Source organism: Castor canadensis, chromosome 8, assembly GCF_047511655.1.
Source record: "Castor canadensis chromosome 8, mCasCan1.hap1v2, whole genome shotgun sequence".
Taxonomy (NCBI): Eukaryota; Metazoa; Chordata; class Mammalia; order Rodentia; family Castoridae; genus Castor; species Castor canadensis.
The window spans coordinates 105,692,220-105,980,577 of record NC_133393.1 but is presented as its reverse complement, the minus strand read 5'-3'; the positions used below and the strand labels follow the sequence as shown (position 1 = coordinate 105,980,577).

At 37.1% G+C, this 288,358-nt stretch overlaps 1 protein-coding gene and 1 long non-coding RNA gene across 3 annotated transcripts; both read right to left on the bottom strand.

Annotated features, from left to right (window-relative positions):
* Positions 1-23,083: 23,083 nt before the first annotated feature.
* On the bottom strand, positions 23,084-73,708 carry LOC141425790 (uncharacterized). Of its 2 annotated transcripts, XR_012450893.1 has the most exons (6): positions 66,703-73,654; positions 62,577-64,815; positions 51,774-52,050; positions 50,918-51,006; positions 27,058-27,125; positions 23,084-26,572 (listed from the first exon to the last, which is right to left on the bottom strand). It is a non-coding gene; the product is annotated as an uncharacterized lncRNA (long non-coding RNA). The 2 variants fall into 2 exon arrangements; XR_012450892.1 differs by having other exon boundaries at positions 27,058-51,006; positions 66,703-73,708.
* A 26,841-nt stretch (positions 73,709-100,549) lies between these two features.
* On the bottom strand, positions 100,550-266,716 carry Msrb3 (methionine sulfoxide reductase B3). The gene is made up of 7 exons (XM_020154069.2): positions 266,576-266,716; positions 238,578-238,704; positions 220,700-220,808; positions 218,939-219,016; positions 191,967-191,995; positions 112,379-112,476; positions 100,550-103,776 (listed from the first exon to the last, which is right to left on the bottom strand). The coding sequence occupies exons 2-7, from the start codon at positions 238,651-238,653 to the stop codon at positions 103,612-103,614; spliced, it is 555 nt and encodes a 184-aa protein (XP_020009658.1). The 5' UTR covers positions 238,654-238,704; positions 266,576-266,716; the 3' UTR covers positions 100,550-103,611.
* Between the last annotated feature and the right edge of the window lie 21,642 nt (positions 266,717-288,358).

The following is a 288,358-nucleotide window of genomic DNA, read 5'->3' as shown; positions in this document are numbered from 1 at the left end:
TGCACCAGATACACAATTAGGAAGCAGAGCTTGTGTTCTGGAAGAATCTGACCCCTTTGCAGTAGTTATCAGTTTTGTGAAGTTCTGAGATTCTACTGTATCCTCAGGGTGATCAACTCTGTTTCCTTAATGTGTGCAACTGCAGACATCCGTCCGTTGGGACAGTCAGACCAACCTGTCACTGGGTGATGGATGTTTTCCTATTGCTCTGCTGAAGAGCATTAAATTAAGCCCTCACTTTAGCTCACAGATAGTTGAGACAACAGATGGTCTTTTTTTTCAGTTCTGGGGGAATGACTGCAATAGGCAGTTCAGAAGAGTGGCATCCTTGTTGGTTAAGACGGACGAGGCAAATAAAGAACTATCACTGTGATGTACTCAGGGTGTCCAGAGGCTGGGAGGGGAGGTGGTGAAAAGGAGGGAAAACTCCTTTTCCTGACTTTGAAGAGTGTGTTAAGTTGAGGTTCCAGGACAGGTAAAAGGAGCCAGAGTTGTTTAGAAGCCCTCAGATTCTGTCTACAATCCTTGCACATTGACTATCTTCCAGGTGGTGAAAATGTCATTTTAACCAAACAAACATAACCAGAAGACAAGGCAATGTAGATCAGATCCATTTTCAAGAACTAGTGATGTGCTTCAATGAATACTTCAGTAGTGTACTCAAACCCTAGAACTTGTACAATTTTAAATACTGACAGTTTGGAGGTATTTGGACAAAGTTGATACTACCTATTCTGATTTCTGGGATTCCTTTGGTCATTTGAGGCTTTCAAACTGTTTTGAGCAAACAAAATTAGGGTCCCCTCAATTAATGTGTACTTTGCTTCTGACCATCTACAGGATTCAAACATTCACCAAAATAAGAAGTATCCATCCTGGTTCACATAAGACGAGCATATTTGTTGAACTCATGGAATTATTGGCAGTACACAGACTAACTAAAAACAGTTACTTTTTTGAGGCAGAAAGCTCATGAAAAGAATCAAAAGCCTGGTTGGAAGTTTGCTATTTATATTGCACACTGGAAATCCTGCTGCCCTCTCGAAAGGCACTCATTGTTTGAATGACATTTGAATTTTGCAGAAGTTTCAGAGAAGACTGCAAAACCACATTATTATACACACTAGAAATTTAAGAGTCAGCTTCCAACATAAATTCTCTATCATGTACAAGTAGAGAGCACGTGCTAATTCCAAGAATGAGAAATAGAGACTATAATACATGTGGACTGTTCAGGTTCCCCACCCCTGCTCAGGTGGCAGAGGATTATTCTACAATCTTCTCATAGATTAAGGATGCAAAGTATAAATATCTTGGCACATGCTTTGAATCTTAAAGACATATGCCCTTCATACTTCTTTGAAAGAAATCCCCAGAACTACTATGGCAGTTCAAATTATCTGGCATTTGGGGATCTGGGTTCCTCTTTTCATATGAAAGTAGAATGAAAAGTTAGGTCATAAAAAGACAGTTCAGACTTCCATTCTCTGCCCTTCCCACACTGGTGATGCACAAATTCCATGGAGTCAGAGTCCATAATATCATTCTCATTCAAATAGTTTAGATGTAGAGAATTTCAGTATTCCTCCATACACATATACCTCTAATCTCCAAAGAATGTGGTCATTTCAGTTAGATTCAGTCATCTTACTCATTCACCTAAAGTCTAGGAATGTACATTTTGCTCAAATAAGGTAAATAATTAAGCTAATCAGTTAATTTTTTTTGTTGTTATTGTTGCAGTCAACAGAAAGAGTTTCTGGTTAACAGAGAAAGGAATTGAATGTAAAGATACTATGAAGATCAACAAACCAAAGAAAAATTTATATAGGACTCAGAAAGGACATGAACCAGGGTAGCTTCAGGGACCTAAATAGCCAGAAAGGATGGGAATACACAGTAAGACACTTCAATAGGAGATAGACACAATACTTTAACATTTTTTTATAAAATGGAAAAGGAAGATGTTCTCTGACTATCATAGACGAAATTACAGAACGTTCTGCTGTTGGTGATTGCTTTTGCTTTCTGTAAGTGATGGAGTGCAATCTCCTTGACTTAATCCTTTAGCATCAACTGAACTTCAGTAATGATGACCATTAGTTTCTCTCTCTCTCTCTATCTCTCTCTCTCTCTCTCTCTCTCCATCTGTCTTTTGGCAGCACTGGGGCTTGAACTCAGGGTCTCACACTTGCTGTGCAGGCACTCTATCACTTGAGCCACTCCAACTTGCCCCATTAGCTCCACTCTTGTGAACTGGGCTTAGAGAGAAAATTGTTTTCAATTAACATTCTACTAGAAAAAATATTAAAAGCAAGGTTTTGGCCTCAATCTCTGCTGAAATATGAAATCAAAACAAGAGCCTTTTCTTTTTTAATCTACAATCATTAGTTATTTGCATTATGGAGCTCCTTTCTGGCATGCCTTCCTGTCTAGATCCAATTGCTTCCTATGGTAGAGGTCACTAAGAACACCCATGAGCTCTGCCTGACCCCTGGAGGTCCAAGCTTATTGGGCTCTGGGAGACAGCCAATATATAATGATCCTCTTTTCCACTAAACTTTGAACCAAACAAAAAATAAAATAAGTAATCAGAAAATGAAGGCAAAAAATTCGTTCATTTAATGATAAAATCCATGTAGAAGATTGTGGCTTGAATAGTAAACCTCAGAATCACAGACTTACCTCCTAACCTAATCATGACAGTCTAATCAGTTCAGGTAGCATGTTTTAATCACATCAGTCTTCTCCAATATTTGGAGGAGGCAGACTGTTCCTGTATAAGATTGCACCAAGAAAGAACAGAAGAGAATACAACTGTTCCTAAAAGGAAGGTAGGAGAAAAGAAAGCTGTTTTTATTTCCAAGCTCATCCATTGGATAAACTGCTGTACCTCTGGGGAGAAGTTATAGAGTTTTGAGTAGATCCATATTTTCTCTTTTCTTTTCTTCCCCCCCATTTTTGTGGTGCTGGGGATTGAACCCAGTTCAAGCTACATCCCTAGTCCCAAGATACATATTTTTATCTGGTAACGTTTTCCTCCTGTTTGCAGGATTTCTTTTAGCATTTCTTGTAGTGAGGTGTTGTTGGTGATGAATTCTTTCAGGGTGTTTTGTTTGTTTGTTTGTTTTTACTGACTGAAATAGTTTTTATTTCACTGGGTATAAACTTCTAGTTTGACAAATACTTTCCTTTGACTGATGTTAGTACACTGCTCCTGCTTACATAATTTCAGATGTGACATTGGCTGTCTTCCTTACCTCTGTTTCAGTGTGTTTGAGACATATACTCCTTTCACTGTCCACTTTAATATTTTCTTTTTATCACTGCCTTTGGGAAATTTAACTACTATATGTCTTGGTGTAGTTTTCTTTATGCTTCTTGTGTTTGCAGTTCATGGATCTGTGGATTTAGCGATCTCATCAAATTTTGAGACTTCCAGCCATTGTTTCTTCAAATGTTTTTTCTCTCCTCCAACTCATTCTCTTGGAGACTCTGATTACACACTTATTAGCCTGCTAAAAGTTGCCTCACTGCTACTGAAACTTTTATAATTAAAAAAAATACTTTTTTCTCTTTGAGTGTCATTTTAGGTGGCTGTATTGCTATTTACAAGTTCATTATTATTTCTTCTGTAATGCTTTATTTACTGTTAATCCCATATAATGTATTTTTCATCTCAGACAGGATAGTTTTTAGTTCTAACTATTGAACTTTGTGTTTACTTTTCATATATTCTGTATCACAATTTTCAGCTTTTAGAACAGTAACTCTTGCTATCTATGTCTAATAATTCTAACATCTGTTCTAGTTCTGGGTAGATTTCAATTGATCATTTTTCCTTACTATGAGTCATATTTTTTTACTTCTTAAAATGTCTGGTACTTTTTTTATTAGATGCCAGACATTGTGAATTTTACCTTGGTGGGTCCTGGATATTTTTGTATACCTATAAATATTCTTAAGCTTTGTTCTTGGATGCAGTTAAGTTCTTTGGAAGCATTTTGATCCCTTTGGGTCTTGCTTTTTAAAATTTGTTAGGTTGAACCAGAGCAGGATTTAGTCTTGGTAATTTATTCCTTAATACTAAGACAAGATGTTTCTAACTACTTTACCCAGTGCCCCATGAATTATGAGATTTTTCCAGTTTGGCTATTGGGAACAGACTCTGTAACTTGCCCTTTGTGAATGCTCAGTACTTTTTCACTAATGCTTTCTCCAACCCTGGACAGATTTCTCACACACATTCACTGATTAGTACTCTGCTGAGTAATCACAGGGAAACCTCTGCAGACCTCCTAATTCTTCTCTTCTGAGGAATCCTGTCCTACAAATGCAGTCATTTGAGGCATAAGAGTAAATCTGATTCCTATTTTTTATCTTGGCCACAAGTGGAAATAGATAATTTATCTTAAAATAAAATATACAGAAAATTTGTAAAACATACAAAAAATTATAGCTCCTTAATGGTTTTCCTGATTATTAAAATTTTATATTTGCTATCTATCTATCTATCTATCTATCTATCTATCATCCACCTCTGTCTCTTCCTCCCCATTATCATTTTCTTAATATTTTAAAAACCATTTAAGTAGTAATCACAGTACTCCTTCAACACATACTTCTCTAAAACAAAGACATTCTCCTGAATAACCACAGCACAACCATCCAAATTAAGTATACTCAACATTGATATGAAACTACTAATGTAGTTAACAGAACACTCTCAAGTTTTCCCAACTGTCCAACAACATCTCATTAATTTCTGGTCCAGTAGTCTACCCAGGGTCATACATTGCATTTAATTGTCTTGGATTTTTTTTTTATCTTCTTTGCTTTGGAGCAGTTCTTTAGTCTCTATCTTTTCATTCTCTAGGTATTGCTCTTATTCAGTTTGCCTGATGATTTCTTATCTACAGAATAAGGTCATGTTTTCTTTTCAGGAATGCTCTGACGTGCTTTCCTTGGGACACCACATAAAGATTCAAATGAGGACAATCTCAGTAAGGTTATTGTTCACTGGGCCAAATTGGTGTCTACCAAAAGTTTCTTTACCATATGTCGTTATTTTTCCTCTTGTAACCGGTCAGTATTTTGTAGGGATATATTCTTATACTGTGACAATACTTAGCTCCTATATTTAGTTCCTAATCAATCCTCCACCCACTAGCCTTAAATATTCATTAGTATCTCACTAAATCCCAAGTAACCTGGTCTTAACCCAGCTATCATGGTAGAAGATCAGATGTTCTGGTGCAATAGTCCCACTCTCTGCTGAGGAGTAATATAAAAAATCCATATCATAAAGAAGCTGTTATATCCATCAATGATCCATTCACCAAAACATCTTTCCATATATCATCCAGGCATTATTCATTCAATAAATGCTATTGGCATATCTACCACATCATGCATTGGGAATACAAAAAAAGCATAAGACCTATCTAATAAGCTCCTGGTTTTAGTAGGGAAAATGGCATGGAACAATATGATTATAACCATGTATCTTATTGTATTGTAAAATATATGGAATACAGAAGAAACAAAAACTTTATTAGCATATAAGAGATAGTTTCACTGAGAAGTAATATTATATCCAGTTTCTTTAAGGTGAGTCCTTTGTGAGGTGAGCTGGGGATAGGGAAGGTGAAATGAGAGGAGAGGGGCAATAAAGAGGAAAATGGAACTGGTGGTGGGGTGGGAGAAAAATTCAGGGGGCCAGGTTGCTATGAGTCAAATTGTTTTAACCTTGCTAAGGACTCTTATTTACTAGGGGTACCTATTAAAAGTACTGATTCATTGGCCTTATCGCAAAGTAATTGAATTAGAATTTCTGGGAAGGATCTGGGAATATGTATTTTAATAAATACCTAAATACAGGAATTACTGTTATAAGCCAAGGCACTACTGAATGTGTCAAAACAAGAGTGAAATAATCAGGTTTGCATCTCAAAAGCATCTTTGGAGGATGACTTCTATAGGGATGCAAGTACACATGAATACCTGAGACCATTGTCAGAGTACTACCTGTTGTTAGCACTGCATAGATTGCCAACCCCTGTTTTATCTGGAACATAACTCATCTTAGTTGAATTTAAGTAATTCGTAGAAAGAATTTGATCCAAGCTATCAACATTTGTCTCATGCTTCTGAGTTGGTCAGGCTGAAAGGATGATCCAGACCACTGTGGTGCTCCAAAGTGGATTTTTAGGAGACACTAGTCAACAGGATTTCCCATGTACCTTATTGCTGAAAATATTCATTACTCTATGTTCAACAATAGGTGTTGTGGTGGATATGGTTGATTGACATTCAACATCTATTCCTCCTTCCTCTCAGTACAGTAGATTTCTCAAACTCTTTCTTTTTTTTTTAACTCAATCCACTGTAAGAAAACATCTCACATTGTAATCCAGTATAGACATCTGTTTGTGCTGCATAAAACAGTCCTTACCTTACTAAATTGATACCCTCTGATATTTTCTATTCTACTTTATTTTTTCAATGCACTTATGACTTACTACTGATGGGTTCTGACCCACAGTTTGAAAACACCAATGTAATGTGCTCTCTGTGTAGCAGAGGTTCAAAAGCTGGAAGCTATATTTTTCCCACCCACTTTTGCTGAAGTTCTGGGTGGCGAATGTCTTTCTTTTGCTTTTACCATTTATTGCTCTGTCTGGTCTCAGACAGAGAGAATGGTTATGGAGTCTACAGCAGTAATGGATTCATAATCACAGTACTTTTTTAATCAGGATAGTTTCTGACTCCAGTGGCTTCATGATCAAGGCAGGGGCAATGAGGTACTGGGGCTGAGGAGTCCTGATGCTGAGTGGCAGGAGCATCTCTGGTACCCAGAACTGTGTGTGGCTGGGGAGGATGGAGGAAGGTTACCAAAAGATCATTCTAGACCCTGTTTTATCTCTCCTTCCAATGATTCTGTAGTAAAAACCTGTAGTGAATCTCTATATGCCAAAATTAGCTGAAGGGGATTCTAGTTTCTGCAACAGAATCCTAGACACAGAGTGACCAGCCCTGCTGAGGTACCAGTGAAGTATTAAGTTGAGGGGCTCAAGACTTTCCTATCTTCATTCATCAAACATTTTCTGGGTCCAGACACAAAAATGAACAAAGGAGGACTATATTTAACAGCATAGGCCAATCTTAGAAACATAAGATTAAACAAATACAGCATAGCAAGTAAAAGTATGATTCTGTTTTGATAAAAGTGGGGTATGCTTTTGTTGTTTATTTAGTAGCACTGGGGTTTGACACAGGAACTCATGCTTGTCAGGCAGGTGTCACACTCCCACCCCTTTTTTGCTGTAGGCATTTTTCAAGTAGGGTTTCACATTTGTACTTAGGCTGGTGTGGACCAGCAGCCTCTTGTTTATGCTTCCCACTTAGCTGGGATGATACGTGTCCACTATAGAACCCAGCTTTTCATCAATAGAGATGGAAGTCTTGCAAACTTTTTGCCTGGACTGGCCTTGAACCCTGATCCTCCCAATCACCACCTCCCAAGTAATTAGGATTACAAGCATGAGCCGCCACGCCCATGCCCAGCTTAGATAAAAGTTTTCTTGCTTTTTATTAAAAAAAAAATAAGTTAAGTCTGCTTAGTTATCCATACTTATGGACTACATCTATAAAGAAAAGAAGTGTTGACCATAACAGTAAGGGTATGTGATCATAAGGGTCTTGGAAAGTCTTCCAAGGGGCTGTGTTTTCTTCTTGACCTACACTGTGATTTCAAGATGCTCAATTTATATACTTTTCTGAATGTACATTCATTCTCATGCACACACACAAAGTGTAAACTGTAACAATAGACAAAAATGTCAACTGGGATTCATAAAATGTCAGAATTAAAAAATAATTAGCATCATTTTGCATCCTTCTATTCACCTTATGCTTAAAATCTCTCTACAGTCTGTTTTGGGAGGATTATCTTTTTCTGCTTGACCCTTTCTGAAGAATTGGAGCTGTGTGAGTGTCACTCATGAGAGCTGGACCACAACCAGGCAAATTACAGGTGAGTTTCCAAGCTTTATTGTCATATAACTGTGATAGTCTACCATCAACCTTCAATCCCCACTGCCAAGTCACTAAAGGACATATTTAAAGAACTCAAAATGATCAGCAAATCTAACATTGAGGATTCATATCCCCAGGGCATAACTTCTTTCCTCCTGACCCTTGGGCAAGAGCCAAGCCAGCAAGGATCAATATTGTAGCAGGAAAATATATACATAACACTTCCACATATGAATCACTTCTTTTTTTTTTTTTTTCTTCAAAGGCGCTTCCAAGATTTGGAAAGGAGTATTGGGAGAGCAAGTAAGAGGTGAGGTGAATGAAGACCCCACTTTCCCATGTAGCCTCATTTCATGATATTTTAGCACTCTATAAATAAACTTAATGAATTGAGTAGGTAAGACACAGGTGATCTGAATCTGATTTTTCATTGGTTAGAGGAAAATTCACAAAATGCAGGCTTCCACTTCTCCAGTCTTCAAAGACAGAGAAAACATTTGTTCTGGGATTAATACTGCTAGGATTAAATGTTAACCTTTGGAGTCTTTTCCAGGAATAGGTGCTGTGTTAAGCTTTTAATACACCTGTTTTGCAAGTTCAACTGTTTATCTTTAAGGAAACCTAGCATTTCAAAGAATTTTTCCAGGTTTATTTCCACTTTTTCCTGGTGCTTCATAATACTTGAAAGGTTTTCAACTGATCAGTTTCTTAAACAAGTGGCATGATACCAAAGGGTAATACATCTTTCATTTGTTCAGTAAATGTTTGCTGAATGATCACATTGAACAGATCAATACATTTATAAAAGAATAAATAACCAAATACAACTAGGTAGTTCTGCAAAAGTTATACATTTTTATGCAACATATTTCTGAGAATTACAGGTAACAATCCTATTATAACAAAAGACAAGGCTAAATAAGTAGAGCTGCCTCTCTACTTGAAAACAAAGGAAAGTTAAAAAGTGAGGCAATTATCTGGCTAATTCAGACAAAAAAACCAACTATTGAGGGAAAGGGGGCCCTTTTTCCTGGCCCAAATTCATTTGAACCATCCAATAACATGACCCACTATAGTGGAATTTGGCATTAAACAGGCTTGTCTTGGCTCCTGTCCAGTGGGACTTAGTTACTGAATTCCTTAAAGGACATTGTTCAAACATGGTCTCCCATGTAACTTGGTTCTAAGGCATGAGCTGCAAGAACCTTAATGTCACCATGAGACTCCAGGGCATTATTTCTTTGGATCAAATTATCCAGAAAGTTACTATCATTCCAGTTCACCTACCTGGGTTAGAGAAAATAAAAAGCTAAGTACATTGTCCAGGTTTTGCGATTTCTGTGAATTCCTGAAAGCTGTACCTGCAAAGCATGTTAACGAATTTGATCCTGATTCCCGGATTCTGCAAATAGAAGCAAACGGGTGAAAGGTGACAACTGTTTGCTAATTCTTCACTCATAACTCCTGTCTTCTACATTTTTGGTTCCTTTGAATGCACATTTAATTACGGAAACGATTGTGTTAATTTGATCAAGGATAGGCATCACAGTTGAATTGTCTACCATCCTAATGTTTCATATGACTATTTGCTCTCTGAACATATATTTACTAATTGGAGAAAACACAAGGATGTCTTTCAGAACGCCACCATGCTTCAGAAATAGCAACAGCGACCTCTGCTAGCTTTCCTAGAGCTTTCGTGACTTTGCTGACCATGCCTGAGCAGAGGTTTTTGTAAAACAACCTGGAAGTAGGCCTTCTCTAGTGCACACACCTGGCAAAACTGAAGTCTCCTATCCTTGGGAACTTGGATGCACACTGGGTTCTCATTTTCTTTGCTTGTAAAACAGACAAGGACCAGCTGGTTAGGGCTGACACAGTTCACACTACTAGCAGGAACACTGCTCAAGTCTTCTGCATTTGCTCATTATTTATCAATGGGGAGATATTTCTTCAGAGAAAAGCAAGCCCTTTGTCTTCAGGCAGAAAGTTCATTCTTTCAATGGGGGATGACCTGAGACAGGAACGTTGATAATGCATTTCCTATTTGCAGCTTCCATCAGTAAGTTTTCTTTTAAAGGTTTGAGTTCAAATATAAGAAATAAATTGTAGCCCTCAAAATACCAGATACTTTTTGCTACAGCAATATGATTTTCAAGAAGTGAGCATGCCACTTCTCCCTAACAGGTTGTTTGTATAAATGATTTGAAGCATGAGTTACTGCTGTAATTACAATTAATTATTTGAAAATACCTTTTTTTTTTTTTTTTTTGGATGCCAGGGATCAAATCCAGGGCCTTGGCATGTCAAGCAAACACTCTACCGTTGAGCCACGCCACACCCCTGGCCCTCTGAAAATAACTTTTGACATCATCAGCCTCAAGACATCAAACAACACAGTGCTGTGCTTGGTGTTTGTGTGCAGATAAACCATTTTCCTGTGTGCACACATGGACTTCACATGAGCAGGGGACTGTGGGAGATAAGAGTGGAGAATCAGACAGTTTGGTAATGAAGGGGAAGGAAAAGATCTGATGTTTGTCATATCCTTTTTTCGCTATTTTATTCCACAGATTTCCAACACAGAAATCTTTTCTATGTGCAACATAGAAAAGAATTTAAAAATAAAAGTTTCTGTACCTCTACCTGCAATTAAAAACTCCTAAACTTTTGTTCTCCCTTTTCTCTCCTCCTCATTCTTCTTTTGTCTTCTTTTTCATCTTCCCTCCTTCTCTGTCTCCTCCTTCTTCTCCCTACTCCATGGTTCTTTTTGCTTATTCTTTTGAGACTTGTTAGATCCAATATCAGGTTCTCATTTCTTTTTGAATTATTCATGTTGCTCCATTTAACATTGTATTTATATTCATCCAAGGAAGCTTATTTTTGCTTAAGTTTTCCTACCATGAAACTAATCAAGCACAATGGATATGTAACTGATGCTGAGCTATTGTCCTGGAAATAGATCTCATTACAATTATATGTAAGAGATATTTAAAAATAGCTGTAAAACAGGAGGCATATTTATGCTCTCCTGAAGATGAATAGACTTATTTATAGGTGGAGAGACATTCCATAAGATAAGCTCAAATTAATCATACTGCTGAAGTTTTCAAAGAGGTTAGAGTCCAAATTAAATATAGAAGGGCAAGCCAGCTTCTTCCTCTTGTGTATTTTAATGAAGACTAGAGAGGCTGGGGAAATATTTATATTCTTTTATTCATATTTGCAGGATTGCCTCATGTCTCGAGTTTTTTTTTTCCCCAAATCTCTCATTTAAGTGAGGGTACTTCAAAGTGAATATGGGTATTCTCAACTTAGAAAAAAAAAAGGAAAAGGAAAAATTAATGGGACTGGAAATTTAAAAACAACAGATGTACTGGAAGTGTGATTACTGCCATGAGTAAGACGTATGGGGGAGGGCCACCACTTTGTGTAGCTTTGGTTAAGGGTTGATGGTATCTTGAAGGAACTGGAGGCTCCACAGACAGTGTTAAGCCTGTCTCTAGGAGACGGGGCAGATCTCCCCTGGAGTGCCGATAGATAAGCATTACTATCTAGCAAGAGACCCTGCTAAGCGTTTGGGGCAATTTAGTTAAGAATGGACATCAGAATGTGCTGTGTGGTGAGGGAGGAAATCCTACTTCCAAATAACTTGCTGGATTACACTGATGGAATTCAAGGATAGAGAAAGGCCACCAGCCCTTATAGAGTTCTCTAAGGGTGGACCTGGAGAAGTACACTGAACTCCAGAATCCAGAGTCAGAAAGAGACTTACATTTGCTTCTCCAGTGATTTCTCTTCTGGCCCCACATTTTTTTTTTCCCCTACAGTGCTACATAGCTCAGTCATGACGCCTTGAATGAGAAAACAACATCTTAAGACAGTGGCTGAGATAAGAGAAAAAACAAGGCAAAGGCAAGTCCCAGGCACAATGGTGTGATGTTGATATCACTGAGTTATGAACTATTTCCTTTTAATCCAGTTTCAAAAGATGACTTTCTCCATATGCAATTAATTCCACATATAACTACAAGGAACTGCATATTTTAGAACAGTTGTGTCATCAGTATGAATGTTTAAACAATCTCTGTGGTCTCTTTCCCACAAACTGATTTAACATGTATATAAAAAAGCTTTTGGAATGAGCACTTTACATTTGCTTCTCAAACTTCAGCGTCTGTTTTCAGTAAATATTGGAGATGAAATTTCCCTCATTCATGCCTGGAGAACTGGCCAATTGCAACTAAGGAATGCAGTTTGGGGGCTTCTATGAACACAGTTCTCTACTTATGAACTTCGGCCTTTCTCAGGCCATGTTAGTAGGACCACAACAGAATGGATGGGGAATAAAGCATCCATGCTCAGTTGGTTGGACTGGCCAGCCAGTGATCTTAACTAGGATCAAAACATGGAAGTCACACAGAGCTGGGGTCAAATCCTGCTGATACCTTTTTTTTTTAGCTGACCCAGGTATCTGGGCCTGCCTGAAACACTCCATGTTCACTTTTTCTGCTCTGCTGTTTTACCAGTGATATCTCCTCTCCTTTTGTATATGGTTCCTTTACTAATTACCACATCCAGCTGAAGGTTCTGTACCCTTGCTTTCTATGGGTGCAATAGTATGTGTTGGAATTCTGGTCACAGAGTCCCACCCATTTCACATGACAAAATCATCAAAACCGATTATAAACACAACAAAGTTAATTAAAACAGAACTATGTATGTGGCATAAAAATTATCAAAATATTAAAGTGTGGTATTTCTCCCCACATATTTTTCTCTCTCTCTTTTTTTTTTTTTTCCTTCACTTCAAGAAGAAGCCAGTCCATTTTATGCTTTCTTGACTCAGGGATTTTTGCAGGATGCAAGGCAGAAGCCCCCAAAGTCTTCTGTGGCTCTTCCTGTCTTTGATAAAAGCCTAAGACCATTCAAGAGATAATATTAAGTGCCACGGACTCCCAAAAAGAGGATAAAGACATTGGAAGACAAAGAGGAGGAGAAAGAAGTTCTTCTGCCTTTTGGGGTAGAGAGAAAGACTGCAGGCCCATTGAAGGGAGGTGGTGATTATAGGCACAATTAAGTTATAAGGCCCAAGGCAAAATGAAACCTCTTATCCAAATTTAAGGCAACCACAGCAGAACATTAAAGCAGCTGAGGGTTCTTATGAGCAAGGGGTCTGATAAGACTACATGAGGATATGTCCCTGCAGCTTTCCCTGCCCCGAGAAAAGAGATGGTGTGCCTAGAAGGCATCTTCTGCAAAGTCCCCAACCTCAGTTGGTGCCACCAAATCCAGGGCATCACTGTGGGCTCCACAATAGGATTGCCACTTACAATATCCTGAATGCCTGAAGATTCGAGCTCTTCCTCAACTGTACTCATTCCAAGAAAACCTCCCAGGTTCTGGGAAGTAGAGGGTGGCCCACGAGAGGAGATAGACATTTTTGGTATCTTAGAGGAAGAATGGAGGCTGAAAATCAGAAAATTAAGTTGATTTAAAGAAATAACGAAATTGATATGTTTTGCACACTTCAGTTTGTAGACTAAAATTTATTCCACATATGCTTTTATAAATATTTAAGTATATAAAACCAAATGTTTAATATAAGATCCACATTGTAAATATTCCTTTGAGAGTATTTTCTGCATGGACTGGGATGGCTGAGCTTCTTAAAATATAAGTCCACGAAATGGAGGGGAAGATGCCTGCTTTTTTGGTAAACCTCCCTGAAATACCCACAGGCTTTCTTCACTGAGCCAGAGACTTTTGATCTGCATTGAAAATTCAGATCGTGTGTCTCAAATATTTTCCTTGTCCATTTCATGTACAAAAAAATGCCAGAAGAGTCACTGAATGATAGGTTCTGTGGGATGACAAGTTTCTGTGGTTTTGGTTAACTGATTGCAAATTTGAACATCTTATTTATGACAGTAAAAATTTTTTTTAAAAATTCATGCTTGTCTGTAACAGCATGATATTGGAGCAAGTTACTTAACTGCTGCCATATCTTTCTTTGTCAAGAGAGGATGACACCCACCTAATGAGGTGACATGCACAGCACCTGGCACACTAAACTGATGCTGGACCCAGGACATGACTGTCATGGTAATCATACCATGGTGACTCAATTTCTTTTTCTAGTCCATGGTTATCTAAAGTTTTTGTTGTTGTTGTTATTGTTAGTAAATGAAAGTAACTCCCAATCACCATGAAACTCTGGAAAATTTTGTTGTTGTTTTAACATAAAGGTAGCAACAAGTTAGCACCAGTCCCCTCAGATGCCCAAGGACCACAGGACAAATTGTTTCACACTGCTGCCAGCCATTCCTGGCCTTGGGCAGATATTGGGGATTAAAATAAAGAAGGACCAGAGAGATCAGTCTTCCATGATCTTCAAAGTGAATGCTCAGGAAGGGCACTACGGAGGTGACTTGACTCCTGAAGTAGCCCAAGGGCTCGCCCCTAATGCATGTGATCCCAAACACTTTCTCCCCACTTTGCCAGAGGAAACACCAATTGTATCCATTTTTGTATATTGGCCCTCTAAGTAAGATTTTGTTTAACAAAAGTGCTCTGCAGCCAAAAAAAACAAAAGTAAAATTAAAAGAACATTTGAGAATCACTGATCTGGTCCAACCCCTCAGTTTTAGAGTTGATGAAATTTAAAACTAGAAGACTAAGTGTCTTGACTGACATCACACAGCCAAGTTAACAGCAGAGCCAGGAGTAAGCTGAGGTCAACTGTCAGCCCCATGCAGTTTTCCCTCTTGCTGAAAGATGGAGCTAAAATCACAGATGTGACAAGGTCAAGATTTACACCTTACACATCAGATGTACAGGGACAGTAGCTTATTTATTTTCTATAACTGATTTAATCTTGCTCTGAAGTCCTTATTTCTACAGACAGTGGAAATAAACTCAAACTTGAGGAATAACTGTCTTTTCCAGGGTGAAAAGAAAGGGAATAGCTTCACTCAATTCAACATCGAAATTCCCTGGCAGAACCTATTCTCTCTGCTTCCTAAGGTTCTCCCCTCCCTTTTCTTCCCAAAATGGTGGCTGGAAGATGGAGAAGTTTATAGGCCCTCATGGAGGCAGAAGGAAGGCCATGTCCCTCCGTGTCCCTCCCTGCAGGCTCCTGCGCCTCTTGCTAAGGATAACTCCTCTCCATCTTTGGGCATCGGCCTCTGCTCTCCTTCCATGTGCTGTGAAAGTGTCTGCAGCTGGTGTAATTTGTGGTCTGCTCTCTCAGCATGGCCAATCTATGGTGATAGCTCCCAGGGAGCGAGATCATCTCTCCCTGTGAAAATTCTACCCAGGGTGCTGGTGCCGTGGGAAGGCCATCTTCAGAACAGAAACAACTGCTCCTCTCTATCAGGAACTTCAACAACTCAGAATTAACTAGAATTGTATACATTCCTCCCTTAACTTTTTCTTGAAGTAGAAAATTAAAAGCAGACACATAATTATTTCGAAAAGTAAGTCTTCTTGTTAAAGACAGCAGAGTAAAACACATACACCATTTCCCTCCCTAAAAATCCAATGAAAACAATAAATGGAACAAAAATAGAAGGAAAAAATCTCCCCATCATGAATGAAACAAGGAAACAGCTATAATCCCAAACCGCAAACTATGAAGAACACCTGCCAAATATTGTAGGCATGGATAGAGATGAGGAAGCCCTAATGCTGACAAATGCATTTGGATCTCATGCAAGCTCTCTGTTTCTCTCACAGTAAGTGAGGTAGCCTAAAAAGTCAAACCAACAGTCCTGTAATTAGTGAAAAGAGCTTGAAGGATGTAAAATATGGGAGAAATGGCGACTGACCTTAGAGATACAGTTTTGCATGCTGATTGTCACTTTCTCCTTTGTACTTTTATAAAACTTTTGAAAAGTTTATGAGTACTTTTTTGCCAAAATGATACCTAGTCTAACAATAAGAAGAAAAAGAAACAAAGCAAAACAAAAAAGCAGAACAAAATGAATCGACTAAATTTATCAACTCTTTGTAGAAAGATTAAAGGATAATTAACAATTACATCAGAATTCTTTTTAGATGTGACAGTATTTATTATAATACCCTACTAGGCTATTGAGTATAAACAGATAAAGCAGATCCAAAGTCTGGAAGAAAAGAGTAGAGGCCAAATTGTTCTGCATTTAAATATGGGCACAACTAGTCCAACATGGCTGAAATTATTCTTCCCCGGAGATAAGCAAAAAGAGAAAAAGAATCAGGAAGCAAAATGAGTCAGAGTGGGAGTGGTGGAAATGTTAGAACTTTAATTGGCAGAAATAGCCAAAAATAGTTCCAATTTGAGATTCTGAGGGTTTTAAATTGTTCAGATTACCTGGATACAAAAAACTTCTTGACTTTCTAAGCTTTCTGCTATACTCACAAAGGTATCTGCTGTAGTTCTTTGTTTAGGTTATTCTTTATTTCATGAGATTGAGTAGAAATGAAGGAAATCAAAGGAATGAAACAGGTCTTGTGGGTATGAAATGAGCAGCAGAAGTACCAACTGAGAATCAGAGCTAATTAGGAAAGCCACAGCTCCTCCACCCCCAGCCCATTCATCTCCAACTCCAGACTCCATGCTCATATCCACAATGGTTTTGAGCCACTTTCATTTGTGCCCGAGCTTATCTCTGGGCTAACAGTGCTCTACACCTTGGGTTGGGAGGGAGGATGGGGCTTTTTTTATTAGGTCTAAGTAGGAAGCCATTACAAGGAGCAGTGAAGCAAACAGAATAGAGAGATGACACAGTTTCTCACCACAAGTGACAACTCCTCATCTCAAATGGCTACCTATATCCTATCTACACATCTCCCCTAATCCTTTTGAACCACTTCCCTTCTCCCTGGTCATCAACCACAAGTTAAAAAAAAATTCCAACTAATGACAAGAGGACAACACAATGATTCTTCCTGGAATCTGAAGTCCTTTCTAGGTCTTAATCTTTGCGGAAATATCTGAGTCATGTTTTGAGTCACAATACATCCCTTCTCATTCAGAGTCCTCATTTTAGAGCATTACCTGTAATGGTAATACTGATATGTTAGTGAGATTTCAGTTACTGTGGCAAAATACCTGAGATAATCAACTTATAAGGAGGAAAGGTTTATTTTATCTGAGGGTTTCGGAGGTTTTAGTCCATAGTAATTTGGCATTGTTGCCTTGGTTTCTGTGGTGAAGGAGTACATCATGGCTGAGAGCACATGATGAAGCAAAACCATTCACCTCATAGTGACCTAGAAGCAAAGAAAGAGGGAAGAAGGAACTAGAGTCCAACTGCCCCTTTAAGCCACACCCCAGTGACCTAACTTCCTCTCTTAAATGGTAGGCCTTAAAGATTCCATCACCTTCCAATAGCACCAAAGACTGGGATCAAGTCTTAAACATATGGACCTTTGGAGGACATTTTAGATCCAAACTATAGCAACTGGTTTTTACTTACTGGTTATTACTTACTGAAAATCCAAAGTCATCTCCTGACACACTTGTTATACCATGGTGGGAGAAGAAACATGCAAACCAAGATAGAAGGGGAACACTCAGCAGTCACTAGTTAGTGCAAAATAGCAAGCCCTGCTGAATATGGATAGTAACTTCTCAGGGCTGATATTACTTGGTTGATGATTCTAGAAACTGCCCCTCTGGGACAAGCTCCTTGTTAATTATTCCCCATAGATGCATCCATAGTGGATAATAAAGAATTGCTGGGAAAGCACAGCTTCTACAGGCCTCTCCAAGCTAGTACAGATCTAGAGGCCTGGAATTTGTTTCAAGGATAAACATCACAGGCAGTTGCCAGGCAGATTTGAGGTGTCTTTGATAATGTGGTTTCCTAAAAATCTTAGTTGGCTTCTGTTCTATTTGCTTCCTACCAATTGCATGTACATGGAGAAACAGCTAAAGATCCTGTATCCATGGTCTTTAAAACTAAGGATTCCCTCCATCTGCTCCTGACAGTAGTGATTTATCCTTTCTAGTGCTTCAGTGCCCACTTCTTGAGACAATTTAAAGTCATATCGTCTCACACTGAATTTTTCCAATGGCCTGATCAAGATGTCTTGCAGGGAAACCTTAATTAAATGGGAGAAAGACTCAGGGTCTTCCTAGCTAATGCTACTATATTTAAAGCTGCTGTTTCTAACAGCTTTTGGGTAGGGGGAGAAGCAGTTGGCTGTGTCAGTCTTTCAAAACTCTAACTCATGGGGCACAGCCAGAGAGAATTTTAGGAAAGCAATATTGATGTCTAATATTTGGTATATAACAACAACAATGACAAAAAAAAACCCCTAAGTCCAATTCTACATTTTAGATTTAGATAGATTTTAGATTCACCTTACTTTCCTACTGCCAAATTTGTTTCTTTTATCTCCATTGTTTTTCTTTTTGTTGCTATTATGGTTGCAAACTTCAGAATCCTTGCAAGCTGGCTTAAGCAGAAAAGAAATTTATTAAGAGTTGTTAGTAGCTCAGTGACTAATCTGGAGCTCTAGAGAAAAAAGGTCAAGGGTAAGGTTATAGGAACGTAGCCAGAACCTCCACGGAAGTGGCCTGGGGAGGAGGATGTGTCTCCACTCTCTTTTTACCTGCAAAATGGTTGCTCAGGACTGTCTTTCCTGTTGTTGCTGTCTTCCAATTAGAGCTTCATGTGGATGTGTTTAACTGATGGAGCTTAGTTTGTTCCCTAAGCTGCAAAGGATGCTGGGAAATTCTGCCCTGGGAAGGTAAAACTCACAGTGAAAGGATGAAAATGTATAGGAGAGGTTTAATAGAATAATAGGTAACTACTAAAGAGGATATTAATTTTTAATGAGAAAATTTCTCTTTAGATCTTAAGAACACTGGAGTCCCTGAGAGCCACCAAAAGCTATAGAAAATAAGAGCAAAACATAAGGGTGAAAAACATGGTTTTGTTGATAGTTTCTAGAAAGTAAAACAGCTAAATCTCTAGGTTCCCTCACCTACCCCCATGCAGCCAGAAAAATAGCCTTCCACCTTTTCTCCCTCTCCCCTCTCCCCTTTGAAGACTGAAAGTTTATTCTCTGGAGAAGTTCCAGGCTGAGGGGTGCCAGGCTTAGGGGAGGGCAGAGCCAAGGTGCTGGGCTGAAAACAAGGAGATTAAGTTAAATGCTGCTTGGTAAGTGCGGAAATAATCTATTTGCAAAACCCCAAGAGATGTCTTCAGCTGTCTCTGACTGTATTCCAGTAGCAGACTTCTAAGAAACTCAGTCATGCTGGTTCCAGGCAACTTGGCTGTGGGCTGAGGGAGAAAGCATCTACTGTCAGATCACGGATCACAGAGGGAATGGTGTACTCATTCTCTTCTCTCAACCTATTTCTTGCCTGTCCTGCTGCTCCATTTCACAGCTTCCTAGGAGGCTCTCAAGAGTCCTGGGCAAGTCAAGGAGAATGTTATGCCTTGCCCATTTCCAGTTTAAGAAACTAGTGAAATGGGGTGTATTATATCACATGTGAGCTAGACAGCATAGACAATAAAGAGCCAGGTTGTCAAGCACAATATCTAACAGTTAAAACCATTACTCTTTTCATTCCTAACTGAAACTGAGAATTCTGTAATAGAGAAAAGTTGGCTTCCCCAATGTGTGCTCATTCTACCAGCCTGACACCACACGCCATCTGCTGGTGTTCAAGCTGTAAAGCTCCAGAGTAACTCCAGAGGTGGTGGTGGGAACTAAGAGAACTTCCACAGGCTCTCTGCTTCAGCATGTAGGCATGAACAAGGCCACCTTAAGAGACATGATGAAAATTAAGACTATTCTATTTTGGCACATATCTCAAAATTGTCACGATTCACTTAAAGGTTCAGAATCACAAAGCATTCCTGCTTACTTTCTCAGGAGTTTTGAAGTTTTGATCTGGGAAGAAAATATTACTTCTAGAAATATAAATTAATCTAATTCAGAGTGCCCTGATTTCTATACCAACTGTCTTCTCAAATAATACGGTATCTTCTTAAGGAACCATGTCTTAGGTTCTATATCAGCCTTAGTGTTGCCACACTGCCTCCCACTCAATCTTCTCTAGGTTCCAGCCTTGGTTCACTACCAGGGTCTTTGTTTCTTGGGCTTTTTCAATGGATTCTAGACAGTAGATAATACAACCTACATTTTTTCCAAAGAAATCATTACTGTATAGCTTTAATGCAATCAATTCTACTTTTTTCCATGTTCTGGGTTTTAAGTTATTTTCTATCAAAGTTAAATTGTTCAAGCAAAGGAGGTTTGGCCCAGTCATCACCATCCTAGGCCCCTAGAAAGACACTATACAGTAGCAACAGGTTTATACTCAAGGTTTGTCCCCAACCGTTTGCAAACCCACCAACAATGAACAAAAGATTCCCTCACAAGGTAAACATTTATATTTGACCTAATGCTCCAATAAAATGAATGGCAGAAAAATAATGCAGATATCTTTGCATATTAAAATGTGCTAGATCAATATGGCCACTGTTTACAAATTATAGCACCAAATATCCAAGATTAAAATTAATGTTTTCATAAATCTATATAGCAAGCTACATGCACAGGCTTAGAATTTCAGAAGCTACATCCATCAACTGGAAGTGGAGAAAATTTCTGAGTCTTGTTCAATCAAATAATTTTGATATCAGCCAGTGTCACAACAGCCAGTGACACTAAAATATCCAGTGAATTCTATCTCTCACATTTTGTACAGTTTAATACTATGAGCTATTAACTTATTGAACAATTGGCTTGAACTTGGCCTGACCATTCCTCATAAAGACTGGGAGGTCAAGAAGGTTTGTGGGGGCAGGGAGGGGTGCCACAGGCTACTGATGAAAACTTTGGCTAGCATCTTTATTTTAGCTCCAATATGGGGCCACTGTAATGGCCAAGGTGCAGTTTCCAAATTCTTGGGTCAGTTTTTACATGTAGGTCTCCAAGAATAAAAAGAAATTGGCAAAACTACTAAGGACTTGGCTAGATATTCTGAAAACACAGGTCTAGACCCAGAGCTGCCAGCAATTAATTAATTGACAATTTGATTAACCTTTGCCAGCTCCAGCTTCATCATCTATTCTCCAATTCCCACCCCTATTCCCTACTCACTCTCCCCAGTCCACTGCCCCTATCCGGACTGGGTAAGGAGATGGAAGCAGCAGAAGGTTCTGTGAGTTCCCTCTTCAAGGTGCTGGTGTAGCAGGTCTCAGATCTTGGGGCTCATAAAGTCTCACAGAGCATTGTTTACATGCACAGGCCTGGCCCCTCCATGTCTGAATCTTGATCTTTCCATAATTTGCCCCGTTCTTCTCACCGTTTTCCTTTCCCCTTCTTGATTCTTTTCTGTCTCCTTTTCTATTAGAATCTCCTTTTCTGGTATCTACCTAATCTCCCAATCCTATCTTGCTTTACTGACCTAAGATACTATGCTCTCATGACCGTTATTTTAAAATGTTTTAAAATACGGAATGCACAGATGGCTGTGCTCACTGAGAAAATTAGGAAGCTACTGTAAAAATGATGATGATGATAAGTGTGGGTTATTGAGCACTTGCTCTTTGCCAGGCAGTGCTGAAGGAACTTCACATGTATTCATTTAATAGCCCCAGCTATACCAAGAGGGGGGATTATTATTGTCTCCATTTCATAGGTGAGAAAACTGAGGTTGAGACATAATAATATAAAAGCTAAAAGGTATTCATAATGTCATGCTGAGAATAACCTCACTCCATACAGAGTCCTTATTTCTGGATGACTGGAAGGCTTTCTCCTCCATGCATGCATTAATTCACTCTAAAACTATCATGCCACAGCTCTATGCTTCCTTAGGGTCAGTTGTGGGGATGAAAAGATCCTTTCCAATAACCACCTTTTGTCACCAAACACAAAGGGAACTTCTGGCCAGTGGAAAGAGAAGTAGGCAAAAATCCACACCGTCCCAAATACAGCCATGCCAAAGACAAAAATCCAAACAAAAACCAAAGGTCTTGCTAAGTCCCACCTTTGGAAGTGAGCATATTAAAAGTAGCAATGAAGGTGGTCCCACCACTGTCCTAACATCACTCAATGATTGACGTATGTCCTTGAAGGACCCTTGTGCTATCAAGTGTCATTTTCTAATGGAGTCTCTGGATGATAGCAACAACTATGACAATGCTTGTGTGCTCGCACACACACACACGCACATGCATCTTTAATGATGTGGGAAAATGCTTGTGATGTATGTATTAAAGGAGAAAAGAAACCACAAAACAGAATGTGCATGACAAACATGAAAAAAAGAGACAGAGGGATGTGGACTGAGAGCTTATGGAAGAGTTTTTTCACTTTTTTTTGTTCCTAAAATTTCAGCCTGAACATGTAATGGATTTACTCAGAAAAAAAGCCAATAATATCTTTTTTAAAGTTCTACAAGTTGAGTAGGAATTAGCAGTCAGCAAATTGTAGTTAGGTGAAAGTCAGATTTTTTGATTTTTTTTTAAAAGGGAAGAAAATGAATATTTAGTGTCTAAACAAGTTCACATGGCTGATGTGGGGCAAAATGTCCAGAAGAATGCCTGCCCAAAGTTCTTTTGGCTCCAACTTCTTTGTGCCTTCGAACACAATGCAAAAGTTTTTGAGCATTAAATTACCTTGAACCACAACACTCCTGAATATAAAAAATTTGTCAACTTCCCTCCCAAGGAGAAAAAAGAGGATGCACAGTGAACATCAAGAGTAAGATGCCACAAAAAGCAGCAAGGGCACAGAAAAGCCACCGGAGGCTCTGTGCCCTTCTTCATTGTCTTGCCAGTGACTGGCCTTGACTATAATATTTAGGTTTCCATGTTTATATCCTGTCAAGAGAAAGCCGAATATCATATTCTATCAAGTCACTTGAAAAGAACCACTGATTTACAACTCCAAGGCTCTAACAGAGTGTTTGATTTAAAGGAGTGTATCTATGTAACTGGAATAAACACAGCACACTCCAGAAAGTCTGCAGATAGCTTCCCTTTGAGTAAATGGTAAAGAAGAACTAAAACTTGTTTATATTCCTACCCTTCCCCAAGGGTTATCAGGGCCTTTTTCATCACCTTGGTGGGAAAACAAATGATCAAAAGATGAATGACCTCTGTCCCTTCTATATCTCCTTCTTGGTATGTCAAAAGGCTTTCCAAGCAAGGCAGGGCCAGCTAATTATTTTCTTCTAATCAATCAGCTATTTTAATGATGTGTGACACGCCTGATCTATCAGTTCCATTAAGATAATGTCTGCTCTGTGAGGAGGCAGCCAGTTTATGGACAACCCACTAGCCACCCTGGACCCTCAAAAATTCCAAACTCACATTCGTCTCAGTATAAGCTGCAAGGCCTCCAGAGGGAAGAGCAGATGGGAGGCAGAATCTGAGTGTCTGGGTGGTCAAGATTTAAGGAATTATTGAAACACTTCTACCCCAGAGGCCGCCCACAGAATCTGAAATTCCTACTTGTTTCTTTGAATTTTTCCTTTGTCTTCAGGAGAAGTTGCTGTTACAATTAAAAAAAAAAAATCATCATCCATGAACCTGGATAGGTATTACCAATCATTTCCACAGTACTTTAGAAATAGTTGTCAGAAGACAGAAAGAAAGATCTGGAATATTGTCAAGGTATCCCAGTGCTGTTGTTGGAAGGAGGATGAAGCTGACAGGAGAGCATGAAGTCCTTGAAAAGGGAGTCAAGAGAGACAATGTTAACAGAAGTTTGGAAATCTGGGCAGGAACATGGACCTAAGTTAATGAGTAATACATTCAGTTTTGCTGTTCATATTGCCTAGAGCCTTCCCTCAGACCCTTGTGTACTTAGCAGGGAATGTGCCTCATTTTCAAAGGCTTGAGATCCCAACCATGGGCCAAGCAGAAGTCTGATGGTGGCCACTGGGGAAAGTAAGAATGGAAAGAATGTGCCTGGCAGACTGCCTACTGCTCCTCCTCCTCCTTCTCCTTCCCTTCCTCCTCCTTCTCTTCCTCCTCCTCCCCCTCACTTTCTCCACCACTTGGACATCTCCAGCAGTCCCAAGCAATCAGATGGGAGAACTCACTGGTCTCAGTCTCCCCAGTTGACAGTGGCCCCGACCAGATGTTTTTGCCAGAAGCTTTCACACCCCTCTCCCATCAGGCAATAAGAGCACCAGGCTGCAGGGGGAGGGGTGCTGGGCTGCTGGGCCACAGCTGGCAAACAGCTTTTTGTTCTGGATGACTTCAGCTTTAAAATCTGCCTGAAGAATGTTCTCCTCTCAAAGGAAGGGAAAACCCTATCTAGGCAAGGACACAAGCTGCTTTTACCTCTGAAAGGGAGGGAGGAGAGGAAGCATCTCTTCTCCCTGTTCACAAACAGCTCTTTGTTCAGCAGGAGGAACGCAGAAAGACACCATCACCCACACTGTCACTTGAGACAACCTCCCAGGAGCGGTTAGCTTTTCCCGGGCTCTGTTTCTTTCTGTGACATGGATAAAAATCTGTATTCTCCCAGCAAATGTGATGCAATGTGAAAATTGTGTTCCAGACACCACACTGCTGCTGAGGATGCAGAGAGGAATGAGATATGCTTCCTGTTCCTGCAGGATTTCACAATGGAAGGGGAGGATGCAGAAATATAAACATAAATTGCAACATGGAATCATAAATGCTAATAGCAGTCTATGTGGTATTCTGGGCGTGGTTGTACATGCTTGTAATACAGGAGCTCATGAGGCTGAAGCAGGAAAATCTCAAATTCAGTCCTGCCTAGGCTATATAGTGGGTTTGAGCCTGGCTACATAGCAAAACCTTGTCTCAAAAAACCTGGCTCACACCTATAATTCTGAGACAGATTTGGAGATGGAGGTGAAGGTAGAGATAGGGAGGATTGAGGTTCAAAGCCAGCCTGGGTGAGAAGTTGGCAAAACCTCATCTCAACCAACAAGTCAGGCATGGTGGTACACCCTCATCATCCCAGCTATGGGATGGGGGGGAGCATCGGTAAGGAGGATCCGAATCTGAAGCTGACTCTCAGCAAAAACACAAGACCCTATCTGAAAAACAACTAAAGTAAAAGGGCCTGAGTTCAAACACCAACACCACTCCAACAAAAAGAAGTCCATGTGGCAGTGTGAACACACAAAAGGGAGAGAAGTATGTGAGGGAAATTTTCACAAAAAAGAAAGGGTAGTGGTGTAGTCCTTGAAGCAGAATAACTGGATGTTTGGAGATCAGCAAGGGGAAAAATAGTCCAGACAGAGCCACTGCACAAGGAAAGGCATGAAGGTGTGGGGAAATAAGGGCCCCTGTGATTGCCTCTGCTTTTTGTAAGAACAATTAAGGAAAAAGAAATTCAAGCTTGTATTTATTCCTTTAATAAATATTTATTGGACGCCATGTTAAGTTTCAAGGTATTGGGAGTGAATGAAAATGGATTTTTCCCTTTCTAGAGCTTATACTTTAGTCATGCAGACAGACAACAAAACAAGTAAGCAAATAAAAAAGCACATAAATTACAGACTAAGGCAGGTGCTTTGAAAAAAGCAACCAGAGTTCCATAATAGAGAAAAAAGAAAGCAGGAAAGACTTTGCCTCAGATAGGATATGAAGGAGGCCTCTTGAAACTGAGGGGAAAGAATCATCCAAGATGATGCAAAGGTCCTGAAGCAGAAAGAAGCATGGAAACTTTGCAAATAAAATAAAAGAGAAGCCAGTAAGAATAAAGTATAAGGAGAGAAAAGGAAAAAATGGAGATACCTTTAATAAAGTCTTAGGGGCCAGATCACGTAAGGTATCGTAAATCAAGGAAAAGGAGTTGGAGTTGCTTTGTAAGTGCAAGAAGGCACTGAATGGTTTTAAACAGAGGAAAAGCATAATTTGAGTTCAGCTGAAAAAGCACTGGTTTTTATATGACTGGTGCATTGGAAGAAGTTGAGGAAGATTAGGAGGTCAATGAGGAAGCCTTGTCTCACAGCCTGGCAGGAACTGGGTGGCTCTGTTAATGTCGATAGCAATGGTATAAAAGAAATGGATGGACTTGTGGTATTAATCTGTCACTCTGATTCTTTTTTTTTTCTCACAATATTCCTCGATCTCTTTTTTCTTTGGCTGACATACCATGGAGAGCAGAACACCACTTCCATTCTTCCACTCTAACAAGTCCTTGGCACGTACCCTTGGTCTGGAGGAGCAGGAACCACAGACTGCCAAGGTGAGGCTCTGGTTCAATGGCCTCTCATTGCAGGAGACTCCAGAGATCTTTCTGAGCCTCTGTATCTGCCCCTCTCTGCACATCCACCTCCGGAGGATTTTTAAAAAACTGGGCAGAGAGAAGAGAGGTTGTGGCTATCTTTCATGAATCACAAGGTACTAGTTAAAGCCATTTTCCCCACAGAGCTTTCTTGTTCTTGCTTCTTGGGCCTGGACAGAGGATGCTCATAGCCTGTTCCAGGTATCACTGCAGGTGGACACTCTTTGAGCACTTCTGGGCTATTATGCTGTCTTCACCATTAACCTTGAATTCTCTTAGGTAGCCTTCAGAGTGCTGCTCCAGAAGTCTAAGGACACACACAGAAGAGGATGAAAATATTCAGGTTGGTTTGTAATGGATAACCTGTCTCCCTCCAAAAGTCCTAAAGGAAGCTTCAGTCTTTCTCAGGGTCCTAATTCACTCTTAAGAAAGTCTCCACTTACCTTCCCCTTTTAAGAAATATGAAGATCTTTGTCATGGTCTCTTTTTATCAAACTTCACCAGTCTTTCCCCTGTTTCACAGTCACTGGAAGACAAATGTGCCCCCCATCTCTGTCTCTGTCTGTCTCTCTGCCTCTCTCTCTCTCTCTTTCTCTCTCTCTGTGTGTGTGTGTGTGTGTGTGTGTGTGTGTATGTGTGTGTAAGCTCCAATAAATACAAAACCTTATACAAAGTTTATAATGCACTTTCCCACACATTTTCTCATTTAGTCCTCACTAGAATTCCATTTTACCAGGTGGAAAAATGAGTCACAAAGTGGCAAAGTTACTGGGTTGTAGGCAAATAACTTACAAGTTCCAAGAGCTTAGAGACTGTGTCTGCAGCATTCTTCATTGGATCTCTGGAGCCTACCACAGTGCCTGACACATAGAAAATATCTGATAAGTAGTTGTCAAACTAATTGATAAGGGAATTAATGATATCTCGATTAAAAGGGATGAAGATTAAAAACCCTGATCTTTCTATCCATCATATATTGATCCCATCTGGTAAAACAGTAGATCTAGTTACAGAAATCAGAACAAATGAAAACACATACTGTACTCCACATGGTCTTTTTTTTTTTTTTTTTTGGCAGGGAAAGGTTTGAACTCAGGGCCTCATGCTTGGTAAGCATGTGCTCTACAGTTTGAGCTACCCACCCCCACAGCCTTCCATTCAGTCTTGTATTGTAGAAATGTTTTTGTGTAATACACATCAAAGCCATGCCTTCCATTAGTGACTCTACCCACTTAGCATTTTGCAGAAGGACAGGACATGCAGAGAGGAATTTCCAGAGTAAGGAATTTTCATTGCTTTGGCTCTATGACAATCTTTGGTGCTACCCACCTTTCCCCTCTGGCCCCCAAAACATGCACATGGAGTTTAGTACACCATTTTATAGAGCACACAAAGTCCTTACCCACATTCAGGATTGTGTTTGGGGGCTTTTCTGCTTATTTTGGTATTTAATGCATAGTAAAGGCCTCTGATAAACTCTATGTTCCCACAAGGCACAGAGTCACCACTGGGCTTCAAGAGGAAGAAAGGAAGGAAGGAAAGACAGAAGTTCAAAAAACATCGATGCCCTTCTTGTACCCATAAGGGATTAAGCAAGTCAGCTAATTAGGACTTGTGATGAACTTGAAAGCTAACGTACAGCATGAGGTTGGTGAAATAATCCTTTCAGCCCCTCTTACTCAAGGCCTTGCAAGAGCAGCTGGCTGATTAGCTGCCTAGCTTTTCATTTATTTCTGGGGAATGAGAGAAGGTCTGTTGTACATTTAAATCCTTGCTGGCCTGTGGCGAGGAACTGGGTAGGCTAACCCATTGCATCAAGCCTTGGTAATTCATATAAATACGATCTACCTAATGATTGATTTATCCTCAGAGAATTTTTGAGACCCAGACCATTTTTTTTTCTACCTCTTTCTCCCACTAATATTCTTGGTAAATACAAATAGAGTGGTTTTATAAACACTCTTTTAATAAACCCCAGAAATGGAGCCAAGACTAGCATCCGCAATCCAGCTTTCGGGAACAGGCCCCCTTTCCCCTCAGATCATTATTCCTTGTGAAAATACCACATTCAGTTAAACAGACTTGCTGGTGTGGTCAAATAAAATGGTAAAACTCAAAATAAAAAACCTTTTGTAGTAGGAATGAATGAAGTAAAATTATTCTCTTGCCAGCTCAAATACATCTAAACATCTCGGGAGTTCCATGACCTTCAAAATAAAGATGAATTTGTGAAGATTAGCAGTGACAGCCAGGGGAAGTAGAGAAGGATAGCAGAACCCAGCAGAGCTTTTAATGAGGAAAAAAGAATTCAACCATTGAGAAGGCAGGGGCCCCAAATGCTGTATATAACAACTGAACAGAATGTAAGCTTCCCATATCCTGCTCCAACCACTGTGCCCCCACTTTTGGAAAGGTCAAATTTCTCTAACCAAATGAAAATCTTATGTGATTCATATTTAATACTTATTTTTAATTATGAAAGAAAACATATAAAAGCTAACATGTACATATATAGCAATAAACTATATTTAACAAAATACTGTATTACTGCTCAAGTGTGAGGCACTAGGCTTAGTACTTCACATAAGTTAAATTAGTCCATCCTCATCAAAAGGATGCAGTTATTATCCCCAGTTTTTGGTTGAAGAAGCTGAGTCACAGAGAGGTTAAGTGACTTCCCAAAGTTCTACACCTGGTATTTTAATACTAAATTGTCAAAATCTAGACTCTATGCTTCCAATCTTTGAGAGAGGTAGAAGTAGAAGTTGAAGTTCAAATTCCTTATGTATCTGTTGGAACTGGGGTACCCCGGGGGCTGAGGGAAGTATCAGCTGTACAAGCCAGGGGTTGAAAACACCGACCCTATATGTGCTATCAAGTTGGACCCGAGATCCTGCCATAGCCAGGTACTAGGAAATTCTGTCTTGATGAAACACTAGGAAAACATTGCCCACCAGGTCAGGGATATGGCACTAAAGAGGAGGAAAGATGTCATCTGCAAGAAATAGAAACTCCAAGACTACTCTGTCCAGGAGTGGGTTCCAACTCACACTACCTATATGACAGGAGAATGAGAAATTAATGTAAAAACTGGTGCACAAGCAAACTTTGTACCTCCTACAGAGATGCCTCATGGGAGACCACACCCCCTAGAATGAGATCAGAAGCCCATAAGGAAAGAAACACCCATGAAAGGAAGTGAGCAAAGCATATTAGACGCAACTGAGCAACCCAAAACAGGTTCTGGCTAAGTGTTTCTTAAAGGACTCAAGAAAGAAATGGGCAAAAATAATTATCTTGGGGAAAAAGGATTTTTAAAAGAGGCAAATATAGATTCCTGTTATAAGAAATATAGTCATTAAACTTTTAAACTTTACTATAGAAATAAAACTACAAAGTAGAACTGAGGAGAGAATTAGTTAGAGGTAAATATGAGAAAGTCACTCAGAACACCATGAAAGAGATGGGGCTTATAAAACAGAAGATAAAAGGACCGGGAGATATAACAAGAAGCCCATACATGGGTGAAAAAGGTATTATTTGAAGAAAGAAATGGAAATGTTTTCAAATTTAAGGAAAATTATGACTCTTTAGATTGAAAAATAGCATGGAATCCAAATATGATAATCAAACTTATTCCTAACTACATATCATTGAAACAGAATTGCATGACAAGAAAGACTCAAGTACCAGAGAGAAAAGACAGGTTGTCTTTCAAGACTTGGTGGTGAGATTATATTTTCTGTCTGACTTCTCATAACAACAATGGGTTCCAGAAGACAATGGAGTAATATCTTCTCTGAACTGGTAGGATACAACTATTATTTGAACCTTCTGTAACCTGCTAAGATTTCATTCTTAAATGAGATAAAAATAAAGACATTTTCAGGCTTCCAAAAACTAATGTTTCCTACTAAGACCTTCATGGAATTACCAAAGGATATACTTTAGCCAGAACAAAATTTAGCCCAAAAGGGAAGAGTGAGGTACAAGAGTCATTGTCATCAAAAAAGTAAATAAAAACCATTGGGAAATCAGATAAGCATGGACAGTGGAAATTTTACATCCTGTCACTAATAATATAAAAGAAGGAGGGTCATTTTGAAATTAAGCGGTTCAAAGACATTTGTATAATTCAGAAGAACAAAAGACATTGACAAACTTCAGACTTTGAAAGTTATGTCACAAACACAACAATATAAACTATGCTAATTGAGAAAGACAGCATTTCTAGTGTGTTAACCAGTCATTCCTGAATCACTTGAGATGTTTTTAAAAACACAGATCTCCATACATCCATGATGGTTCTTATTCAGTATATCTGGACTTTTAAGCTCAGTCCTCCTTCCAGCTAATTCTGCTGAGCATGCATAGTTGTAACTGACTAGCTCAGTGGGACACATTCTCTGGGTTCCTGCCTTTTAGCTGTCCATGATAGAGTGACAAGCTGTGAGCCAGACCCATTGGAAAACCAGTGTTTCATAAGGAGAAGCTCCCTGGGCAACTGTCCTGGGATTGTAATGAGAAAAGTCTCTTTATTCTCCCTGGCATGTAATGTTTATCCAGGTGATTGGTTTGAGGAGGTAATTTAGTAGATCCTGATAATCGGAAACAAATTATTTTGAAGTGACGATTTAAATTGGGTATTGGCAGAAATGGAATATTTAGGCATAATGAGTTTAATTGAGTATCAGGAAGTGTTTTTCACAATGATGTAATAACTGTTGGCATTCTGTATGTAATAGAGGGAGGCTTAAAGTGCTGAAGTGGTTGAACAGTGCTGCTTATGAGAAAATGCTTTTAAAAAAATATGTAAAAGTTATTAGCTCCCCCTTTAGCCTGGTGAAAAGCAAAAGTCATTGCTTAAAAGTCCAATAAAAATACAGCTTGGTTTTGACTAAAATTAAATGTCACCAGATCCTTGAGGATAGGTTCCATGATCTGTTTATGAAGAATATTAATCACTGCAGCCCACCTTCTGCCAAGTTAGCAAGAGATGCTGACGTAGGAAGAGCCAAAGTCTACGTAAATGCAAAACCAGTATTTTTCCAATACCAATATGCTGAACTTGGGGCATTTTTTTTTAAAGTCTAATGGTATGCCCTCTCCCTTTATTTGAAGACCTTGGGATATGGAACAGTTGAAATTTGGAAACCATGACCTTTATACAATTGAGCATACCCAGGGTTGTGTTAGAGAAGAATGATCACTTGGTTCTTCCCACTAGAAGCAGCCCCAAAATAGCAAACCCTGTCAACTCAATCACACCATATTGCTATCACAATGAGTTTCTTCATTATTAGACTGTGGATGCCTCAAGAGCAGAAACCTCCTCTTACCAATCAGGGAATCTCCAGGTTGAGCCTCGTGCCTGGAACCCAAGAGATTTTTTTGTATTTAAGTGAGTGAATGAAGTCCCTGAGATCAATATGCTTGTCAGCATCTCCAAAGACATCATTTTTCCCCTCTTAAATAGCTCTCTACACCATGTAACCTGGGCTACTTTAAGACTTAGTTCATATAGATTCGTACTTCCTAATAAATAGCCATTTTAAACTATTTTACATTTAAATTAATTAAAATCAGATAAAATTTCAGTTCCTTGGTCATGTTAGCCACAGTTTAAGAGCTCTATAGTCACATACAGTTAGTGGCTACTGTATCGAATAGCACAGTCATTTCCATCATTATAGAAAGTGCTACTGGGAGGGTTAGTACAGAACCTCAGCTGGGAGCCCTGGAGCTCTATAGCCATTCTGACTCTATTAGTTATAAACTGCGTGGCTAGGAAAACGACTCAACTTCACATGTGCATGCTGTCCATTCTCTCTGAAGCACTCTTTACTCCTGTAGTAGCCTTGCTAGTTCCTTTTCATCTTTTAGGTATTGGCTCAATCACAGTACCCCCAGCTAGGTCCAGTTGAGTGATTCCTTGTTAAAGGTGATAGCTTATGCATCTTACATAATTACTTGATCAAGATCTGTCTCTCAGACCAAACTGTTAGCTCCAGGGGATAGGAACATGTCCTGTTTTGTCCAGTATTGCACCCTACTGCATAGCAAAGTGAGTGATTCATAGTAGTTGTTGCAATATTTATTAAATAAGCCAATAAATGAACCATCAATTTCAGTGTCTTTACAAAGCCATTGCAAGTGGGTGGTGCTCGGTTGGACTGATGCTCAGCTGTGGCACACAGGTAAGGACACATCTGTTGTTAAAAACCATCATCTTTTTGATTGCTAGCAATGTTTATTACCTTCTCTTTTCTCCTGTGCTAAATATTTTCAACACTACCCCTGGTGATTCATCAAAATCTTTAAGACTTTCAGGGTGACTAGACTGCCAACTGAACATTCATAAACTAGGAGAACGTAGCAGTTCATCTGAGCTTACGGGTACCGTGAACCTTTATATGTAGTGGCCATTACTTGATCCATCAAGTCAAAAACTTGACACTGAACCCTTGGACATTTTCTGGATAGCAACTATCTCCAGGATTTAACATTGGGTCCAACTCTCAGGATAATATATAGAAAGTTAGAAAGCTTGTATATCAACATTCCAATACTCTAGCCACATTTCTCTCTAGTGTCCCAGGGGTTTGCAACTGTCTAGGCAATTTTGTGCAGCATCCCAGGCCTATTGCTACAGTGGAAACTGGAGGAAATGGGGGTAGTTCCGGCTGAGGGTCCCCTGAAGTATTCAGGTCTGCACATACCACAACCACTGAGCACAGGCAAACCAAAACAGCAACAGAAAGGACCGCCCACTTGGGCTCCTGTGAGCCTTCACGTCTGAGTTCATGTGGCTCTCACTCAGAAACGGAAGTGGAAAACCAAATAAAGTCAACTCCACGGAGGTCCTGGGGACTTAACACTGAGCAGCCACACGAATACCAGAGTGATGCATCATGATTCATGTTATTACAATAAATGCCTAAGAAAGTAATAAGGGTTTGGCACTTAGTATAAAGCACTGGCAAGACAGCTCAAAGTTTTCTGCCCGTTGTAAAGTGTAGCCTGGGACATTTTCTCTCATTGAGTAGCATGCATTAGCAATGTTATCTATGGTGGTAAAGGAGTTAGTTACCCATAGAGCTTCATTAAGTGATGTCAAGATTTTTTTTTTTCCCATGTTCTTTTCTTTTCTGGGGGAGTCTTTAGAAAAGACTTTAAGCTGGTTTTCTCAATATGTCTATATCAGCCCAATATTAGAAGATGAAACACATACCTATAGGATTACCAATTCAGAAATCACCTTTCCCAAAGCTATTCACTTTGAGAAAGAAGTGCTGAAAAGTTAAACAAGTATCCTCTTGATTTAATACTGTTCATATTTACAGAATAGAATCTGCAAAGTACAGAAACAAGTTAAGACAAAGAGCATTCCTATGGAGCTAACATTTAGGGGATAATGAATGAGATAAAAACAACCCAACTTGTCCTGTAGGCCTCCCAAAGTATGGGGAAAGGTGTGACACTTTACCAGGAAAAGGGTTTTCTCACTTAGAAAAACAAAATAAGCTTGTATCTCCTTGATGGCTCACCCAGCTGGTGGTGTCTCAGCAAACCCATCCACTCTGGCCAACATTAGGTTGGATACATGACTGCTGGCAAATGAGATGCATGGTGATCTGTGTTACTCATTAAGGCAGCAGAAATAGATAGGGAAGTTGTAGGCCATGTATCTTGTACAAAGAAGGAATTCCTCCCTGGTGCACAGCCAAATGGTGCAAATTCTTGGTTTAGGGTCAAAGAGTTGGAAGGGATCTTGGGAAGAATCAGCTCTCTCTGCTCTGCTGCTCAGTGTAAGTGTTACATAGACAGTATCTCCCGCAGTTTTCTGGGTCTGCAGTCTCCAACAACATGAATCAGAGGAGAAACCAAGGGAATATGAGCATGCAGAACATGTAGGACAATGGCTCTGCTCCCTGAAATGGAAAGCCTTCTACCATCTCTCTCCAGCCTCCCCAAGGTCCTCATTGTCTCATCTATGTCTAGGTCTTTGCACACATGGTTCTTGCATTTGGGACCCTCTCTACCCCTTACTCCTCACCACCTTGGTCTGGTTTACTCCTACTTGACCTTGAAGATCATCCCTTCTGTCAATAAAAAAAGCCTTTCCTGACTTGGCAAAAATTAGATACTCCTCTGGCTCCTCCCACTTGGGCAGTCAACCACCCAGTTTGCCTGGGAAGCTGGAGCCTCCTGAGATGTGGGTATTTTAGTGCTAAACTCAGGATAGTCCCAGGCAAATCAGAGCAATCATCCTACCTGTGACTCTCCCTGTAGTTACCTTCTCCTGACTTGCTATCTTTTGTTGCCACTACCAGCTTACTGGTAAAACTGTAAACTTGAGTTTCTAGGGGGCGTGGACGGGACCATTCATCTCTGTAATCCTGCTGTGCACCTAGCACAGGTCTAGTATATAATCAAAACCATAAGTGCAATAGGTCCTCAGTACTGAATGAACGAATGAATGAATGAGTGTAAATTTGGCATCCATTTCCAAAGGGAACTTTCATTCCTACTTACAGCCTCCACAGTCTCCATTTATTTATTAGTGGTTGTGGTACTGGAGTTTGAACTCAGGGCCTTGCACTTGCTAGGCAAGCACTCCACCTCTAGAAATACACCCCCAATCCTTTTTGCTTTTAATGTTTTGGGCTTTTTTTTTCCAGGTATGGTCTCATGCTTTTGCCTGGGCTGGCCTCAGAATGCAATCCTCTCCATTCCCCAGTAGCTGAAATTACAAGTGTGAACCACTATGCCCAGCTGAGAATCGTGAGAATTGCTGTGGTACCTCCCCAGCCAGCATCCACAGCAGCTAAGGTATGCTTCACAGAGGTTCCTGCATACAGAGTTATGTTCTCTTCTTTTTTGCCTCCAGCCACCATTTCCCCTTAATTACTGGTATAAAGAGACAAGAACTTAAGAACCAGTTTTGTTATTGTTATTTCTTTGGTTACCATTAATTGAGAGCTTATGTGTCAAGGGCTATGCTAGCCTCTGTCACTGACTTTATACTCAAATATCCCTACTGCCCTATTTTCCAGATGAGACCCTGTTTTCTCAAAGCTGTTAAATGACTTGTCTGTCCATGTGCCCACAGTTGCATACAGGTGACTCAGGGCTAGACTCTTAGATGGAAGCTCAATTCCAGAGCCTGTAGTAACCATTACCCTAGACTGCCAGGTGCTCCAAGCAGTGTTGTGGGGCATCAGTGTAAGGAGGACTTCATGTGAAGTCTGCAGCACTGACAAAAGGAACACACAGAGCCTGTTTCTCTGTCCCTTGCCCATCACCCACTATATTGGGCCTTACTCCTTTGGGACAAAAGAAAGCACGGAGCAGAAAAGTATCTCTGAATTTCAGGGAAGCCTGGCCGAGGGGAATGAATAACTGATAAAACAGGAAGGCTCTCCACCCTTTTATGAGATAAATGAGAAATTAAGATTAAGCCAGGGTAGGACTCCTGACCAAGGTAACACAGCCAGACAGTGGCAAAGCCAGGCCTGGTGCCCTAATCCTCTGACTTCCTGTGTATGTTTTCTCCTGGCCTCTCCCCCCATGCTATGACTATAAAAAACACACAAGGCTCTCTTTACCACATTCCTCAGGTTTTAAAGCCGCTGCTCCTGCAGTCCTCCCTCCCCATTTTAATACTTTTTTCTTTCTTTTTAGCATTTGAGGAAGAAAGTGTTATGGTTAACAGCATTTGAATTCCACAATGTCACTGTAACATGTAATAAATACCTTTTATTATTTATTACCAAAATTCTAGAAGGCCCTAGAAGACTAAAGGCTATTCTATTCTTTCTGATACAACTCTAACAAGTTTCCTCCAGCCCTCGGGTGGGGGTGGATGACACAGCTGGGATCAGATTTAATCTTCTCAATACCACAGGCCATGTCTCCATGATTTTGTTAGAATTATTTGTCAGTGAAAGATTTGGTTTAGCTCGATCTTTGCAGTCTTGAGAATGGCAGGTTCTCAGAAACACCTATCCATGCCCCACCTCCCAGCCTCCTCCCTTCTGAACCAGCTGAATAAGCTAAAGGAGAAACTGGACCAAGGGTCTGGGTCACCCCAGAGTCCACAATAATCGGAAAACTTGGTCCCAGGGTAAGGACTGGAGAAAGCTTGGCACACTCAAAGTTAGTTGGGCAAACTAACTTTGAGTATACCTTTAGTACTCTTTTTTTTCACTCTAGCTTAAAAGACCCTAAGAATGCAAGACCTCCACACTCTATCCCCATAGCGCTCTAAACCTGCAACCCAGGAATTTTGCTTGCACTAAAAAGTCATCTTCTAAGAGGACCTATGAACTTAAAACAAATGCTGTTTAATTTGCCATTCATTAGGGTGTATCTGGATTGATTTATTGCACCCTTCTGACCCCAAGTCTTTGGAACAGCATTCCTTCACGATTAAATAGGGAAAGGATTCAAGCAGGACTTCCAGGGATAAGCATAGAAGGCTACAACGATACTGCAAATTGCCATGTATCGGGTAACCCAAAGGAAACACCCGACCCAATTCAGCATTGAATGCATGTGAACCAGACAAGAGAGCTTGTAAGTTTTTTGACCTAGGTTTCCTGAGACTTTCCTAAGGGATGTGGCCAGCACAGGCCACTCTTATCCACGTTGTGGGCTTTTTGAGTACTTCCACATTCAGGATATGCTGAGAATGCTAACCACATACACTTGATCACAGAAATTGCAATCCCTTTTGATCCTGAGGAAGTCAGCTCTTCCTGCTAACTACTCAACAGCAGCAGGAGAAAGAGCGCAAGAGAGTGAGAGCTAGACACAGACACAGAGAGGAAAAGAAAGAGAGAGAGCAGAGGGAGGTAAGGATTTGCACCAAGGAGAAAATAAATTTCTTGTGGCAGCTCAATAGGCCAGTGATAATCAGAAAATGACAAAAATGTAAAGTCCTAAGAAGAGTGAGACTGCAACAATTATCCTTTAGAAATGAGATCAACCTTCTCTCTTGTGAGTGGCACAGGTATAATTACAGCAATTACAAGAAAAGACTCTCTCTCTCTCTCTCTCTCTCTCTCTCTCTCTCTCTCTCTTTCTCTCTCTCGTAATGTGTAAACAAAATTCAGGGACTTGTCCAACCTCAGAGAATCAGTACCTAGTTTAATTTTATCTACCATGGTGAATCTCCTTGTTTGACTTGGCATCCAGGAAAACTTCAAGGGCCTTTGTGGTTGTGGTTTGGGTTAAATACACACATTGACTTGGGATTAGTGGGGGAAGAAGGGGAGTCAGGGAGGAAGAGGTGCTTGACTGACTGCCCAGCTCCCTACCAGCCAGTTAGTCCCAACCTGCCCAGCTATAGCCCTGGGCTGGAGGGAGAGGGATTAGGGCTGAGGGTACCCTGTACTCCTGTGCTTCCTGAAAGGCCTTGAATAGTGGATCCCCTTTGGAATAACTATAATTGGATTTACCTCTCCTTCATGCATTCTTCTCCCAGGTTCCTTTCCTCCACCCCAAAGTGGCATGTGTTGGGTATATAACAAGCTTCATAATTCTATTTGGTTTTCCCATTGAAGCCCAGTGGATACAGAAGTGAAGAAGAATCTGGGGCACCAGCTGAGGTCAGGAAGTTGCTCATATTCTGTGGTTTGGGGGCCACTAGGAAGCCCTTTTTAGAACCAGTTTTCCTATCCAGTGGCTGACATTCCACCATCTGCAAGTGGCCGGTCTCCCTAAGGATTGCTTAGGATTTATTAATGCAGTTAAATAAACGAATCCCTGGCTATTCACCACAGAAGTAGGCTACATGGAATTGCTGCTATGAAAAACAACTTGATTGCAAATCAAGGACTACAAATTCTCTAGAGGATGATTTTCTCCCTTAAGAATTTGCTGCATGCTTCATAGACCAGCTGTAAGTCAGACAGTCTTACACAGAGCCTTTGAACACAGTAGTAACCCATCCAGCTATTTCTTCATGATGTCTTAACAGACAGAGACTTAATTTTATTGATAGAAATTCATTTCTTGAGTTTAAGAACTGCCCTTTGGAAATTTAAATGCTTTGCTTCCCTATTTCGGTATGAATACAAAGTGAGATCTTTTCACAAGATGAAGTTGATAGGGGAAATGACCTGGCTAGGTTGGGAGGTCAGAGCCCTCATACCAGCTCTGGGGCTATGTGTAGGCTTTCTTACTATCTTGTACAACTAGGCCAAAACCTCCTTGCTGCTGCAGGCTGCCTTGCATATTAAATCTCTACAGGAACCCCTCCCAGCTCCACCCTACCTTCCCAAATCCCACCAGAAGTTTTCTTGATAATCTCAAAGAGGCTTGATCTGGTCAAGAGAGCTGGAGTCAGCAGGCAAAAATTTTCTGACCAGCTTTCTGCATTGAGTTGAGAGCCAACTCAACATAGCACACCAGAAGTTTCAGGGAGGGAGTTTGTAAAAGCCTTTGTCTCCACATGGGGGCTATTTATCAATGCTATGAAAAGCCTGGGCTTCCCCAGAAGCTCAGATGAGAAACAAGAGGCTCAGAAGAAATTGGGTATCACTCACTATCAGGGAATTATGTTTATTTGGTGGGATTTTTCCTCCATCCCATTCTTGAATGCTTAAGTGGCACTGTGACCAATCAGCTCATTCTGGCCCTCTTCACAGCTGTTGTCAGTCTTCAGAGATGATTCAGTAGAGCAGTGAGTGGGATAGGAAAGTTGAAGATTATGGATTCCAGATGCTCCCAAGTGCCCCACCTCAAGCTCTCATTCTATTCCTTCTTTCTGAGAGGGCATTAGCCCCAAATTTTTCTACCATTCAAGTCTTTTTTGCTTCATAATTTTTGTTTCATTTTCTCTGTTATCATTAAATTAAGAAAACAAATTTAAAAAAAAAAAGTACCACTGAGCTACATCCCCAGTCTTTGACACAGGGCCTCGATACGTAGTTTGGGTCTCAAACTTGTGATTCTCCTGCTTTCTGCTTCCGATGTGCTGGGATTATAGGTGTAAGTCATCATGCGTGACTCAATTGAGAAGTCAACATCTTTGGTTACTCGGTGGTGTTCCCTACTCAATCTTCCTAGCTCTTGACCTTGGAAATATCCTTAAATCTCTTCGCATTGGTAAATGATGATAATGGTACAAATTCCCTGTTGATTTGTTGTGGAATCAAATTAAGAATATTAAGGGAATAATACATAAAAATTATTAAACAAGTAAGACTTGATGTAGGGTAGCTACTAGATTTAATATTAACATATATTATCCAATGTATTTTGTTGATTTGTTTCTTCTGAAAATGACACGTTAGTGTGGGGGTGTCATAATTAAGCTTGTGCTATGTCATTCGCAAGTAAATGGATGGAACTGGAGAACATCATCTTAAGAGAAGTTAGCCAGGCTCCAAAGGCCAAAAATCGAATGTTCTCCCTCACATGCGGACTTTAGATCTAGGGCAAATGCAGTAATGTTATTGGACTTGGGCCACACGCTAAGGGGAAAACACATACAGGAGGAATAGAGAAAGGTAGGAAACCCAAAACTTGAAGTGTCCACTGTGGAGGAGCTAATATAGTAATCTTAAACTGAGAGAGGCCACTATGGGAAGGTGACCAGGAAGTAGTGAAGAGGTCAGGTGGAGATGAACCAATTCGGGTTGTAACACACTTGTGCATGGAAGCAATGCTGGGAATCTCTCTGTATAGCTAGCCTTATCTCAAACTAGCAAAAAACACTATGTCTTTCTTATTATTGCTTATGTCTTCTCTTCAACAAAATTGGAGAAGAGGGCAGAACAGTTTTGCCTGGAAGCGAGGGGGGTTGGGAGGAGAGGGAGGAGGCAGGGGGCAGGGGGGAGAGATGGTCCAAACAATGTCTGCACACATGAATAAATGAATAAAATAAAATCCATACAATTTTAAAAATTGTCCTTGTGCTAAAAAGACCATCTTTTTCCTTAAAGGTTACTTTGTAGATTTGCCTTGATTTATGTCAGGCACAGCCTTGGGAATTACAGGCTGAGTCATTCATTTACACTACTAGCTGACTGTTGGCATTTGCTCTGTACAAAGCCTCTGTGAATGTATCACAAGAAACTGCTCCTTTAAACAGGGGACAGAGCTGACAGAGGAGAGCATATTTCTTACAGTCTTCCATCAAAAGTTAGGAAGAAAAAGAGGTGGTAATACTAGAAGAAAAGCAACAAAACTGCAGAAGAGACTCAGAAACCCAAGTGGAGTGAAAAGGACCTTGAGTAGTGACTTTAGGAGAACCTGGGGTCTTAGACACCATTTGCACAAGTGTTGTGCCTGGTGGACCCTGAGAATGACTGGTGAGCACTCCTTGCCCAGGAAAGAGCCTGGTTGGAAGGCATCCACCTTCTAATTTGCTCTGAGGTCTGGTGCAGAGCTGAGGTTGATGACCTCTGGAGCGCGCCACAAGCTTTTGGCATTAAGCCAACCTGCACTTCATCAGGCAGAGAAATCCTTAATGCAAAGTGATGGGACAAAGCTAGTTAGTGTCAGGATTTTGCCAGATCTTTCTATTTTGAAGGTCAGATTTGAGCCAGGACCAGAAAGAAAGAGTTGCCACTGGGTGAAGCTAGAAAACGGGAGCAATGGTATGGAGAGGCTTTCTTAGTTCCACCACCTAGTCATCGTGGGATAGGGAGCCTCTTAGAGCCCCTATTCTGGTGACAAAGCTAGAGAAAAAATCCTTAGCATCCAGTAAAAGCATGACCATTCCAAATGGTTCATGATGATTTTTCTAGGAAAGTAATATATAATCAAAATAACACGAGAGAGTCAATGGGAAAATGCATAAGTACACAGGCTTCTCTTCCTCTCTAATAGTCTATAATGTCATATCTCATCACAAAGAAGAAAATAGAAAGAAAAATGTATCTCTAGAGAGTTTAACAACATCTCAAGCCTATGTAACACATTAGTGTAAACACTAATGTTTACATTGTATATCCAAAGTACCATATTGGGAAATTGCTTTTTTGCAAGGTTTTATTCAACTGCTTGGTGGGAAAATGGTTCCAAAATGATTAGGAAAAAAAAAAATTCTGTAGTTCTTCAAAGTTTCCTTATGATTCCCACTCCCTATCTCCTAATAAGTTTGTAGGGTGGGTTGAATGAATGACGCTTACCCTTTATGGGAAAACAGGGTCAGGAACGACCTTGGGGCTCTGGGGACGTCTATGTCAGACTGAGCATTATGAGGTTCTGAACCCTCTGAAGGTGACTGGCCACTTACTTGGGGGGCATTCATGAGGAAAAAGCCTCTTGATGTTGGCCAGAACACATTGCCTGGAGAGAACTGGCCAAAGTTCTGGGCATACAAACCTTCCCAGTGAACATCTCAATGCAGCAGTGTGGGTTAAGAGAAGGAGCACTGGGGGCCTTGGCAGGGTTTAAATTCTGCCTTCCCCACACATTAGTTTCATTTATCCTGGAAGTTAGTGAGCCTCAGTTTCTTCATATGTACAATGGAGATAATGATGCCTACCATTAATAAGTAGAATAAGTAAATATAAATCACTTATCACAGTGGCTCACCCATAGTGCCCCATAAATGTTGTTTCATTACTATTTGTACTTGCTTGGGTTGCCATAACAAAGTACTATAGAATGAGTGGCTTAACCAACAGAGAATTATTTTCTTTCAGAAGTCACAGCTCAAGGTTTTGGCTAATTAAATTTTTAGTGAAGTCTCTCCTTCTGGCTAACAGATAGCCATTTTCCTAGCTATGTCCTCAAAGGGACTTTCCTTTGGGCATGTGTGGGGAAAAAGGAAGAAAAAGCAAGACAGTGTGTGTGTGAGAAAGTTCTTTAGTGACTCTTTTTATAAGGACACTAATCCTATTGGGTCAGGGCCCCACCCTTATGACTTTGTTTAATCTTAATTACTTCCTGAAAGTCCTCATCTCTGAATATAGACACACTGGAGACTAGGGAGGGCATCAACATATGAATTTTGGAAGGACACAAACATTTAGTCCATATTATTATTATTATTTTCACTATTAAGATTAGCATTATTCTTTTTTATGTTTTTTTTCTTGGCAGAACTGGGGTTTGAGGATGATGCTCTCAGGTGACACTAACCCACGAGGGGTGCCTCCACCAGCACTCCAGTCACTTCTGCTGCCTAACAAATCACCCCAAAATTTAGCAGTTTAAGAATTATTTTATTCCTAACTCTCAAAGTTCAAGGCTCGGCTGAATGGTTCTCACACAGGTTCTCTCGTATACTTGCTATTTGATGGCTACTAGGCTAAAGTCTTTTTTTTTTTTTTGTGGTACTGGGGTTTGAACTCAAGGCGTATACCTTGAGCCACTCCACCAGCCCTTTTATAGTGTGAAGGGTATGAAGTGTTTTTTCAAGATAGGGTCTCGCAAACTATTTGCCCAGGCTGGCTTAGAACCATGATCTTCCTGATCTCTGCCTCCTGAGTAGCTAGGATTTCAGGTGTGAGCCACCGGGGCCCAGCTTAGGCTAAAGTCTTTACAAAAGCATTCTCAAACATTAAGTCTAGAATTAATGCTGGCTAATGGCTTGGACCTCAGCCATGGACATCAGCTGAGCACCTACACATGGCCTCTTTTTGTGGCCAAGCCTTCCTGGCAGCATAGGGACTGGGTTTCAAAAGAGAACATCCCTGGAGGACCAGGTAGAAATTGTGTATCCTTGTACAACAATCAAGATATTAATCCGGGTTGTTTAAACAAATGGAAACAGAGTGAAGAGAAATTCATCTTAAGCTATTCCTGGGCTACTTTCACTGGTGGCCTCCTGGTCAGGATGAATCAGTTCTCTTGTGTCTTGACAAGAATTGGTATGATTACAAAGCCCTCATCCTACAAAGAATATCCTGCACCTCGATGCAAATATGACCCTGACTCAAATGGGGATCCTGATTGAATGGGAAATGAAAGATGTTCAGAGAGAAAAAGAGAGAGAGAGAGAAGCAACAAGATGGAAGGAAGAAAACACAAGTGGCCAGGCACTAGTAGCTCATGTCTGTAATCCTAGCTACTCAGGAAGCAGAGATCAGGAGGATCAGAGTTGGAAGCCAACCCAGGCAAATGGTCCACAAGACCGTATCTTGAAAATACTCGATACAAATAAGGGCTGGTAGAGAGTACCTGCCTAGAAGTATACCTGCCTAAGTTCAAACCCATACCATGAAAAAAAAATAAGTGGACTGGAGACTTACCCATCATAGCCATTCCAGAAGAAAGAAGATCCAAAAGCCACACAGTCACTAATAAGGGCCTGTGTCCTGAAAGTCTTAACCCAACAGGTCTTACCCTGAGTTCGCCTCACATTGTCCCAGTAGAGTTGCCAAAAATATCATACTGGCTGGCAAGATCCATGGCATGGAAACAATAGAACCCAAACCAAGCTCTATGTTCAGAACGAGTCAGGCAAGTCTACTTTATTGGGAATGCCTCATAGCATGATGACTGAATTCCAAGTGACAGCATTCCACAAGGACCAAGAAGAAGCTGTATCACCTTTTATGACCTAGCCTCAAAATCCACATACAGTAACTTCCACCACATGCTACTGGTCAGCCAGATTTAAGGGGAAGATACAGAAACCTCCTTGATGGGAACAATCAAATAAATGTGTAGACATTTAAAAACACCACAGCTAAGCAGAGAAAATCCTTAAGATGTCCTATGATGACTATAACCAAATGAGTAACTTTTATATGCTGTAATTGGTAGAACAAAGCCAAAACACACTCCTGGAACAGGGGGATACAGGTTTAAATGGGTTTCATCTGTTGCCAAAAATTCTGGCAGACTGGGATGGGGAGACTCCCTGGACTGGGAATCAGGGTATTTTCATTCTAATTGTTTAAAAGCTTACATTTGGCTCAAGCAAGTTACAGCTACAAGACTCAGTTTCTTCATTTCTATGACAAAAATAATAATTCAGTCTGCTTTGTGTGGTTCATGGATATTTATAAGAAAGCAATGAGATTAAAAAATGCTAAAGGACATTGAAAATGATAATCTTTAATTAATATAAGGAATCCTAAGTGCTGTGGGAATTTTATTCTTAGTCTTGCTAGGCCTTGATTTTCTTATCTGATAGTGATATATTTGAATAGATTAGTTTCTCAAACTTGGCAGCCTAAGAACAAATTTTAAGGGGAAGAAAATTCTCATAACCTCTTCAAGATATATCTGTGTACCCTTAAGGCGGTACAGTCCCTAACTTGACAAATACTGGTCTTTAGGAACTAAGGTCACACTATACGCAATGTTTTCCAATTGTGAATCATTAGTGTAAATGAGGGGATTTTTTTTATAGCCAGTAAAATATATTTTAGATTATGATCAGTATGAAAACCACAAAATTAAAAAGAATGACTATAGAGCTCTGCAACCCTACCAAATATAGCTGTGAACCTGGCCAGGCAGTATTTGAAGTGCTGTCCACTTCTTTGTGTAACTCTATGGTTTTGTGGAGTGCTTCATAGAGCTGGCTCTTCTGTTGAGCCACAGGCTTCTGAAGAGAAAGGATGTGTCTTAGACCTCTTTGAATCTTTCAAGGAATTTTGCATGTAGGTTGTGATTTTATGAATGAAAGGGCATATAAATGGAAGGTGCCATTGTAAACATTCAGTAGGGCAATGTATGCACACTTGAATCCCTCTTTCTCCAGAGCTAGTACCTAACATTTACCCACACTCCCGTGCTCACTCCCATCAGTGAAGAATGCCAGAAGTCTTCATCACACAGACCTGACTCTGAATATACATAATTATCAGGTATAATTACTCAATGACTGATAGATCTTTGCTTCCAATAACCCAAACTTATTGGAAAAAGAATTCAAAACACGAAATCCTGCTCTTGACCTTCAGATCCTGCATCCTCTCATTTTGGCTCTGCTTGTTTTAAGCCCCATCTGAGCTCACTGCTTCGCCTCTGTTGTTCCTTCCATCTGGAAGACAGGTCCCCCTGCTCTCTGCTTGGATAGCACTTACCTATCCACCAGGTCTGTTTCAATGTCTCTTTCTTGGCACTTGAGCCCCTCAATCTAAGTTGAGCCCTTGGTATGTTCCCTCTTAGATCCCCTATATCTTTCACTTGAAAGTACTTATTATATTAGTCTGGGAAGTTTGTTCAATATCTTTCTTTCCCCCTAGACTATAATCTGCACCAGGGCAGGAACTACGTCTATTTTGCCCATGAGAGTCTCGCTAACACCTAGTTAGAACCTGGCATACAACAGGCACCTGAGTGAGCACATGCATGAAACAAGCATAGAGAGATCACTTTTAAAGTGCAGCACTGTGTTAGCCACAGGAATTGGTAAACTTCTCAGTCTTTTGAAGGAAAAAAAATCTTCCCTGAGACCTGGATTTCTCTTTTGAAAGCAACAGGCCAGCCCCTGCTACCTGTCAAATATGGATGCAGAAGCCAGATCGACTAAAACCAGACCTACTCCAGGGCGCTGTTTCACACCATTTCCAGTAGGATATGAATCAGACAAGATACCATCAACCAAGCACTCAGTCAGGAAACGAAACCTTGGTGAACTTCCCAAGATGAGCTGCCTTACATGGGCCATGATCCAACCACATTGACAGCATCTACTATAATGGGGAACACACTTAAACCCCACAAAATATGCTTTGGATCCAGGCAGCAGGCAGCCATAGGGAGTGTGGAAATTCCCTTCAAGCTTCTGAAGCAACTCAAAGCTATAAACTAAAGAGGGACTTCAAAACTCCAAACAGAAATTCCACTTTCCTTTTCCTCCATCCCAATCTTTCCATTCCAAATGTGAGTCGTGCCATTTCTTGAATGTGGGATTGTTAAGGTAGTTCCAAAGACTTGCCACTGTTTTTCTTTGGTTAAAGAAAGAAATGAAAACCCAACTTGGCAAACATGCTCTCTTTTCATTTGGTCTGTAAATAATCAATATCCCAGTCTGTGGTTATCAGCTCTGGTTCACATATACGCTGAGGTATAGCTCCTTTATTTTATAGCTGCTGGCATTCTTCTCTGGAGACCCAACCCCTCTCTCTGACTCAAGTTCAAAGATGGGCCTATTTTGTAGTCAGGCTTTGGAGGTCCTTCCTTATGAGATTACTTTAGGAAGGGCTTACCTTAGGAACCAACCTACCACCTCCCCTCCACTTGTCTGCCCTGAAGCCACTTCTAAATAGTCAAAACCACAAATTCAAGGATATTGAACTTTTAAAATTCATTATGGCTCCATTGATCAGTAGCTATGGACTTAAGGGGAAGTTACTTTCTCTCAAAGCCTCAATTTCTTCATCTGTACAATGGAAATAATCATTCTGTATACTTCATAGGCTGTCGTAAGATTTTACCAAGATACTACAGGTAAGGAGTTTAGCACACTGCCCTCACATGGGTGGTAGCGTAAAGATAACCACAAATTCTTTGCTATCTTTCGGAGGTGGAATCTGATCCTCTCCCTTTGAATATGGGCTAATCTTGTAACTTGTTTGGTATATAGATGTAGTGGAAATCATATTCTGATACTTCCAAGATTAGGTCACAGGAAACATTCCAGCTTTTGTCCAGTCAACTGGAGCACTTTTTCTGAGTAAACCAGCTGCCATGTGAGAGGTCCAACTTCCTTAAGAACATCATGGTGGGGGCACCTGGGGCAGAGGTTGTTTGCCTCATGGTATCTGGGAAGCAGAGAGCATAATAAGGAGCCAGGACCAGGATTCACCCTTTAAAGACACACTCCAGTGACCTACTTCCTCTAAGCAGCCTCCACTTTCCACAGTTCCATCACTTCCTAATATCCAATAGTCTATTCAAATTTTAAATCCATTAATGAATCAACCTGTCAATGAGGGCAGATTCCTCATGATCAAGTACTTCCCAAAAGCCCCACCTCTGAATACTCTTTCATCAGGGACCAAGCCTTCAAGACATGAGGCTCTTTGAAGGACACTTCATATCTAAACCATAACAGGAGAAAGTTGAGACACAAAGTTCTAGATATTGAGCACCTCCTCTGCAACTCAGGTGTGGTAAAACCTAGGAAGGAATCTGTTTCTGAAGCACTCATCTCCGTGGACTCTTAGAGCTAAGGTAGCAGCCCAGTAAACATTTCTGGTCCTTTTGCTGAGCTGGGCAGATTGTATAATGCTTACTTGGGACTTCAGCATTCTTGTGTCTTACCATCTTTGAGATAGAGACTGGAGTGATTGACTTTTTTTTTTTTCCTAACAGCTACTTATTCATGCACTGTTCATGTGCCAGTGAGGAGAGTCCCTTTCAAATCACACTAGAAGACTCCACTATGTCTATTCCCATTACTGTGGCTAAAAAGTAGGCATGTTAGTTTAGATATGTCTACTCTTTTGAGATTGCCTTCAGACGTCAACTATGAGCCTCAAAGAAAGCCAGTCTCATTATAAACAAATGACACCACCTTCTTGACTCCAGAGAATTTGACAGTTTTGTCACTATCTTCCTTCTGAGTCTCCTTTAGGTCTTGTTGGCTTTTTTAGTGATTAAATTTTTTACAAAAGCTTTCTTCTTTGCCTCTGTTCCATATTTTTAATTTTTTAAAATTTTTTAATTAACTTAAATAAGTTGAACAGGGGGGTTTCATTGTGACATTTGCATATGTAATTATAATGTCTCTAAATTAGATTCCCACCCCTTTATCATAATCCTTCAATCCTCCCCTTAGAACAATTTCAGCAGGTTTCATTGTTCAATTTTCATACATGCATACAAAGTACATCAACCATATTTGCCCTCCTTAATCTTCTCCATTTACCCTCCTTCTTCCCACTGGCACCTCCCCTGGACAGGAACAGTTTTATTTTCCTGTCCTTCATTTTTTTGTTTGTTTGTTTCTTTTTGGTGGTACGGGGTTTGAACTCAGGGCCTCATGCTTGCTGAGCAGACACTCTACCATTTGAACCTCTCCACCAGCCCCTTGTCCTTCATTTTATTCAGTGTATATTGATTGTTCAAAGGGGTTTTGCATTGGTATTTCACACATGTATATATCTTGCATTAATCAAATTAACCCTCTCTATTACTTACTCTTTCTCTATCACCCTACACCCCTTGTTATTCAACAGCTTTCACTGCAGAAGCTGCCAGTTAGCTCAAAGACTAGGCAGAGGTTGCTCCAATCTCACATTTGCTACAATCTATTGGTCAAAGCAACCACAGATCAGCCCAGATATTAGCAGATGGACGATATGGACTTCATTTCTTTCTTTCTTTCTTTCTTTCTTTTTCTTTTTGTTTTTTTTTTTTTTGGTATGTATTGATGAGGTACAATGTGGTAATTCAATATGTATACAAATACATAATGACCAAATCTCAAATCGGGGAAATTAGCATTCCCTTGTCCGTAAACATTTGTCACTCCTTTGCTTTGAGAACCTTTCTATGCCTCTTTTCTAGTCTTTTATAAAAATATCATAAATTGTTGGGAACTACAGTATACAGACTCACTTCCTACTGGGGGCGTAAGAAGAGCATGGAGGGAAGGAGGGAATTGGTGCTTGTCTTCTTTGAAGACAAGCTGTAAGTCTCCAGACCATGTTTTCTAGATTCAGTGGGGCTCCCGTGAATGGGTTAGAATGGGCTCCAAACAAAGCATTATGAAGAAGAATACATAAATAAAATAAGCCCAATTTTTAAAAAAATCTCATCCTTACTCTCCCCTTTCTCCAACCCATTGTGGCCCTACACTCACCAGACAGACACCTGGAGGCAGAATTCAAGCAAAGCAGCTGTGGGGTAATGGGCTTATGTCATTGCTTTATCCTTTGACTATTCCCTCAGGCTGGTATGGCTGGGACAATTACCTGATACATATAAGTAAGAATTCAGGCTCAAAGGACAAAGATTTACCATCATCAGGACAATTCAAAAAAATGTGCTGTAGGTTTGAAGACAACTTCCAGAGAGACACGCATTCTCAGAATGTTTTCAGTAATGGCAAAATCACTGGACTAAGCGGCTGACCTCCTCCCAGGGGATCGTGCTCATTTGGATGTATGTGCTGAGGACTGTTAAAATTCCAACTCATTACCTAATAGTTGCACCTTATGCACTTGGATACCTCTAAAAATGCTTCCAGCCCTTCCATTTCAGTCATAACAACCAACTGACAGTCTCCTATACCTTTGAGGGGCTTTAAGAGAATGTTGCTATAGCAAAGTTAAAAATGAAAAGGAAAACTTCAACAAGGAAGTACCGCTATTGATAATCCTCCCTATTCATTTCCTTTGAAGTAATCTGAGACCATGAGGAATGAATTCTTCCCAGCTTTGGGGTCAGTGCTCAAATCTTCATTCATTCTTTTCCCTTTTAATTTGTACATTCCATCAGGGAATAAGATAATCCAACCTTAAGAACAATTCCAGAGCCCAAGCCAACAGTGTCTTGGAGGCAATGTCAACCAATGTTCACTGATTACTAACACTTGTTCTTCAGGCTCTAACTCAAGCATCCCTTTCACTATAAGCTTCCTCTAATCCTTCTTTCCCTGTGGTGGAGTCAAATCATTCCCTCAACCTCATGCTCTCTTTGCTCTCCCATTACAGCATTTGACTCTTTATTTCCCCTATATTTAATTCTTCTTTCGTACTAACTTTTCAGCAGCTTGATATTAGAGATCTTATTGCATCCATGCTTCTACCCCTGTACCTCGCCTGGTATGAAAAGACAAGATTTTGTATACAAATAACTAGAATTCAGGGCAGGGTAGAATATGGTTTAGAATATGGTGGTGGCATACATCTGTAAAATACCAACTACTGGGGAGGTAGAGGTAGGAGGATCACAGTTTGTGGTTTTCCTGGGCAAAAGTGAGAGATCTTATCTAGAACATAAACTAAAGCTAAAAGGGCTGGTGGCCTGGCTTAAGTGGTAGAGCACTTGCCAAGCAAATGGCAGGCCCTGAGTTAAGACCCCAGCACCATCAAAACAAAATAAAACCTTATTTATTGACCACCTTCTGCAAACCACATACACCTAGGTTTTAATTAAGAACTTCAATGTTTCCTGAAAACCCTGCCAACTAAATTTTAAAAATTGTTAAATGCAGAAGTGTTTTTATCAATATTAAAGGAAAAAATGTGTTCCACTCCTAAGATACCAAATAAGAAAATATCATTCATTCTTTTCTCTTTTAATTTGTACATTCCATCAGGGAATAATACAGACTTACTTCCTACTGGGGGTATAAAAAGTACCAGTTGAAAAATGAAAAAAAATATTTATAACTATGCACTCTCACGTTCATTGCAGCATTATTCACAATAACCAAGGAATGGAGACAACTTAAGTGTCCATCAACAGATAAATGGATAAAGAAAACATGGAATAATATTTAAACAAGGTTAAATGATTTACCATTATCATTTAAGCTTTAAAAAAAAGGAAATAGTGTCACCTGCAACAGTGTGGATGAACCATTTTGTCAAATGAAATAAGGCAGGCAGAGAAAAACAAATACTGCCTGATCTCTCTTATATGTGGAATCTAAGGTTGAAATCATAGACATAGAGGATAGAATGGTGGTTACCAGGGGCTGGAGGAAATAGTAGGGGAGATGTTGGTGAAAGAATACAAAATTTCAGTTAGGTGTTAAGAATAATATCAAGGTACCTACCATATAATATGGAAACTGTAGGTAATACCAATGCATTGTATTCTTGAAAACAGATTCCAAATGTTCTGTCCACACAAAATGGTCAGCATCTGAGGTGTTACATATGTTAATTAATTCAATTTAGCCATTCCATAATGTATTTATATGTCTAACATCAATTGTCTATTGTTATATTGTAGATAAATATATGCAATTTATATTAATTAAGATGAATTTTTAAATGTGTAAGTAATAAAATTTCAAAAGAAATAAATGCAAACTTATACAAAGATTATATTATAGTTAGTGGTGTAAGGGAATCATTCTTCAAGTAATGCATTCTTTCAGCATTATTTTCATCACTAATTTTTCAACTTTTGTGGGACTCAATTTTTTTGCACTCAGGCTCTATTCACAAATAAAGTTCTAACACAGAAAATTGTTTTGGGGGAGAAAACATTTTTCAAGTCTAAATTTAAGAGCACTTCAAAGCACATGGAAATAGGCCTTGCTCACAACATGTTAAAGTGTTGTGGATGGCCTTACATCTCACTCTTGGTTAATGTAAGAACTTGGTTAATGTAAGATCTTAAAGCAAAATATCTGGATTCATTGAAATATAACACATAATTCAAATTTGTCCATATGATATTCCCTGACTATGAACTATTGAGCTGAATAAGTTGGTAAGTTTTCCTTTCCTTGGAATTAGAATGTTGATAATCACTTTTAATGGTGCATTTATTGTGTTCTTGGATAGAAAATAAAGCATTATAACAGAAGTTGTACTATGTTATTTATTGCTGCACAAAAACTAATCTCAATATATGACTTAAAATTATATAAAACATTTAAAAATGAATGTTTATCATCTCACCCAGTTTCTGAGGGCCAGAAATTCAGAACCATTTTAGCTGAATGGTTCTGGTTTAGAGTTTCTGAAGAGGTTGCAGTCCAGTTGTCAGCTTGTGCTGCAGTCATCCGAAGGCTCAACTGGGGGTGGAGGATCCACTTCCAAGACATTACGCTCTTATGACTGCCAAGTTCATGTTGCATGTTGGCAGTTCCTCACCACATGGACTTCTGTTTAGGACTAGTTTAACAGCCTCACAACACAGCACCTGGCTATCCTCAAGATGAGTGATCCATGAAAGCTAGACAGAAGTCATGATGTCTTTAATAACTTCATCTCAGAACTCATTATGCTCCATCATTCCTAAGAAATCCTATTAGACACAGAGACCATCCTTATTCAGTTTGGGAGCAAAGCATGCAAAGATAATCATTGTGGGATATTTTGGAAACTGGACACCAAAATGATGTAATTTTCAAGAAATAAATGTGAAAATTTGCCAGCCTAACAGACAAATTTCCTGCTTTTATAGAGCTTATGTTCATGGTGAAAGGAGACAAGAAAAAAGTGGGAGGAAGACAAATTAATTTGGAAATCCATCCATTGTTGGATGCTGTGAAAAAAATAAAGTGAGGTGGAATCAGGAGAACAAGGGAGGTTTTTCAGCCAGCACAGGCCTCTCTGAGAAGGTGACATGAGTTGAGACATGAATGAAGAGTAGGGGCTAGCCATGCAGAGTTCTGGAAAATAATGTCTTCAAGAGGAGGAAGAAAAGCAAAGGTCCTAAAGCAGGAGCATGTACAATATATTCAAGGACTGAACAAAGGAGCAAGTTAAACAACAAGGAAAGTATTAGGAAATGACATTAGAGACTCAGCAAGGTCAAGAATGTAGGACCTATAGGACAGAGTAGAGAGTTTGGATTTTATTCTAAGTGTGATGGAATTGGAGAATATTAAGTAGGTAAGTGACATGATCTAATTTACATTTTTCTATATGCTACTTTATCATGGGTATTCTTTCTCTTTTTTTTTTTTGGTGGTGGTACTGGGGTTCAAACTCAGGACCCCATATTTGCTGGGGAGGCGAGTGTACCTATTGGTTATTCAAGTGGAGAAACCAAGTAAGATGTTGGATATGTCCATATGGAGTACAGGGGACATAACATAAACCAAGGAGGCATCTGAACAAATTGAGTTCAGATAAATCTTAGCTGTATGATTTCAGAAGAGGGAGAACCATATTCCCCCCAGGCATGTCATAATGGGTTCATGGAAGAGCTAGTAGCATATATGCTTCCCTTTCCATCAGTGAGGAGAAAGAAGGAAGTTTAAATGGATAGAAGTAAGGCTAGGTATGGTAGTTCACAGCTGTAATCCCAGCCACTCAGAAGGCAGAGATCAGTTAGATCATGATTCGAGGTTAGTCTAGGCAAAAGTACAAGACCTTTTCTAAAAAAACCACAGATGATAGCCAAAAGGGCTAGAAGTATAGCTAAAATGGTAGAGTGTTTGCCCAGCAAGCATGAGGGCCTGAGTTCAAATCCCAGTACTAAGAAATATAAATAAATAAATAAATAAATAACAAAAGTACAGTTTGCAGAAAAGCAAGATCAGTTAGGACTGCAGCAATAGTGCATTTGAGGGATGATGACAAAAAGGACAGTGATGGTGACAACTGAGATGGGAAGGGAAGCTACCATGTAGTTGAAACTAACATGATAATTGACTGGACTGAGGAGGAGAGAGAGGAGTCAGAGGACGCTGAAGCTTTGAGCACATAGTGAAGAACAGTGCTGTGCTCAGAAGCTGATTGAGTCTCTTGTCTGTTTCTGGAAGCGGGGACAGAGGAATGGGGGTTCTGGGGAAGATGGTGGTTCAAACAAAATGTCAGCAAGACACCTAAACAGAAATGTTCACTTCTCCACTTCTACTCTGAGAGAGGGCTGGGAATAAAATTCAGGGTTTTGCTAGCTAAATATGGAGCTAAAGAGAGAGGGGGTGAGAGAAAGAAAAGAAAAAGAAGGAGGAAGAAGAGGAGAGAGAGGGAGGAGAGGGGAGAAGAGAAGAGATGGTTAGAAGGGAAAAGTAAAAGAACAGAACCTCCCAGGATGGTTCTGGTGAGCAGGAGCGGTCACTGACGTCCACGGACCATACATCTAAAGACTGCTCCAATTCCATTTACAATAGCCTCAAACAAAATCAAATACCTAGGTGTAAACCTAACAAAAGATGTGAAAGACCTCTACAAGGAAAACTATACACTTCTGAAGAAAGAGATTGAGGAAGACTATAGAAAGTGGAGAGATCTCCCATGCTCATGGATTGGTAGAATCAACATAGTAAAAATGTCGATACTCCCAAAAGTAATCTACATGTTTAATGCAATTCCCATCAAAATTCCAATGACATTCATTAAAGAGATTGAAAAATCTACTGTGAAATTTATATGGAAACATAAGAGGCCACGAATAGCCAAGGCAATACTCAGTCAAAAGAACAATGCAGGAGGTATCACAATACCTGACTTCAAACTATATTACAAAGCAATAACAATAAAAACAGCACGGTACTGGCACAAAAACAGACAGGAAGACCAGTGGAACAGAATAGAGGATCCAGATATGAAGCCACACAACTATAAGCAACTTATCTTTGACAAAGGAGCTAAAAATATACGATGGAGAAATAGCAGCCTCTTCAACAAAAACTGCTGGGAAAACTGGTTAGCAGTCTGCAAAAAACTGAAACTAGATCCATGTATATCACCCTATACCAAGATTAACTCAAAATGGATCAAGGATCTTAATATCAGACCCCAAACTCTTAAGTTGATACAAGAAAGAGTAGGAAATACTCTGGAGTTAGTAGGTATAGGTAAGAGCTTTCTCAATGAAACCCCAGCAGCACAGCAACTAAGAGATAGCATAGATAAATGGGACCTCATAAAACTAAAAAGCTTCTGTTCATCAAAAGAAATGGTCTCTAAACTGAAGAGAACACCCACAGAGTGGGAGAAAATATTTGCCAACTATACATCAGACAAAGGACTGATAACCAGAATATACAGGGAACTTAAAAAACTAAATTCTCCCAAAACTAATGAACCAATAAAGAAATGGGCACGTGAACTAAACAGAACTTTCTCAAAAGAAGAAATTCAAATGGCCAGAAAACACATGAAAAAATGCTCACCATCTCTAGCAATAAAGGAAATGCAAATTAAAACCACGCTAAGATTTCACCTCACCCCTGTTAGAATAGCCATCATCAGCAACACCACCAACAACAGGTGTTGGCGAGGATGCGGGGAAAAAGGAACCCTCTTACACTGTTGGTGGGAATGTAGACTAGTACAACCACTCTGGAAAAAAATTTGGAGGCTACTTAAAAAGCTAGACATCGATCTACCATTTGATCCAGCAATACCACTCTTGGGGATATACCCAAAAGACTGTTACTCCAGAGGCACCTGCACACCCATGTTTATTGCGGCACTATTCACAATAGCCAAGTTACGGAAACAGCCAAGATGCCCCACCACTGACGAATGGATTAAGAAAATGTGGTATCTATACACAATGGAATTTTATGCAGCCATGAAGAAGAACGAAATGTTATCATTCGCTGGTAAATGGATGGAATTGGAGAACATCATTCTGAGTGAGGTTAGCCTGGCTCAAAAAACCAAAAATCGTATGTTCTCCCTCATATGTGGACATTAGATCAAGGGCAAACACAACAATGGGATTGGACTATGAGCACATGACAAAAGCGAGAGCACACAAGGGAGGGGTGAGGATAGGTAAGACACCTAAAAAACTAGCTAGCATTTGTTGCCCTTAACGCAGAGAAACTAAAGCAGATACCTTAAAGCAACTGAGACCAATAGGAAAAGGGGAACAGGTACTAGAGAAAAGGTTAGATCAAAAAGAATTAACCTAGAAGGTAACACCCACGCACAGGAAATCAATGTGAGTCAATGCCCTGTATAGCTATCCTTATCTCAACCAGCAAAACCCCTTGTTCCTTCCTATTATTGCTTATACTCTCTCTACAACAAAATTAGAAATAAGGGCAAAATAGTTTTTGCTGGGTATTGAGGGGGGGGGAGAGGGAGGGGGCTGAGTGGGTGGTAAGGGAGGGGGTGGGGGCAGGGGGGAGAAATGAACCAAGCCTTGTATGCACATATGAATAATAAAAGAAAAATGGAAAAAAAAAATAGACTGCTCCTTGGGCTCCCATACCCTGACCAGCTTACTCTTTCTTGGCTGCTCAATAATTACATTTATTTTCCTGAGGGATAACCATCTTTTTTGCAGCTGTCACTCACTGTCAGTCACCCAGAGTCCCTCTCTTCAGCTGTGACTTCTACTGCTGTCCCACCTACGGCCGGACAACAACATGCCCTCCTTTGTGTTCCTTGAGGCTTCTCATCCATCACTCTTGCTTCTCAGGGAAGGTGTGGATTCCTTGGCTGGAGGCAGAGATGTTTTCTGTGGTCTATTTGTTTGTTTCCTATCGGCACTAGTTAGGTAAGGATCTGGAGAGGGATAGGCTCCACAAATTAAGTCAAAAGAGAAAGGCCTAAAGTCATGTTAGGTACAGTGGGCAACTTGGTCCCACCTTGGGACCCACTGGCTGGGTGACAGTGGCTCACGCCTATAATCCTAGCTATTTAGGAGGTAGAGATCAGGAGGATCATGGTTTGAAGCCAGCCTGGGCGAACAGTTCTGAGAGATCCTATCTCAAAAAACCCTTCACAAAAATAGGGCTGGTGGAGTGGCTCAAGGTGAAGGCCCTGAGTTCAAGCCCAGCTCTGCACAACAAAAGAAGCATATGCAGTCAGTGTTTATGTATGGGTGGGAAGAATTTTCCTTAGTAACCTCACAGATGTCTATTCCAGGGAATATGTGTGTGGAGGGGCAGAGGGGAGGAAATGAAGAAAATAAATGCTTTTGCAGGAAACTACCCCTCAGTATGTCAGAAAACACCAGAGTGAATAAAGCAGTTTCATAAAATGTTTTACTTTAGGGAGATGCTTTGGGCATTAAGATATTGCAGCCCTGCCTGAGGCATTGGTTAGCTCTTGACAGACATGATTTGCTATAATGTAGTATCTGTCACAGCGTGACTTGATGTGCCCCCAGGAAAGTGACTGGATCGTCACATCACACCCTGCAAGTTGAAATTGCTCACGTTCCTTGATTCTGACCCAGCACCAATGAAGCCTTCCTTTCAGCAATGTCAAGATGTGAGTTTGAGGTATCACTCAGCCCTTCTCACGAATTCCCATTTTGGGTTCCTCGGGGCAAAAGGAGGACTTTATAGAAGTTGCTGTTTAGGTTCTAGTCCTCAGTTTGTCCCTCTTCTCTCCTCATTTTTCTTCCTTTTGGACAGTGGTGCAACCAATCTACCATGATCCTTATCAGATGCCCTCTCTATTTTTTTCAGTCCTGCAGAATAACTTGTCTTGCTCTCCAATAGCATCTGTGCATTAAAATGAAGGGGCAAAAGTGTATCTTTTGCACTTTTCTCTCAGAGGCTTCTGGGACCTGTGTTCTTTGCTCAATTCATCGGTATGACCAAGTTCTCACTCATAAGCCAGGCTTCCTGCTTTTTCTCAAGCCTGGTATCCCCTCTCCCTCTCCAGTGGTCAAAGGTTAATCTCCACTTGTCTGGGAAAGAAAAATGCCATCTTTCTCTGTTCACCATTTTGTGCTAAGGGTGGGAGCAGAGTGGAGCCAGATTCCATCCCCAAGAAAGAGAAGTAGGAATCCTTTCCTTCTCCCCAGGGCTGCCTTACAAAGTATAACAAACTGGGTGGCTTAAACAACAGAAATTTATTTCACACATGTCTGAGCTCAAGGTGTGGCAGAGCTACCTCCTTCTGAGGGCTGTGGTGAAAATCTGTTCCAGGTCTCTCCCTTTGGTTTACAGATAGCTGCCTTCTCTGTGTCTCTTTATACTGTTTCCTCTATCTGTGTCTCATATCCAAATTTCATTTTATAAGGACACCCTGATGTCCTCAGTTTAACTTATTTACCTCTTTAAAGACTCTCCCTCCACATACGGTCACATTCTGAAGTACTGAGGGTTAGGATTACCAGTATATGAATTTTTTTAATGGGGAGGTGAGTACGATTTAGTCCATAACCGATCCATGTATGCAGGCTGGGTCCTAGGCTTGGCTGAGGCCAGTGAGCAGCACAGTGGCTTCCCTGGTGTGCCATTCTTGTGTTTTGCAGTGTCATATTCACCTGTCTAGGAACTGTCTTCCAACTGTGGGAAAAACTCATCGTGGCATTTATGTGTCTTTCAATGTGGCAGGGTGAATCGTCTCAAATCTGTCTCACAGTCATTGTGAGAAGCGATAAAAGAGGGTTATAAGCCCATCAGTGGTGTTACACTGAACATAGGCTTCTGTTCTCCCTTTTTATTCATTCTGTGGGCCACGCTGAAGACAAAGGGTGACAGGCTGTGTCTTTTGCCTGAGTACAAATATCCTTCCTTACACTTCATCAACCACCCTCAGCCCCACCCTGGCAGGGGAACCTACTTCTGCTTCCAGACTCTTGCATTCTTTATTTGCCCTTATTTGGACTTTAATCATATTACTATGACTATTTGTGTATGTATCTATCAATGCCCACCAACTCTTCAGCTTGCCAGTGACAGCAACCACCCATGTGTCTCCAGTATCAAGCACCCATGACAGTTGTCCAATGTTGAATGACCAAATAAAGGAGGAACAAATGCGCACATACTGGAGAATTTGCCAGGGCTACTGGTGTACAGTACTAATTAATGTGTGTCATAGTTCAGATCCTCCAAGAAGCAAGCACCAAGACAGGGATTTAGATAATATGGGACTTATTGGGGAAGCATCTGGGGAAAAGAAAGGGTTAGAGCAGAGTGAGCACAAAAGGCAGGGCAAGACTTCAGACCCAAGGCAGATATGGTCTGACCAGAGAAGGAGAGAGAGGGGGAAGGAGGAGGGGTTAGGGAACAGAGTCTCCCCTACAGCACAAAAAGAAGTCCCACAAGGTTGTGGGTAAGGGATCCTGGAGCTGATGCTGCTGTTGGAAAAGTACAGGGTCCTTTGGGAATGGAGGCTGCATCAGCATCCTCTCCATCAGTGACTTGGAGCAGTTCACAGGAAACATGGCCTTGGGACAACCTTAGCAAGAACTTGGAAATGGACTTTGAGCACAGCAGCCAGGGTCACCAGTCAATTCTTCTCCCTGCAGCAGCAACAGCAGCAGCAGGGCGGGACAGCCTAGTTCAAGGCAGCCATAGCTCAGACGAATGGTAACAATTAGCCTTTATCGGCATCCTACCACGTTTCCCGTGCATGGCGTCATCACTGCTCATAGCAGTGCTGCGATGTAACCCCATTTAGCAGACTAGAAAAGGAAGGCATCAGAGTTTACATCTTCCCTCCAGAGCTCTCTCCACTAAGCTGGCCAGAACCCAGTTGGTGTCCATCAGTTATTCAACCATCTGAAGCCAGGAACAAACAGGGGATCCTAAATACCTTGCTGCAACCTGTCCCAGTAGCTGTGCCTAGTTCTGGACTCACAGAGCCCTTCGGTGGTCCAGCCTGGGCTGAGCTGGTGTGGGTCCCTTTTTGTGCTGAACACATTTGTGCTTTCCTTGCATCTTTTGTGTTCCACCGATGGGGAGAGTGTGTGCTGCTGCCTGTGTAACAGGGTTTAGCTTTATGTGACAGGAAGACTGATGTGGGCCCTGAGCCATGTGCTGCCGGAGAAGGAGTGTGGACGCTCTTTGTTAAGCTCCCGGGGTCTGGAAGGAAGCAGCTATGCTCTTGTTTAATTCCATATGAGCAGCTTTTTTATTTTTACAAATAGTCCTCGTGCTGTTCAGGAATGAGTGAGAGACATAAATCACCATCATGTCTTTGGCAGCCAGGATTTCGTGAGCATGGTCCTCATTAAAGTCTTTAGTCGCAGGGTTCCTGGAGACCTTCCTTTGATACCTAAAAACATCAAACTGAAAAAGCCATGGTGAGGAGGAGGAGGAGGAAAGGGGGATGGGAGGAATAGGCAGAGAGGAAGGGGCAGAAGCTCATGAGGATCCCAGAACTGCTGTTGGAAAAGAGCAGGCAAAACTTGAATGATTATTATTCACAGCCACAAAAAAAAAAAAAAAAAAGAAGAAGAAGAAAGAAAAAGAAAAAAACTTGCAGGAGCAGAAGCAATAAAATTTCCTTGCTGAACAGAATCCAATAGAAACCTACCCAGGCAGGAAGGGTGGCTGCTCTGCTAGAGGTGATTCAGGAAAAAGGAAAAATACTCTGAGTTTTTTCCCTCCCCAGACTTCAGCCCAGCAGGCTGTTGCTCTCTATGAACTAACCTTTTCCTAAGGCCTGGTTTCCCTGCTGGGCGGGAATCCAATCCCGGGCAAAGGTCACTGGGAATACCATCTTGCTGCTGGCGGTGCTGTTCATTCACAAAATGAGCTCCTTTGTGATAAAGGCGGGAGAGCTAGCCGGCTGGCAGGCATTCCGAGCGGGTGGAGAGAGCTGCCAACAAGCTGCTAGGTCAGTGGGAACCCGGCTGGCTGCACACACATCTCACTTTACAGGATTGATGTGGCCTGCACAGCCATGTACCTCCAGTTCCTATAAATCAAAGCGCATTTTAAATGCGCCAGGGGAGCTGGCCATTTCAAGGAACCCTGCAGTGAATCTTTTTGAAAAGTGAAAAATCACTGCTGAATTGATCTATTTTGCCATGAAGTAACAAATATTTATTGAGTGCTTATCATGGACCAGGCAAAGGCTAGACATCATGAACATTTCTTGAAGTATCCTCCAGCATCAGGAGGGGAAAAGAAAAAAAAAAAATCTTTGCTGGAGTTATTTTTGGTTTGGGTTAAACCAAGAGAAGCTATGTTCAGAGCAGGCTAGACCTCAGCTAGTCATATCCTCACATCAGTTCTAAAGGACAGAGACCAGTCGGCCCTCCTCTGCTCAACCAGGCAATATTTCTCATTCTGAAGACAAGCAATGCTCAATGTCATTTTAAGGCCTGAAGGAGGAAGCTATGGTTAGGCACTTAGAAAAAAGGACAAGGCTTCTGTCAGGGGCTCCCAAATTCAGATCCACCCACAGAGGCAATAATCTCTCAATGTGGTTCTTTCCAGGAAATTCATTCTCAAGCTTACCCATTCTCAGCTCCTATTTACAATTTGCTGTTTCATAGGTTTGCATATAACTTAAATACTAAATTAAACCACATCTCCAAGATGTTTATGTAGGTTGTAGCCTCTAACCTCTCACATCTGAAAACACTTCCAAAACAGATCCTAAAATAAATTGAAGCAATGGAAAAACAAAACAAAAACATTTGCACAGATGCAGATTTAACCTGGAGGTCAAGAGCACAGGCTCAGGTATTAGACTATCTGCATGGAATTCCAGGTGTAACATGTGTTTACATGTGCTTGGGCAAGTTATTTTTCAACTTCATGTTTTGGTTTGTTTATCTGTAAAATGTGGCTTACATAATAGAACCCACCTAATAGAGTATTTATAAAGATTAAATTATAAGTGACTTTTACATATAAAGGTTAGATGAATACACAGTAAGTATATAGCACACATACAGTAAGTGTTAGTTACTTTGATGTTGTATTTTGTAGTTCATTTAAAAAAACTTTATATACATATATATTGTATAGGTTCAACTATATGTTAGTAGCTGGTTGTCAACTGAAGGAAAAATTGTAAAGAAGGGGCAATACATGTGCTAAAGCCTTATCACTGCTGGAAATACATTATGTGTCCTCAAGGTGAAAGGAACACTAAGCAAGCCAAGTACTGCCATTGCAGATACCAATTAGAGGCACATCCTTGGAATTAAAATGGAAAACAGATCTTGTAAAGGAACCACTGGGTCCAAATTTCCGGTTTTATAATGAGCAGGACCAAAAAATTCAGATCAAGTAGGAAACTTAGCCAGGATGTATATTATTCCTCCTTTCCTCCTTCTTCATCATAATCATCATACTAATAGAGTCTCTGATCTTCCAATCCAAGACAAAAAGAATGACTTTTCTCCAAAACTATGAATGAAATATGCTTCACCCAATGGAGGGGCTGGTTACTACTTTTCTTTTTGTAAGTAGCTAGATCATGACTAGAAACTGTCCACAATTCCTCTAGACACAAATGAGGACGGAGGGTAATAACAAACTCTTTCCAGCCAGGCTTTGTGGCTCACACCTGGATTCATAGCTACTTGGGAGGCACAGACCCTATTTGAAAAAAATAACTAAAGTGAAAAAAAGGAGAGAGGGTGAGGGCAATGCTCGTGTCAAGTGTTAGAGCTCCTGCCTAGCAAACATGACAGTTCAAACCCTAGTACCGCCAAAAAAAAAAGGAAGAAAGAAAAGAAAAATAAACAAACAAAACCATTTCAGGTAGAAAGAAAAAGCAGACAGACAGGTAACAAGTTTAATGAGAGCTCTTGTTTTTACTATAAAATGTATTTTCCAAGATTTAAGGAGAATTCTGACAGTGATGACATCCTAATTGAACATCACATATAGGGAGAGCAATGAGTATCTGCATAGCATCAGCATTTCCCAGGTCTGGAGGAAGCTTGTCACTGCACAAACAGACATAACACCTGTGGCACCCCCCTACCTGGTGAGTAATCGGTATGGGGCATGCAAGTCACAGCACACCAGTTCTTCTGGTATAAACCACTATAGAGGTGGGATTGTTATGACAGCCTGGGCAATAAATCCACATTGACCAAGCAATAGGGGATTTACCATGAGCAGAAAGACTTCTTCTTACCTATAGAAACTCTGTAGGCTGCACATGCTCCCCATATGCTGTCTCCTTAAATGTTCTTTATTAAAATGGAATGTACTGAGATAATGTCTTTTGGAAATTTCTCCCGGTAGAGCACAGATCTCAGGGAATTCCCGGAGACCTTTCTTTGCATTTGGGTAGAATCCACGATGCCTTGAGGAATCTCCTTCCTTCTGCATATCTCCTAAAACATGTCTCCCTCAGCTTGGAAGCAGAGACTTGAACTCATTTATAACCAGTGGCAAGGTCATCTCTGGCCTGTACTTTCCCAGCACTCTCTCCTGGAGCATGCCTCCATCCATGGCCTGTGAGATCCACTGAAGAAGTACCAGAGTTACATTAAACCATGTTTGAATGGTAAGGCTTCAGCATTCAAGGCACACACACACTTGGACAATAAGCAGGAGGCTATCTTAGATTGAAAATAGAAAAAAACAAAAACAAAAACAAAAAAACTAGGCTTGGACCACCTGGCCCCAGAGTGAGATGAAATCATGGTCCAGATGTCAACGGACAGACAAAGAGGCAGCACAATTCAAAACTGTGAGTGGTAAAAATTCAGAAGCAATTGGAAATGCCTATGAGGAGGTGACCTGCATAGAAGCTGACACAGGGAAATAGTAGAATTATGCTTGTCTCCCTCCACAAAACTATCCAAACAGGTGGAGGGGCATGGCTACCCATGGGAAGGATGCTCTGTGTCAGGTAGATACTGCTGGATGCTGAAAATTAGTGGTGAAATTCCTTGAAAATTAAGTAGCAGAGTGCAAGTGCAATCTGTCTGACCCCAGCACTGGCAGGAAGCAGGAGAGCAAGACTTTTTGAGGTACCCAGAGGAACCCTAACTTCCTACAGAAGTACAGATATCCATGGATTTAATGCAAGGCTCTAAATCCACAGGAAATCAAAGTCCCTCCTTGGAAGGCTACGTGGCAGTTCTCCAAGTTCATGCCTTTGTCTCTGCCCTGTCTTTAGTAAAGCCAATGAGCCCTGGGCTGGGTGACAAGCCTCTCAGTGCCTCCTGAGACTTGACTGAGACAATGACACGATAGAAGAGCAAGTAAGGAGGCTCTCAAATCCTAAGAAGGGACTTTGATGTCAAATGCAATCAACTACATGCAGGGAACTAACGGAAATTAGGAGGCTTTCTGAAAATGACACTGCACCACAAGTTTTGAAAATTAAGTGTGTTGCTTTTCTGTAGTCACGCTGGGCTTGCAGTTCATGCTTTGGGTTAGGCTGTGGAATCAAATACAGTGGAGGACGCTGCACATGGGTCAGGCTAGGGTTGGAATCCATCCTTGCACTTATTAGCCAGTAGTCTCAGCAAGCTTGTTTATATCTGAGCCTAAAGTAAAAGCAACAATGCCATCTTCCTAAAGTGGTGATGAAGATGATAGATAGACTTTTATCTAGAGTGATGACACATTACCTGGCACAGATAAAACTCACTGTCATTGTTTTTATAATTGTTATACTCCTCCTACTTCTCACCCAAGCTCATCATGGACACATTTTTCAGGTAATGACTGACTTGATATCCATCAAGGCAGACAGGCAATATCTTCTTTGTATCCTTTATATAACAACAGCAATAATGACCAAGTACCTGTCTATCTTCCCTGCTGAGTTAGAAGAAACTTCATCTCCTCCCAGATGCTAATGTCCAAAACTTCCATCCTTTACCCCTGCTCTTGCTTTTTCTTCTTCCTCTATTGCATACTGCACAGTTGCCTAGCCCCTCAAGCCTACACTCACTAGGACTGACAGAGAAGGGAAATGAAAAGGGAGAACGTGCAGAAACAGTGATTCCTAACATTCCTCTTCCACCTTCATGGCACAGTCTTCCATATTTGTGTCTCCAGCCTCAGCTTCACCCGTTATCTCTTTAGCGACACCTGTGAAGAAAACATCTGGAAGGCAAGTGAGTCTGGATTCCCTCTATCCAGCCTTGCAGGTAATTTCTAGCCTTCGCCTCTCCATAGTTCCATTACCATTCTTCAGGTAGTGTTTCTCCTTCCTTCAGGGCCCCACACATGAAGTAGAAGGAAATGGAATGAGGAGGAAATTGTCTTACCTTGCCTGTTTCCTGGTTTTGTTAGGGGTACAAACCCTTGCAAAACTTCAACCATGATGTTGAAGTTCAGAGAACAGAGTAGAAAGTAGGAGGCCAGTTTCCATTTCTTCCTTCTCTCAGAGGATGAGGTGACCTCAAAGAGATCTGTGTGAAGTAACAGGTGATGGCAGGGTGAAAAGAAGCTGGTGATCAGGTTCGTGTCAGCAGAATTCTCCTCTCCCCTCCCTGCCAACCATGTCTGTGCTGCACTGGAGCTCCCACTCAAAGCCTTGAGACTCCCCACTCTTGTGTATCCCCTGCCCTGTCAGAGCCTGGTTAGAGGCATCACGAAAGAAGAAAGAGGGAGCTGCACATCATCTCACGGCCTAGGCCATGACTGGGAGGCAGTGGGGAGAAAGGATGTAACCTGTGCCCAGGTTGAAGTTAGGAACATATTTGCCAAGGAAATATGGGGATCCCCAAAGCACTAGTCTGGAAACCCAAGCATTCTCCAAGCAACAAGTGCTCTTGGAATTAAAGAACAACAAGAAATCTGTGATAATCATTGCTTTCCTTTTGCCAATCATAACAACTTAATCAGGTGGGGAAAAAAAAAAAAAAAACCCAAGCCACAGAGCTTAGATAAACAAAGACTCAAGGGAGACTTTGTCAGGCTCTCCATTTCTTTTACCCCCACACACACACCTGAAGGAAGAAAAATTATTCTTTTTAAAAATCTCTCTCCTCTCTCTTTCCTGATCCTTGTTAGCACTTTTTCCCTACTTTCCCCCATTGTGGTGCTAGTAAGATAGAATCCCCACTTCAATTTGAGTTTCAGATAAGAAATGAGTAATATTTTCGATATAGGCATGCCCCAATGTTGTACTTAAAATTATTCATTGTTTATCTAAAATGCAAGTCTAACTGGGTATTCTATACTTTATTTGGTAAATTTAGCAAGCCCCTCCCCATCTAGGCCATCCCCTAATTTTTAGAAATACCCCTAATTCTTAGAGGAATAAAAGTAAAACCCTTAATGTAACCAACTCATTGCCTTGGACACAAAGAAGAGAAAAAGCGCTAGTCAGGAACACCCGTGATTTTGGAATATAAACTTCAGACTCCAACAACAGGGAGAAACAAGTTCTGATATGGTCCTTTCTAACAGCTAAAATTAGCACTAATTTTTTGTTTTTATTCACTTATTTTTAATTGACACATGATATTTGTTAGGTCGACGCTGATGGGAAGGCCAAATTGGAGACAAATAACAAAGCAAGCAGGCTTTAAGCAGGCTTTATTGAGAGCATGCTCTCGGACGAGGTTCACCGTCCCCAAAGAGCAGGGCCGGAGAAGTCGAGCTGGAGAAGTCGCGCCTGAGAAATGGCAGTCCAGTTTTTATATCCTGGGTGAAGTCAAGAGCTTAAGGTATTATGGGGCATCGGGATAGGTCGAGGTTTGGTGGGGAGGAGCTCGGGGTAATATGGGTCAGGACCCATTGCCTGCCAGCAGGAGTTGCCATGGTAATCATGAAGGGAAGGAGGGGATGGAGTGGAAAGTGAGCAGAGAGTCCCTGATCACCATGGGGTGGCTGCCCACCGGCCAAACAATATTGGTACATATTGGTAAGGTACAGTATGATGATTTGATGCATATATACAATGTGTAATGATCAGCTCAGAGTAATTAGCATTTCCATCTATCTCCTTAAACATTTATCATCTCAATGTGTTGGGAACCTTCAGACTCCTTTAGTCATTTTTGAATATATAATAAATTGTTACAGACTATGGTTACCTGACTGCACTAGAACACTAGAATAAATTCTAGTTCTCTATCTGTCCTTCTGTACCCCTGTTACCTAACCTCTTTCTACCCAACCCCCACCTCCTAACCTCTAGTGACCACTATTATAATTTTAGAAAAAAGAGCCAGAACTGCTGTTTATAATAACCTTAAAGTTGTGTTGAATTAATTTCTCTTTTACTAAAGGTAGAAATCCTTAGAGCTACTTCCTAGGGTTGAGTTTAGAAATAACCAATTCTTTCTCACCTGTGCTCCTGAGTACTAATTACTGGGTGCATGTATTTCTGTCATAAGATTAACAGCATTCCAGACCACTGATGACTTTTCTTAATAAATACAGAGACCTGTTTCAAAGAAACAATACTATTATTTTTAACGATGCCAGTTTCACCCCATCACGTATGCAAGGCTGTTGCCAATCTTCTAGTTGCTCTGCACCAAATACTCTGAGTTTTTTATAAGGCTTTGTTGCCTTACAAACTGAAGTATGTCACCTGGGCCATGCTTCTGTCTCTGAGTAAGATTGTGTTCAAATCATGCCAACAAAAATAGATTTCCTTTAAACCTTGAGAAAACTCAATTGTATTCAGGATGGTTGAAGTCACAATAGGGTATTTCAGGGTAGTAGGCAGTGCATGGGTTCAGGTCCAAGCCTTGTCACATACCAGTGGTGTGACCTTGGACAATTTACTTACCCATTCTGCCCTTTAGTTTCCTCAACTATAAAATAAGGGTAAGGATTAAGCAAGTACATGTATGGAAGTTCTAAGAACTGTCAAGCACAGTGATGAGAGCCACAAGGTCAGTAGTCATTAGTATAATTTTACTCTACTGATTGGACTGGAAATTGTCTCAGCATTTCAAGAAAATAATATGGAAAAATACAGCAAGAACCTTAAAGGTGTTATTACCTTTGATATCATGATTCTATTTCTAGAACTCTAGAAAATAATTGGAGATGTAGGTACACACATAGGTACAAAGAAATTCATCACAGGGTTATTTATAATAGCCAGATTCTAGTAGAGTTCAATACAAGGGAATCTGATAAATAAGCAGAGGTATATCAATTGATTGACTATTTTCATAGTCACTAAATATCATGTATTAAAAGTATACCTATTTAATATCTTAGGAAATTAAGGTTGACTGGAAAAACAAAAAAGCATAGTAAAACATAGCTTTGTTTTCTTTCATAGCTTACAATGACAGACCTTTGCTGTAGCTGTAAGACCACATATTTGTCTTTTTAAACAGCAGCAGAATCCTTGGAAAATCACACACACACATATCTGTCAAGGGACAGACAGATGGCCACAAAGATCATGTTAACATGTTCACAGATCTAAGAGAAACAACAACAGAAAAGATATAGCGAGATTATCGATTAGCTTTCCCCCTCATGAGCTGCTCTAATCAAATGAAAATGGTGACCTGGCATGATGTGCTCAAAGTGACTCTGACATTCTGCCCCCACTCGTGGGAAAATGTGTTATAATTAATTAACAATGTCTGCCATGGACTCAGGAATGTGTACTAGAAGCATGTGCAACATGTATTTACCTTCCTTGACACTAATGGTAAGAGTGGCCAAGGAATCACAAAAAAAGGGTAAATTTATCCAAGGAAAATTCCAGAGAAGTTTTCAGATTCTTCTTGAAATTGGCCTAGGAGCTTTAACTTCTAAATATGTAACATGTTACACTGAACTGGGCAATAGTAGCCAGCCAAGCATTGATTAGATAAGGAAGAAAAACTGGAGAGCCGAGTAGGTCAGACAGGAGACAGAAAATGGATGTATGTAACATTAATTCACTCCATTATGGAAAAGCCAAAATCTGGAAAAATCCTGATCAGGACCAAAGAGGGTACAGAAGTTAAGACAAGAACTATATCAAACATTTTCTCATTTAATTCTCCCAACTTCCTCATATACCAAGAACTGTGGTCTCTATTTTACTAGGGAGAAAACTGAGACTTGAAGATTTTTGATCACACGGCTAGAAAATTTCAGAGCTCTGTTTAATCATGGGTCTGTGTGATGCCAGCAGCTTGCATCTAAGCATCCCCTTACACACATACACACACCTTTCTAACAGTAAGGCAAAGCCCACTACTCCCTGAGTTATGGGAAAATTTTGTCAACATGTAAAAAGCAAGGAAGAAACCAGAGATCTAGATATTCCCAACTTGACTCTTTCTCTAATTTTCCCTCAAACTTTTTTCCTTATCAGTGCTATCTGATTTGGCTGGATCAGTTAGCCAACTAATAACCAACTAATGATTTTCAAATAATCAAAAACTTGAGCTAACTAATGATTGCATGGACACATTCATAACCACTCTAGAAGCAGTGTCTAGGATCATGATGAAGTAAAAAACAAACACCTGTGAGGGTTTTGTCCTCCAGGGTGGGAGGTTAGAAGCAGTACCCCATGCCCACAAGAACAAGGCAAGCCTAGGAGACAGCTACAAGCTGGCCCAGCTCCCACTTTCCTCAGTGTGGTCTCAGCACCAGGGTCACCAAAGGTCAAGTTCAATTCACTAGACACACAGACTTCTGCTAAGCAAGTGTTCCTGCTTTGCTCAGTGTCAGCTGGGAGTTGCATGTGCCTTGTGTACTAAAAAAAGTTTCTGCAGAGAGGCCAAGTGCAGAAATCTGTGCTGGAGATTTTCTACTTTTGCAAGAAGAATGACCATGTGGGGCGCTCAGCCATGGTCAACCTAAAATTAGAAGGCTGTGGCCAGGCTCAGAGGTGCCAGGGCCCAGGTGGAAAGCTGCAGGCGCTGGGCGGGCAGGGACAGAGTGACTAGAGTAAAAGGCCAAGTGTGGGAATGTGTATTGAAAAGAACATTCCAGGGAGAAGAGAGCCCTCACACCTCAGGAATTTAGGGACTAGTCATCTGCATTTGAGAGCCCTGCCAGATGAGTTCCACCATTTCCACTTCACAAAGCTCTTGGTGCAAAAATGAATGGCAAACCCAGCCATGAGTGCAATTTCTGAAAGAACATTATTAAGCAAATGGTTCTGCTTTTTCAATGCAGAAGGTCAGGTGGAGGAAAGTTGTTAGAGAAGTCCCTGGGCACTTGCAAACATCCCTGTCCAACTCCAAAAGCCACAGGTTCTAACAGCAGGACAAGGGAACCATATCTTCTAAGTAGATTTCCTCACCCAAGTCTAAATGGACCCGAGAGTTTGGGTCTGGTTGCGAGGAGAGATTGGAAGATTGGCAGAGATAGTAAAAGGAAAGAGTCATACATTTGTGACCCTGAAATAACATGACCCCAGGCTGCCCCTGGGTGATGGAACTTCAAAGCACACATTGCACAGGCAGCTTGAGGAAGAGACACACTGATTACATAGCTAACTTGCTGTCCATTATCTTCACACTGTCACATATGTCACTGGTTTTCCAGATTACTCTCAGCCCTAGACACCCAAATCTATTTTCCCCAGTGACACTTGGCACTGATTTCACTGCTTTACCTCCTGTCAGCATCACTTCTCAGATCTTTGCTGGGAGTTTTGGTGTCCCCAAACTCCCAAATTTATAGGAGATTTTTCTAGACAATGGGGTCCTCTGGCCTTTCACTCTCCTGATTACTCAAAATGATATCAAATTTTACCCAACTCCCTGGCCCTGCTGCTTCTGGACATATATCTATAGCCAGCCTTTAACTCATTGATGTTTTCCACTACTTAGAAAAGATCAATTTTCTAAGAGTAAATTAAGAGTAAGTGAAGTCATCACAATTCTCTTTCAAGCGTAAGGCATTTGATAAATGAAGTCTTGTGGGGTCCTGGCAGGTGGTACATTTGAGCTAAATACAGTGACCATCTGTGGGCCAGTCTTATCCCTCTTTTATAGACACATATTCAAGTTCAAATTGCTTTGTTAGACTTTTTTAGTGTCTTTCTTTTTATATTTCAGCTTTATACAATTATTCCCAAATCTTCCAAACTGACAGTGAGGAAGAGTAATTGGAAAGGACTCCTCAACTTAAGTCTTTTGAAGATTTGCACCATAGCTGCATTTTTCTAACTTCCCAGCATCTACTCTGTTCTTCTGGACTTTTTAAAAATGATCATTAAATGGATGAATAAATATAATAACCAATTCCATCAATACTCTTGGACCATTCTTTTGGAATTTCTGCTTTTGGATATTTTTCATTTAAAAAATTTATTTATCATCTATCAATGTCCCAAAAGAAGTACACATTCAAGGATCTATCTCATGGATCTAATGAGATACAGGATAGGTACAGATGCATATGTTGGTTCTAAAGATGGGATATTCTGTGGAGGAAAGAAGAAAGTTGGTAAATTAATTAATTATCTTTATGATTTAAAGAGTATTATCCACTTCATCATTACTGGAAATAAATAAGGTCAAACATTTTTAAATCTTTCAAATAAAATGCACTATCAAGAGCAACTTTTCTCTTTTCTTCCTCAAGATCTTTTCCCCATTGCAACAAGTGCAAGAGCAGAGAGTTGCTCTTGACTTTAACTGCCCCAGTGAGATGTTTAATCAACAGAGGAGACTATGGCTCTTGCACTGTTGAAGGGGTCTTACCGCCTAGTGGCATCCCTGGCAAGCCAGCAGTTTACTTCAGTGAGTCCCTAAGCCTCACACTGTCACAGTATCATGCAGTATGTCACAGAAATGACACCTGTCATCTTTGATAGAACTACAACTGGGGTGCACTGTTTTCAAGGGGCTGTTCTGCCACTTTCCCCCAAAGCTTTGGGGGCACAAATACTGCTTTTATGAGCCAAAACTCTCTTCCCTTTACCAGCAGAACTATTTCTTATTTTGAACAGGATTTCATTGAATTAATGGGCTCACTTGGGAAGAATTGGCATCTTTTCCATTTTTGGTTGACATTTTTGAGTGTTTTCATCAAAGAACATTGAGATATAACTCTCAACATATTCAGGATTTCAGCCATATCATTTAGTAAGGAATATTCCTAATCCAGAACCCTGAAATTTAAAATACTTCAAAATCTGAAACATTTTAAGCACTAATATGATGCCACAAGTTGAAAATTCCACACCTGACCTCATGTGACAGGTCACACTCAAAATGGTGTGCACTTAAAATATCATAGAAAATTACCTTCAGGCTATAAGGTATATATGACACATAAATGAATTTTGCATTTTGACTTGGGCCCCATTCCTAAGACATTTCATTATGTATATATAAATACACAACAATAAAAAAAAATCCTAAAATAATGCTTCTAATCCCAAGCATTTCAGATAAGGGGTATTCAACCTGTACTATAATTTTCTTCATCATGATTTTACCCATTTATTGATAGATTTGTTCTTGTGTACATTACAGTTTTTATAAAGAGTGTCTGTCTTTATATTTTCTAATTGAGTATCACTACACTTTCAAATACCATACATCTGATTACCTTGTGGAACTATTTTGCTATTTCTAATGTTTTGTTTTCAATTGAGCTGCTTAGAGTACCTAAATAGACAGTGTTCTTTCTATTTCCAATAATTATATATTTCTTTTTCTTATCTTATTGTGATGGCTTTGACCACATGTCACATGACAGCAGTGATAGCTGACATCATTGTCTCATTTCCACTTTTAGAGTCTGCCTTACTACTTTACCAGTACACATAGTGTTTACTATAGTTTAATGACAGCTACTCTATAGAGTTTTAAAAGAGATAGAAAATTTCTATTCCAAGTTTGCTAAGATTTCCTTCCAAGAAAGATATTTAATTTTACCAAATTCAAAATGCTCCAATGAAGAGAAGAAAATGTCAAATCCTAGCTTTAGGGCTGGGGTTGTAGCTCGGTGGTAGAACACTTGCCTAGCACGCATGAGGTCCTGGTTTTGATCCCCCAGCACTACAAAAAATTTCTACTTTTATAATTCTAACAAATATTTCTCATTTTGATTCTTAAAATACTTTCTCTGTTTTCAATCTACCTTATGTTTCTCAAACTTTTAACTCCCAGACTCAGGAAAAAGGACCAGCTAGAAAGAAAAACTCTTGTTCTCTTCCATAGCCAGGAGTCATAATCACTTAAAACAAACATTTGGAAAAACTCTGGACTCAATAGGGTTGGACCATTCAACAGCTTTACCTGTCATGTGGAGAAGAAGGAAAGAAGCCATTGTAGAAGGGAGACCAATATTAGCTGATGTCTGGAAATGTCAAAACAATTAACATGAAATCCTAAACTCATGTGAAATCACGTAAGTAGAACTCCTGAATGTTCTCCGTACCATACTGCACACCAGGATTAAGAAAACAGCTCTGGAGTGTTTTGCCATAGTACCCTCTTCACAGCTGACCTCATGTGCTTTCCAAAGTCCTTAATTTTACCACTTTCAGCATCCCTGTCCCTATGGATTTATGATGTGTCACCAATATTATTACTTTTGCATACTTCCACTCCTTCCATCCCAAATATTATAAGTAGCACATTTCCACATAGGGCACTAAAAAGTCAAGAAACAGAATTTCTCAGCAAGAGGAGCTGTAAGTAAAGGGACTCTCCCTTGCCATACAAACTGGCACCCAGTAGGCCTTACACACCATCAAGAAACATGGCGTAGAGGGAAAAGATACTTCAAGAAAATGGTCCCCTTTTCTCAACATGGTTGGTGCCAGCCAACTCTGGGTACAAAAAACATCCTCTGATTTTGTAGGAGGACCACTGATAGCCCTAACAAGAAACTTGATTCCTGTATTTCTGGCCTTAATATCTGGTAGCATTGAAAAGTTTCACTCATATACACGATCACCAAGAGAGCCTGTACGTCGGAGAACCAGCCAGTCCTTTCAGTCCACCCTCACCTTTATGAGGAGCAAAACATTGACTAATTATGAAATAACTTCAAGACAAATTTCCTCTGATCCTTTTGAGAAAGAACTGCTATTGCAACACTTATGTCACTGTGGGTGTATAAATGTGGGATTCTTAAATAAGTACTTGTTGACTGACTGGTTGTTCTTCCCTTGCTGATAATGCAAAGAAAAAGAGGTAAAATGACTGCTGGGGTAACACCCTTGTTCAAATTACAGGGGTTAAATTCCATAGACAGAAGTGGGGACACAGATATAAGAATGAAGTCAAAGGGCCCTGGGCCTTTAGGGACCTCATTCCCTCTGCCCCCCAGCTTCTTTCTCCCTCCTTTATGTCCCTCCTCTCCTCCTCCTCCTCCTTCCCCTCCTCCTTCTTTTCTCTCTCTCTCTCTCTCTCTCTCTCTCTCTCTTTCCTGATATTACTGGGGTTTGAGCTCAGGGCCTCACACTTGCTAGGCTTGAGTCACACCTCCAGCCCCTTTTACTTTGGTTATTATTTTTTAGGTAGAGTCTCACATTTTTGCTTTGGCTGGCTTGGGACCATGATCCTCCTACTTACACTTTCTGAGATAGGGTTTCACTAACCTTTTGTCCAAGCTGGCCTCGAACACCATCCTCCCTATCTTGGTCTCCTGAGTAGCTGGGATTACAGGCCTGAGCCACCATTCCTGGCCCTCCTTCTCATAATGACAAGCTTCTTCTCACTGGTTTGCATTCATTTCTGTTCCTATTCCTCCCTCAGGTCCGGCATATGCATGTCCTGTTGGGACCCTGGATGGCTGGACTGGTCTCTCTCATGTTGACCTCAGAGGGCAAGTGATCTCAACATTGCTTTTTCGCTTTGGCTTCCTGAATCTAAGAGACCAAGCTCAGGACACCTATTTCCCAATGGAGGGGAGGGGTGGTGTCAAAGGCCTCTCTGATATCACCCTTCTTTCCCCTGGGTCATTTTGACACACAACCCTTTGGCTCCAGCCACAGGCTGCAACCAACCTCCTAAGCCACACACTGGCCACCCTGACAGCCAAGTCACTGGACCTGACAGATCTCACGCTGCTCCCCTGGGGCCTCTCTCAGGTCTGTTCTACCAGAGAGATTTATTTCCCTGACGTTTTAGGGCAGGAAAAGACTCGTTTCCTGGAGGCCTGCCAAGAAGGAGGCGATCCACCCAGGAAATAAACAAGACCCTTTTCTCTCTAGTCTTTCCTGCTTCCCATGTCAAGCCCTCCCTGCTCCCCCTGAGTGAAAGGAAAGCTGTCAGGATAAAAGGGCCGCACTGGTGATGAACGGCTGCTGGCTGGACCCGCAAAGGAAGCACTGTCAGCACATTAACTCCTTGTTACCCGCGAGGGGCTGGCTGCAGTCAGACTTCTGAAGTCACGTCTCAGTAAATGAAACGTCTTTTTATGACCAGAGAATCATGCCAAGTGGAAGGTTTGAAAGAATGATGAAGGACTCAAAAGGCACCAGAATCTGCCTCAGAGTATTTCTTGATCTCCTCAATGACTTCATAACAGATGATCTAATATATCAGTCCCAGGAGAGAGAAAGAGCTAAGCACTGAGGCTCTGAAAGCAGGCTGGTTGTATTGTTCTCTCTTGCACCACTCCCTCTGCCCTCAAATGAGCACTGGTCTCTCTACACCTCTCTTTCCTCATCTGTAAAATGGAGCTCCAGGTGCTTGTTGGGAAGTATGAACAAGACCGTGCTCAGGAGGTATGCGTGCAGTCTGGCATAGAGAACAAAAGCTTCGTTAACTTTCATGGTAGTCAGCATCACTATTGTTTGTATTGTTCCTGAGGAGAAAGGAGCAACATCAGGCTTGCTGCCTACCTACCAGAAATCTCCCAGGCTCAGGTCTCAGGACTTCAGGTTCTACTATTTTAGCCTGTGAATGAATCTTTCCCATGTCTCCCAGTACAACAAGTTGTGATCATGCTCCAAAGGAAAAAAAAAGTTAACCTTGAGAAAACCGAACAATGATATAGGCAGAACTGGAAGCAAGACTACACCAAGGGATGGCCTCAGATTCTTCATTTCCTAAATATCTTTAAGGACTCTGGTTGCATGTGTAACGGAGGGCTTGCCAACCCCTGAGGAGACAAATGTATACTAACTGTACATCTGTGGTGAATGCTACAAAAATATAAACAAACAGCTCTCTCTCACTGTGACAAAATGTCTGAGCAAAACTAACTTATAAGAGGAAGGGCTTACTTCAGCTGTGCTTTCAGAGGTTCAGTCCGTGGCACAGTCGCTTGGTTCCATCATTTCTGGGCCTGTGGTGAGGCAGAGCATCATGGGGAGAGGGCTTGGTGGGGTAGAATTACTCACTCATTGTGACCAGGAAACAGAGAGGGGTGGCATAGGAACAAGACACACCCGTCAATAACATGCTCTCAATGACCCATCACCTCCAACTAGCCCATCCCCCATCTCCCATCAGCCATAAATCATGAATGAACTGCTGATGCGGTTTGGGCCCTCATTATCCAATCACCTCTCAAAAACACTACTAGCTGGGGACCAAGTCTTGAGACACAAGACTTTGGGGGCATCCAGATCCAAACTATATATGCTCAAATGATTTTGCATGTAGCACTCGCTGAACTCCATACTTGCTTATGGACATTTGAAATTCTTCATTGTGGAACCCACTTTAGATGAATTCTGACTCATGGAAGAGTTCTGTAGTCCAGAAAGTACTCAGTGCTTTGAGATTCTACACTATTCCATCAAATTACAAGTAAGAATGGGCTGGGTCTTTGGTATTTATCCCCAGCGATTTATAAAACATTTCCCTTCTAGTCAAATAAGTTTTATTTATTTATTTAAATACAGTTACAGCTATAAAATCTTTCTGATTCATAACACCACTCCCCAACCAGGTATAGAACCACTGTAAACCATAAGACTCCCCAGCAGGGCTGGCCACAATGTCCGAGGAAACCACAGTGAAAAACGTTTCACTTGTGGTTTGTTTTTCTAGAGTCCAATTAAGGAGAAGCAAGATAATTTCAAGAAATAAGCTATTAAATTTATAGAGTAAAAAAAAATCTTTGTTTTAATTGCTGTCTAGATTGCCTGTCTTGGCACCCATCTCACCCAACATGGAGTAATTTATGGACTGTGGGGTTAGTAAGACAGCAGCCAATGAGGGCCAGCTCATCTTAGCACAGTGTAGGAAATGCACTTCCTTTCCACTTGCTAACACATCAAGTAGAGAGAAAATGAATGAAGGGAAAAATACAAAGATAAGATAAAACAAAAGAAATAGCAATACTAGTATGTTCAGATTCTGTGTTTATTTCTTCACAGTTTAAATGCACGTGAAAACTTCCATATTACTGAACTTAAATTATTATCAACCGGAATGACATTCTTTGCTGATTCTGAGGAAACCACTGTACTTAAGGCTGTCTCATTCTCTTGTGTGTACATAATTTTAAAATGTTGGAGAACAAAGGAGGTTGATGGATTTAAAGAATTCTGGTGGAAAATCAGATTAAAAAATTTTTAACTGTTCCGATTTGAGAAAAATAGGCATTGATGAAAAAAAAAGGAGTGGAGAAGTAACACAGTACCAGAAGAAGTCTTTCCCCACTAAAAAGGAGAAAGGGGAGGGACAAACAGACAGCAGGAAGATTAGAAAAGGATGAGAGTGAGGAAGAAAACATGGAGGGCTTGGATAAAGGAATAGGAAAGTCACAAAGTATTTTTAAATTAATTAGTGTATTTATTTGACAATAACTATACATATTTATGGGGTACAATATAATGTATTTCTATACATTTTGGAAAGACTCAATCACCATGTCTGTCACCTCATATTGTCAGTTTTTGGGATGAGAACTTTTAAAATCTATACTTTTAGCAATTTTGAAATATATTATTATAACCAACTATGATCACCACACTGTTTTCCTCCTCCTGCTTAACTGATATTTCATATCCTTTGATGAACATCGCCCTTTCCTCTATCCCTCCTCCAATACCAGTCCCAGGTAGCCACTATTCTATTATGTTTCTATGAAATTAATATTTTTCAATTCTACATATAAGTAAAATCATGCAGAATTTGCCTTTTTGTGTCTGATTTATGTCACTTAGCACACTGCGCCCCAGGTTCATCCATGTTATCACAAATGACAGAAGTAACTTTTAAAAAAAGACTGAACAGTATTCCATTTGACATTTTCTGCATCCATTCATCCATTGATGAACACTCAGATTCCTTCTGTACCTTGTCTATGGTAAATAATGCTTAAATGAACATGGGAGTACAAATATATTCAGCATACAGATTTCAATTCTTTCACATATGTACTATACCCAGACAAGTCACCTTATTTTAATCTATTTTCCTTATACTGTTCATTTAAAAGGGAAGGATATAATGAAAGGTAGTGTGAAGAAGAGATCTATGATTTAAAGAGAGAAAAATGAATACTGACTTACAGTGCAAAGAGAATCGAAACAATTTTTGATTTAATGCTTGCCCCATACCCAATCAATGCCACAGTGGCAAGACATAGACATCTGCTAGACCCAAAGCTTTTCACAGACTACATGGATCCTGAGTGAAGGACAGTTGTGGTCAGATCTGCCTCTAGATTTGCAGGGCCTGATGCATAAGTACAAATAAAATTCTACTTGATACATACTTAAAAATTTTAAATCCAGCTCATAAGCTCTTCAATAAAATATTTTTCTATTTACTTATTTCTATTTGACAAATATTCCTTCACAATAAACAAAATTTTAAAAATATTTAGGCTTTACATGCCTAAAAGTAAAACAAAAAAAAAAATAGTAAAATAGCAAAAGACCAAATTTTGCTATTTTTCAGGTCTGAATATTCTTTTCAAAGCCAGTGATGGTGCTTACCTTTATTTAAATAAAATCTATGTTCAATTGATGGTAATAATATGAAAACTTAAAATATAAAGCAAAATTATATTAAAATGTACAAAATGAGTAAATATTTTCATTAAAATGTAAGTTATGGCAGGTGCAGTTCACCAAAATTATTAAAATTGTTTTTCACTGATGAGTTGAAAACACTTATCTTCCACCTAAAATATTCCAAAGTATTTCTTAAGAGTATCTCTTTTAAAAGGTATTAACTATAATTAATAAATATGCATGCTTTAAATCATTCTATTGAATTAAGTAAAACTAAATTTTATCTAACTTTGAAAGTACTTTGTTGAGGTATAAGTGACACATAAACTACAGCCTTACGTTTATACGGCTTGATGAGTTTGACCACATGCACATACCTGTGAATCTATCATCCTTAAAGTACTAAACATACTCATCACCTCCAAAAGTTTTTCCATGCCTCTTTGTTGTGGTTTTTTGTTTGTTTCTTTCTCCTGTTTTGTTTTTGTGGCAAGAACACTTTACACAAGTTCTATTCTCCTAACATAACTTCTCAGTGCACAATACAGTATTGTTAGTGATAGGCATACATTCTTTAATAGATTTTTGGAACTCATTCATCTACCATAACTGAAACTTCATACTTTCCCAACAATTGCTCATTTTCCATTCCACTAAATTCTTGATGACTCCCATTATATTTTCTGCTTCTATGGGTTTATTTTTGATATCTCATATAAGTGGAATTATGCACAACTTGTCCTGCTGTGACTGGATTATTTCACGTAGCACAAACATTCTCCAGGATCATCCATGTTGCTGCACTGTTAGAATTTCCTTCTTCTGTAATGCTGAGTAACGTTCTGCTACACAGATATATAAAACCACAATTTTCTTTTCTATTCGCTCATTAATGGACATTTAGGTTGCTTTTATGTTTTGACTACTGTGAATAATGAACATGGAAGTGCAGATATGTCTTTGAGATCTCAATTTCAATTCTTTTGACAATTATGATTAAAACACACACACACACACACACACACACACATAATAGAAATGACTTTGCACAAAGGAAGTATTTAAGAAATTGTTATTGTTTGGTTATAAAATGTCCCCAGAGGCTTATGTGTTGAAGGCTTGGTCCCCAACTAGTGGTGTTATTGATACATGATTGGATCACATCAATAGATGGATCCAATGGATCATATTCAATGGATGGATTGACGAGTTTGCAGCAGAATGGACTTTTAATAGGTGCGGTCTAGTTGTACTGGAAGCATACCTTAAAGGCTATATCTTGTTCTCCAACCCTTCCTCTCTTTCATTTTGCAACCTGGCTTCCATGAGGTAAGCCATGACCTTGTGCCATGATGTTCTGCCTAAAATCAATGGAGCCAGCCAACCATGGGCTGAAACCTCTAAAACCACTAACCAAAATAAATTGCTTTCACTCAGGTATTTTGTCACAGTGCCAAAAAGCTAACTAACAGAAATGTTTTTGAATAAATGAAGATATTTAAATGACAGTTTTAAACCAAGCACAGTTTACTAAAGGAGAATGTGTTTTTGGCCCAAAGTCTCACTGTTCCCCCTCCCTCAGACCCATATTGTCGTTGATATGGGCTTTGCCATTGCTGGATACCCAGTGAGCTCAGGCATACCCTCAAATCAGTTTTTTGATGCTGTCTGTGAAGTGCTGAGACAAACTTGCCACCTGCCTCTCCCCCATCTCCCCCGCCACCCCTACCCACCACCACCTCCAGATTCTAGCTCCTGAGGAAATGGTGATGCTGAAGCAGAAAGCTGACACTGCCTAGTCTCTGAGCAAAAAACTCTGAATAGCCCCTATTTGAATCTCTTACTTTCATGTGGCAATGGGAAAAGCAGGCCATCTGCACATGATGGATAGAGTGCAAGACTTGCCATAAATGTTGTTCAAATTGTATAGGAAAGATCAAATAACTGGAAGGATTGACATATCAGAATAAAGAGACTCAAATTCTTGAGGAAAACCCAGAAATTCCCCATACTCCTCAACACTGTGTCATTTTTCCATAGATTCAATGTGACTTAAAAAAAAAAAAGGTTAGGTAGGGCTATAGCCCTGGTCCCATTATAAGAGACTTTGGGGAGCAAAATGTAAAAAGGCAACTCTTGTGGGAAATCATTAGAACCCAGATCTAAATTCTCTTCCTCTGTTCAGTCTTCTGGACATCTCCAAAACAGGGAAGCTTTACAGACAGAGACTGTGCCCAGAAGTCTGACCTCCTGGCCCATTTCTTTTCTTCTTGCATTTCCTGATGTTATCATCACTGCGCCATTTCATACTGCTGTCATTTACACAACAACAGACAATTGCTGAGAGAATGGAAGAGTCATCTAGACTCATCATTCCTGGAGTCGTCCTTCCCCGCTTACACCATGCTTGTCTGCCATTTCCCAGCAGCCAGTGTCAGGACTAGGATTTATGTTCACTTTCAAAGCTGTGTCAAATTAGAAGTAGTACTGAATTCCTATTGCTTCCTTTTTGAGTGGGGGTTATAATATTTTTCTAGCACCATTTATTTTAAATTTCAAGTTATTATTGTTATTTCTTCTTGGTGGTTAAAAGTCCAGTTGGAAGGATTTTCCATCAGGCAGAGAATTCCTGAGAAACTATGACAATATTCAGCATTCATGATTACTTGGACATATTTTATGAAAATTGCATTGCCGTTGAGTGCCTTCTTATAAATGGGCTCAAATGTTGGGATTCTGTTAGATTGGATTTCAGGAAATATTTAATATATTTCCACCCAGCAACCTTAGGATGTCTCCTCTATAACAGAGATTATAAATGGATTGTTATTTGGTATGAAAACATTTGCTCAGGTTAGACAGGCTTCCTGAAAAACGTTGTACATCTCTATGGTTGACATTTTTGTTGCTTTGAATTAGGTGGGATTTTTTTTTCATCACTTATAAAACTCTTTCTATCTTACCTCAAACAAATCTGTAAAATTTCCCTTAGAAATGTAAGAACTTGAATCAAAGTCACATCCATGAAAATACTTTTATTAAAGAGAAAGCCCATACTTCTTAGACTTGTATAAATACCAAGTGATGCTTAGTTTCTCGTTTTTTAGGCTAGTGATCCAAGGAGCTGAAAGTAGACATATGTTTTTTAATTTAATTTTTAATGATGGAATTCATGTTTTAAACAAATTAAGATTTTTCTTTCAAGTACCCAAAAGATTCTTCACATAATTTGAAAAAGCTAGCCCAACACAGTGACTCATGCTTATAATCCTAGCTACTCAAAAGACAAATCAAGAGGATTATGGTTCAAGGCCAGCCCAGGCTAGAATTAATGAAACTCCCTCACAACCAATAAAAATGGCATGGTGGAGTATGCCTGTTATTGCAGCTACTCAGGAAGCATAAATAAGAGGATCACAGTCCAGGTAAGCCCAGGCATAAAAGTGAGACTGTATTTGAAAAGGGCTGGAAGGGTGGCTCAAGTGGTAGAAAGCCTGCTTAGCTGAAGGAGAAAGAGGAGAGAGAGAGAGGGAGAGAGAGAGAATATGATATATTAGAGTCATCCAAATAAAACAACACTAAGGTTTCAATCTTTTGCACGTTAGGGAAAAACATCATTTCAATGAGGTAAGACTCAAATAACATAAAATTCTGAAGAGAAAGATAGTAAGTTATCAAAATCCACTCATAATAAATGTGAAAGTCTTTAGTCAGATCTCTTGAGGGATAAGAAAACCAATGGAAGTAAAGGTTGAGAAGACAGTAATTCTAGAATTATTTCCATGAAAGACGGATGTTTGTTCTGGCTTCCCTTCTGAAGGCTCTGTCTCCATGGACTAGTTAGAGGTGTCCAGTGTCTAAGATCTCATCTAAACCAAACATCTTCTCTTATTTGAGCCACTACCCACTACTCACTGGAAAGATCTCAAAGTTAAAGAGGCTACTGTTTGGGAATATGAACTAATGGAGGCTGCAATAATTCTTTCAAGCTCTGCAAGCAGTTTTGATGGGCTTTTAAATTAAAGCATGGATTTGAAGATGGCAGAATAATTCGCTTTTCATCTCCTTCTCCTCTCAAAAATTACCCTGATACAAAAAGAGCAAGAAAGAGAAAAGCACAGATTCCACTTTGACTAAAAGACATACTTAACTACAAACTGCAATACAAGAGTATTAAAAGTAGATGGGAAAGGTTAAATGACATAGCAGAGTGAAAACCTAAGGTGAAATCAAAGGGCCCCTAGAGGGAGATGTTTATAAAAGTTCACCTGAAGAAAAGACCCAAGAATTAGAAGATCCAGTATGTCAGGAGGATTTTTCTTACTTAAGGAGGGGAAGGGGATGTGGAAGCAAGTGGGAGATTGCTTAAAAAGCTCAAAAAAAGGATTTCTGCTTTTAAGAATATGGCATATTTGATATACTAAAGTGTTTTCCTGCCAAAGTATAGTTAGGTGTAAACTACAGCAAAGATAATGTCAATGCATTTTGGGACTATTAAAAAGTAAGAGGAATCTCCAGTACCCTTCCCTGCACTCTCAGCTGATATGGAAAAACAGCTAGGTGAAAACACTAGTATAGAACCACCCAGTAAGCAAATTTCAGTAACTAAATTCTGAGGCTGGTTGCCCTGTGGCTATGAAAATAGATATGAAAACACCTGAGTTGGAGTTGGGAGACTAATAATGGATGGTGTGCTAGGCAAGATGGGAGAGATGAACATAAAGCTCCTAGTTAATTCAGGGCTATGAAAGCACACTCACGGCTGTAGCCCAGCACATGTCATTCTTCCTGGGAAGAAAGCATACCCATTTCCCAAAGATTAAGTTCTAAAAAATATGAGCACACATTCCAAAATTAAAAAGCAAAAATAAAAGGGATCATTTATAAGAGTGAGCATTGTTCAGAAGCAACAAACTCAGATTTAGATTCTAAGAACTTCAGATATCAGAAAATATCAAATAACCAAGTATATAAAATTTAAAACACTGGATTTTTTTTAAAAAGGAGCCAAGAACAAAAGACTACAAAAAATTGCTAAGCATATTTGAAGAATGAATAAAAGAATTCTTAGAGTGAAATATATAATTATTGATCTTTAAAATAAGTAAATGAGTTAGCCAACAGATTAAAAAGATTCAACTGAGAAAAGAATTAGTGAATTGGAAGATGGCTCTAAAGAAATAACTGAGATACAGCATAAAAGGAAAAGAATTAGAAAATATAGAAGGGCAATTAAAAACATGAAAGGTAGAATCAGAAGGACTTATATGTGTGTAGTTATAATTCAAGAAAGCAGGAATAGAGAAAATGGAAAACAGGCAATATTTCAAGAGATAAAGAATGAAATTTTTCCACAACTAATTTAAGAGATGAATCCACAAACATGAAAGACATAGAAGGTATACTAAGCAATATTTCTTTTAAAATGTAGAGGAACTGAATAATGAAAAAGAGACACTACAAAAAGCACTGATAAAAAAGAAAAAGGATACCTATAAGAGAATAACAATTAGGGTAGTCAGAAAAGAAAGAATGCTATGTTCAAAGTACTGAAAGAAAATAAACTGGAATTGTGTACCATCAACAACAAAAAACAACTTTTAAGAACGAGAGTATACAAATTTTTCTCCGATAAACAAAAATAAACAGAGACCTTATCTTCAAAAGACCAAAGAGACATCTAAATAAGGAACTTCAGAAGATAGGTGGGAGAAGAGAGAATTGTGAACAAAGAAATTAGTAAACATGTAGGCAAGCCTACATTGTTTCTATGTGTTTCTATGTGTAATCAGTATAAATAACAGTTATTTTGTGAGATGAAAACTCAAAAGAACTAAAATTTTATAAGAGTAATATGTAAGAAGGAGGATAATCGATGCTAAAGTTCACTTAGGTTGTTAGGTTATTCAGATATTGAAAAATTAACTATTGTCAATTATAGATGGTAAATTACAAGAGAGAAGTTCTGATTTCCAAATTTAAAAAAAAAGTGAAACAAAAATCAATTTGAAAAAAAAAGCATAGAAAAAAGCAGAAATAAAGAGAAAGCATAAACCCAAATAGTATAAACAAATCCAAATATAACAATCTTAATATACACACATACATTGATTCACCAGTGAAAAGACATAGTGAAACTGCAATATTTTTTAAAAAGAAAAATCTCACTGTATACTGTTTAAAAGACATTCACTAAAATGTAAGGTAATGGCAAAGACCAAATATAAAAGGTACATTAAGAATACATATCAGCCAAGATGCCCCAGCACTGACGAATGGATTAAGAAAATGTGGTATCTATACACAATGGAATTTTATGCAGCCATGAAGAAGAACGAAATGTTATCATTCGCTGGTAAATGGATGGAATTGGAGAACATCATTCTGAGTGAGGTTAGCCTGGCCCAAAAGACCAAAAATCGTATGTTCTCCCTCATATGTGGACATTAGATCAAGGGCAAACACAACAAGGGGATTGGACTTTGATCACAGGATAAAAGCGAGAGCACACAAGGGAGGGGTGAGGATAGGTAAGACACCTAAAAAACTAGCTAGCATTTGTTGCCCTTAACGCAGAGAAACTAAAGCAGATACCTTAAAGCAACTGAGGCCAATAGGAAAAGGGGACCAGGAACTAGAGAAAAGGTTAGATCAAGAAGAATTAACCTAGAAGGTAACACCCACGCACAGGAAATCCATGTGAGTCAACTCCCTGTATAGCTATCCTTATCTCAACCAGCAAAACCCCTTGTTCCTTCCTATTATTGCTTATACTCTCTCTTCAACAAAATTAGAAATAAGGGCAAAATAGTTTCTGCTGGGTATTGAGGGGGGGGAGCGGGAGGGGGCTGAGTGGGTGGTAAGGGAGGGGGTGGGGGCACGGGGGAGAAATGAACCAAGCCTTGTATGCACATATGAATAATAAAAGAAAAATGAAAAAAAAAAAGTTACAGATAAACCATTAAAAAAAAAAAAAAGAAAAATCTCACTGTATACTGTTTAAAAGACATTCACTAAAATGTAAGGTAATGGCAAAGACCAAATATAAAAGGTACATTAAGAATACATATCAGTCTATACCTGTGTTCACGGATTAGAAAAATTAATATTGTTATAATGTCCATGCTTAAAGAGATCTACAGATTCAATGCAATCACTGTCAAAACTCCAATGGTATTTTTTTCTTTTTTTTCTGGTGGGACTGGGGTTTGAACTCAGGACTTCATGCTTGCAAAGAAGGTATTCTACCACTTGAGCCACTGCTCCAGTCCCCAGTGGTATTTTTCAAAGGAGTAGGAAAATGATCTTAAAATTTATATGGACTCACAAAAGACCCCAAATAGTCAAAGCAATCTTGAGCAAAACGAATAAAGCTATAAGAATCAAACTCCCAATTTCAAAATATACTACAAAAGCTATTATAAATCTACTACAAAATAAATTACACAAAAAAATAAATTACAAATCAAAACAGCTTGGTTCTGTAATAAAAATAGCCTAAGTGGAACAGAATTAAGAGCCCAGAAATAGATATGGTTTTGAGTTGTTGTTTTTAGTTTTTTTTTTTTTTGAGACAAAGTCTTGTCCTGTAGGTCAGGCTAGCCTAACACTCACTCCACGATCCACACTCACCTAGAACTCATGACCCCTCCAACTCCTGAGTGCTGGATTACAGAAATGTACTACCATACCCTGTTGGTCAATTGATTTGAGAAGATGGACAGGACTGGGGATTGAACTTCGAATCCTGCATTTGCTAGGCAAGTGCTCTACCTCTTGAGCTATGCCCTAGTCCCTTTGCTTTCAGTTTGTTTTTCAGATAAGGTCTTATGCTTTTGCCCAGCTAGCCTTGGACAATGATCTTCCTACCTCTCCCTCCTGAGTAACTGGGATTACTAGCATATGCCAAAAAGTACTGAAAAAACATAGTCTCTTCAACAAATGATGTTGGGAAAACTGGATATCCACATGCAGAATAAAATTAATCTTGCAAATGGTTTTTTTGGACATGCCAACAAAAACAGAGGCAACAAAACTAAAAATAGACAAATGAGTTTACGTTGAACTAAAAGATTTCTGCACAGCAAAGAAAAATATCAACATAGGTAGGGGGACACCTAAGAGAATACCAGAAAATTCTTGCAAACCATACTTCTTATAAGGAGTTAATATTCAAAATATATATAAGGAAATCAACTCAATGGAAAGAAAACAACCCAAATTAAAAAAGGGCAACGGTATGGTGGCATATTCCTCTAATCCTAGCATTCAGGAAGCAAAGGTAGGAGGATCACAAGTTTGAGGACAGCCTGGGATAAGGATATCCTGTCTTAAAAAACAAAAAAATTAACAAAAATGGCAAAGGACCCGAACAGACATTTCTCAAGAGAAGAAATACAAGCAGCCAAATAGCATACAAATTTTAAAATGCTCATCAGGGAAATAACAAATTAAAACCACAATGAGGTATCACCTCAAATCTACTAGTATGGCTACGGAAGAAAATGAAAGACAAGTGTTGTTGGCAAGCATGTAGAAAAAAGGGAACCCTTGTATACTACTGAAGGGAATGTATAATAAATAGTACAGCCATTATGGAAAATAGTATGGAGTTTCCTCAAAAAAATAAAAATAGGAATACTACATGGTCCAGCAATTCCACTTCTGGCTATATAGCCAAAGGGAATGAAATCAGTGTGTCAAGGAGGTATCTCCATTCCTATTTTCATCATAGTGTTATTCACAATAGCCAAGATATAGAATCAATTTAAGTATCTATTATCAGATGAATACTTAAATTAAATGTGGCTTATGAATGCAAAAGAATATTATTTAGCCTTTAAAAAGAAAGAAATTATGTCATGTGTAACAACATTTTCCTAAGTAAGTGAAGGAAGTCAGGCACAAAAACGATAAGCACTGCATAGCCTCCCTTACCTGTAGATCTTAGTTGAAGTCATAGAAACAGAGAGTAGAATAGTGACTGGCAGGAGTTGGGGGTTGAGGTGGGGGAAGTGAGGAGATGTTGGTCAAAGGGCACAAAGTTTCAGATACGACAAGTTCTAGAGATCTATTGTAGAGCATAGTGATTATAGCTAATAATATATCCATGAAAATTGCTAGGAGAGCAGATCCGAAGTGTCCCCATTACATACATGATAAGTACGTGAGGTGACAGATATGGTAACTACCTTGACTTATTTCACAATGCCTACATATATGAAAATAGCATGGGGTGCACTGTAACTACATACAATTTTTATTTGTCAATTATAACTTAATAAAGCTAAGGGAAATGTATATACTTATATCTACCAAGAAAATAAAAGTTGGAATTTCCATATTTTTTTACCAAATAAAAGAGACACTAACTAAAATCATTATTATGGATAAAGAGAATAACTACATACACATAAAGATTAATTCATCAGACACAATTATTCTAAATAATTCTAATACTTTTTTACCAAAAATTAGACTCAAATGCACAAAATTTTTTTTAAAAGAGAGAACTATAGAAAGCTACTGATAAATCCACAATCATTTGGGGAGATTTCTAACTATCTTTATCAATTAGTTAGGTTAAACAGAAAAAAGTGAAGATATAGAAAGATAGAATTATATGATGAATAGGTATCATATAACAGAACTGGCTATTAAAAGCATATACATATTTTTCTTCAGCACATAGTGAATATATACATACCCATATAAATAAATTAGTAATATTCTAGGCTATAAATCACATCTCAGCAAATTTTAAAGAATATAATACAGACTTTGTTTTTTAACCACAATGAAACTAAAATAAAAATCAATAATAAAAATATATATCTTAGAAATCACACTAAATAATTTATAAATTAAAGAGGCAATCGCAATGGAATATTTACACTAAACATAAGTGTGAATATTAAGCTTATTACATGCAAATATATAAAAATGTGTAGGGCTCAAATAAAACATTATTTTGAGAATAATTTATAATATTAATTGCTTAAAGCAGAAAAGAAAAAAGAACACTTGTAAAGTTGGCATCCAACTTAAGTAGTTATATAAAGAACATATTCAAATAAAGTAAAACGAAAGAGATAATACAGAACGAGCATGGGAATACATTTTGGTAGAAAACAAAGTTACAAAACTTAGTTGTTTTGTCAAATCCTAAACTTAGTTGTTTCAATGAAAGAAAACAAAATAAACAAATCTCTGTTTATCTTAGTTAAGAAGAAAAGATATGCAATTAAAATATATCAGGAATAAAAAGGGCTACTTAAATACAAACCTGGAAGATATTTTTTAAACTAAGTATTATGAACAGCTTCATGTCAATAAATTTTAAAACAGCCATAATGAACAAATTCTTAGAAACATTAAAACTAATAAAAGTGAAAGCAAGAAGTAGAAAGTCTGAATACTGTTATAACCACTAAAGAAATAAAATCAGTAGTTAAAAATAACCCCACAAAGAAAGCATTAGGTCCAAATGTTATTACAGGTGAAGTCTACCAAACTTGCAAGAAGCAAATTATTATAATCTACTACAAACTGTTCTGGAGAATGAAGAAGGGAAAATTCCTTAACCAATTGTATGAGACCAGTATACTGTAATGCCAAAACCAGGTAAGTGCAGAATGAAAAAAAGAAAATTTTACAGCTATGTCATTCATAAGCCCAGATACCAAAATTTCAGCCAAACTACTTAGAAATCAATTACACCAAGTCAAATTTGTCTTATAAATAGAAGAGGGATTCAACATTACAAAACCTATAAATGTAACTGACCATAATAACATTAAAAACTAGAAATGATATTACTTCAATAGTTAGAAAAAAGCATTGAATAAAATTCAGCAATTCCTGATTTAAAAAAAAAAAAAAACAGCTGAGCACCAGGGGCAGACGCCTGTTATCCTAGCTACTCAGGAGGCAGAGATCAGGAAGATCAGGATTCAAAGCCAGCCCGAGCAAAAAAAAAAAAAAAAACTCTTCACAAAAAAGGGTGGTGGAGTGGCTCAAGGTATAAGCCTTGAGTTCAAACTCCAGTACTACAAAAATAAATAAATAAGATCTTTAATTTGTTAAAGATAAATCTGTCCTAAACCTACAGCAATATCTTTCATAGTAATGAAAAGTAAGATTAATTCTCCTCAAAAGCAGGACCAAAAAAAAAAAGATTTCTATGAATACTATGGTATTCTACTATACACTGGGATCCTTCCACATATAGTAAATAAGAAAAAGAGTGACAACCATCAAAGAAAAGATTGATAAACTTGACTAACATTAAAATTAAGAATTACTGTTCATTGGACCTGCCTGGAACCTGCCCCCTGAGGGTGGAAGAGGGGGCAGGGTGGAGAAATGACCCAAACAATGTATGCACATGTGAATAAATGAAAAAATAAATAAAATAAAAATAAAGAAAGAAAGAATTACTGTTCACCACAGACAAAGAATAAAAGTTACCATAAGGAAAATAAAAGAAGGAACAAACTGAGAAATATTGTGTTACCATATATCTAAGAAAAAGACTAATCTCCAAGATGCATAAAGGATACTCACAAGTAACACCTTTAAAAAAATAACCAATATAAAAAATGGTCAAACAACATGGACAAGCACTTTTTACAGCACAGGAAATGCCAGAAGGTCAACCACACAGGCACTCCCCACCAGCAGTAATGAAGGAACTTCAAATTGAACCTGTGATGATTGTGTCTACTTGACTGGCAAAAATAAAGAAATCCAACCGTACAAATTATTGACAAGGATACAGGAATTCCTGTATATTGCTAGGTGACTTTCTCTATCTCCCAGCTCCAGCAGAAGGTGAGAAAAGGTAATTTATTCCAGAGAAATCTTACCAAACACTAAATTCAGAAACAGAAAGAGATCAGAAGTCTTTCTCCAGGAAAACTATATCAATGTAGAGAAAAGAATACCAAATTGTTTTCCAAAGTGATTGTACCAATTGTACTTCTATCAAAATAAAAACAATCTGGTATTTGGAGTCCCAGAGGAAAAAAGAATCAACCCATCCTTCTACCCTAAAACCCTCTGGGCAGCAAACTTCCAAGTATACTCAACAATTCAATGATTCACTTTTTTTTCTTTCTTTCTTTTCTTTTTTTTTTGTAGGATTGGGGTTTAAACTCAGAGCTTCATGCTCACAAAGCAGAAACTATACCACTTGAGACATACCTTCAGTCTATTTTGCTCTGATTATTTTGGAGATGGGGTCATGCAAACTATTTGTACCGACTAACCTTGAACTGCAGTTCTCCTGCTCTCAGTCTCCAAGTAGCTGACAGATGTCAGCCACCTGTGCCCAGCCAATGTTTCACTTTTACTGGAGCTGGACACCTAAGGATGAGCAGATCTTAAGTAAAACCTCCTCACAGGAAACAGAGGCAGATCTTATGTTAAAACCTCCTCACGGAGGCTAAGACAAACAGAACGAGAACTCAAAGAAACACAAGGTAGAACAATGTCAGCAAGACGATAGAATATGAGGTTTCCAGGCTCCCATTATCCTTCACAGAAAGTTCAACTTGCAACTATCCACGGACAAAAAACAACTTGGGCAGAACCTCTAAAATTGCAAATAAGCCTGAATTAACTGTGTGGTCCACAGAACAGAATAATAGTCACATGCAAAGAGTAGGAGAGAGGGTTTCACTTTAACTATGTAGCTCCTTCCTTGCCACAAAGTCAGTGCTGTATCACACCAGGAGGATTTTCCAGAAACTATGGTTCTACAGAGGGTAAAAATAGCAGGAAGTTGACATCCACCTTCTGAGGTATTCCCATGCTCTTCCCAGGAATGTTATTCGCAGTTCACTCAAAGAGAACATAGGGGAAATAGCATGACTAGGCCATCTAAGGTCAGATAGAAACCAGCAAGGATCTTACATAAACACACACAGATCTTGGTGGCAGCTCTGTGTACCTGCCAGTGGTGCCACCTGGTCAAAAGTGCCAGGTAACGGCATGTCCCAATTGCAAAGCCAAGCGGGCTGCTCCCCAAAGTAGAGGGAAGTTCTATATGTCTTAAACTCCTACACGACCAGACTCAAGACAAGCTTTGGGTCCTACTCAGGGGCCCTACGTAGGAGGGAGAGAGATAACCTCCACAACTAAATCTGGCAAAGAGCAGGAGGAAATTGTGTCATATCTGGGAGTTTAATAGAGCATTGTGCAACTTCAAAGCTTACCACTTGATCCTTCCCAAAAAGGGAGATGATAACCATTGTAGCTCAATCTAGCAAAGAGCAGGACTACTAGTTGTATCATACCTAGAAGATTAACAGCACTCTACATAACATTAAACACACCCCTAGGCCCCATCTAGGCTGGTAGGCCAAAACCTCAAGTGTGCATTTCTGCTGAGAAAAGTAGCTGGCCCATTGACCTCAATCAGTGCATCCAACTAAGCTTGGAGACTCCTCCTGCATCTCTGTCCAACTGTTAAACTCAAATGGTGCCTCCACTTGGCAAGGGAACACATCCTGTGTCCTGGCTTGATTAGATAGGATTTCAGTGGCCATCTAGCAGCTCAGTCTAATCTCAGAGTTCAGTCAGAGATCTTGCCACATAGCAGATTCTGGCCACTTGCTCCACTGAAACTCAGATCCTAAGTAGCCATCTAGAGACCCCAAAAGCAAGCTCTGTCTGCCCAGGGTTGTCACTAGCTGTCCCATCCAGAATCACAGTGAAGGGCCTACCCTTTCCATCAAATGCATTCCAAAAAACACTTAGAAAAGTCAGAAAAGCTTTTTCATCAAATGTGTAAAGAAAGACACAAGATTGCAAAGGGGGAGAAGGAGGAGGAGGGAGATGGAAAAGGAAAGATGGGAGATGGGAGAGAGGACCAAGAAAAAATGTCAGAAAATATATTAAAGAAATACTGGCTGAAAACTTTGCTAATCTGGAAAGAGAAGCCAGCATCCAGGAAAAGGACACACAAAGGTCTCCAATCATGTTCAACTCAAAGAGTTCACCAAGACAATCAGTAATCAAACTATCATAAATTAAAGAAGAAGAAAAAAAAAACCAAACCTGAGAGCAGCAAGAGCTAGGAAACACATTATGTAGCAATAATTTCTTGGCAGAAATTTTGCTGGCCAGGTACAAGTCGGATAATGCAAAGAAAACTGCCTACCAAGACTACTTCACCCCAATAAAGGTGTTTTCTGAAATGAAGGAGAAACAAAAACTTTCCCAAAGAAAAGCTAAAGGACTTCATCATTGTTGTTCTACCTTATAGGAATTACTAAGGGGAGTTATGTAAATTGAAATAAAAAAGGCCACTGATTAGTAACACAAATGTAACAAAAACACAAAATTCATTAAGTCAGTTTCAATAATAGATCATCCAGACAGAAAATTAATGAGCGAACACTGGGCAAGAACAACACTTTTGAGAACATGGACCTAACATACATGCGTTCTCTTCTCAAGGGCAGAAGATTCAAATCAGATCAAGTATTGTTTCCAACCACAATGATATGAAACTAGAAATCAGTAACAGGAGGAATTTCAGAAAATTCACAAATACATAGAAGTAAAACAAGATGCTTCTAAACAACCAATCGGTGAATGATGAAATTAAAGAGATATTTAAAACTATCTTGATACAAAAATCAAACCACAAAATACCCAAACTTATGGGATGTAAGGAAAACAATTCAAGATGTAAGTTTATAGCAATAAACACATCAAAAAATAAGAAGTATCTCAAATAAACAAGTTAATGTTACACCTCACAAAAATAGAAAAAGAGGAACAAACTGAGTTCAACATCAGAAGAAGGAAGTAAATAAGATCAGAACAGAAATAATGAAATAGAAACAAGGAAATAATACAAGAGAAAAACAAAACTAAGAGTTGGGGTTTTATAAAGATAAACAAAATAGAGAAACCTTTAGCTAGACTAAATAAGAAAAAAAGAGAAGACTGAAATAATTAAAATCAGAAATGAAAAAAAGAGATGTTACAACTGATACAATAGAAATACAAAGTATTATTAGAGATAATTATATATTATCCCCAAACTTGGGTAACCTAGAAGAATGGGTAGATTTCTAGATATGTAACTCATCAAAGCTAAATCATAAAGAAACTGAAACTCTGAACAGACCAGTAACAAGCAAGAAGATTAAATAAGTAATAAATTTCTATCAAAGAAAAACTCAGAACCTCCTGGCTTTACTGCTGAATTCTACCAAGCATTTAAAGAACAAATACCAATACTTCAGAAACTCTTCCAAAACACTGAGGAGAGAGTAACTTGCAATGTCTTTTTACAAAGCAGCATTATCTTGATACCAAAACCAGACAAAGACATCATAAAACAAAGTCCTACAGGCCAATTTCCTTGATGATTACAGATCTAAAAGTCTTTAATAATATACCAGCAAACCAAATGCCATCACACAATGAAAAAATCATTCCTTATGATCAAGTGGTAGTTATCGCTAGGATGTGAGAAAGGTTTTTGTTGTTGTTGTCAGTGGAGTTTGAATTCAGGGCCTCAGAATTGGCATTCAGGCACCCTACCACTTGAGCCACTCTGCCAGCCCAGAAAGTTTTAACATATGTAAAAGAATAGATTAACATCACATTAACAGAATGAAGGACCATGGAAATAATCTCATTGGATATTAAATAAAAACAAAAAGCATCTTACAATATTTAACATCCTTTCATAATAAAACACTCAAATTAGGTATAGAAGGGATTTGTCTCCACATCTAACAGTCATATATAAGTCCACAGCTAACATCATATTTAACAGTGATAAACTGAAGGTCTATCCTCTAAATAGGGATACCTGTTCTCACCATTTCTTTTCAACATAGTATTGGAAGTCCTTGACAACAATTAGGCAAGAGAAAGAAAAAAAAAAAAAAGGCATCCAAATAAGGAAAGAGAGAAGTGAGGGTGTCACTGTTGACATGATCTTATACTAAAGAAAACTAAAAATTACACAAGAAACCTGTTAGAACTAATAACTAAATGGCAGGGTACAAAATAAACACACAAAAATTGGTAGTTTCTATATGCTAACAATGAATGTTCTGAAAAATAAATCCAAAGGATAATTCCATTTACAAAAGCTATAAAACATATCTAAACTACTAAGGAATAAATTTTAAAAAGGAGATGAAAGATTTGTAGATGAAAACTCTAAAACATTAAGGAAAGATATTGAAGAAGGTTCAAATGAGTAGAAAGATACTTGGTGTTCACAACTGGAAGAATTAACATCATCACTAAAATTCCACACTACACAAAGTGATCTACAGATTCATGCAATCGCAGTCAAATTCCAGTATCTTTTTCCACAGAAATAGGAAAAACAATCCTAAAATTTATATGGGCTCACAACAACAAAAACAAATGGCAAGGTAATCACAAGCAAAAAGAACAAAGTTGAAGACATCACATTATCTGATTTCAAACTATACTACTGTTGAATTTATAACCCTCTGGTGCTGAAAACAGACACACAAGAGAGAAAATCTTGACAAGGCAATTTTCTCTTGATCAAGAGCGTGCAAGCATGTGCTCACTCCAGCTGAGCAAACACACACGGACAAAATGGCTGACAGTGGCTCCTCCTTACATCCCTGATGCAGTCGTACCTGCCCCTCACCTGGGATTTGTCCAGGTCAAAGGTTCACAGTCTTTCCCGATTGACTAAAAGGCTTGGGGGATGGGTTAGGGCATGAAGTTTGGTGGGCAATGGAGTTGTACAGGAATCTGGAAGAAGAAGCAAGGACCCTTTAAACTTGCATGTCACCTAAGATGATGAACTGAGGAATTTTTAAGTAATCTAAGAGGGTAACAAATATTTTGATAGAAAAGATCATTTTTCTTACACTATAAAGTGATGTAAATAGCATAAAAAATAAACTCTCAACCAATGGAACAGAATTCAAAATTCAGAAATAAACCCATTCATAAATGCATTCATGTATGGTCAGTTGATATATGCATATATATGGAAAAGGAAATTCACTGCAGTAAATGGCACTGGGAAAACTGTATTATATTCATGCACAGAAGAATAAAAATGGATCCCCATCTGGCAACATTTACAAAAATCAACTCAAAATGGACTCAGAGCTTAAACATAGACCTGAAACTGTGAAACTATTAGAACAAAACATGGGGAAAACTTTAAGGCATTGGCTGGGCAATGATTGCTTTGGAAATGACACCACAAGCACAGGCAACAAAAGAAAAAAAATCTCCAAATGGGATTACATAAAAATAAAAGCTTTCACATAAAAAAGAAGTAACTAACAGAATGAACAGACAGCCTATGGATTAGGGGAAAATATCTGCAAGCCGTTTATCTGGTAAGAGGTTAATATCCTAAACACGTAAGGAACTCAAACAACTCTATGGAAAGAAAACATCAATCTGATTGAAAAATGAGCAAAGAATCTAAATATATATTCTTAAAGAAGGCCATACAAATGACCAACAGATATATGAAAAAACGCATATCACTAATCATTAGGGACTTGCCAATTCAAAGCACCATGAAATATCATCTTATGGCTGGTGAGAGGTGATGAGAGATGGCCCTGCAAAGGGCAGGATGTAACCAGATTGTGAAGCAACTCTGTGGGCCCTGCTATAATGTGTTTGTCCCATCTTCCTCCAGGGGATGCAGCCAGATGGCCAGATTTATACTTTCAAAAGATCACTGGCAGGGCTAGGGACGTAGCTCAAGTGGTAGAGTGCTTGCCAGGCAAGCACAGAACCCTGAGTTCTACTATGGCAGTAGCCCACATAAACTCAGGATGCCCTGCCCTGTGCAGTGGGCAAAAAACAGGTGAAATCAGGTATGACATACCCTACAGAGAAAGCCTTCTCCTCAGATGTGCAGGACACAGAGAAGGCAGCAATGACTGCTAAAGTCTCTCTCTAAGGTCTTCCTCTTCCTCTTTCTGGTCATTTCTCTCTCTTCCCGCTGCCCCTGGCTCATCTCTGTTTCTCAATTTATAAAAAATTTAAATATATTACATGCATATATATATATATATGTTTATAAAATCTATTTAAATGTATATATTTAATAATATACATTTAATATATTGATAAATGTATCTATTTATATAACCTATATAAATGTATATATTTACAGAAGATAAATGTTGTAAAAAGGGAGGCAACTGAAAAACTGTCTTATAACATGATCTTAGAAAACTTATTAAAATAACCAGAAGTCTATTTGAAAAAGTTATAGACCACATAAGTCCTTAATTGCCACTTTGTGCTCTCTTCTACATGAAAGACTGCATAGTTTTAGAGTCCATACTTCTGCTCTACTCTGAGTGAAGCCTTTTTTGACTGTCATTCTCCCTGCCATATCCACTTCCTGGGGAATCATTCATTTTTCTTCCAGCTGAGTTCTCATTACAGTTTATTCACACTTCTGTATCACCTTGTGCAATATGCCAGTATTATGTATAATTAGCCACAAATCAGTTTACCCAGCTAACCACCTACATTGAGTCTTGCTCAGTTGTGGGTTTCCTGTGCCTAGCACAGTGCCTGGTACCCTAGTAAACTCTCAATAAACGTGTTCATGGATGAACCCTGCCTATACAATGGGGATAAAAAGAAACAGAGATGGTGGTTGGTTTTGTTCAAGGGTTTTTGTTTTGATGCTGTAAAGGTGAAGTTTATGACAGTATCTCGTGGGGAAAATATTTAGCATTTGTAAATTTTTTGATGTGTTCTGCAATCCATATTAGAATTCTGGGACTTGGTACTGAGAAAAACAAAATGATGGAGATTGGACGAGACCTCCAAGTTTCCTCCCTAAAGTTTCCTTGTCTTTTCCCTGGGGGGCATAAATAGAAGCTTAGGGCAAACAGAACCGGAAACCCTACTGGCCATGTGTGGGGGAAAGGCCCCTCCTGTGTAATTGGATGTAAAAAAAAAAAAAAAGAAAATCTCTTTTAGTCAGGCACAGGATTTTGGCTGAAGTTCAGCCACATACCTATTCTAAGTTGAATTTGGGTATAGCCCTAATAATTACTCTTTAGAGAAAGAGCCCAAGAGGTTTACCTGGAGATTTTTTCCAGATGTAAGCAGGTATGTGAGAAGCACAATAATGAAGATGTAAACCGGATGAGGCCATTTTCTGCCCTACAGTCTTCTTTCCAATCCCTCGAATGCTCGGAGATGTTCCCCAGCAATCATGAGGATGATGCAACACAGCCATCTAACAAACACCAGATGCCTGACCAGTCTTATGAGCTGTAGTGTTAAACACAGGGGGGTAAAGCCCCAACTTTGAATGCCTTTGCAGTTATCAACCTGTCATGAATTGTAATCAAACAGAAACAAACCTCTTTATCCCATCAGTTCCTGAGATAGGTCCCTCATATGCCTGGCAGACATGCTCTGGGTGTGGTTGGAGCCCTCAGGAATCTGTCCCCTTGCTCAAGTCTCCTCTCATTGCAGAATCTGACTGACTTATTGACATTAGTAAGGGGATAAGGACACCCCACTCCCACCACCTGGGCTCGATAACTTCCCAGATGAGGAAAGATTAACTGGATCATCTATGCCAGAAACTTTGGTCAAATGCATCTTCAGTATTAGCTCTATTTTACCTGTTTTTCCATATGAGTTCAGAATGTGACTTCTTTTTTCTGGTGGGAGTTAGGATTAGGTATGAAAGTAATATTACAGTATTAAACTTAGCCCTTGGGAAAAAAAGAAACTCTTTGTCACCAAGGTGCAAAAAATTCAAAGTGTACAATGCCTAATTAGCTCCCTCTGCAATAAAGCAGTCACACTGCAGGATATATTTTGGAAGGAAATTTTTCAATTAGCTTGAAATAAGTAAGAAAAGATATAAAAATCTTGCCCCTGTGTTAAAGCCCACCAGCCACTGCACACTACAAACAACTGGCTTCCTTCATTGGAAGCAGTTTATATTTTTTTAGATGGGGTCTTGTTTTTGCCAGGGCCAGCCTCAGTTCATGATTCTCCGATGTCTCCTGTTTAGCTGGGATTATTGACATGCACCACCAAGCCAGCTTTGGAGGCAGTTTTTTATGGTGTAGGGAGCACATGAACCCATACTTCCATTTGAACTTAGCCATGTATTATTAGTGCTATAACTTAACTATTTTGGGCTTTAGTGTCACCATCTTTAAAGTGGGGGAAAAGACCATCTACTTCACATTGGGAATAATGGATCAAGTGACTGAATTACAGAGATTATTTGATCTCTGTTAAGATGAAAAGAAACCCCATAGTGAAATTGAAGGCCTTGGGAATAAAGCTTCAGGTAGACACATGCTAATTCTTATACCTCTCTCCTGGGCTAAGACACATAGCCTTTATTACTCTGCTTTCTAGTTATTTCAACTTCTACACCTGCACCCTATCACGACAGTGCTGACTAAGAAGTTAATGACTGCTAATTGACTTGCCCTTGTTCCAGAAAATCTGTCAGGTTCCTTTCAAGCCTGGGTGATAATAAGGGTAAGCATGTTTGTGCTGGGAGTGGTAGGGTGGACATGGAAGGGTGAAGAGGTGAAAATTCTTAAGATAACAATGAGGCTCCTTGACTGCCATAATTTGAGAAGTTAGCATGGTCTGTAGTCAAACTAAAAATTGAGAAAATCTCATGTGGGCTGAGGATCTGATTTGGCTCAAATTACCATGGCCCTATCCTACAATGGTTCTATGAACACTCCTTGTTCACATGACAGTCTTTCTGGTTGGTAGGTAGAAGGGACCTGCCTGGTTTAGAGCCTATAGTCATCTTCAGGCCAGTGACTCTCAAGATTGGCTTAGGAAAAGACTAACCTCTGGGAACAAGTGCTTGCCAGAATATTCTACCCCAGCATATGGCACTTTTTCAGGTTCCCCATCAAAATGGTAAAACCTCCATCTGGTACATAGAGCATGGCCAACACTGGCTAGAAATTAGGATGGGGTGATTCTGAGCCTGTCCTATAAATAGTTTTTAGATTCAACCTTTTTATTTGTAGCCAGCATCTTCAAGAAGTCAGAAAATAGCAATTTTCTGACAAAAAAAGAGTAGAGATTCCAGTACATGGCACCTTCATAGAAGTCTCTTTAAGGGTTAAAAAAATGATGATGATGAAGAAAGGCAGTCACAGAAGATAGAAGAGATGGAAAAATCATATGTAAATTTATACACTGATATCTGTTCACTAATTCTTGGAGTTACTGGGCTGAACCCTGTCATGGATAGCCTGTGGTTCTAGGCAGGCTCTAGTAAGCTCTACTGGGCACTCAGCTTCAGCCCAGAAATGCAAGCAGAAGTTAAGGTGATGCTGATTGATGAGGACAGGTGAGTCTTCTAGAATGAGATGAGAGGGTATGAAGGATAAGAACGGGCATGAAGTGTTGGGAACACTGTTTAGTCAGAAGAACCACGCATGACAATGCAAGTCATTTTTGAGAGTTAGAAATACTTTTACAATTAATACTAATTGAAGTCTTCTCACACAGTTTCAGAACAATGATTCTCAAACTTGAACAAACACCAGAATCACATAGAGCACCTGCTAAAGCACATATTGCCAGAATTTTTGATTTGGTATGTCTGGGATGAGGCCTGAACATCTGTATTTCTAGCAGGTTCCCAGGTGATGTTGATGCTGCCGCTTGAGGACCACACAATGGGAAGTGCTGTGGTGATGTCCACTGCATGAAATTGTTGGCCTGCCTTTTAGGATCCCAAGAATATAACTTAAAGCATTGACTGAAAAAAGTCTTCAATCACCTCCACTAGTCCTCCCCAAAATAAGCAAAACAAAACAAAGAAATCAAACCTTTCAACAACAAGTAACATTATACCAAAACCCACGTATACAGATGACTTTTAAAGGTAAAAATTAACCCATAAGCAGTGAGGGGCTCTGCACATATTTTCCTAGAGACCAAGCCTTGACAGTAGTATAAGTTCAATGTCAGATGTTTCAACAGAAGACAAGGTATCAGCGTCGTGTCATTCCTGCATCTTTACCCATGCAGTTATCGCAATGGAACTCTCTAAAACCCATGTCTTAAGCCCAAAACTATACCCAAGCTGTTGCTAACTCGCTGTGGTGAGGTGAGGGTTGAATGATTTGACAAAGAGGCCTTTCCCATGGCCTGTGCTATGCAGAGCCCCAACCTCCACGCACACATTTCTCTAAACAAAGGACAGACCTGCCAGTTGAATATGGAGGAAATAGAGTGACCTACTACAAACTCCCATGAATAATCCACACAACTCTGCTAGAAAAAAGTGGAGTCTTCAGGAGTCAGAGAAGAGAAAAACGGATTTTATAAAGACATTTTATTATATAATTTTCATATACAACAAACATAGGAAAAGGGTTCTTAATGAAAGTTTCATGTCACTTTTCCAAAGTTTTGAACTGTCTAGAGAAAAATTATTACAAAGCTATCTAAGTTGGAATAATATTTGACCTTCAAAACAAACTCCCTTCCATTGTTTTTCATATTTAAAGCAAGATATTTTAAACATAAGTAACATGGAGAGGTTTTCAAAAAGGTATGTTGTTTGCATTAAGAATTTAAATGCATCTAAGAAGTGAACAGTTTAAATACATAGATATGTTCTCTACTACGACAGATATTGCTGCTTTCTTCAAACCCACTCTGCCTGGCTATATGTATGGACATATTTTCTGCTTACTAGCAAAACCCTGCCTTGTCCAATAGTACAGTAAGAGCTGGAAGGCAGAGAGGGAGAGTCCCATGCAGGTCCTATGTTAAATGGCATAACTCCCACAGATCACATACACCTCACCATATTGATTCAGTTCATTGCACTCCATATCCTGCAAAAATAAATCTAGTGCTCGACAGCTGACATTATTGCTCACTGACGTTTAGTAATATATTTCTTTAACATAAGACAGAAATATACTGAAATTTGATACCACTTAAACCCAAAAGCAATCTGGAATTAAACCACATGCACACACCCCACTTTTTAATTTTTCCCTTCAATGGATGTTACATTTTTCTTAAAGTTGGTGCTGGAAAAAAATAGCTTTCCTCTAAGAAGAAAAAAAAAGACTAACGATTACTCAAGGAAGATGTTTTATACATTTGTTTTTTATTGTTTGAGGAAAATGCTAAGTCCTGCTGTAAGAAAGGACCAATGACAATCCAGAGTCTCTGGAGAGAGGGAAGAAGCCTCTCATTTATCCTCCTCATCTACCCCAACACTGTGGCACCTATCCAGACAAAAAGCTGGGAGGGGGTTGAGAAGTGCTGGGTGTGCCCCTGAAGGACTGAGGGCAGGCTGTGCCAATGCCACTGGGAAACCCATTTCTTTCTTTAGCCATGCTTCATGGGATCCTCTGGTCATTGTGAAATACTAGGGCTCCCTTTGTAATGTTAGGAAAGACTTTTAGGATGGCCTAGACTATGGTGGCCTGTCTGCTCTTAAATTTTACACCTTATTTCTAGAGGGGAGAAAAACTTGTATTCCAAATGACCCCAGGGTCTGGGGTGAAACATTTGTAGCTGAGGGAGCATCTCCACACTCAGATAAGAGCATGACTCCTGTGGAGCACAATAATGAAATCACTAGGATGTCAGAACCCCGCCCCTCCTGCCCCAGGTGCCCGAAGAGGCATGGAAGCATCTAGACATGGCTGCTTTCACATTTTGATTTGTACAACTTTTCATTCTTGTTTCCCACTGTGTCTTTACAATTTTCAAATGTCCCCTCTTAATATTTATTTTGTTGCTTATAAGGAAAGATGCCAGTCTTCATAAGCAATCAAGGAGTTAAAAATATTTTTTAAAACTTAATTTCAGGATTGTCATTCAAAGTTACAAACCCAATATATATATATCAGTCCCACATTGTACTTTCACACCTAGTACAGCAATACCAACTTTGTTATATCACCACTGTTCATACCTGTGAAAACCTTCATTGTGCACAATGATACCCATTCCACCAGACTAAAGGTTATAAAGCAACTGAGCAGAGCTTCTCAAAGTAAATGCAGCCATATTGCTACAAAGGAAATTTGCTGGCTCTTGGTCCAACTGTTTCCACACCAGTCAGTTAAGTCATCTTCTGCTTCTTTCCATGTCAAATACCTGGGCTTCTGTCTCTGAGGCGATTAGAACCAGATCAGTGTAATTTTACAACACTGACCTTAATTGTATACAATATAGCAATTTTGCCCTGAGAGTATCAATACATTTTACAAATATTATGAGTTGATACATGAAGTAATAGGCACAAAAAGGCTAAATGGCTTGTCCCTTGTCACACAGCAGATTAGTGTTAAGTGTGGACTTGGGCTTGCTTTAATGCCCAACATCTTTCCACAAGGTCACCTGAAACTCTGAGTACGAAGTCCCTACTCTGGATTCTATTTGTTTCCTGGAGTATCCATTCAGCTTTTCTGCCCAGCACTGGATTTTTTTTTTAGTACTCGAGATTTAATTATTGATCTCCGCTATTTCTCATTTCTGCTTCCTTGATGAAGTGTGTTGTCCCTGGCCTTTTATTTTACCCAGGGGAATTTATCAAAATGTCCTTCCAGTTGCGGCTGGCATTATGTATATAGAGAAAAGGTCTTATAAAAAGGCAATGGACAGGTGTTCTTTGTGAACTTGGGACAAAATGGGTCTCAGCATTTGATAATTGTCTTACATTCCAATGGTTTCAATGGAAAATAAAATAAAATAAAAGCTTAACCATGAGGTAATGTTTACTTCTCTGCCACAACAGTCAGTGCGCCCCCTCAGATCTGGCTACAATTTAACATAAGGAAAGACTTTAGACCTTCACACCCTTTCAGTAAAGGGAAAAAAAAAAAACCAAAAACCGACTTTAGCTCAAACTTTCCACAAAGCTGAGAAATCTCCTTAGACATCACTCAGTCTTATCTTAGGTAGATCTGTACAAAAGCCTCAAGGTCATGTGCCTGGATGTCCTGCACTTCCCAGCTCTGCTGCTACCCTGCACAGTACATCTCTATTTTCAGCTCTGAAAACTAAGCACCATCTACCTCTTAAACAAGGAGGAAAAAAAACCCAACAAAACTCAAAAGAAGGCGGGTGCTCAAAGAAAATAATACCTAAAGCTACTTAAGTGACTTATGAAGAAGTTTCACAAAGCTATCTCCATTTGCAAAAGCTATAAACAGTTTCAGATCTAGTTAATAGCAAAATACACAGAAGGGTAGGGCCTCTGTTTAAGCAAAAGAAGAAAAAAATATCAATAGCATAAAATTGCCCTTATACTTTTTGAAAAAATATATCTATTAAGACAAATGATTTTGTTTTCGTTTTTTTTAATAAGCTGTGCATTAAGTACACTTTGTTTCCATTGTGTCCCTTGACTCTATAGCTCTGCTCTGTTTGCTGGAACTGGGCTGCTGGCTCCGCTGCCTCCTTCTGCCCCACTGCTGTCTGCAGGCGTGAAAGACAAGGATGCTGAATTGATGCAGTATCTTTTGCCGGTTGGACGAGGTCCATCATCAAAAATGTGCCCAAGATGAGCACCACACTGCAAGAGAAGAAATAAGGGAGAAGCATGTACAAAGCAGGCTTTGAGAGGAACTCACAGTAAGCAGTTTAAATGGATGGTCAGCCTGTGCAGAAATGATGGAAAGCATCCTGGATGATTTCTAATCTGCCAGTCAATAGCTGAAGGATGGTTTCTGGCAGGCTTTGTACCACATGCTGAGAATAAAAAATACTAGAATTGTGCATATAAGAAATCATTTAGGAGCCACTGTATTTTTTGATCTGCAAAGTCTCCCCGGCAGCTGAAAAATGACTGCAGTAATTTTAGGAATTGAATTGACCCTTGATCTCTCCTTGTAAGAAACATGTCAGAATAAAATCTCTCCCCCATGGCATTACTTTTGGCTTTGGATGGGTGGGTTTCAGATATGCAGAAGTCCACTGTAAAAGATACTATTTAACTGGCCATGACGGAGGTGATGTTTGCTTTCATGGGCAGTAAAACTTAACATCAGACAAGCATTGGATGTTCTTGGAACCCAGTGAAGCAATGGCAAGGTTCAGTAGATTTATGTCACAGTCACCAGGGCTGCAAGTGTAGCAAATGGAAGCATCTCTAGCCCACACAATTGCTTTTTCCTAGCTTCTAATAGGTGCAGTGTCATGCTGGCTTCTTTACTCAAATGAAGTACATTGAGTGGAGAAGGAAGTAGCTGCTTAGCTAAAAACAATGCTACTGATTGTTCAAAAGGAGAAAAAGCCTAGAGTTCAGACTGACAGAAGGAGGGATGGTTGGTTATGGCCCAATGAGCAAAGCCCTGCCCTGAGTGCTTCAATACTGGGTATGTCTCCAGGAGATGAGTGCACATGTCACACTTGCACATATCCCATCCTTTCTGAGCAGGGATGGGGTAAGGAGACAGAGACCTTAGCATACTACATTCAACCAGACTGCAAAAATAGATCATTTGTCACATCACAGAGAAACCAAAGGCTGGGGAAAATGGCTTCCACTTAAGTCTTTTAACAGACATTGTGGAGTGTTACTGTTCTAAACTCTGGAGGTACAGGAACAATCCCTGTCCTCATAGAGCTTATGTGCCAGTGGGAGGGACTGACAACATGCAAGAAAAGAAGTGAACTGTAAAGTACAGTTGTTAGAAATCAATGCTAAGGAAGGAAAAAAGGAAAATGATGTGAAAGATGAGGACATACCAAGATTCAGGGGCTATCTCCCCAAGGTGACTCTGGAATAAAGATGTAAAGGAAGTGCATTTCTAGGAGAGAGCATTTCAAGGACAGGGAAGAGTCAAGATTTAGGTGAGGATATGACAGAAAAGGCATATAGGTTATTTATTAATTCTTCTCACTGAGCTGGTTTAGTGTATAAAATGCTTATAAATTGCAGGGAAAGAGAGTATGAATTGATAAATGATGGGAGGGCTGAGATACCAAATGTACATGATGAAAGCAAAATGTGGAAGGATGCTCATTACAATGGAAAGAACTAGAAACCCTCCTTAAGGGTTCTGTAGTTATTAGTAAACAGCACAGATAGGAACTTTGACTATATGGCACTTCCAGTTTAAAAGTGCATTTTGATTTTACTGCCAACATACTGTGTCAGCTTTATGAAAGAATTAAAAATGAACCCTGAACTGATTTGATTTATTGACTGGAAAAATATGGAATAGTCCTAAAAACCAATCTTGCATTATTTTACCACATTCTATGCATGTTTAGGTAATGTCAAAGCTGAAAGCTCAGATTGCCTTTCCTATCTGTAAACAATTGAGGCCAAATTTTCAGGCACCATCCACTAAGATGCACCAGTAAAAATCCATATGGCTACTCAATCGGAAAACCCCTATTTCTGCCTGCCAAAACAGCCAGGGAGCAGGCCGACAGGAACTAGTGCTCTCAGTGACTGGTGTGTGTGCAGTTACTGAGCTCACATGCAGTTCAGCACTTTGATCACTTGGCATTTGAGAGGTAAAGTTTTTAAATAAAAGCTTTAGGTAGGGGTGCATTTGTGTGTGCTCAAATGTTTAATGATAGAACACAACTATGCGGGCAAAATAAATGATATTGCCTTCTTTTATTAATCATCTCTTGAGCATATTGAGAAAGCAGTTCTATTTACATTACTTCCCTCACAAAAGTATAGTAAGGATGTACTTGAAGCTGTCTAGGAGTAAGTTATGGGGTCCTCATTTCCCACATCATTTATTTTAGAAACCCAAATTATTGAAATTTAATCTGTTGAACTGAGTTCGTTTTCAACCTGTAATTTCATTTGCTAATCTGAAACTAGTTTTCCAGTTAAAGAGAAAAGGCCAATTCTCACGTATTTTCAATACAGCTAAAAGAAAAAGGGAGGTGAGGAAAATAAATTATAGTTAGGAAAAGGCAAGAAAATTCATTTGCAAGCAAATACATGGGCCAGGGATGGGGTAGGGCAATCTTCAGAAAAGGCATGAGTCCCCTACAAATGAAAGTGAAGGCTTCAAGCAAGATGGCTTCATCTTGCTTGTCACAAGATGTTCTAAAAAAGTCACCCTAGGCTTAGGTTACCGAAGGTGCAGCAGGTGCTGATTTACATCTGTGCCAGCACAAACGTGCCCAAGCACTGCCTGCAAAGTGGCAAAGCTATTTGTCTGAGGGATGACATCACACATAAAAAGATGGGCTTCCAAAATACCAGATCTTCCCAGTCTCCCATAAGACTATTCTCCGTTTAAGAGTGTGCAAGCCCAAAGGCACCTCCCTGAGGGGAACGCACATGGAGCCCATTCTTTCTAGCTTCTAGCCCTAGCCAAGGGCTGGAATGATGAATGGAAGTTGTCAGTGATGCATTGTTTCCTTAGCCACCTACGAGCTCTGCCTCCCTGGCTCCAGCCAACTGGCAATGTATTGGGATCTCTCAGCACACCTGGCTGTAACTGAAACAAACTGGTTGCCCATTGAAGAAATCTCTGTTCATGATTTATTTTAGGATAGGATCTTTGCAGTGTGTTTTGAAAATTGTTTTTAATGATCTTGCAGTTCTTTGTTTTAAGGTAAATACATATCACAACTCAATATTCTAATCTTCATTCTGAAGAAGCACAGATAATTGATCAAAAGGAAAAAATTATTTCCCACAGGAATCCTTTATCACCTAAGCCTCCCACTCAGAAAAGCTGGCAAGAACCTGCAGAGAACCAAAGGAAAGAATCTCCTAAAAAATAGATTGAGCATCAAATTTAACATAATTCCTTAAAATCTGACTGCAATTCTCAATTGTGTGCATAAGAAACACAAACAGTGTATTCAACACAGTTACATATTTTTGCACTGATGTATTTCCCCTTGTCCTAGAGGCTTTCTTCTGGCTACTCCTGGGATGTTCAGGCTTTATTATTGTCATTTTCTCGTAAGTGTTTGATCTACATGATAGCATGAAGCACTGTCAAAGAGGGGCTTTTACACTTGGGCACATGGGCAGCATGGGAGAGAGAAAACAGTTTTAAGAAGAAAAGCAATTTACTTTGCCAGTAATATTCTGTTTTCTCCCACTGTTATTGAAGACACTTGTGTGTAAGTAGAGGCTCTTTTCCTCTGTGCTTATGATATTAATCTTTTGCCAAGGAAATGATTGTGAAGTCACCAGTTTAGCATTATGACTTTACTGAAAGATCAAGAAAAAGAGAGATGGGCTGTGAGTCTGAAACCCTATTGTAACACATGGGTATCTTTAATCATCAGCAATATATGAGTTGTCATCTACAGAAGATTAATAAGGTTTGGAGTTTTACCAAAAACTGCTTAACTTTTGAGAAATACTTTGCATTGGTGGATATTCACCTTTCTGTTGATTTGGCCAACTTAGGATAAATTAAAAATGATCTAAAACAAATCTAAGGGACTCTACGATAGACTCTAGCAGTCATAGCATCAGTAACAAATAAACTCCAACTTGGCTAAATTCAAAGATCTGTTGGTTTCCTTAAAGATTATTACAGAAAGTTAAGTGATTTATTAGTCTCCCATTTGGTCCAGATGTAGAATTTTGAACTGAAGAAGAAAGAATTCCCCAAGTATTTCCAGGAGGGATTTAACTTTGCTAAGCTACAGCTTCTACCATGCAAACCTTACCTCTTTGCAGTGAACTTATACTCCTGACAAAGCACACCTTAACAGCCTGGGCTTGGAGGCTTAGAGAAAAGTCATCAAACAATTACTCACAGTAGTCACTGAAACTGGAATAGAATTAATGTATTTTATCACAAACTGAAAATATAAATAAAATTAAGTTAGATTCTTTGCCATTGAAAAGTATTAGGAAATGGCTGTGGCCAGGGAGAAGATACCTGCGCCCAGCAAAGAAGAGAAATCTAAGATAAAGATCCTCTTTTGCGGGACATGCCTGTAATTCCAGTATTTGGGAGGCTGAGTAAGGCAAGCTCAAGGCCAGCTTGGACAACTTAGTGAGACCCTGACTCAAAATAAAATATAAAACTTGGCTGGCAATATAGTTCAGTGATACCGCACTTGCCTACCATGTACAAAGCCTTGGCTTCCACGCTCACTACTGAAGGAAAAAATGAAAAACCTCTCTTTGGAAGAAAGCATTCAAAGTGAATTCCTCAATTTACTAGGTAGAATGGTAAAAGAAACAAATATGAAATTCAGAAAGCAACAGGATAACCTATTTCCTTCATGAGTAGCAACCATAATGAAGGCAATGAAGAGTCACTACACCCTTGCTTTTTTCAATTCAAAAGTCAGGTAGTGTGCTAAGTTTCTTATACAACACTTCCTTTACAATGACCTGATTATAAAATTTGGAAAAGTGGTAATAGGACTGAATTAATCTTGATACGTTCCAAAAATTTTTACTAAAAACACTATTACCTAAAAAAGTTATCAGACACATGGAAAAACAACAGTGTACTGTGAAGAGGTGATTAGTTACCAGCTCCCAATCTGTCTACAATTCCAATATAAACATTAGTCCTAATTCACTGCATGGATGGTGTTGATTCAGATCACAATTAAAAGAGGGAAAAAAGACTTGTAATGCAAAGAAAGAATTAGGGATCCATAGATCAGCAAAAATATTACCATATTGTCAGATTGGCATGTTAAGTCTACTGATTTTATCTATATAGGCTCAGTTCATTTACAGAAATTGGCAGAAAATGGGTCTATGTATTTAGATATTCCACCTTTCCCATAAGGAAAGTATTCTATATGACATACTCAGCTGAGAATGCCCATAAGACACTAATAGTATCTAATAGGTTCTTCATAGCACAGGTCATAATGATGCAATTCACTCCAGAGAAAAGACAAGCCATGTGAATTCAAAAAAATATTTTAGAAAAAGGAAAAGCAATTCAAAGAAGTTTCTCACACCATTTCATCATCAAACCAGCAATGAAATCAAACAAATAAAACAAAACCAAAAATAAAAAAAGGAAGATGTGAACAAAAGAGATGATGTAAACTGGTTTAAAAAAAAAAAAGGTAAACTGACAATGAAAACTAGTGCTAATAATGAGAAAGTAGGAATCAAAACACAACTGGTTCTATACACAATGGAATTTTATGCAGCCATGAAGAAGAACGAAATGTTATCATTCGCTGGTAAATGGATGGAATTGGAGAACATCATTCTGAGTGAGGTTAGCCTGGCCCAAAAGACCAAAAATCATATGTTCTCCCTCATATGTGGACACTAGATCAAGGGCAAACACAACAATGGGATTGGACTTGGAGCACATGATAAAAGCGAGAGCACACAAGGGAGGGGTGAGGATAGATAAGACACCTAAAAAATTAGCTAGCATTTGTTGCCCTTAACGCAGAGAAACTAAAGCAGATACCTTAAAGGCAACTGAGGCCAATAGGAAAAGGGGAATAGGTACTAGAGAAAAGGTTAGATCAAAAAGAATTAACCTAGAAGGTAACACCCACGCACAGGAAATCAATGTGAGTCAATGCCCTGTATAGCTATCCTTATCTCAACCAGCAAAAACCCTTGTCCCTTCCTGTTATTGCTTATACTCTCTCTACAAAATTAGAAATAAGGGCAAAATAGTTTCTGCTGGATATTGAGGGGGTGGGGGGGAGAGGGAGGGGGCGGAGTGGGTGGTAAGGGAGGGGGTGGGGGCAGGGGGGAGAAATGAACCAAGCCTTGTATGCACATATGAATAATAAAAAAAAAGGAAAAAAAAAAACCACAACTGGTTGCTCTATTATGGGAACTAATAATTTGCTTATTTTTTAAAGGCAAGGTAAAAAGGACTCACAAGAAAAAAGGAAAGAAAACAATAAAAGAAAATCATAAAAAGGAAAATAAGCATGAGTGTGAAATACCCAAATTAGAAGATAAAGAATTGAAAGATCCCGAGCACACTTCAATGTGGTGTGCTGTTACTGTATTTGGGTGGTACTCTCTATTCTGTCCACACAGAGCAGAGCCCAGCAAGTATGGCATTCTTTAGTGCTAAAGGAATAGGTTAGTGTTAGCTATTCATACAATTATTAGGGAATAACCCAAAGAGCAGTAATAGTAACCTTGGCATTGAACCAAAGGGCCAAGAGCTGTGCTGGTTTTGGTTTGACATTTTTTATGAGTGTTTCCCAATTTTGGCAACACTTGTGGGCTTCATTTTCTCTGCGGCCACTGTCCAATTGTGAATTACAAGAGTTAGTCACAAAGAAACCAGAAAATAGTAGTGTCTTTAGGAAAGTTAATATCTCATGCCTCACTTTTTCTGTCTTTTTAATTTTGCTTTCATAGGACTCAATGCTTGAAAATGAATGTGAGCAAAAAGGAAAGTATATTTAACAACCTTAAATGCAGCTCAAAACCAAAAACAAAAAACAACTATTAGCCTTAAGAGAGGGTTACTAAGTACCATGTACCTAGGTTACAAATTACCATATACTATCTTGCTTACCTTTTGTCAAAAATTTTAGATTCTTGACTATAAAATCTCAATTTTTGTAAGTTATAAAATCACCAATTATAATTTAGTTGAATTTAAAACTGAATTGCATTAAAGCAACTTCTGGGAAATCATGGGATTTAAAATTTTTTATTTTAGTATAACTCTTTCCAGTGTCTTACTCTGCTCTCCTCCCCCTTCCCTAAAGAGCTCTCCAGCCAGACTGCCTAAATTCAAGTCTCAGATCTGCTATTTAAATCTCCATAAATTTACTCATTATCCTATTTTTTGCCTCATTTTCTTCAACTGGAAAATAGGAGGGAACAACCACCTGTCATAGAAAGTTACTGTGAGCATTAACCAGGGGAACTTTAAAAAATGCTACTGTGAAGGCTGCACCCAGTACAATTAAATCAGAGTCTTCAGGAATGAAACCCAGCATCAGAAAGTTCCACTATCATGCTCAGAGACTCATTTCTGAGAAACAAGAGTGAACTGAAAATATGATCAAGATAAAATATGAAGTCTGCTTTTTCAAGGGAGAGAGTGGTCCTCAAATTTGGAAGACAGTACACTTGCCAGCCTTATTTGTTTTAATTGAAAACAGAAGTTCATCAGATGGTGAGGTTCAATCCAATCTCCCTCCCTACTTGGTAGTAAATATGCCACCTACTCACTAAAAATCTTGTGCCTGATGAAGGGGTTAAAGAAAAATGATAAAGGGCAAACAGAAGAATGCTGCGGGAGGCCCATGTGGCAGGCAACTTTGCTATTGCAGCTGCCTGATTGTGCTCCCACTACTTCTTATCTGTGCAATGGACATCGCTGGACAAAACACTCTGTAATATCAATGAATGTCAATGCCACAACATTTGAACTATACATTTCACTTATTTAAAGTGGACTTGTAGAAGTGGACTGCCTACTAAGAGTATGCCATTGCTTTATTTTGTGTACATGGAAGTTTTAGCTATGTTTCTGGGTTTAAAGCACAAAATATCCACAAGTTTAAGTCTCAATATGTTAACTATTTTTGCACCCTCCTCATTTTCTCCCTTGGAGCCAGCATTAATTTGGTTAAAGAAGAACGGACAGAACTAATTAGGACATCCTTGAAAAGAGGATAAGTCTACATGCTAGGAGAAACAGAGAACGAATTACCTTCTCTCATATTTCTACTGTGCTCCAACTATCCAACCACTGAACTTCTGCTTTCTACAGCCTCTAGTTAACCTCTCTCCTAGTGTTCACCTAAGAAAAGCTCCTTCTAGGGTCTTCATTGACTATGTTTGGATCACAGTCAGTGGAGTCACTACGTCTGAAGAGCAGGTGCACAGAACTGCAGGTAGAGGGACATTATCGTTATATTAGGTTATACAAGGCCGTATAATGAAATCTTCATATGCCCTCAAAACAGCCCACTTCCTATTATATGGAGTCAAATGAAGATTTTTTTCCTACTGATGATTTTGTTTAATAGTGCTGAAGCCAACAACTGGCATTTCATTAGACTTGCTAAACACCTAAAGACTGAAGTATCATTCAGACTTCAAAAAGCCTTCATTGTGTCTTCTGAAGACTTCATTTTGCCCCTCTTGTGAACAGTCACAGCTTTAGCTGCTATATTTAGTACAATCAGGAGTCTTTGAAGTATTTGCAATACAGAGTGAGCAGCCTATTGGGTATTCAGGTGGGGTAACTGACCTGAGAGCAGCTTGTTTCCACCCTGTGCATCCCATAGGAAAAGTCATCTGTGAATGTGATTGCCTCAGAACTGATCACATCATGGAAGGAAGGCCAACCTGAGGCAGAACAGGCACAAGAACAGAGGAGAAAAGTATAGCCTTGGGTTAGAATGCAATTTTAAAGAAATATTAAGCAAATAACATAAATCTTTAGCAAATGACTCAGCCTTACTTTTTCAACCTGAGGGGGGAAAAGGTCAACAGCTGAAGGATAAAATATTTTGCAAAAGTACAATTACTTTTTAAAAATAATGTATTTCTCACATTCATATTATAGTTGCGTTGGAGTTTTGTGTTTCCTGAGACTTTCTTAGATCATTCAACAGATTTTCATAGAATTTCTAAACTTAGAATGCTTTGTCACCATTCTTCCTCCTGTCTTCAGTCACATGACTTTAAAGCACTATTAATCTTTCATTATAACATTTTCCAAAACACAATCAAATTGGTCTGGTGGTTAACTTATCAACTATATCATGCTTGTTTAGATAGCATACTTTTTCAATACTTAGTTTGGATCCAAATATAAAAAGATGAATAACCTGTTGTCTATCTCAATTTAGTCTCTTTCCTAGAACAGAGTGTATTTGGAGCATTGCACCTATTTTGTAGGAAAGAGGCCTGCTCACTTCCTAGCAGTGTTCCTCAGGCATCCAGGTAACACCTTGTATTGAATGGAGTATTTTTTCAATTCTAATCATTTAAAAAAACTTTCACATTTTGTGAAATTTTATTGTAAGCAGGCCATAATGTTTGTACAAATGTTTTGAGTATACAGTTTGGTGTTTTGTTCCGTATTTATGGGCATGTTTTTACATTTCCCCAAAATATTTGTGGAGTTTCAGAACCGAAGTCAAATACCCAAATGATAAAAGAGATGTGATGCTGCAGAATTGCTGGCATACTACTGTTTTTTTTCCCCTTTTTTAGGAGCCAAATTTATTCCTGTAGAAAAGAGGAAGCACTTTAAAAACACAGTGCTTCGTGGTAATACACATATTGAAAGAACACAGAATGCAAACTTCAACAATATGATTTCCAGTTTCCAACAAAACAAATCAGCTCACGCTAACCAAGTTTTTATAAGAAACTTGCCCAAGCTCCCCATCCCCCACTCTACAAAAGTATAGTTTTCATAGTCAGTGCCAGATTTAACACTATGAGTTTAAACACTTTACAGTTCCTTGATGCGGGCTCAATATTACTACAAATATCAGGAAAACCTTAACCTTCTACACTATAGTATTTCACAAATTAATTATGCTGAGACTAACTAGGATTTTTAAGAAAATTCATTTTTCCCTATTTCTAAATTCTAAATAGTTCTTGAATATATTTGAAACTGCAGTATATTTGGTTTACAATGAATACTTGACACATTTAGGTGTTTATTCAATGAAAGAAGTGCCAACTGCTAGTGAAAACAGTTTAATGGTGATTCTTAAGGACACTGAAAAATAAAGTCATTTATCTATGAAAAGAATTAAAAACCATTGTGTTATTTTCTTTTTTAACCTTCCATGACATAACTCCTTTGATGGTAGTTTAAAGCAACTAATGTGGGGCTGGGAAAGGACACACTTGATTCAGTAGTAAACAGATAAAAAGACTCAAGAGTTTATGTTGTGGTTTTAAATTTACCATAAGGCTACTTTCCCCCTAACACACAAACATTTTCCTATTTCTAAAATTCAAAATAGATATGGAGGAATGTGTGCATCTGTGTGTGTGTGTATATATATATATACACACACACATATATACAAATATATATATTTCCCTCTTTTATGTATACCTCTGTATCTTTATATAGACTTATTTTGTTCTGTTTATCACATTGAACTTCTGATTCATCTGTTTTCATACATTCTTCCTTGATTAGATGGTGAGCACCTAGACTGTCTAAACTCATAGACCTGTGTATTGTCACTGTCTACCATGGTGTCCAGCATAAAGGCAGAGCTCAAGTGTTTCCAGTAAGCCTTAAATAAGCAAGTGGGATAATTACAGCATGTCACAGAGGCCTGTAGGAAAGAAAATATCATCAGACTCCTTTTTTAACAGACTAGATTAAGAAATATCCATGCTAGTTTCTCTCTGTAGTATTCAACTTGGCTCAATCACTATAATTAAGCCTCACTACATGAGTAGGGCAGTAGCCTTATTATGTGCTTAGGATGGTAGAACATGCAGGTCATCTTGGTCACTCATTGTGCAGGGTTCTGGGGGAAAGGGAGCAGAAGGATAAGTTACTTGCCAAGGTTACAAAGGAAGTAAAAAGCAAAGCCAAAACTAGAATCTGAGCATTTAGACTTTCCTCTTAGACTCTCTTCTTATATCCCATTTTATTCTTCCATGAAAGGCTCAGAAGTCCTTCATTTCTGAACATTCTAGCAGGAAAAAGGATGCAGATTTTAAGAAATGTGTTTACTGTAGTCTTGTCTGAATTAGTTGATTGCTGTACTGCTGCACTTAGGGGACTCTGGGTAGAAGCAGATAATGAATGTATCTTAAACAATATTGATTCTCTCACCTTCTAATGATCAAAGTATTCAAATAACTGCCCAAGAGTCATGATGTAAATGAGGAAATCTAGTTTGAGACACACACACACACACACACACACACACACACACACACACACACTTAGCCTTAGGCAGTGACACTGAGAAAACTGTCAGCTGTATCTGGAGTTTCTTACTTCTTTCCTAATAATTCTAATTATTTACTAAAGAACTAGGAACAAAGGAACTGCTTCCAAATGAATTGTTAAATCATAAAGCTATGCATTTTGTCTACCTTAACTAAATATTCATGAAAATTTCCAGAAAACCATATTTTCAGAAGTGCACAGGAAGGTGGGTAACATGGATTAGAGGTTCTCAAAAACTTTCAATATTGCTGGGAAACCATTAACTTTGAATAGCTTGTTGATTACAAACAACAAATTGTTTGAAAACAATTTGGAAGAGACACTAAAAATATATATAAAGATATTTCAGAACTACCCCAATTTACAGTGCCCCTTTGCACTGAGAAAGAAATGCAGCATTCACAATGAAATAACTGGTATGTTACTCAACTCTTGATTGATGGCGGTTGACAAGAGAAACCATGTTGAAGACTGTAATGCCCTGTTATGGGACACATTTCTAAAGAGAATCATGGCTAACTTCACCAACAAGGTTAACAAAGGAGAATGCTGAGTTGATTTGCTAGGTCTCTCAGAAAAAAAGTGAAGCTCTATAGAAAGAAAATCCATCAGAAAGGTAAGTCCTTAATGACAATCAAGCTAAGAAGGACCTTTACCCAAGAATAAATTGTCATATGACAGAGAACCTACAGTGATGACAGCACTTTGAAAGTGGAATTCCCTCATCATGTGAAAGTATTTAAAGGAGGAACTCTTCACTGCTGTAAAAATCCTCAAAGGAAACCCTGCCCCCACTGCTAATAATAAGGAAAGTGCTTCAAAGGGTGATAGGCAAGGACTGAAGCAATCTGCGTCTTGTTGAGAAAATTATCTTGAGCAAAAGGGGGGGAGGGAATGTGTGTTTATGTCAGTTTTGACATTAAAGAAAGATCATCCATCCTCCTTTCTCTAGGCTTTTCCTTTTGGTCTTCTCGTCTAACAAAATGTTATTTGTTTTGGATGCATTCCATGTACGTTTTAAAAGAAAAGTCATGTGAGAACCCCATGAACAGAGAAGACTCACCCTACCCCCAACGCATCCCTTTGTTTTAATTTGATGAGTTTGGATGTAGGCCTATTATTTCATATCGAAGACTATAAACTATACTTTTTATACATTAGCCTATCTAGAGAATATCAAGAATATTTTATTTTCAATGAATACATTTCCGCCTCAAAGAATTCCCATTTCCAGATAGCAGATAAATACAGCTTACTGCATCTGAAGCAAGCAAGTTGGAATACAGCAGTTCTGCTTCAAATTTATTCAGCCATCCAGCCATGTTAATCTGCAGCTATAATCTAATACTTCTTATATAATATGAAGCAAATCCAGGACATTCTCATTGATATCTCTAACACAAGAGTGAGCTATACTACTAGTAGTGGTTCTTTAATGTTTGCTGTCATCTACAATGCAATTTTTTTTTTAGATTACAATAAAAAGAAATATTCCACTCCTACTCATAATGTAGCTTGTATAGCTGCTCTGAGTCTACTTTAATACATAACTGAATAGTGATATGGCTCACTACAAGGAAGGGTGGACAAATTTTAAATGTTTCACTCCAACTGCTTCCTAACAAAAACTTTGACTCTCTATCCCTCCCTCTTCCTCCTTCCTTTCAAAAATCTTTAAAATAAATTGTTAAAACTAGTAACGGGTTATAAACAAGGTGAAGTTAATAGCATGTCTAGAAAGTGTGACCCTCAGTCCCCTCTTCTTAATTTGACAAAGATTGTTACACAGCTTCTACTTCTCTACATCCTTCCTTTCACCTAAATGAAAATTAGAAATCTCAGTAAGTCAGTTACATGATCAGCCAGTAGAAAATAGCAGAAATTATCCATGCAAAAGAATTTATTGAATTGAAGGTAATTACAAATATTTTATTATCTTCATTAAATCCCAGTTGGGCTTGAGTGATGGTTTAATAGTGATGATTTATATTTGAGCACAGCTTTGGTACAACAAGCTGGAGATGCAGATCTGCATTTGATAGTGTGTACCAGTGTTAAATATTTCAGACTTTGTAACTTTTGATTTTTCTGTAGTCAGAATCTGTTCACCCCTCTGACCACAATTCACCTTACTAGCTACCTCAAGACAAAATTCTCTATGAAGGTCCCCTGCTAACAAGAATTATTTGAAGCTTAGATCCCTGATTCTTGCAAAATTATTCACTTGAATTGACATTTCTAGTATAACTTTTATCTCATTTTAGAAAGAACAATTCTTTTCTCCCCTTAAAAGACCCATTTTGTTGCAATCTAGCCCTCCAAAAGTTTAAGTAGTTATCAACCAAATATATGCATTTGGTAGAAAATCAAACAGTGCAAGATGGTTCATATGAAATTCCCCTTTGAACCTCCCCACCCACAGGAAACCATGATTAACAGGTTCTTTGCTTAATTCTAAAAATGTGTTTATGTTGCTACCTCTTGATTCATTCATTTTAAATCTATGCTGTCCAATATAGTAGTTACCAGCCACATGTCACAATTTAAATTTAATTAAAATTAAATCAAATTATAGTTCCTCAGTCACATGAGCCACATTTCAAGTACTCTACAGTCATATGTAGCTAATGGCTACTGTATTAGAACAGATACACACATAGAGCATTTCTACCACGATTTCCACAGATACAAAATATCTCTACCATTAGATAATACCATTAGATAATACTATTTGAGACATTATGAATTGATTTCTTCTTGTGAAAAATAGGTATTTAGTATTCATACCTACACTACTCTACTCCCCTCCCCCTTCAAATTTTTAATAGTGATATTATTTTTCTTTGAAACCTCACTTGGGAATGTCTGCCTCTTGAACTAGAATGCCAGTTCAGTAACAACAGGGAATTTGTTTTGTTCACCACTGTATTGACAACCACCCAAAATAGTGCTTGCTACATAAAAGGTGTTCCAAAATACTATCTAATGAGTGAATAAAGGAATACATGAATATCCTATAACAAGAAAATAATGTTCTGACTTCCCACTCTGTGAAAGGGCCTTCTTCCTCATCCTTCCTCCACCTGCCCTTTGCCCCATTCCAATGACCAAGCACAATTAAGTCCTCTGTGCTTTTCTTATACATTCTAAGAGTTGAGGACTAATTAACAGTATCTTTATTACTGTGCTGTATACCTTAGCTTACTGTAAAGCTAAGCAGTTCTAGGATTACATTCCCTTCCGAGGGTTCAGTTGTCAAAATCCCTACCTGCCTAATATCAAGATTTTTCCTTTTTTTCATTGCTTCACTGTTAAAAGGTATACCACATTTTTTATTTTTTGTTTAGATCATGACTTTATTATACAGTGGCACACATTTTTTCTGTATTTCAAAAATTTAAATTTTTATAGTTTATAATATAAATATTTCAAGTATATGCAAAACTACATAAGATAATAGGTAATCATGATTTAGCAGATTATCAGATTTAGCAAATAATTACATTGTTTTCTATATTATAGCCAGATCTGACCCCAACCTTCTTGCCACTCCTATACCTCTTGATGCTCCAAAGGAAATTGTTTTAGGTACAAGTCCACACTAGTTTTCATTCATTTTCTACATATGTCTACATCTACAAACTATGTTTACAATTTTATTTAAGTGACATTACATTGTAGTCATCTCTTGATGACTTATTTTTTCAGGTTATTCATGGTTTGTGATTGTACTTTTTTTATAAAATAATATCTTATTTTATAAATAAAATACCTTTCAAATACTTATGAGATTATGAATTTGAGGGCTGTTTTATTTTACTTCTTTTACTATGCTCTCAAATATCTCTGCTTTCTCTGGGGGCAATTGTACTTCTTAGTTTGGTTTATTTCTTTCAAGTTCTTGGTTTTCTTTTGAAATCTCTGGTAATCCTTGAAAACAGGTTCTCTTTAAGAATGAAGGGTTGATGTAGGGTTTGCTGCTATCAGATATAGTATAGATTTGTTTCTTTAGTAGGTCTTATCACTAAACAGAAATGCTGCCTGGGAACATTGTCACTGTTTGCCAACAGACAAGGGTTTATACTGGGATTCCCTAAATACTGAAAGGGGAATGGTTTACTCTGCAGTATCAGCACCTCATAAACAGCCCCAATTTGCAGACAGGCTGTTAGTGATACTTTAAGAGAACAGTCTTCCAGGAGTTCTCCTTGTGCATAATTGATGAGCTGCCATTGTAAGTATGAAGGTGTCTAACTATTCTTTAGACTTTCAATTAAGTATCTTATTGTCCTCCCCCACTTGGCTCTTGCCACTTCTGAGCTGTGAGGTTCTTTGCAATTCTGCTGAGCATCTCCACAACACTCACACATATCTGGGGCTGCATCTTTCTTTAGTCAGTTGTAGCCATTAGTACATGGCCACACTCCATTCTCTTTTTCTTTTCTTGGAAAGATTGTTTACACTTCCTTGTCTACCCAACATCCCCACCCAACTCTAGTATGTTCCTCCTCCTCCTTATCCTTCTCTTTCACTGACTCTCATTTTAAGGGGTCTCTTAAAGAAAGGAGAAATAAACATGTATGCTGAGTTGATCATCTTGAACAAGAAGCTGAAACATTTTAGAAAATAAACTGCAGACTTTAGTCGATATAATATTTTATGTTAAGAAGGAACAGATTTTAGGCACCATAATTTTTCGCCCAACTGCAGTTAATTTTTACCATACCTATAAAAAAAATCAGGGCTGGGGAGGTAGCTTAGTGGTAGAACATTTTCCTAGCATCAGTGTGGCCCTGGGTTCAATCCCTAGCATCATAAAAACCAACCAATGAAATAAATAAACAAACAAAAACTAAAATCAATGTAAGGTAAAGCAACTTTAGCTGGCTCATATTTAATTCTGTGACTAAGGATATGTGACAAATACTTTCATGGCATTTGCAATGCCCTCCGAGTTAGAATCAGCAGGTCAGGACTAACTGCTTCAGTACAAAGAGATTTCTTAGACTACTTTTCCAGCTTGTGTTTGGCTGTTTAATAGTGTTTATTATATTTTTGCTTTTCTTCCATTCTAAATCTAAGGATAAATATCCCCCTATATGCTGATGATATGCTTTCATTACTGCAAACAAGCAATGGTCTCCAGCAGGAAGCTATTCCAGCCAGGCCAAATGAATTAACAGTAATTATGACAATAAGAAAATCACTGGTTTTGTCAAACCTTTCCTATGTTTCATTCAGTTTTATGAAATGGTACTTGAAATAAAAGTGATGCTTAAAGATACTTATCTTGGAAAGCAGGGAGGTTTAGAAATCTGGATAAATCTGTAGGTTCTAAATATTTATGAAGAAATGATAAATTGAAATGCAATGTACTACTGAAGCATTAACTTTATTTTGGTTGCCAGTTACCTTGCTGTTTTGTTGTTGTTCTGTTGTCAAGCAACCCAGTAGTTGTAAATGGGGGTAGCACTGCTGCCAGGGGGTATTTTTGGATGACATGATGATTGGGGACTCACCTGAAGGCTTTTAAATGGACCACTAACATGATACCATTTGTGTTTAAGGAAGATGATTCTAGGAGCAATGGAAGGTGAGGGATAAGAGGGAACGTGAAATCATTATAACAGAAGGAGATTATATAGTGGAATAGAACTGATGAACCTCTAAATGAGAATATTTGCAATGGAATTAGAAAGCAAAAAAAGATTAAGAGAACAGAACTCACTGATATTAGTGACTGTGACACATGTGGGGCAATGAAGGAGAAGGAAAGGATCAAATTATTACTAGCTTTCCAGCTTGTATGACTAGCTGAATCACGTAAGACATACGGTTTATTTTTTTAGGGAAAATCATAAAATTAGTTTCTTATGGAGCTATCTAGGTGGCAGAGGAGTGTGTGTGTATGTATGTGTGTGTGTTTTGGTACTGGGTTTGAACTTTGAGCAACATGCTTGCTAAGCAGGTACTCTATCACTTGAGCCATTCCACTAGCCAGATATGTGTATATGGAAGTAAGAAATAGGGAGAAGATATAGACATGAAAGTCATCAGGAAATAAAAGACAGCAAGGTAGTGGATAAGGTTATGTAGGAGGTGAATATAAAAGAAGTGAACCAGACAGGTATTTAAAGGTTGGAAAGAGAAAAGAGTGAGTGGAAAAAATAAAAGAGCATTTCAGTGGGCAGTGGTGTACCTCTGTCATCCCAGCTACACAGGAGGTGTAAGTAAGGAATGGTGGTCCACATTAGCTTAGACAAAAATAAAAGACTACTAACTGAATTAAAGGAAAAATGACTAAGGTGTGCCTCATGTTGTAGACTGTTTGCCTAGCAAGACTGAGGCCCTAAGTTCAACGCCAGTACCACAAAAAAAAAAAAAAATCATAAATTAGAACAAAGGAACTGGAACAGAGTCCAAAGGATAAAATATTTATGGTTAGAAGGCATGAACAGTGACTTAATCTACAGAAAGGTAACCAATAGCAGTACCCAGTACTTTTACTTCAAACCATGTACCCTGATTTATAATTGTTTATTTATGTAAGTAATTTTAAATTAGTGTTCACTTCTTTCACTAAACACCATAGACCATGACTAATTTGTTTACTAATATATCCCCAACACCTACCTCATAGAACTATTTCTTGAATTACTAAAGAAAATGTAATACATTTCATTACTTAACAATAAGATCAAATTTAATTAAAAGTTAATAACTTCCTACTTAGAGTAGTGAAAATCACAGAGACAGGAAGTAGAATGGTGCTTGCCAGGGTCTAGAAGTAGGAAGGGGTGTTATTGTGGAATGGTATGGAATTTCAATTTTATGAGACGAAAAGTTATAGAATTGGATAGTGGTGACAGATGTACAACAACATGAATTTATTTCATGCTACTGAACTGTACACTTAAAAATTGTTCATGTGGTAAATTTTATGGTATGCGTATTTTACTACAGTAAAAAAAAAAATTAAGAAAGAAAAAAGATTCAAGTCAGTAATCAGCCCTTGCCAGAAACAGAATCAATCAGCAACCTGATCCTGGACTTCCCAACCTCTAATACTGTGAGAAATAAATTTCCTTTGTTTAAGCCAGGGTGGGGGGAAGGGGAGGAGAGAAAGAGAGAGAGAGAGAGAATGAGAGAAAGAAAGAGAGACTCACTTAGTTTGGATAGCCTATCTCTGGGCCAACTGAAGAAATGTTTTAAAATAGGCAAATAATTTCTGCTATTTTTCTTTAGGCAATTTAAAATTAGTATCAATATAACATAGGTTTATTTTTTCCTGCTTATCAAAAGTAGTGCACTTCTTCAAAAATGTTCATTGATCATTTCAGATACAGTCTTATCATCCTTATCAGTCCAGGCATTTGAATCTACTTTAGGGCAAATGACTAAAGACTGTCAAGAACACAAAGGTGTCCTTTAGCCAAGTGAACATCTAGCATCTATTCTTTTTGCAGGTTAATAACATAGCTGCACTGCAGCAGGCTTTACTAATCCCTTTGAGCCCTGTGTAGCATTTTAAAATGGTTCCAAACACACAAGATCTCTAATTGGCATGGATTTCACCCATAGTTTTCTTACAATCTCAAAATATCTCAGATATTTCTAGCAGGAATCGACAGGGGCCAGCTTCTCTATTTCCTTTTGTGGAGGCAGCTATTAATAATATTTTTTCAGGTTCAATGATATTACTGAACTCAAGCCATTTCAACCAAAAAAATTGGAGAGGAAAACTTTATTTTCCCTGGCCTGAATGCTGTCTCTTGCTACTTTAAATCACAGTTAATGTTTTAAAAAATATATCTTACACATAAGTCAGCTGTAGACTTTTATCATCAAAGGATCTGAGCAACATCACATGTAACAGCCCGAACTTTTAACCATAATTTCTAAGCGCCATTAAAAAATGCCTCTCAAACTGGTTTTAAATTTAGTGTTAACCTAGTAACCTTGATCCCAAAGCATTCAACTTTAGATGATTATTTTATTTTGCTTCAAAAAGCTCTTCAGTGCAGCGAGGCATCCATTAGGAAGCTACATAAGGAGTCTGGAGTTTGCTTAGAATGTATTAGCTACATCAGACAGGAAGATGGTGATTTTGGTTGCTTGCTAAGTGAAGATTATTTACTGGACTTAACTGACCTTAAGAATACCAGGAGAGATATAAGAAGGGACAATTCAAAGAAATACTGATTCTATTCATTGCAACATGCAATCTAGACTAAAAATGAAATAATATTCCATTCAAGTGTAGTCCTGAGTTAGGTATATTCACCTCAAAGCATCCTTTGGCAGTTTTGGACAAACTATTACTTATATTCTTTAAGTGGGTACCTATCAAAAATTTCAGAATAGTTCCTCTTCTAAATACATGTACCTCATGAAAATGTAATCTTACCCATCTTTCTAAGAAGCAGTTAATTGTCAAAAATTTTTTTACTTATCTAAATATTCTCTTGACATAAACTTCTAGATAGGCTTTAGATCTTTATTCTGTAATATACTTTTACATACTACAATCTTAAATAAATATTTCCTTATTTTCTTAAATCTTCTATGATCCTTCACTGGTCTATGTCTTTTTCATATTGTGTTAAAACCTAGTTTACCTGCTACAATTTAAATTTCTGAAAACCCATCTTGAAAACATATTTTGAAGTAGAACAAATTGCTCAGAAAAGCCATTAAAAACAAATTTAAAAACAAAATAATTGCTTAGTTCTTTACTCAACAAAACATTTTCCTTTGTTGTATGCACATGGCAAAACTGAAGCAATTATCAAAACACTATGCATTCCCTAATATATAAACACTTTAATAGCTTACATCAAAGAGGAATGATGTACCAAACTAAGGCATACCTGATAACCTATGTCTTTATTTTAAAATCATTTAGCAAAATTTTTGCCAACACCCAAATATCCATTATTCCACTCTATTTTTTCCACTAGATATCACTTTCTAATATACCATGCCTAGCTGTTTATTATGTCTGTATTTACTTAATTAGAATGTAAAGTCCATGAGAACAGATACAATTGCTTTCTTGCCAATGTATTCCAAGCTCCCAAAAGGGTACCTTACATTCAGTAAGTTTTGGTTGAGTGCATTTTCTATTCATATTTCTGCTACCCTAGAAATCTGGAATTTAAAGGTAATACTTTAGTTTTTATACCATGATACAATTAGTTCTAGAATCTCTAGGTCTCATTAATATTTTTTGTTGATTTGGGCACCTGATGACAGTCTTCATTTAGCTCCAAACTCCTACCTACTCTAAGAGACCTCATAAAGGTAAACCATTCATATCAACAATGCTGAGTAGCTCAGAGAACTAAAACTAAGTCTATGGAGCCAAGTCCTATATCAAGATTCATGGGTACAAGTGGCCTTTGCTGTTTAAAAGTTTCAATGGCTTTAATTCTGACCACTGAAATTCTGATAGGTTTGCCACTGTAGAAGTCAGACATCATCACATGAAGAGAGTTGAAATTTAAATGGATAAATTTGCTATGGTACTGCACACACATTTTTTTTTTTGGATTGAAACTTTATTTTATTTTATTTTATTTTTATTATTCGTATGTGCATACAAGGCTTGGGTCATTTCTCCCCCCTGCCCCCACCCCCTCCCTTACCACCCACTCAGCCCCCTCCCTCTTCCCCCCCCCAATACCCAGCAGAAACTATTTTGCCCTTATTTCTAATTTTGTTGTAGAGAGAGTATAAGCAATAATAGGAAGAAACAAGGGTTTTTGCTGGTTGAGATAAGGGAGTTGACTCACATTAATTTCCTGTGCGTGTGTGTTACCTTCTAGGTTAATTCTTTTTGATCTCACCTTTTCTCTAGTTCCTGGTCCCCTTCTCCTATTGGCCTCAGTTGCTTTTAAGGTATCTGCTTTAGTTTCTCTGCGTTAAGGGCAACAAATGCTAGCTAATTTTTTAGGTGTCTTACCTATCCTCACCCCTCCCTTGTGTGCTCTCACTTTTATCATGTGCTCATAGTCCAATCCCATTGTTGTGTTTGCCCTTGATCTAATGTCCACATATGAGGGAGAACATATGATTTTTGGTCTTTTGGGCCAGGCTAACCTCACTCAGAATGATGTTCTCCAATTCCATCCATTTACCAGCAAATGATAACATTTCGTCCTTCTTCATGGCTGCATAAAATTCCATTGTGTATAGATACCACATTTTCTTAATCCATTCGTCAGTGGTGGGGCATCTTGGCTGTTTCCATAACTTGGCTATTGTGAATAGTGCCGCAATAAACATGGGTGCTGCACACACATTTTAATGTGCCACTAAACCTCCATAACAAAAACAGTGAAATTTCCAATCATACTCATGATATATTCCACAGCCTACAGGTTGACAAAATCATTCTGTCAATTATACAGTGATATTTATGGTTTAGTCCTACCTACTAAACCATAAATGACTGACAGGTACAAGATACAGCCACTTAGTACTGAGTAGGCACTAAATAAATACTTTTGAATAAGTAAGCCAAACTGGGGCTGAATAAAAATATGGGAATGATATTACAATCATTCAATGCCTATATTTCAGATATTTTTGATAAACACTATGCATTCCCTAATATATAAAAAATTTTTAATAGATTGCATCAAAAAGACATGATATAATCTACATCAAAACTGAGGCATATTCTGATAATTTATGTCTTGTTTTAAAAACATATTTAGGGAAATTTTTGCCAACATTCAATGTGCCATTTCTCAACTATTTATTATTCCTATGTCACTGGTAATTCATAGCATGAATTACTGTCTCTTGGTAGTATTTTATGGGAACCTATAAAACTCTCTGATCCTTTCTAATAAGATTTTGGAAGCTCGGTTAGTATCCACAAACAAAAAGCAGCAATATCACTATTGCAGATACATGTCTTTTGATATTTAGCTTCTTTTAAGTTGAAAATATGACAAAAGTCTCAACCAAATATTATTAAATAGTGGTCAAAATCATGGTCTTAAATACTATGCAAAAATGAATTTTAATTACATTTCCCATATTGGAAAACTTCCTTAGGGGAAATTTTACCAAGGTCTGGTGCTATATAAAGGATTTAAAACAAAAAATCATCTACTTTGACTTATGGGGTAAACTAAGAGCCAATATAATAGCTCTTTGATCTTTGTTTTTATTTTTATCCATTTTTATTTGTAATGTCTCCCTCACACAAATTTTTCCCTACTAATTAATTGCAGCATTTTGCTCTGTTCTTGGTATTGCCTTTGGTTGCTGGCTTCCAAGGTACATTAATATTATTGCTTTTTAAATGCCTTGCTGCTAAGCTCCTTTAAAATGTCTTACACACATTTATCAACCATATAGAACTGCATAGATGTGACTATAGTATACATACTTTAACTTCCTCCCTTTGTTCTTGGCCCCATCCCCATCTCATAGGAAATCTATGTTAACAACCTACTAAGGGTACGGCTACATTTGTATCTATGTTCTTACAGCCATATAAAATTCTAGCTACCTTCATACACATAAACATAAATGCTCTGTTAGCTACATAGTCTTCCACTGCGCAGCTATCTCCTGAATGACAGCACTTTGTTTCCAACTGCTTTTGCTCTATGAGCCACACTGCAGTAACATCCTTGCACATGTGCTCTTACATCTGGTGGAATTTCACTTTCTATGGGATATATTCTTAAGACAGGATTGCTAGACCAAAGAGAAAATGTATTTTTTATATTTAAATGATATTTCTAGATGTCCTTTCAGAACAAACACAGTTGAAAAACTTTTTCTTCATACCTTCATCAGCAACAGCTATAACAGCTTTCCTAAACGTTTTTATTACTATATGATAATTATACAGGGGTATACTAGGTATACATGTATTGCACCCCAGTTTGGTCCATCCCTCCATTATTTCCCTCTTCCAAAGTACCTCAACCATATTCACTCTCCTTTGCCCTCTTCATTTACCCTCCCCCTCCCACTGTTACCCTCCCCTTAAGTTATTACAGCTTTCAAAAATTTCTACACCTGGCATGGTGTCATACACCTGTAATACCAGCTATGTGGGAGGTCATAGGTATAAAGATCAAAGTCTGGTATGGGCTCTGGGCAAAAATGTGAGGCCCTACTTAAAAAATAAGTAAAGCAGAGTAATTCCAAGATGGCGGCTAGAGGGAGGAAGCAGAAAGCGAGCCTCCTATAGTGAAATCTTGGAGAGACGCTGGAGACACACCTTGCAGGCAAAACCACCAAGAAGATGCAAAACTTTGACCCTTCCACACCTCCAGCCAGTGCAGAGAATCTCCACTTCACATTAAATGGAGAAACCAGGAGGGCCCCTGGGCCGCCAGTCGCCCACACCCAGATGGCTTGGGAAGACAAGGTGAGCTAAGCAGTACACAGTACTCCCACAGACAACCCTGGGCCAGAGCAGCATAGCCCCCTGGACAGACCAACCTCCACTTGGGGAAAAAAGAGAAACTGAGTAATAAGCAATAAGAACAATAAAGACACATGGCAAAGAGGGTGGGGCGCCCTGAGCGCAGAAGAGGAGGGAGGGGACTCCTTCCCAGAACTAGAAATAAACAAGACGGGTGGGCGGGAGAGGCTCCGACGGGAGCAGGGGCGTGTGTCCAGCAACCAGGAGCAGGAAAGCTTGTGAGACTGGTGGAGGGAGAAAAACTCCACAGGATGGGGGGAAGATCCACTTCCCATGTGAGCTGTAAACAAACATGCAGGCCAGAGAAAGTGGGTGCAGTGTCACCTCCCCCAGCGTGCTTGGAAAGGGGAAAGCTTGTAGCAGTGGCTGGCACACAGGAGAACTCTGAGTAAACAAAGCCTGCGGGGCCAGGTGAGTGCTAAACTCACCCCAGAGATCTGCATAAATAACGCCTCCAGCAACAGCAGGCTGACAGCAGTGGGCAGGCGAGCCACAGCCTCAGATAGCCATTCACAGACCTGTCTCCAGACTCTTTTTTTATCTCTCTCCCTACCTTTGATGAGACAACAACCGAACTACACCTGCATGCTGAAAAACTTACTGAAACTGTATTGCATTTGAACTTGGAACACTTTGTGGGCTTTTTTTTTGTGTGTGTGCAGTTTTGTTCTACTTTATGTGTCCCCTTTGATGAGACAACTACAGAACAACATCTGAGGCACCATCTCCAGGAATGGAGGCTGAGAAGGACACCAAAATTATTAAGACTGAAACTTCATTGCATTTGAACTTGGACTTTTTTTTTTATTTTCTATTTTTCATATTGTTTTTTTTTATTTTATTTATATATATATTTTCTTTCATTTACTTATTTTTTATTTTTATTCTTATCTTTTTTTTATTTTTTATTTTCAATCCTCTCTCTGTCTCTCTAATACCTGTTAAGCTTACTCTTGATTAGTACAGTAATGCTCTGTTTATATCTTTGAAACTTTTTTGTTTGATTCTTTGTTTTGTTTTTTCCTACTTGCCTGTTTATTTGTTTTTCCCTTTTTCTTTAACTTCTTTGCTTTCCATTTCCTCTCACCCTTCCATTCTAAAATCACCATTGTTATTATTACAAGCTACAAAATACTTAATTGAACACAGTACAGGGACAGTAACAACACCAAGGGCAATGATAGGAAGACAGAAAATATGAAGATAAACTATGCCAAAGAACCCCATGATCCCATAAGAATAATTTAAAAGAAGACATACTACAGGTACAGAATGAGAATTTTATAGAGATGATACTGGATATGGTCAACCAAAATGTACAGGAGACACTCAAGAAATTCCAAGACAACAAAAATAGAGAATTTGAAAAAGCCAAAGAAGAAATAAAGGAAACCATAGAAGCACTGTATAAACACCAAAGTGAAACAGAGAACACAATTAATAAACAGATAAATGAACTCAGGACAAAAATAGACAACATTAAAGAGGAAACCACCCAGGATATGGAAAACCTCAGAAAAAAGAACGAAACAGAACTGCAAAACAAAACGGAAGGCCAATCCAGCAGAACAGAACAAACAGAAGACAGAATCTCAGAACTTGAAGATGAAATGGTAATTAAAGGAAAAACTGAAGAACTATTAATTAAACAACTCAAGACCTGTGAAAAGAAAATGCAAGAACTCACCGACTCCATCAAAAGACCAAACTTGAGAATCATGGGCATTGAAGAAGGAGAAGAGGTGCAAGCAAAGGGAATGCAAAATATATTCAACAAAATAATAACGGAAAATTTCCCAAATCTAGAGAAATCAATTCCCATACAGATACAAGAGGCCTCCAGGACACCAAAGAGACCAGATCAAAATAGAACTACTCCATGACATATCATCATTAAAACAACAAGTTCAGAAACTAGGGAAAGAATATTGAAGGCTGTAAGAGAGAAAAAACAAGTAACATACAAAGGTAAACCCATCAAAATCACAGCAGACTTCTCAACAGAAACATTAAAAGCAAGAAGAGCGTGGGGTGAGATCTTCCTGGCACTGAATGAAAATAACTTCAACCCCAGGATACTCTACCCAGCAAAACTATCATTCAAAATAGATGGAGCAATAAAAGTCTTCCATGATAAGCAGAAACTAAAACAATATGTGACCACAAAGCCACCATTACAAAAGATTCTGCAAGGGATTCTGCACACAGAAAGTGACACCCAACTTAACCATGAAAAGGCAGGCAGCACCAAACCACAGGAAAAGAAAAAGCAAGACAGTAGAGAGTAACATCAAGTTAGGTACACACAATCAAACCTTCAAACAACTAAGACAACTAAATCACCACATACCTATCAGTACTAACGCTTAATGTTAACAGACCTAATTTACCCATCAAAAGGCAACGTTTGACGAAATGGATTAAAAAGGAAGATCCAACAATTTGTTGCTTATAGGAGACCCATCTCACTGACAGAAATAAGCATAGGCTTAGGATGAAAGGCTGGAAGAAGATTTATCAAGCCAATGGCCCCCGAAAACAGGCAGGAGTAGCAATACTTATCTCTGACAAAGTAGACTTCAAACCTGCATTGATCAAATGAGATAAAGAAGGACATTCCATACTATTAAAAGGGGAAATAGACCAAAAGAAAATAATAATTATCAACCTGTATGCACCCAATGTCAACGCACCCAATTTCATCAAACATACCCTGAAAGACCTAAAAGAATATATTTACTCCAACACAGTGGTTGTGGGAGACTTTAGCACCCCATTATCATCAATAGATAGGTCATCCAAACAAAAAATCAATAAAGAAATCCAAGATCTAAAATATACAATAGATCAAATGGACCTACTTGATGTCTACAGAACATTTCATCCGACTTCTACACAATATACATTCTTCTCAGCAGCCCATGGAACCTTCTCCAAAATAGACCATATCTTAGGGCACAAAGCAAGCCTCAGCAAATATAAGAAAACAGAAATTATACCATGCATACTATCTGATCACAATGCAGTAAAACTAGAACTCAACAACAAAAGTAAAGACAAAAAACATGCAAACAGCTGGAAACTAAATAACTCATTATTTAATGAACAATGGATCAACAAACATTTAAAAAGTTAAAAGTGTCAATTTATATAAAATAATGAGCTAAAGCTCTCTTTTATCCAAGAGGGTTACATTTAAATCCTGACAGCCCCTGTCTCCCACAGGTCACCTACCTAGGTGTGGCCTTAAAGGGACAGACTCACTCCCTGAGTCATAAATGCATCAACTCAATCTTCTGTTTCCCAACCCCCATACCATAAGACAGCTTACAGTTTTCCTGGCAGTTATAGGATTTTGCAGAATTTAGATCCCTAGGTACACAGTCCCTGAGCAGACACCTTTTTATGCTCCTCGTAATATTCCTATTTGGGTCTTAGATAATGTATGGCCACCCATTTCTCTCTCTGTAGTTGGAGGACTCTTAAAATTGTCTAGGGAACAACATTTCACAGTGGTTCTCCTGGCCAATGCCCATCCTAATGCCTGTGTTCTTGCTCTCCTATTCTTAAGCTTCCTCCCTTGTATCACACTGCATGTCTGCCATTGCTTATCAAAAATGTAACCAGTTGTACCCCAGGGACACCAACCTCTCCAAAACCGCCCTGAAAACTACTGTGAAGGCCCCATCCAGGACGCCACAGGAGCCTGAGGATCCTGCCCCATACAACACCCCCTGCCAGCAGGAAGCAGTTGAAGAGATCGATGCTTCGCCCCAATTCCTGATCCTCAGCCCCTATCCTCATCATTATTAAAGAAAAAATGGGGGAATGATAGAACGATAATGTCGCCATTTTGTGAATCAGCCAAAATGGCAGCCCTGCCCTTAAACAAATTCCCGCGCTCTAAGACAGCCCCACCCCTACCAGAGACTACAGCACCTGTACTAACTTCCTTACCCTCCCCCTTCTATAAAAGCCACTGCTCGCCTAGACACGGGGCTGCGCCATCCTTTCCCCGGCCAGCCTGGCAGTTTGGACCTGCCATTAAACCTTGCTCTATGGGCGTGAGTTTTCTCTTGAGCCTTCTTTGAGAGCGGCGTTTTTCCTAACAATGCTGATTATACCATTTGCTTATTCTAAGTCCTTAGTTTTGACAATGCATACATGTCACTCTGAAAGAACTATATCAAAATTATCCACTTTATGTAATTTAAAATAAAGTTTTCTTTCTACAATTCCAATCCAGAGCTGTTTATATTTATTTATGTGTCTACTGGCTGTTACATGGTACTTACGGGTTTTGTTCACATTGCCCCTTTATTGCCCATAATCCCCCTGCCTTCTTTTACACTTTTTAGCTTAATTGCACTCTGATATTATTAGACCTATTACTACTTTTCTTTTATTTTTCTTGGTTTAGTATCTTTTTAACCACCTTTTATTTTCAAGCTTTCTTTATACTTTGTTTCTAATAAGTAACAAATAAGAATTTAACCCAACCTTTGCCAGCCTTTCCATGGAAGTATTCAGTCCATTCATATTTGAATAGCTGGCATACCTATGTTCCTTTCACTTTACTTTTATCTATCATTCATTTTTTTTTTGGCAGTACTGCAGTTTAAACTCAGTACTTGTGCTTGCTAGAAAGGTACTCTGCCACTTGAGCTACTCCCCCTGACCTTTATTTGTTTTAATTATTTTTTAGGAAGAGGCTCACATTTTTGCACAGGATCAGCCTCAGGCCAGACCATTATCCTACTATGATCCTCCTACTTATATCCTCCCATGTTTCTGGGACTACAGGCATTCACCACATTCCATGCTTATCAACTCAGATAGGGGTTTCAAAAAACTGTTTTTTTTTTTTTTTGCCTCGGCTGGACTCAAATGGCAACTCCTGATATCGACTTCCTGAGTAGCTATAATCCTGAGTAGCTGGGATTACAGGCATGAGCCACCACATCAGGTCATTATTTGTTATTCATTTAATGTTGTGCTCCCCCCCCTTTTCAGCTATTCTAACTAAATTCCTGTTCATTTTTTCTTTTACGTCACTTTCCTTTTGTCTGTGCTCTAAAATGCACATCACACAATTATCTACTATTATTTGAATATAGTATACTTTTTCTTCCACAAAGACTCATTGTTTTCCATATCAAGATGCTATGTTTTACTTGTTCCACTTCCTTTTCCTTCCAACCAGCTAAGATTTAGCCTTCTTCTTCCACAAAGACTCATTGTTTTCCATATCAAGATGCTATGTTTTACTTGTTCCACTTCCTTTTCCTTCCAACCAGCTAAGATTTAGCCTTCAGAAAACTTTCATTTTCTCCCTGTTTCTTCTCTACAGCTACAGATATTATCTTGCCATCTTCGAGCTTCCCAGGTTGCAAATGAGACTTCAGTGCCACCCTACCCATCTGTGAACTTGGAAGCAGTTAAGGTTTTCTCTTTATCCATGAACTTTGGGAGCATCTCCCTGCTAGGCTTTGGGCACTTTACTTCCTCATTAATGCCAGGTGGAATTTGGTAACCTATTCAAATGTATATTTGAGCCTTTCTTCAGACTAGAAAAAATTTTTACCTAAAACATCCATTATTTTCATGCTAACCCTCCTCCATCTCTCTACAAAGTCTCTTGATTTTTCTTTTACCATTTTATACCTCTTTGTGGTTTTGCTACATGCTTTGAGATATTTCTTTCAGTTGCTCTTTTAGGTAAAAAAATTCATTCTCTACAGGGGCTTCCTTCAATTCATTTTCTGAATTGTTTAGTTTGGAAATCATGTTTTCAATTCAACAAAACACTTTTTGGGGACTGGACATGAATTACCTTAATTTTATCAGATAAGATTCTTTCAGGTACAAAGAATGACACATATAGAAGAGCCTTAAACAATGAAGAGATTATTATCTCATATATCATGGATTCTATACTTAGGTGGTTCCATGTTGATCAAGTCAGTGGTATAATCACTTCCAAGGAACAATATGTTTTTCTTTCTGTCTTCCTCACAATGTCACGGATGTACCACTCATGGTCACACAGTGGCTACAGCAATCCTCAAAGCCACGGGTAGATATGATAATGGTTAATGTAAAACAGAGCATTTTAACCAGTGTGTCTCTTTATTAGTAAGCAAAATTTTTACCAAAATCCTCTCAATAAATTTCCCCTTGAACCAATAGAATACAACACTGATCCAAGTCAAAAATCAATCACTGACAGGGGAAATGAAAACTTATTATTGGCTTAAATTATTATTCACCTGGAAAGGAGTCATTCTGCCCTGAACAACAACAAAAAATGTATAATTAGATTAAGCAACTACAGCAACTACTGTCATCAGGTTTCTTTTCTTCTTTTTTCTTTTTGTTTTTTGGTTTACTTGTCTTCTCTAGAAGTTCTTTTACAGGTATGTGCCTATTTTTTTTTTTTTTTGACTGATAATCCTTTGTCTGGTTGTTGGATTCCTTAGATTTGTTACAGCTTTTTGTTGTTGTTGGCTCACTTAGGTTCAGGACTGGCTACTAATAACTGGTAGTCCCTCCGATAATGAAGTCCAGACACAGATGAGCTGTCACATCTTGCTGAGGGAAGAAGAAGATAAGAGTAAGAGAAAGCCTCCTGTATCCAAGATTCCTTTTTGGGGCAGAGACTTACTTCAGATGTTTAGCTGCTTCTTTGTGTCTTGGGAGCAAGAAGTCTGGGGTACAACTATGAGTGGCTATGCCAATATTTTCTCTTAGAGTCCATAAATCTCTGTAAGTCAAGTTCATTCCATGATACACTACATTCAAAATTTCATCACCACGTTCTATGACACTATTCCCTGGTCCTTAGTCTACAAAGGCAAAACTTTTATCCAAGTAGTTCCTGCCAAGATCCCCACCACTGTTTAGCTCAGGTGGTTCAGAGAGACTGGAAAAGGAAGTGTAAGGCTAACGAGCCATATTCAGGACCATCTTCAATACATACTATTGTTATTGCCATTATTATTTGTCAGATGCTATACTTAGTGCTTTATATTTATTATCTTATATAAACTTTACAACTACTCTATTCTTATTTTACAGGTGAAGAGATTGGGGTTTAGAGATTATGTGTTTTTCATAAGGTCACTTTATACTATATTAAGCAGTGAAGATGGTATGTGAATCCAAGATTATCTCTTAAATACTGTACAAAACTGTCTCTATGGCACCTCAGAAAGTTGTCAAGTGAGACAATCTATGACAGAATATAAACAGTAATGAAAAGAAATAAAATAAAATAGTAAGAAGCTACAAATCCTTCTCAAAAGCTGGAAATTTCACACTCTACCTGATGATTAATAATTTTTGTGAATTTTCTTTTTAATAAATTGTATTATATGATGAAATACTAAGCTATATATCGCATGCTCAATGCACTAAAAAGAAACACTGGAAATGACGGTCTAACAGCTGAAACAGGAATTCTTTCTTTCTTTCTTTATTTTATTCATATGTGCATACAATGTTTGGGTCATTTCTCCCCCCCCACTCCCTCCCTCCCACCCCCTCGATACCCAGCAGAAAATATTTTGCCCTTATCTCTAATTTTGTTGTAGAGAGAGTATAAGCAATAATAGGAAGGACCAAAGGTTTTTGCTAGTTGAGATAAGGATAGCTATACAGGGAGTTGACTCACATTGATTTCCTGTGCATGTGTGTTACCTTCTAGGTTAATTCTTCTTGATCTAATCTTTTCTCTAGTACCTGGTCCCCTTCTCCTATTGGCCTCAGTTGCTTTAAAGTATCTGCTTTAGTTTCTCTGCGTTAAGGGCAACAAATGCTATCTAGATTTTTAGGTGTCTTACCAATCCTCATACCTCCCTTGTGTGCTCTTGCTTTTATCATGTGATCAAAGTCCAATCCCCTTGCTGTTTGCCCTTGATCTAATGTCCACACATGAGGGAGAACATACGATTTTTGGTCCTTTGAGCCAGGCTAACCTCACTCAGAATGATGGATTCTTGAATTTTTTTGTACTATGAACCCTCGAACACTGGTGAAAGCTACAGACCATTAAATCTGGATTAAATGCAGAAGAGAAAATGCATGGGATTACACAGAAAAATAATCTTTATATGGTGTTAATCAAAATACTAAAAAACAAAATCACAGTATGGAAATAAATATGCTCATTATTAAGACATTAAATAAGTTGTAATAGCAGATCTAATATAATTTTGAAATGGTTATGAGTGTAAATATCATCTTGAGAGATCTGTGGTGACTGTATTATGATATAAAAATATATTTTTGTGAGTTTTCCTTTTTGAAATTCAAAAACTTCTCCTGACTACGTCTAGATGTTGGTATTTTTTCACTAGTGCTAGCAAGTGCATAATAAGTGCGGTCTTTGAAACTGTATTTCTCCATGCATCTCTTACTGCTGTTTCCTTTACTATTTTGTTTTCCTGTTTTCTCATCCAGCTAGTTGGATCACGGTTTTCTATGGTCCACATTTATCATCTTATGCTGACAATTTTCCCAATCATTTTCCTTTTCCTCTTCATTACTAATTGTACATTTAGCAGGCTCGTTTTGGTTTCTTATTACTTCTAAAGAAGTTTCCAATTCAGCTATAGAACTGTTAGTTTCTCTGAAGGATTTTCTTGATTCCACCAGCTTTGCCTGTGATCACAATACGTTTTTCATCTCTTTCACATACATCTTTTATTAATTGAAAATGTTTCTGCAACAATAAGTATTTAACACATATTTTACTCCAAAGGTTTGTTATTTTCATCTGCTTTCATTGCAGAATACTTTTTATAGATCCCACATTTGTTCATTTTCTTTTTCCCATATAAATGGGAAAGAATGTACTTATGCTTACTGTTGGCCACAAATTAATACGAACATATTCTCATTTTGTACTTCACTGTCTACCTATAAACTGTTAGAAGTACTAACACCTATTTCTGTTAAACAGAACATGAAAGCTGGAAACATGACACATTTAACTTCAAATTATCAGTTCAGTGATTCAGTGCATTGAGGGAAATCACTAGGAGTAAGTGCTACAGGTTGTCCTCAATGGGGACATTTGTTTCTGAATACTTTTCACTGTGTTTGGCAAGTCTTTTATGCAAAGGGTCATTTCTCCCCATCTAATTTATTCCTTGGCCTGGTTGCCTTCCCAGGTATGTAATGTATGCAGTATCCATCTGATTGCTAGCTACTGTCTGACTCAGTAGGAAAAGGTCCAAATTCTTACCTCTTCCTGTGTTGTGTAAAGCTAATGACATCTCACTGTAGTTTTATGGTAGGAAAAGGGTTCCCAGACTAGAAAGTCGCCCTGTCCCGTGGACCAGGCTGGTCTCTAGTTTTCAACTCTCCAACTTCAGAAGTGTTATTTGGGTTCTGAAAGTATCACCCTAACTTAAAATTATACTACTTTCTTAATGATAAATCTTCCCTTAGAATCTTGAATTAATCACATCCCAGTTTACCCAAACTGGTAGAAATTTGCAAAGCTAAAATATTATTTGGTTCATCATTTTATTTTTATTTATTTTATTTATTTATTTATTTTTGTGGTAGTGGGGAACCCAAGGCCTCATGCTTGCTAGGCAAGAGCTCTACCAGTTGAGCTATGTCCCCAGTCCCTTTTCATTATTTTAATTGGTATTTGGGAGAGCTTGAAAAGGAATGGACATTTTTTCCATCTTGCCATTATATCTCAAAGGGTAACTTCCCACTCTTCAATCTGTAGTTATGGTGATTTTAAGAAATTCATATATATATATAACTTTTAAAAATAACTAGAATTAAATAAAAATGAAATGTTTATCCATTTATCCATCAATGGACAATTGAGTTGTTTCTACCTTTTGCCTATTGTGATTAATGCTGCTATGAACATTAGTGTACAAATAACTGTTCTAGACCCGATTTCAATTCTTTTGAGTATATACCTATAAGTGGAATTGCTTGATCATATGATGATTCTATGTTGAATTTTCTGAGGACATGCCCCACCATTTTCCACACAGGCTGTACCATTTTACATTCCCTCCAGTAATGTAGAACAATGATGTGGTTATGTCCTTTGATAATATGGATCTGGAATGTCTCCCGAAGATTCATGTGTTAAGTTTCAATGCCCAGAGCACTACTATTGGGAGGTGGTGGGACATTTAAGAGATAAAGCCTATTAAGAAGTCTTTAAATCATTGAGTGCATGCCCTCAAAGAGGATATGAGACTTGACTCCAGTCTCTTCCTCTCTCTTTCACTTCCTGGCCATGAAGAGTCTTGCTCTGCCATACATTCCCTCTATGATTTGCTGCCTCATTCAAAGCCACAGAGCCAACCATGAGCTAAAATAAATCTTTCATCTTTTGAAGTTGCTTGCCTTAGATATTGATTATAGTAACAGAAAGCTGACTAACATATGTCCTGATAAACCCACCGTAAGTTGAAGATATCCTAAGTGGGAAATGCATTTAACACATCCACCCTACCAAGTATCATAGCTCGGCAACAAAGTACTTCATAGAGTATATTCTTTGGTCTCATAATCACGTGGCTGCAGCTCTTTGTCACTGTCCATCACCAAAAGAATATCATAGCACATATCATTAGCCCAGGAAAAGATGAAAATTCAAAATTTGAAGTATGGATTCTACTGATTTGCACCGTTGTAAAGTTGAAAAATTACAAGCCAAACCATTGTAAGTCTGGGACTGTTGGTACAAGAATTCTAATTTCTCCACATTCTCTGCAACACTACTTTCTGCTCGCTTTCTTTTCTTATTATAGCCAATTCCAGTGGACTAAAGATATGTGGTAATAGGTTACTTTCATATTCACAAGTCCCTTTAAGTTTACATAAAAAACATAAGTGGAGTGATATTTGCCTGAAGAAATACGTTATACATTGAATGAACATACTTTCTCATACTGGTAATCAAACATATGGCCCAAGCATCATTAGCAACATGCTCATGGCAATTAAGCCACAAGCTTGCAGCACTGCATCAATAACATACAGATTTGCCTCTACCTGCTCTAAGAACTGACTGTGAGGGAAAAACAATTGGTAAAATGAGCCACACAAGAGGAAGGATGGGGATGGGCTGCAATGCCAGACATCTTTGTTCATATCTTTGCCAGCTAAGAAGGTGAATCAATTCATTTACCTTTGAATCAGAACAGATAGAAGCAGATATAGATAAAGAAGGAAATTAACAGTTTTAATGTCACTTTGTGTTAGCATATGTATTTCTAAATGACCATTTCAACTCTCCTATTTTTACTGTGGAACCATAAAGCTTTTTTCCTCTTGGAGTCCATTCATCTTTTCTTACCACCAAACTGTCCTGTGCCAAAATCTGGGTCGTTTTTCAAGGGTCTAACATTTCAGCTTGTCATAAACAACATATGGATATAGATTATGCAATGATAATGTATGCCACATTCCAAGGAATTATATTTTCTGTACATATGTGAGCAGTAAAAAAGTCACTGCATTGATTTTCTTCCACTCTCAAATAAAATACTAATTGACCAATTAAAACACTAGTTTGGTACATATATTCTTCTGTGATTTATGTACGGAACTTCTTATTAATTTACAAAAATTTTAAAGACCTATGCTAAAAAATGAGAAAAAGCCATAAAGCAAATTATGAAAACTTTGTGGATGAAGTTTTAGATTTCTCTTAAAGACATTATATGAAGATACTTAAATGTAGTAAAATATTTCTTAGTAATCAACTTCTGAATCATTTATTGTTAGTGTCAATGTTTAACCAGCCTTACACTTTTTGTTTGTCCCATGCTAGATGAATCTTGCAAAACAGCATCTCCACATGGACTTCAGCCACCTCCATGCATGCTCACCTGCCTCTTGTTACCAGAGCACAATTAGAGACTACCTTTAGGACACACAAAGACATGCACATGCAGATGAAGCCCTCCACATAAAGAAAGTGTGCACCACAATAATCACTAAGAATTTCTGAAACTCACATGTCAAAAAGTATAACCTTCACACTTCTTTGGATCTTTTAAATAGTAATACAAAATATTCTGGCTTTATGCTACAACCTGAAAGGAGGGAGGAAGGAAGAGAGAAAGGTGAAAGAAAGAGAGAGAGGAGGAAGAAGAAGAGGAGGAGGAGGAGGAGGAAGAGGAGGGGAGAGAGGGAGAAGAAAGGATATTAAAAGGCATTTCTCATCAATTTGCTAAATAGTCCAATACATTTGTAACTCTAGCTCCTTTTCCTTTATATCAAGTGGAGTGAGTTATGAAAATCTGATGGAACAGGAGGGTAACACAGGAACCTCAAATCATTTGGGTGTATTTGCAGAAATAGACAAAAACAAGCCTAAGTAAGCACTGAAAAATTAATGCTGGGAATTACATTAAGCGCAAGTGAAAATACCTCTATCATGAGAGGAAGAGGTTTAAAAGTTTAAGAAAATTTCTGAACAAAATTACTAGGACTAAGGCAGTGAAAGGAATTAATTTTTCAATTTTCTTGAAGAACAGGAGTCAATTTGTGGCCCAGCTTCCCAGGTATTGCATGCAGGCCTTAAGAATACAATCACGTAGAAAGTAACTGCTTCAAGGGGTCCAGCAAAAACTACAAAGACATTAAATTCCAGTCAGACACAGGAAATTCTTTGGGGAATAAAAGAATTTTATGACTCATAAGAAGAAAATCTCTTGAAAATTCACAAAAGTAATCTAATGAAGTATTGTCACCAAGAAAAAGTTTGATAAATTTATGTGTTATGCAGGAAAATTTTAGGTGAAAAAGGAAATTGAATAAACTTGGATCTGTACTCATTTGTAATTTTTCCCTTCCAGGATAAAACTAACTTCAAAAATGCCATATTTTCTGACATTCTGTAGAATGTCACATTTTTTACTTCTAAGAGCTTAAGCAAAAGTCCATATTCATTAAAAAAATTGAACAGGTCAGTCTAGGAGTAGACCTAGGATTCAAATTTGAATCATTTTGAAGGTTCTTAAACTTCATATTAAATGTAATTTGAAAAAAGCTGCAAGTGTTGAAGGTAAAGGCTTGAGACAGACACTGATTTAAACTAAAAGGTCAAGTTTTTTCTTGGGAAAATCTACAACAAAAACTAGAAATAGCATTGTTTTCTTGACTTTTAGATACAGGAGACTTAAAACATAGGAAAAAATCAACATCAAGCAAGCTACCCTGACCTTAAACCTTTCCCCATTTTTTTAACTTAATTCTAATTCAAAATTTTGTCTGTTCTATATTAAATTCACTTCTAGTAACAGGTTGTAAAACTAGAGCAAGCAATGAAAGCCTTCTGTTTAATCTTTCCCAGGAACAAATACAGTTTAATGTACAATATGTAACTATGAGTTAGATGGCAAATCACTTTAGTTAATTTAGTCTAGTGCTTAGCTTCACCTCTGAAATATCAGTCTGCATCCTTCTATTTTGGATTGATTCTATAGTCCACTTAAAACAGTAAATGTTTACATTAAAAGGACAAGAGAATGTGTGATATATTTTAACTGTCAAAAGTGTTGTGAACAGCAGCAGCTGGAAGAAGAATGTCTAGTCCACTTCACTGTTATCCTTTCTGAAGCCTCTTAGATTCCTCAAATCAGCAGTTACATCCTCCAATGCCCATATTAAAAGAGAGAAAGAGAGAAAGAGAAAGAAAAAGAGAGGCAGACAGAAAGAAAATTCAATTATTGTTATTTCTGAAAACTGTAGTATAATTTCCCTTTCATGTGTGGTCTTTACATTAGATTTGCACTAACTTTATGCGATGAGCTGGTGGTCCCTGGACATGGAGCTTTTCTATCAATCTTTAGGTGCCTGGATCATAAAGAGACAAAAGCCAGGATGGAGGTCTACATGTCCTATGCTTAGTCCAGCTCCTCCCTGATCACTGTTCATGACATCCTGAATTCATTGTGATATGCTGTGTTGAAGGCCTACTCAAAAGACTGAACTCTGAAAACAAGTTGCTTCCCTTAATATTTCCAAATCTGGTGAAATTCCATTAGTAAAACCGAAGAGAGAAACATGTAATACTCTCTCTTACTGCAGTATTTCAGGCCCAGTAGAAATACAGTTGTTAGAGGCTAAGGATAATAAATGTTTAATTAGACTTCAAGTTTGACTCATTTAACTCAGTATCTAAAGGTGGACAAAATCCTACATGATACAATTCTTGCCTACCTCTCCGAAGACATCTCAAACAACTCTCCATTATCCTTCAATTACAGTGGTTTTCTTCCAGTTTCTCCAAAATATCGTCTTAATTTCTCTTCTGCCTGGAACATTCCTCCAAGCTCTCTGAGTGGTTGAATTTCATACTTAAGAACTTAGCTCAAATATCATCTCCTCAGTGAGCCTTTCTCTGAAATTTCTATCTAAATTAGAGCTTCTTCCCACCTACCACTATCATCCTCTATTATGCTATCCTTTCTATTTCCTTTGTAGCTCCTATCAGATGTCCTCATGTTTGTTTCCTTGTTAAATGCCAGATATATGCACAGATTTGAATGTAAATTCTTCTAAAGCAGGAACCCTGCCTATCTGTTTGTCACTGGATCTCCTGTGCCTAATGCAATTAATGTTTATCCAATAAGTGAGCTTAAAACTCTATCAGAAGCTAAGGGTAAAACAACATGAAAGTTACAGTCTGATCCTCAAAAAACAAAGAGTAGAAACTTCTAAGTGATCATAAAACAGTACCCATGCTCCTGACCTCAGCACTGTGGCTACCCTGGACCTTCCCACTTCTCAGACACTGGAGCCATCACAATAACAAGTTAGTTTATACTCCAGACCTGGAGGCAAATTTTGGTGTGCAGTCTTGTACTCCAGGCATAAGCTCAACTACCATAGAGGGCTATATTGTGTCCTGACTGCACAGTCATTGTAACTCTATACACCAGGCATCCATTTCTCAGCAACTCCATTACTTTACAAGCATCTGAGCATCTCAAAACATTACCAGTATGGTAGAAGGGGTAACTGCACACCAACCACCAGTGCCATTACGGTCCTTGGTCTCAGAGCCATAGTCTCCTCACACATGCTTAGGCTTTAAGTCCCATGGCTACTCTTTGGGCATAATTCATCAGACATCAGTACCACCACCACTGTGAGTGGGCCTGTAAGCCAAACCAATACCAAGAGGAATCCTCTGAGTCACAACTTCCTCAGTGGGAAAAAAAGAGATCAGGAAGATGACATTAGTGGCCATTACCACTGAAGACCTTAACAACTCTGGTGGCCACTGTTGATAGCCACAGCATTGGTCACTGAGAATCCCTAAAAGTTCATCAACATTGACTCAGCGGACAAAGTTTCATACACAACTATATCCTCACTGATTTAACCAGCTAGCCAGCAAAGCTCCCTCAAAGTCTAGGTCCTTCACAGCAAAACTATTCCATAAGGTTTGGAAGAAGTTACTGGTCAGCCAAATGTGCAAACATCACTATAAGGCAACAAGAAACATGAAAAACCAAGGAGACATAATACCACTAAAACAATACAACAATTTCCCAATAGCTGACCCACTAAAAATGGAGATATACAAACTGGATGTCAAAGAATTCATATTAATTATTTTAAGGAAGCTCAGTGAACTTTAAGAAATTTTAGAAAGACAATTCAATAAAATCAGGAAAATAATAAATATTCAAACTGAGAAATTTAACAGAGGAATTGGAAATACATAAACACACATATATACCACATACACATATAAATCAAGTGAAAATTATGAAGCTGAAAATGCAGTGAACAGTGCAATGTAGAACATATCAACAGGACAAGTCATAAAGCAAAAGAAAGAATCCATGGGCTCAATACAGGCTATTTAAGAATAAGCCACACAAGCTGGGCATCCTGGTGCACATGTGTAATTCCGGCTACTGGAGTAGGCCTCTGAATCAAGTGATAACTGGCCTGGTCTACAGGCCCCAAACTCACTGGGGCCGGCAGCAGCTCCCACTATGCAAAGAAGAGAAGATTCTGAGGTGAATGTGTACCTGTCACTAACAACATGCCCTTGACTAGTCAGGCCTTTGGCCCCCATCCAGCACCAACCCACACGGTGGAAAGAGAGAAGAATTACAATAGACTTCAGCTGCAACCCACAATCCAACCCTAGGCCTAGCAGACCCCAATATTAGAGGACCCAGAAAGAAACTTCTCTAATTTTTTGTCTTGCTTTTTACTTTCCTCTTTTTAGTATAGTTTTACTTTATTTTTCAAAATCTTTTTTAAATTTTTATTTCTTTTCTTATATTTATCTAGTTTTATTTACACATTTTTGGGTTTTGTTTTTTTTTTTGTATATTCAGATGTTTAAACTTTTGCTCTTTCTCTCCCTCTTCTTTACATTCTTTTCCTTTTCTATTATTCAACTTTGATTCATTTTTTTCCTTTTCCCTTCCCCCCTTATACTTCATTCTTTAATTATTATTACTTTTACCTTTATTAATTTTGCTCTCCATAGCTTGTTATACATTATTTTTGCCCCTTCTTTTCTATGCTCACCAGAGGTATAGTAGTTGTCTTTAGTTGATTTTTATTGTATCTGGCTAGTTTTGGTATTGTCACTGTTACAGAGGATTGTTTTCTCCTCTGTGAATGGCACTGGGGATTGAGCCCTCAAGAGAAAGCTGCTTACAGGAACCAGTGTAAGAAGAATCTGCTATAGTTTAGATCTTGAATGACCTGTCCCAAAGTCACAAGTGTTAGAGGCTAAGTCTTAAGTTGAGCCTATTGGGGAGTGATGGACCCTCTAAGAGGAGGGTCTTTAAGTCATTGAGGGAGTGCCCTTGAAAAAGACTGTAGGATCCTGGCTCCCTCCTCTTGCAACATTGAAACATGAGAAAAATGAGAAAGTAAGGCAGTGTGACTCTTTCAAAAGTTCAAAATTATTCTATAACTGAATCCAAAGATATTGAGAGGGTTGAAATACCATACAAAGAATTTGAAGTCTAGTTGAAAAAATGCTCAGTGACCTCAAAGAGGACTCAAACAGATGACTGAAATAAAGAAATCAATTCAAGACTTGGATAAGAAATTCATCAGAGATATTCTTTTTTGGAATTTTCTGACTTTTTATTTCATTTGCATGAAATAAATATATTCATCTGTATCATCAGAGATATTCTGAAAAAAAATCAAATGGAAATCTGAAATGAAAATCTCAATAAATCAAATTTAAAAACTCAGGCTGGTGGAGTGGCTAAAGTAGTAGAGTGCCTGCCTAGCAAGCATGAGGCACTGAGTTCAAACCCCAGTGGCACCAAAAATTTTTTAAAAAACTTAATAGAAAACATCAGCAATAGACTACAAAAGGCAGATGAAAGAATACCAGGTACTGATGACAAGGTTGAGGAATTATTACATTTAGAGAGCAGTAAAGAAAAAAAAAGCAATCATGACCACAACAGTCAAGATATCTAGGATATAATCAAAAGACCAAACCTATGAATCTATAGTGTAGAAAAAGGAACCAAGATACAGACTAAAGGCCTGGAAAATTTATTCAATAAAATTATAGCAGAAAAATTCACAAATTTAGGAAAGAAATGAACATACAAGTATAGGAGGCATTTAGTGCCCCACATAGACATGACCAGAACAGAACTTGTCCACATCATATTATAGTTAAAATACCACGAGTAAAGAACAAAGAATATGGAAAGCTGCAAGTGAGAAGTGCCAAGCTATTTACAAAGGCAGACCTATAAGAGTAATGGCAGAACTATCAGCAGAAGCCCCAAAGTCTAGGTGGGATCCACTAATGTATTTAAAGCCCCAAGACAAAGTAACTGCCAACACAGATTACTATATCTAACAAAGTTATCTTTTAGCATCGAAGGAGAAATAAAGACCTTCTATAATAAGCATTAACTAAAGTAATTCATGGCCACTAAGCCAGCTTTGCAGAAGATACTTAAAGGAATACTACACACACAGAGGAAGAAAGATATACATAAGCCTGAGTGCTTGAGAAAGAACAACTCTCACTAAAAGAACAGATAAACCAATAAGAATTAGGAAGCAGTCAAATACCACTAATACAATAAACCAGCAAACCTCTAAGATGAAGGAGAAATTAGTATATACTTTTCAATAACAATCCTTAATGTAAATGGTCCTGACTCTCCAATTAAATAATGCAGACTGAAAGAAGATCCAACTGTTTTTTCTGAAAGAAACTCATCTCACTGGCAAAGACATAGACTGAAAGTGAAAGGAGGAAAAACAATACTCCAAGCAAACAGAATCCAAAAGCAAGCAGGAATGGCTATATACATATCTGACAAAGCAGCCTTAAAGCCAAAATTAGTCAAAAGGGATAAAGAAGATCACTACATATTAATGAAGGGAATAAAGCATCAAGAAGTTATAATAATATTTCCAACACATGCACTGAACATTGGTGGACCCAATTTCATAAAATCAATACTGCTGGACCTAAAGAGACAGTTAGGTACAAGTACAATAATAGTGAGTGACGTTAATACTCCCAAAAAATCAACAAAGAAACTTCAGAGTTATACTGCATCACAGGACAAATGGACATAACAGACACCCAAAAGCTATGCAATATACATTCTTCCCAGCAGCCCTTGGAGCTTCCTCCTAAATAGACCACATTTTAGACCATAAAGCGAGTTTTAACAAATACAAAAAGATGAAATAATTTCTACTATCTTATCAGGTCATAATGGAATAAAACTAGAAATCAATAGCAAGAGAAATAACAGAATATATACAAACACATGGAGATTGAACAACACATTTTGAATGGTCAGTGGGGGATTGAGCAATTCAGGAGGGAAATTAAATAATTCCTGGAACCAAATGAAAATGAAAACATAATTTACCAGAAACTTTTGGCTACAATGAAAGAAGTTCTAAGAGGGATATTTATAGCTACAATTGGCTACCTTAAAAAATCAGAGTGCTCTCAAAGAACCTGATGATGCACCTCAAGTTCTTAGAAAAATAAGAATAAGCCAGATCCAAAATTTATAGATAGAAATAATACAGATAGATCAGGGCAGAAATTAATAAAATGACGATTAAAAGAACAATACAAAGGATCAATGAAAAGAGTTGGTTCTCTGAAAAGATAAACAAGGTGGACAAACCTTTAGCCTAAAAGAGAGAGAAAATGCAAATTAATAAAATTAGAGGTGAAGAGGGAATCTTGCAACAGCTATGACTGAAATCCAGATAATCATTACAGAATATTTGGAAAATTATTACTCACGTAAACTCAAAATTTTGAGAAATGAATATATTTCCAGACACATATGACCTACCAAAATTGATCAAAAAGGAAATAAAAAATTTAAACAAATTAACAAAAAACAATCAGGTTGAAGCAGTAATAAACAGGTTCCCACACAAAAGCCCCAAACCACACGAAACTAAAAAGCTTCTGTACAGCTAAGGAAATGGTCACCATACTGAAGAGACAGTCCACAAAATTGCAGAAAATCTTTGCCAAGCTATACATTTGACAAGAAATTAATAACCAAAATTTACAGGGAGCTCAAAAAACTAAACACCCAAAGAATCAATGACCCAATGAGCAAATGAACTGAACAGAGATTTTTCAAAGGAACGAGTACAAATACCCAAAAAACACATGAAGAAATGCTCAACGTCCCTGGCCATAAAGGAAATGCAAATCAAAACCACATTAAGATTTCACATCACTCCTATTAAAATGGCTATCATCAAGAACACAAACAACAAATACTGGTAAAGATTTGGGGAAAAGAGAACACTCATACACTGTTGGTGGGAATGTAAGTTAGTACAACCACTATGGAAAAATGTATGGTGTCTCCACAAAAAAACTAAAAATAGAACTACCATATGATCCAGCAATACCACTCCTAGGTATATATCTGAAGGAACGTAAGTCAGGTTACAATAAAGACATTTGCACATTCGTGTTTATTACAGTATTATTCACAATAGCCAAGCTATGAATAGCCCAGGATGTCCTACAATGGATGAAAAGATTAAGTAAATGTTGTAACTATATATACAATGGAACATTATTCAGTCATAAAGAAGAATGAAATTTTGTTGTTTTGCAGGTAAATGGGTAGAACTGGAGAATATCATCTTAAATAAAGTTAGCCAAGTTCAGAAAGAAAAGGGTTGCATGTTTTTGCTTATATGTGGAAGAAAGATCCAATACAAATACAAACATTATCAAATATGTGTGTGTATATATATATATATATATATATATATATACATGTATATATATATATATATACATGTATATATATATATATATGTGTGTGTGTGTGTGTGTATATATATATATGTGCGTGTGTGTGTATATATATATAGAGAGAGAGAACATGTTTCTAAAAGTGGGACTGTTAGAGGAGACTAAGGGAGGAGGAAAAGAAGAAAAGGATGATAGAGAGTGAATAATAATGAAGTATATCACATCTATGTAGGAACAAGACACAATGAAAACTGTGAAACAATACAGGGTAGAGGGAAAAGGGAGAAGAAAAACATGGAGGGGTAATGACTGATTTAAGCACAATATATTTACCAGTAAAACTCTAAGGCAAAATTCCCACTGAACAAGAAACAGACACTTAAACAATGAAGGACAGGCATGTAAAACAGGTCATGTTAAGAGGAGGTCATTGGTGGGAGGGGAAGGTAAATGAAGATGGTAAAGGAGGGTGAATGTGGTTAATGTACTTTCCATACATGTATGAATATGGAACACTGAAACCTTTTGAAGTTATTTTAAGAAGGGAAATGAGGTAGGAGGGAGAAGAATGGAGGAGACAAACCAAACCAGGGTATAATACATGTATATTCAGAAATGTCACAATAAACCCCCCCTGTATAACTATCATATACTTATAAAAACATTTTTAAAACACATGAGATGAATTCACTAATGAATTCTACTGACCTTTAAAGAACTAACACCAATGCTCCTCAAACTATTTCAGAAAATAGAAAGGGAAGGAACATTTTCAAACTCATTCTATGAAGCCAGTATCACCCTGATACAAAACCAGATAAGAAAACAACATAAAGAAAACCATATACCAATTTTCTTGATGAACATATGCAAAAATATTCAATAAAATACCTGCAAACTGAATTTAACAACACCTCACCCCTGTTAGAATAGCCATCATTAGCAACACCACGAGCATCAGGTGTTGGCGAGGATGCGGGGGGAAAAAGGAACCCTCTTACACTGCTGGTGGGAATGTAAACTAGTACAACCACTCTGGAAAAAAATTTGGAGGCTACTTAAAAAGCTAAACATTGATCTACCATTTGATCCAGCAATACCACTCTTGGGGATATACCCAAAAGACTGTGTGACACAGGTTACTCCAGAGGCACCTGCACACCCATGTTTATTGTGGCACTATTCACAATAGTCAAGTTATGGAAACAGCCAAGATGCGCCACCACTGACGAATGGATTAAGAAAATGTGGTATCTATACACAATGGAATTTTATGCAGCCATGAAGAAGAACGAAATGTTATCATTTGCTGGTAAACGGATGGAATTGGAGCACATCATTCTGAGTGAGGTTAGCTGGCCCAAAAGACCAAAAATCGTATGTTCTCCCTCATATGTGGACATTAGATCAAGGGCAAACACAACAAGGGGATTGGATTATGAGCACCTGATAAAAGCGAGAGCACACAAGGGAGGGGTGAGGATAGGTAAGACACCTAAAAAATTAGCTAGCATTTGTTGCCCTTAACGCAGAGAAACTAAAGCAGATACCTTAAAGGCAACTGAGGCCAATAGGAAAAGGGGACCAGGAACTAGAGAAAAGGTTAGGTCAAAAAGAATTAACCTAGAAGATAACACACACACGCACAGGAAATTAATGTGAGTCAGCTCCTTGTATAACTATCCTTATCTCAACCAGCAAAAACACTTGTTCCTTCCTATTATTGCTTATACTCTCTCTTCAACAAAATTAGAGATAAGGGCAAAATAGTTTCTGCCAGGTATTGAGGGGATGGGGGGAGAAGAAGGGGGTGGAGTGGGTGGTAAGGGAGGGGGTGGGGGCAGGGGGGAGAAATGACCCAAGCCTTGTATGCACATATGAATAATAAAACAATTTTAAAAAAATCAACTGTATTTCTATTCACTAGCACAGGAAACTCTCAACATGAAACTTCATTTACATAAAACTGAAGGCATTTCCTGTAAGATCAGGAACAACTCAAGGGTACCCACTCTCTCCACATGTATCCAATATGTACTGGGGGCACAGCTCAAGTGACAGAGCACTTGCCTAGCAAGTGTGAGGCCCTGGATTAAGTTACTAGTACTGTAAAAATAAACAAATAGATAAATAGATACACATATTCAGAAAACTCTCAGATCTCATGAACACTGACAGAAAAGTAACAGAATATAAAATTAATATACAAAAATCAGTAGTTTTTCTATATACTAACAATAAATAGGCTATAAAAGAAACCAAACAATACTGTTTACAATGTCCTCAAAAGAATACCTAGGTATAAACTTAATTAAGGAGGTGAAAGACTTCTTCAGTGAAAACTATAAACACTGAAGAAACAAATGAAAGACACTAGAAGATGGAAAGACTTTTCACTATTCATGACTGGCAGAACTAATATTATGAACATGGCTATATTACCAAAAGCATTCTACAGATTCAATGTAATTCCCATCAAAATTACAATGTCATTCCTCACCCAAATGGAAAACAACAAACCTAAAATTCATATGTAAAAATAAAAGACCCTAAATTGCCAAGGCAAATATGAACAAAAAAGCAATGTTCAAGGTATCACAATACCAAGTATCAAGTTTTACTACAGAGCCACAGTAATAAAAACAGCATGGTACCGGCACAAAAATAGACATGAACACCAATACAATAGAATAACAAATCCACTAATAAACTCACACAGCTGTGGTCATCTGATTCTTGACAAAGGAAAAGAACACACTGGAGAAAAAGACAGCCTTTTTAACAAATGGTTTTGGGAAGGCTGGATATCCACATGTAGAAGGCTGAAACTATACCTTATCTCTCACCCTGTGCAGCAGTCATGTCAAAATGGATCAAAGACCTCAATGTAAGACCTAAAACTTTGAAACTCCTAAGGTAAACACTTCAAGATACAGGCATAGACAATGAGGAAATAAGAGCAAGAACTGACACATGGGTTTACATCAGATTATAAGACTTCTGCACATCAAACTGTTGGAGCCAAGGTGGCTATTTTTCTGGGATTTACTGCGTGTCCAGAACTTAACTTGAATTCCCTACTCTGGGGACTACAAGCAGCTTTCTGCAAGCTCAAAAGTGACACAGACCTCCAGCTAGGCTCTCCAAGGTTTCCTGTAACTGTGACCACATTCTGTAGGGGAGCTGCAGGGAAACTCTGCAACCAACTTCTCTTTCTGGCCAACTGTGAACCAGATAGTGCAAAAACCCCTGGTTATGTAACCCACTTGGGGGTATATAACTCATCTACTGACACTGATTGGGGCTCAGGGCTTTGAGAATTTATCTCCCCTGAGTCTGCTAGCATAATAAAATTCCTCCTTCCTGCAAAAAAAGAAAACAACAACAAAAAGAAAACCATATCCCAATTTTCTTGATGAACATATGCAAAAATATTCAATAAAATACCTGCAAAGTGAATTTAACAACATGTTGAAAAGATCATATATCCCGATCAAGTTGGTTTCATTCAAAGGATACAAGAATGGTTCAACTTTTGCAAATAAATAAATGTAATTCAACATATAAACAGAATCAAGGACAAAAATCACACACACACACAAAGCCTTAGACAAAATTCAACATACCTTCATCATGACAGCCCTAAAGAAACTAGGAATTGAGGGATCATACCTTAATATATTAAAGGCTACATATGACAAACCTATAGCCAATATTAAACCAAGTGGAGAAAAACAAAACATTTCTCTTAAAACCAGGATGAGATAGGGTGCATATTCCCCTCATAAGTGTCACAAGAGAAAATATAATGTTACATTTGGAGCCACCATGAGTCCTGTAGCACCTAATGAGAGGTGTTTTTCAAATCATGTTTAGGATGGGGGGACTGAATAACAACCAGGGTGTGTCTTTTTGTGTCCTATCAGAGTGAGAAAGAAGAAAAATGCATAGGCAAAAATACTTTTGATATAGTGTAGGAACTTTTGTAAATGCCACAATGTACCCCCAGCACAATTTAACAAAAGAAAGAAAAAATACACGTTAGAGCTAGTAATTAATGAGGACAGTCTCCCAGTGCTAACTCAGAAACTGACAAGCAACTTATTGTACTAAGGTGTACCAAGGCACTGAATTCCTTTACGATGTACCCAGGATGAATGTAACAATAAGCTGTGTGATGCCTTATTCTCTGTACTTTTTGACCCACTCTGTACACAAGGTGAATTTCAGCTGTGCCCATTCTACGTTCCCAAGACATATACACAGAGTGCCAGATCTTTACTTGGCATTGGTCTCTAGACTGAACTCATAGTGGACAGGGTAACATGATCAATGCAATGAGACAGAGTAATTTTAGTGTGTTGTTTAATGAAACGACACATCTATTGAAATATTATTTTCAGTCCTGACTTTTAAGACCATCGGGTTAACCATGATGGTCTTGAGCTACCTAAAACTTTAAATATAGCAATTTCAAGGCCCACAAGAGGCTCAATATGCCAAGACTCCTCTTGAAGGACACACGTGAAGACATAAGGTTACGACTTACTGTTATATTAGGGCCTCAAAATGGGAATATATATAATATGTTGGAAGTACTCAGATAACAGTTTTGGAAATTTTCAGTAAAAGCGACCTTAATAATAGCTTCAGTGAAATCTCATAAGCCTCATGCTTACTACGATGATTCTTGTTAAAAGAAGACCTGCCAGGTTGTTGCATATGAAAATCTTGGACAGGCTTAGTCATGCCCAAAATAAAAACCTATGACATTAAAAATAAATTTAAACAAAATAAAAAAGGGTTTGAGAGTAAATGAAAACTATGACTCTAGTCATTGGTAGCATGGTATCATTAACACAATTCTAAATTCTTTCCTGGTTTCTCCTGACATAAGACCTTGGGTAAGCCATTGTGTCACCTTTCTAAACTTATTATTTTAAAGTAAGTGTGTTAGACTACATGATTTTTAATGTTCCCTTTTAAGCACTAAAATCTGTTCCTATAAAATGAAATCATGAGAAATCATATTTTCTTTATGAATCTATAATATAAAAAATAAAAAATAAATTCACATATGAATTATAAAATATTAAAATACATCTGTAATGTTACATGTTTGGTATATATTAAATGTAAGTACATAAATATGTAAAACATGTTATAAATAATCTACCTTACTTCTTAATTAATAGACTGCAGAGTGGCACCAGTCACAGTGACTCTTTCTTCCATTTCCATCAATAACCCAATTCTCCTTTTGCCTTTCTATAGGTATGTATGACCTGAAAACTAAAAATAGCTTATAATGGGAAGGTCATTAGAGTTTAAGCATTTTCTAATCTGGTGATAAAAAAAGATATTGTGATCATTACAAATGTCTCAAAGGTAGAAGAATACAGATTTTATATTCATTTGTACATGTGGGTTCTACAAAGGAGAGCTGAACATAATAGGTAGCATATATACAATAGTTGCACTGGTTAGCCATACAGAGGACATATTTTGTTCAACCACAGAAGAGACAGATATGTAAAATTTATATAAAAAGAGAAAAAAACACAAGTAAGACTTCCCCATGGAAAGCTCATGTTCCCATTCCTCTGAGCTTTTGGTAAAGAAATATATCACTAATCAAAAAAAGAAGTAAAGTCTCCATGGCATATTCAGAGTTAGGAATAATCTTCTGTTCATTGATATATCTTTTACTTGTATATTTGCAACTATTTTATAAGTAGGAAAAACATGTAATAAAGTGTTCACAGTCCTGTATTTTCTAAGCTTCGTTAACTTGAAAAACACACTTATTTTAAAACCTTCAAACAGAACTTATCGGAGAGAGATTCTGAGATGGTGGCTAGAGGGAGGAAGCAGAAAGCGGGCCTCCTAAAGTAAAATCTTGGAGAGACGCTGGAGATACACCTTAGAGGAAAAACCACCCAGAAAAGGCAAAACTTTGACTCCTCCACACTTCCAGCCTGCGCATAGCATCTCCACTTCACGTTAAACAAAGAAACCAGGAGGGCTCCTGCACGGCTGCCAGATGCCAGTGCCCAGATGGCTTGGGAAGACGTGGACCACAAGGTGAGCTAAGTGGCACATGGTACTCCCACAGACAACCCTGGGCCAGATCAGCATAGGCCCCTGGACAGATCAACCATCACCCAGGGAAAAAAGAGAAGCTGAATAATAAGCAATAACAAAAAACACATGTAGCAAAGAGGGTGGGGCACCCTGAGCACTGAAGAGGGGGGAGGGGAAATCCCTCACAAGCCAGCTGGAGAAGGCAGGAGCTATGGTACACGCCCAGCAACCAGGAGCTGGAAAGATTGTAAAAGTGGCGGTGGGAGGAAAACTCCACAGGAGAGCAGGGAAGACCCACTTCCCACGTAAGCTGTAAATAAACAAGCAAGCCAGAGAAAGCGGGTGCAGTGTCACCTCCCCCAGTGTGCTTGGAAAGGGGAAAGCTTGTAGCAACAGCTCATGCACAGGAGACCTCTGAATAAACAAAGCCTGCGGGGCCAGGTGAGTGCTAAGCTCACCCCTGAGATCTGCATAAATAATACCTCCAGCAACAGCAGGCTGACAGCAGCGGGCAGGCAAGCCACAGCCGCAGATGGCCATTCACACAACTGTCTCCAGATTCTTTTTTCCTCTCCCTACCTTTGATGAGACAACAACCGAACTATACCTGCATGCTGAAAAACTTACTGAAACTGTATTGCATTTGAACGTGGGACACTCTGTGGGGTTTTTTTTGTTTTGTGCTATTTTGTTTTCTTTTAGTTTTTTTCCCCTTTGATGAGACAATAGCAGAACTACTTCTGAGATACCATCTCCAGGATTGGAGGCTGAGGGATGAACATCAAAATTATTAAGACTGAAACTTTATTGCATTTTAACTTGGAGATTTGTTTTTACATTCATTATTTTTTTCTTAATTTTTTTCATTTATTTATTTTTTATTTCTATTTTTACTTTTTTTATATTTTATTCTCTATCTTCTGTCTCTCTAATGCCTGTTCAGCTTACTGTTGATTAGTACACTATCTCTCCCTCTTTATATCTTTGAAACTTTTTATTTGTTTGTTTTGTTTTTTTCTACTTGTTTGTTTTCCCCTTTTTCTTTAACTTCTTTGCTTTCCATCTCCTCTCACCCTTCCATTCTAAATATGACCATTGTTATTATTACAAGCTAGAAAATAGTTAATTGCACACAGTACAGGGACAATAACACCACCAAGGGCAATGATGGGAAGACAGAAAAAACAGGAAACCAATTTCGCCACAGCAAAAAATTAGTACAGGAACCAAGGGAAAGGAAGAAAACAGATACTCAGATCCAGACTCCAAAAAAATGAAGATAAACTAAGCCAAAGAACCCAATGAAGCCCACAAGAACAATCTAAAAGAAGAAATACTACAGGTAATCAATGAGAATTTTATAGAGATGATACTGGATATGATCAACCAAAATGGACAGCAGACACTCAAGAAATTCCAAGACAACAAAAATAGAGAATTTGAAAAAGCAAAAGAAGAAATAAAGGAAACCACAGAATCACTGTATAAACACCAAAGAGAAACAGAGAACACGATTAATAAACATAAATGAACTCAGGACAAAAATAGACAACATTAAAGAGGAAACCACCCAGGATATGGAAAACCTCAGAAAAAAGAATGAAACAGAATTGCAAAACAAAATGGAAGGCTAATCCAGCAGAATAGATCAAACAGGAGACAGAATCTCAGAACTTGAAGATGAAATGGTAATTAAAGGAAAAACCAAAGAACTATTAGTTAAACAACTCAAGAACTGTGAAAAGAAAATGCAAGAACTCACTGACTCCATCAAAAGACCAAACCTGAGAATCATGGGCATTGAAGAAGGAGAAGAGGGGCAAGAAAAGGGAATGCGTAATATATTCAACAAAATAATAACAGAAAATTTCCCAAATCTAGAGAAATCTATTCCCATACAGATGCAAGAGGCCTCCAGAACACCAAACAGACCAGATCAAATAGAACTACCCCACAGCATATAATCATTAAAATAAGTGCAGAAACTAGAGAAAGAATATTGAAGGCTGTAAGAGAGAAAAAACAAATAACATACAAAGGTAAACCCAACAAAATCAGCAGACTTCTCAACAGAAACATTAAAAGCAAGAAGAGCGTGGGGTGAGATCTTCCGGGCACTGAACGAAAATACCTTGAACCCCAGGATACTCTACCCAGCAAAACTATCATTTAAAAGTCTTTCATGATAAGCAGAAACTAAAACAATATGTGACTACAAAGCCACCACTATAAAAGATTCTTCAAGGGATTCTGCACACAGAAAGTGAAACCCAACATAACCAAAAAAGCACAGGCAGCACCAAACCACAGGAAAAGAAAAAGCTAGAAAGTAGAGAGTAACCTCAACTTAGGTACACACAATCAAACCTTCAAACAACTAAGACAACTAAATGACAGGAATCACCACATACCTATCAGTATAACACTTAATGTTAATGGACTTAATTCCCCCATCAAAAGGCACTGTTTGATGAAATGGATTAAAAAGGAAGATCCAACAATTTGTTGCTTACAAGAGTCCCATCTCACCGACAGAAATAAGCATAGGCTTAGGATGAAAGGCTGGAAGAAGATTTACCAAGCCAATGGCCCCCCAAAACAGGCAGGAGTAGCAATACTTATCTCTGACAAAGTAGACTTCAGACCTACAGTGATCAAACGAGATACAGAAGGACATTCCATACTAATAAAAGGGGAAATAGAACAAAAGGAAATAACAATTTTCAACCTATATGCACCCAATGTCAACGCACCCAATTTCATCAAACATACCCTGAAAGACCTAAAAGCATATATTAACTCCAACACAGTGGTTGTGGGAGACTTTAACACCCCATTATCATCAATAGATAGGTCATGCAAACAAAAAAAATCAATAAAGAAATCCTAGATCTAAAATATGCAATAGATCGAATGGACCTAGTTGATGTCTACAGAACATTTCATCCAACTTCTACACAATATACATTGTGTATATTGTGGAACCTTCTCCAAAATAGATCATATCCTAGGGCACAAAGCAAGCCTCAGCAAATATAAGAAAACAGAAATCATACCATGCATTCTACCTGATCACAATGCAAAAAAACTAGAACTCAACAGCAAAAGTAAAGACAAAAAACACGCAAACAACTGGAAACTGAATAACTCATTGCTTAATGAACAATGAGTCATTGATGAAATAAAAGAGGAAATTAAAAAGTTCCTAGAAGTCAATGAAAATGAAAATACAGCCTACTGGAACCTATGGGACAGAGCAAAGGCAGTCCTGAGAGGAAGTTTATAGCCATGAGTGCATATATTAAAAAGACTGAAAGATCCCAAATCAATGACCTAATGATACATCTCAAACTCCTAGAAAAACAAGAACAAGCAAATCCCAAAACAAATAGAAGGAGAGAAATAGTAAAAATAAGAGCTGAAATCAATGAAATAGAAACCAAAAACAAACATACAAAGAATTAATGACACAAAAAGTTGGTTCTTTGAAAAAATAAACAAGATCGATAGACCCCTGGCAAACCTGACTAAAATGAGGAGAGAAAAAACCCAAATTAGTAGAATCAGGATTGCAAAAGGGGAGATAACAACAAACACCATGGAAGTCCAGGAAATCATCTGAAATGACTTTGAGAACCTATATTCAAATAAATTTGAAAATCTTAAAGAAATGGACAGATTTCTAGATACATATGATCATCCAAAACTGAACCAAGAGGATATTAATCACCTGAATAGATCTATAACACAAAATGAAATTGAAGCAGTAATCAAGAGTCTCCCCAAAAAGAAAAGTCCAGGACTTGATGGATTCTCTGCTGAATTCTATCAGACCTTTAAAGAAGAACTGATACCAACCCTCCTTAAACTGTTCCATGAAACAGAAAGGGAAGGAAAACTGCCTAACACATTTTATGAAGCCAGTATTATACTTATCCCAAAATCAGGCAAAGACACTCCAAAAAGGAGACTATAGGCCAATCTCCTTAATGAACATTGACACAAAAATCCTCAATAAATTATGGCAAACCAAATTCAACAACACATCAAAAAGATAATTCACCACGACCAAGTAGGCTTCATCCCAGAAATGCAGGGGGGTTCAACATATGAAAATCAATATATGTAATAAAACACATTAACAGAAGCAAACACAAAAACCACTTGATCATCTCAATACATGCAGAAAAAGCCTTTGATAAGATCCAACCATTTCATAAGAAAACTAGGAATAGAAAGAAAGTACCTCAACATTATAAAAGCTATATATGACAAACCTACAGCCAGCATTATACTTAATGGAGAAAAACTGAAACCATTCCCTCTAAAATCAGGAACCAGACAAGGATGCCCACTATCTCCACTCCTATTCAACATAGTACTGGAATTCCTAGCCAGAGCAATTAGGCAAGAAGAAGGAATAAAAAGAATACAATTAGGTAAAGAAACTGTCAAAATATCCCTATTTGCAGATGACATGATCCTACACCTTAAAGACCCAAAAAACTACTCAAAAGCTCCTAGACACCATCAATAGCTATAGCAATAGATATTGATATTTAGCAGGATATAAAATCAACATAGAAAAGTCATTAGCATTTCTATACACTAATAATGAACAAACTGAGAAAGAATATATGAAAACAATTCCATTTACATAGCCTCAAAAAAAATCAAATACCTAGGTGTAAACCTAACAAAAGATGTGAAAGACCTCTACAAAGAAAACTATAAACTTCCGAAGAAAGAGATTGAGGAAGACTATAGAAAGTGGACAGATCTCCCATGCTCATGGATTGGTAGAATCAACATAGTAAAAATGTCTATATTCCCAAAATTAATCTACATGTTTAATGCAATTCCCATAAAAATTCCAATGACATTCATTAAAGAGATTGAAAAATCTACCCTTAAATTTATAAGGAAACACAAGGGCCACGAATAGCCAAGGCAATACTCAGTCAAAAGAACAATGCTGGAGGTATCAACGATACTTGACTTCAAACTATATTACAAAGCAATAACAATAGAAACAGCATGGTACTGGCACAAAAACAGACATGAAGACCAGTGGAACAGAATAAAGGACCCAGATATGAAGCCACACAACTATAACCAACTTGTCTTTGACAAAAGCACTAAAAATATACGATAGAGAAAAGACAGCCTCTTCAACAAAAACTGCTGAGAAAACTGGTTAGCAGTCTGCAAAAACTGAAACTAGATCCATGTATATCACCCTACACCAATATTAACTCAAAATGGATAAGGATCTTAATATCAGACCACAAACTCTAAAGTTGGTAGAGGAAAGAGTAGGAAATACTCTGAAATTAGTAGGTATAGGTAAGAACTTTCTCAGTGGAACCCCAGCAGCACAGCAACTAAGAGACAGCATAGATAAATGGGACTTCATAAAACTAAAAAGCTTCTGCTCAACAAAAGAAATGGTCTCTAAACTGAGGAGAACACCCACAGAGTGGGAGAAAATATTTGCCAGCTATACATCAGACAAAGGACTGATAACCAGAATATATAGGGAACTTTAAAAACTAAATTCTCCCAAAATTAATCAACCAATAAAGAAATGGGCAAGTGAACTAAACAGAACTTTCTCAAAAGAAGAAATTCAAATGGCCAGAAAACACATGAAAAAATGCTCACCATCTCTAGCAATAAAGGAAATGCAAATTAAAACCACACTAAGATTCCACCTCACCCCTGTTAGAATAGCCATCATTAGCAACACCACGAGCATCAGGTGTTGGCGAGGATGCGGGGGGAAAAAGGAACCCTCTTACACTGCTGGTGGGAATGTAAACTAGTACAAGCACTCTGGAAAAAAATTTGGAGGCTACTTAAAAAGCTAAACATTGATCTACCATATGATCCAGCAATATCACTCTTGGGGATATACCCAAAAGACTGTGACACAGGTTACTCCAGAGGCACCTGCACATCCATGTTTATTGCAGCACTATCCACAATAACCAAGTTATGGAAACAGCCAAGATGCCTCACTACTGACGAATGGATTAAGAAAATGTTGTATTTATACACAATAGAATTTATGCAGCCATGAAGAACGAAATGTTATCATTTGCTGGTAAATGGATGGAATTGGAGAACATCATTCTGAATGAGGTTAGCCTGGCCCACAAAAATCATATGTTCTCCCTCATATGCAGACATTAGATCAAGGGCAAACACAACAAGGGGATTGGACTTTGAGCACATGATAAAAGCAAGAGCACACAAGGGAGGGGTGAGGATAGGTAAGGCACCTAAAAAATTAGCTAGCATTTGTTGCCCTTAATGCAGAGAAACTAAAGTAGATACCTTAAAAGCAACTGAGGCCTATAGGAAAAGGGGACCAGCAACTAGAGAAAAGGTTAGATCAAAAAGAATTAACCTAGAAGGTAACACACACGCACAGGAAATTAATGTGAGTCAACTCCCTGTTTGGCTATCCTTATCTCAACCAGCAAAAACACTTTTTCCTTCCTATTATTGCTTATATTCTCTCTTCAACAAAAATAGAGATAAGGGCAAAATTGTTTCTGCTGGCTATTGAGGAGGTGGGGAGGAGAAGGAGGGGGTGGTGTGGGTGGTAAGGGAGGGGGTGGGGGCAGGAGGGAGAAATGACCCAAGCCTTGTATGTACATGTGAATAATAAAACAATTAAAAAAAAAAGACACCTAAAAAACTAGATAGCATTTGTTGCCCTCAATGCAGAGAAACTAAAGCAGATACTTTAAAGCAACTGAGGCCAATAGGAGAAGGGGACCAGGAACTAGAGAAAAGGTTAGATAAAGAAGAATTAACCTAGAGGTAACACACATGCACAGGAAATCAATGTGAGTCAACTCCCTGTATAGCTATCCTTATGTCAACTAGCAAAAACCCTTGTTCCTTGCTATTATTGCTTATACTCTCTCTACAACAAAATTTGAGATAAGGGCAAAATAGTTTCTGCTGGGTATCGATGGGGTGGGGGGGAGAGGGAGGGGGCAGTGTAGGGGTAAGGGAGGGGGCTGGGGGAGGGGGGAGAAATGACCCAAACATTGTATGCACATATGAATAAAAAAAATTTTAAAAAAAAAGAGTATTTATCGAATCCCCAAATTGTTGAAACAAAATGAAAATAGATTATATATGAAATATTCTACCCATAAAAGGGAAGAGAGAAGGGGGATCACTGGCAATACCTCTGATAAATAGCATCCAAATGCCATGGTGTAAAAGTGTCTACCATGCTTCACCTGAGGGAAAGTTTAATGGGAAGGAGCTAGACGACAGCAAATATAACTCATATACTTGTTAATTTTGCATCATTCCCTGTATCTCTGCTTAGCTCATCTCTTAAAAGAAACACAGATAGGAGCAGCCAGAAATTATTGCTTTCTGGATTATAGCAGTTATTTTGCTAAATCCTTTAACCTTATTTAATCTTCTAAACAATTCCATGAAGTTGACACTATTGTTTTATATTAGTTTTAGCAACAGCTAAAAGAGATCAAGCAATTTTCCAGTATTACACAGTGAGCAAGTAGCTGAGCTAGGAAGTGAATAGAGTCCCTTTTGAAAGATAATGTAACACAGAGAAAGAATATTATAAATGGACGAGCCATTTTGTTAAGAAAACTTTACTGATAATCTGAAACTAAACTCCTGATTACTTAAAAGAACATGAAGAGGCACAGGCACACACACACACACACACACACACACACACACACACCCCACACCTACCTGTACCCATTAAGTAGTCACTCAGCCACTTCCTGTTGATTTCCCCCAACTATGGGCAATCACTAATCTATTTTGTGTCTCTATAGATTTTCTTATTCTGGACATTTCATATCAATGGAATTATGTATCATGTCTCTTTTATTACTGACTTTTAAAACATACATGCTTCCAAGGTTCATATGTGTTGTAGAATGAATTTATTTAATTTGTTTTTTGGTTCAGTAATGTTCCATTGATTGTATATATAACATTACTTCTATCCACTCAATGACTAATGTACATTTGGATTGTTCAGATCTTTTGGTTATTACGACAGTGTTACTATGACTACTCATGTACATGTTTTAATATGGATATATGTTATCAGTTTTCTTGGTTATATAACTAGAAATAAATATGTTGCATACTATCTGAAGAACTGACAAACTATTTTCTAAAGAGGCTGCACCATTTTATATTCCCATCAGCAGTGTTTAAGGGTTTTAATTTTTTCACATCTTCACCAACATTTGTTATTATCTTTTTTATGGTAGTCATCCTAGTTAGTGGGAAGTAGTATCTCACTGTAGTTTTGAATTGAATTTTCCAAATGACTAATGTTCTGAAGTTTTTCAAAAGTGCATATTGAGCATTTGTATGTTATCTTCTTGGAAAAACATCTATTCAAATGCTTTGCAAATTTTCTATTGCTCTTCATCCTTTTAATAATGAGTTCTGAAGTTCTTTATATATTCTATTGCCATATTAAAAGACCTTCTTTATTAATTCAAGTACATTTTTACTGAATTCTTAATATTCAACTGATTTTCTAATATTCAGGATCATGTCATATCACCTGCAAATAAAATGGCTTTACTTGTGGGTACCTTTTCTTTTTCTTTCTTCTGCTTTCCTCACCTCTTCTCTAGTCTCTCTTCCCTTCATTGCCCTAGGTAGAGCCAGCAGCACAATGTTGAATAGAAATGCTCAGAGCAGATAATCTTATTTGGGGAAAAACATTCAGTGTTTTCACCACTAAGTTATGATCTTAGCTGTGGGTTTTCATAGGTGACCTTAACAGTTTTAAGGAGTCTCCCTCTATTCCTAGTTTGCTAAGTGTATTTATCATGAAAGATTATTGGAATCTGAAACGCTTTTCTGTATTTAGTCATTTTTGTCCTCTATTTTATTGATGTAGTATGTTTACATTAATCAATTTTTAAATATCAAACAAACCTTCATTCCTGACATAAATTACACTTGTTTATGTTTTATATATTGCTATATTTGCTTTGCTCATGTTTTTGAAGACATTGTATATGTATTCATGAGAGATATTGGTCTGTTTTCTTTTCTTGTGATCTTCATCTGGATTTGCTATCAGGATCACTGGCCTTGTAGAATTAGTTGGAAAATATTCCCTTCCTTTCTATTTTTGGGAAGATTTTTATGAAGAATATATATTAATTATTCTTTAAAAATGTCACTGAAGTCACCAGTGGAGCCATCTTGGCCTGTGCTTGTCTCTGTGGGTAGTTTTCTGAGCAGTAACTTCATCTCTTTACTTCCCTATGTAGTCACAGCTCTACTCAGATCTTCTTAAGTCAATTTTGGTAGTTTGTGTCTTTCCATGAACTTGTCCATTTTATCTGAGCTATCTAATTTCTTGACATTTGCTTGAATATTTTTAAATGAACATGTTAGTTTTACTTTTATTATGTGACATGTAAACTGAACTCTAAAAATTCAAGCAACTCAATATATATTGTAAGTATATAGAAACATCTAATTTATATATGTGTATATATGTGTGTTTTATGTAAATACTATGTTCCACATATAATTCTGTAATTTGATAATCTTTGAACAGGTCTACATAATCCTACTTAATTATAGAATAACTTTCTCTGTTCATTGTTCATTTATAAATGCCTTGTATTAAAATGCATCTTAAAAGCATTAAAAATATACATGAATATTTAGTGGTATGCAATATGTCCAGGATAATGTTCACTGGATAAAGCAGGCCAAAAAATAGTATATTCATGAACTAATTTTTATTTTAAAAACATTCACTTAGATACTGGAAACATGTACACCCACACACGTCCATAAGAAGACTAGGCAATGGAATTGTGAGAGGTTTTCACTGTTTTGTGATTTCAGTATTTTACAGTATCTGTATTTTATGTGTGCATGTGTACGCCCTTCACAAGCAGAAAATTACATACATATATGCAAAACAAGAATGGCGAACAAACTATAAAATAAGATGGTAGATTTTTTACATCTTTTTTCACATAAAAGTAAATTTTTATTCTTCACTTGAAAGTTTAAATTTTAAATTCTTCACTTAAAAAGAACTCATATTTTATCCACATTGTCTCATATTGGGTAAAAATAAAATGCAAAATTCAGAAATATTATGTCTATAAAAGGCAAACAGAAATTAAAATGACAAAGATCAAATATTTTTTAAAAATAGCAAAGATATACTACGTAAGTAACAAAACAAAGAAAGCAGGGATAGTACAATTACTATTAGACCAAAAATGAATTCTAAAAGCATTAACTAGGATAAAAGGGGTATTTTAAAAATTTACAAAAAAAACCCTAATAAGTTTTTATACATTATAAAGCAATGAACTATATAAAAAAAACTTAAAAATACAAAGAAATCTGGTAATTCTCAATTATCATGGGAGCTATTAATGTATATCTTATAAACAAAAAATAAACAATAGGGGAAGAAAATGATTTGAGTGATAATATTAAGGAGCCTTACTGAATAAAAGATACCTTCCTATGCATTTACAAGACACAATTAATTCCAGAGCAAAAGGTCAACCAGAGGGAATCTGAAATGATTCATGAGTACATGGAGAATCTGGGGAAGGGCGGTATTACCGAAGTCAAAATGTCAGACAAACTTACAGGTCTTTGGCTATTTGGCTGAGATTCAGAGGTACATTCTGGGTCTTAGAAAACGAGTCTGACTTAGGATCACTGTTCCTGACAAGGGCTGAGAAACAAGGACCAGGGGAGAAGACATGAAGAGAAGTGCCCAAGAGGGGTTTCTTAGAAAACACACAGAAGGCCAGTTTTCTGAATTGAGACAAGGTCAGACTAGCCACAAATATACTCATTAAACCTACTCAGTCCTCTTTCTTTGATTTATTCTTTCATTCAAGTAAATATTCATTGAATTTCCAATAATAGTCAAGCCCGATACTGAATGAAGAGGTAAACTAGTAAAAAAAAAATCAAACATTATAATTTCCACTCTTTTGTAACTTACTTCTGACTATAATCAGCAAGTTCCCCTCTAGATACATAATAGAATCACCTCGGGAGCTTTTAAAGCAATGTAAGCCTGGGCTCCAACTGCAGAGACTTTGAATAAATCGATCAGACACAGGCCCAGGCACCTACATTTTTTTAAAGTGAATTAAGTCATTCTTACACATAACTAGAAATGAGAAAAACTGTTCTTAATGAAGTTGGACCTAGTTACTAGAGTTAGGGCTGAGCTAAAGTGAGCGTAAATAACTCCAGGTGCAGGCAACAGGACTACTGTGGCTACAAAATCAGGCAGACTCTTTAAAGCTTCATCACTCCTTTATTACTAGGGATGGTGAGCAATTTTTCATGTGTTTTTGGCCATTTGAATTTCTGCTTTTGAGAAAGTTCTGTTTAGTTCACTTGCCCATTTCTTTATTGGTTTATTAGTTTTGGGAGAATTTAGTTTTTTAAGTTCCCTATATATTCTGGTTATCAGTCCTTTGATGTGTAGCTGGCAAGTATTTTCTCCCACTCTGTGGATATTCTTTTCAGTTTACAGACCATTTCTTTTGTTGAGCAAAAGCTTTTTAGTTTTATGAGGTCCCATTTATCTATGTAATCTCTTAGTTGCTGTGCTGCTGGGGTTCCATTGAGAAAGTTCTTACCTATACCTACTAATTTCAGAGTATTTCCTACTCTTTCCTGTACCAACTTTAGAGTTTGTGGTCTGATATTAAAGATCCTTATCCATTTTGAGTTAATATTGGTATAGGGTGATATACATGGATCTAGTTTCAGTTTTTGCAGACTGCTAACCAGTTTTCTCAGCAGTTTTTGTTGAAGAGGCTGTCTTTTCTCCATCGTATATTTTTAATGCCTTTGTCAAAGACAAGTTGGTTATAGTTGTGTGGCTTCATATCTGGGTCCTCTATTCTGTTCCACTGGTCTTCATGTCTGTTTTTGTGCCAGTACCATGCTGTTTTTATTGTTATTGCTTTGTAATATAGTTTGAAGTCAGGTATTGTGATACCTCCAGCATTGTTCTTTTGACTGAGTATTGCCTTGGCTATTCGTGGCCTCTTGTGTTTCCATATAAATTTAACAGTAGATTTTTCAATCTCTTTAATGAATGTCATTGGAATTTTGATGCCACCTCACCCCGTTAGAATAGCCATCATTAGCAACACCACGAACAACAGGTGTTGGTGAGGATGCGGGGGAAAAGGAACCCTCTTACACTGCTAGTGGGAATGTAAACTAGTACAACCACTCTGGAAAAAAATTTGGAGGCTACTTAAAAATCTAAACATTGATCTACCATATGATCCAGCAATACCACTCTTGGGGATATACCCAAAAGAATGTGACACAGGTTACTCCAGAGGCACCTGCACACCCATGTTTATTGCAGCACTATTCACAATAGCCAAGATATGGAAACAGCCAAGATGCCCCACTACTGATGAATGGATTAAGAAAATGTGGTATCTATACACAATGGAATTTTATACAGCCATGAAGAAGAATGAAATGTTATCATTTGCTGGTAAATGGATGGAATTGGAGAACATCATTCTGAATGAGGTTAGCCTGGCCCAAAAGACCAAAAATCGTATGTTCTCCCTCATATGTGGACATTAGATCAAGGGCAAACACAACAAGGGGATTGGACTATGAGCACATGATAAAAGCGAGAGCACATAAGGGAGGTATAAGGATAGGTAAGACACCTAAAAAACTAGATAGCATTTGTTGCCCTCATCTCAACTAGCAAAAACCCTTAGTCCTTCCTATTATTGCTTATATTCTCTCTACAACAAAATTAGAGATAAGGGCAAAAGAGTCTGCCGGGTATCGAAGGGGTGGGGGGGAGAGGGAGGGTGCAGGGGGGTATGGGAGGGGGTTGGGGGAGCGGGGAGAAATGATCCAAACATTGTATGCACATATGCATAAAAAAAAAGCTTCATCACTCCAGAAACTCTACCTTTGAAGTCTTCAATTATCTTCTCTCCTTCTGTGGATTTGTGGGATTTTCCTCCATTTTAGCACTTGGCTCAAATTTTCTTTTTCAAATCAATTTTTCAGTCTTCTATCATATCAGCAATCCTGTTGATAACTTCTAACACTACAACTCCACAAGCACTCATTTTCATCCCACTGTTGTTACTAACCTACCCGGGCAAATCTTGTACCTGATCATCTTTAGAAATTGCTCCAAACACTCAAAGAGCTCAGAGCTGAGGGAACTTTTTTCCTCCTATAAAATAGGGGATTCTTGATATCCCAACCTAAAATTTTGAATAAATTTTCCACTGAAAGTATTATGTACTGTCAAATACATTTTAGGTTAATAAGTTCGATGAACTAGACTTAAAATATAATTTTCTGGGATGTTTCCTTAGTAAAATACCCTCTAAGCTCAAAACAACCAACCTACAAAAAAATTGCCTTTTGAAAAAAACAACCTATTTACGTCTTTGAGTGTTCTGTATGACATACATACATGGCAGTGTTTGATAGGACAGTACCATTTATATAACTTATGTGAATATGAATTATGAGCAAAGGACAGAGCCAGGAGACCCACACAGTAACTTTTAGTCCACATTTGTAAAGTTCCAAATTAAAATTTTACAGCTAGAAGCATATATCCTAGATATCTTTATTTAACCAACAGCTTTTTCTAAAGAGGAATACACACTACACTGTCATTAATCACTTTGTCTCATTTTCTGGGGAAGGAGTCAATCCATCCTTATTTTCAACTAAACAATGCTTTAGCTGCTGGTCTTAATACTGAGTGAAATTATTATAAGAAGACCCATCCAGTATTGATGTGAACCTACTCTCTTGAACCTCATATCTTGAGATGTTTGGGATCTTTTGTTTCCATTTGTTTCTCTTTCTTCTTCTTTAATGCTTCCCACACATCATTCATTGCTGAGTTCCTCTTCTCCCTCCCATAACATTCTGTATAGCTCAAAACTTTCTGCTCATTGTTCAAATACTTGATGGGAAAATGAGTCAAATCATTTTTTCTTCCTTTTTGTCATAAACTCCAATCTATCATGGAAGCACACTAAGGAACAACTAGAATATAATGAAAGTTTAGGGACATGAAAATACATTTCTACAAAAATTCCTGCTGCATTCTTTTGCCAGGGGGCAGAGATGGTAAGGAGGTAATTAGGTAATTTTTCCTTTTCTCTGTTTATAAATGCAACCAATGTTCATATAAATTAAACTATAAAATTATAGGAAACTGTAAGAAAGAATAAAAAACACTTGCAATCTTACTACATTTAAGTCACTACCATTAACATTTTGATGCATTTCCTTTCGTGTTTTTTTTTTCTGTGTAGAGAGAATGTGGTGACCTGCTTCTTGTAATTAGACTGATTAGACTCTCTTTCCTTTTTTTTTATTTTTGGCAGTACTAGAGTTTGAACTCGGGGCTTTGTGCTTGCTAGGCCAGTGCTCTACCACTTAAGCCGCATCCCCAGCCCTTTTTCCTTGGCTTATTTTTCAGATAGTTCACATACTTTTTGCCTGGCTGGAGGGTGGGGCCGTCTCAGACTGTGATAGCCCTTCCTCCACCTCCTTCACAGGCGTGGACAGGTTGCCTTTTCGTTTTTCTTATATGTTTTGCAGTACTAGGGTTTTGAACTCAGGTTCTCAGACTTGCTAGGCCGGTACTTTACCACTTGAGCCGTGTCCCCAGCCCCACGCTTAGTTTTTGAGACAGCCTTCTTAACATTTTTGCCTGGGCTGGCCTTGAACCAAAATCCTCCCATATTCACCACCTGTGTAGATAGGATAATAGGCATGTATCACTACACCCAGCTCTTTTCTTCCTTCCTTCCTTCCTTCCTCCCTCCCTCCCTCCATCCCTTCCTTCCTTTCTTCCTTTGGTATTACAGTGTTTCATGAACAGTCTTTCACAGTTATCCCAAAATGTTTTCTTAATAAAGTTTCCCAAAGTGGAATTATTACATTAAGCAACTACCAAATTACTTTTCAGAAAAACTGCATCAATTTATATTCCTGCTACTAACAACTGAGATTCATCTAACCATACTCCTGAAGCTCTAATTTTTTTGGCAAACATTTTTGTAATTGATACAAGTTGCATTTCTATGATTAACAGTTTGGTTAAACTTCTGCAAATACTTATTGGACTTTAGTAATTCTTCTAATCTCTTTTTGTCCTTTTCAATTAGGGTGTTCCTACGAGTAAGAGAAAGTAGAAACACTTAATGTCGTGTATTAAAAAGCTTGAGTTCAATGGAAAGAAGAAACATGAATGTTAGGAGCAAATGAAGTTGAAAGATTTATGTTTAGATTTCATTCGGTTTTGTTTAAGACAGGAAAACTTAGTTCTTCAGGCCATGGGGAATAAGTAAGCAGAATAAATTCAAAATTCTTTCATATTTCATTCACATGTGATAGAATAACATCATACAGGAGAGAACTGACAGTATTATTTTGGACAAAAAAGGGTGGGGGGAGAATACCATCCTGCAAGCATGTTAAAAGGGGCAAACGTGGATGCTTGCAGTTTCAAGAGAGAAAAGTTTGAGCCAAAAGTGATGGTACACACTTGTAATCCCAGCACTTGGGAGGCAGAGGCAGGAGAATCATGAGTTTGAGGCTACTTTCGCAAAGCCAGTTCTAGAGCACCTGGGTAAAGCAGTGAGACCCTGACTGTGTCTGAAAGAGAGAAGTTTCACTGACTCAAATTTCTCTATGAAACAGGTATAAGAGTACTGCTCAAAAAGAAAAGGGCAGTAGGAAAGGGAATTTGAGAAAAGTGATAAAGACACAGAAGGACTACAAAACAGTGCCAAGGGGCAATCTGAAATTGAAGACCATAAATCTCTAATGGCAACTATCCCTTACTTTTATTCTTTTCTTTAGTAGGTTCATCCCGGATGAAGGAGGTACAACTGAAAGCAGATAATTGGTGATTTTTCTGTTTTCCTCTTAACAAAAGAAAAACAAACTCAGTACCTGGGGGACTCCAGCAAAAGTAACAAAAAGGTCAACATAGAGTCTAGGATGGATGAAGAGGAAAGAAAAATGGCAAGGTGCAAAATGGACTGGGAAGAAAATGAAAAGGGCCAGGATGTGAAGGTTGAAAAAAGCCAGCTGATGGTTGGACTGTCTATGTCAGCAATGAAGTTACACATGGCAAGAATTAGAGAAGAAGCAAATCCTCAGTAAACAAAGGGCATTTGCCACAGAGCTGGTAACAGCAATGGTGGAAAGGCAATGAGTGAGTGTACAAGACGGAAAGCCTCAGGCAGGAGTTCTTATGTGAGAAAGTAAAAGTGTGACCCTGAAGGAAGTAACGAAGAGTTACTGCTGACACTGCCAATGTGTGTAGAGAAAAATTACAGTGGCAGGAGGGCCCTTGAGAGAGACAGAACCTCTATTAAAGCAAAGAAATGAAGAAAACATTTTGTGATGAAATCTGAGGATGAAAAAGAATTTACCTACAAAAGAAAATAGAGGAAATGGATCCAAGGCTAGTAAGAAAAAAACATGGATAAGAAATTAAAGAGTAATGGAGAGGTAAGACAGAGGAGAATCATAGAGTAGCCAAACACACCTGCAGAGAGAGATTTCTGTACAGCATATTTTGCTACAGACTCAACATAATATTGACCAATTTTCCCACAATAAAAAAGCATTAAAGAAGACATGGCCCTAGGTCTGTCGTTAACATCTTATTACTTACTCGGAGGAAGGCACCAATCTTAAGAGCACATGAATGACTACCCAGAGTAGACGAAGGAAGGGCTGTATAGCTGGTGCCAGTGCTCTCTTACTGTATTTTTTTTTTTGCTCACAATATTCAAATTAAAAAGTTCTCTTTCTTTTATTATTCTGCTCCATTCAGTTGAATTATGCAAGTAGATTTAGATAAATTAATCACTTATTTGTCTGCTAACAGTGAAACATGGGGTCATCTCATAAAGTGGGGCAACCTGGGTAGTGTGAAGAAAAGAAGAGGGGCTGAACTCAGCTCCGGTCCCCACTCTCAGGCCTGCACACTCGTCCTGACCCAGGAGTCACTTAGTTCTCAGGTGGTGGTGATGGGAGGTATGGGGACATGTTTTTAATTCATTGGCCTGAAGACACCACCATTTTCTAGTGAACACAAAGGCACATTATAGAATAGCAGAGGTCCTTCCTAAATATATAAATATATAAGGGAATGTATTGTTGGTGTCTTTAAAAAGTTTTTTTAGAATTGTTAAATATGTAAACTGAACTTTTGACAAAAATAATGACTACAATAAATAAATGCTAATATTTTCCTAAATAAATAAAAAATAGAATTATTAATCTTAGTCTTTCATAGCCTGAATCACTAAAATTTAAAATTCCACCTACAACTTGGTCACATTTAAAAATGCCTCCATCATATTTTTATATTCTTGGGTGTGAAAAACAAATTTCTTAACACCAAGGTAAATAAAGTAAAAAAGAGATGAACATATGCTACTAACAAAAATTTGAATTTCTATAGAGAAAATGTCTTAATGGTAAACAAAAAGTAATCAACTGAGAAAAATAGTTTTACAAATAAGGAAACTGAGACTTAAACATTGCATATTATTTATCCCAAGTGATATTTTTACAATGCTTAAAAAATAGAGCCAGAACCCAAGTGGTGGTCTGTCTGACTCAAGCCTGCTCTTATGCCTAGCCTCTCTCCTCTCTGTTAGTAAAAGCTAAAAAAGTTAGCAATTCACAAAAGAAGAAATGATCAGTATACATAAGAACAAAAAGACTCAACCTCCCTAATCACTAAAGATGGAAATTAAAATAAAAAGATTCTTCCACTTTTAAGATAGTCAAAGAAAATAAAACTTGAGTTGTAAAGAAAAAAAGAAGATAGTAATACTCAGTGGTCAGTGTACTCAGGAAAAGAAATACTACACAAAGCCATAAGAATATAAAGTGACATAATTTTTCTGGAAGGCTATTTCATAGTAAAACTCAAACTCTTAAAAATGGATAGATCTTTTAATTCTCATTTTCACTGATTTTATCTTTATTTATGCTTGTTGCTGAATTTTCACCTAATTTCTCTTTGATCATTGTCCTACATTCTCAAGTTGTAGTCTTTGTTGCAACAAATTACCCTCTGCCTTCTTTTAAAATGAGCTAGTGCAACCCTATCATCCATTAGCTCTACTAGCCTTAGATAAATAGACCCCAACATGGAAATACTGAGATAGCAACAAGAAATATCAGGAAATATGGTCTCTATTAAAGGTATATATCTATATAACAGATAATTCTATTCTTTCTCTTACAGCAAAACTAACATAAAAGGTCTTTGTTTCATTAATCTTTGTGAAATAGAAAAACAAAACTGTGTTGCTCTAACACATTGTTAATTTAACTAAGTACCTAAATATGGACAATGACATTTAAAAATTGGTGCAACTTGCACTCCAGTTTGATTAAAGATGATAATATTTCTTCTAAACTTTATTTCATATACTTGACTTAAAAGTCCTTTTAAAGCAAAAATTAAGAATTATCAAGGCCAAATTTAAACTATAATATGAAAAGTGTATATCCTAATACACTGAACCATATATTATATTTGCTCCTCCTCAGTTACAGGGCTTACTAAGTATTTGTTGAAGTACATATTTTTAATTATTCAACACCTAACAAATTCCTCTTCTTTTCCTCTGAGAGAAAAATTTTGGCAAATAAGTTGTAAATGAAATCCTACTCATACCTGTGAAAAAGTTTATCATTCAAAAGAAAAGCATACAAAAGATCCTAAAATTTCATAAGTTCTTTTCACTAACTTCCACTCTTGAGGAATAAGCACTAAGTGGCAAGTCATATTCCTTGAATCTGTTTTGATATAACTTGAGGTGGAAATAAACAATTTCCAGTATATATAAAATAAATAAACTAACAAATAATTTGTTATCTAGACCCATTTCTGAAAGACTATCCAAAGAAGACTACAGCAAATGAAAAATAAGATTGATAAACATAGGGAAGAAACAGTGGAGAATAAGTAAGTAGGTAAAACTAAACAATTTAAAGAGTAATTAACCATGTGGCTGTAAATGCTGAATAAAATTCTTCTAAAATTTTTATTCTTTTTTCATTTTACCATTAGTAGCATAAGGGAATTTCCTTGTGAAAATTTCATAAATGTGTACAGTGTACTGTGAACAAGTTCATACCCTCCATTATATTGCCTTCCCTATTCTATCCTTTTTTCAAACAGTATTTGGCAGATTTCATTATGCTATCTTCATCCATATATATGTAATATACTTCAAACTCCTTTACCTCCCTGTATACTCTTTTAACCGTTGCTCCCCTCCCAGTGATTTGTGGTAGCCCCTTTTTACATTCATGTCCCATTTTCATTTTTATTATTATTACCATTTTAGACCTAGATTCCACATATGAGTGAAAATATGCAATATCTGGCTTTTTGAGCTTGGCTTATTTTGCTCAGCTCCATTCATTTTCCTTCAAATGACATAATTTCATTCTTTTTTATTATTAAATAATATTCTATTGTATATATGCCACTTTTCTTCATCCATTGGTTGGTTGTTGGGCACCTAGTCTGATTTCAACAGCTTTACTACTGTATACAGTGCTGTGATAAACATGATGTGCTGATGTCACTCCTGTATATTGATTTACACTTCTTTGGATATATGCCCAAGAATGGTATAGCCAGTCCTAAGAAGATAGGTCTATGTTTTGCTTTTTGAAGAACCTCCACATTGATTTTGAGAGAAGTTGCACTAGTGCACATTCCTGTAAACTAGGGTTCCTTTTCCTCCATATCCTCACCAACATTTATTATTGTTTCTTTTCTTGGTGATAATGATTCTGACTGAGGTAAGGTGGAATCTCAATGTAGCTTTGATTTGCATTTCCTTTATGGCTAAAAATTGCTGAACATTTCTTCATGTGTTTACTAGCCATTTGTATTTCTTCTAAGAAGTGTCTATTTAATTCATTTGCCCAGTGATTTTTGCTGTTTAACCTTCTGGTATCATTGTATATTATAGATATTAATCCTTTATCCAATAAATAAGCAAAGATTGATTCTGGTAATTGTCTATTGATTCTGGTAATTGTCTCCTTTAATGTGCAGAAGCTTTTTAGTTTCATGAAATCCCATTTGTCAATTCCTGCCCTTATTTCCTGGCTGAGTTCTAATTAGGAAATGAATGCCTACACCCTTATCTCCAAGAGTTTTCCCTATGTTTCACTATAGAACTTTCAAAGTTTCAGGTGTGGACTGTTTCAGTAGAGCCATTTTTATAATATTAACTTCTGCATATCCATGATCATGGGAGATCTTTCCATGTTCTGGTGTCTTCTTAAATTTCTTTCTTCAATGTTTTATAGTTTTGTTGTAGAGGTCTCTCACCTCTCTAGTTTATTCCTAGGTATTTTATTGTTTTAGAGGCTACTGTGAATGGAATTATCTTCCCAACTCCTTTCTCTACCAGTTCATTGTTGGTGTATAGACAAGCTACTGATTTTCATATGTTAATTTTGTGTCCTGCTACACTGCCAAAAGTGTTTATCAGATCTAAGATTTTTTTTAGGTGGAGTATTTGGGGTCATTTAGATCATATCATCTGCAAATAGGGATAATTTGACTTCTTCCTATTTACATACTTGTTATTTCTTTCTCTTTGCTTACTGCTCTGGCAAGGAATTCCAGTTGAATAGAAGTGGAGAGAGTAGATACCCTGTCTCTTTCCTGATTTTAGAGGAAATAGCTTCAGTTTTCCCCATTTAGTACAATGTTGGTGATAGATGTGTCATGTATAGCCTTTATTATGTTAAGGTATCTTCCTTCTATTCCTATTTTCTTCAGGGCTTTTACCATAAGTGTTGAATTTTCTCAAAGGCTTTTTCTACATCTATTGAAATTATCATATTATTTTTGTTCTTCAGTATGTTTATGTGCTTTAGCGTATTTATTGATTTGCCTATGTTGAGCCATTCTTGCATTGCTGGAATGAGATGAACTTGATCATAGTGTATGGTCTTTTTAATGTGTTGTTGAATTTGGTTTGCAAGTATTTTATTCAATTTTTGCATCTATATTAATCAAAGAAATTGGTCTATAATTTTCTTTTATTGCTGTGTCCTTGTCTGGTTCTGGTATCAGGATAACACTGGCTTCATAGCATGAGTTTGGTAGTATTCCTTCCCTTTCTATTTCATGGAATAACTTGAGTAGCCTTAGCATTAGTCCTTTAAAGGCTGGTAGAAGTCAGCCTTAAATCCATCCAGTCCTGGGCTCTTCTTTGTTGCGAGACTTTTTTTAAAATTACTGCTTCAATCTTGTTGCTCATTACAGATCTGTTTAAGTGATTGCTATTCTCTTGGTCAATTTAGGCAGGTAACATGAGTCTAGAAATTTATCCATTTCTTCTAATTGGAAGACAAGTATTTGAAGTATTAACTGATGATCCTCTGGATTTCAATGGTGTTGGTTGTGGTATCTCCTTTTTCATCTTTAATTTGGTTTGGGTCTTCTCCCTCCTTTCTTTGGTTACTTTGGCTAAGGGTTTATCAATCTTATTTACCTTTTCAAAGAACCAACTTTTACTTTCATTAATTATTTGTATTTTTTAGTCTCCATTTCATTAATTTCTGCTCTAATCTTTATTATTTCTTTCTGTTTACTTGTTTGGGAATTGGCTTGTTCATGTTTTTCTAAGGCTTAATGTGTATCATTAGGTTATTTATTCATAATTTCTCTATTTTTTAATATAAGTGCTCAAAGCTATTAAGCTTTCCTCTCATCCCAGGCTTTGCTGTATCCTAAAGGTTTTGGTAGGTTGTATTTTCATTTTCATTAGATTATACAAACTTTTTGATTCTCCCCTCCCCCTTATTTCTTCAATGACCCACTGGTGCAGTACACTGTTCAGTCTCCATGTGTTTGAATATTTTCTGTAGTTTCTTTTGCTTTTGATTTCTAGGTTTATTCCATTGTAGTCTGATAGAATACATGAAGGTATTTTGTTTTTCTTAAATTTGTTAAGACTTGCTTTATGTTCTAAAATATGATCTATTCTGGAGAAAGTTCCATAGGCTGCTGAGAAGAATATATATTGTGAAGCTGCTAGATGAAATATTCTGTAGATGTCTGTTAAGTCCATTTGGTCTATAGGGTCAGTTAATTCTGAGGTTTCTTTGTTCATTTTTTTGGTCTGAATGACCTATCTATAGGTGAGAGTAGGATATTTAAGTCCCTCACTATCATTGTGCTAGGGTCTATCTGTGCTTTTAAGTTCAGCAGTTTTATTTAATGTACTTGGGTACACTAACATTTGGTGCATATATGTTAACAATTGCTTCCTTTTGATGGACTGTTCCCTTTATTAATATGAAGTGACATCCTTTTTTCTCTTCTGACTAATTTTGGTCTGAAATCTGCTTTGGCAGGTAAGAGTATAGCTACTCCTCCCTGCTTCCAGGTCTATTTGCTTGGAAGATCTTTTTCTACCCTTTTACACTAAAAATGTTTACTTTTGTTAATGAGATATGTTTCTTGTATACAACAAATGGTTGTGTCTTGCTTTTTATCAAACTCCTCATTCTATGTCTTTTGAGTAGAGAATTCAGACCATTAACATTCAGTGTTAATACTGAAAGGTATGCAGTATTTATCATTTCGTTGTTTTGTGATGTTTACTTATTTCTTGTCCTTCATTTGCTAGACTATTTGCCTAGTGGTATTTATTCTTTTCTGTATTTTCCTGGCTGCGTCTATCTTCCTCTTCTGTGTGTATGATTCTTTTAAGTCTCTTCTGCAGTGCTGGTTTGGTGATCATGAATTCATTTAGTTTTTGTTTACTATGGAAGGTTTTTACTTTTCCTTCAATTATTAAGGATAGTTTTGCTGAAAAAACTAATATAGGTGGACAGCTGGTTTCTATCAGGGCTTGAATTATATCATTCCATGCCCTTCTTGCAGTTAGAGTTTGTTTTGAAAAATCTGTTGTTGTAAAATTAGAAATAAGGGCAAAATAGTTTCTGCTGGGTATTGAAGGGGTGGAGGGGAGAGAAAGGGGGCGGAGTGAGTGGTAAGGGAGGGGGTGGGGGCAGGGGGAAGAAATGACCCAAGCCTTGTATGCACATATGAATAACAAAAAAAAAAATCTGCTGTTGTTCTAATGGGTTTATCATTATTTGTAACTTGTTGCTTCTCTCTCTTTTGCAGCTTTCAATATTCTTCCTTTGTTCTGTATATTTAGTATTTTAATTATACTATGCCTGTTTCTTTTCTGATCTTGCCTATTTGGTGTCTGAAATTCTCCTGTACTTGGATGACCCTCTATTTCTTGAGACTGGGGAGTTTTCTGCTATTATTTTATCTATGCCTTTAGTTTATATCTCTTTGCCTTCTTCTATACCCATGATTCATAGATTTGGTATTTCAATGATATTCCAGAGGTCTCACGTATTCCATTCATATTTTCTAATTCCTGCAACTGATTGATCTAATTCCTCTACTTTATCTTCAATCCCTAATACTCTATTTTCAACAAACTCCATTCCATTAGCAAAACTTTCTACTGAGTTTTTTATTTGGGTTATTGAACTTTTCATTTCAAGATTTCAGTTTTTTTCAGGATTTCTATGTCTTTATTGAATTCCTCTTTTATCTCCTGCATTGTCTGCTTTATTTCATTCAGCAGTTTCTTTGAATTCTCTTTGAGTTCAATAAGTCATGTATTTCATTCAGCAGTTTCTTTGAATTTTCTTTGAGTTCAATAAGTCATGTATTTGTATCCTCTTTGAATTCAATGACCTGCTCATACATCTCCTCTTTAATTTTATTGATCATTCTTGTCAATGTTTTTCATTATTTGAAATTTCTTCCTTTTCACTCTCATTTTAGTCCTTCATTGTAGAAATATAGGTTTTTTAAGGAGACATATTGGCTTGTTTTTTCATTAAATTTGTATTACTATGCTAGAATTTATCATCTCAGATCAAGTTTTTGGTTGGAGATTTCAATCTCCTGCATCCTTTTACTTAGGAATTTCTCAAAGATTATTTAAGGCTGAGATGTGGCATGGTTGTGGTGTATTTTCTTCTCACTATACTGGTGGTGTGTGGCTCAGTCAAACATTCTACTTCAAGACTCAAGACACTGCGTGCAGCTCCCTACTCCACACAGGAAGAGAAAGTTTAGCTTTATCACAGGTGATAAAATACAACCTTGAGATTATGCCAAACCCTAATGAAATTCAACCACCACTTCTGCTCCAGTATAGTTAAAGGCATATAAGAGCAAAGATGAATCATTGTGATCTAGGAAGACCGTAGATATAATAAAAGTGGCAATGAGAAGGAGATAAGTGGAATAACACTAACAAATAACACAAGGTGTATGAGTTTACAAAGCAGGAAGGGGTAATGCCTTAGCTTACTAATAGGAGTGAATAAGAAAGTGGAATAACAGGAAGAGAGGAGGAAGATAGATGAAAATTAAACAACAAAAAGAGGATCTGGCAATCCAATTAATCTGCTAAAGGTATAGGTAACAAAGAAGGATTAAGGATGGGGATATATAGAGGCAAAATGTGAGGAAGAGAGTGGCTCTAATTGTAGATAGAAATATAAATAGGGAGCAATAAAAAAGGGAAGAAGAGGACATGGTTTAGGATTGAATACTGAAATATGGGTGTCATGGTTCATATATAATGACTGCAGAGAAAAGGGAGTAAAGGAAAGCAAAACTAAAAACATGAGAATACAAAGTTACCCTATTCAGGTATATAAAAAAAATCAATAGAAACAAATAAAAGATCAAAACAATCAACACTAGTGATAAAACCACATAAACTTGTTTTAAAAATCAGAATTTTCAGTTGCTTTCCTGAGTGGCTATCTGTGCTTTTTTCCAGTTCAGAGTCTGAATCTCTCAAACCAGTAGCTAGCAATCTTGTTCAAGACTTGAAGCAAACAGCATCAATTTGTGTGTGTTTTCCAGAGTAAGGGCAGAGGATTTGGAGATCTGAATATAATCTCGAGTGAAGGCTTCTGAGGTCTGAGCTCTTAACTCCCCAGTGTCACAAGTTTCCTCTAAACTTGTAGCTTCTCCTTCTCCCAAGTTCCCACCAACTCAGTTTGTTGTGTGCTCCAGCAGCAATCTTCCCATGTCAGAAGCTGCTGAGCTGTGCGTCTGCCCCACTGCTAAGGTGCACATGGAGGCAGTTTCTTAGCTGTAGCTGTGGCTAGTAGTTGTGTCCTATCCACCCAAAGAGCTCTATCTTTTGTCTCTGTGGGGGTTTGTATATAGATGTGTCTGCTTCCTGTTGTTTTTCTTGCTGGTTTCTTCACAAGTTAGAGTCCACACATGGGATGCTCTGCAATTTCTATGCCTGCAGGCTGGGGCTTGTGTGTTGCAATCCTGTGGATCTGTTTTGTACATAGTTATACCAGTGCACTCGTGAGTTGTTGATGCAGTTAAAACTACCTTGCCACCAGCACTAACTTTCTTAGCAGTTCGGCAGGGAGTTAGGTAAGAGAATTGTTTAATAGGGTATATCTGTGAAGAAGAATGGCTGGCAATATTACTCTGTTGCCATCTTGCAGTCCTCCTCCAATAAAATACTTAAGAAATTATATTTAAGAAAGTAGAGGTATAATAGGAAATATGAGGGGATCAGAAATAAATTAAAAGTGTATAAAATTCTTAAGTTGGGAGAATAGGAACTAGATTATAGATATTAATTAATTCCCAACATTAGCAGAAAAATACAGGTCAGATATGTTTGCTAAAAGTAAACAGAAGACAGAATACACAGATATAGTACAACCCCAGCTTACAAATAGAAGGTTTTTTTGTAAACGGCAAAAATTCAATCAATCCATCTAAAGCAAAGCAAAGGATGACAAGGAGCACAATAAGAAGAAAAGAAGATGACTGATGGAATATCAAATGTATTAGTTTTCACAATAAATATAAGTATAAAAGTGTAAACAATTAAATAATTCATTTGGCATTGACTTAAATCATTTGTTCACTATTTATGACTTAATTAGACTTAGTACTGGAGATAAGCAGAAGAACTAAATAGGTCTTGTGCTCAAAGAATTCATAATATAGAAAGTTAAGGAAAGTCATCTTATTTTTGTGAAGTTTTAAAATTAGAAATAATTAAAAGAAGGTAATATACATGGTTCACAAGAAAATTATGCCATATGCTACCTGATTAAAGATTAGCTTCAGATTTCTGTCAGAAATTAAGGCAAGTTTTTATTAAAGTAGTATTCCAGTAGCAATAGAAATTAATAAGGGCTAAGACAATATAGGAGTGGGACAGAATTGATTTCCCTAAGCAAACACAATCAGAAAAAAATGTATCCAATTTGGTATATAATTTGCAACATATTTTTGCTTTGGTCTTATCTATCCGCTCCGTCCACCAACCAGAACCCATATCACTATCCTTTTAAAGCCAGGCTGATGTGTTTGTTTAAGATGATTGGTGTCTTTAGACAAAACAGATTTCCTTCCATTTGCCATTTTATGTTGTATTTACACATAACTTCAGTGAAAGAGAAAAATGAGGGATTAAAAAGACTTCTCTCTAGGTAAATATGACAGAGAATGAATACACATCATTATCTCTTAGTAGAAAAGACAGAGCAACTAGAATCAATGGGCAAAATTCCAACATTAATAGTTATAGTTACATTTGTCACCTATTTATGCACATAAAAACATTCATAGTTAAACTTTCTAAAGTGGACTATTTCTATATGATGATCTGCCCAGTTGTAAAGCTAAACTTTTTCTAATTACATACTGACTAAATGAAAACAATAATCTCAGATCTTTTAGGCTTAAATATAATAAATCTTAACACTTTAATGAATATATTCAAAAATGGCACAAAAGCTATATTTTAGTTAAAATTCTCTCATAATTTATGCTGTTTTGGCTAAAAAGCAGGCACAACTTGATAAGGTAAAACAACTTCAAGTGGATAATGAATGACATATTTTTCCGGTAATATTTTATCAGTTATAAATTTTAGGGTAGAAACTTAAGATAGTGGTCATTAAAACAGAATGTGAAAATATTTTAATCTACTTCAGTCATTAATCATGTTATTTTTTACTAGACTGCCCCACTAAGTTATTTGAAACAGATTAAAACTGCTCTGAACCACAGCTTTTCTGTTTCTGACCATCCTGTAGAAAACAATTGTACTGAGTGACAAACACAGATATCTAAGAAGTACAGAAGCTTTTTTACTGTTCTTTCATAGGACATGACTTGTACCGTGACATATTACATATATCAAAATTCATGAATTGGAAAAGCATATTTAGGAAAAATCATGTGAAAAGAGAAAATCATTCAAATCTAGCAGTAAAAAGAATAAAAAATAAGTCTCTACCAATCATTTTTGGTTCCACTGCATTTTAAGAAACAGGAATTTTGAAAAACAATAAAAGGTTTATTTTCTTAAAAACTGATTACAAACTAGATATTAAGCTGACTATACTTAAGAATATAATTAATCTGCATCTTTAAACATCTCCCTGAACATCTACAGAATCATGTATACTAAATCATAAAGCTGGTTATTATTGAGCTGCAAGATCTTTACATTTAAAATAACTACTAACATTGCATCACTGTTTATTTATATGATTTCCTTGATTAAGGTAAAAATAACAATTCATCATTAATTTATTGTTACCCATTGTGCCAAGAAGTTTACAAATACTAAAATATTGTAACAGTAATTAGCTGTTGACTAGAGTGTTAAATCAAATGTATAATTAAACCGACACTGAATGAGTATTTTTTTCCTTAGGCATAAGGCACACAAGCACAAAATAATAAAATATCTCTGTTGACCTTGTTAACTACAAAATAAACTATCAGCAGAGGGAGGCAACCTTTTTCATGCTTATTGTGATCATTTAAAAATATCCTATCAATAGTATTTTTCTGTGCCAACAGTTATTTTTTCTACACTGCAAATAATCCTAAAATAATTCATAACTAGCTTGCTCAAGGTGGTGCACAAAACTTGATCACAGTGTGTGATCAAAAAGACTGTGGAATTAAATGTGGGGAAATTAAACTTCCAAACTTATGAAATGGCATTCATTTTGACATTAAAATTTCCTTTTAAATTAATATAGTCCTTCATAAAAATTTATCTTTTAGCAAAAGATAAGAAAAAGTTATATGAAGTTACTATGTTATCTGTCATAACTATATTCCTTAGTTTATAACATTCTTAAGTTACATAAAATGCATACTAGTTTTACAAGGAAAACTTGGGAAAACATATTTCATCATGAATAAATTTTTGATGATTTTTAAAACTTTTGTGGGTAAAATTATATTATTTTTTATATATACACACACACGAATATATATATATATACACACACACACTAGAAATAATAGGCAATTATAAGTTTTAGATCTATAGTCTTCTTCTACAACCTTAAAAAAATATGAAATCATGTGTCTAGAAAAAAAATCTTAGTTCATTGCTTAGAGCAACAATAACAACAAAAACGAACAAATTCCCTAATAAACAAACCAACAAAAATCACATACCTTAACAGTATTTCAAAAACTGCTAGCTAGAAAGCAGATCATGATGAAAAAGATTTTTAAAAAATTCCTACATGGCATAATTGAAAAAAAGCACATATGTAGATAAAAGTTGATATAAAGCAAACCACAAATTATAATACATTTAAACAAATTCCTATAAAATAATTCTAAAATACTACATTTGAATGAAATTTTAATACTGCTTTCATCCATACAGTAAAAGCATATTTTTCTTGTTATCAGTATAATAGAATACAGGAAAAAGATTGATTAATTTTAATAAAATAAAGTAACAGAAGTAAATTTAAATCTAAAATCTGAATATAAAGCCCAAAACCCTATTTTTGATTAGCCACGGAGCTGGAGGTTTATTTTTTTGTAGAACAACTACTGATATTCTGGAATCTTTGCATTATTGTTTTGAGTTGCTATGCTGTTACAAATTTTTCAGTTATTGAATTTTCTGGTCATTAACACTATCACCTTCTACAAATGACTTTTCTTTCATGACTTTTCTTCTATCTGTAATGTGAATGATTTGGATGCAAAGTAATTTATAGGCACATTGCTTTTGAATAAAAATATTAGTTTTGTTAGTGGCAAATATTCCACATTGTTTTGAAAATGGCAAAATATACTCTGTCAAAACTCAACAGCATCCTATTTGCCACTCATTCACACATCGCTTATTCAGCAAACATCATATGCTATTGTGTGAAAATATAATGCCATTAAATGTGTCTTTAGCATATGTCAATTAAACATGTTCTTATAGAAACAAAAACAAAAGTACACCTAGAGTAAAAGGTTACTAACTATAACATCCAAATACCATATAGGCTTAGCCACCTATATTCTTCAGAAATACTATTTGAATTTCCCATATATACTACATTGCAAAGTCACTAAGATTAGTGATCGTCCAGCAAAATGTGTTCTAAATTTATTAATATTAAGTTTTTATACTGGGAAATTAGTGAAAAATCAAAAGACCCATTGTAAAATGTTCTTTTCTCTAGTATAAAGAAGAAAAAATGAAAAAATTACTAAGATATTAAAAAGAACTCATAAGTCAGGCTGGGACTCAGTGGTAAAGCACTTGCCTAACATACACAAGAGCTTGGCTTCAATCCCTAGCACCACAAAAAAAAACAAATCAAGCTGGGCACAGTGGAATACACCTATAATCCCAGCACTTAGGGAGACTATGGCGGGAGGAGTGTCAATTCAAGGTCAATCTGGGCTCCATAGCTACTTCTAAGCCAACTTGGGATTTTAGTAGAATATTTTGACATTTTAAGCAAATAATTGATAGTTTGCTTACTATTTTTTACCTGTTCCTTAATAAATAAAATATATTCATATTAGAGCAAGATGTTAAAAATCATAAGCCTGCAACCAATTAAGGTGTTATAGCAAAATTTTCTACATGCTGCAGGTGGATGTATCTTATTTCTCCCTAGGAATAAGCAAAATATGTCAATTAACATGACTGGCCAAATAGTCTGTGTGCTACTCCCTAAGGAAAGTGACCATGATCATCAATTCATTTGATTGGATGACTCTACTAGTATAAGTATTTTCACTTCCCAAGAAAAGTGTAATGAACTGTACATTGTAATGTACAATGTAATGTACAATGTACATTGTAATGTAACAATTAATGATTGTTACATTAATTTTGAACTATGTTAAAAATGAATCCAAAGCACAAATGATTAACAATTCTCCAGAACCAGTTATTTTTTCTTCAATCATCTCTTTATAATAAATCTTGTATAAATACCTTTCAAAGCATGCAATTTAATGCTGGAGGGATAATTTACATGGAAAAATTAAAATTCTATCACTTTCAAAATCCATCTCTCAACAGACTAACAAATGTAAGTAACTCTACTTTCTGGGGCAGAAAATATCTAAAACCATGTGTGTCTATGTGGGCAAGTATGTTATGTGAGAGTAGGGTATGAGTAAATATATACAAAATGTTGTTTTCAGTAACTTATTCTACGTTTTTAAATTGCACAGTGGTTAAGACTACGAGCTCTGGAATCAGCCTACTTAAAATCAAATTCCAGTTTGTCACTAGCTATATCCAACCTTTGTGTGCCTTACTCCATTTATAGAATGGGAATGATAATGTATAGTTCACACAGATAAAATGAGCTAGTAAATTTATTAAACACTTAGTAAGCATAAAATCAACATTAGCAATTATTCTTGTTATTGTCATTATCTATAGAGTTGAGTCCAAATTCTTTAGCTTGTGGCCTCTAATAGATGCCCAACTACACCAGGACCTTGCAACAAAAATCTACAGTTCTGGTTACCCTTACTTACTCTTCATCAAATACATGTGGCATCTGTGCCTCTGTGCTTCACCCTAAGTGGTTCTCTATTTAAAGTGTCCTCCCTCTATTTATGTCTACCCCAATGCTATCCATGAAGATCTTAGTTCTACCTCCACCAAGAAAGTGCCCTAATCAATCACCATCCCATTCCCCTTTTGAAAAATCTTCTAGAATTCCATTTGTGAAGCTACCCATATATTGCCCTGAACCATATCATCTCTTCAACAGGATTATAAACTCCATGAAACCAAGAATGGGGTTATAGTCATATACTCTCTGCCATGTTTACACAGAATAAATGCTCTACATGCCCATGCAAATTGGCTGACTGACTGCTAAGTCAAAGTAAAAACACCTGCATACTAATTCAATGAATTGACATCAGTATTCTGGGACTGAGAATATCACAAACAGACTGGTCATTATCATTAAGTACAGCCCCAGCAATGGTAACGAAATTTACACCAAAATATACAACTCAACTTTATACTACTCAGTTATAAATACTGGTACCTTCAAATACCTATGTAGTCTTAAGTAAATCATTTGATCTTTCTGTATCTCCAATTCCTTAATGGGTAAAAATGGTACAGTGTACCTTATAAAAGTTCTGTGTGGTTCAAACTTGATAAGATTTATGAAAAGGGTAAATAATGGTAAAGCATTTAAAAATATTTTCATCATTACATAGCATTAACATCACAACTGAAGTTATATTCCCAAATAATGAGATTATAAAGGAATTGTATCCACTTCACACTTAATCACTCTTAATGCCATAAATATTTTTACTAAGTAACTGATTTAAGTGTATACTGTTCTAATGCAATAGACTCAAGTATTGACTCTTATTCTTTCCCCGTGTCCATATTGTTCACTACACCACTCAGCGATTCTTCTCATTAAAGAGAAGAAAGAACAGTTATACCTGCATGATCAGTAAGAACAAATACTTATTGTGTCCAAAAGAAAATCAACCAGGCACAGTGGTACATGCCTATAATCCCAGCTACTAGAAGGTGCAGCTAGGAGGACTGCAGTCCAAGGTCAGCCCCAGTCAAAACTGTGAGACCCTATCTAAAAAATAAACTAAAGAAAAAAGGACTGATGGTGTGGCTCAAGTAGTACAGTGCTTGCTTAACAAGCATGAAGTCCTGAGTTCAAACCCCAGTACTGCCCGAGAAGGAGAGAAAAGAAAGCGGTGCAACCATTTCAAAGACAATATAAAAACCTCTAGGATTCAGCTAAAACTTCAATAAAGGAAATTCATAGCTTTAAATATTTTAATTCTAAATAAGAAAAAAAACCCAAAATCTAAATATGTGACAGTGGTACACATGAAATCCAAGAAAACCAATGGAAAGTCACTTTCACTTATATCCATCTCATTCAAACCTCATCGCTTAGCCACTATACTCTGCTTCTTTCTGGTCTTTGAGTTAATTTAGAAAAGATGAGAAGATGAGTCACTGCATTATCTACTTGCTTCTATACAGTCAAGTAATGTTATAGCAGAACCTGATGTTTCAGGCCAACCTTGAATAGCATCCTGATAAATAAATAAATGCAAAAAGAGAGAGCAGTATTCATAAGCATGTATAATTGTTTTCCTCTAAGTCAATATCTTTTAATGAGAATCAAATATGAAATGTCATCCCTTATTAAATGCTTTAGAAAAAACTACATATTAACCATTAGCATTATTGGGTCCATTCTCTTAAAAACTTAAAATGAAAAACAGAGTGATACGGTTTGAATAAAGAAATAAAAGGTAAATTTGTCTAAACCTAAAATATATCAGCTCATGTTTAAATATCAAGAGCTCTTTTACTCACCATCTGGATCTAAGTTTAGCCTTGTTAGTCCTTCTTAGTTAAATATGCAGAGAAACCCACGTGAATTCACATAATGGATTAAGTAGTGTAAGAGTCTGTGGGAGCAGGAATTGTATCCACCCTTTTCACAACTATAACCTCAACATCTGGCATATAGCATGCCCAATAAATGTACATTGAATGAATAAATAGATGAATAGTCACTATTTTTCTTACTTCTACTATTGAAGATGCCCAAATGCAGATTTCAATATTCTTATATAGAGACTTATATTTTATTTCCTTTTTCTTCATTGTTATGGGTCTTTTGACAATAAGAAATTTAAAATGACAGAAGTAAAATATATAGCTTAAAATATTGCCAACATATTCTCACACTTACAAGAACTAAAAATATTTTCCTTATTAATACTTCCTAAGAAAGGCTTACCATGTTAGACAAATTGCCTCATTTGTTAACAAGCTTTCAAAATTCTAGTACTACTGTATTTGAATTTCTCACTTCCCTTCAACTTACTGGCTACCATAAAAGCCCACTTTAAATTTCATTGCCTTTATGTTTTAACCGATTGTATTCTTTGATTTCGTTACCGTGGTGTGTAGATTCCTTTTTAAGTACAGATCCTAAAAGCGATGCTAGCTGCTTTTTGTTCCTTGCAGGGGTTTTTTGGGTTTTTTTTTTTCCACCCTTCAGGATAATTATATTCTGTTGTGCCTTTTTTTATTGTGTCTTTAGGATCTCCTAACCTCCTACACTCTTGGGCTTTATTTAATAGTGAGCTCCCGCCTCAACTCTCCACACTAAACCATGCTCATTAGGTTTCTTAATCCTCCATAATTTACTTTCATGAAATCTTATACCTTTGAGTTGCTGCATTCTAGAATTCCATTTCCTTAGTATAGCTCTTCCAAGCAACCAAAAATCAACAAGCACTAAACATAAGCTTATTCACTTTCTCAGCCAACATGACGCTATAGAAAAAAATATCTTTGTTTTCAATGTTTATGGACCATGAAACTATACCATTTAACTTGGTATTTCATTTTCTCACCCAAACATTGCCTGAGATGATTAAGACTACAGAATTAGCCTTGGGTAGTCTTTAACATATAGTTATTAACTTATAAGCATAAAGTTCTTCTTAGATAGATGAAAAAGAACAGTATCCTATGTTTCATTAGCAATCAGTAAATTCTAACTATATCTTTGCCATATACCCAGAATTCAGAAAAGAAAAACATCTTTTTCCAGTTATTCTGCAAGAGCTCTGCTTTTCCAAATGGGTTTTTTTTTTTTTTTTGAAAGATGTGCATGTTCTTGAAATCTGACTGTGGAGCCAACTCTGGGTCTTTTCAGCAGCTAATCCTCTATTTTTTCTTTCATTCTACTCATTACTAGTGACTTTGCATGAGCAGAACATCAAGAGAACACATATTTTCTATTTTTTACTTTTAACTTTCTAGGAACCTTGGTTTAAAACAAACAAACAACAAAAAACCCTTGGTAGTGAACTTAAAGAGTTAATGAAGTTTCCAAAGGTGTCTAACTTACTCTAGCAGAGTTTGCACTTCAACTCTGTGCATATTAACTTGTGAGCCTCCCCATCCAGATGATAGAAAGCAAAGCCAGTAAGTTCTTTATTTAATTGGTTTGCATCCATACACTGACCTCCAGGGCTCTGTTTATACAGTCTATCATGTAGTGTGCTCCACAGTTCTCTGTCTCTTTCAAAAGCCTGTTTTTCCCGAGATTTGATATACGGCTTTCATGTTTAATCACTACATTAAACTCAATGCTCTGCTTCCTCCAGCATCAACTAACTTCCCTTCTTGGTAGGTGGGGAGAAGATCACAGCTTCTTGCCACTTCTGAACATAAAAGGAAGTCTGTTTTACTCTATTAGTAAAATCACCAACTCCATATGATTCGAGGCAAGCAGCATCATTACTACATCAACTAGGAACCACAGTTAACATAAAACCTTAAAACTCCTTTGGAAAGAAGGTAGATCTACTATTCTCAATCAACAAAGCCAAAATGTTAGGTGATTGAGGTATAAAGCAACAGAAAAGGCTTTTAATCAGGATATAACACAGAACATAGAGACTACAGCTAAATGGCACTTAAAGTTTTAACCAAATCATGAGGACAGAACATACCTGTGATTCTCAGATCAGAATTAATTCAGTGTCTGCCATCTGGTTGAAAGGGTTTTTTTTTTTTTCTGTTTTTTGAAAATTATTGGTGGTGGTTTTCTTTTGTTTTGTTTTTTGGTACTGGGGTTTCAACTCAGGACCTCACTCTACAACTTGAATGAATTCTCCTGCCCTCCACCCCCAGCTTGTTTTTTGAGATAGGGTCTTGCTAACTTTTTTGCCTGAGTTGGCCTCTAACCTCCAAAGTCTCTATGTGAATGTGTACATGGAAATGCCACAATCCTTTCCATAATAATTTCTGTGTGACCCAAATTTCTAAGATAGATGAAAGACTCTAAAAATTATTTGACTTCTTCCAATAGTCAAGACAATCTATAATTCTCAGGTTTCAAAAATTTCATGAGGGTTGAGGATGCAGCTCAGTAGTAGAGCACTTGCCTAACATGTAGAAGGCCCTGGATGTTCAATCCCCAACACCACAATAAACAAAAATCAGTAAAATAAATACAACAAATTATTAGTAATAGTAAAATTTAAATAATGGTTGTGTTGGTGCCTATACTATCCTCTCTACTTTTAAATATAGTTGAAATTTTCCTTATAAAACTTTTAACTTAAAAAGACAGGTTGTCTGTGGGCTTGGTGTTATAGGAAAACTGATACAATTCTGATAGGAGAACATCTACAATACTTTCTTGATTGACCATTTGGTATGTACTCAACAATAACATTTCTTAACCATGTGCTGGCAATGAAAACTTCCTCTCCTTCCTCCTGAAACTCACTGCACAACCTGAACTCGTCTGCACAAGCTACCAATGCTGGCAGTAAAAGCTTCATAAATTAGATACTTTCCTTGGAAAAACGTGCACAGATACAAATGCACACATATGTGTGTGTACACATACAGATAGTTTGACTTTGAAATCCCTTCCTTTATGGCAAGTCATCGAGTATAGTATTTATTTTTTAAGGTTTTTTTCTTAGTAAGTTTGGTATCATTCTTCATTTAAAAATCTTACTTTGTCACAGCTGTATACAACATTAAACAGAGCTAGTTTATTTTCTGCATTTGATGAACAATAGTGAATCTGAACCTATTAGAGTCATACATTTAATTGTTCCAATATGCTACCTTATTTCTAACCAAAATTTGCATGATATAAAATTGCCAAAGAATAAATTTCTTGCTTCCTTTGTCATGATTCCTCATTCAATAGTGATCTAAAAGAGCTTATAAGAAAAAACAATTACTTATTTCTTAATTTGAAACCATCTGAGTTTGTCCCATATTTAAACTTAAAATTAAAAGAAAAAATAAACTTTTAATCAGTATTCCCCATAAGACTTTAAGAGAACAGACCTTTTTAGTTTCCAAAGACATGCAGATGTTGTCCCTGATAGACATTAAAAAAAATTAGAACTTGGAAAAAAAAAAAAAGTCATGGATAAAATCTTTGGTCACAAGAATGAAAGATGTGTAGATGTACAGATGTTATAACTATTTCCATGATAAATACTAACCTTCAGTACATGAATATAGCAGCACACTTTAAATTACATTTGAAAATTTAACATAAATTATCTGACCTTGACAATAGCAGCCTAATATTTCAGTTTTGTACACTATTCCCAGGTTTCAGTTTCAAAATGAACCTAACAGATTTTTTTCATTTTCAAAAGCTATATTCCAGATCCTGTACCCCCAAAGCCTGGTTTTGGCTTGATGTTTAAGGAATTAAATCATATCATAATAAAGTCAATTCTTAATAAATATTTGATGACTGACTGGCAGAGATTTTTAAAGGCATGTAATTATCATGTAAAAATAATTCTCTATCAATTTTACTCATTTTTATTATACTTAAAGATTTTAATTGTTAAAAATGAAAAAGACTTTTCACCCTATTTTGGGTGACCTACAGTGAATTAATAAAAGAATCAATAGTTGGTACAAAATCAAACCCACCTTTAGCCTCCATACCACCAGTATTATTTACCATAAATGTTTGTATTATACCATCACTGGAATATGTGATTCAGAAGCCCCAGAACACACAGAACAGAATTTAGTTTCCAAATTAGGTGAATTTGTTAACTCAAATGTACAGACTTCATAATTAAAGAATTGGAGAAATTCATAAAGAAATACCATAAAAGGAAGATGAAGCTTATGAAAAAAGAAAGGTATGTTAGCTCTGCACCACCACTATCAAAAAAAATTTATAACATTTTGGTTTCTTTATGAACATAATAAGTAAAAACAGTTTAAGCTAAAATACAGTGGATCTCACACCAGAATAAGAATGTTACTCTTAAACTCAATAAGCTATATACTTTTCTATAAATTATTTTCTCCTAGAATTAAAAGCTAATGTTTATCTTTTAAGAGTCTATCAAACAACATAATTCCTGATACCCAATACGAGGCAACTTCTGTACCTGCATTTGTAAATATCATCAGAAACTCTGAAGTGCATAAATTTCAGCAAATGACATAAAGGCACATTCATGCTTAATGAGAAGAGAACATCTCATGAAGCTAACACGACACTGTTTGTGAGAACATCCGTTCTGTCTTAATGGATACAAAACTTTGCCTTAAGATGACTTTAATTTTAATTTTTTTCTTTTATTTTCTACCAAAGAAAACATTTTTTAAAAAAACAAAGTCATAGACAAAATTCCATTTTTATTGGCTGAAACTCTATTCTTTGCTGGATTAAATGCATTCATCACTCCCATTTGATAACAAATCACTTGCATATTAAAGATGTTTTGCCCATGGAGAAAATAATATTCTATTTTGAGCAATGAATATGTACAACCCCACTTCTTCTTTCTAAGCTGAAATTCTGTGTATAGAGATATTTAATGTTTACTGCAGAACTATGAAGAATCCCAAAGTGAACATTTCAAATTATGACTTGAAGCAGCCAATAGCCCTGCTCTGAGGTGGAGCTCAGATTTTGAAAAGACTGCCCAGTCTGTTTAAAATCAAAATGGCTCTTGATCTGATTAATTGCTCCTCAGAGAATAATGCAAATAAAATATATGCAGAATAACATTATTAATGTAAACATACCTGAACCGGAGTCAAATTTGGTTTCTGACCTGCAAAGCAAAAAATATTTTTATGATGTAAAAATTATTTGTAAAAGAAAGGACAATAGTTATTTTATGGGGTGGGAAGGTATAATAATTATAGATTTCTGTATATTGGTCAAGAAGTAAAATACCTTTCTAAAATGTAAGTATATATTTATTTAAACCATCTTAAATGCATGCATTTCCCCAGATCCCCTAAACATACAGGTATTAATACAGACAGTGTAGTATAGAAAAAGACATTAACTTTTCAGCTTTGGGAGAAAGGGTATAAATTACATTTTTTAAAAAAGCATTCAATCTTTGCAGATTAATTTGTTTCAGCAATATAACAAAGCAGTAATAACCAAATATATAATTGTGCTTTTTATTTTATTATTAAAGATTTTCAATTATTTGATACCAAGTAATTTTTCACTACATTCTTAGCACACAGTAAATGAACCTAGTAGCCCCACACATTTAATAAGGAGAAAAAACCTGAGCCCTTGTGGGAACATTATGTTTCAGATATAAGTTGTAAATTCAGAAGGCTTTGAAGCTCTCAGTTCGGCTGTGGGAAAACTTCTCTTGGGTAATTACTCTCAAGATGTGCTGATGTGCTGTCAAGCAGAATTAACCCTATGACTAGGCCCATCTACACAGGCTACTATAAGACAGCATTGTCTATATCTAGCTCTCAAACCAATTAGTGGGCATGCTCCAGCCGGATTTATATCACACATTAACAATCAATAGTATATATGCTCACAGCTGCCACAGCAAGATAGAAGAACCAGCCAGCAGGAGTCCTGTTAAAGGATGTTACATTGACAGAGAAGATTTGTTTTTTTCGTTTTTTGGGGTTTTTTTCCTGGGGAAATGTAGTTAACTAACTGGGAAAGGAGATTTCTTTGAAATTATGCCAGGGTCCCAAAGCACTTTTAGAAGCAGTGGCTTTCTTCACCTAAATTAGCTTTAAGAAAAGTCATCAAAGAATGGGAGGGAGGACAAGCAAGAAGCTTCTTTTGTCATAAAAATTCATTTTCTCAAGTACTATCAAAGTTTCACCTTATGCTTAAACAAAGTCAGTAATTGTTCACACACACACACACACACACACACGTAGTTAGAACCATACTTTTCAGTAATAAACATCACCATACTATATTACAGGTCCACCTTTTCTCTGGTCCCCATTCTCATATTAATCCTTCTCTTCCATGTTTCTACCTCCTATTTCAGGCATAAACTCATTTTCACTTTTTGTCCTCTCCATCTCTGGAAAGCCTTGCCTCATGACCTCCTTTGTGATTCCACCATCACTGATGACAACTCTAATGACACATACCACACATTATCCTGCTGACTTCTGTACCTATTTCCTCTTCCCCACTAGACCACAGCATGCCTTATTGACCTCCGTGGCCACAGCACCAAGCATGCTTACTGCTTGTGTTAAGCTGGCTGTTAAGAGAAATGTCTGCATCTAAACACATCCTTTCTCCTCCTTACCTACATAAAAGACAGCAAAATTCTGAGATCCTCCAACTATTTACTAACATGCATTATCTCATCTTCCCTGAAGCCAGGCCATGTCAGTCACTCCTTCTCTCTACTATATCTTCAATATCTGGCTGTCCACAGCTTCCTCTTCCATTTATCATGTAAGTGCTCCAGGTTTTTTAAAGCCGTCCTTCAAATCTATGCCTTGCTTTGTTATCCCTTTCTCTCTGGTTTGATAATGGAGTATACCAAAAGGATAGATTACATCCAATACCATACATCTTTTTTTCCTGATGTCCTAGCATGCTTACTCCTTGAGCTAAAGGCCCTACTAAGATTTATCTGTAGCTTCCTAATGTTGAGTGCAAAAGTCCTGTTGCAGTCCTTACTTTATGTACCTCTCTCATTCATTGGACATGCTTGCCACCTTTTTCTACTATCTGTTTGTCAGCATCCTGCCTGTTCTTCTCACCTTCCAAGCACCACGTTTCTCCCCCCGCCCCCCTGTTACTCCATGATGTGACACTGACACTATGCTCAGTGAGGTGCAAACTGGGTCTCACAGGTTTTCATATTCTCAACATTTAGCATAGCACCTGGCAATTAGAAGGGCTATTATATGAACAAAATAGTCCACAACAGAAGACCAAAGCAAAACATAATGTCAAAAAATCTCTATAAAATATCCATTTTGAGATGTGAAAAATTATGTCAGGGGACTTTTATTCTTTATACCATCTTATCTTCTCCAAGGATAGCTGGTCGTTTTGTAAAATATACTCATATAAAATGTACAGAAAAAGTCTTTACTAACCAATTAGTTATCTTAGGTATCAGTTTAAAAGAGAGAGAGAGAGAACATTCTCAGATACAGGACTCAACATTCAGAAGAATATAGCTACTCTACTAATAATTTTTAAATGATAATAAAAGTTAAAACTATCAGTTTTGGAGGAGAGAAAATTGGTCCTATGGTATAAGTTAATTCAGATTGCTATGAGGTTTTACATACACATATACACAGGCAGAGACAAAGTATTCTTCTATCATACGATGCCCTAGGATCACCTCTACTGATAAATTCTTGAGAAAGTAAGTAAAATACAGAAAAGAACAAGTAAATAGCAAGCATAAGAAAAAGAAAATACAATAATCTGGCTTATACAGGATGGCAAAGAAGGATATTCATTCACCCCAAACATATTTCCTGTATTCTTGTTTTCAGTAGTATATTATACTAGATGGTGGGGATACAAAATGCACAAAATCAGGTATAAGATGCAAAAATAGAATTGTATCTCCAAAGACACCCATTTTATTCCAAGTCTACATCCTAATATCTAAACTCAAAATTATTTAGCCAGTTCCTTTGGTTATAGCACAGATTGTTACTATTTTCCAACATCTACTTTCCTTTTTATTTTAGGAATAAATAATCTCTGAGTTCTAAATGGGCACATGACTGTCCAAGGAAAACAGTATCTTCACATTATTTCCCCTCTCTTTTGGCTACTTATGATCATGTGATGTAATTTCCTTGCATTAGGCCCTATCTCTTAAAGGTTCCACCACCAAATTGGGGAGCAAGGTTTCAGCATGTGAACCTTTGCCATATTCAAATAACAGTACAGCTCAAATTAAAACTTTCAAATGTTTAAACATGACAGTGAAGATTTTATGAATTTTAAATCAGAAAGCATAGATACTAGGAGAATCTGGTTATCACTAGTACTTTTTAAATAATTAAAATATGTAATATATGCATTCTTTTGAATGATTTTCAAAAAAGAACAGTTTTAGTCCATTGTATACTCCTAGGACATATACAATACTTCCTAGAGTTGTATACTCCCAGAAAAATATATTAAACTACTGTTTTCTACTTTTAGAAAAAATTCTATGTGTATTGAAGTCAAAAGATTTATTTTATTTTTTATAACTTTACCTTGTTTTCTTTCATTGTCTCTTTTGGAGAACTGAGAAAGTCTTAGAGAACACTGCTCTTTATTTAACTGTATCAGAATTTTAAAAATGGGAATAGTGTTAAGTATGATGTTCCAAAAAGTTTCAGACAACATATAGAAATCTGAGTGTGCTTTCCTAAGTGTTTTAACTGGTTTCAACTAACAATTCTAGCTGCAGAAAATTATTAGAGGGAAGTAGCAGGAGTAACAGACTGATTTTTGCCTAGAAGTACAATATAGATGGCAACTCCATAGCAAGGATTTTTTTTTAGGACATTCCCAGTCAAATAATTGATTCAGCTTCTCCTCAAACAAAGCATAGAAAATTTTCACAAATTCCAATATTTCAAGGTTCTACTTATAAGTCTCAGAATTTCTTTCTACCCCAAGAAGTAATTCAAAGGCCTTCATTCATCAGCCCAGACTAGAATAACAGTCATATTTATGTGCCTTTTTTAAGTGACATAAAACCTAATTTTCTTCCTCTGCTTGTAATGTTCCCATTCTCCCCATCTATTAGACCTTAACCTCATTAATATTTAACTTCTAAAACTTTCTCCACATATTATCTTAATTAACAGTTCTTTAAAGAGTGACCAGACAACATTAAACTTCTTTATTTCCACAGCATCAGGCACTCCTTCCTTGCACTCATCAGAGTTGCAGTTCTACATCTGTTCATATGGTTATTTTTTTGTATTAAAGCTTTGTGTATTAACATGTATTAATCATACTGAAAGAGTTCATTAGCAGGTACTATCAGTTGCCTACCTAATATGCAGTCTCACTTTTCCTTAATAATAAACCCACATCAGGGATAACTGGGCAAAGCCAATCATGGTAATTCTTTTTTCCCTTCCTCCCTCTCTCCCTCCCTCCCTCCCTCTCTCTGTCCCTTCCTTCCTCCCTCCCTCCCTCTCTCTGTCCCTTCCTTCCTCCCTCCCTCCCTCCCTCCCTTTCTTCTTTCCTTCCTTCCTTCCTTCCCTCCCTCCCTTCATCACTGACTGGTTCCAGGATACTCACTAAACCCAGTTCTAAGCAGTGAGAGATAAGCATTAAGATGAAGTCTGCTGGTGACATTTCTTAGAAAGGTCACTCTTAGGAGAGAGGTCATTTAGAGAGAGGGCCATTTTTTCTACTCTCTGTCTCTTTACTGCTTTCAAAGTTACCATGAAAGGATATTGGCTTAGAACTGCTACAGCAATCTTGCAATTCTGAGGAAAGAGCCAAGATAATCATAGAAATACCACCCTAGAACTCCATTATCAATCCAATCACATCAGCCTTTTCCTAGAATTCTTGCTGAGTTAGAAGGCCAGGTCTAGAATTGTCAGGCCATTTTTACTTGAGTACTTCTGTTCTTTTAATACAACATATTCTAAGAGGATTTTGTTTGTTTTACCATAGCAGCAGTAGATTATGTTGTTTACTTACTTTGTTTAAGACTTAGGCCAGTGTGTTATATTTTGATAATAACAATGCTACAAATATAAAAGACAAAAAATACACAAAAAGAAATCACAATGAATTTAAATGTTTAAATATATATTAGCTACCATGATCAAAAACTGAGAAAAAGATACAAATAAAAAGTGGCATTAACTGCATATTTTTTAAAAACCCCAAAAAACACTAATCAGAAAAAACCAGAAATTTAGAAATAAGACAATTATAAGCAGAAGAGTAGCAAGAATTCAGCCAAGCCATTTTGAAAACATATTTATATGATGAATTATAACTATTATGATGAATCACGTGGCTTAACAAAATACTGTATTATACATCTTTTCACTTTCATGTGAAAATCAGATTTATGGTTTCTTGGTTAAGAAATATTACTAAATTAAAGCATGCCAAAATCTTAAACTTTGCCAATATTAAAAAGGAATAAATCATGTTCTAGAGAGAAATCTAAATTCATTATGAGACATTAATATTTGGGAGAACAAATTAAGATATAAATTGATTAAAAGAAACTAAAGAGCAAAAGCTATATAAAAATATAGTTAGAGCCAGGTACTGGTGGCTCACACTTATAATCCTTGCTACTCAGGAAGCAGAGAGCAGGAGGATTATGGTTAGAGGCCAGTCCAGGAAAATAGTTCACAAGACTCTGTCTCAAAAGTATCCAACATGAAAAAGGGTTGGTGGAGTGGCTCAAGTGGTGAAGGCACCTGTCTAACAAGCATGAGGCCTTGAGTTCAAACCTCATTTTTCAACAAATATTTATTAAGCCCTTAGGAAGTAGGCTCTATACTAGACACTAGAGATACACATGGTAAACAAACTGATATACTCTTTGTCCACATGTGGAAAAGGCAGCTAGTAGAAAGACGAGACCCACATCGCAGCTCTTCCACTTTCTACCCCTAAGTGACTTTAGAGAAGTTAATTACAGCTTTAAGACTGTTTCATTACCTATAGGATGGAGTAATGTATTTACTTTTAAAAACTTTTGTGTAGATTAAGTAAGATGATACTATAAAGTGTGTATGTCAGGACCTGGTACATATTAGAAGATGAGTAACAGGTAGATTTTGTCTAAGCAAACCTATGGTTGCAAGTGCCATTAGTACTATTTTAGCTAAATAAGAAATAACACTATATTATAAAAAGAATTGCTACTCTAGTGAAGATTCTACATGGGGTGCAACTTTAGATGATATAGAAAAATAAAAAAGTAGAAATGAAAAAAAACTGATTTTCCAATAATTTTTAAGGAAGCTAAAAACAGTAGGAATTCATTATAAATCACGTATAGTTAAATATGTACCATATTTTGTATTTGAAAACTTGTTCTAGGGGTCAGACGCCTCTGTGAAGGGCTAACTGTGCATATTTTAGCCTTGGTTGGCCAAATTGGTCTCTGTTACAATTACTCAGTCTGCTCTCGTAGAGGGAAAACAGCCATAGACAAAGCATCATGGAAAAGTGCGGCTGTGTTCCAATAAAATGTTATTTACAAAAATGTGCAGCGTGCAACATTTGCCCCAAAGTCCATACGTTGCTGGCCTGTGGTTTTTATAGTACAATAGAATTATACCATGAATAAACTAGAATATATTACCAAAAAAAAAAAACCTAAAGAAAATGCAATGCTTAAGAGGGAAGGTAATGGCAAATAACTTGATTACACAACATGGAAAGGGAATTGTATTTTTAAAACATAAAATAGTGGTATAATGTTCCTGAGAGCACATGGTAATAAGAATCAGGAGACCAAGATTCTCTAACTCATTTAACTTGTGAGCTTAATTTTTCTCATTATTAAAATGATGTCAGTAAAGTAAACCAATGGTACCCCACACAAACAATCTTATGGAGAGGTGAGCTACCTAGGCATTGTTTTTTGGGGTTTTTTTTGTTGTTGTTTCGATTTAGATTTTTTTCTTTGCTTGTTTTGTTTGTTTTGTTTTTCCTGTAGTTTCAAGGAACAAAGAAAAAGAGAAATGGAGAAAGGAGAACAGAAGAAAAAGTTGAGTGTGAGGTGATACAAATTTGTATCTGAACTGAAATCTACAGATGGATTATGCAAAAAATATACATTAATAATTCTTAAGGCCATTTTAGGTCCCAGTATCTACTATTCTCTCCAATGATATATGCCTCTTCTGAATTCCAATATCATTTCCTATGTGTATAATTATGTTTCCTTTAAAATAATGTAACATTTTCTTGTGCATCTCCAGAGAGAATAAGGCTTTTGGAGTCAAGACCTTTCATTTGTTGAGAATAAACTCAAGATGCTAAAGAAATAACATTAAAAAGAATGAATTTTCATGTTATAGGTTGAATTGTGTCCCCCTGCCTCAATACATATCATGATGCCCTAATCCCCAGTACCTCAAAATGTGACCACATTTGTAAATAGTGCTTTTAAAAAGTAACTAAGCTAAGGTGAGATCACTCAGGTGGGCCCTAATCCAACATGAATGGTATCCTTATAAGAAGAGGAAATTAGCACATACAAACACACAGAAGAAAGACCAAGTGAAGACACAGGGAAAAGAAAGCAATCTATAAGCCAATGACAGAGACCTGAGAAGACATCAGACCTGCTGACCTCTTGATCTTGAACTCTTGGACTTTAAAATTATGAGACAACAGAAGTCTGCCTTATTGTAGTCCAAGCAAACTAACACACTTTAATTCTTCCATAGTCTGATATCTAAACATCTCAAGTCTCCAATAAAAGCCCCAAACCTAGAAATTAGGCAGAAATAAACAAAAACATCTATAGCTCTTATGTTTTAACCACTTTTAGATACAAAACATGTTTGACATCCCTGTTCTTCATCACTATTTTCAAACAAATTCTGCCAAAGTGCCCTATTTACATTTTGGCTATTGGGTGGTTGCTTCTGAGAGTTATAGGAAGCCATTAGTAGTTATGGCATAAGATTCTGATAAATGGGTTTTGTCTTTTCTAATCACTTTGTGACCATGCTTCCAATGGCCTTTTTTGCCTGGTGGTTTACAACCGGTGATAGGTACAAAATTATCAAACACTCTCTGGAAAATTAGGCAGACTTGGGAGGTAGTAAAATTTACTATGTCAGTTTTATACTTAACATTTGTTTCTTTATTTTGCCTGGAAGTTTTTGTTTCTACCCTAGGCCATAGTCAGAAATAGAGCAACAAAACAAAAACAAAAGTCACACTCTATATTGATGGGGGTATATCAAATGGACAAAGGAGCCAACTGAAAGAGATACCAATGGCCAAACCTTGAACAATACGAGTAACAAAATAAAGCAGTAGTGGATTATAACCTAAAGAATAATTAAGGGTGATACCTAGGGGGTTTGATCAATGTACTTGGTAAATAATGATTAGTCCCTCCATTTAGTATGCAGTGGAGAATAAGGGAAGAGTAAGTTTGTTGCTCTCCACTCATTTGCCACCTCTGTTGCTAACTCCTGGCTTACTCTTATAAGTCATTAGAACAATAAGAAAACTTCCAGACTCTATGGTCCTACATTGGATCTCGGATTATTATAATTTTCTTGTCTTTTTTTAAACATAAAGATACTGCTGGCAGAGAGGCTCCAATGATAGAGAGCACATGCCTTGTAAGCATGAGGCCCTGAGTTAAAATTATAGTAACACCAAAAAAATTAAAAATAAAAACCCATAAAGATACTAAAGGCCTATATTCTAATAGAAAAAGTATATTAACTGCCTTGAAAAGAGGAAGGATAAAATATTTCTTAACCTAATTTCAGAACAAAATACTAGTACTAAATCATTGGTTCTGAAAGCTCAAATCAATGATTCTAGAAGGTACAAGTTTATCCAAATTACATTAAGCTTTCAAAAAGCAAAGTAAAGAGTTTGAAAATCTATACTTTTACATTGTCCAGATTGCTAACTTCCATGGCATTCCTTTAAAGCAAAGAAAACCTCTCCTGTTTAAAATAACAAAACATACCATCTTTCTAATTATTCCAAATTGTTTACATTAGTAATTTCCAAAGTAACATTTTGCTCAACAGTGAAGAAAAAAATGTTCCTCCTTACAGTGCATAAAATCCCACATTGAAAAGTTTTTATGCATCACTGTTATAAAGCTATCTTTGAGGAAAGCACTGAACCAAACACTAAGCAATTGAAAATCTGTGAGAAAAGACTCAGTCCCAGGGCAAAAAAACAATATGCTCACCACTTTCTTAGTGAGCTTACTAAAACGACTGCTTTATTTTATAGCTCTTTTCTCTGAGTATTTGAGCCAATTACAAAACATCAGATAGCATGAATTAGACTGAGTTAGCAAACCACCTAAACACAACTCATCAACAAAAAGATGAATTATAAGGTAGTCAATAAAATTACACACACACCCCCAGCACAATTCATATAAAAGACAAAGACACAATGTCAAGAAACCTTCCTTAAAATCTGGAAACCATGAAGAGAAGCTCAGCAGAAGGTCTAAACATGCATTAAGTCATAGTCAGTCGAGAGCATTTATGGAGTGCTCACTATGTGCAAAGCACTGTATTTGAAAGAAGAGGTCTTGTTTAAGGTAGCCATAGTTTAGCCCATAAGCCCTTTATAGTTTAAGATCAACAATCTGAACCTCAACCAAGAGCAAATGCACAGCAGGTTCATATTGAAGGATATAAGTGTAATTGGTCAGTCAGTACCACGCAGTTTCTTAAGTTGAATGGGTCTTTGCAGTTTATATATGTTCCGCCTTCCGGGTGTTCTTCCAGAGCAGTCTCAAAGAAGGCATACCAGAGGCACCACAGTTAATTTATGCTTATGCAGACTATGAGTCATGCTACTGCCATTAACACTATATTCTTAAGTGAGTACATAGAAGTGAAATGTGTGAATCCCCAGCAGCATAAAGCCAACTTTCCTTTGAGCAGAAAAACTGTGACTAGAATGACCACTGGAAACAAATCAAGACATGAATTAACAAAAGCATATTTTGTTCCAAGTACAATACAAAATAATAAATATAAAGTATAAATTGCAGAAAGAATCATAGACTGTAGCCACTTAATTCATAATCATGAAATACAGACTCGATAAAGCAGTAGAGTTATCTGGCTTTATGCTAATTGATTCTCCTTTCCTTTGTCTACTCACTGGTGGTGATTTGAAGCAGCAAAGGTTCAAATATATATGCATGGAAACAACACAAGGAATCTCCCATGTATCTTTATCTCAAACTAGCAAAAATGCCGTGCTTTTTCTTCTATAAAATCGGAGAACAAGAAGGTGGAACAGGTCCTGCTGGGCGGGGGGAGAAGGGGGAGGTGGCCCAAATAATGTAAACACATGCAAGTAAATGCAAAAATGATAAAATAAAATAAAAAACTTCCCGGTATTGAACCCCTACTCATGGCAAGCATACCTGACACTTCTACACAAGCAAAGAAACTAGCTAATCCAGAAAAGTGAAAACTGAAAACTTACCTCAAAGATGAACTATTCATCTAAAAGGCTTCTATTGCCTACTTCCCAAAAGGAGAAAAATTAATCTTCATCTCTGAAGCTTATTCTATCTGTTCTTTACATCTCTTTCCTTAATTTCTAGCACATTTAATGCATTCCTCTTTCTTTATACCTTTCTTCAATTTAACAAAAAAATTGCCTTCCTTCCCATTGAAAGGGACTGGCCTCATCATCCTGCCTTAACTATACTTACGTAATCATGATGACTAGATTTTCTGGGATAATTCCAATTTTTAAATGTTTTACTACAATAGCTCTATTTAAGTTTGTGGCTTGAAAATGTAAGGTCATCCCAACATCTTTGCAATCTGACTTTCATTACTATTTCTACTGAAATTGTTTTCAGTAATTGCCAAATTACTGAAATTGCCAAACCAAATGAATGATTCTTACTCTTCTGAGTCTCCACAGCATTTCATAGCCTCCTTCATCCCCTTCCCTGATATCTATATGTCTTGCTTTGGCCTTTGCTCTAAACTTAAATATCTTCTTTGTCTACCTTAACACTTCCCAGGGTATATTACTAAGAACTCACAATATGTTCTTCAATTAAGAAAAGATTCTGTGGTCAAAAGATTTTGAAGGGGGCTGCCAAAATGGCTTGAGTGGTACAGTGCCTGCTTAACAAGTGTGAAGCCCAAAGTTCAAACCCCATTACAACCACCAAAAAAAAAAAAAAAAAAAAAAAACCTGTAAAAATGGTACATAATATATTTACTCCTGAAGTTCTACAATGAACACCAGTGTGTTGTATGTCACATGAGCTTTTCTTAAACTCAATAAACAATCCTTTTTGTCTCTTGTCCATGGTAACTTTTTTTTTATTTTTTTGGTAACAGAATGCAAATTAACATGTCATTGAACTAGAATTATGTAGGGGTAATAGTCTAAGAGAACAAATATTCAATAGTTAAGAGAACTCTGATATACCTGAAATTTTAAGTTAAAGCCCCAAATATTTTCAGACCTCCAAAACTGTATTTTAAATATCAAATTAATAATAAGTAATGGCTTTTTCACCAATTTGACAGACAGCTGATAAACCTTTTCAGATTTATTTATTATTTATTGTTTGCAGTGTTTGTTACCAGCTGTTAACATCACCCTAAGTCAAATCTTCTTTCAACTTTACCTAGATTGATGGTAACCAACAAACATACAAAATTTGGAGGGACTTTAAAAAACAAAACAAAACAAAAAAACAACCAATAGATTTTAGGCTCCACTACAATCTTGGTAAGTCAGAACTTTGAGGAGAGGCTTGGAATTTGTGTGAACAGTTTATACTTGCAAGGTACTGACACAGACCATGTTGGCCCATGACTTTTCCCCTTGAGCTAGCACTTTCAATTCGCTTCTATCATCTTTTCAAAGTGACATCATTTTGAGTCTCCTAACCATCAGTTGCTCTTTTTCCAAATGTGCTCCATTACATCTATTAACTTTTTAAAGTAAGGGTCTCATACTGAACCAGAGTGCTATAACTACAAACTGACCAATTTTTGAGAGATTGGAACTATCAATTATTTCTTGGCTTCTGGGTTTCTCTAGTTTTGTCTTTTATTGGGCAAGAAAAATCACTCTTCTCTCCATCCCATCCCCTGCAACAAATTACTACTAGTTATCATTAACACCAATCTGCAATAACAACCAGAATATGAATTACTCAGCAAACAGAAAAAAGCTTCACGGAATTTTGAAGCAGCATTTAAACCAACTAACTGGTCTCTGTCCTAAAGTCTCCCTTTCATTAATGAACTTTAGCTCTGCTTGCTGCTATTTATAACAATCCTTACTCTGTTTTAGTATCACTAGTTCATGTATATAATGTTTTTCCATTCACAAAACATTTTGGCATTATTCACTTAATCCTCCCAAAAGTTCTTGTGATATGGGTATTATCCTTATATTACAAATGAGGAAATTAAAGGCTCCTAGAGGTTAAGCAGCTTATTCAAAGTGATACATAATGAAGTGGGGAAACTAGTGGCTTTAACCTCACGTCTTTACACCTTAATCATAGCTTTCTCCACTTTAAGATCCAAGTATAGTTACTTGGCTCTCATCAGAAAATTAGCATCAATTAACACCAGAGTGTGATCACAACCAGATGGTAAATTACTCAGTAGAAAGACTAATCAGTCACAATGCACTAGGACACAGGAGCTGGGAAAGGAGTGCCTGAGGGCCAGATAAACCTGAACTTTGGCTCTACTTCGTCTCTTACTGCCAGTGTTACCTGGAATGAATTACATACCTTCTGCAAGCTTTGGTTTTTATCTAAATTTTGAAAAGTAAAGGAGGTAATTATTTAAAATGCTCAGCATAATACCTGGTTCATGGTAAGCCCCCAGTCAACAGCTGCTTATGCAAATCATCTGACATTGGTGTCTCATTCTTCATCAATTACTTTCAGGTTTCTGGGAACAGAACCACAAGAGTACTATAGGCAGATGGAATATGGCCACAAAGAGGAAGAAAATTTGAAATAGTAATTGAAATAGAGGCCAAGAGAAAGTAAGTAAATAGAAGATCTGGGCAGTCCAAGTTCCCATTAGCTACCTTGCCTGAGATATTGTATTACTCTGTTTTCTTTTGCTATTAACAAAATTGTTCAAGGTTCGTAATACATTGAATAAAGTTAATATTAAAATAGTATCAGACAGGAATGGTGGTTCATATCTGTAACCCCAGCTACTCAAGAAGTGGAGATAGCAGGATTCCACGTTCAAGGCCAGCCAAGGGAAAGTTAGCAAAACCTTATCTCAAAAACAAAAGGTTTGTGGGCATAACTCAAGTAGTAAATGCCTGATTAGCAAATGCAAGGCCCTGGGTTCAATCCCCAGTACAATAATGTTTACCTTATTTATTACTTTAAAAATACATGCTTATTTTGAAAAATTAAGAAGTATAGTTAAGAAAAAGCATGACTTACATTCTATCACACAGAAATAACTACTGATAACATTTGGTACATAACTTTCAAACTGTTTTCTTATGCATATATTTGTAGATATGCATATTTTATTAATATGGGATGAAATATTAATAATGTTTTTGAATCTTTTAAATTTATTTTAAATTCCTTTCCAGATAATTATTCACTATTTATTTATTGGTACTATGTACTCAAAGCCTCACAATTGTTAGGCAAGTGTTTTACGATTTGAGTCACAACCCCAGTCCTTAGACTATTACTTTAAATGTCAGATGCATTTTCATTGTGCAGTTCGCTTTTCTAGACCTCTATGTTGATAATTTAAATTATTTTTTACTATCATGGTTGTCAAGAACATTCTTATACCTATCTTATACATAAAAAAAGATTTTAGCATGAATTCCAAGAAATGTGATTGCTATATTAACGGCAGGCAGAATTCTAAGACTTTTGATATAATGTATTAAATTGCTGCAATGAAAGGTATTACTGATTCATATTCTGCCCAGCAGTATTTGAAAGTACTAATTTCTCATACTTATATCAAAACTAGATGTGATGATATTGGAAATCTTCCTAAATTTGATAAAGTTATTCCTCCTTTTACTTCAGCTTCTTACAATTAATAGATGGAAGATATTTTCCTGTGCTTACTGATCATATATATATATTTCTTATTTTGAAAAGTATCTGTTTATATCTTGGGTCCATTTTTCTGATGTTTGTCTTTCTCAATTGATTTTGATATTAATCTTTTGTCTGTCACATGAGTTGTGTACATTTTCCCAGTTAATTTGTCTAATACATACACACGCATACACACACACACATAAACACACGTGTTTGTGTGTTAGGCACTACTGTTCAATATATGCCTTTTCCCTTTTTCTGTTTTGGAAATGTTGTTTGGAAAGGCCTACCTCACCCCAATGTTATACAAACTTCTTCCTTCTACCTTCCCTTGAACTTGTTTAGTCCTGTTAATATTTTTAATATTTACCTAACGTAGACTTTATTGGGGCATAAGACAATGTGATGTGAGATACTGACAGATCTAAATTTACTTTAAAAATATTTAACAAGTTGTACCAACACTATTCACAGTATTTAATTGATACTGTTGAGCACTGTTTATTTTTAACACATTAACCTCTCTGCAAATTGGATATATCTTATGAATGATAAATAGTGTTCAGGAGACTTCTGGAAACATGGCTGAAAAGAAGTGCCTCCCTCACAAAGGGACCAAAGCAAAAAAAATAACTTCTAATCAACCAAAATTATCTGAGAACACTGCAATTTAATGTAGATGTGGCAGAGATGCTATGAAACACAGAGTCTCAAGATGGCTTTATGAGGAAGGGAATGAAGCATTCCACACCCACTCCCCATTTCCCCAGTCAGAATTAGCTCAGAACAAGTGAGGCTTCCCACAGAGAGAAAAGGTAGGAGGAAGGCTCTCAACAGCCCCTATTAATGACATAGTCATCTAAAATCATTGCAGCTCAAGAATCCTATAGCCCTTACCAGGACCTTAATCTTGCTTGGGGAGCGACTAGTGAGTTCACAGTGCTATATTACTTACAAGGAAGAAACCCAGTCCACATTGTTTCCTACTCTATCCAGGGGACTGCTGTTCAGTGCCATCCTGACACCACACCCACACATGGACCATGGAATTAAATGAGGAACCTACCGCCACAGCCATATACTCTCCACTACACCAGCCTAAACCTCCAGTAATCATCCCTACCTCCCACCCCCATCCAGGACAGCTGAATCCCAGCTGGCACAGTAGTCCCACAAGGTCCTTCAGTCTGGGCCACTAAGACACTCACAGGCATAAACATTGATGACAGTAGAAGGAGCTGCACAGACCACACTACTGCACCACCCAGAACCAAAGCTAATTCATCCTACACAACAAATATTCTAGTGAAAGAAAGTCTTTCACTGTGAAAGCCACCCTAAAAAACGGGTAGTGGCAACTGTTTAACAAGATGTGCAAAGACTAATATAATGACACACAAGGCATTAAAAAAAAAAAAGCAAAGTAACATGACACCTTCAAAGGAACACAATTCTCCAGTAACAAGCTCCAAAGAAAAGGAAATCTATGAAATGCCTGGGATGGAATTCAAAATTATAATATTAAGGAAACTCAAAGAGATACAAGAGAGACAATTCAGTGAAGTTAGGAAAAATTTATGGTCTATTTTACTGAAAATCAATCAAGAGATAGACTGATTAACAATGATAAACTGATAAACAATAACAAAACCAAACAGAAATCTGAAGAACTAAAGAGCCTGAAGAGCTGAAGAGCTAAATGAATATGAACTTCAGAAACTGATTGAGCAGAAAAAGAATTTATTAACTTGGATGTAGTTCTTCTAAAATAGCCCAGTCAAAACAATTTTGTAAAGAATAATAAATCCTATGACACACCTGCACTCCCATGTTTATTGCAGAAGTATTCACAACAGCCAAGATATGAAATCAACTGAGGTGTTCACTGACAAATAAATGGTAAAGAAAAATGTGGCACATATAAACAGTGGAGTATTATTCAGCCATAAAAAGAATGAAATCCTGTCATTTGTAGCAACATGGATAGAACAAAGGATATTATGTTAAGTGAAATAAGCCAGGCACAGAAAACCAAATACTGCATGTTCTTATTACAGGAAGAAGCTACAAAAGCTGATCTCATAGAAGTAGAGAGTGGTTAATAGATGGGTAGGCGGAGGGGAGTTAGACACAGATTGGATAACAGGTATCAAAATACGGTTAGACAGGAGGAATGTTTTACTGTCCTATAGCACAGAAAGTTGACTGTACTTTGCAACTTATTATATATTTCAAAATAACTAAAACAGATAAATTCACAAGTTCCCAACACAAAGAAATAATAAATGCATGAAGAGATGGAAAATACTATTTACCAAGATTATATCATTATGTTATATACATGTATTGAATTATTGCCATACAAGTATGTACAATTATTGTATAAATTTAAAATTAAAGATAAATAGCATTTCACAATGTATTTGTAAGGGTTTTTTTTTTTCTTTCTTAGTGTTATACGTGAGAATAACTCCTTCAATCAATGGTGTGATCTTGCCCCATATGTATTGGGTCTTCATTCTGCATTCTAGCATACACCTCTAAAAACTTGGAGCCATGAGTATCTTCTGTATGTTCATGAGATGACTGGTATCTAAGAGTCCCTAAATAGCTTTAGGATAGGGCTTGGTCACAAGAAGAGCCAAGACACGATTAGTGGATTGGACTTTCATTCCTATTCCCCCAATCTCTGAGAAAGAGAAAGGGCTGAAAGTTAAGTTGATCACCAAATGACCAACGATTTATCAATCATGCCTACCCAGTGAAGCTTCCATTAAAAACCCAAAAGGGGTGGGATTGGGGAGCTTCTAACTAGCTGGACACATGGAAGTTCTTGGTAAGTGGCATGCCCAGAGAGGTCATTGGAAGCTCCTATATACCTCACACTAAACATCTCTTCCATCTGGCTGGTCATGTGTATCAATTATAATATACTTTATAATAAACATATATAAGTAAAATGTTTCTTGTGAGTTCTGTTAATTGAACCGGAAAAGGAATTCATACAAATTCCAATTTATAGGTTATTGTCAGAAGCAGAGGTAAAACAACTCCAAGCTTACAAGTGATATCTGGAGCAGGGGCAGTCTTGTGGGACTGAGCCCTCAACCTGTGGGATCTGATGCTATTTCCAGGTATACAATGACAGAATTGAATTAAACTGGAGGACATCAGCTGGTGTCTGCTGGAGAATTGCTTGTTTGGTATGTGGGTAAAAAAATCTCACACACATGTGGTCATAAAAGCATTTGTATTGTGTGTTGTACTGAGCACATGACCATGGAAAAAGGCATTTGGGGTTGGTTTTCCCTATAACCTTATAGCTGATGCCAGAAGTATTCTGTTGACATGTTATATGAAGTGGTAAGAGAGAATAGGAAAAAAGTTTTTTATTCCTCCTCTATATCCTTACAAATGGCTTCTTAGATTTGGTGAAACACAGTATTTACTTCTACTTGCTCATTAAGCTATTTTTTTTAAACTAAAGAATGCATTGTGAATTTTTATAAAATTTCTTCTGGGAATATATTAAAATGTCCCAGTATTGAACCATTTGTACTTCCTTAAAATAAACCTTGCCTTGTCATGGTATGTTACTCAACACATTGCCTTATTTCTTTTACTAATTAATTTAAGATCTTTACACCTATTGTCATAAACTGTATTGTTATATAGTTTTTCTTTGGTTGTACTGTATTGTTTCAAATCTTAGTTTAAGGGGCATTTATTGAAGAAGTTGATAAGTTCTCATATATTTTCTATGATTTACACAGTTTATAATAGCATGATAATAATTTGGTTTTATGATTACTCAGTTTCTTCCAGTGTTCCTATTCTATTCCAGTTTTTTAATTCGAGTCAAATGTTGTATTTTTAAATAAAATTATTAGATTTTTAATTTATTAGAATAAGGCTATAAGTGAAAAGAACTTTTTCTATATCTTTAGTTTTATACTCTTCTTGATCCTAGCATTTTGAGCCCTCCCTCCCTTCTTTCCTTCTTTCCTTCCTTTCTTCCCTCCTTCCTTTCTTCCTTACTTCCTTCCTTCCTTTTCTTGCAATGCTAGGCTCCCCTTGTTTCTTCATTAGACTTGACAAACACTGTCAACTTTACTAGTCTTTTGGAAGGTCAAGTCAGCCTCTTCAATTTAACAGTTTTATGTTTATTTTTATTTTCAAGTTAGTTTATCTGACTGCTTTTAAGAGTTTGTCCCTACAGATGTGCCTACATGTGATTATATTTGTATTCTCATCCTGTTTTAGCTCTGTGGCATATTTTGAACTTGTGACTTGATATTTTTCTCAGTTTGGGGAAATTCTTGACTACTATATCTTCAAATATTGCTTCTTTCCCACCATCTTTTCCTTCCTTTCCCTGACTAATTTTTAGCATATGTTATATCTGAAATAGCATAATGTTTTTCTTTTGTCATCTTCTTTTTAGCTCTCTTATCGTCAATCTGGATATTTTCTATTGATCTGTTTTTCTAGTCACTAATCCTACCTTCTTCTGTGTCCAATATGCTGTTATAAATCATCTCTTGTGTATAAACACAATTTCAGTTACTGTATTTTCAGCTCCAAAACTTATTTATTCTTTACAACAGATTCTGGCTCTCTGGTGAAATTCTCCATCTTGTCTATCTTCATGAACATATTAATCACAGTTAAGGTCTGTCTGGTAACTTAAATACGTGTCAATTTATTTCTCCTGATAATTTACTTTGCGATGCCTGGTGATTTTTTATGAATGCCAGACACTGTATATGAAAAAGTTATACTCTAGATGATAAAATTTTCTTCCAGTGAGGGTTCATTCTATCTTCTGATAAGCAGTTAAAGTGGAAAAAGGGGAGAAAAATCACCATAATCCAGTCTGACCTGAGGCTAGGATGCAGTCTTTGATAATTTTGATCTACCCTTGGTTTGTCTCTATGGATGGTGTACTGAAGCTTAAGAGAACCTATTATTAACATTTTAGGACCTTTCTGAGCTAGTTGTTAAACACAGCCATTATTAAAAATAAATTATATAAGCTTATAGTTTAATGAATTATATTTTAAAAGGCAATAGATACTCTCCCCTTACCAAATACTTAACTAAATGTAACTGTTATCTATGTGTGTTATTTATAACATCCATAGAAATACTATTTTATGGTGTAGTACTGCACATCTTTTCCCAACTCCACATTCAGTAATGTCATATTTGTACTTGAACATCATTCTGAGTGAGGTTAGCCTGGCCCAAAAGACCAAAAATCGTATGTTCTCCCTCATATGTGGACATTAGATCAAGGGCAAACACAACAATGGGATTAGACTATGAGCACATGATAAAAGCGAGAGCACACAAGGAGGGGTGAGGATAGGTAAGACACCTAAAAAAGTAGCTACCATTTGTTGCCCTTAACGCAGAGAAACTAAAGCAGATACCTTAAAGCAACTGAGGCCAATAGGAAAAGGGGAACAGGTACTAGAGAAAAGGTTAGATCAAAAAGAATTAACCTAGAAGGTAACACCCACGCACAGGAAATCAATGTGAGTCAATACCCTGTATAGCTACCCTTATCTCAACCAGCAAAAACCCTTGTCCCTTCCTGTTATTGCTTATACTCTCTCTACAACAAAATTAGAAATAAGGGCAAAATAGTTTCTGCTGGGTATTGAGGGGGTGGGGGGAGAGGGAGTGGGGGGAGAGGGAGGGGGCGGAGCGGGTGGTAAGGGAGGGGGTGGGGGCAGGGGGGAGAAATGAACCAAGCCTTGTATGCACATATGAATAATAAAAGGAAAAAAAAAAGAAATAGCCCCTGGTGAAAGTATTTCCACCACAAAAATCATCAAATAGTACAAATCAAGGTTTGATTTACTGTATTGTTAATTGATTATCAGTTGTTCTTACCTGGAGATGATCCCTCCCCCACCCCACACTAGGAATTTGATAATGCCTAGAGAAATCTTCATTGGTCACAACTAGAGAGTAGGGGCAGGATGCTCTGGGCATCTAACTTGGGGTCAGGGATACTACTGAACATCCCATGATGTATAGGGCAGTCCATACATACATACCAAAATGAAGTTGAAAAACCCTTGCCTACTGGCTTCTCTTCTGTCTGGAATGTCTAGAATCTTCCACTCTTTCCATAACTAGACATGGCAAATAGCTGCAGGGAGAAAGTGAGTATTTTCTCCCAGTTTATTTTATTTGTTTTTTATTGTTATTCTTATTATTCTATTCCTTTGACCTGAATATTTAATTCATTTTTAACATTTCTTATTTTAAAACAAAAAAATTGAGATTTTTTTTTCTTTTAATGTAGCTTTATATGGCTGATCGTACTTTTGTGACTCTTTGCTCTACTCAGTGTTTTCCTGTAGGAAGATCACAGTCATTGACATTGTCATCTCTCCTTTAATGGGACAGATACATCTTTGCAGTTGAAAGCAATGCCATTGTTGAAATAGCCATCTACTGAAGGTAAGTTCTATGAGTACTGCAGTCAGAGAACACTTTGGGAAATGTAGTAGGGGATAATAATTAAAGAAGTCTGTAACCAAGTACTTCTCTCTTTTTTCAGCCTTTTTATTAGTATATGATAATTATACAGGGGTTTTACTGTGACATTTCCATATATATGTATATTGTACCCCATGTCAACTTGAATCATTTAGTTCTACTATTATCCTTAACATATCAGAATTAAACTATTATTTAACAAATAGTTAAGTACTTAGGATATGCAAAATCCTATGCCCTTCACTGGTGGGGGTAGGGACTACAAAAACCCTAAATCATAGCCTATTCTCTCAAGAAGTTTATAGTTTTGTTGGGAAGAGAATTTGCAAATGACTAATATATTAAAACTCTCAGTCATTTAAGCGCATTATTTGAGGAATTTAGAATACACACTAAAATAGTTTTAATTATTCAAAGGAAATTGAAAATACTTTGGATGAAATGACTGGGTCGAATAATATAGTTTTAAAATGTGCAATAATACTGGAATCAAATACTGACTTAATTTTGAGAACTTTAAGTTTGGATGCTGTTTATAGTTTACAAAATAAAATTAAAGTTACAGTTTTTACAGACCTTACTTTATATTTGTATATCTTTTATAGCACATTTCTATAATTCTTTCATTTGTCACAATTTGATACAACTACTAGAGAAAAATCTGATGAGAAATCAGTATCTGAAAAATCAAATGTTTCAATGAGGGAGCTTTGCCCATAAATCCAGCTACACCTCCCAGATGTTGAGCACCATGATGGCTCCGGTCAGAATTCTGAGGGACCTCCCTGGGGTAATGACCAGCCTGAAACTGAGTCTTTCTTGATGACCTGCTATGATGAATCTAGTTACTTTTGATTCAGACCTCCTAGATTGGTCTTCAATTTCTACTTAAATGTTTAAGTACTATGACAAAGATTTTTCAAAGAACCGAGAAATGTACCTGTTCAACTTGTTCCAATGATATTGAACAAAATAATTGAAATAACCAAAGTAAAATACTAAAATATTCTATCATAATTCTTTAACTTTCTTTTTAAAAATTCAAGCATAAGTATTCTAAGTACATTTATATATTAGCTCTGTGCTTTTCACAAGTTATTTATCTTTTCTCAGTCCTCTCATCTGAAAAATGTGTTGTGAAGATTAAATGAACTTAAATAAAGCATTTAGAACCATGCCTGGTCAGGCATATAAACTACCATATATGGTAAGTGCTATATAAGTGTTACCTATTATTTTAGTAGTGTTGTTATCATTAACGAACCTATATAAAATGAGCTACTAAATGCAAAGCCTACTGAGTAAATGTACACAAAACACTAACACCCTTTGTGGATCTTCAAAGTCTCAAGCAAAATTATCAGGAGCTGATTGCATATGGATAATGTTACAGCTTATCAACTAACAAGGGAAAAAACTTCCCATTGAGGCTGTTACAACCCCATATCCTTCCCTCTTCATACTCAGAAATCCATCTTGTACACTGTTATGACTTATTTCCCATTTTTATAATGCAATTCTTTATTAAAAATTTCTGTGTAATCTATCCAATGAAGTTCAGACATTCAAGAGATTAGCAAATAAATATTTAATGGTTATTATACGTCAGGGGCTAGAGATATAAATATTACTAGAGCATGCCCTTGCCATGGTGAAATTCACTTACTAGAAGGCAGAGAAACACATAAATAGACTAATTTCAAACAAAGTAGAAATTGCAATGTTGAAAATACACACAACATGCAATGGAACAGAGATGAACAACAAAGTTCACCCTGGAAAGATCAGATAGGGAGGGCTTCATGAAGAAGATTCTAGGGTTTAAAGGATTTCAAGTAGGAATTTAAATGTCTTCTCTGGTATTCAAGGACTTTACTAATTGGTTCCCTATAATGGTCCAGTCGTAACTCCCCTGACTCCCAACACAATCCACCTCTTTACCCCCATTGGACAAGTTCCCTATTTCTTTGGAAAACCCACTTTTGATCCTATCTCTAATTCCTCTTCTCATACTGCAGTCTCTACCAGGCCTCTTCCACTTGGGAAAAATTGAACTCCTCTTCTACCTAATAAAATGTGGTCTCACCTCTCCAGGAATCCTTGAACAACTTAATGCAGTTATATACTTTCTTAGTACACTAAAAATCATTTCATACAGGAACATTCAAACACTAACATTATTGTGCCATATTATAACTATTTATTATGTTTTTTCATATTATGCAACAAAACCATAAATACCTTGAGGAAAATTATTTCATAATCATATTTTTTTCCACAACACACTAAAAACACAATATGAGTGGTCAAAAATATTTTCCAAATTGAATTATTTTACCAATGCTTCCATTGATTTATCTGATGTGTAATAAATTCACTTTATGAAAATGTAAAAGTTCAAATAACCAGAGGTGAAAACATTCTTGCTTCTGTCAGTTAATTTACTAACTGGAAGTCAGTAGTACTATATAAGAAATAAACTAGCTTGATAAAATTTGTGAATGTGAAGAAAACATTAACCATGGAATGAATTACACATTCGGTCTATAAGAAGCTTGTGAATGGGGTTCTTGTACTGGTAAGTAGTAAGAAAGTGGCATATTGTTCAAATAGGGAATATATTTAAAGTATAAGTATGAATGTGAAATAATAATTGACTACATACACATCAGTCAAGTAAAAGAGAGGATTATGCATACATATGCACACACACACATGCTGTACATATGAATTAAATAACAGAAATCAAAGGTGGGGAAAAACCCTTTTTATACCACTAATGACTAGACATTTTCAAATTCAGAACTTATTTTATTTCTTCTTTCTTATGTTTCCTGCTAGCACTATTTCTCATACTGATCCTCTAGTCTAATTTGTTTAATTTTCTTCTCTTACTCCCTTCTATTTAACAAACAAAAACTCTACACACACACATGCATACACATACCACAACTTTTTCCCTATATTTTGCATGGCATAAAACCAACTGTCTGGCCCCTGGTAGTGATACCACCAATTTACTAGTGAGTGATTTTCAAACTTTGATCATGAACCCCATACGGAAAAAAATAGACTTTGCACCAGATATCAATTTGTTGCCTCTTGCCTCTAAATCCATATTCCTTGCCTGCTCTGCTAAAACGGAGCTGGGCCCTTTAAACCTTTTTTCTTTGTCAGCTAGCATGGAGTCGTTTTGCCAGTAGAGGGCCCAGGAGAGAGACTGTAGGAGGAAACACTCTTTCCTTCCTAGCTTTAGTAAGCTCACTCAGCAGACTTCCCCAGCCCACGCAGCTTCTCTAGCACCTGAATCCTGCAGCATATACAGTTTCTCCACTTCTAAGCTCTTGCAGCACGGATGTCTTCCCAGCACCTGGCTCCTGTACAACAAACAGCTTCTCCTGCATCCACACCTTTTAGCACACACAGCTGCCCAAAAGCCTGAGTGCCACAGCAGGAGCAGCGTCTGCCATGCCAGGCTCCTGCAGTGCCATGTGCTCCTTTCAGTGTACAGTGATTGGCAGCATCTAGAGGCCAGCAGCTTCCCCTGGAGCACACACACACCTCCCTACCCCAGTACACCTTCCTGCCAACAGCTTTCCTGACCATCCTAAGGGGTAGATTTCTAGGAAATTCCAGAAGGCAGATTCCCAGAAAGTGTCAGAAACAGGATTTCCAGCAAGTTGTACCATTGTGGCATTGTCATGAGTTCTTTGCCATCTTGTAGCTACAATCATGCCCTCTCCATTTTGGTCCTGGAGAAAGGAAATTGGCAGGAATGGAGAAAGCAGGCTTTTCTTTGGGCTCACTATCTCAAGCCCTAGGGATCATGATTGCTACGCCTGCTGTTTTTGTATTCTTTAGAATTTCTCTTTACTTTCTACTAGCCAATCTGTCATTGCCACAATCCTCTGTCACAGTTCATAAGTCTTTATATTAAATTTTCCTGTTCAAGTAATTATGTGGGTCCTATACCCTGACTGATACATTCTTCCTCACAAATTTTAAATTAACAACTAAAATGTCTTATCAGGAATTTAAGTATCTACAAAAGATGGATTTTCTGTTGTTTCATATTTCACATACCTGCCTAAAAGATATTCTTGTCAAAGCCTTAGAGCTACATATTTAGATCATTAGTAAGTGGAGAAATCCATGGTATGAAGTAATTTGCAAAGCTAGTCCTCATTGACAAATCCTATCAGACTTATTTTCTGAGCAAAAAAAAAAAAAAAGACTTTCATCTCTTTCATTTTTATTCTATTTGAATAAACATGTTGATACATGTTCTCATGACAACCCATTCACAGGCAAGTAGAAAATGGACAAACCACAGATAGACAGACAAGCAGACAGTAAGAGAGATGGACTGAACCATGCCAGGAGCCCTGCCAAATAAAATACTCTTTCAATATTTTCTGTCAACACTCTTCTGCCTTGCTTTCTTGAGTCTTTCTTCAGAAGCACATTCCTGCCCTTTGCTTTATGCAGCGAAGACTGCACCTAGGGATGATGAAACCAGTATCTGGGATAGGTGTGAGGTGTGACATGTTTTGTGAAGTGGGAGAAAGGTGATCCTAACAGAGGAGATGGGAGGGATGACAGGAAGACCTCAGGTGCATCATTTTCAGGAAAATGTACAAACAAAAGCTGAAGATCAGAAACATTTGTCCAGGCTGCAGTTGTAGTTCAGTGGTAGAATACCTGCCTGCATGCACAAAGCCCTAGTTTGATCCCCAACACCACCAAAAAAGAAAAAAAAAATTCTCAAAAGTACCCATGCACTGCAACCCCTGGAAAGTCTTTGTGGACACCCAGGAAACACATTCTCCAATATAAGGACAATTGCACCAGACCAATGAACACCTTCATCTCCAGGGAGGGAAAAAAAAGAGTAGGAATTCTTTTTTTCCCAAAACAGACAAGAAACCAAGAAGAGAGAAGCAAACAAATAAAAAGAAAAAAGGTAGGATAAGAAAATTAAAACATATTTCTTCAAAGTTTAGAAAATAAAAGCTTTCCTTATAAAAATGCGAAAGGAAATAGAGGCAAAGTCACATTGAAACCTGACTCCCATCAGCATATATGTTTGCATAAGGGTCTTACTTTTAGGATTTGTGATTCAAAATCTCACATGGGTTAAATACGTCATTTATAGTGGTTCTGTTTCTTATTTAAAACAGTAAGCTTTCCTTAGATCCAGCACTTTAGTAAATCACATGATAGGGAAAGAGATGGAGAATCTTAAACAAAAAGCAGAAGAGATGTGACCAATTTTTACCATTTGGGATATTAACAAGTTTAACACGGCTCAACAACTATCTTGTGTCAACTATTATGACACAAGCTAAAGGTGTTGAAATATAAGGATTAGTGTTTTCTGAGAGCAAATGGGTGACATTTTGAAGGGTATTTTTTAAAACATGAAGAATAAATACATAATGAATTTATAACAAATTTGCAACCAATATAATGTGAAAAAGATTTGTGCAATTTAAGAACAGTTTGAAACTCTAAAAAATTCCAAGGAAACTACTAGTGCCTGTTATTTCTTGAAAACCTGTAAATGCTAGTGTTTTTAAAGGAGAAACATTTATGGAGAGATATAAAGTGTGTTTTACATCCAACAAGTATTGGTTTCTTGTTTATTCATTTCCCCTGAGAAACTTTTAATTCTGTTTTAAATAAATGACATTCACTCTCAAGTAAAGTTTATTTCTTTTTATTCCCCCAAATCAGCAACCCCACAAGAAATACAGGACTTCTAGGATTTTCTCCACCTACATAAATAAATTTTTGGTAAAGCTTGTCCTTTCTTGAGTAAGATCTATATTTTCCAGATTACACTGGCTAAATTAACTATTTGCTCAAAAAGTCAATGTGCTTCCTCTTTTATGTTAAATTCTTGGAATCTTTAAAATAAAGATTTTAGATCAATAAAAAGCTATCAACCTTGTATTATATAATATTCTTATCTATGTATAAGTATCTATTATACTTCTAATGTTATTTTCAATATAAGTATTTTCCTTCATTGCAAATCATGAATAGCTTACTTGAATATTATTAAATCTGAATAGTATACATGAAGAGCTTTCAAAATGGCCCAAGAAATAAATTTAGGGTCATCATTTGAAGGTACAAAAATCAATAAATACATAAACATTTCTATGCTCCCCAAAATCTCATACCTCTGCTAAGCACAATGGTCACTGAAATGAACAAGTTGATGTTGGATATTTTAAAAACTCTGAACACTGCAAAATCAGTCATTCTATCACACTAGTAATCTACCATGAAAGTCAAGCACTACTTTTGTTTTTTGGGAGTTAGGGGGGGAAGCAGAAATAGAAAAAGATAGGAAATTTAGTAAAGATTCTAAGGTGAACAAGGAATAGCGAATTTGTTGCCATCTATGATATATACATACCTACAAGTTTTCAACATACTTACTTAAACAATGGAGTTCCACAAACCACACATTTATATATTCCAGGATCTTTGTGATGTGTGTATTGTCCTTCAAAGGCACTGATAAACAATAAACAGATCATCAAAAAAACTGACCAAAGCTAGCATTTCTTCTTATAGAACATATTTGCCTAAAATATGTTTCTCTAATAAATCTTTCAAGAGCTTTTGTCCTAAAATGAGAACAGACCAAACATACAGAAATCTGAATAATACTAATATATTTCAAATCCATAAAATAACGTGCATATAACTACTCAAACTAGTAAAGGTTAAATTAAAAAAAAAGTTAAACCTTCTAGTTTCGTAATGCTTAGAAAAAAACCTTTGCTATATATATATATAATATATATATTATATACATATAGTACATATAAAGAAGCCTGTAGTTTGATTCACAGAAAGAACATTATTACATAAGATTTCTGCTACCCTACAGTGTCTAAGAGTATACCAGAAAATCCAGCAGGGTACAAGACTTTAAGTGGAAGGAGTTTTCTTTTTTGGTTTGAAAAGGAATATTGCAGCTTTAAGGGAATATTTTTCTAAGTTAACAATCTTAAAGGCTAGGAGGTCATTCAGCTAATACAAATCAGCTGTGCTAGCCCAACAAAACGTCTATGTGCTCTGCAGCTTGTTTTTATTATCCTTTCACCCTCTTTATGAGGTCCAATTTTTTTATAAACAGAATTTTTAAGAATGACCTAATCTCTGGTTGTTTGTATGCATTAAATCATTTTGCTAGTCATGTACACAACAGGATGGGTAGAAGTCCTCCTGAGCTAAGACTTATGTCTACCACTGGTTCACTGAACAGTAAGGGTGGACTTTGTCAGAGATATGTCTACCACTGGTTCACTGAACAGTAAGGGTGGACTTTGTCAGAGATTCAACATTTGGTAAATTCAGCAAATAGTAGTATATACTGTGACAGGAAGAGAGTGTTGCCTATTAACGAGTATCCCATGTGTGGTAAAGTGCTCTTTCAGTTCATGAATGAAAACAAGAAATTACATCATTAATAAATTTGGATCAGTGGTAAGTTTACAGACTTATGCCAAGTTCCGTGGTATAAATTAGACAACAAAATCATTGGACCTTGGCAAGATACTTTTGAGCTGGAATCAGCTGAGAGAGACTTTATTCACTAAAAACAGTCTTGGAAGTGAAGAAACTCTTTTTTTCAGGACTTAGGGCGAACTTCCAAGCACCAAAGCCATGTGAGGGCAGTTATTGAAAATTTTTGACATTCCAACCACAAATGAGCCAATAAATACTTTCTCCACATGTGCTTCAAAAAGAAATTGGAGTGGGGTAGAAAGGAACTAAATTATGCTACCTTCTTTTTGCAGCCAAAACGTCTATACTTACAATGGCCACCTTCAAAATTTCAGCATCCTGGCATAGCTCCACATCCCTCATGGTTTTGCTTACTGTGATGTCTTCTCAAAAAATGTACCTAAATCGCTATTACTTCCACACATTTTGTTGTAAACTAAAAACAGGCCCTTAACAAAAGCCCTATGACTTTACATAAGATAGGGTGTTCATTAAATGGAGGAAAAGACAAATAAAACTTAAGTCTTAACCTAAACAATGCCATTTTCAACCTTTTAAAAAATACTAATTTGTATACTTTAGCAAGTAAAGCATAGGAATCTTTAATTGGTAAGGAAGAGGATTCAAAGGAGAATGAAGAAAACTAGCTCTTGCTTAATGACTTTTTATTACAGCCCACCTTACCTTTCGGTCCCTTTCTCCTGAGTGACATGGTATTGCAGGGGTGTAAGCCGCTTCCTCAGTTCCTGCTGGGAAAAGACCACCTTACAGTTCTTTTTATCCCTACATGACCCTGGAAAGAGAGAGGATATGGGAGACGGAGGCTTTTTAGCTTGAATACTAAATAATTGCTTTGGCTGGCCGCCACAGCACAGCTTCTACAGTCACTTGTCAATGACCAGACCAGTCCCTAATGCACTAGAAAAAATCTTACCTGAACAGCAGCTGATTATTTCTCTAAGTTTAAAAGGAATATTTCTTAAGATCCAAGTGATTCCACTGGAGCAGTGACAATATGCTATAACCAAAGTATCTAGCATGTGACACTAAAAACTTACTGAACATTTGCAAAATAGTGGTATATCCTCCCAATACCCTGAAACTCCTTTTAAAAATTAATTCAAAAGTTTAAATCTATTTGCAATTTTTGACACTGTATATATAAGATTATGGGCATATTAAATTAAACTGCAACTCTCCATTTATTAATTTTGCAACTTGGTTGGATAACTTGAAACTACCATCACTCAATTTCCATTCTGGCTGATTTAACTGCCATCCTATTTATTTTTCTGTGAACCCTAAAGACTCATTTTTCTACAACTAGGAATTGCTGTTCTCGATTATTCCATCAGATACTTCAGTAGGTTCTGTAGAGTCCTTAAAAATAAATGTTTCTCTAAAGACTCTATCTTACCATGTTAAGCAGGCAGCAAGAAACTTTCAATAGACTGCAGAAGGTATTTATACTAATGCAGATTCAAGAAGTTTCAAAGACAGAGAAAAATAGGAAGAGAGAAAAGACAAGAAAGGAAAAGTGAATGTGATTTTAGAGTCCTACATTTTCTTTTTGCAAAGTTTATCTAGGAAGACTTCACGATTAAGTTTATTTGAATGGTCTAATAATTTTAATATGACTCTAATAATAAAGGAAGCATTTATTTCAACTTATACAGACTGCAATAAAATGTTCAGACAACACCTGTTTATATGTAGTATTTTATTTTACCTGCACAAATGATTGAAAAGAAATATAACTCCAGGACAGAGAAGCCATTACTCACTGCAGTAAAACTGCTTTTCTTTGCCATCCATCACAGTGGGAAAGAAGCTTACAGATGGTCCTAAATGTAAAGATTTCTTACCATGTTTTGAAGTTTCTAAAAGAAAGCTTGTTTAGTTTCCTGAATATTAAATTCAATTTCTTTTGAAATATATGACTTAGGAGTGGAAATGCTTTCTACTTCTTTTACTTTCAAGATACCTAACATCATAGAATGTGAGATCACTGAAGTTAAACACGGAAAAAATTACCTAACCAGATATTCTGATTGTGGGATTGAAGAAGGGTATCAACTTCCAGAATCAGGGCCACCAAGACAGAGTGGTTGATTTTCTATCAGAAAATATGGAGGCAGAAAAAGAGCAAACTAGAACCAACAGAGAGGTAGCAAGGCTAGGCTTGAGGTATCAAACTGTGCTTCTGCTGACCTTTCACAAAGCACACTAGCCCTTCGCTGGCCTGAAAGGAGCCACAGGAACAGCTGGCACATCACAAATGGCATATGGGCCTCTCATTGCACTGAACCCAATATTACACCAGACTTTATCCAAATACCTACCACATTTTTACTATTGTCTATGGGATAAACAGAAATGTTTCCCTCAGAAAATGTTTGTTCTGCAAAACAAGCTTCTCAATAGTTTGAAGAACAGCTCTTTCTTAAAGAATCAGTTGACTGTGATAGGTGAGTTTCTACTCAATTCACTAGAGACTTATTAAAAGTTATTTTGTTTTTATTTATTTGTAGGGAAGGTTGTATCTTTTCTAATTTTGTCAAAAATTTATTAATTACAAACTTAACATGACAAAATACCATGGTTAGAATTACTCTTTCCAATGGAAATTATCATTAAAATCCATACAATTAGAATTAAACAATTCTGTCTGAAATATTTTTGCTAATATATGTTCATTCATACAAAAAGACCAATTGTGTTTCCAAAGTTGAGAGAACTAAGCTACCCATCTGTATGTCATTTAGTACAAGAGAAGCAACTGCAGGTTTAAATTACATGGTATTGGATTGCAATTTCCTAACATGGGATGCTTTTCTGCTTTTTTACCTTGAGTCATTTACTAAGGAGTGTTCATAAAAAGTAGCTTAAAGCACAGATGCTTGCAAATCGTTTAGGCAAAGATGTTTCTCTCTTTTTCATTCTCCCTGTCTCCAAAATCTCTCTTTTCTAAAGAAAAAGAATAAAACTGTTGGTCAGTATTGATGAACCATGTCAAGTATTTGTACAGGGGAAAAAAGGTAAAATTGAAAACATCTGATTGAAGTAAATAATACAAACATAAAAGCTTTACTGGTGAATGAAGGGTATTGAAGAGACCTTATTTCATAGATTAGAAATTACTTTTGATCTGAACATTCTTAAAAACAGATTGTTTTCCACTATGAACCATCTCATTAACTGTGCTACAGAGACCTCATTTTAATGGCAAGCTTTGAAAGAGGGCTGCTGTACTCCTTTGTTAGTCTCCGTCTTATTTGGGAAGGGAATAAAGATTTCATTCCAGCTTTCTTTGTTTGTCTTTCAAGAACCACTAAAGCAGTATGCACACAAATTTTGTAGGAATGTGCCCTATGTCATAGCCTACAAATTATTTGGTTTTGGTGCACTTAAAGGTCATCTTCCAAATTAGCAAAATTTTCCTACATCCTGGCTTTTCAACCTTAAATATAAATATTGTTTCCTAACTGTAAGTGAGGTTTGTTCTCTAAGAAATTCTAGTGATTATTTAAAGCTGTCAAACTTTATACATTTTCATTCTTTGTATGTCCTCAAAATAATTAGGCTTTTAATGTATACCTAACAGCAAAGGGAAGTATATCTATTTGTCTATCTATATAGATACTAGAAATAATTATTGTGATTTTATATTGAACAACTCAATGAGAAGTTAGATTTTAATAAATGTCTTGCCACGTAGTTTAATAATAATATACTTCTTAGATATTTGAAAGCGATACTATTACATTAGCTCCTCTAGCATAACCAAAAATTGGTATATATAAACACAGAAAAACATCACTTTTGTCTCTGATTTCCATGCTCCCTAGCAGACTTATTTTTCTAAAGTCATATGGTGCCACTGTTAATTTTAAATTCATTTTGAAATTCTAGAGTAGTTCATTGGATGGTTTTCTTTACTGTCTTAGGTACTGTAATTTTCTTATTGCACAGAGTAATTTAGCATTAGTATATGGCATCTGCTCAATGACCTCCACATTGGCTTACAAGTATGTTAAAGAAAGACATTTCCCTTTATTTAAATGTTTGGTATCATACTTTGAGTGTGCATACACATGCAACACAAGTATGTCTGAAGGAGTAATATTGCCCCTTTGCTAGCTAATTGCAGCCTATTCCCTACAGTGTAACTTTGGTATGGATCAGATCTACTTTGAATCCACTCTAAATGTATTTATGTACTGAAATATACTCAAAGTCTCTTTTTATATTGAAGCTTATTCCATGCTGTTGCCTCAAGACAGATTGTTTGGAAATGCCAAACAATCAGGAAGCTATAAATAGAAATAAACTTACAGCAAGAGTTCACGTTCTGGTTCTGCCTATTTCCCAACCATGTGATCTTAGACAAGTCACTGCTCTGCAGATCTGCTATTGTCAAGATCACAACAATTATCACTAACCCCTGACTGAGAAAATTCAATATCACATCATTCCAATTACAGTGAATTCTGAAGTTAAAAGTGAATTTTAAAAGGTAGCCACTAATGGAGGGCATAGCTCAAATGGTAGAATGCCTGCCTGGCAAGCACAAAGCCCCAAGTTCAAATTCTAGTACTATCAAAAAACAAAAAAATAGCCACTGGATATTTCTTAGTACTTCAATATTTATTCAATATTCAATAGTTCTTTTTCTGCAATTCCCTCAAACTAGTATTTTCCTAATAAGTTATCTTTAAAAAAATGATAAAAATAGGAAGTGAAGGAAGAAAATACAGTGAAAACTTGAGTCCTGTGCACATTTCTAGGAATATAATTCTAGAAGGTAGCTGTCATGCCCATCTTACAGATAAAGAAACCAAGATTCACAGAGGTTATAATGTAAGTTACTGAGTAGACAAATCAATTCAAATTCAGAGTTGTTTTGACTACAAACCCATACAAATTTCTGTCAGGAATATAATGCTGCAACTCTTCTTCTCACATTATGCAATAAATTTCAACTTAAAAAACTATCTCTAACAACTTAAGATAATAAGAGGAAGAAAGTAATAATCACTAACCTACATAAAGAAAAGTAAATATGTTTGTCCACTAGCCAATGTCTGTTTTCTCTATATTCATTCCTTCAATATAGGGTCAGTGGCAAAGTTCATACAGGATTCTTACCAAGTCTATAAAAGGCTGAAAGGCTTTTTAACTCCTGTTAAGAAGTAAATCAGATCTGTTACCTAAATGCTTAGAGCACTTTTAAGTCATAAATTTTGTATTTCAGTGTGAAAAAATCAAAACAAAACAAAACCTAAAGATCCCATGACTTTAATTTTGGTTCTAGGATCAGAAAAAGGTGAAACTATTAAATATTTTCCCAAGATGATAAATGAATAAGCGGTAAGAATATCTTGCTTTGCTTTGAGTTTACTAAGTTAAAATAGTGACATTCATGTTGAACTATCTTGTTGGTATACTTAAAGATGGTATGAACTTAAAGTATACTTTAATTTTTACTATAAAATTTACTTTTCACTTAGTTATTAATCTGTCACATTAGAAGACTAAACAAGTTTTTTATTCCAAGCTTAGCAGTGTTAGAGTTTCTAAATAGGTGAGAATTTACACAATCTAAATCTACTCCACATCTAGAATCAAATGTAAAATACCTACCATGAACAATTTTTTGTGTGTTTGTTTGCATTCTAGTAAATCAATAAAGGCTTTAAGAAAAAAAAGTGCTAAGCAAAGGTGGAAGAAAGGTTCCCTACTTGTAGAAGCATCTGCAATTCTTCTAATTTTTCTCACATAATGGGCATGTAGAGTAACTATTCCTCAGATTATCATACAGTTTGTCAGGACACTTTGGTTCAGGTCCCTGGCTTCCACAAAAATGTTGAGTGTTTACAAAGTGCCAGGTACTGTGTTAAGTAAAATATATATATTCATTCACTCATTCATTTAATAATTATTTATTGAGTACCTATTATATGCTGGCATTGTTCTAAGTACATAGCAGAGAACAAAATAAAGACTCTACTTTAACGGAGATCCCTTTACAGCAGGAATAAGGGAAGACAGAGAAAATACAATGAAAATAAGTAGGTAAATTATATAGCCCCTAAGGGAGTGGTAACTATCAGGAAGGAAAAAAGCAAACCTGGAGCCAAGTGGCAAAGATTCAGAGTGCTAGGAATAAGAGCTGCAATCTTAAATAGAGTGGTCAAGGCAGGTCTCACTAAGAAGGTAGCACTTGAGCAAAGCCCTGAAGGAAGAGAGGAAGTTGACTGTGCTTGTCTCTGGAAGAAGAGCTCTTTGAACATGGAGGAAATGGCCAAGGCAAGAGATGCAAATACTAAGTTCATACACCAGAAGCAGAGACAGGGACAGGTAACTTGAATGCAAGTGTAAAAGCCTGAGCATAAACGGAGTAAGCAACAATTTAAACAAGCAACAAATGTGCATTTAAACTAGGAAACTTACAACCACATATCTTCTTAGTAAAATCATTGTCTAGCTTTACTCTTACTTCTAAGAAAAATCTTAGTGAATATCCCTTTAGCACCATGCTATATTCAAAATAGCTCTCAGAAAGTATTTGACTAAACTTTGAATACACACTCAGCACACAGACTGTGCTAATTTTCTTTGTCTACTTAATGTCATCCCACTTAGACTACAAACCATCCTTCCCAACCTGGAGTCCTGTGAAAGAAGAGATTCAATAGATGTTTTTGGTAATGAATTTTAGATACGATTAGAGAATAAAACCCTTTGGCTGCTTTAAACGATGCTTTTACCTTTCTGAAACATTTTACTAACTTTCCTCTTCAGCATGATCTTATGAGTAATGACTGGGAACATTCATAAGCAAAGAAACAATAAAATGAGTGCCTCAGCTGAGTTTCTATTTTTTAAAACATTCCTATTTTTTTACATTTACCCTCAGTTTAATTTCATCTGAGTTCAAGCCCTAACTATAAAGCAAGCAAAATAAAACTATAATTCTTAGCAGTTAGATAGCAAACAATATTTCTTTTTAAGGAAAAGATTTTTTTGAGAACAAAATCATATCTTTATTTGTCATAATAGTACTCACATTTCATGCCTCCTCACTGTAGAATTATTTTCTATTACTTCACATAAAATAATTCTACAGATTAGTTTTAGTTGTATTGATGCATGCAGAGTATTAATTAACATCAATGGACATTATAAGCATGCCAAGGCAACATTCCATTTTAAACTACTTAAATTAAACAATGCCATATGTTTTAGCACTGCATAGTTGAATGATAAAAATTGGTCTTCTGGTTTCCATACTGATAGTATGAAAAGATAAACTCAGAAAACATTTCAAGCAAATTTTTCTTCCAAGTCTGCTACCCTGTTAACTTCACCCATCCAAACACCCTTAGCACTGGTATATTAATTTTGCAAGGTAGTATTTCCATGGGTATATAAAGTATTGTGCAATTATTCTCAAACATTTTTCAGTTGTTTCTGCTTTATTTTCTCAAACACATTATAAATTCTTGAAAGATATAAACTGTTGAGCCTACTATTGATTCGTATTTCCTACAACTATTTAGTAAACATCTATAGTGAATTAGTAACAGTGAGGAATGCTAAAAAGTTCAAAACTAATGTTAAGGTTCTTACCCTAGGAGAACACATATGATAGCAGGAAAAATAAGGCAATCACTGCAATGTGAAGTCTTACAGTAAAGGCATGTGCATAGTTTTACCTAAAGAGAGTTAACAAATATGACATTAACACTCTGACACTTTTCCCACCTAGATTCCTATATTAAATGAAATATAGGAAACTCACATATTCAAAGAAATAGTATCTATGTGGTCAGAGAGCCAGAGAAGATCCAAATACGGAAGAGATCTCTATTAAGACAAGCTGAGAGATGTAATGTGGTTAAATATACACTAGCCAGGGTCTAAGCTGTCCTTTTCACCTGTCCTGGTGAAAAGGATACAAAGAACTTTTCATATAAGCTGTATCAGCTCATTTCAAAAAGGCAAAACAAAAACACAGGAAAAGCAGAGAGTCAGATTTGAAAGAAAAAATATTAGTGATCGAAGAAATAAGGCAGCTTTAAAACTTAAGGGGAAAATGTGCAAATGTTTTTTTTCTTACTATACATCAATAGAAGTAAATATGTTTTACACATTATTTAAAGCTTATTAATAAGACTGAAAATTCTAGCCTTAATATAGTAAATTCTGTAGCTTCAAGCTACATATTTTCTTGACAGGAGACAATGAAGAGGTTTATCACTACATTCATTCTGATTAAACATTCATCATTTTAATGACTAACGTAAAAGCCACATTTTACACACCTACATTTTACTTGCATAGTGCAAGTTTTTAACTGTGAATTCATGTATGGTAGTCATTTTATCAGCATTGTTTAAGTACCAAAAAGAACTAAGGAGTACTTTATCAACTCTTCAAGATTTAATACAAATATTGATTTTTGTGTCAATATGGACCATAAAGCTTAGAATTTAGAGAAATATTTAAAACATGTCTTGATCCAAAAAGTATTTCCCTGCTTGAGGAGCATGAGTAAAAAGAGAATCTTTTAAATGCTGCCATCATCAAGTGACAACAGTGGAAGAGAAAGTCACTTAACTTCAATTCTATCTGATTGCATGTGAAACATCTGACCAAGTTGGAGTTCCCTGTTTCTAATTTTTTTTTTTTTAGTATAGGTCTTCACTAAAACATCATAGCCCATACAGAGAAAAAAAATTAAAAACAGAAAGGCTCATTTCCATTCTACATTTCACATACAATCAAAAAGATTTACAATAAATAAATAGCTCCCTCTTCCCCTTGGGGAACATAGACTGCAGGGGAAATGACAGGCAACCACCCACAAAAAAGAAAGAAAGGAGCTCTTCCTTAGATTATCACACAGAGTTTAATTTAGATGTAACACTACATATACTTCATTAGAAAAAAATTAAACTGATATTGTCTAAAAACTCAGCTTTGCAAATTTCCAAAGTTGCATTATCAAATCTTAAATTTAAATTAAGCAAAATGGACAAAAAACAAGTCTGCAATTGTCACTCCCAGCACCTAGCAGTATGCCTGGGCAAAAAAGGACTAAAACAATATATGTTGTACTTATTTATTCAACTCTCCATTTTAATTATTGCTACTTAAATCTCCCTAAAAGATATTTTCTAAATACCTTTCACTATGTTTCTTAGAACTGAGTTTAAAAACTACAACAGTGTAGGCATGGGTCAAACAACAGAGCACTTATCTAGCAAGCATAAGGCCCTGAGTTCAAACCTGAGAACTGCCAAAAACCTAAAACAAGAGCACTTGCTTAATAAATCAGTGAAATTTAAAAAAAAATGAATGATAGGGTAATTTTTTTCCTTTAAAACTACTCAATCCTTTATTACCTCTCTGGAGTTCTACATTCTAATCTTTTTATTATAACTCATATTCCATTAATTCTCTGGATTTAAGATTATGAAATTATCTGGTCCAGCATTCCCCAAAAAGTATTTTATAAAATGCTGACTGCAAAAAATACTAACAGGTTGTTGATTTTAGAGAGTGAGAAGTTTCTACAGTTGAATCAAATTAAGAAAATCTAGCTTACATGGGTATCTTGATGTAGACCTTCTCAGAGACTTTCCTATACTAATGTATATTTTTTAAGTATGTGGGATTTTGTTTGTTTGAGGTATTGGGGATTGAACTCAGGGCCTCTCACTTGCTAAGTATGCACTCTACCACTAGAGCCACACCACAGTCCAAGCATGTGGTATTCTGATACACCATTATCTTATACTCCACTAGAAAAGGGGGAGAGAGTTGCCTTTTAACTAAGTTTCCTTAACCATGATATCTTACCACAATGATTTATTTTTATTTTTTATTGTCTTTACATTTATTAATATGTGTATACATTGTTTGGGCCACCTCTCCTCCTGTCCCCATTCTTCTCCCCCTCCACACAATGACTTTTTTAAGCCACATTCTGATTAAAGACAGTAAGATGTAAAAAGATATATATTACAATTTATGAAATTTGATAGTATATAGTTTCTCAACTTGATGATCTCTTTTACACGATAATTAGTGGAACTAGTGTTCCTCATATTATAATTTGAGCAATGACAAGATTCTAATCCAAAACGCTTTAGAAGAAATTAAGGCCCAAGGAACTTACTTGACAGGGTCACACACTTGACTAATGTGAGGCTGGACCTCTAGTCTGCAGCTTTCCTCTATTAATTCACTCATTCTTTACATTATCTCTGGAACCCATGCCTTTGCTATTCTTTAATATACCCATCTATTACTAAATCATATGTACATAGCCCATTCTCATCCCTATCCTCCCATCTCCCCCGCTACCATTTCCCACTAATTACATCTACACATTCTTCAATATCCTTCAGCAGAACTGTCATCATGTGAGATCCTATTCCAAGAAGCCAGTCTGCCATTTTGGCAGAAGGAAGCACAATGGTTCTCGCTTCTATTCCCTGGCTTCATAGTGAAACAAAAGAGGATGTGTTTATACAGACTCATAAAACCATCAAGTATATAATTCCTTTCATCCTGTAACAATAAAATGTGGACCCAAAGAGACCACCTTTCTCACCAAAATGTACATTTCTTAAAAATAGTGATCATATTACTTACAAAGTGGCATGTTTTGATACATAAAATGATAATACTTATTCCCAGCCATTCATTCATTCATTCAACAAATATTTATTGAACACCTATTATGTTACAGACACAATTCTTATAGCTGAAATAGAGTACTGAATTAAACAGACAAAAATATCTACGTTCCTGGAGCTTACTTTGCAGGAACCAACAATTTTCTATAATAGAAACACATTTTCTTGATCAATCCATTGCCTTTCCTCAACCTCTGACCACTGCCTTTTTCTCCCCCATATCTTCTCTCTTACAGCAAGGAATTCAGGTTCTGCCAACAAACTTTTGTGAAATGTCAGCTAATGTCGTATCTACTTGTAAAAGACTTGACAAGAATGTTATATAATTCTCAGTTTACAGATGAAGAACAAAAACAAAAGGTACAAAAGAAAAACTCCTGACACAGAAAGCAAGCTGGTAGCAGAAACAAGCTAGAAAATATACAGAACAAGATTCTAATCTGTTTCTTCATCAGTACCAATGATATGAGGGCAGGCCCCAACACTGTGATGCTCTCTAAAATCACACAAGACATGTTAAAATGCTAATCACATGGGATATAATATAAGCAGCTGTAGCACTCTGAGCCAACATGTATTTCTTCAAGAAAATAAAACCTTGCAAAACTACAATTATAGAACTCTAGATTTTCTTTTCTTGCTTGAAATTCAAATGCCTTCAATTAATATCCCATTTTCTATTTATAATTATGTGGCTGAATATAATAAACATATTTAGTGTTAAGGAAATGCTTATCATAAAAGTTATTGAATAAATTTAAATGTATAACTCTTACTAATCAACTAAATTATGGATATCTTCATTTCGTGGGGTTTTTTTTATAACATGCATTTTAAAATGACTAATACAAGTGAAAACATACTAAATGTAAGTAAGAAAGAAAAAAGTAGGGAATTTAAATAAATAAAATTGAGGTTTTAAATTCTTAATTAAATAGCTGATATCAAATGCAGACACAAAAAGTAATTAAACATAATTTGCAATTGTATCTCAATAGAATCTATTTTAAAGAATTTTAAGTGAAAATGTATTTATCAAGAGCAATCGAGAAACTCGATCTCTAAATAAAATATTTAGGTTGAAGCCATAAAAAAGAAAGACTTGATAAAAATTCATCAACTATCTAGCTCAATATTAGTGAGCATGTTAACTTTGTGAACTGTCATTCACAGTTCATTCCTTCATCAAACTTGTGTTTGCTAAGAGCAAGAGGCAGCTCACCTTAATAAATCCCTCTGTGATCTGTTAGGTAACATTACTGTGAACAAGTTTAGACAAATAAACATCTAATTACCTATGTGACTCCCACCAAGTCCTTATTGTCTAGATATACTACTCCTATAGAAGTATTTATTTTCAGAACTAGTAATATGTTTTATTTTCTTTAGTCATTGTAAATTAATTATTGAGTTTCTCAAACGAAGCTAAGATTTATTCAATTTTTTGTTCAGGTCCATTTAAACTCTGTTTGCTTACAGATTTTACTATGTATTTTATAATTACTAATGAATAATATGAAGAATTTATTTGGTATATAACAAAAGATTTAAATCCATATTTAATAAACCATATGCCCAATACCTTATTTATACAGATATATTGTTCTGTAACAATTTAGCCTTGACTAATATGGATTATCCACAAATAATTTTTAAAATTCATCATTATAAATATAATTTTCCTACAACATTTTCATTCATGCAAAAAACGAACCATGCTTAGCAGTGAACATGTTTAACTAATAACATTTTCAAGATTCTATAAAAATTCAAAACATAGCAAAACAAAATGTAAAATTTTCTTTAATTCTTGGGTGGTCTGCTGAAGAAAATTTAGCTGCATATAAAACTACAAATTACTGTTAAATCAGCTATTTGGATACAAGATAAGTTAATTTATGAAAACTTGTTTTAGTTTATAGAAAGTCTACACATGAAAGACAATTTCGATGAAATGTCCAAGCAAAAGAGAGTTGGAACCCTATTGAAAATGGAAAAAGGTTTTCACTCTACAAATATTGTTTGAACGTAATATAAGCAGAAAAAAATTGTGGTCTGTAAATCCATATGTTCTTAACTGGATATTCTCTACGTACTTTTCACAATGTACCTATGTGCTTAATGACAGTATGCGTACAAGTTGTGAAAGAATGTAAACCTACTGCCATCTACTGGAAAAAGTGAACACCAGTCAATCAACTAATTGCAAATTATTTTGTGATTTAAGCATTGAAATCTGTCTGTCTAAAGTGTGCCTTGCATGCACGTGGCCCTAGTTTCAACCCCCAGAACTGCAGTAAATAATCATCAACAAAGCATTTTTAATATAATAAAAGAAGTTAGGTAAGATGAACAGGAAAGAATGGTAAAGCTGGAGAACTGAGGACATAAATCAGAACATATGAGAGATTTCTATTGCAGCATTAATACAAAATCAGAAATAACTGTGTTCTGATCAGAGCTCTATATTGGCTTCCTGTGCATCCATTAGCATAGAGCTGCAAGTTGTATTCAAAGAGCCCTCTCTGAAGACTTTCAGAAGATCTAACAAACAATAAAACCTTGAAATTAGGGCAAACACAACAAGGGGATTGGACTATGAGCACATGATAAAAGCGAGAGCACACAAGGGAGGGGTGAGGATAGGTAAGACACCTAAAAAACTAGCTAGCATTTGTTGCCCTTAACACAGAGAAACTAAAGCAGATACCTTAAAGCAACTGAGGCCAATAGGAAAAGGGGACCAGGAACTAGAGAAAAGGTTAGATCAAAAAGAATTAACCTAGAAGGTAACACCCACACACAGGAAATCAATGTGAGTCAATGCCCTGTATAGCTATCCTTATCTCAACCAGCAAAACCCCTTGTTCCTTCCTATTATTGCTTATACTCTCTCTACAACAAAATTAGAGATAAGGGCAAAATAGTTTCTGCTGGGTATTGAGGGGGGGAGCGGGAGGGGGCGGAGTGGGTGGTAAGGGAGGGGGTGGGGGCAGGGGGGAGAAATGAACCAAGCCTTGTATGCACATATGAATAATAAAAGAAAAATGAAAAAAAAAAAAAAAAAAAAGGACAAATTCAGGATATTGACATCCAGTAGTCCAGAGCCAAAAAACACTTCCTGTTTCCAGATTTCAAATACTCAGACTCCACCTTTACTTTCACCTTTGTTTGTGACCCCAAAAAAAAGAAAATTCTTGGTACAGATATTGACCCTACGAGTCCAAGATCCAGATGGAGTTTCAAGAAAAGGAAAGGAGATGGCCACTCAGCCATCTCCACTCAGCCTGGAGATTTCTTGCCCATTGCCACTGTAACCTCGAGTCCCATAAAAGCCCTTTTGACTCCATGTGAGATTGTAACATGAAGATTTGAGACACAGGGGTGTCCTCCATTTTCCTCAGGGTTGGCCTTGAATAAATCTGTTGCCTTCCACCAAAAAATAAAATACAATAAAAAATTTAAAAATCAAAAAAAAAAAATAAATAAAATAAAATTTGTATTTGCTGCATATTGTTTCTAGAAGGTCATGGCTTTTATCAAAGAGCAAAAGTAAAAGCAATTCTGTAGAACATACATTGTATCTGTGCTACCATTTTTTTTTGTTGTCTGTTTAGCTACAATGTGATTTCTACCTGAAACATCCACTATATTGTATTAATGCAAGTGAGAAATCATTTTTGACAATAAATTCAAAGGCCAACTATGAAATTTACTTTTAACCTCCCCATATAAAGGAGTCTCAAATAAACTTTACCTCCTTGTTATAGTTATGACTTCACCTACATATAAACTTTCCAAATGTTTATTTATTCATTTAACAAATATTTATTAAGTTCCAGGCACTGTGCTAAGTTCTGGAGTTATAAGTCCCTGGTTCACAGAGAGTTCTACTTATGTAGATGAGGTTCTATGAATTTCAAACACCACTTGCAGATTATCTCTTTAAAGACTTTTAATTTATCCATTAGAATATTATGACATAATAGCTTCATAAACCACCTAACAGCTATGTGGCTCTTTGCTTCATGGAGACTATTAAATATGCCACTGAAGACAATAAAAGTCACACCACATACTATGTGCAAGTTGTTTGAGAAAGTATAATTTACCACTATAATGAACAGTATTTATACAAACACCCTCACTTGGTTGAAAACTATCATGATATCTAGTCTAATCTACAATTACACTTAATTTTTACCTGGCATTAAAACTATGTATAAAATAGTGCTTCCTAATTCCTCCTAGATAATGCTTTAGTCTTGATTTAGTAGCCAGGAATTCCATATCCAAATGGAAAATATTTCTATCCTCCCACCATAACCTAGCAGACTTTTCTGTAAGCTGGAAGGATTAATTAGTACTGAGTTTTAAGATTTTTAATTAACCTAAAGCCAAATGTTAAATGGTAGTTAATAAAATTACAGAATTTCAGAACTGAATATATTATCTAATTTTGATTCTTCATTTTAAAGATGAATAGACTGAGAACTGGGGAGGTTTACCAATTTGTTTAAGGTCATACAAGCCAATGACACAGCTATGGTTAGCGTTTTCTGACTCCTATTCCAGTGCTCTTTTAAATACTCAAAAGAAACGGTTATAGGAAATCAAGAAATTCTGAGAGAGAAAAATTACTTTTAATGACAAACATAAGTGAACCAAAACTCAGATATGCTTAATAAGCTCTAACTTAAAATTATGTTTTATTATAAAATAAGAAGTAGAGGAAGTCAAAACTGATGAATGATAGATTAATCTTCTGGGATATGGCCTTTATGCAGGTCAATTCAGATATAATCAACTTCAAGAGCCTGTTCCAATTATCTTAGTTCTGGAATTATTTCATATTTAATAGTACTCAAAATTAATAAGGTACTGGATAGGGAACAGAAATCTTTTTGATTTACATAGATTTGTATTGTAATGGGTTTTGACCAGGGAATAGTAAATTAAAGCAAGACTTTCACCTTAATTTCCTATCTTTCCAATTTTGGCCTTGCCTCTCTTTACCTGTACAAAGAAATAAAGACTAGAATTCTCATTTCAATTTCATTTTTATATGTGAAAGAGTAAATAGTTTGTCTCATTATTGTTAACAATTTCTTCAACATTTTTCTATATCTAAGAGTAAAATCCTATTCATGAAATAAATAATGAAGATTTTGATTATATTTAAATTATAAAACCTGAAGACACTAGAAGACTGACTTTCATAACACTTTAAAAATTAAGTAGTACTGGAGTGGTTAGGGAATTAAGGTATATTACTCTAAATCAATTCATCTGTCAGATTAAAATGGGTCTATAAGCCCTAGCTAAGAAAGATAAAGAGTTTCTCTGGGCTTTCAGCAGTACTGGTTAACAAAAGTAAATATGTTGTATATTTACAGGACTTGAATTTTGGTTCAGTAGAATGTATAAGAAAAATAAAGAGATCAAAATAACAGGCTGAGATGGTTATTTTTCAAACATAAAGCATATCCACAGTTCCTGTAAAAGTAAAGTAATGAAATGAAAGATGGGATATATTTCAATGTTTTTTTAAAATTCTACTGTAATGGAAAAATATAAATCCACATGGATATAGATACACTGGTTTCTGTAGTGAACCCAGTGAGGACATCTGTGGTGCTAACTTTATGCAAGCCAATGTCCTAAGCACTTCTTATATCCCAATCTATTTAATTTTCATACCAACCCCTTTTCAAGTGGGTCCTGTTATTAACCTCATTTTTAAAAACAAAGAATTTAAGGTCAAAAGAGGCAAAGTCAGATTTCAAACTCAGTCAGTCTAAAATTTGTGTGCTTAAACACTATACTATAATAGCTACATCTTAAAAATTGTCAGCTTTGCTGAATTCATCTTTAAACTGTTTTGTCGTTAAAATTTAAAGATATTTATATTCCAATTTAAAAATTTCATTATGAAACATTTTAATTCCATAATTAATTAGTAAGTTGCTTCTGTAAATTCTTAGCCTCTACTGTGTACAGCAAACCCATGTTATAAGAACTATGCTGGGTGCTTTCACCATCGAAAAACATGGTCACAAATGAACTAAATAATATTGATAGTCCAACTGCAGTATATAATACATAGTAGTGAAAGAGTTACACATGGCACAGGGACTACAGCGGTTGAGAGGTTCTTCCCCAACCTACAATTCAACATATAAACCTCGGTTCCATAGCCTGCATCTTTCTTTTCAAATGGACTGTAATGACCTTTGTTAAGGCTTTCAGTTCTTTGTGGCACCATCCATCCTCAAACTCCTCCAGTATACTGTACAGTACAGTGCAGGTCATGGAGTGCCAGGAGAAATACTGATAAAAGTGGTTAAGGCCTCTATGCATTAACTTACACTAACTTCTTGAGTTCCACAAACAGAGATAAAAATCTACTTTTAAGAAAAGAAAGTTTATTTGCTTATTCAAATAAAGCCTTCAGACAAATACCTTATCTGCCCCCCTTTCTACATTGCCATCTCAGCTCCTCTCATGGAAACATCTGAAAAACTAGGACTGACTTTCCCCACACTACATTGCTAGTCTTTATAAAATGCAAATGAAGTCATGTTCTTCACCTCTTCTCCAAGATTTAAGTTCCCTAGAACATTATATAAGGCACTTCATGATTTGGCAACCTTTCCTCCTCACCTCTTCTACTCACCCTTGCCTTTCCAAGCTACCCATAGTAAATAACCTGTATTTTCTGAACACACATCGTTCTTTCTGACCTTCATGCTTTGTCCATGTTAGAATTGTCCTGTTCCCTCCTTGGCCATGAGGCTATCCATCTCCTCCATAAAGCACCTCCACCACCTTAAACTTCAGAGACATCCCTCCCTTCCAAAATTTCTTCCCCTAAAGGAAACACCTACAACTATCCTCTCTGGATTCCCAAGCATAAATACCTCTAGTCTGGTCATATCATCATATGTTTCAAAGGTCTTCAACACAGTCCCATCTCTACCTTGTACTTACTGAAAAAAATTAGCTTTACCTTGTTCATCACTGTACACTAACTGCTTAACAAAATCTCTGGCATTCACAGCAATGCTCAGTAAATGGTTTAATGAGTTAAAATTAAATATTCTATCCAATGTAATAACAGATATGTATATTAATGGAAATATAAATAGTACTGATCATCATAGTCACTGAAATAAAAATATTCGACCTTGTGTTTTCCATGATAATATTAAAATAAACTTATGATAAAGGCACATAGTGAAACTTTGGACTTTCATGCTTCACTTGTTTAAATGCTTGAAATCACATTTTTTAAAATTATAGTGTTTCTAATTTAAGAACCAGTTTGATACATGCTATATTAGTTCTGTTTATTTGGTCACTGTTAAATAGAACATCTTTTTTTATTAACCACAATAAATAAGTAACCATTACACCACAATTGTTCATTTAATTTTTTTTTCTAAAGGAATAGCTACATGTAGAATGAAACACATTCTCATTATCCTTTAACAAAATGAATGTCCTATTTTGTGTGATTTGGAGCAGTTTCTTACAAAGACTGCCAGCCTCTTTATGAACATTATGATTTGCAGATGTGTAGTATGCACTAAGGAACAGGAAGATATCATGAAATATTAGTGACAATTATATACTAGGCAAGGAAACTGAACAATGTTTCCCAGAGTTGTATCAATTGTGGAAATCAATTTACTCAAAGTAGAGTGGTAATTTATAACCAATTTCCATCTTCAAATGAGGACCCAAATAAAAGAAAACAAAATTTAGGAAAGCATGGTGTTGTACCATTTCCTCCAGCAGAAACACCCACTCAGACCAGTGCCCTCAGTATGAACAATACAACAAGCAGCAACCTGAGGGAAGCCCACAGGCTCGCAGGGCTGCTGGCTGGCTCTTTGTCACCAAATGCAGCAGGTTGAATGCAGACATCACTGTGATAGCTTCACCAACAAAACGAGAGGCAAAGAACAGGGGCAAGAGCTGAGTAGGAGAAAAAAGAAAAGAAAAAAAACGAATTAAAACACCACAAGTGTTAAGCACATTCACTGAACGGTTAATGGTTACGGTTTTATCTGGAACTGGACACAAACTCATACATTGCTAATAAATTTCAAATGCTGATTTTTCTGACAATGATCTTGCTTTCAACCCAGACTTATTTATATCTCATGAATAAAGCACACTATATAATGGCAGTGTTATCTGGGACCACATTTTGCAAGAGATTGAAGTTTAAAATACTTGAAAGGAATTTGCTTTTACTGAGTTCATACCATGAGACTGGCACTGTCTGGGGCCTAATATGTACATTGTATCATTTAATTCTTATTATAAACCTAGGAGGTAAGTTTAACCCCCATTGCATATGTGAGGAAACCTAGGCTCAACCATCCGAGGGCACAAAGCAAATAACCAGTGGAAAAAGGATTAGAAAACCCTATTATATCTGATTGCAAAGCCATATTCTGCCTTCTTATGGCAATTATTTGCAAATATCCCTCCCTGAAGAAGCCTTCAAAATATTATAAGATTAAGAGACTTCTTTTGTTAGTTTTCTCTTTTTAAATAGAGTCAAAAAACCTAAGAACCAAGAAACTGAACCTTAGAAAGAGTGGCAATTGATTTGTATTTCCTTGATGATTAAAAAGGTTGAACATTTAAAAAAAAAAAAAAGAAAGAGTGGCAAGTTTGAATAAACAATGGGGAACAGGAAATGTTATTAATTTTCTGATTAATTATTCCTAAATAAAATTCTCTGAACAATATTCATGACCTAGTATTAAAAAGGGAAAAATATTTTTCTAAAGTCTTTAGAAAGGAACCATGTGGAAGAATCTCAAAATTTTTATGAATGTTAAACTTAAAAAAAACTCAGTTCTTAAGATTTTCATAAAAGTATTTTACAGTATTGCAATTGGTTAAGAATTAACTTCAAATGAAACTGGAAGACACTAAATTGACATCAATTTGTTTTATTTAAACTTAGCAGTTTAAGTAGGTTTAACCACCAAATGTCCAAAAATGGATATAAGATTAATGTCTTGCTCATTTCCTGACCACCACCTCCATCTCCCTCACCCCAAAAATAAAAGTCTTTTCCTGGACTCTTCTGACCTCCTTGAAGAACAAACACATAATAAACAGTAATATATTTTACCAAATCACTCTGGAGTATATCTGACAGAAATCTGCTTGTATTAACATGCCTGAACTCTGACTTTTCCAAACTAAACTCACTACAAAACTAAAACATTTTTGTGTTACTAACTGGAGACAAAGGGGAGGAAGAGGGAAGGTAAGTATCACAATGCACAGCCTGAAAGAACCATTAAACATAAATAAACATGTCATTTTCACGAGTGACTGCAGAGCAGGGGAAAGAGAGCATACCTTTGGAGCAGACTACTAGCTAATAAAAGATCAAAGGTCTCTACCTCACACCACTATAAATAAAAATGTATTTTTTCCTTGAGACCCTTCTCTGTGAGGAATAAAGTGTGCACGGCAAATGTAATCACTTAGCAAAGCTGCAGCCTCTTTGTGCTCCTGCAGCTGACCATAAAACGTCTTCCTAGTCTGTTTCATCAACTGCTGTACCAGGCGGCCTGGGCGCCTACCGATCATTGTGGCCATCTGGCTTGTGTCAAAGCCAGCACACAGGAAGAAAGGCAGTGATGTCACTCTTCAGGTCAGGCAAAGAACAAAGATGCATTCTACAATTAAAAGCTGAGGCCCACAAATACCAGGGGCCCTCCAGCATGATATGACTGCGTGATTTAATGTTCTCGCTGCACTGCCTTTTTTTCTACCCAAATAGCCAGAGCTCCATCTAGTGGCAAATTAGTTTTGCCCAGTTTTTTGTTTGTTTTGGTTTTGGTTTTGTTTTTTTAATAAAGGCCTCAGAAAGTGCTACATTAGCACCAACAAAGTCGAGCAACTAAAGACTAGACTGAAGAATACAAAAAGCAAGTTCTCCATTTGCAAATCCTATAAAGAATGTATTTCATAGGTTAGGATTTGATATGATCCTAATTACTTTAATTCTCACAAGGATGGTAGGAAAAGCAGGTAAGTTTGCAGAAAGCATGTAAAGTGCCTTTATTCATGCACTACCCTGAATATATGCAGCTGAGGTATAAAGTGAAAGGCAATTCTAAAGGTCTGCATGTGTCTATATACCCTGCTTAAATCTATTTCCACAAAACAAGAGAACCATTAGTTAATGTGGATCTAGCATGTGATCTCTAGCATCTGAGATGCTTTTTACCAGTTAGTTTATTTAACGGAATGAAATGTTAGCTACTAATATTATATAAATGTGTCAAATATTTGCCATATTTAAAATTTTATGAATTAGAAAATTCTAACAACCAATCCTATTTAGAGATAACAGGCATTCTTCAAAGAATCCTATTTAGGCCAGAAAATTTACTTACTTTTACCCCAAGGAATTATCCTAAAGAAAACAGTAGGATAAAGAAATCCTAAAGATAAAAGGTAACTTAGCCCTGAGCATGTATCAGTCACTGTTCGAAGCACTTCACTTTTATTAGCTCTTTTAATCCTCACAACCCTATGAGATACACACTATCATTTTCCCATTTTAGATGTGAAGCCTGAGACTCAGGGAGATGAAATAATTTGCCTAAGGTCTTCAGTTAAGAGTCACAGACCCTAAGTAATTGATAGTCTAATAAATACATTTGAACACAGACCATCAAGATCCAGGGCCAGTATTGTCTACTCCATAACTGGTGATGAAAAGCCATAAGCTGTACCCCACTCTACATACTCTGATTCTGTTTCCCTAATAGATAATATGGTTGACAAAAACAAGTAACCGAGAAACTTAGTTCAAGAAGATTACCTGAAAATCTCCCTTGACACAGAGAAAAAACTAGAGCATTAAGGAAGCAAAAAGTCTGAGACAATCTCAGATTTCTGCATTTGATTTTTCTGTTCCACCAGATACAACTTCACTTTCTCTTTCATTTCAAACTATTTCTCTAAACTTCTTGGATATACCTTTAGTATACATCCCAAGGATCCATAGAACTGGCTGTACTTTAACCTAACAAAACTTAAGTGTGTACCTCTAATGATCCAATAAACCAAGTCCAAGTTCCATTTTGGCTGCTTTCTTCCTTCTATACCCTGACTGCATTGGTAAAGACCCTAGCCAGAAACAATCCTAGTCCAAAAAGAAGCAACAGAAGCACATGCTTCTGAGTGGTGACAACCTGTAGGAAAAGAATTAACACTAGACATCCTATGGAAACCAACAATGCACAAAAACCACAGAAAATCCGTAATTCTCCAGGCTTATCCTAACTTCCTCACTTTTGTATTGCCTTTGATTCAAATAATTACACAGATGAGTAACATTTATAGATAACCAATGTGTTATTTTTTGAAAGTCAGACAAGATGTCTCATGCATGTATCTAATCTCCCAGAATATCTGGTACCTAATGTTGAAAATTGTGGGTGTTTAAAAATTCTGGTTGAACAGTGCCTAATGAGGAGAATCACAGTATGTTTAAAACAGAATTGGATTATGTAATCATCTATAATTTCCTGTTTAAGACATTTTGATGATTTTCAATTACACAGTGCAGGGTTTCCTAAACCATGTTCTAAGAAACACAAGGTAAACCTTCAAACAAAGTTAATAGTCAAATAGTCATGAAAATGTTATTTCATGCAGAGTTCAGTAAATATGTCTGCTTAACTTTGTCTCAAGTGGTGCTTCTGAAAACTCTTTTCTGTCCTCTCACCACCCCACAGAACACATTCTGATAAATCCTTTGGATAAAGTCCAAATTCCTGAACAAAGCATCTTAAGTTCTCCATCTAGCTGCTGCCTAACTCTTCAGCCTTTTCTTTTACCACACCTCCACATCTCACCCCACACCACACTCCTGCCATAGCAACATGCTCATAACTTCCCGAGATGGGTCCTGTTTTCTACTTCCACCTCCATGTCTTCATTCCATGTACTGTCTCTGCCACCACCCCCAAGCCCACCACTCCTAACCTCTCCAAGTCTAGTGCCCATTGGAGCACCCAACATACTATCACCTCCCCAATGACAATCTTCAGACACTGACTTACTTTCATCCCTACTGCTTCTAGGTTGTAATTCTCTTGAGGATAGTGACAGTGCCTTTTTCTTCTTTGTTTCCCAGTATCTGCCACATAAGAATCATTTGTTTACTGAGCAAAAGACTCATTCTATAAGTAACTGATTATTACGGACTTCCGTTGCTCAGGATCACCATTTCCAATGCCGATCTCTGCCGGCTCAATTGCTAATGGTACTTAAGATTAATACTTTGAATTAAAATTTGTTAGTGATACATTTATTGGCTGCTCCTATGAAGTGGGAAGTTGAAAAATGCAAAATGACTTGAAATCCAAAGATAATTCAAAAATCCTATTTTGGTCAATAAATTCTATTTCTCTATCTTTTTTTGTTTCTTCCAGAATTCTAACATCCAAAGATTTGACTAAACTTTTACTAGTATTTTGGTATGGGTTTAATTTTTTTTTTCCTTTTCCTTTTTCCCCTGAAGTTGAACAATAAAATACAAAGAGAAGCAATATAAAGTGAATCTATAGGATTTCCAACTGGATGGTTAGCTCTAGAATAAATGAGCTGACTCCACTAGTGGATTTAATATGTGAAGCCTACTGTTCAAATACCTGCGCTACACATGCCAAAGGAGTGTGTGTATCAGTAGCTCTCCATAAGCTAGTAAAATGTTCCCTCTAAAACTGCAAAAGCCAGCAGCATTGACAAATTTAAATTCTGTCAAGTAACAACAATTTTTAAGAAATCACAAGACCCTAATCTCACCATAACATCAAAAAAGAAAAATTATACTAACAGCAAAAACTAAGAAAGTAATCTCAAGACAATGAACATTCTTTTAAGTAGAATATATTTAGGGTTTTAGAGGGTTCATTATTGCTATTTTTTTCATTTCATTGTGAATAGAAGAAACTTCCTCAAAGATCAACATTTGGGAACCAGTAATCAAAATATCTACACTAAAGTTCTATGAAAGTATCGTTCTATCAGCACAGTGCCTGGTACACAGTTCATGCTCAACCAATGTTTGTTGAGTGAAATGATCAATTATTTGATTACTGCTTGAAATCAATAGCATCCCTTTTTGTTAGAGATTCTGATTGTGCTTGTTTTAAGAAACAACAGAACTCTGCTTGTAAGTATCCTTGATCTTCCAAACCACTTTTGAGTTGAATGATTTTAAGACGTGGAATTTTAAAGTTACTTAGTTCTCCTACATAAATTCCTACTACATAGAAAACAACATATCAGGTACTGGTGAATATGCAAAGATGTAACATATAGACTGAGCTGTCAAAAGGCATATTACCCTAAATGGGAACATAAGACATGTGCTTAAATTCCTTAACAGGGGTAGAAATAAAGTGCTATAGAATTTCAGAAGGAGAATTGCTTCCAGCTTTAGGAGGAGGATTGGCAAGAGGAGGGAGGTAGGAATCAAATAGAGGATGTTGGAACCACAGAAAACATGTATCAAGGAAGACTTTATTTTATTCTTTCATTTTTATATCTCCATGACTCCCCATTCTTGAACTTTTTGATCTCAGGCTCCTTTACACTCTGAAAAATTATCAAGGACTCCAAATATCCTTTGTTAATGTACTTATACCTCTCAATATTTACTATATTAAAAATTATGACTGAGAAGAATTTTACATATTTCCTCCATCTCATTAAAAACAATAATAAAGTAATTCAGTTTTGTCACATTATACACAGCTAATTTGGAGAACACTGGTTCACTGGTTTACACAAATCTTCCATATGTTGACAGAGTTCATTACATGATATCAAAAGATCACATTCATTAATATTACCACTGATTTTTAAATAATGAGAGGCTATCAAACTCACAGTAAATGTTTTCCAAAATTTTATTTTTTAACCTGAAAGGTCAAAATGTGTCATTGACAACAAATACTATCAATGTTTTCCTTGAAGTGAGAAAATCACTTTTTCTGTTTTTGAGATAAATGCTTGCCAAATACTCAAGTCTAAATAGCCACTGTTTGTCTGTTTATCGTTCTTTCAAGTAAAATGGTGTCTCAAACAACTGCACAAGTGTGTTCCCTGGAAATAACCATTGTGCTTTGGTATGCAGATGCATTTTATAAAAGTGCTTTCCATTTCTTCACACAGAAGCACTTTATAAAAGTGCTTTCTATTTCTTTACACAGAATATCAAAAAGATAGGTATTCACTCATCAATATTTAATAAAGTACAAATTTTGCTACTCTATCCAAGACATTGTTAAGTAAAACTCTTGTCCTTTTCCCTTGTGTATAAATTGGTAGAAAATAGAATAACTATTAATAGTTTTTTGCCTTGATTCATACTAAGACACCAGCAGTTCTACCTACTTTTCCTTTTGAAACATTAATACAAATGTCAACACAGTGAAAAAGGCAATTAGTGTTAGCAGGAAAACAGTTGTGACTTTGTGAATCCCTTGAAAGGGTCTCCTCTGAGACCCTCCACTAGGGGTCTCACACTTTGAGACCTGCTGCTCTGGTACATTGCTTGGCACATAGTAAGATTAGTAAATGTTTAGTAAATATTTGTTGAATAAATAAACAAGGAAGAGAAGAATGCATTAATAATTTATCCTATGATATTTAGGATAAAACAAATGTTTAAAAAATATCTAGTCTTTCCAATGCCTTACCACTTCCAGAGACAACTAGGACATTAGTATATTTCTCATTTCATCTGGTCAGTGGACAAAGGCAAAATGTGGCACTATTTTATCAAAGTGAAGGAGAATGGTTACAATTGATTTCTAAAAGCAGCCATCAGAATACTGTAACCAGTCTTCTCAGTATCACTTAGAAATTCACCAAAACACATCTTGCTAATAAGAAGGCAAATTCAAATTCATGCCATCTTCAGAAAAATGATCCTTATTTCATTAATAAATTCAATATTTATTGAGCCTATATCATGTACATGGTACTATTAATTCACAAATTAAAACCAGCTAATAGAATTACCAGGAAATAAGAAATGCTTAAGGATAACAGAATTCTATCATTAAATAAGCTTAGAATTAGCAAAAATCTTGGGGAATACCTAGTACATCAGAAATCACCACCTAATAGTGGTAAAATACTAGTCATGAGGTATCTTGGTCTTTAGATAACAGTTTGAGAATAAGGTTCTAACAAAAAAAAAAAAACTAAACAGAGGTAATTGTCACTTTAATAATTTCACTTTCATGTACTTATTTCCTGAAAGGGAGAGAAAGAGTGGAGTCAGATCTAGCACCAGGCATTGTCCATTAATATGCCATATATACTATCAATTCTTCAATCTAAAATCATAATCTCCATAAGACTATTTGAATATGTTGCTATCTAACAAGTGTACTTCAGTGGGAAAAGGTGGAACAAACAAATCTCTCATTTTATAAATAGCAAAACAGATAAGAGACTTATCAACGGTCAGAATACCAATCTGAAGAAATATTACATCTACATGTTGCAGCATCCACATCTTATTTATTATTAGGTTCACATAAAAAGTAATAAAAGGACATAAAGGAGTGTATCTAATATTGACAATGCAAGGGTTACACTTGCTTACACATACCATTAAAAGGTATACAAATGGTGTAACTAACATAGAATTATAGACAAAAGCTCAACTCCTTCTGATGCCATTATACTATTAAATGCTAATCTTCTTATTCAGGATTCCTGTTTTGTAAAGCATATAGTCAAATACAGGGATTGAGTCATTCTCACATTAGTGTTTTAAAACCTCTTTCACCAATGTAAAGCATCTATCATACATTGTTCTAAAATGGATAGTTTTCAAAGCTCAGAGCTTCTATATTATACATGTATTTCATTGAAAATTTTTCTTGATGTTTAAAAGCATCAGCAAGAAAGTGAAACCCTCAGAAACAAATGATCTTGATTATAACAAGAAACACCTTCCGGCTGGGCATGGTGGTACACTTCTTTAATCCCGGCACTTCCAGCACTTGAGAGGCAAAAGCAAAAGGGTCATGAGTTTGAGGACAGCCTAGGCTACATACCAAGATCAAGGCCAGCCTGGGCTACATATACCTTGTCTCAAAAACCAACAATATCAAGAAGAAACAAACAAAAACACCTTCAAAAATGTTCAGGGTTTTTGATTGTTTCATTTTCTTGTTTTTACATAGTACATCTTTTGATTTTGATTTTCTAGTCTTTGCGTTTAAATTCACACTCTCACTAACTTACTAGGTTTCATTGGATAAGCTTTATTCTGTGCTTTGGAAGGCTCATCTGTAAAAAATGGAGCTTATAATAGTTCCTCACAACAATGCTATTAGAGGAGCACCTGACACATGGACACTTCTAAATTAATACTACAGAACTCATAGAACTGAAGCTCAAAGCCTCTTGGTAACACCTCGGAAGGCTGATTTTCCTTATGGAAAGCACTCTTCCCTTGACTTTTCTCGGTACTACAGAGTGTCATTTCCTTCCTCTCTTTTCAGAAATTGCATCTCTATCTCTTGTGATACTTCCTTTTCATTTCCAACGTGCAATTATCCTCCAGGTCTACCCTTGCAGCATCCTCTGTTTCTCACTGTTTAATCTCTTCTGTGCAGCTCTCATTGATGCTTACAATTTCAACCACCACATCTTAGTAGATAATTACAAAGATCTAGCCCTAACTTGGAAGAGAGCTCTCATGCTATATTTTCTAGTATCTATTAGATAATAAAATCAACTTATATTTTCATTCATGTTATTTACAAGACACATTCACATACATTATGATATTGTCTTATAACCCTATAATAAATTCTTTAGTCTACTTTATATTGTTATTTAAATATTGGCATGTGCACATCTTACTATGATGATATTATAATTAATCATTTTTGAGCACCCGTACTAGGTGTGTGTGCATGTGTAACTTCATTCAATCCTCACATCAGCCTTGTGAGAGGTACTCCCACATGTAGTAGTAAAATTGCTACTTACTCAATATCTCTGGCTCTCCATTTGCCAGGAGATGGTCTAAATGCACTTGTTGGCCCCCCTTGTGGCTGAGTGGAACCATGTTACTAGTTCTAGACAATAAATTATGCGCAGAAATAATGATGTATGCCAATTGCAAGCCAGAGCACTTAAAACTAACTATTGGTATGGAAACATCCACAGCTTTCTTTTCCTCTGCAAGAGAGACCAACAATACAATAAAATGATAGATGTTCCATTAACTACGATCCTGGAATAAGGAAACATGGAGCAGATCTCCCATCTGTCCTATAATGTACAAACAAAATAATTTCAGTATTTTAAACCATTGGGATTTGGGGATTATTTGTTTAAGTGGAAACTAAGGTTCAGAGAATAATTTGCTGAGGTTATATGGCCACTAATGATGGAGCCAGATTTTGAGCTAAAATTTAAACATTTTCTAGTATATTAAAAATTCCTCAAGAACAGGAATTCTTGTGCCCCAGAATGCTGCCCTTGTTTAAGAAAACAATATAGTATGGAAAGATGACAGTCCAATGCTACAGACAGTGAGACTACCTGAAAAGTTCATAGCTCCTTGCCCATTAGTCAGTCCCAAAGAGATTCTTACTTTGGTCAGAAGACCTGGCTCTCCTCTCATATTCAGATGCTAAAGGCTAGAAGAGAGCTACTTCACCTTAACTATCAGGAGCTAACAAACTTGTCCCAACCCTTCAAAAACTAAAGATTTCACTCAGCTGCAAAACTGAGTGAATTACAATAAGATGAACAAATGTGAAGATCTTATTTCCTGAAGCAATGGGAAGCTCCCTGGGCACTAATCACTCAGTACTTTCACTCAGCTTTCTTACTGATCTAACAAGTCAGTGCTTAAGTGCTCTGATTTTAATCAATAAACAAGCATAAGAGAAATAATCCCATTTGCTATGATACTAGAAAAATGTATGTCCCTTCTAGCAGACCAGAGACTGAAACCAGACGTAAGGAGAAGGAATTGTAGAAACAACTCACATTTTTGGCCTGTAAGTAAACAATATGAACATAGTCATAACAATATAATCTTTTAAAGACAACCTATGGACAAAGATTGGGCTGTTTCTGAACACACTGTAAATATTAGCAACTTCATATTAGAAAACAAAACATATATAGCAACACAATGTAAAGAAGCTGGGAAAGAAAAGTAGAGGAAAGGGTAAGAGTAACAGGATCCTCATCTTATAAAATACTTAGGAGATACTGACAGACTGGAAAATTATAACTGGTTGCTAGAATCTAATCTTCCTTCTTCACATTAGTAACAGAATCCCTGAAATGTTAGCTAAACATACAGCCACATTTCTCATTCTCCCTTGCAGCTAGACACTAAATTCTGGAAAATGGAATGTAAGTCAATAAGATGTATGATCTTTCAAGTAACCTTTAAAGACAAAGTCACTTGCTTTGGATTTCCTCTTCCCTCCTAGGACATGGCACAACAACTGCATCAGTATACATAGACCCTGATGAAGATACCTGATGAAGAAGGCAAACTTAAGAGGTCATGAAGTAAAGATGGTCACCAACTTGATCTATTACACAAGAAAGAAACGTCTTAAGTCATTCTATTGTATCTCTTTTCACAGTAGCTTAGCCTGTAGGCTATCAAAATTGACGACTAAGCATATTATTTAATATTATAAAAGTGAATAATAGGAGAATTAAAATATTGGCAGGATAGTTAGCAATGGTAGATAGAATGGTGAAATGATGGCAGATAAATCCCCATCTTTCACAAGTGGATATTATCTGAAATTGATGAATCAATAGTGTCATAACTATACTAAATAAAATTATAAAAATTAACTACCAGAAGAATAATAATTCAAACATATGAACAAGACAGTTACAGAGGGATGAAGTTGGAAGCTATTGCTCTTCATCTTAGTACAGGACCCCTTTACTAAGAACCACATGGGTTTTTAATAAAAAATAAACCTTATACACTCAAAACATATAGTACCTCAATGAATCATTTCATCTAAAGAAAAACTTGTTAACTCTGGCTGGCTAAATCCTATGCCGGGCATAAACTAGAGTTTCAACATCTACTACTAAAAGTGAGAGTGTGTCTCACTACATAGCCCAGGCTATGATCTCCTGCCTCAGTCTCCTGAGTATTATTAGGACTACAAGCATGCACCACCATGCCTGGCACTAAAAGACTATTTTTTTTTCATTTTTCTTTTATTATTCATATGTGCATACAAGGCTTGGTTCATTTCTCCCCCCTGCCCCCACCCCCTCCCTTACCACCCACTCAGCCCCCTCCCTCTCCCCCCCCTCAATACCCAGCAGAAACTATTTTGCCCTTATTTCTAATTTTGTTGTAGAGAGAGTATAAGCAATAATAGGAAGAAACAAGGGGTTTTGCTGGTTGAGATAAGGATAGCTATACAGGGCATTGACTCACATTGATTTCCTGTGCGTGGGTGTTACCTTCTAGGTTAATTCTTTTTGATCTAACCTTTTCTCTAGTTCCTGGTCCCCTTCTCCTATTGGCCTCAGTTGCTTTAAGGTATCTGCTTTAGTTTCTCTGCGTTAAGGGCAACAAATGCTAGCTAGTTTTTTAGGTGTCTTACCTATCCTCACCCCTTCCTTGTGTGCTCTCACTTTTATCATGTGCTCATAGTCCAATCCCCTTGTTGTGTTTGCCCTTGATCTAATGTCCACATATGAGGGAGAACATACGATTTTTGGTCTTTTGGGCCAGGCTAACCTCACTCAGAATGATGTTCTCCAATTTCATCCATTTACCAGCAAATGATAACATTTCGTTCTTCTTCATGGCTGCATAAAATTCCATTGTGTATAGATACCACATTTTCTTAATCCATTCGTCAGTGCTGGAGCATGTTGGCTGTTTCCATAACTTGGCTATTGTGAATAGTGCCGCAATAAACATGGGTGTGCAGGTGCCTCTGGAGTAACCTGTGTCACAGTCTTTTGGGTATATCCCCAAGAGTGGTATTGCTGGATCAAATGGTAGATCGATGTCCAGCTTTCTAAGTAGCCTCCAAATTTTTTTCCAGAGTGGTTGTACTAGTCTACATTCCCACCAACAGTGTAAGAGGGTTCCTTTTTCCCCACATTCTCGCCAACACCTGTTGTTGGTGGTGTTGCTGATGATGGCTATTCTAACAGGGGTGAGGTGGAATCTTAGCGTGGTTTTAATTTGCATTTCCTTTATTGCTAGAGATGGTGAGCATTTTTTCATGTGTTTTCTGGCCATTTGAATTTCTGCTTTTGAGAAAGTTCTGTTTAGTTCACGTGCCCATTTCTTTATTGGTTCATTAGTTTTGGGAGAATTTAGTTTTTTTAAGTTCCCTGTATATTCTGGTTATCAGTCCTTTGTCTGATGTATAGTTGGCAAATATTTTCTCCCACTCTGTGGGTGTTCTCTTCAGTTTAGAGACCATTTCTTTTGATGAACAGAAGCTTTTTAGTTTTATGAGGTCCCATTTATCTATGCTATCTCTTAGTTGCTGTGCTGCTGGGGTTTCATTGAGAAAGTTCTTACCTATACCTACTAACTCCAGAGTATTTCCTACTTAAAAGACTATTTTTAATGAGTTAAACTTAAGCCTTAAAAAATCCAGCTCCTTAAATCTTATTTTTACTATTTACAGTCAAAATTTTGCCACCATTTCAGGAATGGAAAGTTTTGGTGCTGGAAATTAAAAGTAAATATTTGCTCTTTTATCAGAATTTTAGCCTCCCTTCCCCCAAATACAGAAAATAAGAAAATGTGATCTGACATAGCAGGTAACACAGAAGTTTTAGAAAAATAAGACTGCTTCTATCCCACTGGAAAGTAAATTTTAGTGGCCTCCATTAATAGTCTTTGACACAATGTTGGTTTTGGAAGGAATAAATCCTAAAGGAGGCCATACAGTGAAAGAAAATATTTTACAAAATACTAATTTGTTCTATGGCAGTCTTCTTTGATTAACTTTAGGTGATTAAATCATGTCTTAAAAAGAAGTACGGATATTCCACATGTACTTCAAACTTCTTATCATCTCAAACCCTATTCATTTCTTTCTTCAGTAATTTATCATTCTTTCTGTATTCTGATTCCGTCAACAAGTACTTTCATCTACCCATCCCCTGAAACCAAAAATCTGGTTTCTTGATTCTTTTTCTACTTTAACCATTCAAATCCAGGCAATATTAAGTGATTTTATTTCCAAGATATTGGTTGAATACAGCCTTCTTTTTCCATCTCTCATTTAGAATGGATAAAGGTCTCTTACTATTCTTCCAGCCTCTAACTATTTGTACTTCACCCATACCTTTTCCACCCTCCTCGTATTTCTTATGTCCTCCATATTATATAAAGAATGCACTCATTTTTTTAAACTTCAAACCCAGGATAGACTTCATCTGCCACGGGCAGGATACATTTATATAGCATTTACATATAGGATATATTTAGGTATGATTTCCTTCACAGCTGTACCACCATTTCCTCCCTCTATCCCTTCCTTTAAAAGATGAATGAGTTCTTCCTCTGCAATACTTCCCACTTAAATCTATTACTACAGTCAAAATTTTAGGCTTATAAATCTGCTGGTCTCATCAACTCCTTGATAGTAAGTCAGTGATCTTTCATCTCCATAAATAAAGGCTCAATAAATGTTTTAATATGACTGAACTCAAATGCCCTTCCTCTGTTTTCCCCATCTTTGTGCAGAGTGTCCTAGTTCTAGAACTAGAGTCCTGCATTACTGTCTAGGCAGTGTAGTATATCAGAAAGAGTCAGAACTGTGTTGAAGTTCTAACTACACATAATCTTGACAAATTTTGAGCAAATTAATTCCTCTATAAAATCTCAGTTTCCTGAGGATCTTTATATATCTTTACTTTCCTCACCTGCACAATGTAAATCATAGCACCAATTTCATTAAACTCTGAAAGGGCTGGATGAGATAATGTTATTAAAACTATCTAACAGAATGTAGTGAAGTTTACTTTCCCTACCAAGAAGGAAAAATAAGAGGCAGTGTGGGCAGGGAGCATTTAATCAATTCAGTTTTGGACAGGGTAAGAATTAGATAATTATCTAGCAGATAATGCAGCTAATATTTTTCCCTATTTCCATTTGACTTTCACAAAAATTAGTACCTTTGCCAAAAAAGGAAAAACTTCAAATTTTGCAATCAATCATTTCAGTCAATCATACAGAGTGATCTAACTTTATGTATACATGAGACATATACAAAATAAAATGGAAATCTGAAAAAGTAAACTTTTGGTCAACTTGAATTTGAGCAACCCAATAGAAGTTATAAATTGCTGTTGTAATTCAACTAAAACTGCCAGTATTACTCACTCTCATTCAAAGATAAAGCAGTTCAAGGACTTGTGACTAATTTTGCACATAACCCTGAGAATTATCTATGCCACTAGCGGTCTTGAATTCCAAGCAATAACCTGGTGACTGGTATTAATTTATCATCTGAATGCCAGTGAATTCCAATGACCTAGGTTCTTCTATACAGAACACTAGCAAATTTTTATATTCCATAATTATAACATTATTTGCATTTAGATTATTCTATAAGATTTTTCCAGCTTCTTAACTATATTTTTATATATAGAATAACAGAATTATCTTATCAATTAAGTGTTCTGCAAGGGAGAGTTAATATATTATATAATAGTCTTTATTTAATTCCCTCAGATAACAAAAAGGAAGCAAACATGCAATGTATCTTTTCTACTAAAATTTTTTTAAAAAGATGCCAGCTCAAGGATGAACTCTAGATAAGTGGTGTGTAAATCAAAATATTCTTGAGGATGATAATGTTAAAATATAAAAGGTATGGTAGTAATCACTGAATATAAAGGATATTAGATGATTAAATGAAAAAGATAGATGCAATCCTTCAAAGGAGAATGTATAATATAAAAATAACAATAATTCAACAAAAATAACTTTGAATTTCCCCTGTAGAGAAGTGTCAAGTGTTCTATTTTTTTAATGTAATAATAATTAGATTAGGTAGGACTCATTGATGTTTTTAAGGTCATAAAATCTAAAATAATCTCAATAGAAGATAAAAGCAATAAAACATAGAAACATAAAACAAAACACTAAAACTAAGAGGAAAAAATCACAAAATAAACATAAAATAACAGGACAAATAATTCATCAACTATATCCATTACATAAAATATAAGAGATTTTAATGAGCCTAATAAAAAATAACAACTCAAAGCACTTCAAAACAAAACAAAGCCATAGAGGGATTTTTTTTTTAAAGAATCAGGGAGAAAGACACTGTTCATACATGTGCACACACACGTGGAAACAAAGGCATTACAAATAAATAGTTTTCCTAAGAAAACTCACTCATGTTCTTTTTCAATCAGATTTTATCAGTTTCTGTCACAATGGTGAATAGATTATAAAAATAGAGAAAACCTGTATGTGTCCTGGAAACTAAAAAGGAATAAGCTTACTTTGAAAAGCTTCTTAGATAAAGTGCAGAGAGGAAGTAGTGAAGAAGGGCCAACTTCCAACTCATCTCTTGTATGACAACTGCTCCTGAAAGCTAGTGAAAGAAATCCTGCAGATTCCCATTAGGGTTCTAAACAGGAGGAAGAGAATGGCCAGAGAGCAGGTAATACACCAGCTGCGGAGAACTAATACTACTGGCACGTGATCTACATGTCTGGATCCAACCGATAACCCTGGCAAGCACTTCTGACAATGGACACTTCCTTCCAAAGGACATAGGAAACACTGCCATGCTGACTTTCAACGTACCTCCTATTTTTGTGGTATTGGATTTTGAACTCAGGGCCTGGTGCTGGATAAGCAAGTGCTCTACCACTTGAGCCACATCCCCAGCCCTTTTTGCTTTAGTTTTTCAGATAGGGTCGTGCGTTTTTGCCCAGGGCCAGCTTGAACTCCAATCTTCCCATGTAGGCCTCCTACATAACTGGGGTTACAAGCAAGCAGCACTATGACCAGCCCTCATAATACCTCCTTTCTAGAGTTACCTTCAGCTCTGATGCTGCTTTTTCTCCTCTCTATTCAGAGGCCAGAGCTCTGAAAATAAACCTACAGTAAACCTAAACTGTTCTGTTCTTCACTTTTGTAACCTGAAAAACTAAGAAAAATGTTCACCAAACTCAGGAGGTCTTTTACTCCCCACACCAGGCAAGTCTCTGTCGCATTCACTACTTACTCTATTTAACAAACAGATGGTGGGGACAAAGTAAACAAGATGCCACAGTCCCCGGAAGCTTATACATTACTGAAAACGAAAAGACAGTATTAATAAATGCAATAAGGGGAAAGAGGGGATAAAGATCCTAAATGACAAGTAACACAATCTACTTTGGCATGAGAAAAGCTTTTTGGAAGAAGTAACATTTAAACTAAGAATAGGGCTGTGGTAGAGCACCTATCTTGCAAGTGCGAGGCCCTCAGTTCAAACCTCAGTATCCCCAAAAACATCAAAAATAAATTAAGAATAAAAGATAAGACAGTTACCCAATTTAAAAATGAAGAAATAAGTTTTCCAAACAAAGAAAGAGATAAACAGTGGCCCCATCATAAGAGTGAGTGTAGTTCATTGAAGGTTATGAAAGAAGGACAGTGTGGCTGGGCAGTATAAGTGAGGAGTAGAGGGGGAAAATAATGAGGAGGACAGAAACAAATCTCGGAAGCCATTGTAAGATTTTGGAACTTCATTGTGAAAAGAAAAGGGACTAACCAAAGGAGAGTAACATAATTAGGTATGCGAATTAAAATGTTAATATGACAAAAAAATGAAAATGGATAAGTTACATAAGACCAAAGATAGTGAGACTAATTTCTATTACAGAAATCTAGGCAAAGAACTGGTATAGGGCATGAGTTTGATTTTTTTTTAAATTAGGAGGACTATAGTTCTGGCCTAAGCAACTGAGCAAATGGTAGCACTATTTACTAAGCTAGGGAGCAGGGGGGAAGCAGACATTTGGGTGGAAAAGTTCTTTTTTTTCTGACATATTTAAGGTGTCATTTAAGACACTTTCATTCAAATACAGATGACACAGAAGCATAGCTTAGGAAAGAGAACTGGACTGATGGGTAGATATGGGGGAGTTAATTAAATTCAGATGGAACTGAAGCCATAGAGTAAATAAAATTGTTTAAGAAAATGTATTAAAGGAGAAAGGAAAATGTCAGACCTGAAGAGCTTCAACATTTAAAAGTTAGGTGTTCTGAAAAGAACTTGTAAGACGACCCAGAGGAACACTAGCCAAAGATTGGAGAGGTGAAGGCAAGTGTTGTCCCAGAATGACAAAGATGACTATAACCATAATTGATAGTTAATAACTGTGGAAGACACTGTGGTACCTAATTCACATATATTTCCTTCACTTAATGATTTACAATAACCTATGTACAATTGGTACAATGTTATCTCTATTCAACAAGAAAACAAACAGGCACAGACCATTATGATTGCATGTTTAACAATAACAAAGTTAGAAACCAAGAGAAAGGATTGTTTTTAGGAGGTGAATGGTCAGTGTATCAAACACCCTGAAGTCAGGAAGATAAGGACTAAACTGCAGCCTATTTCAGGTGATTAATATGGATCGTTCTTTGCTTTTCCTTAGACCCTATTTCTAATTCGTCACCAAGATTTCAGGTCTGGCACCACCAAACTACCCTGATCCAAATCATTATCAGCTTCTCTCAACCACTGACTTAGCTCTAAATGGTTTACCTCCTCCTATTCCTAGTCCCTATTATCCACTGTCCACACAGCAGTCAAAATGATTATTTGATTATTATAGAACATCTTCACTACCTGCCTAAAATCCCCTAAAAACTTTCATCACAGCATAACATCTATACTCCCATAATGATCTAAAAGCCCCCTATGATCTGGCCCTTCTCTTGATTCTCAACGTGTATCATGCTATCTCTTGCTCTTACCAAAAAATGGTGTTCTTGTTCTTTTTACAACAGGACGTGCCAGTTCCAAACTGAGAAGGAAAGCCTCTGAGAACAAGCCCAGTGTCTTTCTGGTTAACACTGTTCCCCCACCCCCACCCCAGGGTTAGACAAGGTAGTGCCTGACATGTAAGAAGACTCAATACATATTTTTGGATAAATGGCAGATAAGAGATAGAAAGCTACTTGTGAAATAGCTGGATCACAGGGAATGTCAGGTGAATAGGCCTTTCGTTTTATAAGATCGGAGAAATTAGAGCATGTTTAAATAATGGATGTTAGGCAATTATCTAAGAGCTTAGGACAACCTGAAGACATCAAAAAAAATCACAGCATGAGAGAGAAAAAGATGGTCAATTAACTACTTTAGGAAAAAACTGAAAGCTGTACAAGAAAGTTATGGCACAAAAGGGATCTTATCTCTACATTATAACAGTTCCACTTCTATACTTTGAAGGGTTTGGGCAAAACGGGTAGCTTCCTAATCACTACTGAAAACTTTGATTATTTTTTCCCTTGTTGTCACTCTTGGATATTTCACATCAAAAGGAAGTTCTGATTAACAAGTATAGTATGCCTGATTAGTAAACCAGGTATTACTTAATAGATGCAACTGACCTGGGAAACCCAAGGTTCAGGATGATTAACTGATTCACGTAAGATCATACAAATATTTTTGAAAGAGGACGGTGCTATATAAATATGAGGACACTGGTTCAAACTAGCACAAGAAATCAATGGGCTAAAGTCCAAACCACAGATCAAAAGTAAAAAAATAAAAAATTGAAGCAAATTAAACTGTGGCAAGACTGAGCAATTGGTGTTATGCAGGACAATCCACCTAAATACCTGCATGAGGGCCTTCCCTTTTGAATACCATAGCAACATTTCAATACCTTGAAAAGTAAAATGGGGAAAATATAACTAAAAGACTGCATATGAATAAAAATAGTATAATGATTAAGAGTATGGACTCTGGAGCCAGACCCCCTCATTTAAATCCTAGTCACACAAATTGCTGAAGATTTCTGTGTCTCAGCTCCTAATCTTAATATGTACTTTATCATGACAATACTATACTGCCTAACAGGCAAGAGCATTCAACCAACTAATATATGCAAGCAATAAACATGGATGATAGTGCCTGTCACATAGTAACATCTATATGTGAGTATTTGCTATTATTAACATATTTGTATCACTGTTGTTATGAAGCTTAAGCACAACAGGGGAAAATGCAAATATTTGGCTCAATTGGAAAAACCCAAGAATCCCAATGGATGAATATGCAAGGAGCATAGGTAAATTAAAAAGTAGAAAAACATGGATAAAAGAAATGCTGATTTAAAAAAATGAGTTACACATACCAATACAGACAATACATACATAGGCAAGTCACACAACACACACAAGCAGACGATGACATCTATATAAAGTTCTATTGCATGAAAAACTAACCAATGTAACATGCAGAGATACAGCTATGGTAAGATCGTAAAGAAAGCAAGCGTTATCAGCTATCATTTGTATTGAATGCAAATCACAAAATTTTGGTCTCAAAAATATCTTTGAGACCAAAGAAGATGTGACTGGCAAAGGTCACATGGGAAACTTTAACATGCCATTCTGAAGCTGGGTGGGAGCATTCAGATTTTTCAAAATTTATTCTTTATGCCTTATATAGACATTTTCTATTCTTTTTGTGTGTAAAATGTTTCACGATAGAAAGGAGAAAACTTGGTAGTAAATTTTAAATGCTAGAAAAGATACTTTCTTACTTACCGAATAAAGTATTTTTCTATAAAACTCATATGAATATTCTTAAAATGATAAGACCAAGATTAATCAGTTTTAAAAGTTAAGTATATTCTAGTATGGTCAGAGTCAAATTCCACTGGTACTATACCCTGTTGAAAAAGGACTTTTCCTCTGTGAGATATATTCTCAAGCATAAACAAGCAATTTCTAGTTATACACTTGGAAAAACAGACATAATTTCTAGTGCTTAATGGCATTGCTTCAGATAGGATATTCATATGATACCTCAAATGTGTTGTAATCTATCTTTTAAATAAATAATAAATCTTTAAAAGGGTTACATAACCTTATCTATGGATCAAATTACTGGGCACACTAGGCTACAAAGTTAAGGAACACTCTCGGTTCATCAAAATAGTTTATGAAACTTGAACAAAACATCACAAGAAAAGACAATTTTACATATATTTACTGATACTATATCCATTAAAATTATGGAAGTTACTTGTAGATTTTTAGATAATCCATAGATTACAGGGTCTTAAAAGTAAATCAGGTAGTGCCAATTTGATTCATTTTGCAGGTATGAAAACTGCAGAATGAGAAACTTATTTGGATGTTCACCATCCAAAGTTCTTTTCAGGGCACTACATTGACTCCCTTGCAACATGACCATCAACACAGGATGCAAATATGCAAGTAAGCCAGAAATTTTTGGAGAGTCTCTGCTTGTAGGTAAACATCCTCTACTTTCAACCCATTCTCTCCCTGGCACACAAAGGCATTCTGACTGGAAGGCATATTTACACTAAGAAATCCAAAAGAAAGACTACAGCTCACTCTCTCTATTTTCTCCCTCCCTTCCTCTCTGTTCCCTCCTTCCCTTCCTCTCCCTCTCTCTCTCCATATATATATTTATTATTATTATTATTATTATTATTATTATTATTATTATTATTGTGAGAATAGAGCTCTAAGATCATTTGTGGCCTCTTATCCTTTCCCTATCTAATCTCCTGGACTGTGTACAGGGAGCTATGGCCTTATCTTTCCTTAGTTACATACCACTACTCTAAGAAAATATAAGTATTCACCTGTAATAAGCTCTACAGTTCTCCACAACTCCAATCTATCCCAGATTCTCCGACAAAAAAACACAATAAAAACAAAAAAGAAATGAAAGAATAAACATAAAATATAGGGCTCTGATACATATAAGAGATGTCTTAACTTTTAATAGACTCTATTATATAGAAGAGACTTATTTTAATCATATCTCAAGTTTAATGTATATATTGAAAAAAGCTGTCTTTAAATAAGACAACAAAATTGGGTGCCTGTGGCTCACACCTATAATACTAGCTACCTGAGAAGCTGAGATCAGGAGGATCGTGCGTGGTTCAAGGCCAACCCAGGCAAATAGTATGTGAGACCCCATCTCCAAAACATCCAGAGCAAAAAATGGACTGGACGTGTGACTCAAGCAGTAAGTGCCTACTTTGCAAGCATGAAGCCCTGAGTTCAAATGCCAGTCCTATCACAATAAAAACAAACAAAAGATCCAAGAACCAATAAGGATTCACTGTATAATTTACAGTAATAAAAGACACTTATTTTACAGACATAACAGTGACTGCCATAAGTATGTATGCATGTGCAAATCATCTGTTAAATGTTACCTTAAAATCACACTTTAGCCCCAAGAATGATGTTCATATACCTGAAAATACAATTCTAAAGTATTTATCTGCTGTATCTGACTTCCACTTCCTAAGACTGTTTAAGATCACAGTCTTAGCATAAAGTACACTGCTTGGCATAAAAAAAAAAAAACAATAGTTGTTGTAAGAGGATTTTGAGAAGGTATAGCTCAATTTTTCAAACAAAACTCTAACGAGAAATAACAAGTCACTGAATCTCCCCAAGAATATATGCAAAGCAAGAAATCAAATGCTTTCTACAGACTCTGTAAATCATAATTTCCACATGTGTACTTTCCAAATACTTGAGAATGCTTTTATATTTTTACAAAATCTCAAAGTTTTATAGTAGCTTTTTGTTGTTATGCATTTTCTCAGTCAACAGCTACTAAAAGCATAACTACTAGTATATGGAAGGGTTCTCACTTTTTTAGAGTTAGAAATTACTCTTAGTACAGCCTACTGTACATAAATGTGTCACTCTAGACCAATACTATGAGCAGTGTATTGTTTTTAGAAACTCAGAATCAGGATATACTCCCGGTCTGGAAGCTAGACTCTGAGAGCACACTTTCTATACCACCATTTTTCCTGTTTTTCACCTGTAGTCATCTATTTGTTTTATAAATCTCTACAATCTGTATAAATAAAGCCCTCCAATAAAATTAATTCCCAAAGGGCTGGGAATATAGCTCAGTGATAGCATGCTTGCCTAGCATGTACAAGGCTCCAGGTTTGATCCCAGTACCTTCAAAAAATGTTAATTCCCTTAGCTACCCTTCAGGAAGTCAAATATCAATAAATCATCCTAAAGTGTCCAAATCAATACACAGTTGGTTAACCCAAATAAACAAATGTCATAACAATTCTGCTTCAGACTACCATGGCCACGTGTCAGAGGGCTAGATATGGTAGCTAGAATGGCCAACTCAGGTGTGTAGGAGCCTTGAAGATAACACTTGAGGAGCTAACACAAGCAATGCATTCTGAGGAAAAAAAGGGAAGGATATGATTTAGCATAACTTTTTCAATTAGGAAGTTGTCAACAATTATTTTATGAATAAGAAACTGAGCATGGCAATGAAAAGTGAGAGAGAGAGAGAGAGAGAGAGAAGAAAAAGGAGGAGGAGGAGGAGGGAAGACAGAAGAGGGAAAGGAAAAGGAAGAGGAGGAAGAGGAAAAGAAGGAAAAGAAAGAGAAAACGTACTCCATTCAGTGAAAACCACATCTTCACATTCTGTCCATTCTTGGGGGAAATGAAGGGACAAATGAGGAGGAGTGTGAGACAAGACTGTGTGCAGACTAACTGAACAACTTGTAGGAAATCCAAATTAGAGAGTAAACCAAATCTTGGTGATGATAAAAACATCTAAAGAGTTCTAAAGAAAGATGAGAAGCCACAAAAGGAAGGGTAAGCAAGGAAACAGCAACAACAATTTTGCATTTTCTCTAGGTCATTCTGGACGCAGTATCCTTTGTTCAGTATTTCCCATGTACTATAATGCGATGTCCCTTCAAAAAGAAAGTTCACGGGCAGAAATGCTACCTGCCTTCAAAAGCCATATCAAATTCTATCTTTCTTTTGATGCTTTTCCTGGACCTCTCCTCTTACTTTAGCCAACAAATGCTCTCTTCTTTACTCATACATGTTTTATTTCCAGCCCTTATCTCTCTCCCTCCAGGTTCCAGTCTCACACATCTAATTCTGCTATCTACTTCCACAGGAAAGTCCTACCAGCAGATCTAAAACAACATTTATTTTTACCCCACTCACAGCCTGTTCAGAGTTCACATTCTCTCAGTCACCCAGGCTGAACCTCTAAGCATCATTTTTTTACTCATCCCTTTCTTTCTCAATATCCAAAGTAACTATTTCTGTCCCGTGAACTTCAGCAACTTCTCCAATCCCATTGCTTCTGTCCTAATTCAAGTCTTCACTCTGACAAAAGCTCTTACAGAACTTCCTTATTCATCTTACGGTTTATTTCCCAATTCATCCTCTGAACTGTTACATAATACAACAAAATTCAACTGTGATTATGCATATCAAGGATAAAGAAACTCCAATTTCATAGCTTATGAACCCAGTTCAAATTCTCTGGCCTGGCATTAAAGGCCTTCCATGTTCCAAGCCAAGCTAAATTTTCCATCTTCTATTTTATCTTCCCCCTATTCCTTTTTATATGTGCTTAAAAATTTTTTCAACACCTGGCCTCTATTTGACCTCATAAATATTGGATGTTCAACAAAAGTTGAGTCCCCCCGACATGAGTTTGCTATACTCTCTGCATGCCATTTTAGTTAACAGGAAAACATCCTACTGTTCTACATATTTGATCTTCACACAGGAAATTAGAATGTTTGTGGAAAAGCCTGTAAAATCTAGAAAAGAGGAAAGCACTAAGAATGAAGAACAGTGTAATTGAACTCGAATTCAAGGGAAGATATAAAATATTGTAGAAGCAAAAGGAAATAATAAATAATACAAGATGAGAATGGCTTCACACAATACCATCTGACAGAGGTCTTAAAGACTTCAACCTGTAGGAGAGAAGTCCAGGCAGCAGGAATAGCCTAAGCTCAAGAATCCTTGGTCTCTAAACTATTTTTATTTTGAATTTCTCTGTTACCTTATGTAGCTTTAGTGAATTTTTATTCTAAAAGACTATTTGGGCTCAGCATTTTTTCAGTAAATTTTCTGAAAATATGCAGATGATTATCTGCAGAACAGATTAGTTGTTACCACATAGGATTTTCATAACTCAGTAGCGTGCTAAACATGTGTGGTGCTACTCAGTTTACTCCTCACAGGCTTCCTCTTCACCCTTCCTTCAGCAGTGTGAGCTGCACTAAGGTCCTAGAATCCCACTGAGGATACCACACACTTCTACACACATTACAATCAGGAGCAAATTATACATTTTAAAGACTAATAACCTTAAAATGTAAAAATGCAAACTCAAACTATTTAAAGGGCTACACTAGAAACTACAGACAACTCTAGAATTAAAAGAGACCTTAGGAAAATGTAGATCAGCCATGTGACCTAAACTATGTTTATCAGGTTCTTTCTCTCAGGAATTTAGGATCAGAGCTCAATAATTTAATCTTTCTTTGTACTTGGGGCCAAGGGACATGTAAATACTCAGGAGCTGCTTAGCAGCCACATTCAACCCTGAAAAATAATAAAAAGAACCAAAAAAAAAAAAAGAACAAAAAATGATCAGCAAAGAGAGGACAGTAATGAAGAAAAAAAAAAAAAAAAAGCCAAAGACTGGAGACAGGGATATTCCAGGTTGTCTAGTCCATGGTCCTAGGCTCTGTCTGCACTTGGCTTCCAATGGTCTTCCAACAAATTCCTGTCTTCCTTCTTTACTTTCATTTTGCTAAAACTACTTTGAGTAACTTACAACAGAAACTTAATTGAGGCAATTACCAAAATCTCCCATAAAGTCAATTGACTGATCAATTACCGGTCTACTTTTCCTATACTTACTTTTCTCTTTATTTCTATTTCCTTAAACTAGTATTTCAGAATGTTATACAAATGAACATATGAACAGGGATCAGGGACTGCACTGAGCATTTTAAAAGGAAAATGCATTATGCCTAAGAAGGAGAAAATACAGAACATTCAAAGTAAGTCTCTGAGGTATCTGTACAGCAATAAGAAATGCTCATAATGGCCAACTAAATAACTGATTATCCACCTATCCAAAGGCAATTTTATTCTGAATAAATCAGATAGATTAAATTCAGTCTTCTGTGAGGTAGGTTCAAAAGGTGATACCTCAATGGGCATTTTGTTTGGAATGATTCCAGATAGCTAGCCACAGGATTCCCAACCACAAAAAGGTTCAGGTGCTCCCTGGTGGTATTCCTAACCCAGACCCAAATACCAAAATTATCAAATGGTGTTAGGGCCTGAGCTTAACCACCCACAAAGAGCAATCAGGCATTCCGCATATGACACCCTATTACAAAGCCAGCACTTTCTGCTACTGAAGGGAAGAAAGTACAGAAGCTTAATATTAAGGAACTCAGTTATAGGCCAGGTATCAAGACAATCCTGTAGTAGATCTGGGCTCCCCAGAACTGTATCCACACCCATCCAATCTGACTACAATGAGACCAGTTTAACATGTGTAGCAAGTCAGAGACTGAACTGACGCTCAGTAGTTTGAATCAGATGTGGTAGCTGGCTCTGTAGGGCTATATAAACAAAAACAATATTATAGGATCCTGGAGTTAGAATACACATGAAAACAATACCCAACTTCATCATTTTACAGTGAAGGAAACCAAACACTGGAACCAAATTCATCAGCCCAATCCCTAACCACGAGTTATACAGATGAAGATAAAATTGAAGATGCTATGACCAGATTAAGACAGAACTAAAAACCATTATTTCCTAAAGTTCCTTTTTGATGGCTTAAAAACTATCTTGATTAATAATTGATAAATGTACTAGAAAAATTGATGATCTCTACTTTTGGGATAGTCTTTGAACTTTTTTTCTTTTTTGGTGGTACTGGGGTTTGAACTCAGGGCCTCTCACTTGCTAGGCAGTTGCTCTACCACTTGAACCACTCCACCAGCCCTTTTCTGCATTGGTTTTTTTTTTTTTTGAGACAGGGTCTCACAAACTGCCCCAGGCTGGCTTCAAACTGTGATCCTCCTGATTTCTGCCTCCTGAGTAACTAGGATTACAGGTGTGAGCCACCAGTGCCTGGCTCTTTGGATAGTCTTATTATTTGAGCAAAACAGTAAATATTTCTAACTTTATTGGTTAATATTTTAGTGAAAAATATTGAAGTAAGCACCTTTAAAAGCTAAACTGTTGATTCAAAATCTAAATGACGTTGTATGCTGCAACCTAGGCAGACAGACAGTTTAAGCTCTATGACAAAAATCTAAATGGCAAAGAGCTTCTTATTTCAATATAAAAAATTCCAGACATTCACATAGGGTCCTAATAAAAGTCACCAGAAATTAGACTGATGTATCAGCGGGGTCCAAAATTAAAAGAATGCACATTTAAATAGTCCAAATATAAACTTGGTGTTCAAAATTACTGGCAAGGGGCCACAATACAGTGGATTTTGGTCTTCAAGGGCTGTTTTACCACAAGCATTAAGTAAGTCAACATATCACTGAGCCCGCCCCCCAAAAAAACCCACAATATATTCCCTGTGTACAATTCAGTCTTTACCATTTGCACAGTATTTTTAGAATCCCACTGATAAAATATGAAGGTAGAGCCTGTTGTGTTTCCCAAGAAGTGCTATTAAAGCTATTCCTAGAATCTGAATGTATAAAGAATTGGTCCTTTTTAAAAAAAAAATTATTATTTGGAAATAAACATGAAACTGATATTGCTTAAGTTAGTATTTATAAACTGCACAGTTAATAAAGTTAAATGTCATATCTGTCATATTCATCTTTAAAAAAAAAAAAAACTCCTCCCTAATATTTTCCACATGATTCAAAGCAAATGACCTTTTGAGACCTTACTGTTCCTACTTCACAACTACCTTACTTGATGGCATGCAGCGTAAAGCTAATAATTTGACTTGAAAGCGTCCAGTATAAAACTTTTAAAATAGATTTGCTTTTTTCTTTTTCCTTCCGCTAAACAAAACAAAACAAAACTGGTACCTGGCAAACTTGGGATTTGTTGGGTTCCTGCCTAGGAAATGCCAGGCGGGCGGAGGGCGGCGACCGCGCCCCCGGGGACTCCCCTCCTCGCGCGCCCCAGTCGTCGCGCCCCGCCCGCCGGGCGCCCCAGTCCCTGCGCAGCGCGCGGCGGAGGCGGAGGCGGGGGCTGGCGGCGCGTTCCCACGCCCCGGGCCCGTTATCTGGGCGGCCACTCCGGCGAGGGTGGGAGCCGACCGGCGAGGAGGGGGCTCCGTGGCGGCCTTCGCCCTGCCTAGCACCAGCTGCCAGTGCAGACCTCTCCCTCGCCTGGAGAGCGGCTCCCGCGGGCTCAGGTTCGCTCCGGGGACAGGATAAGGTGTCAGCGCGGCGACATGACGCCTCCTGCCGGCGGAGATGGGGGTGGGGGGAGAACGCCAGCCAGCCCTGACCTCTTTCTCCTCAGCCCTCCGCCGGCCGTCGCCCCCACCCTTACCCCCCCCCCAAACACGCACCCCGGGCGCCCCTCCTGGGCGGAGGAAGGGGTGTCCCCGCAGGAGGCTGAGGGTGCGCCGCTGCTGCGCGGGCGTCCGGACCCCGGGCCGGGACCCAGTCTAACTCGGCCCGGGAGGGGGGAAGAAAGGGCGAGGCGGGGCGGAGCCGGACCCCAACTTACCGGGGTGCGCGGTATCCCGCGCCGCGACCAGGCAGAGGCAGAGACAGAGGCCCAGCGAGAGGGGGCGCGGGAGGGTCCGCCGCGCGCTCATGGAAAGGCCCGCGAGCCGCCGCCGCTGTCCGAGCCTCCCTCCTCCCTCCGGGCTCCGGGCGACGGACGGGGCGACGGGAGGCATGACGGGAAATTCCTGGGCACGGGCAGCCGAGTCCAAATATGAGCAAAGGAGACGAGCGAGGGAGGACCGAGGAGCGCGCCGGCCGCGGACGGGGCCCGCCGCCTGGGCCTCGGCGGCAGCCAACTCCCGCCTCCTCGGCGGCCGCCATCCGCGAGTGGGAGGTGCAGTCCCCCTGCCAGGGGCGTCCCTTCGCCTCACGCGCCCCAGAACGCACCCGAGACCCTGTGGGGGTGCCAAAGGCTGACACAGCCACGAAGAGAGTGGACAGCAGCCAGGGACTCGTGGGAAGGCGTGTCGGGGGTTGAGAGCTTGGGTAATGCGGGAATTCGAGGTTCTGGCCCAATCCCTGATGTGGGAAGGTAAGGCGGGAGTGACAGGACGCAGGTGAGCCATCCTACACATTCTGAAGGAACGTCAGCGTAAAGACGCACCGTGCGGCCAGGGGCGAGAGTGGCGGCGGCCGCCGGGCCTGTGTGTGTGGTGTGTGTGTTAGAATTGCAGAAGGACTTTTCCCGAACTTGTGTTTGAACTCCATATATGGACTTGAGGTAGGCTGGCTGAGCAAGTTTTCACCATAGCTAAACGCTGAGGTTTATACCGACCTTTCTCTCCACCTCCAGCCTCTATTCTCCCCCAACACACACACACACACACACACACACACACACACACACACACACACACATATTTTGTATTTATTGTAATTTGCGTAAAGTACAATGTTGAAGTCTACTCAAAAGGTGCTACTCCTGATGACCGAAGTGTCAATACCAGATGACAGTCCTAAGCCTGTAGTTGCCTGCCCTTTTTCTTTGGCCCTAACGCCTCAAGTAATCAAGTCCAAATGACCCTTAGCTTTTCAAGACGCTATGTCTTAATCACTATGGTTTTGTTTTTGTTTTGTTTTGTTTTTCACTCAAATGGAAATGTAGGATGTTACACAATTACTTATGAACATACTAAGACGCTAAGGAAATGATTTATTAATGCCAAACACTTAAGGGGTAAATGTCAAACAGATTTAGAGTGTGGATTATTCTAACATGAACTAAAGTGATGATAACTTGAACATCACACTATTTGTTTGAAAACACTTTATTTGAGTATCAGAAACCTTATTTCAAAACAAATTTCTGGCAAAGTATTAAGGACCATAAGCCAAAAACCAGTCCTTTTGCAAGTGGCTCTCCTCAAAACATCTGGTATTAAAAAGCATCCCATGAATTACTCCTGGCAATGGGCAGATTTCACCTTTAATGTACTAGCCATGGTAATGGGACCAAGGGCAAATGACCTAAGTAAACTAATGGCAAATAAATTGTAATACAGAAAATAAAGGATTTCAAATGACCCATAACATTACTATTCACGTAGGGACATAGAGCCTGGGTAGCTGGAAGGAAATACTCAGGAAACTTGAGTGTCCCCTCCCTTTCCTTTATTTTTGTATGCATAACCTTGTATTACGTAAGCATGTTTTTCTTACTTCAGCCAGAACACTTAGCATAGTTCCTTACCCAGAGTCTAAATGTTTAAAACAAAAAAGAAAATGAGCATAGCACTGGTATATGAAAACTCTGTAAGTATAGAGAAAAGCATGTTTCAAATGATTATAATTCTGGCTATACTTAAAATTTTTTCATTGAATGCCAAAACTGCAAAATTACAAAGAATGAAATGTCATTACAAAACCTAATTAATGTTAATGAAATGGAGAGTTGATCAGCTTTGCAGGCTTCACCACCAACAGCTATTCTAAATGCTTGAATTAAGTACATTAAGGATGGGAAGAAAAAAAAATAAAGCTAATGAGTGCATAGTAAGTGCCAGACACTGAGCTAGATGTTTTATACCTGGCATCTCATTTGAATCTTTACAAATATCTGTAAGCTTATTATTTTTATCTCTATTTTATAACTAAAGAGACTGAAGCATAGGTAACATGCTACCAGAAAGGGGTGAGATAGTATTAAAACTCAAACTTCATTCCAAAGTACATATATACTTTTTTTACAATATTAATCTGATGTATTTCCTTAACATTAACTACAAAAAAAAAAAAACAGAGGGGCCTTCAAAAACTGTATTTCTTGGGCTCTTGTGGTTTTAAGTAACTGGTAAGCACTCAGGTTACCTCAAGTCCTAGAGGTAAAGAATACCGGTGGAAATAAGATCAGAGGCTTAACTGGCTTGTCAGATCACCCTTTCTGGGCATGGCAGGTGGGGCCTATGCCTTTGATAGGTGGGAGAACAGGAAAGGTACCACCTTCAGACCACCATTCTATGAGTTTTGTAGTTTAACTATGGATTCTGATCATATGTAATTCACAATGTTTTCTCTAATATCTCTAATTGTAACCTTTGTAACAATTTTTTGTGTGTGTGTGGGAGGAGGGTTGGTGGCGTACTGGGGTTTGAACTCAGGGCCTTACGCTTGCCAGGCAGGAGTTCTACCACTTGAGCCACTCCACCAGCCCTTTCTTTTTGTGATGAGTTTTTTCAGGATAGGGTCTCAGCCGGGGGCTGACTTCAAACTGCAATCTTCCTGATCTCTGCCTCCTGAGTAGCTAAAATTATAGGCGTGAGCCACCAGCACCCAGCTTGTAAGAATCACTTTAACATTACTTAAAAAACTGATTTTAAGGCAAACATCCAGTGGAAGTAATTGTTTCACCTGCTTTCTATACCATCCCTTCCTTCCCTCAATGGTATGCTGGTAAGTGTTTAACAACCAGGTCTGGATCCAGGAGTGTTGGGAGGACATAATTTATGTGGTGTAAATATTGCTAGAAATCTAATGTTTCTGAAGTCAAGTTGGGAAGAGATAAAGTCACATAGCAACTCAGAGCAGTAGAGCCCACTGTAGCATACTACTGCGAGAACTCTCATGAAATGTCTTTAGAAACAGGAACAAAGCAAGTTGCACAACTACAGCTCTTTGTCTCTCTGCCCGACTTTCCACTTCTGCTCCCATGACTAGTTGCCAAACCCTCTCCATATATCTCATGATCAAATTCCCTATGGGGAGATTCTGATTCTATCATCTTGCATGAGTCTATCTCATAAGCCTATAAATTGGTCACCCCTGTGCCAGGTGTCCTCCCTCTCCTACTTCTTGAGCTGTGGTTAACATGCAAAAAGAACAGGGCCAGCTATGCTAAGCAAACAGGCTGTGATGCTATGGCTTTTGTGGGCAGAGCTTTAAGCAGCTGCTTTCAAAGGAGTGGCATAAGCATGCCAGGCATCCAAGCTGTAATCTCTCTCACATGCTACTCTCAGCTCCTTAATAAGATTCCTTCAGCATTGCATAAAGCTTTGGGGTGACCCCCTCCTCCACGTATCTCAAGAAACTAGATACCAACAACTCAAAGTGGAGAATGGACACATCGGAACTAAATGCTATTCAAATGCCCCTAGCCAGACCAAGAAACTCTAAGTTCAATGAACTTTTATCAAACACATTGCTTTAAAACAAGGATCAGTTGGAAAGCAGACAGTCAGATCCTCAGAGGTATGTAACGGACTCTTCAAGGGAACATTTTTCAAACTACAATCAATCCAAACTCACAAAATTCAGTGTTGCTATCTCAGGAAGCAAATGTTATCACTCTCACCCCTGGTGAGAACAGTGTCTTATACTGATGGAGGGGTGCCTCCTGTCTCAGTGTGCTACCATGGAAATAGGGCTGGAAAGAACTATTTTTCAATAACATGAGGGACACAATGCCAATACTGACTGGCTAAGGGAGACACTTGAATTTTGGTCTGATTCTGAAAAAGAATGTCCACTACCATGACATCCTTCCATCCCCAGTAACCAAATACACTACAACAAGAACTGTGCCAAGAAATCAGGTGGAACTCCTAACCAGAGTCAGATGAATGAAATGAAGTGAGCGTTTTCCTTCTTTTGATGGCAAAATGATTTGCCTGCATCTTGGACAGCATTTTTTTATTTCACACAGTTGAAGTCATCCCTTCTTGTTGATTAATTCTGGGAGACATTTGAAGTGATTGACATACCGCCTGACTCAAGAAGCTTTGGCTTGGATATGCAACAGCAAGTAATAAATATTTAATGAGATTTTCAGTATTGTAGAGAATTAAGTAATCCTCTTGAACCAGCAAAGCTGCTTGGCTTTTGGTGAGACTCTACAATGTAAAGTGATAATATGCAAAAGCAGCTACATGCAAACATGGAATGAGGGAGCAAGAATAAACTTTTTAAGTGTCATGGGCAAATTCTAATGAGAGACTTCATTCTACTCTTCTTTCATTCAACCTCTGTTCCTAAGTGCTTCTTATATTGAGCATCTCACCCCATGGTATGTGTGCCCAGTGTCTAAAGGGTTTTATTTTTTCCACATAATTTGTCCCTAACTGCAAACTAGCTCTTGTATCTGTTGTTCATCCAAAGCAGCTAGTCTCAGCCAGTGATAGTAAACTCTGACTGTTCTGGACTTCCTGAGAAATGGTGTGCTGAGGTCCAAAACAATGACTCCTTGAAGGATTTTCATAGTTTTACCTCTACCTAACTTTCACCCTTGTGAACTGCCATCAGAGCCCAATGTCCATAGAAGATGCAGCTCCACTTGGGGTCAAGGGTTTGGCCCTTGGCATCATCAGATCTATGCTCAAGTGTGGCTTCTACCATGAAAGATGTGGGACACTGGGCAAGTAGCAACTTCTCTAAGCCTTGGTATTCTTATCTATAAAAGGAAAAAAAGTTACCTATCATATATGGTGCTTAGAACATATCCCCATTCTAATCCATGGTCAGTCCATAATAAATATCATATAGTACTAATGCTACTTGTCTCATTGCTTACCTACTTACAATCACTATAAAGTCACTTTGCCTTTAATTAAGCTTCATCTGATTTGATTCCCTGTCTTAAATGACTCAGAGTTTCTCTTCACAGCTCAGAGTCCTACATTTGTATTCAAAACCACCTCTTAAGATAGTTTGTTCATCATATTTAGTAGTCTTTTAACACATTTTTTTCAAAATTACCTTTTATATTTATACTGTTACTAACAGTAGTTAATAACTTTTCAAAATGTCTTAACTTCCTCAAAGTAATATTAGAACACTCACATTCAAACTACTTTGTGAAAACTACTTGTACATTAAAGTATATGATGCAATTTAAAAATATATAAAAGAAAAATAAATTCAAACCCCAGTCTCATCACAAAGAAAAAAATCATCTTTGCACTTAATTTTAACTGAATGCTTACTAGCAATAGATAGACCGTAAATAAGATAAAATATTTAGTATGTTAAAGAGTAACAACAACTAATAAGAAAAATGAGGCAGGATAGTGTTAGGGAAGTAACATTAAAGATCTGAAAGAAGAAAGTAAGCCATGCAAATGTCTGAGTGAGGAGGCAGCTGCAAGTGGAAAAGCCATGCCCAAGATAGAGGCAGACCTGTTCTGTAGAGAACCATCAGGAGGCCAGGTTAGGGAGGAGAAGGTGAGGAGAGGCAGGGGCAAGAGAGCATTAGGAGATACAGCCTGGGGTTGGGTAATCATGTAGGTTCTTATGGATCATTACAAGGCCTTGGGCTTTTACGGTGAGATGGGAGGCTATCAGGGCCTTAAAAGCAGAGCAATCCCATGATCTGACTTAATTTTCGTAACAACTTGCTGTTCTGATAGGGAGTATACAGACAGAAGGAGAGAGAAGAAGGAGGCTGACATAATCTAGGTGAGAGATGATGATGTCTGGAGTAGGGAGGAAGCAGTGGAGAGGGGCTAGAAATAATCAAATTGCAGGTATATCTGGAAGGATATATATATATATGTATATATATATATGTGTGTATATATATAAAGGGTTTTAAACTCATTGCTTAAAGTATCACACAAATGTTACCTACTATTTTTTAAAGGTGGCTGTTATAAAAGTGGAGAAATAAATTTGCAGGTGGCATATTTCTACTCAAACTCTATGTCAAGTAACAGTTGTGTGTGACTTTGCAATTCACTTCCCTGGGACTTAGTTACCTTTATTTGAAATAGAAGTAAATTAATTCTTGTCCCATTTATTTTGCAAGATGCTAGTGGAAGCCATGATATAATGATGGGACTTTTGAAACTACCGCTATCCAGGTTGCAGTTTTATAAATGCATCCAGTTTTGTTTCTTTGAATAAGCCACCATTCTTATCTTGAAGATGTGTAAGATTCTGACAAAATTGCATATGCACATATACATACAAAATTTAGTATACAAGTGCACAGTGATTGAACATCGCTTTCAAAAACAATAGGAATTATAAATTTCTTGGGTCAAAGAGAAACCTAATAATAACAGCTTCTAAAAAAATTTGTGAGTGGAGCAGAGAGTGAGGCAGATAGGAAGAGGAGTGTTGGGAAAGTCACTAAGGCAGGTGTTGGAGGAAACCGGGGCTGGAGGTAATAAGGACCCCCTAGTCTAAAATGGTAGCAGAAATGAACAAGGAGATATGGTAGGAAAATAGTTGGCAGATAAAATACAGGATACAAAAATAAAATTAAATTTTAGACACAACCAAATAATTTTGGCATAAATATATCCTAAATATTTCATGAAACATACTTATACTAAAACATTTTCTGAAATTCAAGTTTAACTGGGCATTGTTTTTATTTGCTAAAACTGGTAGTGCTTGAGAGAAACTAACAAACTCACACACCCATCTCCACATTTCTCTCACAGGACTATTCTGAAGCAAACAAAATTACATCAAGTATGACCACTGTGAAATGAAAGAAAGTCATCACCAGTCCAGTTTTTCAGTGGATTCTGAAGAGATCAGTGAAGATGTCAAAATTTTCCTTATGGACCCATTTATTCTCCAGCAGAGGCACGAGACTTTCTAATATTGTGACTATCTATTCTTAATACAGGCTTCATACTAGACACATAGTCTACATAAGTGGTCAGATGTGTGTGCAGAGTTCCCACTGGGAAGACATTGATAGGAGATCTGAATTGGAGGATCCACAGTCAGTTTGCCCATCATCCCCCTTCTACACACAGGAGCACACACACAACAATGTGTGAGAACCTAGGCAGGAAAGTTGATTCTTTTTTCCCCCAACTAGCTTATGTAGCTTTTGCCTGTGGCTTTACCTCTGAATGGACAGTGTATGGTATGGGTGGAAAGTAAGAAAGGCCCCAACTAGGGGGCCCTTTTCAATGGAGGAATGGGGGCAGTTAAAAGATTCAAAGATATCCATTTGAGGTGATGATGCAAACCTGCAGGCAGATGGGGCAGGGGCACTCAGGAGGTTGACTCTCCACTTGAAAGCTTAATACCTTGGGGATATCTCATGCAAGAGAAAATTAAAACTAGAGTGGCTGGAATTCTTTACATTTCTGCTCTGAAATACAAGGGAAGATTTCACAGGACTTGGATAGTGACTTAGTTCTTGACAGCAACAGAGAAAAACTTGAAAATGAATTTAAAGCCTTCCTTCTTTTGTGATTCCTCTGAGTGCAACTGGTACTTTAAAAATGCCATTAAGTAAGGGAGGGGGTGGGGGGCAGGAGGGAGAAATGACACAAGCCTTGTATGCACATATGAATAATAAAACAATAAAAAAAAGAAACAAAAACACCAGTAAAAAATAAATAAATAAATAAAATTTAAATAAAAGTAAATTTTAAAAATGCCATTAAGTGTGAGGTCCTGAGTACAATCCCCAGTACTGCAAAATAAATAAATAAATACACAGATAAATAAATATGCTGCTGATACACCATTTAAATGGGTTAGAGTGATTAAGATAGAATTTATGCATGTTCAACTGTCATAGAGAAAACAGAGCAAATAAAATCATTAGCCTCTTATCTTCACCTAATGGCAAAAAGTGAAATCCAGTAACAGTAGTTCCTCCTACAAACATTATATTCTGCCCTCAGTTATAAGAACTGTAAGTAAAATTGGCTCACATTAATAAAAATATGTAATTGTATCACAAGCAAAACTCTGAAAACCCCAAGATACTTAAAAGAAACCCTAGAGATAGGCACTATAGTGTTGCAAGTTAAACCAAAGCATTAAAACAAGAAAAACATCTTCCAAATGAATGAAAGGGGTTAAGCTAATTCCAGGACTATGAAGAAAAAATATTGGAAAATGTATATATTAAGCAAACACTGGTATTATCAACGTGACTAACTCTGAATTATTTCCAGCTTTGCTTCTAAAATTCCTTGGCTCAACAGCATGACATACTATTTCCTGTTCTTGTACTCTGTGGGAAGTAGCACACCTATTTCAATCTTTGTCACTTTTTCTCCTGTATCAACATTCATAGAAAGAATTATTTGGTGGTGCTTTGATAATTCTCCCTGGGTTGATGTCTTTCAGATTCAGAAGCTGTCTGGAAGTGAATCCCAACTGTAAAACTCAGAATTATCTGGGAGTTTGTTAGTACCCTGGGATTTTTCCCAGATACAGTAATTCAGTTTCTAACAAGAAATCCTGATGATTTGAAAACAAGTGGTCCCCAGTACTTCTTTTAAAAACTCTGGTTTAAGCAACACCATTAACAACAGGTGTTGGCGAAGATGCAGGGAAAAAAGAACCCTTTTACACTGCTGGTGGGAATGTAAACTAGTACAACCACTCTGGAAAAAAATTTGGAAGCTTCTTAAAAGTCTAAACATAGATCTACCATATGATTCAGCAATCATATGGTTCTTTTGGGAATATACCCAAAAGAATGTGACACAGGTTACTCCAGAGGCACTTGCACACCCATGTTTATCGCAGCACTATTCATAATAGCCAAGATACGGAAACAGCCAAGATGCCCCACTACTGACTACTGGATTAAGAAAATGTGGTACTTATACACAATGGAATTTTATGCAGCCATGAAGAAGAATGAAATGTTATCATTCACAAGTAAATGGATGGAACTGGAGAACATCATTCTGAGTGAGGTTAGCCTGGCCCAAAAGACCAAAAATCCTATGTTCTTCCTCATATGTGGACATTAGATCAAGGGTAAACACAACAAGGGGATTGGACTTTGATCACATGATAAAGCGAGAGCACACAAGGGAAGTATGAGGGAGGATAGCTAAGACACCTAAAAAACTAGATAGCATTTGTTGCCCTCAACGCGGAGAAACTAAAGCAGATACTTTAAAGCAACTGAGGCCAACAGGAGAAGGGGACCAGGAACTAGAGAAAAGGTTAGTTCAAGAAGAATTAACTTAGAAGATAACACACATATACAGGAAATCAATGCAAGTCAACTCCCTGTATAGCTATCTTATCTCAACCAGCAAAACCCCTTGGTCCTTCCTATTATTGCTATACTCTCTCTTCAACAAAATTAGAGATAAGGGCAAAATAGTTTCTGCCTGGTAGCGATAGGGGAAGAGGGGAGAAATGACCCAAACATTGTATGCACATATGAATAAAAGAAAAAAAAAACCTCTGGTTTAGACTAACCAGCATGATTTTCAACGTCTGCTTTCCAGATGAGATGGGGTGGGGGGATAAGTTTTAACCTCTCTTTGCTATAAGGCTTATAACAGTGGAGTAAGGGAAAAACACAGGAGAGAATATAAAACACAGCTTTCATGATCTTTCCAAAATATACAGCTTACTCATAATCTAAATGACTGGGAAACCCAAAGAAGTACAGCTGTCACAGTCTTATCCTATGATAAGTGAGGCTCCTTATGAATGCAGGCACTGCAAGATTCTGAGTCACTTCCTGAGTCATCAATGATTAAATTATGTTCCTCATAGTTTTGGTGCTATGAATACTTTATTGTATTCTTTGAAAAGTAGTTACTTTTTTAATCTCATTATAATAACACCTAAATTACTAATATTAAATTTCTCAGGATACATCTTTAAAAATTATTTCAGGTAACAGCAATTTATTATATGAATCTAATAGCAGAGATATGCTCTATTTTATCAAAATATAGTACCTATTTCAAATGAACATCTATGTCTTTCTCTGAACATTTTAATTATACATGCACAATTTCTTCTGCCAATATCTGTATGTGATAAGGTTCTGCTTCCCAGCTAATTAGTGCTTTAAGTGGATTGAGCTGTCCTTAAGGAAAACCAAGAAAAGCAATTGTGATTTCTCCAACTTAGTAAAGCAAAGTGGAAAATGAAAATAACTTTTTACATAGTTTTATTTAGATATGAGACAATGTAATTTTAAGACATTTTTGTTTTAATGTGATAGAGAAACATGGCAAATTTAAATGTAAAACAATGTAGAGTTCATAATGATGAACAAATAACAGAACAAGCACCCAATCAACAAACTGGATTGAAACAGCCTCGGATCTGACACTAGGATTCCATAAATTGCATGACCAGTAGCTCTTGGCTTACTGCTTCTCCCATTTCCATGGCTCCTGTTATCTTCTAGGGATGACCACCTTACACCTGAGCCACACTGTTACAAGGTACATACCATGTGAAATTAATTTTTAAGACTCCTATGATTAAAGATCATACCAGCACCATGTTGACTGAGGAACATTTTAATAACACAGGATGAACTGTAGACAATCAAGATTTCATGTTTCCCACTGGAATGCACAACTGGGCCACTGAGGGTGACACTCTGTACTGACCGGCTCTGCCCTAGTCCAGTGATGGTAATCCTGAAAACTGTCGTACTCGGGATCTGATCTTAATATTACTCGCATTGAAAAAAATTTACATCTTGAGTTTTTGCCCCCATCCCCTTTTTTTTTTTTGAGACAGGGTCTATGTAATCCAGACTGGCCTCAAACTCTTTTTTTCTTTTCTTTTTAAATGGTACTGGGGACTGAACTCAGGGTCTGTGCTTGCTAGATAAGCACTCTCAAGCACTCTACCCCTTGGGCCACATCCCACTCTTTCAGCTCTTTATTTTTCAGATAGGGTCTCATACTGTTGTCTGACTGGCCTCAGACCATGATCCTCCTACCTCTACCTCCTTACTAGCTGGAATTACAGATGTGATCCACCATGCCCAGCTTGTTCTTTGAGATAGGGTCTCAGTAACTTTTTGTCAGGGCTGGCCTTCAAATGTGAACCTCTTACCTCCACCCCTTGAGTAACTCGAACCCCTGATCCTCCTACCTACACCTCTCAAGTGCTGGGATGACAGGTGTATGCCACAAGGCCTAATGACTTTTTGCCTTCATAAAACAAAAATACTGAGCATAAAAGTAAGAATTACACTGTTTCAAGCCAAATACATTTGTTTCAAAAAAACAAAGTAGTTAATAAAGAACAGTGAGTCTTGGAAACAGGAATACATCAGAGCTTCTTGGCATTCAAAACTGCACCCAATAGGAATATAACAAAATTATTCATTAATGGGATATTTACTATAGGTTTCTGGGATCTCTTATCAGATTTAGCAAGTAATCCTAGTTTGCGAAGAATAACTTTTTGTGAAGGGATACATTTTTATCAGATATTTTTATTGCACCTATTTGAGACAGTCATTTTTTTTTGTTTTTTTAAGGTGGTACTGGGGTTTGAACTCAGGGCCTCATGCTTACTAGGCAGGAACTCTACCACTTCAGCCATTCTGCCAGCTTTTTTTTTTTTTTGCAGTGGGTATTTTCAAGATAGAGTCTTGAGAACTGTTTGCCTGGGCTGGCTTCGAACCACAATCCTCCTGATCTCTACCTCTTGAGTAGCTAGGATTACAGGCATGAGCCACCAGCACCTGGCAAGATGGTCATATTCTTTTATTTTGTTAATGTGACAAACCATACTGGTTTTTCTAATGTCAAACTAATTCCAAATTCCAAATCCAACTTGGTCATGATGTATAATTCTTACTACATCTTGCTGGATTTGTTTGCTTGACCAGTGTAGTTTGTTTAGGTTTTCTGCATCTCTATTCAGTGCAATTAGCCTGTAAATTGGCCCTTTCTATCTGATCTTTGCATCAAGGTTATGCTAATCAGGAGCGCACCCATTTTTCTATTTGCTACAATAGGGAAGATGTAATTTTAAAAGGAAGCACTAAGGAGCTTATACATTTTCAAAAAGTCTGTGTGTGACCATTGTGAAGGAGGACCACAATGGAGAACAGCCAAAAGAGGTTAGAAATAGATGTCATTGCCAAGCCAGCTCATAGAACTGCTTAGAAATAGTAACATGGCAGTATTACATGGTGGGCACTTTACATCACTTCATTTAATTCTGTCAACAGCACAACTACTACTTTTTGAAAAATGAAGTACTGATTTTTATGTTATTTAAGCAACTTGGCCACGCTCATGGGATCAAGCTGTATCAAAGTTGAAAAGTGAGCACTGCTCTGACTCCACAAGCTGTGGCTCCCCGTCTTGTCTCCCCCACCCCAAATCAAGAATCTGTGTGTGTCTGGGGGCCCGGGGAGTATAAGACTTTTCATACACCTTTTTGTACACAGTAGCAACTCATAAATCTTTGGCCAAAATAAACATGGCTGTTTTCCAAAGTGCTGAAATGATAAAACTCTAAGTGTCTAAGCTTCATTAGTAAAGGATGGCCGTGATTCAAAACATATTAGCAGAGATCAAATTTAAAAACAGAATGAAGACAACCATAGGAACCCTAATTAAGGTAAACATTTAACTATCTGCAATGAATGTACATGGAGAAATTTGGTAAAATAAGTATGTGACCCAACATACTGGTCTGCACTGCTAAATTTTAGAATATTTCCTCCCAATTTTCTCTAGAAAATGTACTCCATTCTAGACACAACTTTCATCTTTTAACAACTCTGATACAAAAATACATTTAAAAATCAATGTGCCTTAAAATTGTTGTCTAAGTTCCCCCAAACAACTTGCTTTCTACCTGCAGAAAGGCCACTTCTGCCAGGACATTGATGCTTTTTCGTTGAGCACTTTCAACTTTGAAGCTTTCTGGACAATGCTAGAAGTGGGAATAGAAACATCATCTGAATGAAGACCAGCGTCTTTCTTTCAATCCTTTTCTAGAGACAGGTCTCATGTGGCCTGCTCTAAGGTTATCCTAGCTTCACACTGGGGTCTTCAACATTTTGAGTGTCATTTTTGTTTTATTTCTTAGGTCCCAGAGGTTATAAAGGTTCCTCTTCCAACTGACAGTGTCCACGAAATACACTAGAGATAATGTATAAGCAATTGAAGCACTACATAGACACTATTTTTCACATCTTAACTATTCTTTAGACATTTTTTTTTTAAGAGATCAAAAAAAATGTTTATTGTTTTACCCTGGAAACTGAAAAAGTATGTAGCTCAGCATCACGGACTTGATGACACTGTGGTTGGAACTCCACACCAATTTGCAAACCTTCAGCTTCAGACACAACCCTTGCAGGATGATGACACAGATCCAGGTCTGAGCACAGCTGATTCTGACAGCCCTCCTCTGAAACCTCAGGAGAGCACAGATGAGCCTCCAGAGCCCCTTGAGCAAGTTGAACCTTCTGCAGTCCAGCAAGAAGCCCCAGTTCAACCCTCAGACTTGCCAAAAGTCACCATGAAACATATCGATCTGGAGGTTACACTAACTCCAAAGCCTTCTCCAAGGCAGAAGCAGGCCTCAGAGAGTACTGAGGACGTAACACTCTCATCCACCCAACAAGAGGCTCCAGCTCAGACTTCAGAGCTCCCTGAAGACACTGAACCTTCTGCAAGCCAGATGGAAGCCCCAGTTCAGCCTACAACTCCTCCGAAAGAAGTCAAACCCCCTGTTGAGCAAGATCCTACAGATGAAGCGCCAGAGTCCTCTATGGAGAACACAGCTCCAACTCTACCAAATCAGGAGGTGACGGTTCAACCTCCAGCTCAGGATCAAGCTCAACAAACTATCTTGCCCAGTGTTACAGGTAAGCCTGTGGATGTGGAAATCACCATGACATCAGAGCCTACCAAGAAGGCTGCATCTTCTCTAGCCCAGCCACAGGCCCCATCTGAGCCTCCTGGGGAGGCGGAAACTTCTGGAACCCATCTGCAGTCCCCAGTTCAGCCTCCAGAGTATGGTGAGGAGCTTCAACCTTCTTTAACCCAGCAAGTGGTCCCACCTCAGCCTTCAGGCCCTCTTTCAGAGACTGAAACTTCTCCCAGTGAGCAAGAACAGCCAGCTCAACCTTCTGAGTCTTCTGAGGAATTGGAACCTTCTGGAAGCCAGACAGAAGCTCCAGTTCAGCCTGCAAAGCCATCTGAGGAAGTCAAGCCTTCAGCTGAGCAAGAGGTTCCAGTTCAAGCTCCAGAGGCTTCAGTTCAAGCTCCACAGGTGACAGTTCAAGCTCCTGTTCAGAATCAAGCACAACAGGATAACTTGGCCAGTGAAACAAATAAGCCTGTGGATGTGGCAATTACCATAACTCCAGAGCCAGCCCAGGAGGCTGCATCTGCTCTAACTCAGCCTTCAGAGTATGCTGAAGGGGCAGAACCTTCTCTCGGTGAGAAGGAACAAACAGTTCAGCCTTCTGTGTCTCCTGGGGAGGCTCAACCTTCTGGAATTCACATGGCTGCTCCAGTACAGGCCTCAGAGCATACTGAGGAGTTTGAACCTCCTCCACCCCAGCAGGAACAACCAGCTGAGTCCTCAGTGTCCTCTGAACAGTCTGAAGCTTTGAAAAACCAGCATGAGATTACAACTCAGATGCCAGAACCCTCAGAAAAGGATGAACTTTCTCCAGTCAATCAAGGGGCTACAACTGAGCCAGAAGAGCTTCCTGAGGAACCTTCTCCAAGCCAGCAGGAGAGCTCAGTTCCTCCTAATGCCCCCTGCGAATGCTGAACTTTCACCAATTCAGCCACAACTCCCAACTCTGTCTCCAGAATCCTCTGAGGAGGCTAGTGATCTTCCTCCATTGGCAGATAGCACATCACTTTCACCTCACGATCTCAACTCCAGAACCCACTACAGAGGCTGAACATTCTACCACTGTGAAGACGACAACAGCTCTTCCTCCAAAGCACCCTGAGGGGACTCTTCCACATCCAGTCCAGGATCAGGCTCAGCGTCCACACCTGTTGTAAAGGATGGCTGTTTTCAAGTAAGAATCCAAGTTCATGTTGTTTTTGTTGTCCCACCACTGTGCAACTGAAGCAGTTGTCTTCTTCTTTGGCTTTTTTTTTTTGTAGAAATCTTGGTTGCAATTTAATCACAGAATTGAACTTTGGAACATTTCAGGCATGGCATGGAATGCAGTTTTTACAGCAAGTGTAAGTGGAATAGAAGATAAGCATGTTTCAAACCTTTCATGTAGTCTCATAGATATTGAAAATGACCATTTAATTCCATTGCATTTTTCAGAATTCTCAGTCGTAATCCTCTGACAACTGTCGAAGATTCCCATCTTTTTAAATTGCCAGCATTAAAGTACCTGCATACAATGAATAGCCAAGCCTGGTCCTGTGTATAATTTCTTATGACATATATGGCATTTAAAATGCTTTGCTTTTTGGTGCTGTATGAGATTTTTTTCATCATCAAAATCTCTATTACAATACCAGCACCATGGCTTCAGCTGCTTCTTTTTGCGACCCATAACTGCGCTCTACCGACAAAGTAAAAAGGAGGAGAAAAAAGAAGGAAAAAAAGCGAGGAGAAAAATCGCCCGCTTTTCCGACCCAACGGCCACACCGCGTCCCACAGGAAGCCGACACAAAAAGGCCGACAGGATCGTTTGCTCTCCGCCTCCCATCAGACACTCCTTTAGACATTTTAATGATCCCAGAATTCGATATGAAAATCCACTATTTTTCCCATATTTATAAATTTAGGATGTTTCTAATTTTTATTGTAATATAAGCAAAGCTGTGGTGAACATCATTTATGTATCTTCATGCCATCTTTGATCATTTCTTCAGAATAAATTCCTAAAAATTAAAACATGAAGTCAAATGGTATATTAAAAACATTTTTGCAAATAAACAAGATTGACAGACCCCTGGCAAACCTGACTAAAATGAGTACAGAAAAAACCCAAATCAGTAAAATCAGAAATGCAAAAGGGGAGGTAACAACAAACACTACGGAAATCCAGGAAATCAGAGCCTACTTTGAGAACATATATTCTAATAAATTTGAAAATTGTGAAGAAATGGACAAATTTCTAGATCCTTATGACCATCCAAAATTCAACCAAGAGGATATTAATCACCTGAGTAGATCTGTACACAAAATGAAATTGAAGCAGCAATAAAGGGTCTCCCAAAAAAGAAAAGTCCAGGACCTAATGGATTCTCTGCTGAATTCTATCAGACCTTTAAAGAAGAACTAATACCAACTCTCCTTAAACTTTTCCACAAAATAGAAAGGGAAAGAACACTGCCTAACTCATTTTATGAAGCCAGTATTACACTCATCCCAAAACCAGACAAAGACACCTCCAAAAAGGAGAACTACAGGTCAATCTCCTTAATGAACATCGATGCAAAAACCCTTAGTAAGATAATGGCAAACCGAATCCAACAACACATCAGAAAGATCATTCACCATGACCAAGTCAGCTTCATCCCAGGGTTGCAGGGGTGGTTCAACATATGCAAATCTATAAATGTAATACAGCACATTAATAGAAGCAAAGACAAAAACCACTTGATCATCTCAATAGATGCAGAAAAATCCTTTAATAAGATCCAACACCACTTCATGATAAAAGCTCTAAGAAAACTAGGAATAGAAGGAAAGTACCTCAACACTGTAAAGTCTATATATGACAAACCTATAGCCAACATCATACTTAATGGAGAAAAACTGAAACCATTCCCCCTAAAATCAGGAATGAGACAAGGCTGCCCACTATCCCCACTCCTATTCAACATAGTACTGGAATTCCTAGCCAGAGCAATTAGGCAAGAAGAAATAAAAGAAATACAAATAGGTAAAGAAGCTGTCAAAATATTCCTATTTGCAGATGACATGATTCTATATCTTACAGACCCAAAAAAACTCTACCCCAAAACTCCTAGACACTACAAACAGCTACAGCAAGGTGGCAGGATACAAAATCAACTTACAAAAATCATTAGCATTTCTATACACCAACAACGAACAAATTGAGAAAGAATAAATGGAAACAATTCCATTTACAATAGCCTCAAAAAAAAATCAAATACCTAGGAGTAAACTTAACAAAGGATATGAATGACATCTACAAAGAGAACTACAAACCCCTCAAAAAAGAGACTGAGGAAGACTACAGAAGATGGAAAGATCTCCCATGCTCATGGATTGGTAGAACCAACATAGTAAAAATGGATATCCTACCAAAAGCAATCTACATGTTTAATGCAATTCCCATCAAAATCCCAATGACTTTCATCACAGAGATTGAAAATCTACTCTAAAGTTCATTTGGAAACACAAGAGACCATGAATAGCCAAGGCAATACTCAGCAAAAAGAGCAATGCTGGAGGTATCACAACACCCGACTTCAAACTATATTACAAAGCAGTAGCAATAAAAACAGCATGGTACTGGCACAAAAACAGACATGAAGACCAGTGGGACAGAATAGAGGAACCGGATATGACTCCACACAGCTATGTCCAACTTATTTTTGACAAAGGCACCAAAAATATATGATGGAGAAAAGACAGCCTCTTTAACAAATGTTGCTGGGAAAAGTGGTTATCTTTTTTTTTTCCCTGCAAAAAAACTGAAACTGGATCTATGTCTATCACCCTGTACTAGTATCAACTAAAATGGATCAAGGGCCTTAATATCAGACCCAAAATGCTGAAATTAGTACAGGAAAAAGGAGGGAATACTCTGGAAGCAATAGGTATAGGCAAGGACTTCCTCAATAGAACTCCAGCAGCTCAGCAACTAAGAGAAAGGATGGACAAATGGGACTTCATAAAATTGAAAAGCTGCTGCACAACAAAAGAAATGGACCACCCACATAGTGGCAGAAAATATTTACTAGCTATACATCAGACAAAGGACTGATAACCAGAATATACAGGGAGCTCAAAAAAACTAAACTCTCCCCAAAACCAATGACCCAATAAAGAAATGGGCAACTGAACTGAACTTTCTCAAAAGAATAAACTCAAATGGCCAAAAAACACATGAAAAAATGCTCACCATCTCTGGCTATAAAGGAAATGCAAATCAAAAACCACACTAAGATTCCACCTCACCCCTGTTAGAATAACTATCATCAAAAACACCACCACCAACAGGTGTTGGTGAGGATATGGGGAAAAAGGAACCCTCATATACTGCTAGTGGGAATGCAAGCTAGTGCAACCACTCTGGAAAAAAATATGGAGGCTTCTTAAAAATCTAAACATAGATCTGCCATAAGATCCAGCAATCCCACTCCTGGGGATATACTCAAAGGAATGCGACACAGGTTACTCCTGAGGCACCTGCACACCCGTGTTTATTGCAGCACTATTCACAATAGCCAAGCTATAGAAACAGCCAAGATGCCCCACTACTGACGAATGGATTAAGAAAACGTGGCATTTATACACAATGGAATTTTATGCAGCTATGAAGAATAAATCTTATCATTCTCAAGTAAATGGATGGAACTGGAGAACATCATTCTTAGTAAGTTTAGTCAGGCTCAGAAGACCAAAAATCGTATGTTCTCCCTCATATGCGGACTTTAGATCTAGGGCAAATGCAGCAATGTGGTTGGACTTGGGTCACATGACAAGGGGAGACAACATACGGGAGGAACCAGGATAGATAGGAAACCCAAAACTTGAAAGTGTTTGATGTCCCCACTGGAGAGGAGCTAATACAGTAACCTTAAAATGACAGCGGTCAATATGGCAAGGTGACCGGGAAGTAGTGAAGAGGTCAGGTAGAGATGAGTCAATTCAGGTTGTAACACACTTGTGCATGGAAGCAATGCTAGGACTCTCTGTATAGCTATCCTTATCTCAATTAGCAAAAATGCTTTGTCTTTCTTATTGCTTATGTCTTCTCTTCAACAAAATTGGAGAAAAGGGAGGAACAGGTCCTGCCTGGAAGCGAGGCAGAGATGGGGGGAAAGAGGGGTGTGGGGGCAGGGGGGAGAAATGACCCAATGTATGCACATATGAATAAATGAATAAATTTTAAAAATGCAAAAACATTTTTGGTTATATGTTGACAAAGTGACCTATAGAAATGCCCATCACATTAATTTAAGGTACCTATTTTCCTACACTTAACACAAAGTTATCAAGTTTCTTATGCAAAAATACTTCCTCGATTGTGCATTAATTTGTAGTTACTTCTGTGGATGAATGTTTCATTTATTTATTTGCCATTTGTGAATCAAGTCTTTATGTCATTCATCTTTTTATGTTAGAAATTGTTTTTAGAATATTATTTCATGCTACTTATAGTTTTCCATTTCCTTACCTTTTAACTTGCTCTTAGAATTTTGGAATATAATGGTAATTTTTATTTTAATACTACTACACACGTAACATTTTTCTTTATGGTTCACTTTTGTGCTTAGACCTGTATCAAATGTTTTCCTTTAAATTTTCTTTTAGTTATTTTATGATTATATCTCAACTCTTTATTCCTCTTAGAATTTATCTGGGTAGGTGTAGAAGAGTATTAAGAAGTAAAGATTGCAACATATTGATACTAGTATAGATCAAATGCTAATGATACAAAGTCTAATATGAAAATAGAACTTGGAGTAAATTCTAAAAGTCAGAAAAAATCTGATCTGCTGGGCCTGGAGGTGTGGCTCAAGTAGTAGAGCACCTGCCTAGCAAGTGCAAGGTACTCAGTTCAAACCTTAATAGTACCAAAAACAATTAAAATAAAAATTTAAGCCAGGTGCTGGTGGCTCGTTCCTGGTAATCCTAGATACTTGGGAGGCTGGGATTAGGAGAATCACAGTTCAAGGCCAGTCTAGGCAAAAAGTTCACCAGACCCCATCTCAACCAATAACTGGATGCCTGTCATCTCAAACTGGCCCAGCCCAGCCCAGGCAAAAAGAGTTTGCGAGATTCCCATCTCAACTGAAAAAGGCAGGGTGTGGCATTGCATACCTGTCATCCCAGCACCTGGATGGGTGGGGGGAGCATAAAATAGGATGATCACAGTTCAAGAAGGCCTGGGCAAAAAACAAGACCCTATCAACAAAATAACTAGCACAAAAAAGGGCTGGAGGCATGATTCAAGTGTTATAGTACCTCCTAGCAAATGGAAAACAGTAAACCATGAGTTTAAACCCAAGTACCACAAGAAAAAAAAAAGAAAGAAATTGATTTGCCTCCTATTCATTCTCTACTAGAATCTATTCTTGTTCCTATAGCATGTGACTATGTGCACATTATTCATATCCTGTTTCCAGTTAATTTCTTAGAACAGTACTTCCCAACCTTTAAAAGATTTACTGCCCCTCAAAGAAAAGCCTAACTGTACAGCACACTAGATGGAGACACAGTTTACAGATGGCAGGAGGTGACAAGGACCAAGTCCTGCTGCCATTCTAGTATTTTGGCACAGCTGTAACCCATTTATGACACATCAGTTGGTAGGGTTCTGTTCTCTACTGATGTTACCAGGGTTCTCTAAGTCAGATGCTAGTAGTGATTTAGAGAAGTCAGACTGTGACTCATAAAAAACAAGAGCCCTGAACAAAGCAAGCACCAGGAAGCCATCCTCCTGCCCCTTTTGTCCTATAGCCTGCTCCAGGAAGGAGAGGAGACAGAACTCGATGAGTGCAATTACTGAGCATTTTGTTATGAAGGCTGTGTGAATGTTATCTTGTCAGTCAAGTTTGTATAAGGAAATGGAGTGACTCCCATGTCTCCAACAGGTCACTAAAACCTTCTATAGTACTACAAGCTGAAGGATCTGGGCAGTTTCAGGAGCCACAGGGCCTGGCACAAACAACATCATGGCACTAATTAGGGCTACAGCCTTTTCTTCTACAATGTTTTTACTTTCATTGAATGATTTCCTTTTCCCACTAATTTTATAAGCCACCATTATTGAATTCTTATCTACCAGTATCATTATAATTCAAGTGTTAACTTCACTACCTAAGTTATGATGTTGAATCATTACCACAAAATGTTATTTAAAAAGTGCTTTTCAAAAAGTGTCTAGAATATTCTCTGCTTCACAGTACCATCTAACCCTGCCCATTAGGCTAGAATGTATGTCAGTGGCTTGAAAATTGTCACTCAAAAGATAACATAAGCACAATGAAAATCTATACAAAGTGAACTTGCAAGTCTCTCAAAATATGTAGGATTTCATGAAGTCAATAAAAATGACAGGCTCAAATCATGAGTACTGCCAGAGAGTATGTCAGGGTCAGTCCAGTTAGTAAAGGAAAGTTGACAAACACGTAAGGACAGTGACTCATAAGGTGCAGGAAAGAATGATACGAATAGAGGGAGAGCCTTACAAAGTGAAGTCTGGGATAATTTTGCAAAATTGATTCTTTTGACTATGGAGTAGAAACCAAACATGAGTTGGAGACTATCACTTCATGCTTTCAAATAATTGTCTAAAAATATGCCCCAAAAGTCTACAAATTTTTGTAATCTAACTTTGTTATATCTGAAATAATTTTTATAATTTTAAATTTTAGCAAAACACTTTATTGAAAAGTTCTAGTGAAACTACCTATGATGAAAATTTGTTTCC

What these genes read in the sequence shown, in the direction of transcription:
- Msrb3 (XM_020154069.2), bottom strand. Translation starts at nt 238,653, where the DNA reads ATGTCTGCATTCAACCTGCTGCATTTGGTGACAAAGAGCCAGCCAGCA. An exon ending in CAAATTTGACTCCGGTTCAG is followed by an intron (nt 112,477 to 191,966) that starts GTATGTTTACAT and finishes GTTCTGCCTCAG; the next exon opens with GTTGGCCTTCCTTCCATGAT. An exon ending in TGGAAACAAGCTGCTCTCAG is followed by an intron (nt 103,777 to 112,378) that starts GTCAGTTACCCC and finishes CTTCTCTTGCAG; the next exon opens with TGTGGTGCTCATCTTGGGCA.